Source organism: Lycorma delicatula, chromosome 1, assembly GCF_047948215.1.
Source record: "Lycorma delicatula isolate Av1 chromosome 1, ASM4794821v1, whole genome shotgun sequence".
NCBI classification, from domain to species: domain Eukaryota; kingdom Metazoa; phylum Arthropoda; class Insecta; order Hemiptera; family Fulgoridae; genus Lycorma; species Lycorma delicatula.
Genome location: NC_134455.1, coordinates 106,131,435 through 106,335,988, shown reverse-complemented (window position 1 = coordinate 106,335,988; position 204,554 = coordinate 106,131,435). Strand labels below are relative to the sequence as shown.

At 31.9% G+C, this 204,554-nt stretch overlaps 4 protein-coding genes across 6 annotated transcripts; 2 read left to right on the top strand and 2 right to left on the bottom strand.

The window, feature by feature from the left end:
* Window positions 1-852: 852 nt before the first annotated feature.
* LOC142320798 (NADH dehydrogenase [ubiquinone] 1 alpha subcomplex assembly factor 4) lies at window positions 853-25,280 on the bottom strand. 2 transcript variants are annotated; one of them, XM_075358779.1, is made up of 4 exons: window positions 24,936-25,269; window positions 22,924-23,015; window positions 14,929-15,139; window positions 853-1,179 (listed from the first exon to the last, which is right to left on the bottom strand). In XM_075358779.1, exons 1-4 carry the CDS (start codon window positions 25,078-25,080, stop codon window positions 968-970), a joined length of 660 nt encoding a protein of 219 aa, XP_075214894.1. In that variant the 5' UTR covers window positions 25,081-25,269; the 3' UTR covers window positions 853-967. The 2 variants fall into 2 exon arrangements, with proteins under 2 accessions (XP_075214894.1, XP_075214902.1); XM_075358787.1 differs by lacking the exon at window positions 853-1,179 and adding an exon at window positions 1,889-1,941 and having other exon boundaries at window positions 24,936-25,280.
* Window positions 25,281-25,358: 78 nt separating this feature from the next.
* Window positions 25,359-50,002, top strand: LOC142320815 (protein aveugle-like). Its single transcript, XM_075358793.1, has 3 exons — window positions 25,359-25,540; window positions 40,004-40,117; window positions 49,697-50,002. The coding sequence occupies exons 1-3, from the start codon at window positions 25,502-25,504 to the stop codon at window positions 49,868-49,870; spliced, it is 327 nt and encodes a 108-aa protein (XP_075214908.1). The 5' UTR covers window positions 25,359-25,501; the 3' UTR covers window positions 49,871-50,002.
* A 6,083-nt stretch (window positions 50,003-56,085) lies between these two features.
* On the top strand, window positions 56,086-152,334 carry LOC142320784 (regucalcin-like). Of its 2 annotated transcripts, XM_075358771.1 has the most exons (8): window positions 56,086-56,296; window positions 73,869-73,965; window positions 102,039-102,257; window positions 122,342-122,538; window positions 140,735-140,935; window positions 143,449-143,664; window positions 146,531-146,643; window positions 148,723-152,334. In XM_075358771.1, the coding sequence occupies exons 3-8, from the start codon at window positions 102,196-102,198 to the stop codon at window positions 148,981-148,983; spliced, it is 1,050 nt and encodes a 349-aa protein (XP_075214886.1). In that variant the 5' UTR covers window positions 56,086-56,296; window positions 73,869-73,965; window positions 102,039-102,195; the 3' UTR covers window positions 148,984-152,334. The 2 variants fall into 2 exon arrangements, with proteins under 2 accessions (XP_075214886.1, XP_075214882.1); XM_075358767.1 differs by lacking the exon at window positions 73,869-73,965.
* Window positions 152,335-159,001: 6,667 nt separating this feature from the next.
* pont (RuvB-like helicase pontin) lies at window positions 159,002-204,342 on the bottom strand. Its single transcript, XM_075358763.1, has 8 exons — window positions 204,118-204,342; window positions 197,817-197,945; window positions 195,929-196,103; window positions 184,971-185,173; window positions 183,238-183,406; window positions 174,299-174,497; window positions 169,398-169,592; window positions 159,002-161,046 (listed from the first exon to the last, which is right to left on the bottom strand). The coding sequence occupies exons 1-8, from the start codon at window positions 204,256-204,258 to the stop codon at window positions 160,887-160,889; spliced, it is 1,371 nt and encodes a 456-aa protein (XP_075214878.1). The 5' UTR covers window positions 204,259-204,342; the 3' UTR covers window positions 159,002-160,886.
* Window positions 204,343-204,554: the final 212 nt, after the last annotated feature.

Sequence of the window (204,554 nt, the reverse complement as noted above, 5' to 3'; positions counted from 1 at the left end):
CTATTTTTTGGATAAGGGCCGAAAACTTATCAAAGTAAAGTTTTTTGATATCTGACTGGTGACATCAACATAATATTACATAGGTTGATTAATTCAACCATTGGCCCAGACGGTGGAAAAAATGTGTTTTTGAAGAAAAAAACAAATCAGGCACAGTATCAAATTGGTTTAAAGTGGTCGTTAGTTCTTTAAACATTACCTAAAACTTTAGTCTGAAACAATTTTTGATATGATTCACCTTACGGCACATGATGACCAAAATATTGTTGGAATTGTAAGATCGGGCTTGTTATATGCTAAACATGTGAAACTTTTTTCATATGCAACCGTTGTTTTATTGAGTAAATTTGAAGTATTTCTTACCTTTAAGGTAGAAATCTTTTTTATCCCCTACTTAGCACCAATGAAATCTACCTCTGCCTTCCAGCATGCCAAAAGGGGTTTTTTCATACTTACAATTTTTAAATTTTTGTGTGAAATTTAACTTCATTTCTTTAAAAAATTCTACAGTTTTTTTAATACTGCTCTGTTCTAGTTGTTAGCATGACTTTCTACTTATCAATCAAGGTAAATGTAGGGACCAGTTCCTTTTTTATTCATGGTGTAGTATACCAACCCAATTGGTAGTATACAATTCGTCAAATGACGTTTAAATGCATTTATATTGATAATAAAATATTTACTAATTTCATTACAATACAATATGACTGCTAAAGCATTCAATAAACAGTAAACATTTTGGCACTTTAAATTCATACTGACTTATAGCAGCCGAGTAAGTAATGTGGTATCCACTCAAAACTTGAAGTAAGACTAAACCACTGCATGAGAATTAAAAATAATAAAACATAATTTAGTTTAAACAATGATAAACTTTATCAGAATCAATTTGTAAATTATACTGTAATTTTATAAATATGAAATTAATAGCAAAGATTTATCTACAGGTTGTAATAACTATTCATGCTTAAGTTGGTTTTATTTCTTCAATAGGAGGTGGTGGCAATATGGACTTCTGTTTATTCTTTGTTGATATTAAGCCTAATTTATGTATATTTTGTAAAGCTAGCTGCATCTGAACCTTTTTCGCATACATTTTTGGTTTATCTTTTGACTTTTCTTTCACCTCTTGTGTTGGTAAATGCAATTCAAGTACTCTATACCGATCAACAAGTGTTTCTGTAATAAAAAGGAAAAACCAAATTAAAAACAAAATCTCTTTAGTCTTGTACCATAATTTGACGTATTCAGAATAATGACTACAGATGGCAGCAGTTAAATCTTTGTTACAAAGGCTACTTGGAAAGTAACTTCCGATGTGTTATTAAAAAATGACAAATGGATAAAAAACAACTGATTAGATACATCTCTTATAGCTACATTTCTACATAACTGGCATCCAAATTAGGGTACTAGTCATATCTGTTAAGTTTTTGAATACTCTTGTTATAAAACTCTGCCACCAGTGAATTAAGCCAGGTAAGTAACTTCTTGTCATTTTCAAAAAACTGCGTTGATTTTATGGAAAGAGGCATGACAATTAACTATGAAACTTACTGCGAGACTGAGAAATTGAGAAGGGCCATACAAAACAAATGACGTGGCATGCCAAGTTCAGGCATAATTTTTCTTCGTGACAACACTCGTCTGCAAACTACAGTACACATTCAATGCCAAATTGACAGTTTCAGATTGGAATTGTTTAACAATCTCCCATATAGCTCTGATTTGGCTCCCAGTGATTATCACTTTTTCCAAAAAATGATCGTGAATACTAGAAATGGATAGCAACACAGCATTTTCAAGTGCCAAATTAAGTGCCTTAATTTAGATGACAATTATGTAGAAAAGTAGATGTATAAAAGTGATGTAGTTAAGATGTACTTACCAGATAGCCCTCACATTAAGCAATTAGCAACAAATCAGCTCTGTTTTCTTCCACTGTCAAAATGATCAAATACTAAATATTAGTTACTATATTACTGAGTTTTTTTTACTGTTCACTAAAAAAGATTTTGTGACTTGATTTTTGGTAAAATTGAGAAAATGGAAGTTTGTACAAGCATAAAATTTTAATTTTTAAAAGGAAAAACTGCTACCTAAATAAAAAATAAGATAGACACACGTCTTGCTGAATCTGTCACCAAGAGGTCTTAAATGAGCAACATCATTTAAAACTGTTTACACATGGATTGATGAGTTCAAATAAGCTGTGAAGATGAACACAACTAGTAGACACACAAATGAAGTGATAAACAAAGAAATTAACACAAAAATTGGTAAAATTGTTCTAGCAAACTACAGTTGAGCGAAAGATACACCTTATGAAGATTGTAAGCATCTTAACTGGATTTGCGCACAACTTCCAAAATATAAATGTTGAGTATGAAGAAACTTTGCACGCTACTGTATTTGCTCAATTCTAACAAAAACTTGTTTATATGGATGATTCAACTAAGAGCTTAACAGCAAATGAAGCCAAAAAAATTGTTTGAAAATTCATAACAATTTGTGATGAAACATGGGCTGATCACCCAACACCTTTGTCAAAGAAAGATTCAAAACAATGGACCCCAAGAAGCAAAATATCAGTAAAGAAATCAGTCAGTGGCCATCGTTTTTTTTTTTTTGGGGGGGACACAAATGGCATATTTTTAATCAACTATCTTAAAAAAGAAAAAAATAATCAACTGTAAAATTTAAGACAATTTATTGCAATGGCTGAGCAATGAAATCAAGAACACCAGACCTCAGCAATTCGCCGCCAAGAAAAAGTGCTTTTTCGTCAAGACAAAATTATTGATTTATATTTCAGCAGTTGTAATGGTTAAGTTAAGGTTCAAACTGCTATCACATTTGTCCTACTCAACAGATTTGCTGTATGAGATTCAAAATACTCCAGAAACCTTAAGATAAGACTTTGAGAAAAGAAACTTTCTGGTGACAACAATATGATTTATGATATGAATGGGTATTTTAAAAAGATGGACAAATGATTGCATAAAAATGGCATAGTGGCCTTGAACTCAGTCAAGGTAAAAGAATATTATATTGAAAAATAAATACAATTCAACCGCAACATAAGTTGTCTTTTTCTACTTACTTTATTTATCAAACTACCCTCACAATACAATACAATAAATAAAATAATTTATAAAAAATAAAAATAAGAACTGGCATCAAAAACTAATACAGAATGATTGTTTAGTCCTGTTATCCAATCTTAAATGTAATTTAAGAAGGGTAAATTTAGGTGGAATAAAAAAATGTATTTGTTACTTACAAAAGAGATTTAATAAAAAGTTATTACTTTCAAAATTTTTAAAGAATATGCTCAAAATGCCCACCCCTTGCGGTTATACATGCACAGACTCTTTTCCGCATATTAGCAGAAAACTTTTTCTGCTAAAAGAGTTGCATTGGAAATATTCGTGATTAAGTCTGTAATATTGACTTTAAGTTCATTAATACTGTGAGGATTGTTTTTGAAGGCCTCGGACTTAATATAGCCCCACAAAAAGTAGTCAGGAGATGTGAGGTCTGGGAACCTTGGAGGCCATAAGCCCTTGCTTATTATTCGATCATCAAAGAACTCTTGCAGAAAATCCATGGTTTCTCGAGACGTGTGGCATGTAGCGCGGTCTTGCTGAAACCAGTAATACCGTTCTTGAGGTTCCATGAGGGACACAAATTGGCGCACAATATTCCTGTATACTTCACCATTTACTGTCTGTTCGAAGAATACGGGTCCGACTATACGATGACGAGATATCACACACCACATACCAATTTTTTCAGGATGTATAGATTTGTCTTGTAAAGCGTTAGGATTTTCAACCACCCAAATTCAACAGTTTTGACTGTTCACATAACCATCAAGATGGATCCAAGTTTCATCACTAAAGAACACTGTGTTTAAAAATTAGATTTCGTTATCATTTACGAGAGACCTAAACTAACAGCAATATTGCAATCGCTTGTTTAAATCTGGAGGCTGAAGCTCTTGGACTAATCGTACATGATACAGATACAATTTCAATTTTTTAGCAGCTTTCTGAAGACTTGAATATGACAAACCAACTTGCGTGAAAAGTTTTCGTAAACTTTTCCGTGGAGAATTGAGCAATCTTGTTTTCACATTCTCTAAAACATCATCTGTCAAGCGAGTTGGTTGACCACTATGTTTTCTGTTGCAAACACTACCTGTCTCTCGAAATCGGTTTGCTAGCCTAGAAATTTACATTTTTTCTGGTGGAGGAACACCAACAAATTTAATTTGAAATGATTCTTTTACACTCGCATACGATTTCGTAGCAAAATATTGTTCAAGAATAAAAACTTGTTCTATGGTAAAAGACATACTGTTTGTAACACAACCGGAAATGGCACAAACGTTTACACAGCTCAAGGAGAATCACCTCACACTGCCATATCATATCGGTTGAGTACCGCTACCAACTTCATGTCACAAAACAAAATTTCCCTTTCTTAGAAAAAAATTACCAGACATTAACAATTGGGTAACAGGACTAAAAAATCACCCTGTAGTACTAAAAAGTTACATATAATTTTTGTAGTCTGTAACAGCCACGGATTTGAATACTAGATCGTGGATACCAGTGTTCTTTGGTGGTTGGGTTTCAATTAACCACACATCTCAGGAATGGTTGAACTGAGACTGTACAAGACTACACTTCATTTACACTCATACATATCATCCTCATACGTATTGTCTGAAAAGTAGTTACCCAGAGGCTAAACAGAAAAAAGAAAGAAGTCTGTAACAGCCAACACAAATTAAACAAAAGTTACGTAAAGTTAGTATCTCACTTACTGCTATGGCGGTGGATTACCACATGTAAAATGGGATCTCAAGAGCATATAAAAGAGAGCATTCCACATGTAAAATGGGATCTCAAGAGCATAAGAAAGAGAGCATCTCATGATCATCCCTCATCTTGAATTTGCAAAAAGGCATATGTATTTGGTGATAATGTATGTACCTAAGCATCCATATAAAGTATTCTTATATCCAATTCTTGTATGTCACATTTTATTGTTGTATTATATTTTTGTAGATCTCATTTTATCATAATAAAACTTCTATTACCAATTTTGCATTGTTTGAAATAGGATTTGTATTATATAAATAGGTTCTTTTTTTATTTAACTTTTGCTGACTAGCACAGAATTCAAAAATAGTTATTTGTTGTAAATACTATTACTTTAATTAATAAATAAAAATACAACTATTTGTAACTTTTTAGTATTATTTTTTGAAGTATGTTTTTATTTTTTACAAAGTATTTTATTTCTCAATTTGTAGTGGTATCTAGCAATATATATATTATAACTACAATATATTATATACATATATTATTATTATTACGCTTTTACGGCCAACATGAGACCATTTAAGTCAATTTTAGTTACATCTTTTCTGAGAAAAGCGTGCTATTTTACTCTTCCGAGCTGCCCAGTATTTCTTCATCCGTTCAGATCTTGCTTTCTTTTCTTCATCTGTAAACACCCTCTTCGTTGTATTTTGTCGTTTGTCTGTCTTTTGTTTAAATCTAATGTTTTGTCTTTTAGCTTTGTAATTTTTCCAGTTTTATTCTGTAGGTCAGTCAGGGAAATTCTCAATTCTTTCATATCTTCTCTAATTTCTTTGATCCATCCTACTTCTAGTTTTTGGAACCAGAGCTTTTCAATGATATTTCTTGACAGTCTTGTTTCCGGTGTCCTTATGAGATGACCAAAGAAAGAAATTCTTTTTTTCCGCATAGTATCAGTATGGCTCTATTTCTCAATACAGCACCTCATTTGGCGCAATCCACCATTGGCCTTCTTTTTGGTGTTTTTTTATTGATACACGTTCTGACAATTCTCCTCTCTATTTTCAGAATTTTATCAATTCGGTTTTTCTGAGTGATTTTGAAAAGGGTTTCGCTTCTGTAGGTGACTTCTGGCTGAACTACAGTTTTATAATGTTTAAGTTTTGTTTTAGTTGAAAGGCAGTTTTTGTTATATGTTGACCAATATACATACATATATATATATATATATATATATATATAAAAAATTATATAATTAAAATATGGGTAGGCCTACTAACCACGCTGCTCAAATGAAACAGCAACATTTAAAGGAAAGTTTCCAAGAAAAGAATGATTGTTTAAGCCAAAATGGAAAAAATGCCATGAATATTTCTGCAGAGACATTTTCAACAATGAGAATATCTCACACATGAGAACATACAACAGCCAATTCTTATGGAATGAAAGTGTAGAGTCATGGTCATTGTGTCAGTTTAATACACAAACGTTTGTCTAACGAAACGAAGAGCAATGTTCTCACCACCTTGGCTTGATATATGAGGAAATGAGGAAGAAGAGTTACCAGATGCTGTACTCATAAAATTTTATGATGAGACTATTGGTCTTAGAATGAAAGATGTCTGCGTAGCCATTTTACCAGTTTGTACAACATTCCAAGCGACAAAGGGATACTGAGATATCAAATGCAGAATGCTACTTGTAATATTAAGCTGGGTTGGAACTGTTACAAACTACAGGGTACAACTCTTGACAGGGCAGAAATGGACCTCAGCAAGAAAAAGCTTTCAAAGGAGCAGATTTATGTCGCTCTTAGTTGAATTAAAACTTTAGAGGGCATTGTCTTGTCTAATTTGGATCCAACTAAGTTATTAAATAGACCACATGATGAGAAAGCTCTGACAGAAATGATGAGGTTGCGCCAATCTATCCAATTTATAAGTTTCATTATTGCGAGTAGACATTTGGATAAGGTTTGCAAGTACCAGCTTAAAAAAAGTGCTTATAATGACTACAGAATATTATGTATCACAAAATTATAATATTTAACTCTCGCTTCATACAGGGTGATGTCAGTTGGGAGCATGCTGTACGAGTATTTATTTAATATAGCACAATTAGAACTTTTATTACAAAATTAGAATTTATTATTGCATAACATAAATATTTAAATAATATACATTATATTATAATTTTGCAATTATACACTTTTTCACAATTTTATGTAAATATTAAATGAAGGTTTAATATTTATATGAATTTAGAAAAAAGTAGTCAAGAAAAAAAAGGAATAATTGTTTAAGTAAGAAAAATAGAGAAAGAAGGCTATGAATATTTCCACGGAGATTAAAAACAATGATAATAATATAGACTTATTAATAACCTAATCATAAAAGGAACAGATAGAAACATTGTACTTGTGCAAGTAGTCAGCGGCTAAGGGTGTCAAGCTATTTGGCTTTTTTGGTATTTTTTCCACAGATTTGGTTAAAATTTACGGGACCATTCTGAAAGTATACGCTTTCGATTAGAAAAAAAATGATCAAAATCTGTTTACTAACGTCGGAGGTATTATGTAACATATATTAAAAAAAAAGAATAGTTGAATGACAACCTCCTTTTTTAAAGTCTGTTAATAAATATAACTTACAATAATAAAAATTAATAGAAAACAATAATGATTTGGGACAACAAAAGGGGAAAACTAAAAATTTACTGAAAGTAAATGTATTCGCACACTTCATTAAGTAGTTAAATGTTTAAAGAATTAAAATTCATTAAATATTTAACCAATAACATTTAATTCAAGAAATATTGCAGAATTATACATTCGCCAGTATTATTTGGAAATGAAGAAATTATTAAATTTTTTTCTATGGTGTTTTTATATTCACACGTACTGTTAAATAAATTATAAAGGGTAAAATAATGTATTGATGAAAACTGCAATGGTACTTACTTCCTAAAAATGAAAAAGAAAATCTTCTAAAAAAAATTTCATTCTAAAGGGGTAACGGGGGTCATCAACAAAGTGAATATTAACCCATTTTAAAATGTGAAAAGACAAGACTGTCTTTCCCTGGGTGAAGAGAAGAGGACATCTGCTTGAGGACTGCGTTGGAGTATTGTTTCCTAGGTGGCTGCAGGAGGCATATGAGGAAATTGCTGCGGTGGATATTCCACCTTTTACGCTTGCGGAGTTGCATGGTACTGCAATTAAAATCAGCAAGAAGATAAGCCTGGGCATGGACGGATTACCCAGTGAGGTGGTCGCCCTAGTGATGATTGTGTTGCCCGAGGAAGTACTTGCTGCTTTCAATCAGATATTGTTTGATGGGGCGATCCCACAGAGGTGGAAGGTGGCCCGCTTGGTGCTTCTGAGGAAGGGCGGCAGGCAGGAGGATGATCCTGCAGGGTATAGACCGTTGTGTCTGTTGAGTGGACTGGCCAAGCTTTTTGAGAGAATGCTAACTGTGCGACACAACCAGGAGATTGAGACTGGAGAAGGATTAAACGACTTCCAATTTGGTTTTTGTAAGGGGTGTAACACCACTGATGTCTAGAATAGGGTTATGCATCTGGTAGACGAGGTGGCCAATGGAACCTGGAGGACAAGTGCCATCCTGGCGGTAGTGTTGTTGGAAGTATCCAATGCCTTCAGCTCACTGCCGTTCAGGTGGGTCCTCCAGGAGCTTAGGCGAAGAAGAGTGAGACCATATGTCCTATGGTCAGTGAAGATTTATTTCTCTGGGAGATCTGTGATTGGATGTGTGGAAGGAAGTTCCATTAGAGGTACAGATGGAGGAAGGAGTGCCCCAGGGGTCCGTCATAGATCCAGTGTTGTGGAACGTTGCCTATGACGGGCTTTTGTGGTTGGAGTACCTGGATGTGTGTATGCAACTGGGTTTGTAGATGATCTTTTGCTAGTTGTTTTCTCGCCAACACGGAAGAGGAGGTGATAGCAAGAATGAATTGGGCCGTTGATATGGCAAAGGAGTTGTTGAGGTTGAGGAGCCTCTCCTTTGCTATGGAGAAGACATACATCTTGTTGTCATGGTAGGGAGGAGGAGACTGGATAGAATAAAGCTCACAGTACGAGGCTTTGACATTTCTGTCTGTGCCTAAGGTAAAGTATCTTGGAGTCCAGCTCTATGATAAAAAAATTTTTCACCCTCACGTAGTCGAGGCTGTCAGTAAGGGAAGTAAGATGGTGGCTGCTGTCTCAAGATTGATATGAAGGATTGGAGGACCTAGCTCATCAAAAAGTGTGTTGGCAGCGATGGCTAGGTCCGTTGGCCTTTACGCAGTTCCTGCCTGCAGTAGAGCCTTGGTAACGCAGGTGGTCAGGTCTAAGATTTTGACTTTCCTGCGGCTGCTTGCAATTGGAGTTTCCCAGACATATAGGACGGTCTCGACAGACGTGGTCTTGGTGATTTCGGCTTTACCGCCATTAGATCTAGTTGTGGAGGAAGTTGTGGCAAGATCATTGGGTGTGCCAAAGAGCCAGGCAAAGAGGGAAACAATTGAAAAGTGGCAGGTTAGATGGGACAGGTCAACGAAGGGGAGGTGGACCAAACATCTTATTCTGCAGATTGGGTCATGGCTGTTGAGAAGGTACGGTGAGTTAACATTTGAAATCACCCAAGTGTTATCTGGCCATGGTTCTTTTAATAACTATGTATGGGAAGAGACAAGGCATGAGGTGATCGCCACTATTGGTATTTTGGCACCTGAGAATTTGGTGGAAGCGATGCTTTTCAGGAGGCGAAACTGGGAAATCATTAGCAAGATGCTCATTACCATCATGAGGAAAAAGCTCAGGAAGAGTTGGAAGATGACACCGACGAAGAGGACATTGGGGTGTTAAGAGTAGAGGAAGGGTGGACAGCTCCGTCCATGAGGGGTGGGATGCTGAGGTGCCCCACTCCCAATGATTGGACGAGGACTCCAGGGGAGGAGAGGTTGGGGTAAAAAATATTTAGTAAGGCGTAAGGGTGACAATGCTGGAGATTTGTTTTTAGCTGGGTCCAGCAGAGCTGCCTGGTGAGTTAAAAGCAAAGGCACCCCCTGGGAACGTGAATTGCTTTTTTCAAAGTGAGACTGGTACCAGGGGTAAGGAATAGTCAAAAAAAAGGTCTGTCTTTCCTTACATTTAAATTAAATGTAAGATTATTTCTTAACTTTCTAAAGGTTTCTTTCTTTTCTTTTACAATGATTATAAATGACATGAAAAACATTAAAGTAGCTAAAGTTTAATAAAATACAACACATTTAAAATAATATTTGTTTGCTTACACATTAAAAAAGTAATACACACTTTGACAGAAAAGGTCAAAAAAGGCACTGTAAAGAGCAAAGATTTTGATTTAAAAAACATGCAATGCAAGTACTTTTAACTCAATAGGTAAATGAAAAATTGTTATGCCATACAAACGTTGTAGGGATTAGGTAAATTGGTGTTTATTTAACAAGTTCAACTATACACAAACATTCAGAAACAGTAATGTTTTAAAAACTTTATGAAACTGATAAGAAGTGATTTTTTAAACAAAAAGAATTCTACAACATATGTCCAAAAATGTTTTTTGTTTGATGGTCTTCACTTAAGGTATATGCACAGAGGCATATAACACTTTTAAAAGTGTATAACTTGAGATATAACACTTTTAAAAATGCTCATAGTATTATCTCAAAACCTTCAGTGATGATAATCCTGTGTGTTCGACAATCTACACTAGAATGGAATAAGCTAGGGTCTTATAACATAAACAGACTATGTAGTCTGTTTATGTTTTCAAACAAATAAAAACTTCATGAGTTATGGAGAGGGGATTTTGCTGACAATGAAACTGGCCCTTCTAGACCAATTCATCAATAGTAAACATTATATTTAAGTGTTAATTAGCAGGTGAACTAAAGCCCCATCAAACACAAATAATTCATTTTGCATAAAAATAGATACATCCTTAAAGCATACAATTTTCTCCAAAAAACTAAACATGGCCTACTATTTTTGCCTTAAGAGGAAAAAATATGCAAATGCAATTAAGTTAACAATAGCAGCAGTCCTAGTGAAATGAAATTTATCTGTACAAAGAAATCTTGAAAAAAAAATATCAGGGTTGACACACTTTTGGAAAATCTACTATTGATAAATCTACAAAAGCATTATCAGGCAGTAAGTGAGAATGGACATACTGAACATTATAGCAAGTAACAGCTGATCAAATATTACTGCTTTGCAATTATTAGCACATTACTCTAAACTGTCAAGATTCTTTCATATTGCTGCTGGCTTCAGGATGATATTCAAAAATATTTTTCTGCAATATCAGATTTCAAATTGCAACAGTGATATTATGGCCTTCCTGTGTTGTGTTATTAAGTCACAAGTCTCATTTCTCAAAGACAATGAGGGATTGCAGCAAAATATTTGATATTGAGGCAAATTCAGAAAGGAAAAGCCTCTTAGTAAAAACACCTGACTTCTTGATAATTACAATTTCAATAATTATAGAAATATGGATGCATTTAATAACTGCATGTCATATTTCAGCAATTATGTAACAATCAACTCACACTGTTCAACAAGTACATGATAATGTGTTAATGTTATAGAGACTCAAAAATTAATATTTTTAAAACTGCTGCCACACACTTATAAATTACATGACATAATATAAAATTAATTTTATGTTATAATTATTTAATTGTAATATAAATTGTAACAACTGGAATAGAGCAACAATTTTTTTTTAAATTCCACCAATTTTCCAAAGTAATCTTGTTAATTCAACATTTCCCAGAAATCATCAGCTATCACCTTATTCATATATTTTAGGAAATCTAGAACTGTAAGAAAAGTATGGAATCAAATAGTTCAATAAATATCAAATATAAAAATAAATTATCTAGTATAAATATACTGTTATTTTGTACATAATAAAATGCTTAAGATTTTATCCTATACAACATAATTTGATAAAACTCTGCAGATGTATTAATGATTTAGAAGTTAAAAAAGCTGCAATTTTTGGAAATTTTAAAACATGACTGCACTATATTAATGAATTTATGTGCAATTTTTTTCTAAAAAAAAAAAACAAACACAAACAGATAAAAAAGAAAGTTTTTGACTATATTTTTAGGTTTTTTCATTATATATACATAAACAATCACTTCCCAGACTTTAAATACAAAGCCTTTAAGACATACTGTGTGTATGTAAGCACATGCATGCACACATGCATGTTTGCATTAGGGCTATTCAGAAAGTAACTTACATTTTCCTATGATGTTTATGAGAAAGATGTAATGAGTGAAGGTGCAATAAGCCAGTGGTGTAGCATGTTTAAAAATTGCCACTCAAAAGTTCACAATGAAAAACTGTGTTCAGCCTAGTGTTTTGTCTAATGAACTGGTTGTAAAAGTTGATGAAAAAATTCATACTAATCGTGCTTTACCAATACAGAGCGTTTTCGTTTCAATTTCTGAAAATTTCACATAGTCTTTTGTATGAAGTTGTGACAAAATGTTGGATTATTATAGGTTTTGTGCTCAATGGATTCCAAAATATCTTTCAAAAAAACAAATTATCTCTTTATTGGAACAGAAAAGAGATAATTTTTGTTTGAATTCATGGAGCTTGGTGGTACAATAAATACAGAAGTGTAATTTTGTAGACCCTAAAAAATCTATGGAGAGCAATAAAAAACAAGCGACATGGCATATTGACTTCTGAGATCTTGATCAATAACAATGCATGTTCATAGATCACCAAACTCAAGAACTTTTGGGAAAGTTTGGATGGGAAATTTTTGATCATCCAGCATACAGCCCCAGAGGCTGGCACTGAGCAGTTACTATTTGTTCCCTCATATGAAAAACTGGCTGGCTTTTTTGATGAAGGGATACAAAACTCATCCTTTATATCACAAACATAATAAATGGATCAATTTATTTGATGAATATATATAGAAAAGTAATTTATTATTTTAACCATAGGTTGGTTAAATTTTTCTAACCTTAATGGGTGCTATTCCGGTTCCTGGGAGCTGGAATTCATCTTCCGTCTAGTATGGTGTAGAAATGGTCGAAATATCTCCCAATGCAACGTATATATTTTTATGATATTTTGATTTTTAACATAATTTTATTAAATTATAGCAACCTATAATTTATTTTTCATGTTTATATTTTAATATATACATTCTGGGATTCAGGGTCATGAGCCACACTAATGAATTATTAGTAAAGTGTGGTTCCGTCTGCCCAGGTCTGGATCATTTTATTTGCTTGTTCTTGCTTACTTATTGTTTACTAGTTATAGAGTCATAAACTATAAATTTTCTATGTATATTCCTGGCTGTATTTTTATCTCATGTGATTATGTATGTTTTATTTTTATTACTGGTTATTTGACTGATTAATCGCCCTAATTACCAAATAAAACCCACAAGTATGACATAAAATTGTATAAACTTTGTACAACAAATGGATACACAAAAACAAAATAAAATTAAGGTGATAAAATGGTTATGATGTTAACTACTGTATATTTTCATGACAATTTAATAAAAATAAAAAAGGAAAACCAATGAAAAAAAGTAAAGTTGTGTAACACGTTACTACATTAACGCAAAAAAGAGGTAGATGTTAGTTAGTGACTAGATGTCATCATACCATTCTATTTTGCTTAAGATTGTGAAATAGTAAAAGTACCATCATTCAAATTAGTTTTTGGAGTGGCAGTAATTAATGCATGGGTTATTTATAACATGATTCCAGGTAATAAAAAGATTACTATAATACAGTTCAAGAGAATGTTGGTAAAGAGTTTAGTTCATATGGACAACAACACAGAAGAGAAAGAACCGGGCAAGAGACTTCATCACACATTCATTAAGCAGACGACCTGGGGTGAAAGAAACAAGAAATATGTACAGGTTGCTACCAAAATCTAAAGGAAACAATGGCTAGCAAAGCAGTTAGAAACGTGCGTTAAGTTATTTCTTAATGCAAAGACTGTGATGGAAAACTGGGATATTGTTTGGAGTGTTTTAATTCATGTTATTCAACAATTTAAACAAAAACTCTGAAAAATTCAAATTCTTATTACTCATTGCTTATTGTTTTTATTTTTTGTTTGGTATTATTTTGTTGTGAGTGATATAGTAATTATTTTTCATTAATATTAAAACAATTCATGGATCTTTATCTGATTTCAGGTTATTTTTTAATTTTTTATAAGTTCTATAATTTTTAATGTAAAATCATACTATGAAATCTTGAAGACAATGAGAAAGGCAATTAAAGATCAGCAATCCTCAAAACTCACAAACTCATTTCTGAATGACAATGCAACACCTAGTTCTGCATGTATCATGAAAACCCCCCTGACATAATTTAAGTGAGAGTATGCAAATACCTTACTTACAGTTCTGACCTTTTGCCATGTGATTTCCATATGTTTGGTCCAATGAAAGACATCAAAGATGACAGGGGAATGGTTATCATAGGCGGGAGGAATTTTTCAACAAAGGCATGGAAAAACTTACCATACTATGATAAATATTTAAATAAAATTTGTTATTGTCTAGAAAAATACATCTCCGATTATACTTTCACACAAATAAACAAATTTTCATAAATATTCTCTATGTGGAATTTTTTTATGCTAATGAAACTAACTTTTTGACTGCCCCTCAAAAGATTTTACATTTTTTTTTAATTTTTATGCTTTAAAAAAATTAAAACTAAGAATATTGTAAATGCTGAATAAATAGTAAAAAAGGAGAAAAGCTACATGAACTGGAATAAAGAAATTCTACAAACATTATATCAGAATACAATATAAAAATAAACCATTAAAGCTATAGTATAGTTGTACTTCTACAAATATGTATACTATTTTATTTCATGTTAGATTTTTAATGAACCCTAAGATTTCAAAATGCCTCAGTCTAAAAAAAAAATATCTTATGCATCATATATGTAATAGTTATTTAATAATATTATTTTGTACACCAGTAAAGTGATATTATTTGTCTTTTTTTATATTTATATGAAATATTCTATAAAAATAAAAACTCACCAACAAATTTTACATTAAGGTTATAATGCTTAGCAAGATTGTCATAAGTCCATTTTCCACCACCTTCATGATACTTTGATAATAATTCTAGGGCTCTTTTCAAACTTATTTTTCCGGCTGGGATAACTTCTGGCTCTCTGTAACCATACTGCATATCGGACCAATCGGTAATACGATTTAATGGCAATGCTTTGGTTGATTCTGATGATAGCTGTAAAAAACATCTTTCCATGAATTCAATTTCAAATGAAAAATAATAATAAATACAATAATATAATAATAACAAAGTTTGATAAAAAAAATATGCAGAATTATAGTTTTCCTCAAAAAAATCTTTATTTATTCATCAATATTTATTTGTCATTTTCAAAGTACTTTTTTCAAATATAATACATTTGTGCCAGTGCTTTTTCCAAAATTCAAAGCACCTCTGGAATGCAATTTCCAGTAAGGAGTTTAGCTCCCTCAGTGATTGTCTTTATCTCTTCAATGTTGGCAAAACGTCGTCTTTCATGATTCTTTTCAGCTTGGAGAATAGGAAGACGTCACAGGGGGCCATGTTCAGCAAATAGGGAGGCTGAGACATCATAATAGTGTTGTTGATTTTGGACGAAAATTCACGAACAATCAGTGAAGTGTAGGCAGGTGCATTATTGTGGTGCAATTGTCATGAATTGTGTCGCCACAAATCCAGACTTTTGTTCGGATTGCTTCATGCAAACAGCATAGAACTTCCAGGTAGTAATCCTTATTGACTCTGATAGTGTTTAGGCAATTGTCCATAAATTTTTCTTCACTTTTTCGACATTGTCATTACTGACCTTACCAAAACGCATGCAACCTTTACAACAGCCAACATAAACTAAGCATCCAATATGACTACAAGTGTAAATACATGTGTAAATATACAAGTGTACAAATAAAAAAAAAAAATTTGTGACAATTTGACTTATACAGCTCGAGGAATTTAAAAATTCTGTGTTTATTTTTTATAAAGCCTTGTATTTCAGAAAATGCTTAATAATGTTGTCTTATAAATTATTCAAATTAATGAATTCATCTTAGTAGTAAAATACAAGGAAGATACTTTTACTTCTTCATTTATGTTTTACAATATCAATAATGCAATTTTGTAATCAATGCAATCATCAGTCTTTTTATTAAAACCTTAATTAAAAAAAGTCATGAAATTCATATTTAAAAAAAAGGTTTGTTGTGTTGCTAAATGCTTCCTGAATAATAAAAACTGAATAATATTAACAGTATTTATTATGAACAGTTCAGCCAATTACTCTATTACCCCTTCACTGATAATTTTCAGTTCTCTTAAAAGCTTAAAGGATGTTATTCTTATAAAGAATGGTTGGCTTTTACCATACATACACATTTACTTCGTAATCCTAATCACTATATACCTATATTAGATGTTACCAAAATATTAATATCACAGTAATAATGATACCTGTTAATATAATAGAACATTTTCAAGCAAATATGATAATAAATATTCTGCATTAAAGATAAACAATGATAGCACTGAATATTATGAAAGAAATAAACAAATTGTACTTGTATTAGAAGAAATTACATGTGAAACAATATATATAAAACAGTAATTATTTGTAACAGTATATGTTGTTATAATATAACAATATATTTCTTATGAGAAGATATTGTACTACTAATGTTAATTCATGTAAACAAGTTTAGTTTTTCAGTCAGCAAGTTTTCTATGTAGCTTTGTAATCTAATATATTTTAAGAAAGAGCATTAAAATACATTATATAAACAGGTTCTACATAGTACATTGACCCTTCTTTATTTTTGATTTTCAGGGTGTAGAAATGTCTTCATCAATAGTTCAAATAATCAGTAAAAATAAAATACTGCTGGCATAAAGATAGATGTTAAATTTTACACACAAATACATGAAAAAAATTACAATACATGGTAATGGGTTTCTTCATAAAATTTATAAGGCTAATATTATTAATAAAATTGTTTTACTTTGCGTTAGCAAAGTGAAATGGTGCATACAAGCACCACTGCTACTTAAATTAAAAAAAAAAATCCCTCTACAAATCATGAGACCTTGCTGATGGTGAGGAGAGGCTTGAGTGCACAGCGATACAGAATAGCTGGACTGAAGGTGCAACCATATCAGGGAGGTATCTGTTGAGCCAGACTAAGAAATGATTCCTGAAAGAGGGCAGCAGCTTTTTCAGTAGTTGTTAAGGGCGTAGCTCAGGTGGACTTACATAGCTATATCAACATCACTTAATCTTCCAAGTATACTGGAACTGATGGATGAACATAGAAAATATAAGAATGCTAGTGACGAAGAAAGCAAAAGGAACTATCAACAATTAACAAATACTATAAACAGGAAGTGCAAACTAGCAAAAGAAGAGTGGATTAAAGAAAAGTGTTCAGAAGTGGAAAGAGAAATGATCATTGGTAAAATAGATGGAGAATACAGGAAAGTTAAGGAAAATTTTGTGGTACATATATTAAAATCTAATAATGTGTTAAACAAAGATGGTACACTGATTTATAATACAAAAGGAAAGGTCGATAGCTGGATGGAATATATTGAAGAATAATAATATGAAGAAAATGAATTAGAAAATGGTGTAATACAGAAAGAAGAGGAAGTCGAAGAAGATGAAAGGGGAGAAACAATACCGACTTCTGAATTTAAGAGAGCATTAAAAGATTTTAATGGCAAAAAGGTTCGTGGAATAGATGGAATATCTACAGAATTACTGCTCATTGCAGGTGAGGAAGCAACAGATAGATTATACAAACTAACCCACCGGGTTGATCAAGCGGTGAACGCATCTTCCCAAATCAGCCAATTTCGAAGTCGAGAGTTGCAGTGTTCAAGTCCTAGTAAAGGCAGGATACACAGGTGTTCTTTGGTGGTTGGGTTTCAATTAACCACACATCTCAGAAATGGTTGAGTTGAGACTACAAGATTACACTTCATTTACACTCATATATATCATCCTCGAAGTAGTACCTGCACGGTAAATTCTGGAGGCTAAACAGGAAAAATAGAGAAAGATTATACAAACTGGTGTGTAATATTTATGAAAAAGGGGAAGTTCCGTCAGACTTCAAAAAGAGTGTTATAGTCATGATACCAAAGAAAGCAGGAGCAGATAAATGTGAAGAATACAGAACAATTAGCTTAACTAGTCACGCAGCAAAAATCTTAACTAGAATTCTGTACAGAAAAATTGAGAGGAGAGTAGAAGAAGTATTAGGAGAACACCAATTTGGTTTCAGGAAAAGTATAGGGACATGGAAAGCAATTTTAAGAAGGCTCAGATTAATAGTAGAAGAAAGATTAAAGAAAAACAAACCAACATACTTGGTGGCATTTATAGACCTTGAAAAGGCATTCGATAACGTAGACAAGATTGAATATTCAGAATTTAAAAAAAATTAGGGTTCAAATACTGAGATAGAAGAACGATTACAAACATTTACAGGAATGAAACAGCAACAGTAATAACGGAAGAACATAAGAAAGAAGCCGTAGTAAGAACAGGAGTTAGACAAGGATGTTCCCTATCCCCCATTACTTTTTAATCTTTACATAGAACTAGCAGTTAATGATGTTAAAGAACAATTTACATCTGAAGTAACAGTACAAGACGAAAAGATAAAGACGCTACGATTTGCAGATGATATAGTAATTCTAGTTGAGAGTAAAAAAGATTTGGAAGAAACAATGAACAACATAACTCCTACACAATAACTACCACATGAAAATAACAAGAACAAAATGAAAGTAATGAAATGCAGTAGAAATAATGTTAGATGAACTACTGAATATTAAAATAGGAAGAGAAAACATTACAGAGGTAGAAGAATTTTGTTATTTGGGAAGTAGAATTACTAAAGATGGACGAAGCAGGAGTGATAAAAATGCTGAATAGGACAGGCAAAACGAGCCTTCAGTCAGAAATATAATTTATTAACATCAAAAATTAATTTAAACATCAGGAAAACATTTTTGAAAGTAATGTTTGGAGTGTAGCTTTATATGGAAGTAAAACTTGGACGATTGGAGTACCTGAGAAGAAAAGATTGGAAGCTTTTGAAATGTGGTGCTATAAGAGAATGTTAAAAAACATACAGTGTGGATAAAGTGACAAATGAAGAGGTGTTGCGGTAAATTGATGAAGAAAGAAACATTTTGAAAAATACAGTAAAAGAAGAAACAGAGTTATACGCCATATATTAAAACACCCTGGAATAGTCGCTTTAATATTGGAGGGAGAGGTAGAAGGGAAAGATTAAGAGATAGAAAGGAAAGAAGGGTAGATATTCCAAACATTGCCTACCTGCGGCAGGCAATATGTAAAACAAATTGTTAGGAATATAGGGTATGAAGGGGGTATACCGAAATGAATGACTGGCACTAGAAAGGGAATCTTGGAGAGCTGCATCAAACCAGTCAATTGATTGAAGACAAAATAAAAATGAAAAACTCAATAAAATGATGCTGCTATCCCCATATTGGATGTGTAGTTATATATATAACTGACATGGAATAAAATATGAAGTTAAAAATCTCAAAATGGTACAGAAATGCTTGTGGTATATAAATGTTGATATCTTTGTAGATGTCTCTTTAAAACTCTTGGTGATATATACAAATCTCCTAACTACAACATACGTGAATTTAATAGTAAAATATAAGAAATTTTCAAAAATAACTTTGGGAATATGTTAAAAAAAATACCATACACAAAACGAACAGCTACTGAATCAATTAGTTATACTAATTAGTACCACCTAAATTTATTTGGTTTTTAAAGATATAAAAAATGTTGAATCAAGTAGAAAGAAAAGTTAGTTACCACATGATTGTAAGGAATGAAAATGAATCTACAACAAAATATATGAATAAAAATAACCCCAAGTTATTAAAAATAATGATTTAAAATATATCTTCATTATTATGTAAAGCCAATGATTAAAAGCTTGAGTAACATTTATAATACTAGAAAATGTATGTAAAAAATTCTAAATCAATAGGTGTTCAGTGACCTAGGGAGACAAAAATAATTAATGATGGCAGTGAAAAAACGATTAAATGGTTTAATGAAAGAATGAAAATAGTCATAAAAAATACTGCATACATAGAATTTATTAACTGTGGAAAAGAATCTAATAAAATGTGGAAGACTATAAAAAAAAAATCATTAGCACTAAGAACAAAATAATTTTTAGCAAGTATTATCAAAATTAATGTTGAAGGTGATTCAGAAACTAATGAACTGGCTGTATATTGAATAAATGTTATGAAAAGAGTAATGCAAAGACTGCAAAATATTAAAAATACTCCATATACAATAATACTGTAATCGGTAATGAAATCATACATCAACATTTATGTAATTTTAAGATCTTAAATGAAAGTGAACCAACAATAGGAATCAACAAACTGAAATACTTACCTACCTTTGATACTATTAGTAAAAATTTTGAATCCTATAATAAGTTTTTTAAATAAATATTATAAATCATAGTCTAGTTATTGGTATGTTGATCATGGAGTTAGCTTACTCAAGGCATGTAACTGAAGTAAAACTACTGTAAGCAAACATATAAGTCAACTTAGACCTGTGAACTATAAATACACTTACTTTACAGAAAAACTGTTGGGACTTGTAGTATATTCCCAATTGAGATCTTGTCTTAAAGAATGGTGTTTAAAAGACTATCAGTTAGAAATCAGATTGAATCACAATTTTGAAACAATAATTCAGTATGTGTTGAATAATTAGGGAGCTAGACAAGATTATGATGAAGCCATTGCACCTGTATTTATAGATTTTATGAGAATATCTGATATTGTTAATGGATTATTACTTGATACAAGAGTCATTCAATAAAGATACAAACAGCTGTGGAGGCCAAACAGTTGGTAAGAGGATTATGATACTTTCAGAACAATAAGTTGGTAACCCTACTTCAGCTGTTGAGTAAAATTTCTTTATTTATAACTTCAAAAATTTAATTTTATATGTCGAGTCCCCTAGTTTGAGAACTAGTTGAACAGCAGGTAATTTTCTATATTTTTGCTTTCTGAAGGTGAAAAACCATTTAACATTTACTCTCATATGACCAAGCAATAGGGAGAAAAGTTGTATGAACCGCAGAAATTTTTACTAGGGAGCAAAAGATTTTAAAGATGGTTGAACCTAAAAGGCTGATGTGCACCATCCTGAATATCTAATTGCATTTTCAGTCCAGTTTTTGAAACTAGCATAGACTCTCTCATCCAAGAAAGAAGATTACAATTTTGATTATAGCTGAAAAATTACAAAGAGTTGGAACAGTTTGTAATATTATCACAAAGCTCAAGTACTGTATAACAAGAAGCACAAGATGGGTTCCAAGAGTTGACAGATCACCATATGGAGACAAGACTTTGGATGTCCACAAAGCTGAAACCAAAGTATCAGCAGCAAAGTAATGCTTTTTTGTATAGTATTCTAATCTGTGATGAGACACGGATTAAAAATTATGAACCTCAAAATGATTAAGCATGCAGTTCATCTGCCAAGAAAAAATTCTGAACTCAAACATCAGCAGGAAAACTCATGATAACAACAATCTTTTGTGATGCAAAAGGCCTGCTTTTTGTTGATTTTTTAGAATATCAAAAAACCAGATACAGCACATTTAACCAAGACATGCTTATCAGCAAAGTGAAGTCAGCAGTGTTGAAAAACGTCCTGGTCTCAGTGGAAAGGCATCATTCTTCTTCACGATAATGCCTGCCGTACACAGTTCAGGTAACTTGAGAAACCATTACTAAATTGCATTGGGAAACTACCTAACTCCCCCCCCCCCCACTTAGTCCTGATTTGATCTCATCAGATTTCCATTTGTTTGCTCCACTGAAGAAGGACTACATGTTAAAAAGTTTAATGGCAATGATGAGATTTTGCTAAATTGGCTCCAACATAAAGACAAACAATTTTTTGCAACAGGTATAAATAAGCTGTTTCAGAGTTTGGACAATTGTATTAATGCTGCTGGATATTACGTTGAATATTGACAAAATTAAATAAACCATTTTAGCTCCAGAGCAATTTGTATCTTTAATTATTGAATGACCCTTGTAAATTGTATAAAATTTCTATTAGAGATACTGTACTTAAATTACATTGGTAAACAGTATATCAGAAACACAGAGCAAATTATAATTTTTATCATTCATTTTGGTTTGTAAATTAAATAATCATTAAAAAGGATTCTACTGCACCACATTTTTATGTTGCTATATGATTAATAGATAATATCTACCACAATTTAATATTTTCACTATGATGCAGTTGGCAACTCTGCAGGTCAGTGAATGAGGTACTCGAATGTTGTTCTTGTTTGTATAAACTACCAGTAGAGTGTGACTTTTTTTTAAGTGCAATTTACTTTCAAAATGTCAAGTTTTCACTGCAGATTTTGAAATGTTTGTGGATGTTTTGTATTGAAGTCATATGTTTGAAACAGAATACAAAAAAAAGAAGAAAACTACAAAACCCTACAATAAGAGCTTGTTTAGTCCTACAAAGACTTTGAATTTCAAATATAACTAAATTTTTTTTCTACCTTCGCACAATGATTTCTTTCCAGAAAATTATGCAGTTAGCCATGAACAAAGACAGGGGTTCCACCAGAATATTAGAACCATGGAGACCCAATACAGAGACCACTGGGAGCCAGAAATGATGGGCGACTACTGCTTGTTTATAAAACAGAAGATAACGTAACATATGCTCATAAAAAAATATTCTTATTTAAAACAAGTGATCGGATTTTTCTTGCCATTTTTTATGATGTGAATAATATTGCTCATAACAAAAAAACTTTGCATTCCACTGCAAAACTAATTAGAAATAGGTCTTTGATGTTACACAAAAAAGTTTTTTAGACCAGTTTTATAAATATCCATCATAATAATATACTTACAGCTGGTCCTTCTGAAACTACATAAATGTTTCTCAAATGTTTATTCAACTTTTCATCTTTCTTTGAAACGTCTTCTATAGTTATACCATATTCTGTAACACAAAATGATAACATATTCACAGTAAATGTTTATTAATGTATTAAGTTTTAGTACTTTTAAAGAAACTAACAAACCAAGAATCCATCAAATCCATTTTCATCAATTAAAAATTAAATTACAGGCTATTATGAATCAAACAAAAGTAACCCATTCATTTGTCCACAATGTAAGTGAAATATCATAAACTATCAATATTTGAAGTTGGTTTTCCACTCCACAGTACCACTATGCAGAATGCTAAATGACTATTTACGTTTAAGAATGTTGAAATAAAAAGTTTAATTTCAAATTATCAACAATATAGAGCAAATTAATATACTCTATAAGTTAATAACATGTATGTAATAATCATATATGTAATTAGTATTATTTATATAAAATAATATAAATATGTAAAGTTTTCATTCACATTTCATTAGAATAATATTAAAAAATAATCTATAAAAAAAGTAAATTGGGAAACATTTTTTCATTATACTTTTAACTGAAATATTTGAAAAAAATTCAATCAGATGGAAATTAGTCAATTTTACGATCTAAATACAGAATAAAAATAAACCGTATCATGCAATTAACTTAACATACTTTAGTTTATTAAGAAATAATACTGTTCTGCCTGTTAAATATTAAACAAGCTAGCGACTCAAAATGATGTACACAAGGAAGTTATTACTTATTTAGTATAACCAATATTAACAGACAATACATTGAATGTATCTCCTTTATCTCTACCAAAATAATACAGTTTTTACAAATCGTTAAAAAAATCATATAGACTTTTATTAAATTAAATAAGTTGTTAGAACCAAATAATTTGGCTCAAACACAATCTGAATACACATTAGTATATGAAAGTTAAGGTACACCAGATTAAAAAAAAAAGGTGTTATAGATAACACTGGGAATGAGGCAATAAATACTGTCTAATGTCTGCGGCAGATCAAGCTTCAGCTTTTGCTAAAGAATACCCAAAGAGGACACAGTTTTGGGTAGGTGTAAACTGATCCACATTTTGTTTAGGGTCAGTACCACAATAGTCCAACTTACCTCTGCATCTAAGTATTCTGGGGACTGGAGAGATAAGAACACCACATTTCTATCAGATAAGTGAGATGTCGATCAAGTTGTAAAAAACGGCTGCAACTATCAGTCAGATATGACCAACATCTGGAGTTCCAGCATATCAAAACGGAGTCTTGTGGCGCTCTAAGCATCATTCTGGTTAATTGGGTTGGAAAGAGGCAGAGTTGTGCATCTCCCTTCAGGTGTGCTGCAGGTACGGGCACACTGCATTTTGGGCAATGCAACTACCTTAATGACCAAACTTTTACCCCTTCATCTTCTAGTTTGGAAGAGGAGGGAGATGTACAGGCGGGCAAGGAAGGTATTCAACAAAACTCAGTAAAACTTTAAAAAACAACTACTATCAGTAAAACTTCTTAAAATTTTGTAACAATGGAAATAATGTTTTTTATTAGAAGCAGTATTAGATATAAATTTTACAGCAATCGTTCTTCACAGTAAAAAAAAAACAATTCAGCATATTTATGAAAGTAATCATCATAACCAAAAAGTAATAGAAACGTTACTACTGTTCCCCCAAAATCGCTGCTGAAATGAACAAGTAGCTCATTCATAGCTCACTTTGTGTATGACTCGACCTATATATCTTTATTAATAAGGCAAAAATACATCTTTTTTTTTTTACATTTAGAATTTCACTTTTTGAGTAGATGAGATCAGAAATTTTGCCGCAATTAATTAAGGGTATGAATTCTATTTATTAAGCATATTAATTACTGCAATGTCACATTAATAGTAGAATATAGACAAATGTAATAGAGTGCAATTCGAAATTTTGATACTATAACAGTTATGCAATTTATCTAAATAGAAGAATGATTTCTCTTACCTTCTTTTAATATTTTGGTCTGTTCTACTGTTGAAGGATGTTTTGGTGAGGGTACGGATTTATCCTTCGAGATAAATTTTGAAGCTCTATTTTCTATATTATAGTTCATAACTTCGCGTTTCAACGATGAAAACGGTCGACCCATGATGACCTTCCCTAAAATGTATTAATTTGTAAAATTTACAAATTTATTATCTAAGTTCTTTATTTATATTTTTTATTATATACATGAAAACCCATAATCGATTTCGATACGTTTGGTAGCGAAGAGGAAGTTCATTTCATCACATTTATTTAGAATACACTAAGAAACCACCATAAAGTTAGTTTACATCTGTTATTGAAAAATGACCTACAACATCTGTTCAATACTACCGTTCCTCTTCGTTCCCTAACCGCATTGTATAGTATATTTGTTATTTGTTCAGCTGGTATCAGCTGATGTTTGTTGCTTCTGTGTATTGATATACCGTTTCTCTTGAATTTTTGTTTTCAAGTAGGAATTAGTTATTTTACTACAGCTGATCAGATAACTAGTATGGTCAAATAATTGTAGTATTAAAGACATGGTTGAAGAAACTACTTCTTCCAGTAACAAACCTAAAGTAAGTTAAAAGTAATCTTCATTCAAATTGTCATTCATAACTTCGTGTTTTACTCTATGACAGTAATGCTTAAGAATTGCAAGTAATTTTAAAATTTATTCGGAATACATTTTATATTATATGATGATAATTAATTTCTTTGTATTTTATTTTTCAAAAACTTCAATGCATTTGTTAAACTACTGACAATGCTGGAGCATTGCAAGTTACTCTCTACATATAAGGAGATCTATTTTTTTCATTTCTTAACGATCTTCATGAAGGGGAGAGTAAGGTTATGTTGAATAATACTTTAAACTTAAATTGTAAGAATGCTTATTCAGGAAAGGAATGTTATGCTAATTATTGATTGTAAAATAATTATGTTTCCCAAATAATTGATGGATAATTTCATTACTAGATTATAATGTTTTTATTCACAGTTTTTATGTAAAAAAAATAAAACTAAAAACAGTATTATATTATTAAACAAGATTTAATTTTTTTCACAAACAAGATTTTTTATGAAAACAGATTTGCATGTCAAGATTTGAATCATAAATGAAAATAATGTTAATCATTTCTTTCCTTAATTTGTGTTGCCTAAAAACTATTAAAATTTAAGAGTTTGTAAAGTGTATTTTTGGATTTTATTTTGTATAAAAAAGATACTTATAAGCATCCAAGTTTGTTTGTATTTACTGCGTAATTACCTAGAAATAATTTTTATACTTAAATTTGTTTGCCAGTTTTTATTTTTTGTAATCAAATGTTTATTGTTTAATGAACTAGGTCTAGATTTGATAGCTGAATTTGTTTTTTAGTTGTTATTCTGTGGGATTGAAAATCAGTTATGTTTTATCATTTAAACATTTTTAATTATGGAGAAAACAACTTCTGTAAAATGTATCTATTACAGAGTGCAGATTAAGATAATTTAATCCAGGATTTACTCTGGATACTGGTGTTCTTTGGTGGTTGGGTTTCAATTAACCACACATCTCAGGAATGGTCGAACTGAGACTGTACAAGACTACACTCATACATATCCTCATTCATCCTCTAAATTTCCTCTGATTTCTCCAGAAGCAGATTCAGCATAAAGAAGCTGAATCTGCTTCTGCAAGTACATATGTCTACTTTTTGCTAGCAGAAATTGTTATCCTTTTAAAGCTAACACCTTCTAGTGCGTATTACAAGAGAAATTTGTATATATATAACTTTGGAATACATTCCTTTAACAACTCAACTGGGTTTATGTATATATAGATTGAAACTCTCAGAAGTAGAGGTTCACAAAAACTTGCATCTTGCTTGAGGAAATATGCAAAGACACATAAAAGGATCATTCTCCATTCTGATTCTAGTACAGGGTAGAATAAGAATATCGAAATAGCTTGTATCCTTCTAAAGCTAATGCAAGAAATCAACACAGATATTGAAATAATTGACCATAAATTTATGTTCTGTGGCCTTTCTTTTCTTCCCAATGGTATGAAGCTTGGCGAGTGGTTGGATTGACAAGTGTGAAAGTAATATTTATATACCAGAACATTGGGCAAATATAATCCAAAATTCAAACAAAAAAAAAACAAAATTTCAAGTAATTGTTATATTAATGCTTCTTGCATTCTTTGAATATTTTTTAAAATAATTTTAAACACTATTTCTTTATTAGTTTTTTTTTTTGTGAAAGTTTAAGTCTCATTAATGTTTAAAAGTAAATAATAAGTTAACTTAAGGTTTTTTATTCATTATTGTTATCACAGTATTTCTAAGCTGTCATGATCTTTTCTTTATCATACAATTTTTATAAAAAAAAAAATGATTGTGCATTACTACTAAAGATTATTTAAAAGCATAAATCAGATTAAAAATGTTACAAATAAATGCAAAAAACCAATAAAATATTTTGTGTTATTCAACTTTTTGTTGTTTATATTCATTATAAAATGTAACACTATTTTATTCATTATAAATGATTAGTTTTCTTAAAATTTCCAGAGAAAAAGTGAACAGAGTCCAAGCTGAAATTGGGAAAATTTGCATCAGTCATTTAAAATAGTAAAAATTGAATTAAATCTATGTAAGAATTTAAGTTGAATATTATTTTTATTATTTTACACCATCGATTGAAAATCAAGTGAAAATATATTGGCGTGAATTGATTATACCTCCTGAACTTTAAACTCAATTTTCTCAAAATTGGTTTTTGTTCACTTTTATTCTGAACCCTCCTTTTACAAACAACATATAACAAATTAACGTAGACAATAACAATAAATAGCAACAGTAATAAAACATTTGCACTAGATAAATATTTATTCTGGACTAGTGGTTTGTATAAATAGCAAATTTTTTAATAAATCTGTAGCCACAAGCATCATAATAATAAATTGTAAATGGGATAAACATTAAGAATAAGTTTCATCTTGAATTAATTGGATGTGAAGTATTGAACAAACATAATTATCAGCCAGATAAATGGAGATTAGCCTTGAATGAACATAAGAAAAAAGAACTGAATAAACAAATTGAATTAAAATAAATAGATAGCATAAGTAGCCCTTAAGGTAACTATAACCTTGAAATAGTAATTGAGCGACACTAAAAAGTCTTGTTGGGATGGCTTGAACAGTCTTATGAAATAGTGTATTTTCAATAGGTCTGTTAAGAAGCCATTTAAGATTTATCAAGTAAATTGAAATAATAGGAAAATTGTAAGTAAGTATTAATTTTTTATGATCTGTAACAAACATAGCTTGTGTGTGTACTTGGTCTCCATAATATTCCAAATATCAATACTTAACTAAATTATCTGATCCTGCAAATGTTTTCATTATTAAACCTTGTTTCCACTGTAGAGTGGAAGTATTTTCTTATATTATCAATACTAAGTCTCCCTTGCAGACATTCCCTTTAGTAGTTTGCTATTTGTTATGTTGTTGCTATTGATTAAAGTTATGCTTTGACCACTTATTCCAAGTACATTGCGTGAATTTTTGCAATAATTGTTAATGGCCTAAACAGTTAATAGGAATTTTTGTTAAATCTGGGTCAGGAATTGAAGTAATAGATCCAATGAGAAAATATCCAGGTGTTAATGGTTGTAGATCTTCAGAATCAGAAGAAACAGTACTTAGTGGGTGTGAGTTTAGAATAGCTTTAATTTGTGTGAGTATAGTAGATAGGACTTGGAAATTAATAATAGTTTATCTTATTATATGATGAAGATGATATTGACCCTTGCAAAGTAGTGAAGGTCTGGATGTTGTGTTGGAATTTGTTGGATTTAAATATTGTAAACAATTCATATTATTTACAGTCTTAAAATTTGTTTTGGTATACCTCTGCAGCAAATAAAACTTGTTTAATGAGATGCTACATTAGTGTTTAATGAAATAATGGAAAGACATTCAAATCATTAGACAACTATTTATGAAAACCCATACTGGTTTAATAAATGAGTTATGTCTGTCATTAACTAGAGCATATTTAAATCGTCACATCCTGTAATAAGATCATCAGCATAGAAGTCATTTAATTTGGCTTTAAGGCAAATGAAAATTTATTTTTCTTATCTTTCCCTATTCGAACAAGACACCTGGTAGCTAAGAAAGACGCACCATTTGTACCTAAAGGTACAGTTCTCAAATCAGTGTTTTAATTCTTTGTCAGTAGAATCCCACTATAGGATCCTTTGTCGATCATGTATCATCTGACATAACTAAAATCTATTTGTACATTTTCTTTATGTCATAAAAAACATAGTTATGAAACTAGAATCTAAGTGTTAATCAAAAAGAGATTCTGCTGGACAGTAGGGCCAATGTTTAAGGTATCATTAATAGACACATTGTCTGAAGATTTAGCAGAACCAAAAAAAATAACCTACTTGTTAAGCTTGATTCTTTAAGCACCGGATGAGGTTTATATATTCATGTATGAAGTCAATGTATTTTCTTTTGAGAAACGAGACCTACGATTAAGTTTGCTTTCCAAACTTAAAAATCTTTGCATTGTTTAGCGATTCACCAAACATCATTTCTGTTTTACATGGGATTTTGACTACAAACTTCCATGTTCATTTCTAAAAGTGTTTTTTAAGAAATGTGGTTTTTATTTGAGAGTTTTTTAGTTAAGTTCTTCGATTTCCCAAAATTTTTCAGTAGAGATGCATGATAAGGTCATAATTTTCAGTATGTAATTTAGAGTATAATAGTGAAGTTGGTCCTGTTAACTGATTATGAATGGGCAGGTTTCCTGCAAGACTGTGGCCTGAATGAATGAGCTTTTATTGAATGACTGGAAACTGGGTATTTCAAATGAATTTTCCTGGCTTAATGAGACCAAGCAAAATTGCACTTCAGTATTATGTCAATTTCAGAAGGAATATTGAAATTCAAATCATCTAAAATTAAATTCTTAGTTAGATTAAGGAGAGATACATCAAAGAATTAAGATGTTAGGTTTTCAGTTAGGGTCGGTATTACAGCACAATCTGTATTTTTAAATTGAAATTTTGATAACTAGAGTTTATAATTTAATGTTAAAACAGTAGTATTTTGATTGTCAAAATGAATTGTTGATCTGATATTGGAAGGTTGTTTTTTATGAATTTTTGTCCCAACTTATGCACAAATTCAGATTTACAAAAATTTGCTTGAATACCAGAAACTAAGATTATTCTTCAAGTGATATTACTATATTTATCCATAGTGTTACACAGTAGATAAAATATCATTTCTGTTCGTCTCCAGTTTAAAGGCACAAATCATTTTTAGGATAAAGTGCTTCATGGATTATTTGAATTTAATAATTTTGAACAAAATTTACTGACATATTTATTAGCACAATGTTTAAATTACACGACCAGTATATAGGCAACAAAGATTTTCTATTAGAAATTCCTTTCAATTACTTATATTTAGAAATTTTTTACACTTTTGTAAATACAATGGTTTGAATTCCACATGTAACAAACGAATGGTTTGGAATGGTAACCAGAAGATTTGTTTTTATAAATTTTATTATAGCTACTTTTTTTATGTCTCAATGTATCGTTAGTTCTATTTAATTTGTTAGGTAACTGCTGGGCCGTAGTTTTAGAATTCAAGTTAACAGACATGTTTTCCAGTAACTGTCTAATGCTTTCGACAAATTTGACTAAATTCTGAAAACTGAGAAGTTGTGCGAGAGACTATTTTTCCTTCCACGGTCTCGATGTGATAGGGTGTATTTTGGAAATTAATGTTACTTTAAGTTGGAATGTGTCACTTTGCAAATTCATAGCGATTAGCGAATTTACAGATGAACAAATAATTTTAATAAAATGAGAAATACTAGTTGAGGACTAAACTAAATTGAGTTAAATATTTAACTCAAAAAAAGAGTTAAATTGAGTTAATAATTAGAAAATTTCTACATGATAAAGGCTACAAGTATATTAGTATTGTATTTATTTTTTAATAAACTGGTAGCCACCTAATAGTTTTCATTGGTAATGAGTAAATTTACCATATCAAGTGCAGTGCCCTTTAGGGAAGAAAAAAGGTAATGTAGTTTTTGTATAATAGATAGATCATCGCAACTCCCAATCTCTGTGGGGGAAGACACCTGGCCATAATGGTAGTAAAAAATACCACAAAATAATAAATAAAATATAAAAGTAAAATAATTTCTTTCTAGATGGAAAAATACTTTTAATACAGTAATGATATTTTTATTCAAACTTAGATTCGGTGTAATTTAAAAAAAATAATATGTAGTCTAGCAGATGAAAGCCTACTCCTGAACTTAGACTGCAATAAATCATCTTAAAGGAATATAACATATATATATCTTAATAAAGGTATTTTCTAGCTTATAAAGGAGTTATTCAAAGAAAAGTAAATTCAACGTTTACATCTTTGAACGAAACTCAGGAAACACGCTTTTTGCAGTTTTTTTAAAGTTTAAGTTAATGATATTTAATTTTTTTTTGTTTTTCAATTTAAGGGAAATTAAAATTTGAGTAGTTTGGGCTCCTACAATATACCCCAGACCCAAAAAAAGAAACAATTTTTTTCATTATGATCATAAAAGTTATACTTTAATTTTGGAATATTTTTAAAAAAATGGTATTTTGAAATGTATTATTTTTTGGTTAAGGATCACTTATATATAACATTTTTTTAATGAATTCTTCTATCAGAATAAGGGAGCCCACAAAATCAAATCAATTTTTTTTTTTATTTGAAATTTGGGTACTTAAATCTTATTTTGGTATCATTATAATCAATAGAAAAGTCCCACTGATAAAAGAAAATTAAAAAAAAAATTAATTAATAAAAAAATAAATTAATATAATATTAATTTAATTAATTAATTAAAAATTAAAATTTAAAAAAAAATTAGAAAATTATTTTTGTTAATTGTATTTATACATGAAAATAAAATAAGACTTCTAACGATTGAATTGTAAAGGTTTGGTATTTTATGACTTCATCAGTTATGCAAAAACTTTACCAGAATTTTTATTAAGATACTTCAAAGGAAAAAACAGTACGATTTGATTTTTTAACAAAATAAAACAATTCTGTTTGATCGGTGGTAATTTATCAGCTAACATTATACTCATAATATAAAGTATAATGAATGATATAGTATAATTTCAGTTAAATTCCTAAATAAAAACTAATGTTATAGTAAAAAAAAAAACATTTTAATAATAAACTTAACTAAGCATGGTTAGCAAAATTTAATTCATTAAAAAATAATTAAAGAAATCAGCTTTTAATATTTCTTTTTAGTGAAACATGACATTTAAAAAAAGTTCATCGTATAAAAGAAATAGACAGATCGTAATGCCCTGGGAGAAGAAGGTCTTCCTTCTTTGAAACATACTGCTTGCTATGTTCTGTAGCTAAAGTATCTATAGGTTTTGTTTGGCAATTACAGAAACTGCCTCTCATGAGATAGTTCTGCAGCCCCCAATAACAGCTAGCAAAAAAGATAATGGGCTCGTAAAAAAATGTCCCTATAACTTTCAAATTGCATACAATGAGCCCAGACTGGGGTAGCATACAATATTAGGCCTCACAGACACCTTTATAAAGAATCCGCATGGTATGGAAATTTAACCCCTAATCAAGATGGACGACTCTACAAACACCAAAGAAGGCATCAGTTGTCTTCCTTGCAACAAACTGTAGGTGCTCCTTGAATTGAAGATAACAGATAGATCAGCTATTGTGTGGATTAAGTGATTTAACATAGTGGAATAAAATTCTCATTCTAGTATATTATCATTAAATTCTGGTAACTTAATCAGCGGCAATTAAATCAGGATGCCTAGCACATTAGATGTATTTTGACATGAACTCTGGCTATCAGGATTATAGAAATCGATTGGAGACCTCATCTGCATTCTGTGGTACAAAGTTGTCCTATCCATAGCGATATTAGGTTCACAATCTTAATTCCTCAATTTTAGATTGGATTGTGTCATATTTTTGTGATAGTTCTTGTAAATTTTTCAGTTTAATGGTTAACGAATAACTGTCGTTAATTTGTGGGTCAAAGCTGTCTCCTAATTCAGTAGTCATCTTAATGACAATTGTGAATAATAAATTAATAATTATCTTTAGCGAGGATGCAAATGAATGAATGTAATAAACAATCTATATATATAAAAATGTTAAGTTCGTTTGTGTTCGCTTCAAAAACTCAAAATGTTCTGCACCGATTGAGCTCAAATTTTAGCACGATATATAACCCGCATCAAAGATTGTTTCAGCTATTTTTAATAAATCTATCTATCTATTTTTAATTTGTACATTTTAATTTGGAAATGTAAACAAAGGAAAACTAATCAGATCAATGCAAGATGTCCGCTGTCAAACACAACGACCAAATTTCTTTGATTTATATTTAACAGCTAAAAAATCTGTATTTTATTTTTTTTTTAAAACACGAAAAAAAAATTTTAGCACAATATATAACCCGCATCAAAGATTGTTTTCATCTATTTTTAATAAATCTATCTATATATTTTTAATTTGTACAGTTTTTTAATAAATAAGAGGCTAATAAATCAGATGGAAATGTAAACAAAGGAAAACCAATCAGATCAATGCAAGATGGCCGCTGTCAAACACAACGACCAATCACAAAGAGCCCGTATGGCCGTTGCCAATGTAAACAAAATCACAACTGATTAAGTAAAAAATTTCTTTGAATTATATTTAACAGCTAAAACATCTGTATTTTATTAAAAAAAAAAAAAAAAAAAACACCAAAACAAAAAGAAAAGCCACCAAGAAGTATGACTTACAGTAAATAAATTAAAACACCCAACTTTCTTATAGCCTAGATAGACTTAAGACTATGCAAACAAAAAAAGTAGAAATAACCAAATACACAGAAAATAATATCCCTACATAATGACCATAAAATCCTTTGTTAGGTTAAATATTCACTTTTGTCTGAATTTACAGAAGGCATTTACAACGAAGCATTGATAAATATTGAAGACAAGTGCTTAGCAAATGCAAATAAAGTTCTTAGTCAATTGGGAATGCCAGTACCATCCCGAGCTGCGATTGCTTAATTTGATGTGGATTTACGCCGTGAACAGAGTTACAACATTGGTGATCTTCAGTCATATGTCCAATCAAACATTCCCAAATTAACGCGTGAACAGAAAGGCATTTATGATCGCATAATGCAAATGATAATTGACGGAGTTGGAGGGACCTTCTTGTTGGATGCGCCAGGAGGAACTGGAAAACATTCCTCATTAGATTGATTCTAGAAACGGTTCGATCAAAAAATGACATAGCCTTAGCTCTTGCTTCGTCTGGAATTGCTGTGATATTGTTATCAGGTGGAAGAACTGCGCATTCAGCTCTGAAGTTGCCATTAAACATGCAAATCATCGCGACTCCCACGTGCAATATTTCCAAAGCATTCTGTATGGGAAAAGTATTCAAAAATGTAAACTCATAGTTTGGGATGAATGCACGATGGCACATAAAAAATCGCTTAAAGCTCTTGATCGATCGTTACGAGATTTGCGTGGAAACGTTCAATCATTCGGAAATGCTTTGGTATTGCTCGCAGGAGATTTTAGGCAAACATTGCCTGTAATTTCTCGATCGACACCAGCAGACGAAATAAATGCTTGCCTGAAATATTCAACACTGTGGCGACACGTACGTACATTACAGTTGACTACGAATATGCGTGTCCAGTTGCAGAATGATCCATTAGCTGAGGTATTCTCACGACAGTTACTGGACATTGGAAACGGACAGCTGCCAGTCGATGAGACGTCTAGACGAATATCATTTCCTGATAATTTTTGTAATTTAGTAACATCGAAAGAAGAACTGATCGAAAAAGTATTTCCTGATATTCAAAATAATCATAGAAATCACGATTGGCTCAGTGAACGAGCTATCCTTGCCGCAAAGAATAAAGATGTCTATCAACTTAATAATGTTATTCAATCCAGCATTCAAAGTGAGTAAGTTACATATAAGTCGATAGACACCGTTGTGGAAGCAGATGAAGTAGTTAATTATCCAACGGAATTTTTAAACTCACTTGATCTGCCAGTAATGCCACCACACATATTAAAATTGAAAATAGGTGTGCCAATTATCCTGTTGCGGAATATTAATCAGCCAAATCTCTGCAACGGCACGCGACTTGCAGTTAAGAAATTGATGAAGAACATAGTGGAAGCAACAATTTTAACGGGGCCTTTCAAAGGTGAAGATGTCCTCATTCCTCGAATACCCATGATCCCGACCGATACACCATTTCAATTTAAAAGATTGCAATTCTCATTTCGATTGGCATTTGCAATCACAATCAATAAAGCTCAAGGTCAATCTTTAGAATTGTGTGGTTTAGATTTAGATGCGGATTGCTTCTCACATGGACAACTATATGTGCGTGTTCCCGAGTCGGCAAACCAGATAGCCTTTATATCTACGCAGACAATGGAAAAACAAAAGATATTGTATATCCACAAGTATTGCAAAATTAAACTTCTATGAAACTTATGCTTTGTTTTGTTTCTAATTTCTCATCCATGCAACCACAATATGCCACAGCGAAGCGTGGTGGGTACAGCTAATTAATTTATAGTTACATGCTTTGTTTTGTTTCTAATTTCTCATCCATGCAACCACAATATGCCACAGCGAAGCGTGGTGGGTACAGCTAATTAATTTATAGTTACATAGATATATGATGAACAATTTCATGTTGAATATTTTAGTAGAGATTGATCCGGTCCGGAGGACTAATGTTCATATGCGATTCTTGCATTTGGTAACTTTTGATTGTTAATGCCTCCCGCCATAAAGGTGTTGGAACTATTTAATGCAAAACGTAAATATTTGTGTTGTATTTATTCCCTGAATCATAATACTGAAAAATTCTAAGACGCTATGTTCAACAGAGAAGTAAACGTTACTGGCAGGCACTATCCGGATGTCCCTGGTTTGAATCCTGGTCAGGCATGGCATTTTCACATCCTACAGAACTGCCATTTTTCATCTCATCCTGAAAGTAATACCTAATGGCAGTTCTGAAAGTTAAAAATATATGAATATGTTTATACAAAAAGAATGGACGTGTCATTGCTATGGGTAAAAGAGTAAACAAACAGTTTGAAGTTCTAATACAGTGTTCAAATGTAAACAAACATGAATCTAACTAATGCTTATGTCGCTGATATGCTATATTCTTGGCATCATCAAAACTATACTATTGTAAAGTCAATTCTCAATTGTTTAAATATAAAAACTGCAGATAAAGAAGAAAAGTTTTGTGATGCATGTGCCATTGGAAAGGCTCATTGACTGCCTTTTCCAAAAATTGGATCTACTACCAGTAGAATGGGTAAGATTGTTCATGCTGACCTGTGTGGTCCAATTCAAGAAAAATCCATGGGAGGTGCCACAAATATACTACTACTAAAGTATGATTATTCTGACATTAGTTAAGTGTATTTTCTGTCCAGGAAGTATAAAGGTAGTAGTTGTATAGAAGAATTTGTTAAAATGGCAGAAAAACATGCCCTGGAAGCATAAAGTATTTCAGAACTGAAAACAGCCTCAAATTAGTAAATAATGAAGTTTTAGTGATCTTGAAGAAACTTTGTATTCAACGTCAATGCACAGTGGTTCACTGTCCAACGCAAAACGGATCTGCAGAAAGACAGAGTAGAACCATCATTGAAGCAGCTCATACAATTCTACTTGAAAGGAAATTTAAACTGAGTTTTTGGGCAAAAGCTGTGAACTGTAGTGTATGTATTGAATGCCACAATCTCAAGTTTAGTCAAGGGTTTCATACCTTTTGAAATCTGACATGGATGAAGGGCAGCAATAAAAGATCTACATATTTTTTGTGAAGAAGTTTTTACTCATATTCCAAAAATCTAAAGAAGAAAAATGGATCTGAAATTAGAATATGGGTATTTCTTAAGTTATGATGAAGTCAAAAGGGCTACAGAATTTGGTTTCCAGAATCTGATAAAGTTTTTGTTAGGTGAGACATGATTTTTGCAAAGACAACTGACCAATGAAAAATGACAAAGAAAGCAATAACTATTCAATTTTATATTTACTAGATGAGAATAATGATAATAATCTTAGTAATTATGCTGAATCTGCAGCAGCTAAAAATGGAAATGACTATCTACCTGATGAAGAAGAAAAAAATGATGACAACGAAATAATAGAACAGCAGCAGCATAGACCTGTATCAAAATAATAATGAAACTGTAAATAATCAAGAAATGAATACAAGAAGGTTAAGAGATATCACTCCTCAAGTTACTGAAATGGTTTCAGAATTTCTTCTTCTAGCTGAAGGCTGAGAACCAATGAATTATAACAAAGCCACAAATGATAATAATATATTTGAATGGAGACAAGCCATGCGAGGTGAAATTCATTCAATGTATAAAAACAAAGTTTGGAAACTTGTACAGCCATCCGAGGAAGTTAATATATTAGGCAATTGTTGGGTGTGTGAGATCAAGAAAGATAGAACAATATTTTACAAAGGAAGACTAGCTGCAAAAGGCTGGTATTGATACTCTGAAATCTTTAGTCCTTTTGTAAGGTTTGAGTTAATACATTTTGTACCAAAAATAGCAGCTCAAGAAAATCTCTTGATTAGATAACTTTGTATCAAAACTGTATTTTTGAATGGGAAAATTGAAAAGGAAAAATACATGGCTCAGCCAGAAGGATTCTCAGATAATTCTGGTCGATTTTGCAAGTTATTATGTAATTTATATGGACTCAAACAAGCATCCAGAAGTTGGAATCAAAAATTTGGTTTGAGACTCACAAATTCTGATCCATGTATCTTTACTAACTCACCTAATTAAGATAGAATCATTGTTGCAATACATGTCAATGATGGTCTACTATTGTCTAAAAGCCAAAGGGATGCTGATAGATTTTTACACAGATTACGCCAAGAATTTCAAGTTATTGAAGATCATTCAGGTATGCATCTTGGATTATAAATACAAAAAGAAAAAGTGTTACTATCTCATTCCTTCAAGCAATGTGTGTTAATAAAGTTATAAATAAATTTAATATGCATAATGTCAACTCAGTGCCAATGTACATTTAAATGAAGAAAAAATGGAGAATGTGCCTTATAGGGAAGCAATTGGTTGTTTGCTTTAACTATCAAATGGTACAAGTCCAGACTTTTGCCATCAAAAAAGCAGGTCGTTATATGGAAAACCCCACCAAAATACATCAGAATGCTGTAAAATGAATACTCAAGTATGTTAAAGGTACTGTGACTTACAGTTTAAAATTTAAAAAGGGTAACAATTCAAGCATAAAAGCATTTAGTGATGTTGATTTTGCTGGTGAAGCTGAATCTAGAAAATCAACATCTGGATATTTGTTAAAACTAGGAGGATCAAATGTGTTTACATGGCATTCTCAGCATCAGTCTATAGTTGCCATATCAACATCAGATGCTGAATATATTTCGGCAAGAGAAACTGCTAAAGAAATTGTTTGGATACATCAATTGCTAATAGAACTGCATTTTACATATCTCAATATCACACTTTATACAGATAATATGAGTTCAATTGAAATCATCAAATGCAACAAATATCATAAAGATGCAAAACATATAGAAATTAAGTTTCATTGTATCAGAAAGAAATACATTGAAAAATTATTAAAGTTAGAACATATCAACTCAAAATATCAGCTTGGTGATATACTTACCAAGGCCAGTATTTGAAAAACATTGTCAAATAAGTGAAAAAATAAATGTTTGAAGTGACATTCAAGAGAATAATCTGTTATCTTTATTTATATTATAATGAGAAAGTTTAAAATAATATGTATAAACAGGGGTGGTATTGAATATTAATTATATTATTGTGTTTATTATAATTTATTTCCTTAAAACAAATAATAACATAAATTATGTTTTAGCATAATGTGAATCAGTAGATGTCAGTAGTTATATATAGGTTGCAAGCATCTGTTTAAGCTGTTTTGTTGCTTTGTTTTATGTGGCATTATTATACTTTATTTCTATGGTGTCTCACATGCTATATAAAAAATGATCTGTTTTGAATTAATCAACTCTTTTTAAACAATCTGTGCAATTATTAACATAGTTTTTAATTTGTTTGTGTGAGTTTTGTTACTGTCATCATCCTTTCTTATCGTCATTATTTTTGAAAATTTTGCAGTTTTGTATAAATGTCACATTTATCCCCATATACAAAATACAAAATTCTAAGCACTAGACAATGACTAGACTAAAGAAATAGTCGAGAGTTATAAGGTTCTGATCCTAGTAAAAGCAGTTACTTTTATACGCATTTGAATACTAAATCGTGGATACTGGTTTTCTTTGGTGTTTGGGTTGCAGTTAACCACAAATCTCAAAAATGGTTGATGTGAGACATTACAAGTACATCCTCATTCATCCTGTGAATGAGGATGATGTGTATGTTTACACTCTAGAACCAACCTTATGATGGTTCTGGAGTCTAAACAGGAAAAGAAAGACTAAAGAAACAGGAGACAATGCAAATACATGATCAGAATGTGCAAATTTTACAATTTCTCATCATCCTTGAGTAATATTAGAAAATCATTGAATTTGATCAAAGTGAATCAATTAAAATTGAAATTCAATTTTAAGTGTTCTTTTTTCTTTAGTAAAAAAGGAAATGGAAAAGATTTGAAATCATAATGAATAAAATAACTTTTTTAAGAATAAATTTATCTTATCTTGCTTCCAGGGTTAATATAATTAAGAATCAATGTTTTTTTCTGTACATTTATACCCTTAATAGAATTGACTGTCTATAAAGGACATGTTTATAAAATTTTTAAAAATGATTTTGAAATATAAACTTTGCGTAGCTAAGGAAGTTTGTTTCTTTTTTCTGTTTATTAAAATTTAAATTCACATTGATTCCAGAGCAGGGCTGCTAGACCAAAACCAGTTTATTTGTGGACTGTTCTAGAAGTGCAGAAATGGCTTCGTAGACATTGCAGTGATTATTATCCTCTATATGGAGAAAAGTTTTTACAAGTAAGTTTTAGTTATAAGTTGTCTATGTGTACTTCCTAATAGTAAATATTTAAATATTTCCTTCACATAACTTTTTACTGTAGATTGCTTACTCGAGATGTTCATATAAACGTCAAAAGGAACAAAAAAGAGAACCAAAAGAAAAAAGGCACTTTTTTGGTACGTTTTTTCATGTAAAACCATGTGTCATCACAGTATTTTTCCAATAACATTAGACATTCACAATTTTGTATTAATTCACTGACATCTCCCACCATCTAGGTAGTAATCTAGTAGTTGCAGCCTATCTAGATTTCAAAAAATGCTACTAATATAGTAGATTTTATTATAATTATACCTAAAACCTTAACATTGTAAGCATTATGTTGTGTATGATACGCAATTTTTAATGTGTTAAATAGTTATGGTTTTTCCAAGATTGTAAATTGGGTCCTCTTTGTTCTCTTTTCCTAATCAAATGACTTTCCTTGCTTTAACAATTTTTGGTTTGAATTTTGAGCAGCATTTCTTGTTGGAATATTGTCAAAAAGTCAAGATAAATTTAAAGATTATTTTTGCTAGGCAGCTGCCTTTTGCCATGTGATTATTCAAGGGAAAGGATGTTAGAAATTCTAAGATGTTGGTGATTCGATCAACTCACATTTAACAGTGAATTCAGTTAAGTTTTTTAGGTTCGGTAGATTTTCATTGTTCTCAGATTAGAACTATGAATATGAATAACTAAATATGAATCATAGAGTGAACAAAATCTATATAAAACAGGTTTGAGGTTATGTTATAAAAAAAAAATATTTTGATAATTAAAATTTACTGATTTATTTTGCAGACAAGACTTTATGAACTGCATTTGATTTGAATAAAAGAATAGATGAGATGTGTTGTCAGTTATGTGTCTGATTAAATTATTGAATACTATATAAGATGCTCTACAATTTTTGTGTAGCTCATAATAAACCTCTGCTAATTATTCTTGTCAGAAATAAGATTGTACGGCATGTCCCTAAAATAATCTGATTTTAAAATTTCATAACTATTCAGTTTTAACGTGTTTTTATTGAGCAAAGTACTGTTAGAAAGAGGTATTTTGAGTTTCATATTTCAGCAGGATGGAGCACTATCTCATTTGAGTCTATACGTTTGAGAATTTTTGAATAAGATTCCTCAACGTTTGGCTGTAGGGGATGTAGGATCTGAATGATTCAGCTTTGCATCATAGGCCTGCAAGATTGCCAGACCATGTGTGCAATTTTTACTTGTGGGGTTTTGTAAATGATTCTATGTGCCTCCCTTTCCAGCTGCAGTGGTCAAACTGTGGAATCACATAACAGCAGCTGTGTCAGTAGTGAATAGAGAAATGCTTACTAAGGTGTAGGACAAATTTGACTACCGTATGGATGTAGATTGTGCATCCCAAGGGGAATATATTAAGCACTTAAGACTTGGGTATGTAAAAATACTGTATGAATAACCTTTAATACATAATTATTATTCAATATTTTTCAAAATATAGACAATTCAGACCTGATAACTCTTTTGGGATCTGCCGTATTTTTCATAAAAACTGTTCAAATCTTGACAATTAACCATTTAATCAGTAATGGGAGAGATTACTACAATTATATTATAAATCGGGAAAAAAAAAATTGCATAATTTGTAGTATGAATAACATCTTTTCTCAGAGCTGCAGAACACTTTACACTACACACATACACTACACCAAGAACACTAACTACCCCAAGAACAGACAGACAAATTACAAAATACTATTTTTTCTCACACTTACACTCAGTGGTGTTGCGATAACTTATGAAACACAGTCGTAACCCAAGGTGGAATATTGTGCCGATGGGTGGATGGCGCTCTATGTAGTGAGTCTCAAGTGATGTCCTCTGGGTACCAGGGTGAACTCAATTGTATAAAGCCCTAACTTCCAGTAGGCACGCACTCTGCTGGATTGATCTGTTATATTGCCAATACTCATGAGAAATGTATGCCTTGTTTTCGCATTAAATATTTCTTCTGTGGTTGTTGGTCCACTTGAAAAAACCAAACCCGGGAGCTTAAAACCCAGTTCATTGTAGTGAAGTATAAGGAAGAAGGTAAATTATTATTATTAAGAAAGTTTTCACCTTTTTTAATAATACTTTACCTTTAATTAATTAATTAAGAAAGGTGAAACCTTTCTTAATACACAAGTGAAATCGATTAAACTGGCAACTTGTTGAGGAATGGCACCCTGTTAAGGTGACTGGATGACGAACAGAAGGAAGCTAGCCTGTAGGTTCATAGTGAACAATGAAATGATACTGGAAGCACATACCTTAAATTCCAGCAAGGGGGATGGATGGTTATCTTCTGCTCTGACATGGCTGGTAATGAACCATCAGATATCAGAGAAACTGTCCCTGCAGACAGTCACTTCCGTTCAGAGGATGTACAAACAGGATGTACTTTATTGTTGATGTACAAACATCCTCACTTATTGTAATGTTTTCTACTCAGACTGTCCCTGAACAAATAAAAATAGGTTACCTGTGTCTGTGTGTGACCATATATACTAAAACCCCAGACATTATTTCCAGTGTTACGGTTTTGGGTCACACCAAAATTGGTTGCAGTAAGGAACAAATTTGTGCATGTAGCAGCTGTACAGAACATGATGATATTGCATGTACTGAAGCTGAAAACTCTAAATTGGGAGGGTTCACATTCGACAAACTCTCAAGAATGCCCCGAATCGAAGAACAGGCAATATAAGGATTATTACTGAACAGAAAGTGTAATTTATTGTAGGTCATCGGGTGCTTTAATGGATTGTCGCAAGGCTTTACATAATTTCAATCATAGGGCTATGACAGAACTGCATCTTCCACACCTTCAGCACCTTTCGCAATGCAAGAGCTATATGCCATTGAGTGTTTCATCATATTAACTGGAAATCATGGCAAAATTATGTTGTTACATTACTCAGGCAACTCCATCGGTTATGTGGATCATGATAATCACCACCACTGATTGGACTGGAAAACAACGGCATCCTTGTTACCATGCCAATTGATGTGGCAATTATGTCTGGTTACTCTTTTCAGTCAGTTTCTCATTTAGCATTCTACTGTCCTGAGTCTAATGTTTAAGATTTTGAGGTACTGTCATGATCCAGTTAACAGGTAGAAAGTCCTGTCCTGAGTTGCAGGTAGAAAGTGTGCCTTTTGTTGTGAGATTCAGAAAATAAATTAAAACATTCCTTTATCTTTTGATGAACTACGGTATGCCTTGAATAATTCCGTGACACTTCCCCTGGAAATATCAGATTCAATATGTTTTCTCACCGCCTGGATACTACATGACATCTTTTGTCTATTTAAAGTAAAACATTCTCTGGCCAAGTGTTTCCAGGTTTGTTGTCAGAAGCATTGGTGATTTCTGTGGCGAAATCTGGTAAAGATAAATTGTGCAGTTCAAGTTAATGTCTAGTGTGGTACCCGAAAGAAATGCTCTAATTGCCCAGAACAATGCGGTTTCCACCAAGGTAGATAGTCTGTTGATCATGTAGTTACCCTGAACTCTCCTGCTTCGCTGAGAATCAGAGCTCTTTCTTAGCTCTAGATGTACAGTTACCCTCAGTTCTTATTGTTGCTCCATGTTATTACCCCTTCGTTGGTGCCCAGACATACATGTTTGGCCTTTCCAGCATCATCAGTATTTTCATTGCAAATATAAGGCTTTAAATATAATTAGCCCAATGTTTTGACATGGACTAGTCTTCTCAGATTCCATGAGTGGCTTATATGTGATTAGTGACATGTACTCTAGACCTTCTGTTATATATGAGATCTGAGGTTCTGCGGATCTCCAGCCATATTGGAATTTCAGGCAATGAGTGCACTGATAGTATGGCAAAAGAGGCTTGTTTCCAGCCTACTTTTACGCCTTTTCTCATCAATCCTGTTGTCTCAAACGTACTTATCAGTTTTCTGAAGAAGGTTTATGAGTGCCCGTGAATGGAATACTACTATCAATAATAAACTTCATCTAGTTAAGAATATTTTGTTACAGTGAAGCTCCTCATACAGAAATAACTGTTAAGAGGAGGTTATTTACCATTTGCAAATAGAGCATTCTAGGCTCACTGATGGATATCTGACACAAAACACAGATGCATCCATCTGTGCTCACTGCAGTGGCCAACTAACTGTGCACCCACATCCTTGTGGAGTGTTATCTGTTATGCAGGCAGCATTGTATTGTAAGTTTAAACTACGGGCTGACCTGTGAATTTTACAATTTCTCAGGCTTGCCTGTTTAACCCGCTGGGTTGATCTAGTGCTGAACGCGTCTTCCCAAATCAGCTAGCTGATTTGGAAGTCAAGAGTTCCAGCATTCAAGTCATACTAAAGGCAGTTACTTTTATACGGATTTGAATACTAGTTCATAGATACCGGTGTTCTTTGGTGATCGGGTTCCAATTTACCACCCATCTCAGGAATGGTCGAACTGAGACTATACAAGACTACATTTGGTCAATTTGGTCTCATTGAACGGAGTGTCATTCTGGAGTTCATTCTATTGTCCCTCTCTTGCTGGGTCAAGCCATGCTTCAATCGTTCAACTGCCTACACCAACTGTTCTTCGGTCTTCCTCATTTCTTGACTGGCGGGATATCAAGAGCCATTATCTTTTTTGTAACACTTGAAGGGTGCTGAGAATCAACCTTTTCAAACCAATCGTTTGGCTCTCGAGAGATTTTCTCCGCCGCTGACTATTTTATTTCAAGGGAGCTTCGTATTCGTTCGCTTCTGATGACACATTTTCATCTCTGCGGTCGTGAGATCTCGATCAAACTGCTCGTATCGTGTCTAACACTTTGCTCCATACGTAAGTGGGGGTCTAACCACTAGTATACATTCGGCCCTTAAGTTTTGGAGGCATACGCTTGTCTCAAAGAACAGCCGAAATCTGCTGCCACTTCAACCATGCCTCGGTGATTCGATGATTCACATCTTGCTCACAGCCGCCTCTTTGATTCAATATAGAACCAAGATACTTAAAACTTGTACACTTCGGCATAACTCGACCATTGATCATAATGTCAGGCGATGGTGCTTGTGCGTCGCTGAAAGGTAAAAACATATATTCCGTATTGGATTCACTGATCTTCAAACAGTGGCTTTCAAGTGCACATTTCCAGCGATTGAAAACATCTTGTAGCACCGCGAGACCCACATCGTCAGCAAAAAGTACGCTCAGCAGCAATTCATCCATGATGTGCGATGTCAGATAATGTTAAAAGAATGTTAAAGAACAATGGACTCAGCACGCTGCCTTGGTGTACCCCCATGTTCACATGAAAAATCGTTAATGTTCCTGCCATGCATCTCACCTTTGTGGTCGCATCGTGATACATGTCCACAATGATCAACATATCGTTCTGGAACACCGTGACTTCTCAATGCCGTCCATATCAAATCTCGCGGCACTCGATCGAAAGCTTTCTCAAGGTATATGAATATCACATGCAAATTCCTAGCAGCGTCTCTAAACTTTTCCACCAGTATACGCACAGCTTGAATTGCATCCACTGTTGATCTGCCAGGCACGAAACCACATTGATTAACGTGAATTTTTGACAGTACAATTTTCATCAGGCGGTTGTTAATGACTCTTTCCCAAAGCTTCATAGTGTGCGACAGTAGTTTTATACCTCTGTAATTGCCGCATTTTCTGGAGTCTCCTTTGTTTTTGAAGAACGGCAAGAGGAAGCTCCGACGAAAAGCCGCAGGCATCGAACTTCCGTTTTTAATTTTGTTGAACAAAATACAGAGAAAGAGGATGCCGATCGCTCCAACTGACTTCCACAGCTCTATGGGCACTTCGTCCGGTCCCACTGCTATACCTTTTTTCATTTCTTTCAGTGCAGCTTCGACCTCCAATTCGGTTATGTCTTCCACTTCTTCCCCTAAGACGGGTTCACAGGATGCGTATTCGGTTCGTGGGAACTCCTCGTTTAACAGATTATCAAAGTAGTCTCTCCATTCCTGCGTTATGTCGTGGTCATCAGTAAACAGCCTGCCATTTGCATCCTCAATAAACTTAGGTGAAGTTATTGCTTTTGCATTGTTTCGACGCTGTGCCGCCACTTTAAAGATCATCCCACCGCCGTCCGGAGATTCGAGATCTTCATAAAACTTTTGACTCGCAGCAGCTTTGGCTTTAGCTATTTCTTTTGCCGCGGCTTTCTTCATTTCAACTTTTTGTTGTCGGAGCCGCTCTTTTTCTATTGTTAGTAGTGGATCACATTTCGATCACCTGTTCAGTACCCAGTCTTTGCCATCGAATCTTTTCCACTTTAACCGACCTGTCTTTAGTTCGAGAGGCAGATGGAAGGCGCATTTCAGTTAGTAGCAAACCATGTTGATCCACAACGCCCTCTCCCAAGACGACCTTACAATCCCTCACAGCTTTCTCATGTCGGCAGTGCACAGATGGTAATCGATCTGGGTCGTACGGCCCCCGCTGCTGTAAGTGATCAGGTGACGGGGCTGTTTTCTGAAGAACGTGTTCAGTATCGCTAACTCATGAGCCTTGGCAAGTCGAAGTATCTCATTTTCTCATTTCCCTGCTCATTTCTACAGCCATATCCGTAACCACCATGCCACCTTTTATCGCCTTGATTATGTGTGCCGACATGTCCGTTGAGATCCGCACCCAGAAACACCTTCTCGTTCTTGGGGAGTTTCTTTAGCAAGTTCTCCAGATCAAGCCAAAAAGCCTCTTTCTCTGCTGATGAACATCCTGTTTGAGGTGCATAGGCACTGATGATGTTCCAAATTTCCCTGTCGATCACCAACTTAATGCTCATCAGGTGGTCACTGACTTTTCCAATATCGACGATGTTGTTTTGTAGCTCTTGACAGAGTATGTTGCCAACTCCATTTCGATGATTCTCGAGCCCGTGATAGTGTAGTTTAAATTTCTTTGTGTTAGTATCCAAAAAACGGGTCTTGTTTGCTTGGTTACGCCACTTTGTTTCTTGGACACACAGAACATCCAATCTCCGTCTCTTCATCACATCCTCCAGTTGGTAGCGCTTTCCGTTCATGCTACCCACATTCCATGAGCCAATGCGCAAAATCCTCTGTCCAATTGGATGGTTCATTTTGCTCGCCCCCGAAACATCTCGAGCTCTGATCTGTCCACGAGTGGACGTCCCGGGATCATGAACCCGAAGGCTAGTGCCCGGCGGGGTAGTGTTATTTATTTCAACCATCATTTCCATAAGGCATGAATCCATTCTTTTGAACCTGTCCGGATTTAAAAGGTTTTGTTTGTTTGACGTCTTCATGTTGCCTATAATCAAATTCGACCTTTCTTTTCTTTGCACCGGTGGTCTCCAGTCGTGGTAACCCAAGGCTTCATGACACTGTTGGGATCAGTGCTTAAGGTGTTAATGATGTCACAGTCTCAACTTATGGTGTTCACTTTGTAGCTGCATTTGATTCAAAAAAGGTCATTTGACATGACCCCCATCCTTCTCTGTCTGCCGCGCCACCTGGTAGGTCTTGCGTTGCCCGAGTCACACCACGGGGAGGTAGAGAATCGGGTAGTTGACCGGTCTGGAGCTATGTCGTTTTCCTAATAAACGATGTTGGGTACTTAGCCCTGCGCTCCGTTTCAACCGGCCCATTTCGTGATCCTGTAATTCAATGTGTCTTATTTATACTATGCTAAATTGCACCTGGCAATTTTCTGGTATTATCAGTTTTATAATTGTGTATTCAGAACTGATGCATTTATGCTCTTATGTGAATGTTACTGTTAACCTGTCTTATATTAGGCACAAATAGCTTCTGACTTTGATGTTCCCATCTACTGTAAGTAAATTTTTATGAGCTAAACTAAATTATTTTTATCATCAAATCATATTTTTTGATGAAATTATGATTTGATAATTAAATTATAATTACTACACAGACTTTTTCGTTTGTATAGTTGAAAAAACTGAAGTTTGATGTGCACACATCATGGATTGCACTTAAATTCAGATGGCAAAGTATTTCTGGGTGAAGACTTCCCTAATGAATTCTTCACACAACTTCCATGACAGTATTAAAACTATCTCTAATAAATAACAATATTTCTAATACTTTAGAATTTATTTTAATTTTAAGGAAAGTATTGCATGTTGGTAGTCCTAATTGTAGAATTCTAACATTATTGTAGATATACAATAATGTTGATATGTGGAAGTCAAATAGATCATGAACTTAAAAAATATCCAGCTCTATTTAGTTAAAAAGATGTTTAAAAAAATGATTTAAAATATATAAAATTTTACTGAATTTGCATATTTTTCAGAGCAATAACTGGGGTAATTTCAACCTAGCTCAAGCTTATTCTAACTAAATAATAAGTCTTAGTTTTTGTTAACTCCTTTCTTAATAAAGTTTGAAAGTTACTAAGCAGTACTCATACAAGTTATTAATTTTGAAAGCTGTGCAATTCATTTCCCCAATTTGAAATTGACATTGATTGTATTTACAGATCTTGTTTTTTTTTTAATTTCTGTAAAAATTATGAATTCAGTATCAGTGTGTTTGTAATTTTTTTAATTAACTTTCTAGATAATTCTAGTCCTGTGACAAATATATTGGTCAAATAACACAAGGAAATCATTGTGAGCGACGTAAATATATCTGTCTTTACCTAACTTTCTCATCAATTTTACCTAAAGGTAATTTTTGGTCCTTATTTTGTAGATTACCATTTTTGAGATCTTAATTGTCGAAATTGCAGTAGCATAATTTATTAATGAAAACATTCTATAAAATGAGCTTTTCAGAAGACCTTCTTCCTAGATTGCCCTTTAGTTAAAACAAAAACAGCTTGAACATAAACACTTCGATTACTGAAGGAATTGTAAAATCTATTTATAATAATTTTAGCAAAAATTCACAATTCCATTCTTGTAATGGAGGAATTTATTAAATTCTTTTTCAGTATTTTAAATGTTGTTTCAACTAACCATTATCTTCAATAATTTTGTTGATTAATCAGTATTTTTGATACTGTGGCTGGATTTTAAATATAAAGAGTAAGCAATCATCAAATGTTGATGAAATTCCTGACTCATAGATGCTATGATTTACATAGTTTAGAAAACATAGATGCTGTCCCTGATATTTAATAAATGAATCTTTAAGCAGTGAAATATTTCCCACTTACCTTAAAATTTCTGTAATTCTGCCCCTTAAAAAAGGCTTTGCTCATAATATACTAAATTATTGGCCAAAAATAAATATGAAAGTAAAGAATATTTTCTAAAATATTTGGAAAATTATGAAAAATAGACTTAATTCTTGTTGAAAAGCATAATACTAATGCGTTATGCTTTTTTTCCCTAAAATCTTGTCTAAAATTTATGTTATGTTTGAATAAACTGTTAAGTTCATACATTTTTGTAGCTTGATTTTTATCTAAAATTGTTTATTCAGTAAACTGAATAGTTATTAACTGGTTTTAGACCTCCACTTTCCCTTAACATCATTTATTACAGGAAATGTATTTGTTTATTGTTGCAGCATGAAATTACAGGTCGTGTACTTGTAAGAATAAATGAAAATTCTCTTCTGCGACTGGGTATAGACAATTCAGCTCACAGGCAGGAGCTGTGGCGAGAAATAATGAAACTTAGGCTAAAAACAGATATCCTTGAGATTCGGGATTTGGAAAGGAAGGACTCGCCAATTGTATAACTAATTTCAGGGATTTTTAAGGTGCTTATTTCAAAGCAGTTTACATAGTTTTAAATAAAAGGATTGTAGCTTAGTATGTAAAATAAATGTATATTTAACTTTTTTTTTACTGAATAAAAGATTTGTTTGTAATATTTTCTTCAATCTTTCCTACACTCATTAAAAAATTTTCAGAGGCCTAATGTAGCAGTACAAAATCTATTAAATGATGAGCAACTATAATATCAAACAAGAAGCAATAGTTATTGCTAAAGAAATTGGTCAGTAAATGACAATTGCCATAGTCTTACATCTACCCATATCACATCAATATAAATGATATGTTAAATTTAGCATTCAACTAACTTCCACCATTAAAAATTCTGTTGTTAAAATGTTGGGTAGATTGGTGTAAATGCACATCGTATACTTTATGGGTTGTTTTGAAAGTAGGAGAATTAACATTTTTCAGTCAAATGGTTTATATTTTTATCCTTAAATGGAATTTCAGTTTCCTTGGTTTACTTTATTAAAAATTCTGTAATGGATGATTGAACAAATGGTTTGAAACTTAAGATTGTTAGGTTTAATATTTATCAGATCACTGCACACCTTTTTAACACATTTTTAATATTTTCATTTTAGAAAAGTGTTTTGAAATTACATTTTACTGACATTAAGGCCTTGTAAATAGCAATTGTTTCCGCAGCCGCAGCTGTTAATTAGTGTAATTATGTAACAAAATTTAATATTCTAAATTAACAATTTTTAAAAATTATTTCTCAAACTTTGTTATTGACCTTCATCTGGTATAAATTTACTGTTGGTTGATTATTTTAAAAACATGTGATTCATCTCAGATGTAGGTGGATTATATAATGAAATTAAATTAGTTTATTAAAAAAAACATACAAATTATGTTAGAAGGAAAACTATGTGTTCTTAATGCAGTTCTTAATTCTTAATTCATTAAGCTTATCGCATATGAATATATATGTTAATTAGAATGTTTAGTGAATAAGAGTAAAGTTCTTATATCAATTCTGAATTTATTTCTTTTGTTCTTTTTACTTGTACAAAATAAAGGAAGTATTGTGACCGCAAAAATCTCGGTTTTTAGATTTCAACAGAAATATTCATTTTGACTAGTTTCAGTATGACATCTGAATATATTTATGTGCGTATTTATCTCGCATAACAAAAACGATTAGCCATAGGATGTTGAAATTTTAGATTTAGGACTGTTGTAACATCTAGTTGTGCACCTCTTTTGATTGCAATGAACTGGACAAAAAGTTCAAAAAAAGCCCAAAATCAAAAAAAAATTGGATTTTGGACTTTTTGTTAACTGCAGTAATAAGTCCTCAATGAGAGCTTTTCAACAACATATAATAGGTAGTACTTTTTAGCCAAATAAAATTTTAATTAATGAAATATTTTGATCTTACAAGAGGAAGACACATTGGTTCAAATCTGACTTCATCTCCTTTTATTTTTTTTAACTTTTTTTTTTTAATATAAATATATTGATTTATTAATAATTATTAACCTCTGATAATATAATAGACAGCAGTTATTTAATAATACTAGTATATAAGATGTCATATTATGACGGAGTAATTTATTGATAATTTTTTCCTTTGATCTATGGAAAAAAAATTATTCCTAAAAGTAGAAAATAATCTTCAAAAAACAGTTTTTGTGATAGCCACAATATTGAGGTTCCACAAATCTGCTAATATTCTTGGATAAAGTGTTTGAAGCCAAATCCATGATATTGCCATACATGGTAATCAGCTGTACCAAATTTTGCTATTATCAGACAATTACATTTTTTATAAAATTTGTCATTGTAGATCAACTTACTGTGTTAATCAACCACAGTAATGCTTTCTAATGACTTGACTTTTGATCACATTAAAAAATTTAAAAAATTGAAAAATCTTGTGTTTTTGTCAAGCAATAAACTGACAAAAACTCCTTCCGAATGACCCTTGAATTTGTTAATTCACAAATATTTACAAATAAGATTATTCATTTTGATTTTAATGCATATTTCTTTCATTTGCAGAGCAACTTTTGGTTAAACTATTAAATTATCTAAAATATTTCTGTTAGACAGAAAATGACGAAGTTTACAATGTTCACTAGTTACCTCATTATCTTTCATTATTGTACCTTTTTTAAATTGTGAAATTGTTGAATGCAGAATTTTTTTTGTAACTTAAGTATAAGTATTTGTGGAATAATTTCTGATAATAAAGTCTACCCAAATTATATTTAAAAATGAATATAAATTAAATCATTGTATCTAGTTAGTTGTTGTTTCTTATATTATAAGATAATCAGGTAGTTTGATTTTAAAAAAGGCTTGACTTAAAAAAACAACATTTGGACATTTTCAGTTATGTAACTTTTTTAGTTTGGTTCCAAGTTGGTTTTCTAAACTAAAAAAAAGGATTTTTAATAATAAAATTTAAAAAAATTAAAGTTTTGTTTTTTTAGTATTTTTTAAATAAGCAATTAAAAAGATTATTTAATTGAACATTGCTCTTTATATATATATATATATATATATATATATATAAAACGGCCTTAATAATAAAAATTTAATGTTTGAGAAAAAAAATCATATATAGGTTAAACTTAACAAAAAGTTTAAACTTTATTGCTTAAATAAAGTTTTCTTTAAATCTAACACCTCCTTCAGTGAAGGCTAAAACAATAATAAATTTTCAAAATTACTTTTCTTTATTTTAGCTCTGGGTTCTATAATTTAAAAAAAAATTGTAGGTAATAATAGCTCTACATATGAAGCTCTTAAATAGCTCTATATATGAAGTGTAAACTTTTAAAAAATTGTTGAAAAATATTTAAACCGAAGGAAGATAGAGCAAATGAACAACAAATTTTCAATTTTAGTAGGAGAGGGATAGATTTTTTGGATATTTTATAGATGTTCTGTAGGTAAGAAATTTTCTTTAATAATTTTTTTCTTTAACTTCTGAAGAAAATCAAAATGGTTTATTTCCCGTTATCTCCAAACTCATAACAAATTTTGACAAAAAAAATAATATGATCAGTGCCCCATACATAGAAATATTTGAGCAAAGTTTAAAGAAAATCGGTTTTGTTAATTATGAGATATAATGGCAAGAGTATTGGTTTGCTTGACATTTCTCCCGTCACCACCCCATTCGGTCGCCCTAAAGCATAAAACCGAATGTCTGTGCAACTGAGCCTCGAACAGTTTAGCGACCAGTATCCTAACATAGCTCCTAGAGCTTACCTAACAGCGTGAGCGGACTAAGCATGGTGCCGTACACCATCGGCTTACGTGTTCCAACCGCTAACTTGTCATATATTTGCTAAAGTGGGTAGACGCACCCCATCAACTACTAAAAATATATGACATGAATAATAAAATTTATTTCGTCTGCCATGCCTAGGTCTTCCGCTGGTGGGGGGCTGCCGGGGTATGGTATTCCGTGCGATCGAGGGAGTGGCTTTATTCCGCCGATGGCGATCCTGGTTGTGACTTGGAAATGCCGCGCAAGACTCCATGATGTGACCGGGTGGGGCGGGATTTGTCCCCGGCTCCTGCGCGGACCGGAATGAGGTTACGTTCCCTTTGTTAGGTGATCTAAATTGGTCGACTTATTTGGGTGCAGGTCTGAATTTCTATGTTGCGTAAAATATAATTTTGAGTGGTGTGAGTGTAGCACTGATTTAACTTTAAACTTATTCATTTTCTGAGGCATTCACAGTCACGAACGGTGTTGTCAAATCTGAAATAGGCGGGGGGTTCGGGCTTCCGCGTTTTCGGTCAGGTAGTTTGAGGGAATCATGTTAGGTTGGACGATAAGATGTCTGTTTGAAGTTTACGTGAAGGTGAAATTTGATTTGTATTTTACTGATGCAAATATCTGCCGAGGCATATTTACATCGGTGACATCCCGACCGAGGCCTGGTTGATGACTGTGAGATGTAATCAGTTAGAGGGTCTAAATACGATCTCCGGTAAAGCCTCTCAGGGCTCGGAACGGAGGGGGTGGTGTGGCAACCGGTAATATCACAAGGTGGGTGTTTTCCCCCCTACGGGATTGGGATGCTACGTCTAGTTCGCTGAATGTCAGCAATTACCTGTCCACCATTTTACAGTGCTTGGAGCCATAATAATTGGCTGGTGGTCAGCCATACTCAGGGTTAGCTTCCTATGGGAATGCGGTAAGAGTCTTTCCCTTAAGCAAACAACGGATGCCAGTTGAACAAAGCAATCGTATCTAGGAACTCTCATACGGTCCGATAACGCGATTCTCGCCAATTGTGAACGAAATTGGGGATCAATTTTCCCCTTGACCTCTAAGTTCCAGGGTGGCCCGGTCTCTGCCCTCCCCCCAAGAGCAGGGCAGTCACACATCAGGTGTTCATTTGATTGGACCTCCCCGCAAACGCACAGCATCAGCTGTCAGGCGGAACTGAAACAGATATTGGTTCAAATTAGCGTGGTTGTGAGCACCCGGGCACCCGTTGCCCTTAAAAATGTGCTCGAGGCATACCATCCCCCCCAGTTCCGGTATACATTTATACAAGGATCTTCCCTTAGCCGTGGTGTCCCATTCCAGCTGCCATGCTTCCATCACGAGGCTCTGCAGTTTCTTCCGCAGGCGGGAGATGAGCAACTGAACGAAATTTATATTCGGTGCATTGTGATCGCCGTTCTGCTTCGGTACTGGCCCGGCTCGAAACCGCATCCCAAATACCTCGGTCTCCCGGCCTCTTCGCAATCTCCACATGACTGCCCGAACTTTCACCATTAAATCGATTGAGAGTGCCTTTCCCAATACAGTGGTAGCCTCGTAGGAGGTTGTTTTAAAAACAACAGTGCATACACTTAAGACTGTGTTGGGCACTCCTTAAATTTTGAAGAAGTGCTCTATTCATATCCAACCTATACCCTCAAACGGGCGCCGCGTAATAGGTCATGCTTTCGAAGACACCTCGGTACAGTATGTACATTTGAAGGCCCGACAACCCGTAGTCTTTCCAAGCAATCCTCCTAAGTTTGTGCATCACTGAGACGGCGTCCGCCGCTACTTGCCTAATGTGGTTGCTAAACAGCAACTTTTCATCAAACAAAATACCTAGGTACTTATGAACGCCAACTAGGCTGATTACACAGCCTTTATATTTGATATGGGGATTACGACTGTACGATAATTTGTCTGCGCCCTTGAGAAGCATAAACTTCGTCTTGGGCACAGATATCTTTACATTTTGAACGTCCATCCAGCCCTCTGCGGTTGACAAGGCCGCCTGCGCCAAGTCTTCTAGCTGTTGTCGTGAATTACCACGAACTAGAAGGAGACAGTCATCGGCGAAAGCCTGGGACGTGACCCCTTCTAGAAATGTCAATCCCAAAAATCCGTCGAACCAGGATCCACAGCAGGGGACCGTAAACGGAACCCTGCGGGCACCCCTGGTAACGGATAACCAGGTGCGCATTCTTAAACAGAGCCGTACGGTTAGACAAATAATCACGTACCAACACCGGGAACATTCCGGCGATCCAATTCGTAGAGGATAGAACTCCAACACAAGGAAGGAAATGCTATCTCTATGTCTATATGGCAAGAGTAGTTTGATGTACATACATACATGTTTTTTGGTCTAGATGAAGAAGTTGGACCGTAAAAACTAAAATATATATATATATATAAGAAAGGCATTTGCAAGAATTGTAAAGGCGAGGTATACAGAATACCTCGGTATTTTCTACGATTATTATTCTTGTTAGTTTTCATCCAAAACTACTTCGAGTTTTAAAATGGCAATGAGATTGTGTACCATTACGCTACAACATTGTAATATTTTCTTAAAATCTGGCACCGTTGGTATTATACAATTTGTATAAAAATAGAGTATCCACTTATCAACAATTGTGATTATTGACTACCCAAGCGCTTTCGGATTATTCCTCCATCATCAGGGATTACTGATTAATTATGAATTTTATGGTTATTCATATACATTTTTATAAATGAGAATTAAAATGAAAATAAAATTTAAAATTATTCTGTTTATAACAGTTGATTTTCAATAATTAAGATAAGTCAACGTTAAAAAAAAGTCTTCTCAGTAAGATGTTTACAACTGTTATGACACCTGTTACAACTATATGTTAGTTGTTGTTACAACTTTATGACGGTTGTTACAACTGTTAACAGTTGTATACAACCTACTGACAAGACGTTTTTTAATTTAACGTTGACTTATTTTAACTATTGACAATCAATTGTTATGAATATAATTTTAAATTTATTTTCATTTTAATTCCCATTTATAAAAAATTACTTGCCAAACTATAAAATTCATTATTAATCAGTAATCCCTGATGATGGAGGAATAATCCGAAAACGTTTGGATAGTCAATACTCAGAATTATTGGTAAGTGGATACTCTATTTTTATATAAAACATTATAATACTAAAATAAATTAAATCTTATTTGGTTTTAGGAAAATGTTCACTTGAAAATAATACGGAAAAACTTTTAACAAGCGGAGTTTCCCAATATGAAATAAAAAAAAAAAAAAATAATGAATGAAATCTGTCCATATAGTAAAGTTAATTAAAAAAAAGTTGAAATCTATCATAAAAGTTAAGTGCTGATATATATCTCGTACTTAGAATTTTAATATCAAATAAGGTTTGTTTATTAAAATTAAAACGTTTGCTACAACAGTCAAAGTTTTGTTATTTATTAGAAGAGAAAAAAATATAATAAATGGAAAAAAAAACAGGAATGAGGAAATTTATGCAAGTTCCATTATATTTTATGATTGTTTAATCGTTCTACCAGTATTGCTTTTTAAATATCTTAGAATTATGTAACGCAAAAATATGAAAAAAATACATTTGAAATAGAATTATTCAGTTGTAATTAAATATGGTATTGCCTTCTATAGTGTTATGTAATAATTTTCTTATATACATAAATAAATATATGTACATAACATTTGTAATGTGTTGAATATGATATTTTATACATATGAGATATGAAGTAAAGGTTAATTGTTATAGCTGGTTATTTTTTAGTGTTTCTTTTATCTTTCCTCTGTCTACTACAATCATTGTCATGTCGATTGAAAAATGTTATTGTAATAGATTGTTAGACACATTACATTTGCCCCCTCCCCGAAAGATTGTGTTATAATAAAAATTATTTTCAAAATTTTCCATAAAAGGAGACTTTTAAAAATAATTTTAAGTTCATTAAAAAGTCTATTTCGCTTATAAAAGGAACAAATAAGTTTAGCTGTAAAAAAAAAAAAAAAATAAACAAAAAAGGATAATGCAAATAAGAATTGGGAAAGTGGTATTTAAAAATAAAATATGACATTTCTGTTAAATAATAGTTGAATGCGTTTTAAAATAATTTAATGGATTTGTAGGAATTATTTATTTATTTTTTTTTTTAATGTGTCTCAATTTCATTTACGAGCATTATTAAGAAATCTTCGAGAAACGTTTAAATCGCAATTCAATAAATGAAAGATTATAATGATAAAAACAATCTTTGTTTTCTTTACATGTGATACGTGAAACCAATGTTTTTAAGGCTGAATAATGTTTAAATTTTGAAAATTGTTGATATTATGTTTGTATGATTGAGATTATACATGTACGTTATTTGTTCTGTGTGATTATAATGCGTACGATGAAAATAAAAACCTCTTACGACGATAACATAAAAATCTATTATATATTTGATTATTATGTGCTACGTATGAATTTTTAATTCTATCAATTAGTTGTTAACCATGAAGCAATAACTTAAGTCATGATACTAACATTACATATCAGGACATCATACCTCTATATTGAAGAGCACATGAATAAGTTTCAACGTGTCTGTAGAATTCAAAACAACAAAAAGTTCGCTTTGATATACTTGATTCACGTTAAGAGATATCCTGTTGAGAACAAATCGCGTGCTGTGATATTAAACTGTCTGGAAAGTAACTTGTGGAAAGTAACTTGTATATTAAAGGAAATGATATGTTTTGATATATTATGTTTGATATACGAGGTTTGTAAATAAAATAATGAGACTACTTTTTTGGCACCCAAAGTGGCAATATTGTAAAGTTACTAGTAAACATATGGTTATATAAACAGCTGATTTATATTAGGTATTAGTATTTTTAGTCTGTAGTTGACACGTGAGACGTACAGACTTTTCGTGAAACGAATTTTTGTTGTGCGTTACCAAAAAGAGTGATACTAATTATGAACACCATTGTGCAATCAAGTTCTGTGTAAACTCCGTGAGAATGCTACTGAAACATTTTCAAAATTCAAAAGGGCGTAAGGAGATGACGCTCTTTCGCGACTCCAAGTTTTTTGGTGGTTTGAAGCATTTTCAGATGGCCGGGAATCAGTTGTAGACGATCCACGTACGACCGGCGATTAACTGTATACTACATAACTGGATACTACATTCCATCAAATTTTAACCAACGAATTGGACATGAAAAAAGTTCGTGCAAAATTGGTCCCAAAAAACCTCACTATTGAATAGAAAAACAACAGGGTGGAAGTGTGCCTCGATCTTCTTGGGCGAATTGAAACTGATCCTGATTTTCTAAAAAAATGTTATTACTGGTGATGAATGTTGGATATTTGAGTACGACCCAGAAACAAAACCCCAGAGTAAGGAGTGGCACACTTCAAACTCACCACGTCTTAAAAAAACAAAAATGAGAAAATCAAAACCATGCTAATTTGTTTCTTCGATAGTAATAGCATTTTCCGTAAGGAGATTTTGCCTACAGGGCAGACTAAATCAATATGTTTACCGAGAAATTTTTGAAAGATTGCGGAAAAGAGTTGCCCGCGTGAGACCAGTCATCAAAGACAACATAATGCTGCGACATGACAATGCACCTTGTGACACTGCATTTTCAATTAATGAGTTTTTGGCAAAGTTAAACATTCCTGTAGATCCTCAACCACCTTATTCACCTGACTTGAGTCGCTACGATGTTTTCTTTTCCCACTTTAAAAAGACACCTCAAAGGACACCATTTTGGAACAGTAGAAAACATAAAAAAGAATGTAACCGACCATCTGAAGGATATTCCGGTTTCTGAGTTTCAATACTGCTGTGAAGGGTGGAAAAACCGTTTGAAATGTTGCGTGGCCTCCCCGGGGAACTATTTCGAAGGTGATAAAGTCCGTGAATATATGGATTGTAATTAAAAAGTTTTTCTGAACCAGTCTCATTACTTTATTTACAGACCTCGTATGATATGATTTATGTTTGTTTTCATTTGGTGCAGACTGAATCGAGTAATTAATTACAAAGCAGCTATATTAAAAGTTATTTTAATGTTGACAAAAACACGATAGACGATAAAATATAAATTACGAGTACTAGTGACAACTACTAACAAATTAGCACCCGGTAAATTACTGCACTGACAATCGCACACGCTGCGGTGAAATCTTACTGCTATAAACAACAGCTAGGATACGCTGAATACAGTATAGCGGATTGCTTTTAATAGAACGAGTATAATCTTGTCAGCCATAACTGTATTAAGTGACTAAACAGTGAACTCTTATAATGCCAAACAAATACTGTTTTTTATTTGGGAATGAGACAACCGGGCTAGGGATCAACATATGTATTAAAACATAGTGATTTTCGTTGGCCAAAAAATTAGGGAATCGGTCAGAGATGAAAGTTTAACTCTGTATTAACCGATATAGAACTCGCTGCTTGAACAGCATTTAAAAACACTCAGGAAAATTTTCTAGGTATTTATAAATCACAAAACTATCAGGATATTGTAGATAAAGTGATAAATTCATACAGAACTATGTGATGTAATGTCATAAAAGTCTATTTCCTGCATTCCCTTCAAACAATTATTTTCTTATTATTAATTCCTTCAAACTATTTCAAGCATTTCCTTTGCGGTTTCCTGCAAACCTTAGGGCAGTAAGTGACGTACATGGTCAACGTTTCTACCAGTATATTCCAGTGTTGGTAAACCGTTACAAAGGCAAATGGAGTGTTAATATGTTAGCTGATTACTGATAGAACTTTAATTTGAGATGTACCTGAGGCAACCTACAATAGTAGAGCATCTGCTAAGAAGTTGTAGTGTAATTATATCACATCCCATGATATTAAGCTAAGGATGATGCCTAACCCACCGGCTTGATCTTGTGGTGAACGCGTCTTCCCAAATCAGCTGATTAAGAAGTCGAGAATTCCAGCGTTGAAGTCCTGGTAAAGTCAGTTATTTTTACACGAATTTGAATACAAGATACCGGTGTTCTTCGGTGGTTGGGTTTCAATTAACCATACATCTCAGGAATTGTCGAACTGAAACTGTACAAGACTGCACTTCATTTAAACTTATATATATCATCCTCACTCATCCTCTGAAGTATTATCTGAAAGGTAATTACCGGAGGCTAAACAGGAAAAAGAAAGGAAAAAGGGTGATGCCAGCCTCCGTGGCGCGAGTGGTAGCATCTCAGTCTTTCAACCAGGGTTCCGGGTTCGAATCCCGGTCAGTCATGGCATTTTCATACGCTACAAAAATTGTCATTCATCTTCGTCTCATCCTCTGAAGCAGTACCCAACGGTGGTCCCGGAGGTAAAAAACAAAAAACTGAGGATGATAGAAAATTTATATTTACAGATCTGTAATCTACGCAAAAAATAATGCAGAGAAAGGTAATATTTAGAAAAACATAAAAAAAAATTTATTTTATCATTGTTATTAAGCGATTCCGTAAATTAAAAGTTCGTGCCGACAGAACGCGCTGCATACAATTGTTACAGCCGGGTAAAAAAACGAAAGAAATAATCACTTTCAACTCAAACTACCCGTAAAATGCCTTTAGATAAAAATCGTGTTATTTATAACTGAAAAATATTCTGCGATTAAAAAATAGATAACATCTAGGGCGTTCAGACCCAATTAAAAAATAAATGTATTTAACTTCTATTTTTTTTTTCATGAAAATTTACATAAATAGTTATATAAAATGATATTTGTTGTATAGAAAACACTGATATTATGATAATGGGAAAACAGAAAGGTTTAGTATACAATTCTATTTGGTTTTCTTCCTCAACGAACTCGTTTCTTTCTTCCAAAAATCAAGAACCGATCGATCTTTTAAGATTCCTCGGATATCCTTAGTGCAAACAAATTTATTATTCATTTAATAGATTATTAAATAATATGAAATACTGAGGTGATCAAATCGCAATAGCAACATGGCTGTTTCAAAGGTCTCTATGAATTAAGATTGAGTATAATAATAAAAAAGTTGACAACAAAGTTGTATTACTTTCCTGGCTTTGGTTATTTATTCTTATACTGTGAAAAAATAATGACACATGAAAAAAATTACCTAAGATTTCTTTTTTAATTTTTTAAAATTTATTTTCTTTGAATTAAAAAAAAAACATGTTAAGGTAACCACGTAAGCGTCATCATCATATGGTGTTCTACCTGTTGGCAAGTCCCTGGCACTACAGCTGTCTCCATATTTTTCTGTTCCATGCTTTTCTTTTCTTCTCATGATAACCTTCGCAACCCTTTGTCATTTATTAACTTCAGCCTTTTCCTTCTTCTTCTTTTTTCACCTTCAAGAACTGTATTTATTATTCCTTTTCCCTTTTCCTTTTCTCCTTCTGATAGTCGCCAATATTGTTCTATCTTCATTTAATTCTTCATAATACTTCTACTTTACTTACTCTGTCCACCCATTTTATCTTCTCCAACCCCTCTAGACACAAATTTCAAAAACCTCGATCTTGTATTTTTCCTTTTTCTCAGGTGTCCCTGTTTCACTGCCGTACAACAGTGTACTCTGACATAGCATTTTACCAATATCTGTCTCAGGTTCAGATCCATGTGCTACAGAGTAGGTTTACTTTCTAAAAAAATCCCTTTCGGGACGCCGGAAGGCGGAGGGAGATTTCACCGGTGCTAAGTAGGGGATAAAAAAGATTTCCACCTTAAAGTTAAGAAAAATTCAATTTTACTCAATACGAGAATGGTTGCATGTGAAAAAAGTTTCACATGTTTAGCTTACGACAAACCCCATCTTATAATTCCAGTATCATTTCGGTCATCCCTTGGCGTAAGGGTTAGTCATATCAAAAATTTGTTTCAGATAAACGTTTTAGATAATTTTTAGAGGACTAAGGACCACTTTAAACCGATTCGATGCTGTGCATATTAAGGGAGGCATGATTTTTGTTTGTTTTCGAAACCCCATTTTTTCCACCTGCTGGGCCTTGGTGATACTTAGTGAAACTTACTTGGTGAAACTTATCTAAGTTTTAGGCCCTTATTCAAAGAATAGTAGGAACTTTAAACAAATTCGAAATTTTACTTAATAAGAAAGTTACAGTGATATTTTGTTTTTTTCGAAAAAGCCCCGCCCATTTCTACCCTCATGGTCCGATTTTGCTCATTAACGAATTCGAACGAGATTTTGGGTCGTTATATATATCAGTTTGAAAGTATTGGCAAAATTACGCCAGTTATCGTGTCCACAAGAAAGTGATATATATATATATATATATATATATATATAAATGTATACATAAACGTTTGAACTGACGGTGGTTTTAGGGTCTGGGGGATGTGAAACGCGAAAATATGTCGAAATTTTCCGGAAGTCGAATCATGGTACCCATTACAATAGATAGGTTTCTTATGAAATCTATCTAAAAGGGGCTCCCTTTGCCATTGCAATTCTCGTCTTAATCTCTTCTTTACTCCTCCCGTCTTAAGTTAATACTGTCCCGAGATATCTGCGTCTTTTATTTGTTCAATTTTTCCTTCTGCTGTTTCATCTTCCCTCTCATTCACCTTCATAACTCTTTTCCTCACACTTATTTTCATCCCATATTCCTTCATCTCTACTTCCAATACTTTTATCATTCCTTTTAATGTTTCAATTTCTTTAGCTACAATCAGTAAAACTGACATTCTCCTTTTTGGCCATAGAAGCATGTACTGAGCATAATATAAAATGGGGTTACGTCGCAACATATTGAGAAAATTGACCTCAAAGAACTATATCTTTTCCACCCCTTGGAGATATTGACCTCAAACTTTGACTAACAAACTTTCCCATACACACGAGTCTCTGTGTCAAATTTCATTAAGATCGGTTTATCCAGTCAAAAGTTATTAAGCTTCAAACAAGCCAACATACTTAACATTCATTCGTACATTCATTTTAACCCCCCACTTTTTTTTTGTTTTTGGGGTCAGTGGGTCATCAAACGTCGAGAAATTAACTCATATCCTATTTTTTGACTGATTACCATAATTTGCTTCTTGCAGCTTAGCTCTAGAGCTATAATGTCAGTAAAGTAAAAGTGAGAATAAGTTATTATAAGTTAAATAAGTGAATTAAGGAGGTCAAAGAAGCAAAGTATTTAGGGGTTCTTTTGGATAAAAGCCTAAGATTTAGCAAACACGTAAAGATGATTTGTAAGAAGGTTACTTCTTTGATTAAGGCATTGAGGACTCTTTTCCAGAACCATGGTACACCAAAAATGGTAATAAGGAGACTGATAACTGCGGCTACCACGTCAGCAATTTTATATGCGGCCCCGATATGGGGAGATACAATGAATATTCAGAGAAACAAAACAAAATTAAAAAGAGTACACAGGCTTGCTTTACTGCTTGTAGCCGCGGGATACAGAACAGTGTCATACGACGCGTTGTGTATATTAACGAAGGTTATACCCATTGATTTACAAATTAAAGGAAGAACACTTAGATATAGGGGTATGCCCAAAGATGAGGTTGAAAGGCTAATTGATCAAGAGTGGCAGGATACATGGACACACTCTAGAGTTGGGGATTGGACCAGGCGACTAATCCCCAACATAAATACGTGGACTAGTAATAGACTAGGTAATTTAGATTTTTATACGACACAACTGTTGACGGGGCATGGCTCGTTCGGCCATTATCTGTTTAGAATTGGAAAAAGACCTACCCCACAATGTGTGTACTGCCCAGAGACTGATGATGCGGAACACACTGTTTGTATGCCCAAGATGGGCTCCAAATAGAAGAGAAATTTCGGACAACGGACTTACACCTGAAAACCTCTTAAATTGGTTGGTCTATAGTGACGATAACTGGGATTGGTTCCGTAGGTTTGCCGGGGAAATCTTACGCACCAAGGAAGAAGAGGACAGAAGAAGGGGTTTGTGAAATTAGGGTAGGGAGGATAGTCCCTCCGTGGAGGGCCCGTACGCCGTGGTGTGAGGGTTCCTGAGAAGGGGGGAACTCCTGGGGAGTGTGGGACAAATAAAAGACCGAGTCCCGGTTGGCGGTGCCGCTCCTGCTGGTGCCTCGGCGCTTAGTGGGGTCGGTGCCGCTGATTAGAGGCAAAGGCATAATGACCGAGACCCGCTTCCCTGCTGGGGGGATGGGAGGTGGCGTAGCCATACCCCGTCTCCGGGGCAGGGGATTAGAGGCAGGCGAATAAAATAAAATTAAAGATCCGAGACCGGGGGAGCTAACCTGCCGTGCCGGGTGTACAACCGGTGGGCGGGGGACGCTCCCTTAGAGTAAAAGGACACTCTCCCCGACTGAGTATACTTAAATGGATATCCGGTCGGGGAGAGAAGGGGGAAAAAAAAGTTTAATAAGTGAGCATCAGTAAATAAGTTATAGTTAAGAAGAGAAAAGGAAGATTCCCCAAAAAAAAAGAAACAATTTTATACAAATAAGAATGTAATTTCCTAGTGTATAATTTCTTTACAACAGTCAACTTCCATGCTAATTAGTAGTAGTAGTAGTAGTAATAAAAAAAATTAATTTTTATCAAAAACCAGAAGTGGAACAAACAACTCGAATAAAAATTAATGTTTTTACGTTTATTTACATTATTTCGTATTCTAAACTAAAGAATATTATAATGTGTTACGTATTATAAGTGATTACGTAGTAACTAAAAATCTAGCCTAAAATTGTTTATTTATTCTACCTTCATTCTGGCAAAAAAAATATTTCGAAGTGGTTTTGTCAGCAAATTAGTGAAAATTTTATATTTAAATTAATATTGTTTAACCTAATTTACCGATAATAATATCTATTTAGTTAAAAGAAAAAAGTGATTTGCATAACAGTCATTGTAATTTTAGGTAAAATATCTTTCACGAAGTATTACTCGTTTACGAATTCGCGAAATTTTTTTCTTGACATTCTACTACAAATTGTTTTTTTATCTAATGAAAGGTATATTAAATATTAAATCAAAATATAATTTAACAAAATTGTAATAAATTTAAATAAAAGTTTCGGACTAATTTTTCTTACGACCGAATTATCTAAGTTGTCTAATAATACAAGTCGTTTTTTACAATTAATTAGTTTTCTGGGAATGTAAAATTATAAAACTTTAATTCCGGGAATCTACTCCTTAAATTTTCTTTTTAAATATGTTGTTACATCGACTGAAATTACCGCAATATTACTGAATAGCAGCTGAACTCGTAATGGAATCGTCAGATTTGCATTTCCTTTTGTGATTCGTTTTACTTAGTCTTGCTTCTTCTTTTATAAAATGTAAACCATTAAAAATAATTTATAATCGCTGATTATTCAGTTTTTTATTTGATTGAGAATTAATTTAGTATAACATTAACGGATATAATTAATAGGTTTGACATGTTTTTATCGAATTGTAAATACGACTAGTCATAAATCTTTGTTGTGAAAAGAAACTTAATTTTTTTATAATTAATGTAACGTCACCTACATTACACCTGACTGAATAAAATAGCTCTATCTATGGAAATACGCGTAGTTAATTGTGTTCACAAAAAATTTATTATAACCTTGTAAAAGTAATAAGTTGTAGATACTGAGTTAATTTAAAATATGATTAAACGTATAATAATTATTAAAAATCTAAAACAGCTTGATAATATAGTTCAGTAATTATTAATTGTCTTCATTATACTATTCACGATGTGTATATGTCAATGAGTTTTAAGGTTAAAATTCGCTTCATGATAGTGAAACGAACGTTGACCACATTTCTTTTCTTAATTTTAAACTAATTCCATTTCTTTATGAAGATTTATATTTAAAAAAAAGAAATTGAAGAAAAGTAATCTTTTTGATAAGGCTGCTTTTAATCTAACGCGATTTTACATGTTAAAAATAGTTCTAAAACTGTTACTAAATCAGTTTCCTAATAACTATTTCTCATTCTCCTCGTCCATTTTAGGCTTTTTATAATCAATGTTTTTCTATTATCTGCCATTTTCTACGGTTTTTCCTATACTAAAATTTTTAAAATTTACTGTAAATTTTAAATTTGATAGAGGACATATTCCTACTTTTAATCCGAATAAAAAAAAAGTAGTGGGTGTTCCAAAAATTACTAGGGTATTTCAAAAGCCATTACGTTTTTAAGAATATTAATTTTCAAAACTGTTTGTTCAAAGAGTTTTTCAGATTGTTTTTCAAATTAATTCCGAAAGACAAAATTCCTGCCATTTTCAGCCTCGCAGATTCATGCTTTTTCTAAGGGTTTTTATGTTACAGATATTAAAATATTTCCATTTAAAAGCCTGATTTCGCTCAGATGTTTCTTTTAGCTGTAAACGGTTTCGGGTTTATTGATGTAAACCCTCTCCTTGAAATAAACCCGCAGGAAAAAATCGGAGCTGTCATATAAAGTGATCGTGGGGATATGGAATTTCCGATCCTCTCAAAATGATTCGTTCACCAAATATCTCCATTAAGAGTTCCATTGTTGGCTTGGCCGTGTCAGATATAGCATCATACCCCTGGAACTACATTTCTGGCATATTTTGTAATCCAGGGCGTTGAAATATTTTAGAGCATAGCTCTACCAATAACAGTTACAGGATTTCCATCTTCTTAAAAAAACTTAGGTCCGATGATACCTTGATCAGTGCTTCTACATCAAACTGTTCCTTTTGTGGGAAGAAGTCTTTCTTGAACCACTCTGTTTACAGTTCTTTTACGAATCCATTCAGATGGAATGAGCCTCATCACTCGTGATTAATAGGATGAGAAAATTGTTTTCTTCGTTATTACGTTGTTGAAAACTAACAGAATATTGAAGTGGTTGTTGGTAATTTACAGGTTGCACGTGATGGAGAAGTTGAAGTTTACAGACAAATACATATCCTCAGAATACGATGAAGACTTAAGCGGGACAATCTCGCTGTCTGATTGATGTTCCTGTATTTTTTCCACGTTGGCCTGTACTCGTCAAATATTCCGTTATTAATGTCAGAATATGGTTTACCTTTTCAAGGCAATTCTATTACAGACCACTGAAATTGCCAACGTGTAATCAGATTGCGTATAATAATCTCCGAGGGCGCGTTTCTTACATTGAAACTTCTACGACAGGCTCTTCGAATAGTAGTAACTGATCGTTGGTTTGAAAATAAAGTTCCATAATAGTAACTCTGTTCAACGCTGAATCTTTCCACATCAAAACGTCCAAGTCTCTAGTTTTTAACTCTGAAAAAAAAGGAAACAACTTATGTTGAAAGTTTTTAATTTTTTAAATTACCTAGGAACTTTCTGGGTACTATGTACAAGTCCCATGAAAATTTAAGGTATTGCAAATCCCTTTTTATAAGTTTTAAAATAACGATTCCTGACAAAATTAGCTAATAGTAGATAATATAATATTATCGCAAATAATAGATCACCGTACGGCAAAAATCACCAAAATTTAATACGAACGGTGATAAAATGTTAGTTATTACTCACTTGATAGGTTTTTTTTTATAATTACAATATTCTATTTACTACACATTTAATATCTTATAATTAGTCACGCGTTATGTACGAACGTAAATTCATGATAGGTTAAAAAGAAGCTAAAAATGGATACTTTTTTCAGTTTTTTGAAGAAAAGACTATAATAAAATAAAATTGCATGTTTAATTGAAAAATAAAACGTCTTTTTTTCTTTTTACTACCTATTATTATTAAGTCATTAAGTTTTACAGTCATCGGCAAAGAAATAATACGCCAAATATAATCATCAGTGTCGTATTTAAAACTTAATTAATGACTAGCCGTTTATGTTTACAATTAATAACGTTTAGGTGGTTACGTAAAAAAGACCAGTTTAACAATAAATATCATTGAGTTTGTATCGTATTACAAAAATCTGGTGGCAACAACACATGACTTCTTGGTACGCCTATTAAATTACATTACACATTTTATTTAAATGAAAAGTACATAAAATTTTATTTCATCAAAAACTTATGATATTTTGTAATTTTTTTTTTGTTGTTACTATTGAGTTATTATTTATGGTAAATTTTTTTACGAGAGGTTAATAATTATTAATAAATCAATATATTTAAATAAAAAAAACGTTACAAAAAAGATGAAGTCTGATTCCAACCGATGTGCCTTCCCAAATATCTCATTAATTAAAATTTTATTTGGTTATAACTCTGGAACCAATGAATATAAGTACCACTTATTTATCGTTGAAAAGCTCTCCATGAGAACTTATTACTGCAGTTAAGAAAAATTCCAAAATCCAGATGCTTTTGAATTTTGGGCTTTTTTGGACACTTTTGATTCAGTCGATTGCAATAAAAAGGGGAGGTGCTCAACTAGGTGTTACAAAAGTCCTAAATCCAAAATTTCAACATCCTACGACTAATCATTTTTGAGTTATGCGAGATACATACGTACATACATACATACGTACGTTCTGGTCACGACGAAACTACTGAAAATGGATGTTTCTGTTGAAATCTGGAAACCGAAATTTTTCGCGATCACAGTACTCCCTTACAAGGAAGTAAAAATCTAAGCGCAATGATAACAGTGTGTATTACTTTTGTGTTATATCGATTTCAATTTTAGAGGAAAACGCTCTGTTGATTGTAGTGAAGATCTGTCGAAAAATCCTACCTCTGAAGAATATAGTGAAAGACGTTGTAATAATAGAGCCCCGCAATATACTAAATTTCAGCAATCTTGTGCTGTGACTTGGCCGGTATTAAAACATCCCAACCACCCGTAAGGGAAGACACCCACCTGCCTAGTGACGATTTTGGTCGCCACACCACCCCTCCGATCATAGCCCTGGTGGACTTTAACGGAGGTCGTCTCTTGGCACTCTAACTGATTACATCTCACAGTCATCAGCCAGGCCTCGGTCGGAATGCCACCGATGTAAATACATCGGAAGACATTTGCATCAGTAAAATACAAATCAATTTTGTTTTCACATAGGCCTCAAACGGACATCTTCACATCCAACCTAGCATAATCCTCTCAAACTAACCGAGACCGCGGAAGCGCGGGTCCCGCGCCTAGTTCAAATTTGACAACACCGTTCGTGACTGTAAATGCCTCAGAAACGAGGCATTTACAGTCTAACGAGTTGTAAGTTAAATCAGTGCTACGCTCATACAAATCAAAATGATGATTTACGCAACATAGAAATTCAGACTCACACCCAAATAAGTCGACCAAATTAGATCACCTAACAAGGGGAACGTAACCTCATTCCAGTCCGCGCAGGAGCCGGGGGCAAAACCTACATTTCTACCCGGTCCCAACATGGAGTTTCGCGCGGCATTACCAAGTCACAATCAGGGACCGCCACCGGCTGAACGAAGCCACGCCCCCGGTTGCATGGGCTATCATACCCCGGCAGCACGACCAGCCCCGCCAGCGGGAGCCCAAAATCGAATCACAAACAATACCAATATAATCATGGCACGATGCCAATGCGCCTACCTCCAACCAATCCATGCCTAGGCCGGAACCCTATCCACCCGGGATCCTACCACGAACAAATACCTCGATTAAACTCCCTCTGCAGACCTACACACTGCAAGGACGCGAAAAAAACCAGCCACCATAGACCACTCCTTGCGGATGCACTCCTTGCATCCAGTTAATACGGAGATCTAGAAAGGAATGTATTCTCTCACGTTCCCTAACTGCTCGTGAACGTTCGACCTCATATTGGGGACAGACATATTAGACGTCGTCCACTGTATCATCAGTCCCACAATCCGGGCATTGACTCGAATCCACCAAACGAAACCTAGCCACACTCGCCCGAAAGGCACCATGCCCGGAGAGAAACTGTGTTATACACCGATTGAATCCGATTGAATCGATTGAATTGTGCGATTAGAAATCCATCTAATCGCACTTAAATCAAACACTATAGGAAATATACCATGCGTGTAGCGACCTGTGGAGAATTCGTTCTACCTGACCTGCCATGATGCAAGGTCCCGGTCTTCAATTTCCTGCTTTCGTCTGACATCAATAGGTTATTTATTTTGGAAATGTAACTTTCCTAATCCTCATTAGCCAAGATATTTATTGGTTTGACTCCGGCTGTAACACAGACTGCCTCCTGCAAAACTGTTCTATAACCGCCTATAACAGCCAGCAAGAGGAGTCACTGGGCCCGTAGCAAAATGTCCGAGTGACACCTAAAAGCCAAGCGGTGAGCCCAGATGCAGCATATAGCATAATAGCCTCACTGACACCTTTGTAAAGGAAACACATGGTTCGGTAATTCAACCCCCTATCGGGATGAATGACTACCGATTCCATTAAAAGCATCAGTGGCCTTTTTTACTACATACTTTAGATGTTCGATGAACCGAAAATTCTCATCAAGGATAACACCCAGGTACTTTTGAGACGTAACGTACCGAATGAGGGGGGGGAGACCAACTATCCCAACCCGCCGGCCTCCGTGGCGTGAGTGGTAGCGTCTCGGCCTTTCATCCGGGGGTCCCGGGTTTGAATCCCGGTCAGGCATGGCATTTTTACATACGCTAAAAATCATTCATCTCATCCTCTGAAGAATGCCTAACGGTGGATCCGGAGGTTAAAAAAAAAAACCATCCGAACCCGGATTCGTTGGGAAGCAGCCAATCCGCCCTTAAACAACATCATTGTGGTTTTCTCTAGGCTGAAAATCATCTTATGTTGGAGACTCCACAATCAAAATGTCTCACAAGCATTAGCAGCTCGGAACTCTACTTCGTTACGCGAATCCCTTTCAATCAGCAGCAGTGCGTCGTCAGCATAAGCAATGACACGCGACAATCACATGGCAATCTCAAACGCAATATGGAATCGCATTCTATAATCCAAAGAAGGGGACTCAGAACACTGTCCTGAGAGCATCCTTAATCCTACCCTGAGGGTATTAAATCAGCGGAAATATTAGAAGAGCTATCACAACTGTCAGTTACTTCTGTGCAGATGATTATAAGGAAGGAGAATGGTTTTGATGTGCCAGCATCCTCATTCATTCTAACCTTTTTTGCTCTAACGATTCCTGAACGGATAAGAATTGGCTTCCTTTCTGTCCGTGTGCGACCATATATACCAAACTCTAGACGCTGCTTTCAGTGTCAGGATTTTGGTCATAGCAAAAATGGTTGCGCGAAGGAACAAGTTTGGGCGCGTAACGATTATACCGGGGACACGATGACATCACATGCGCTGAGATAATGTATAAATTGTAAAGGTCCACATTCGGCAAGTTCTCGAAAATGTCCCATTTACAAAGAAAAAAAAGCCATTTTGAAAATCTGTACTGACCAGAAAGTGTCCTTTCCGGTTGCACGTCGGGAATACAGAAAATCCTTCAGCATAAGGAATCAGGTACAACTGGTATTAGTTTTGTACAGATTCTCTCAAACAACATAGAAAAAGAGAAGGAATGAGAATCGTGTAAAGAACTGTCCAAATTGGTAGAAGCTTTATCAGAAAGTTCAGTAAAGTTCCTTACATCTGCTACTGCAGCATTGAATACTGGCAAGAAGGTAACTTCTGCTAGAAAGACCGATGATGGTTTATCTACAATCAGTTCATTCGTTAACCCATCACATAAAAAGTTCCTTCTGCACTAATTACACAGCAAACAAACAAGATCCATAAAAACATCATCGTCTGGCACATCATATCCGTTTTCCCAGGCTTCCAAATCCCTTCTACCATCTCGAGGTCTCTACAAGGATATGACTGATGAAGTGGCCGAAGAAGCAAAGCACTTCCTAAAGGTTATAATATCCAAAAAGAAAAACCGGATTGTTTTTATTAATAACCTGCACGAAGATTTTACATATAACGTAAAAAAATTATTTTTATGATATTATTTAGTGGATTATTTGCGGTCTCCGGTCTCGCCATGAGGATATTAAATCCTATTACAGGAAAAAATCCATTAGTACTGTGTCTGCAGGAGACTCACTCCATCCCCAGGGTGAATCCCAATTCATAGTTCGTGAGGCCAATAAACTTTCTGGATCCTCTGGCAGGTTCGGGAAGCGATTTCGCTCCGACGTCGCCGGTGGACTGACTTACGAGCTTTTAGTTTTTGATATTTACGTGAGAACAGGTAAAAACTGCCTTTACTAGGATTTAACTTTGGAACTCTCGACTTCGAAATCAGCTGATTTGCGAAAACGCGTTCACCACTAGACCAACCCGGTGGGTCAGTTAAGTTAGTCTGGATCAAGATTACCTTACCTAAATAGCATTCATTACCTTCACTATTATGAAACTGCGATAAGCCATTAAGCAGATTCAGATGCAGAATATTTTAAATATTGGAATTCATATATTTTTTAATTTATTCAGTAATATCGTCAGCTAAATGTGACCAGTTCATCCCCGTAAAGATCCCCTATATTATTTATTCAATCATCGACCTTACGAAACCAGAAGACAGCATACATGATTTTAATCAGTATTGTTGAAGTAAATATAGTATTAATTGGAATATTTAAAAATAACTGCTTTTGTAATATTATAAATTAAATGTGTCGTTATTAATTATTTACTACAAATTATTTCCAAAAAAAATGTAGCGCAAGAGTACAATGAACTCAACTCAATTACATAAATACAATATGCAATTAAATATTAAGTAAAATAATATTATAACATTAAATAATTAATAACATCTTGAGCGTTATAAATTCATATAAACTTTTAACTTTACATGGTAAAAATATCATCCAAAAAATTATTTGTTTTCATCATAAACATTTTTATTTATGAAATTTATCACATGAAAGTGCTTGACAAACATGAGTTTTACATTGACTTGATGAGAGGATTGAAATCTTATTTTACTTATTTTTTAATCGAATGCCTAGTGGCTTTTGTGCTTTAATCCTTGATAGATTACTTTAATTTATTTCTAATTGTTACGTTTCTTGTTTAATGTTTAGTATAATTTTTGTTTTGTTTAATATTGTTTTAACAGTTATTTCATTTAATTTGTTAACTGTATTAAATAATTAAGAGAGCAGTTTGGTAATTTTCTCTTTTGTGAATTAAATAAACAGATTTTTTTTAAAGGAATCTTTCAGTTTCTGAAATTATAAAAGTGTACTGTTAACAGAGTCAGGAAGTTATTTTTACAAATTACCAATTCAAATCACTAATCAAATAATAACAAAATAATGTTTTCTTTTGAGTTCATTCAAATCCATATTCTATAATAAAATGATTAATAGATTATTTATTAAAGTTGGCATTCTGTCAATCTATGAATTATTTTTTTTAAATTTATTATTACTTAAAACGTAAATAGTGGGCGTGCCAGGGAATTCGATTCAAATTCAGTTACATTCTCTAATATACAACTGTTACTTATATCAAGGTTATATATTCCACTCTTTTCAAGAGGTCACAATATTATTATTACTTTCACTGTTTAGAATCTAAATATCGCATAAAATAAAGTATTACATTAACATCTGATGTAATTCTGAGTGTACCTAACAACTTCGGTTTAAAGCATATTTATTGTATACACTGTTATTAACTACACGAATCAGAACATCAAACATCATACAGTACAGAAAAATTCTACTTTTTCAAGTTTTAATATCATTTTTATTATCGTATTTTTTGTTCTTTTTTCTATAGACCAAAAGAAGGGGACTACAAATAAATAAAGTAAATCCCGGGTCTGAATACAGAAATTGCAATGTATCGAAGATGCAATAATTCGGATGGCTATATGGTAAAATAATTTTTGTAATATTGATTTGGATTTGAGAATACGTATTATGAAAGAAGGGAGGAAAATGATAAAAAAATAACTTACCTAAAAATAAACTTTTATAAGCTTTTATTTAACTTGCTTTAGTTATAATCAAATCTTGCAACTGCTATATCTTTTGATTCTATCGTATGAAAATCAATTAAATTTGGTACACGTATGTAACTTCGATGACAATACAGCACTACGGTGTCGGAATTTGATATGAACCATCCCCACGCGCTACCCGTACGCTAAATTCATGCATTTAGTTGAACTAAACTTCATTCATTTTCATTTCTCATGAACTATCGTATGAAAATCATTGAAACTTGGTACACGTATGTAACTTCGATGTGTAAAAATAAATATTTTTACTTTCTAGTCTTAATAAACAAACTTGAACAAACAATAATATTCAGATATAAATGTTATTAAGAATATTTTTTTTGGATGTAAAAAGTTTATTGTTCATTAAGACTAAAAAGTAAAAAATTAAAAAAAAAAACAAAAAAATAAAAAATTATATAAATATATTTGATTGCATATAAAAAACTATTTTTTAAAAAAGCTTTTATTTAACTAATATTAATAAAAAAAGGAAACAAATTAGAAAACCCTCTAAAACGTAAAAAATAAGAATTAAATCAAATTGAGAATTTTAAACAAAAAAACATAATATATTAACAAATATAAAAGGTACTGAAAGGCAAAAAATAAATCATATAAATATCTAATAAATAACCAATAAATAAAAAATAAATAATTATTAAATTTTAAAATTAAAAGTAATAAAAATATTTAGTTAAATAAAAGCGTGGCGCAGTTTTTATAATAATCTTTTCGAATAAGTATTTATACACATTTGCTGTATTTCAAAACATATTTTTTGTTTAATGAGGTTGTTTAGTATATGTATATACTTTATTTATCTGTAATAAAATAACTCAAGTTTTAATTCTTTAATGGTTCAAATTTGCACCGAGATGACCTTTAAGGGTTAATAAAATTAAAAATAAAAATTAAATTTAGAAATCTTGCACATAGTTATTACATTTTGACGGTAATCTGACAAATTATTAATTATTATCATTATTATAATTGCAATCGTAATTAGGAATTCGTTAAATAAAAATTCATAATTAATTAAAATGAAATTTTTAGCGGAAAGAGTGCGTTCAATTTGGCTTAGATTACAAGCGAATTTGAAGATGAACTTTAACTATGTGAGAACACGTACAAAAAAAGCGAGTGGGTGCATTTTCCCAGATTGTTTCTAGTGTAGCTAGTCAATCTCAACTGGAGAGGTTCCAGCAGACCTTTCCGCCTTCCAGCAGACCTTTCCGCCTCCTCGTATCGTTATTGAAAATGAAAATGAAGATTACTTGTTGTAAAAATAAATGTTGTGTTGTTTCAAATAAATTATAAAAACTGCGTCACGCTTTTATTTAACTAAATATTTTCATTACTTTTAATTGTAAAATTTAATAATTATTACATTTATTTATTTTTTATTTATTGGTTATTTATTAGATATTTATATAATTTATTTTTCAGTGCATTTTTATATTTGTTAATATATTTTTTTTTTTTTGTTTAAAATTCTCAATTTGATTTAATTATTTTTTTTACTTTTTAGAGGGGTTTTCTAACTTGTTTCCTTTTTTTATTAATGTTAATATTAATATTAGTTAAATAAAAGCTTTTTAAAAAATAATTTTTTATATGTAATCAAATATATTTTTTAATTTTTTTTTTGTATTTTTTTTTAATCTGTCACTGAAGCTGAAAATTGATAACTAACCTTCTACGTCATTTAAGAAATGTTGGATTCAAGATTTCTGGATTTTTTTTTGGAGAGAGTGGACCGATCCACGCCTTTCCGAGAAAAAAAAAACGGTGAGGTATAAAGCATAAATAAATAACCTGTATAAGGAATTTTCATTCTAATGTTTTCGAACATCATAAATTTGTAAGGAAACTGCAATAGAGATATCACGTTCAGTTTGCTTTAATTAAAATATTTACTCGATCAAAAAAAAAAATTGGATTAAAATTAATGAACTTAATACTCTTTGGATGTAGGATTTTCAAATCGTTATTTGTTTTGACATAAAAAAAATAGTGATGATAAAGTTAGGCTTAAATAGTTTTTGAAACTGCAGAGGTATTTTCAAGAATAATCAGCAGTTCACAAGTGAAAATTAGAAACGATTTCTACTTTCCTTCTTTATTTAGGCGAATATACCGGGTAATATTAGGTATAGAAACAGATTTATACTTCATATATAAAAGGTATTTTGAGGCAGAAAGAAAAAGTTTTCTATGTAGAAAAGAAATCTTCATTATGGTGGGTTTTAAATTTTTATCCACTATCTTGGGACGTCATATTGAATCAAGCTTAACTTTTTTAAACAGAAAGGCAGACATATGACACATGATTGACATTTAAAATTTTACAAGTAAAACAATGGTTAAACTCGTTTTTTTCTGTTAATGCCTTCGTTATTGCGTTATAAGCATTCAAATTTGCATTGGCGGAAAAGTCGTGTTAACAATAAAACGAGGTAAAATGAGGCTGCGTGAACAATTTTATTGCACTTTACGTTCATAATGCATACAATAACGAATTTTAAATATTGTTATAATATTGATAATAATAAATAATAACTAATAATTAACAATACAACAACAGATTAAACGGTTATATCAATTGATATTATTTACTTTAAATATTACAATATTTATTGGTCACAATAAATGTCTTCGATCATAAATTACTAATGAAATAAATTTTGAAACCATACCATTCTAAAATAAATGTTCAAAATGCTTCCCCTCTACAGCTTGGCAGTGTGTTAACCTCAAGTAATATCCGTTTATAACTTTATTGTATCATGTCTGGTGGTACACGAGAAGAATCGTAAATGTCAGCGGATTTTGTTTTGTAAACATTATGTTTCAGGTATCCCCCAAAAAAGTAATCCAGAGATTTGGGGACCTGGCAGGCCATTCTACGGCTCCTCTATTACCTATCCAGCGATTTGGAAATTGTTCATTTAAAATTTGCCTTGCCCTTAGATAATAATGAGGTGGTGCCCCATCTTGCTGAAACCATGCGTTATTATTTAAATATTTTCCCAGATATTATTCTTGTCCAAATTTTATTATTATTATATACATACTAGCGGACCCGACAGACGTTGTCCTGACGCGGCATTATTCTGTAATAAATGCACACACATAAATATAAGTAACTTAAGTTAAAATTAGCAGGAATGTGTTCTAAATTTTTTTTAAAATGACTATTAGTATGATATTATCAGTTTGTGGTTGTTGTATTATTGTAATGGGTTTATTGATTAATTATGTGTAGTATGGTTAATATTTATTTTCACTAAATATTGAGATGTCCGATGAAAATTGAATTAAAAAATTGAAACGTCGTAAAATTAATAATCAGTGTAATTAATAAATTTCATCCTGATTACTACAAATTTTCATTTAACATCATTCTAAAAAAGTACCTCCTACATATTTTTTTAAAATTTAATAATTTTTATGTTTCATAACCAAGCTTAATTAATCAATTAATAAAAAAATTAAAGCACTAAAAAAGCAACGTAGTTAAAATTTTAGTAGAAATGTTTCTCATTATTTTAACATCTATTTTACCAAATTTTAGATAAATGTAAATTAAAAATAATTTTAGAAAACTTTTTATAAAATTACTAAAACATTATAAATTTTTTAAATATACTTTAAACTATATTATAAGTAACTTATATTTTAATTTTATAAATGTTATAATTTATTTTACAAACTTAATTTTTTATTTTCAAAGAGCCGTTCAATACTTCATAAATTGCATAGAATCAAATGAGAACTGACAATTTAAATTTGTAGGTTAAGTTGATTGTTATTGAATGCACGTATATACATCATTAAAATTCATGAAAAATCATGTAAAATACTCACTTCAATACTGCACCATACAAATTTGCACAATGAACATTTTTTAATTAAACTTTAAAACGTTATTTCAATAAATAATAATATAATATAATATTCTCAATAAGCGCGCAATTCTAGCAGACTCGGCAATGCTTCGCTATTGCTAGATCTGATTGTACATACGGATTAAATGACAACAAAACTGAACATTAGCAATTTAACCTTTCACTTTATAAAAGTCAGAATGTAAATAAATCCAAAAGGCAAAACAACAGCACTACCTATCGGATTTAATTCACACCACTCTCTAATCACAGTATTCGGTGGAAAATAATTTTTTAACGAAAAGTGTTGTGGCTGAAAAATCATTACAATTAATACTGAACATTAAGAAACTTACAAAACATTACGGAACCTTATAAGATTTCACCTTTAACTTTATAAAATTCTGAATGTAAATAAATCCAATTGTCAGAACAGCACTAACTATCGGATTTAATTCAAACTATTCTCTAAATACGAATTTTAATGTAAGAACAACACTAAGCTACGACGCAAGTAACTGATATGCGAAAAAGCAACAAAATAAAAAAAAAATCCTAGAATCCGATCGCAGCACCAACTACCGGGTTTGACTGATAAACCAAAAATTAAAAAAAAACTTCTAAAACGCGATCGCAGCTCTGCCTACCGGACCCAATTGTGAACCTTAACCATCGCAAGATCAACAACACACAAATAAATTTAAAAAAATTTTCACTACAATACTGTACCTTACAAATTTGCACAATGTATATTTTTAATTACACTTTAAAACGTTATTTCAATAAATAATAATATAATATTTCTCAATACGCGCACAATTCTAAGCGCGATCGCAGTGCTGCCTACTTCTTACTTAATCAGTTGTGATTTTGTTTACATTGTCAACGGCCATACGGACTCTTTGTGATTGGTCGTTGTGTTTGACAGCGGCCATCTTGCATTGCTCTGATTGGTTTTCCTTTGTTTACATTTCCATCTGATTTATAGCCCCTTATTTATTAAAAAACTGTTTTCTCGCGATTTTTGTAACACAATAATAACACAAAATTACGAAATATTTTTCTCAAGTTGATCGCAGCACCAACTGTCGGGACAAACTAAAATTAAAATAGAATATTATTGAATATTCGATACTGCGATGGTAGTGCAGTCTGCCGGATCCAATGTAAAACATTCCAAGATCAACAACTACTTATAAAAAAAAAAAAAAAATAATAATAATGTAAAAAACTTTTACTAAAAAACAGATTTGAACCGTTAGGCCTACAACTTCATTTTTACTAACACTATCAAATTTTACCATTACAAGCATGTTGAAGTAAAAATATGAATTGAGAAGTTAATAAGTTGCATTGTTTCAATGCAATACAAACTGCATTGTTGTAAATTAACAGTTGATTTACTCAACTAAATTTGTAATACATTTTTTAAGTAAGTATTTTCAGCTGATTTGTTTCATTTATGATATGTATTAAATATCAGCTAATATTAACACTGGAAGTTAATTTTTATTTAGAAAATAATATCGGTTGATATAGCCGTCTAATTTGTTGTTGTGTTGTTAATTATTATTTATTGTTTATTATTATCATCAATAGTACAGCACTATCTTATGGTCATTGTTGTATGCATTATGAATGTAAAATCCAATAAAATTGTTCACGCAACACGTTTTACCTCGTTTTATTGCTAAACACGATTTTTTCGTCATTGCAAATTTGAATGCTTATAACTCAGCAAAGCAATGCGATAACAAAGGCATTAACAGAAAAACGAGATTCACCATTGTTTTACTTGTAACATTTTAAATGAAAATCATTTGCCATATGACCAACTTCCTATTTAAAAAAAAAAATTAAGCTTAATTCAATATGGTGGATCCAAGATGGCGGACAAAGATTAAATATCCACCATATTGCAGATTTTTTCTTTAACTATGTGGAACCCCATTTCTTTCTGCCTCCAAAATCTCTCAGATATGCAGTATATAGGTGTTTCCATACTTAAATATTACTCTGTATATTATTTTATCGGCGACTATAGCTAGAGATAGCCATATCTCCATATTAAAGCCATAGCCCCATATTAAAAGGGGAAAATATGGTGATCGTGTAAAAATTGGGGTATCGGTTTTCTTTGCAAATTTTACGTTTTAGGGTTCGACTAGTCCATCTAGAACAGTAAAAAAACATTTGTATATAGATCTATGTATGTGCGTACGTATGTCGAACTCCTTTTGGCGTTATATCTCGGAATTGACTGAACCGATTTTTTTTAAATTTGGCTCAAATATTTCTATATATGAGGCATGGATCATAATTTTTCAAAATTAAAATTTCAAAATTAAGGGAGTAGAGGTATATCACGAAAAACCAATTTCGATTTTCTTCAGAGGTATTTTAAAGAAGACATTAATAAAGCAAATTTGTTCCCTCAATGTTATATTCTCGACTGTGGATCAACCTCATATAAACAGTTATCAAAACTGCACAGATTCAATAGGGTGTAATTTCGATCAGCTTTCATTTCTGCCTGTTGTATACTCGAATACTGTTGTTTACTGTAAAACAATCTGCGTACATTGTTTAATTATAACCAATTATTGTAAACTCTCCAGATTGATTAGTCCACGACCACCTTTATATCTTGACAAAAAATTCTTTCTACGGATGCCTTAGGGTGATGTAACGGGGATGTCGAGCAGCAAAACGCACACCATATATCAGCTTCTCTATTTCTGATTTTCATTATATTACAATTTCTAAAAAAATTAGTGAGGGAATTTGTGGCTTACTGTTACAAGCTAGCTATGTATAAATGTTTCGACGACCGGAAAGATTTCAAAACTAAACTAATGCGAAGTGAGGACTTGCGTTTTAGTTCGTATTTTATTTTGGTGCGCTCAGTCCGTTTGGCTTGGAACATTCCAAGATACGTATGTGTATATATTTCATCATCTTCTAAGAATTGTACACTGCACTTTGCTACTGCAACAGCAGAATTGTCAGATATTATTTTTCCCCTTTTTATTCTAAATTTCTGGCACTTGCCCAACCAGAAAATGATGCAGATATCTTCAACTATATTAAAAATCTGTTCTCTTTGATTTCCTATAGATCAATAAAGTTTCAAGTCATCCATACAGAGCAGGTGCGAGACCGTAAACCCTACAACTTCAATGAAAAACCACTTTCAGAAAGACAAAATGAATTTTTTTTCGTTCCAGGTTATGCTTAATCTAAAAGCCACATTTAGATCAGTTGAATTACCAGAAAGTGGGTTAAGTGAAAGAAAAAACCATAATGAGCTTAATGTACCTCACTAAAATATTCCTCACTTCACATTTATAATGCAGAAAGTAACAACAATATATTTGCTCATATATAATTGCAAAATAGTCTTCATTTTCCCATGGCATTCCAAAAAAAAAGACATTTTAATGGGATTTATTTTCTATATTTTCAGCAGTTGGTTCAACTAAGAATGAGGTACAGTGTCGAATGTTTTTTTATAGTCAACATATCCTATGTGAAGATTCCTGTCTTCTTTATGGGACTGTCCAAGTAAAATTGAATCCAATATGAGTTGTTCTGTGCAATCCATGTTCAACCTTCAACAACCCTTCTGCTGTTTCATCAATATAACATGAAGCTCTTCTTGATTTTATATTTTATTGACTACTCAGGCAATTATTAATTAATAGTTGGTAAACCGATATCTTATAGGTCAATACTGTGAGAAGTCAAGCGTGAATCACTCTTAGGCAACACATATATCATTCCCTTTCTGAAGAAATCAGGCATATTCTGTGGGTTTCTAGTTGTTCTGATATTCATCGGGCTAATTGTTGATTAATCCTCTTTTAATCCACAGTTTTTTGAATGCCATCAACACCAGGCTCTTGCAGTTTTGGGCTTTTCATAATTTTTATTGCAGTTCATTAAGGGATATTTCATCGTACTGCATTTTATCAATGTTATAGAATCATTTCTCTTCCAGTCCAGAAGATTTGACCTCTGTGCTTTACTTCTACAGACCAAATGGAAGACCAGCACTTTATGAGATTCCAGTGAGTTGGTGGATCCTACATTCTAGATTCAGTTAGTGCACCATAATAAACCAAAGAGTGGAAATGAGTTTCGTTGTGGTAGTGTTTATCTATTTAGAATGTACATAATGGTTCATAGAATTTAAGTGTTTTTGCAAGTATAGCCGATGTATTTATTTTAGGCAGCCGCATAGATCTTTTTGTGGGATATATTCCATCATCAGTCTGTATAATAAAACTTCATTTTGCTTTTGAAGTCAGTACTCTCCTCCTCCCCTTCATTAGGGCTAGTATTATTTACAGGGTTAAACTTTTTTCTAAGTTAGACACCATAAAATCATCACTCCTTGTGGCAAGCCTTGATGTTGGCCAGCTCTTTCTCTTCTTGAGATGTTTCTACTTCAACATTTCAAATCACCTCAGCTTGCAAATCCATTGTTGCCTCCTATCTAATCCTGTTCAAAACATCTGGTGGAAATATTATTATTATTATTATCTCTAATAGTAACTCAGTGTTAATCCGATAAGTATGTACGAGATTAGAACAGAATGAAATTGTTAATCAAATTCATGATAAAAAATTCTTTGTATCCTGTTAAAATGGTTTCGAGCTTGGTGATGCGGTAGTATGTACACATGACAGATTAATTAACATCTGGTGTTCATCGTATTTGTAGCCTTCGTCGGCACACTTGAGTGGTCTCTGGCAAGAGTGGATTGATTATTCCCCTGAGAAGCATCTTAACAGGTAAATCGGTTCCAGTTGTCGTGATTCCAACCCTTCAGCAGAATCAGCTCTCCTTTAATATGAAGATGGTGCTTTCTAATAGTTCCAAAAGCTACAGCGCTAGAAGCTACCTGGTCCAAGGCTTCTCTATTCGTAATGCAGATAATATTCACTGTCAAAGGGGATGAAAATCCTTCAAGACGGATTGTTGCAGCTATTACTATTAATTATTATTGCTCTTATTGTTATTATTGGCGACTGTGTGTATGAAAACTGACCTTGATTAATAGTTATTTCACTTTTTTTTGATGAGTGTTTATAAACTATAGTTTACTTGTGGATGATTATGTTTGGTTTGGAATAGTATTATATTATTAATATTAATTTTGATTAACTATTAGGTTTTAGTTTTTACTTAGCTATTATGTTACACCTATAACCTATCAAAATGTAAACATGGATCAACTGTCACCTGATCAATTTGACTCCAATGAGATTACGACTGGTGGAACTAACTTTTTTTCAAGTGGAAATGGCTCTTTAACAACTTCAGATAGAGAACCAGCTTAAACTCATTCGAGATATTATTGTAAGCAATCTGAATTCGAACGGCAAAGATACCACTGATGACTTAGATTCCCAATCAGGATTCCCATCACGGCAAACGATTCCGGTGTTGTGTTGGCCGAGAACGACGCCAATACAACACCAGATATGTCGAACAGATATCAGTACTTGCCGATGAAAGAAACTAATGCTGAAACATACCGTAAAGAAGCAGTCAACCCATCTCTGATTTTCCTCTGGATTCATGGGTGTGTTGCATCTCTACCAACTGATAGTCAGTCGTGTCAAAAAACGACTACTATATAAAGATTCAGTACTAAACAGTTACGTGTGATGTCGAAAAACGTAGACATCTAAAAACACATAATAGAGTTAGTTGTTAAGTAAAAGATAATCAGATACACTTTTACGCATGCCTTTCGATTAGTGTAGATAAACCTCTATTATTCATCTCGATTGACGTTATTAAGAATGAAATTGAATAACGAGGTCGTAGGGTACAAGGTATAATAAACGCCCGTCATCGTGTCATAAAAGAACCGTTGTCTACATTCTTTGTGAACCTTGAGAACAAAAAGGAGAAATTCAATGTATGAGACACGTTGAATTGTAGCGTCACATTCGAGACACCCAGTAGAGCTCCAGGTCTAGTCCAATGCATGAGATGTCAACAATACAGATATAAGAAGAATAATTGTACGCGACCATTCCGATGTGTAAGTGTACACATCGGACCCACATGTGAGGGTCACTGGACTACTGACTGTCCTAGAAAAGACCGAACGAAATACACCTGCTCTTTGCGTGCTTTGTCATTCACATCATCCGGCAAATTATAGAGGTTGTAGGGTCTATAAGGAGATTGTGGAAAGAAAACAAAGACAGAAAGTTCTACGTTCCAAGGGAAATGTTGGCCTAGAGCCTAGGGAGAAATAGTCGCCTTTATTTAATCTGAGAAATGCCAATTTTCCTTCTTCTAGGGACTCTAACGATTCTGTGAAGATAAACGAGTAGATATTGTCGTACTATGTGAAACTCACTTCAGCGATCGAAACTATCTTCGTCTTAGGGGTTATTCTAGTATGCCGGGTGGTCCATTTAAATTGAGACACATGCTCGTATATTTCAAAAACTATACATTTTAGGCAAAAATGTTTCCCATTAAAGTTTTTCAATTTCAAGGGGGAAATACGTACACAGTCTACGTTGTCCTTGATAGGGTCAAATAAAGGTCATTTCAAGGTCAACTTAATTTTTTAAATAGGAAGCTATTAAATAAATATTTTTTATTGTAGAATCGAATTTTTTGCAAAAACATAAATAATATGTCATTTCAGATTTTTTCTAAAATTTATAGTTTTTTAGTTATTCATTTTCAAAAATGCTCTAGGTCTATAAATTGGTGTTTTTAGTTTCATTAAGTCTGGCCCAGCTGACGAGTTCTATCCAGCTGATGTTAAATTTTAAATTAAAAAAAATAAAAACAATTAATGCTAACAATAATGAAGAAAAAGAAAAAGAAGTTAAGCATGTAAACACCAGCGAACTTTTTAAAATAGCCTAAAAGTGAAGTTCAAGTTACAAATGGACATTTGTCTAAGTGAACGTATTATCAGTGTCTTCAATTAATTTTTTTATTACCTTGTTAATCGCCAACTATTAATAAATATATATTATTTATTAATAACTAAATAAATTATTTAGTTTTTATTTATTCGAGATTATGGAAGGATTTACAATTAGAGAAAAAACTTAGGAAATTTTGCTTTACGGGGAATGTCACCAAAATATTGATCAGACAGTAGCTTTGTATGATTTATGATTCCCCAGTAGAAATACTCCAAGTCGTTCTTCTGTGCACAGAATTGTAAAACAGTTTAGTGATGCTGGAAGTGCGGGGGCCAAAAATAGGAACCGTCAAAATACTGTGACACCAGAAAACAGTGAAATAGCGGTGGCTGCGGCGGTCATTGTAGATCCTCATGTTAGATCAAGAAAAATTTCGTGTGTCTCCGGGATATCAAAAATCAGTGTTCTAAGAATATTAAAACGTCTGAAATTCGATCCGTAGCATATTTCACTTAATTAAGAGTAGTATTTTGTCGTAGGCGCTGGAAAAAGTACAGGTAGATCAAAATTTTTTTCTTAATGTTCTATTTTCCGACGAATCAGGATTTACAGAACCATGGAGCCGTAAACAGACAATATAGATTATTGGACTGTGAAATCCCACGGTGGCTAAGAGAAGTAGAACATCAACGTCCATGGACGTTGTTTGGTGCAGAATCATAGGCTGTACATTAATCAGACCGAATTTTTAACTAAAAAAAATATCAATTTTAAAAAACGTCTGAAATAAAATTTTTATTATTTTTCAAAGAATTCAATCTGCAATAAAAAATATAGGTTTCTATTTTTTTTTTAAATAAGTTGACTTTGAAATGACCTTTATTTGACCCTATCAAAGACATTTTAGGTTGTGTACGTATTTCCCCCTTGAAATGGAAAAACTTTAATGGGAAACATTTTTTTCTTAAAATGTGTAGTTTTTGAGATATACGAGTAGATGCGTCTCAATTTAAATGGACCACCCGGTACATACAAGTAACCATCGGGATGGTAGGGCGCATGGAAGCTTTGCACTGCTTATAAGGAATACCGTAAGACATCATCAGTTATAAAATTTCAGCAGTAATCATATCAAAGAGATCTCAATTGAAATTTTAGACTCTCAAATTATCGGAGGTCTACTGTCCTCCTCAATACATGATTTCGAGTGAATTATTATCTGAGTTTTTTTGTAATAGTGGGCCCGCTTTTCATTGCGGGTGGGAACTGGAATGGTAAACATGTACATTGGGTCACGACTTACAACAACCCGAGGTAGAGCTTTTAGGGGGTTTACAACTCGATGTGATCTCCGGATTATAACCGACATAGCCATATGATCTGAATAAGGTATCGGACCTATTTCTCTTATATGACTTCCGTTGTATCGTCTGCATACAGTTCTGTGGGGATTTGTTACGATTCAAGTTTTCTCCGGTCCTACTCACTATAAGCACGGTGTTATTTAGTAAGAAGAAACCCTCGATTCTAAACAATAACAGGATAGATTGGGAGTCTTACAGGAGCTGGATGGAGGATGAATTGTTCATACCCATTGAGTTGAAATGGTCGTTGATAAAGTCTATGCGACCGAACACCTGACCTCTGTATTGCAGGAGGCAGCCTAGCGCTCAACCCCCGAAGAAAAGCATGAGAGGTGAAGGTGACGCGGACTATCCACGCAAGGTAATGGACTTTATTTCAACGAAGAAGGGTCTCAGGGGGAAATGGCAGAGTTAGAGGAGACCAGAGGATAGGACGTCTTTAAGCAGGATTTCTCGGGGGTTAAAACGGGTGCTAAAGTCTTTCAAGGAGAACGCATCTAAAAATTATGTCAGCAATCTTTCACCTTCAAAAAAATACGACTACTCTTCGTGGATGGCCATGAGGAAATTTTAACGATAGCTTCCTCAATTCCCTCCACTTACGAAATCAAAAAAAAAAAAAATGGTCACGGGCTAGAAGGGGCAGTGAAAAGGTTAATCTATTTGCTAGGCACATGCGGTCAGTCTTTCAACCACTTGAATGGCAATATAGAGACTATTCAACGCTTCCAGAATAAATTTGCGAGATGAATAACGCAGGCGCCATGGTTCACTCGGAACGCCGAAATCCATGAATACTTAGGATTACCGTATGTTTGGCAAGAAGTCAATCGATTGGCAACCAAGAAAAAGACAAAGTTTAATGATAACCATCTAACTGTTAACCTCTTGGGCAATGGCAAAGATTTCAGATGCTTAGAGTGGCTACATATATTAGGCCTAGGAACCTAATAGTAACAATGAGGAAGAGGCTTTTATTTTCGAGTTGTGCATCATCTATGTATTTATGTTAATATTTATGATTGTTTGTGTTTCTGTTGTCATTTGTTAATTTTTCTTTTCCCTTGTGGTTTTATTCGTATTTCTGGATTTTTTTTATGAAGTTATTTTGACTTGTATGCTATCTTTCATCTATTATTAATGTTTTTGGAATGTATTTAATTAAGGTGATTCAAGGAAACTTCTTTAAACTTTCTTATTGTGATGACATTTACTCATGTCTTCTACCTACGAAATTGTTGTTAATGTGATTTGAAATAAAAAAAAAAATAAATAAATAAATTACGTGTTTAAAAGTTAGTTAACATTTAACTAAATTTTAAAATTAAATAGTGTAATAATTAAAATAAATATCAGTTGATCAAGCCATTTAATTTGTAATAGTATTGAAAATGATTAATTATTTAGTATTATTAGAGTTATTTATAATTATAAAGGCTGTTATTATTTATGTTCGGGCATTAATTCCTACAATTACTGTTTACAGCTTGTTATTAGATGTAATTCTGAAGGTAACAGGAAATAAAAGTTACTTGTTGGCGTTTTACCTCGTTTTATTACTACCGTGAGTTTTCCATTTTTTGCAAATAAAATTACTACAAAGGCATTTATCGAGAAACGCTTTTCACCATCATTTTATTTTTCTCGTAAAATTCTAGATTAAAATTACGTATCACATATCTACCTTTTTATATAAAAAAAGAAGTTTGATCGAATATGGCGGATCCAAGATTTATTAAGTATCCAAGTAATTTATATAAGATATATAAGTAATTTTGTTGCTGTGTAGATCCGTACTTGTTTCTACCTCCTAGAATCCCTCCGTTTGAAATATGAAGCAGTTTCCATACTTTAGTATCACACAAACACACACACTCACTCTCTCTCCGTGATATATATTATATATATATATATATCACGAAGTTCTCCCGGGATTTTCATAACCTGTTCCACTCGTGAAAATAATTAAACAGGTTTATATAAATGTATGTACTAAAATGCTTCGTTTGCGAGTTATGGCTAGTGAAAAATTTCGCTTCGATTTCAGCTCCCCCGGTAAAATGAGGTCGTAAAAAAATTTTTAAGACGTTAATAAAGAGACAAAATTTGTGATTTCTTATGGTTTTTAACCTGAAAAACTGAATAAAATAGATCTCAGACCCTTGTCTTCAACAGTTTTTGAGAAATTTGGGATGAAATCAATAACGGGGTAAAAACCCCGTTTTTTATGTTTGACGTACAATAACAGTGGGAATGTTTAAACAAAACTTGTAGAGAATTTAATTTTAAATTCGAATTTAAGTTAGAGAATTTAAGTTAGAAAAATTCGAATTTTACTTAGAAACAGTACACTAGACCGAAGTGCATACGTACTAATTTATAATAAATTTTCAAAAATAAGCCCGCCATTTTCAACAAATACCTTCACACGCTTCTATACTGTTTTTTCTTGCTCTATTTAGTTCTTCAGGGCTGTCTTTAAGTTGCTCAGCGGACAATTAATTCCTCACGAGAATGTATTTTTGTTTTGTATAAAATATTTTTCATCCATCCCCAGACGCAAAAATTTAAAGGTGTTAGTCAGACGATCTTGGTGGCCAGGAATGTGGACCTCCATGACCGATTTATTTCTCAAATGATGCCTTGAGTGAGTGGAAAAAGCACAAGAGAAGTGGAGAGACGCGCCATCGCGCTGGAAGTACACTTTGCTTCTTTAGAGAAACATTTTCAAGCAGCTGCGACAATTCTTCTTGAAGAAAGTACATGTAGACCTCAGCATTTTAAGAAGCCAGGTATTATGAACGGTCCAAACAGTTGATTGTGAAGAAAGCCTTACCATATGTTGACGCTAAATCGGTGTTGAAAATTGCTTTCCAACGTTTCATGAGGATTTACTTCTGCCCGTGTATGCTCATTGCGTAAATTGTTGACACCATTTTGAGTGAAATTTACCTCGTCGGTAAACAAAACATAGTTGTAGAGTAGTCGATTTGTATCCACCAGTTGCAGGACTCCAAGTAAGGAGAACCGTCTCCTGGGTGTAGATGTTGAACTGGTTGTTTATGATAAAGATAAAACTTGTTTCAACTGTTCTGTAAACCATCGAATGAGAAACTCCTATCGTCTTAGAAAGACGCCTGTGTAGTGACGCCTGGACTGCGCTGTACTGGATTGTTAACAATTTTATCAATAACAGCGAAACATCAAAATTGATGTAATTAGAAAATAGAGGAGGAGTAGGGGAGAAAAGTGAGAAGAGAAAGAAGATAAAAGAGAGTTAAAGAGAATAAAACCCTGAATACTGGTGAAGAAGTGACCGGAGAGCTAAGGGGCGATAGACAGCCCTCTACGAAGCCATCGTTCGTCTGCGATTGCGTGGATGGGCAATGGTGATGAGGCACGGGGACTCTTGACCCCGAGCTCAAAGGCACCCCCGGAGGGGGGTCGCGTATTGCTTAACTGCGGATCCGACCTCGGGTGGGGATGAACGCTGAAATAGGAGTTTTAGTTGGTAGAGTGCGGGCACACATAGGCTCCTAATATTAACATTTAGCCGAACCCGTGGGAGTCCGAACCTTCCTCACTTGTGGGGGGTACGTAAATGGTATTTCTCCACAACACCGCTAACAAATGGAAAAAAAAAGATAGTGAACCTGTTTCCCAAATATTGCGAAAAGTCACACCAATTTTTTGGGGACCTGGAATCCTGCGATTCGGTAAACCCTACTTTATATTCTACTGCAGCATCTGTAATATTATCGCACATCTAAAATGCCATATCAGCGTATTTCTCTGTTGTAAATAAGCACGGCATTACTTCAATGGCAAACCGATCACGTTCAAATTAAAATTTACGGAAAACCTTCGCTAATGACAGCACAGGTCTCAGCACCTGATTGTACTTAATGTACGTTACAGAATGACTTAATCACTATTACGGTTCTTCGCGCTGTTGATCAACTGTCATTTTATTGCCAACTTTGGAGTAATAATTTTTCAGATAATTTATTGTATTTCTGTCATTAATGAAAGAATTATTATCTAAATAATTCTTATTTATTTATTTCTATTTTAAAAATTGTATAATTTCCAGTTTTTAAAAGATTTTTAACAGTAATTTTTATTTTTACAAATTTTTTACATCATTAAAAAAAATTTGGTTTTAGTTTACTTAAATTTACTTTAGTGACAAATGTAGTGATGTACTATTTCTAAATAAAATTCGAATTTTTCTAAATTTTTTTGTCTCATTCAACTTATCTTTCTTTTTTTCTGTTTAGCCTCCTGAACCACCGTAAGATATTACTCCAGAGTATAAATGAGGATGATATGTATGAATGTAAATCACAGGAGAAGTTTAGTCTTGTACAGTCTCAGTTCGACCGTTCCTGAGATGTATGGATAATCGAAACCCAACCACCAAAGAACACCGGTATCCACGATCTAGTATTCAAATCCGTATAAAAGTAACTGCCTTCACTAGGATTTGAACGTTAGAACTCTCGACTTCGAAATTAGCTGATTTGCGATGCCAAGTTAACCACTAGACCAGCCTGGTGGGCTGGGATTGGAATATTAATATTCAACTTATCTTACACCATTTTGTTCAGAATTAAATTCTCTACAAGTGTTGTTTAAAATTATATGTGTTTATTCACGTTTAACAATGTTATTGTATATCAAACATACAAATCTAGATTTTTTACCCCAATTTATTGGTTTTCACCCCAAAGCTCTCAAAAACTATGGTAGATACGGTTCTGGAATCTATTTTATTTTATTTTTCTGATTAAAACCCATAAGAAATCACAAATTTTGTTTGTTTATTAACGTACTAAAATTTTCAGTATGACTTTGTTTCTCCTGAATAGCTGAAATCCGAGCAAAATCTTTCACTAGCCGTATCTCGCAAATGAAGCATTTTAGGACAAATGTTTAAACAAACTTTTTCCACTATCTTCACGAATAGAATAAGGATGAAATTCCCGGGAGAACTTCGTGATACATTCTCTATTTCTTGATCTTGATAAAAAGCAAAATACATGTGATCATCCCACGAACATTTATCATTCGACAAGACGTTTAGACGTTTTTACACAATCAATGCAATTATTTTCATTAACAGGATTATTTTCCGTAATATTATATACTGTGTTCTACTTACTACGTGAGAACACAATGCAATCATATATCTAATTACCATCAATCACTGAATGATTTTTGTGATTTGCTAACGCCGAATTTTCTAATTCTACTTAAATAATTATGATGTGATTTTTCTAATTTTATTTTTTCAGGGGATGGTGGGGGGGATCCTCGAATGTAATTAAAAAATTGCCAAGTTTGAACTGGTACTCAAACACAGTACCTTTTTATTATAGCCTTTCCCTAAAATAATGTAAGTGCCTTAACTTCGATAAAGTTACGGATGTTGGTGTGTATTTCTATATAATCATTATAAAAAAATATTTCTGCAGAATTGTTTACTATTTTTAAGTTAAAAAGACAAAATTAATTTGTGCGAGTACAAATCACAACTTGTAATATGTTTTTAATAAAACATGTTAATTAGTTTGGCGAACGTAGCCTTTTGTAACGTAGCTACGTGCACACTGACATTTCATTAAAAATTATCTACAGCATTACATCTAAATGCATCAGATAACCCGAAGACTTCCTGATTATTAGCATACGATTCACTTATTCAGTCAATGGCTTAGATACCAGTAAATATTAAACGATTATCCTACTTCATCAACCCACTTAAAAAATCCTTGCAAATTGAGATACACCATAATTATAGTCGATTGTTAACTCGTTTTTATACGCAAGGTTCTCCTAGTTCATGTTTGGCAGACGAGTTCCGCTAACGGCATATCAGTCTCTTTGTTAACATTCTGTGATTGTTATAAAAACATCGTTCATATGTACTAGTATTTCAATTTAAACAATATGTAACCTAAATTTTTATTACGGTTAATAATTTTTTTTCTGATTTAATGCACGAAAATTTTCATTAAATTTTTGTACTGAATTCAGGGTAATATAGTAACTTTGTAAAAAAAGGACTAATATGTAAGAGATAGACCCGGAAATTAAATATTTTTAATTACAAATTATTTTTATAAAAGTTATTATTAGATACCTAGAGAAGTTACATTAGATTAAATATATAATATAACTTAATAAATAAATTAATTTCTTTTAATAAAAATAAATTTAATACGACTTAATTTTCTTTTTAAGTTTTTGTTCAAATAATTTATGAGATTAAAATAAATTGAGTTAAAAAAAATAATTTTTAAAAAATTTAAATAATTTTAAAATTATTTTGTAAAAACTAAATGTATTGAGAGCGTAAACTTCTTCATGAATAATATAAATAGATTTCACATAAAATAATGCTTGTAATTGTGTAATTAAGTATTACACAATTAATTATATAAGCACTAATAAAATGTAATTATTATATTTTCCTTGCATATGTCTTTTAGTGAGGTTTTAGCAAAATAACTAATTACGTAATACAAAATTTTATTTTTAATTATTTTTGGTCGTAAACAAAGAAAACAAATTTATTATTCTTTGAGGAACATTCTTTGATAACATTATTTGACAAATTTCAGTAATCTAATTAACTTAAAATGAATGTTGAGAAAGGTTCATCTACCAAAAATTCAACAGAAACAGAAACAATAATAAACAGACACAGAATTAATAAAATTAATTTTTTTAACTCAATTTATTTTAATCTCATAAATTATTTGAACATAAAATTTAAAAAAAAATGAAGTCGTAATAAATTTATTTAAGTTATATTATGTATTTTATCTAATGTAACTTCTCTAGGTGTTTAATAATAACAAAAACAGTAATAATAATAACAGAAACAGAACAGAACTTTAATTATTTTCAACGTGCGAAATTAAAGAAAAAAATAATAATTTTATATATACTTCATAGGTGAAGTACTACATGAATTATAGTATAATTGATAAAACACTCCGTTGCTTTTGTAATTATATATATTTGCAGGCCAAGTTAACTTGGCTCCTATGTTTGGAAATCCTGCATTAAATAGATTTACGGAAAATGGATTATAAAATGGAAATGACAATTTATTCTGCGTAAAATATTTTAAGGTCATTAGCGACTTAGTGTAATGTAGCCCTACGAACTGGTCAAGTGGTTAACTCGTCGCAAATTAGTTGTTGAACACCTAATTTTCGAAGTTGAAGGTTCCGAGGTTTAAGTAGTAAAAGTTAGATACTTTTATTCGGATTTGAATACTAGACGGTCGATACCGGTGTAATTTGGTGTTTGGGGTCTAATTAATCAGACGTCTCAGGAATGGTCGGTCTGAGTGTGTACAAGATTACACCTCATCACAAGATTACGTATCACCCTCATCTCATTGTCCGTGGAGGGGGAGTTGCTTATTGTTCGTTAGTTGAACAGGTTGCGACGTACACATTAAAATAAATGATAAATTTTTAAAACATTTTTGTACTTTCTCCATTTAAGTTTATTTAACGCAGAAAGAGAAAAAAATACGGTCTTTAGAGCAGTATATATGTTAATATAAGAAAAAAAATATTGTTTTCTTTGATAAAAAAAAAGTAGAAATTTAATAAAAAAAATTATACTACGTGTTTAGGTTTAAAATATTCACGATCCAACTAGGGTTTACAAAATCAACGCCCACTGAATATTCATTTACTAGTAAACGAAAGTTATTTATTTAGCAGAAGAAAGTTTATTAAGACCAGTGGTAACTCCTTAACAGATTTGCAACTACGAGATCCGATTCTAAGTCTTCAGTTATATATAGAGTTGAGCTATAAGACCCGTTTTGTAACTCAGTATAATAGTGATTTCCAATTGCAAAGGGGTCTTTACCACGTCTCATTTTTCAGGACAAAATAGTCGTACTATTTTGTATAGTAATAGAGAAAATTACGATTCCAACGGTTGTTAGCTTCTTTGTGCATTACTTCATTAAAAAATTACTATACTATTTTCCCAAAATTATAAATTTTACATTATTTTTATTATAAAATAACAGTTGAATTTTACACGACTACCTAAAAGGAATGTAATTTTTATAGAATGTATGTACTCGTATGTATGTATGTATGTATTAATGTTTGTTCCACCGTAGCAGCTCAATGGCCGAACCGATTTAGATATATGACCCCGCGTTGGAATTGTTACTTTATGCAGAGTGTCATAGAATATATAAATAAGTATATGTGTATGTTTAATGGTAACTACAAGGCCAAACAAAAAAATCATATATACGATTCTAAATGGGTAATCGATAGTATTTTCAGTATTGATTTATTTGTATCGAAAATAGTTTGTTTTAAGATCTGCCACGATATTGAATGAATGAATTACGGAAGTAAAATTTATTAATTTATTTTATAATTATTACTGTTGTTATTTATTGTTTATAAACATTTAAGAAAAAATCTTGTGATATTTTGACGGACAGTATTCGATCATGTAAGCATGTTCTTTATTGCTAAATATTAACTAACTAATAATCCCTTTCTTTTATTGAATAACTTGCATCTCACGTATGAGATATAAAGTTTCCGAATAGTTTAGAATGAAGCGTTGAGAAGCGAGTTATTCAATACCGACTCATTCATCTGATAGATTTTTTCAATCTATCATTTGATAAGATCAAATGAACAATTTTATTCACGTAACCAGTGTTTTTATACGACTGCCCAAAAATGAGTGTAATTGTTGTTGTTTATATATGCATGTATGTAAGTTTGTTTCACTGTAGAAGCTCAACGGCTGAACCGATTTAGATGTATGACCACACATTGGAATCCTTACGTTACCAGAAGTGTCATAAGCTACACACACCCACTTACACATATATACATATGTTTAAATAGATTTAAAAAATTTGAACCCGACGCTCTTCAATTATCTTATACTAAAGAGCAATATTTGTCAGCAATGTTTTTTTTTCGGCAGTCGTGTTTTTTAATATTTATCTCTTCTTATAAAATAAATTTAATTTGTAGGTTAATTTTGTTATTTAGATCAGCAAAACAAGTAAATATCCAGGGTCGGAGATGTGGTGTCCATATCTGCCTCTACTGTTTTTACACGATTGCCCAAAAAGGAGTGTAATCTATTTAGAGTGTATGTATGTTTCTCCGTAGCAGCTCAACAGCTGAACCAATTTGGATGTATGAACCAGAGTTGGAATCCTTACGTTACCGGGAGTGTCGCAGGATATATACATATATGTATGCAGTAGTGGATATTTGCCGGTTGAAGCACAAAGTTTAATGAATTGAATTAATAAACTGTGAACTGTAAGCCTCTATTATGTGTAAGCTAGGTTTGAACTAAATGATTCGAATCAATCGAATGAATAATATTACAAAAATAATAGAATTACATTTACGTTAAATAAAATAAAATATTAAATAAATTTGAAAAAAAAATGTTTAATACTAATGGGCTTCCTGTGGGAACTGCGTGGCAGACTAGATCAATCATCACCATCAACTGATAGTAAACGGGGTGCCCCTGGGGCGCTGGGAGGTGCAATGGGGTGCTTTTATAATATCTCTGTAAACAACTGTTCGATTTTCAAAATTTAAACGGGGTTTTGTTAGTAGGTTGAAGGCTAACTTTTGTATGCAAAAGTACACTCTCAATTTAACAGATCACAGTTAATCGGAAATGTTGTTATACCTTCTCAACTAATCTTCCTATTTTCAAAATTCAAACGGGTTGTTTGCTAGTGCAAAACAAAATCATTAGAAGACCGCCTGAAAAGTATTACATACTGGTATAAAAACTTTTATCGCAAGCAAATAACTTAGAAATTACGAAAGACCTTCAACATCATTAGAACAAGAGAAAACAAAATAAGATATCATAATTAGTAGGAAAAGACGATGTAGTAATATAAAGAAAAAGAAAATTACATATAATAAAATTAAAATAAAAAGTCAAACAGATAATACACAATACTCACAGCCGAAGTTACTATAGACACATTAAGACACTATAGGGTCATTTAGGTCTAGAATGTACATTCGGTTCAACCTTCTAACGTCATCCCCATTGTCTAGTAGGTTCACTGCCAAGTGATTTGTGTGGTAGTTACGCCAAAGTTCGTTCTTTGAAATGAAACGTTGTAGCGCCTCCAGACAGACCGTAATCATAAATAATTCTGTATCTCATTGTTTCTTCCAAACTAAGGTGTAAAATAAAAAGCTAGTGAAATGCAAAATTGGATAAAAAGTTTTTTAGATGAGCGTTGTGTACACAAAACCTACATTCTTGAATTTCCTTATTTCAAAAAATTGAAATAGCTTTTTCCTTATTTCATCCTGGTAAACAAAACTCTTATTGTAATTTTATGATCCCTTCACATTTATGTTTCATTTATCAATTTTTGAGGCTCCAACTTGTGTCTAATTATTTTATTGTAGTTGTAAATATAATGTATATGTACATAAATGTATATGTAAATATAATGTATATGTATAACATTAATAACTTGTAAATTATTGTGTAGGTTTATTGTATTAATAAATATAATGAGTGAAATAAGACTTTTTGAGTCCTTTGAGACTTGTAGTAGTCTCATCGAAGACTGAAATAGGACTGACTGAATGAAGTGAGGAGCTTGTTTATGTACAGTGTACGGAGCCGCTGAATCGTCAGGAGTCGAGTGCGTCTATAAGGAGCTGCGTGAACTGTACGGAGCCGCTGAATCGTCATGAGCCGAGTGTGAATCCGACCGAAGCCGAAGATGTTTAAATTTTTAAAGTCCTAATTTAAATGGAAATTAATGTTTCTCATTAATAGTGAATTTTAAATAACATGAATGAAACCTGAATCTATATAACTTAAAACAGGAAAAAAGTTATCAGCTTACATTATGGTGTGCAAGCATACTGCCGGGTTAATTGTTTGCAATAACTCGATTGTTTGCCAAGGGATTTTTACAAATGAGGTGTTATTTTGTTCAAAATAAAATGCTGCTATTTTGTATTTTTGAAGGTGACGTTTTCAATTTTTTTTTATTTTGTAGAATAAGACACTGCTCTTAGATTTGCCAAATTTAATTAAAATAGGTTTATCCTCACCTGAAAATAGTTTTTTTTGTTGAAAATCACAAAATGGCGTCCATAATGAAAACAATGAAAAATAGGACTTATGTCGATATTAACGTTTTTGCTCATATTAGTGTTCTGAATCAGTGCCTGATGTTCGGGGAATACGTCCTGGAACACTCGGTAAATAAATTTATTTATTCATAGGCCTATGTATGTAATTTTTTGACTCAAAATATTCAAAACTACTACATCAATTTCACTGAAATTTAGACATGCTGTAGTAGTGAATCTGAAGTTGTGCGTGTGAAAATTTGATGAAGATTGATTGAATCGTTTTTAAGTTACGCTTAATTTAATATATAAAATATTTGAGGTTATGTTGACTATGTAATTGTGTATTTTTCATACCCACTTATGCAGTATGTGTGTTACAGTGGTGATTGAGTTCGAACTTTTTGCTTGTGTTTAGAGTCCACTAATTAATCGAAAATATGTAGTGATGTATTTTGAAAATCAATGTGTTTCTGATTTCGAAATAGTGAGGGCGTCGGTAACGAAAAGTTGGACTTCATGCGCAGAACTGCGCAAGAATTTTCATTTTTTAACGAATTAATTTGTTTTCTATTAGTTAAAAATATCGTACAATAATTTTATAATTACTTAAAAAAATAAAATAAACATCTAGATTAATTAGGTGGTTTTAATTTAAAATTTTCTAAGATGGTTGTTTGCATTGATTTTGCAGACATATTAAAATCTAAGTACAAAAACAACAATTTTTCATTATAATAAATAACAATTCTAACAGTAAATTAATTAATAACACTGACGAGAGTTTCATTTACTGAGAAGTAAATGCTAAATAAAACCGGAACCAGGGTTATAGTTGAGTTTTAATAAATTCCAGTTTTACCCAACCGTTGTAACACTGACACAGAGCTTGGTACCTTTTTCGCGAATCTTGTTACAGAGTTTTAACATAATACGTGACATGTAGATGCAATAATAATTTTATGTGATATATTAATTGCAATTCGACTTCAGATAAAATTAAATGTAAATTAATATTGAGATAGATAAAATGAAGTTATTATTGATGTTTTTTGTTAATGATTGTTATCGTTACTAATGAAATTTATATGAAGTATAATAGATCTGCAATTTATGGTAGAGAATTACATCGATCTATCTCAATATTGTTTATAAATTACTGGCAATATAATTTTAAAAAGCTGACAACAAAGTTGTTACACTTTCCTGGCCCTGGTTATTTGTGTTCTAATATTGTAGAAAAATGATAGATGAAAAACTTTTTAAAATTAAAAAAAATCATGTTTTATACTTTTCTGCTCCTCAACCCCAAAATGGCCTCCAAATACAGTTTTTTTCTTTTTTTCTTTTACTATGTTAAATGGAGAAACTAAAAAAAATCCCAATGAAAAATGTATAACCAATAAAAAGTTACATAAGATTTATTTTTTGGGGTGGGGATGAATTATGATGAAATTTTATTGTAGTATTATTATTAAAAGTTTAAATTAACTAAAAACATTTTTAAAAATTCCGAAAATCGTTATTTTTATACGTTGTGCGGCTTCCCTATCCCCAATATTGCCCCCAAAGAATTCTTTTCTGGTTCGTTTTCACTACTACTATGCCTAGGAACACATAAAAAAAATCCGGTTTAAAAATGCAATAAATAAAAATATAGTATTTTTTTTTTAGATGTTGGGGAAAAGAGGAGAATTTGAGGGCAAAACTTTTTTAAAATGTACATGTACGCATGTATTGAGCTTAGTATAAAATGGGGTTATGTTTACAAAATTCTGAGAAAAATTACCCTCAAAAAAGCTATCTAACCCACCCCCTGGAGATATTGACCCTAAATTTTTTACCAACAGATTGATCCATACACATAAGTCTCTGTGCCAAATTTCATCAAAATCAGTAAATCCAGTCAAAAGTTATCCAGCTTCAAACATGCCAACACAAGTACATAAGTACGTAAGAAAATCCCCCCACGTTTTTATTTTTGGGATCCCTGGGTCATGAAACTTCAAGAAATTCAATCAACACACCACACCCTATCTTTTTAATGGTTATCATACTTTCCTTGTTGCAGCTTAGATCTACAGCTATGATGCCAGGAAACTAAAAATAATAAATTAAAAGTACAATTTGTAGCCGTCACAATAATAAATTGAAAGAAATTTATGTGGAAATACAAAAGACTGGTCAATCAAAGTGAAGCTACTAAGATAGCTGATAGAATAAATTTATAAAACGTTAGATATTTCATTTCAGTTATCTTTCTTGTTAAAATAATAGTAATAATGTATTTAACCAATATCATTAAATTTCAAGAAAAATGCAAATTTTAATACATAAAAATAATAGTTTTATTAAAATAAAATATAACCCCTTATTTATTTGCTACCCAACATGTGGTATGGTCTAGAAAACGTCTGCCAAGTTAACACACGTTAGAAGGTCTAGGATCTATTGTGATTCTAGACTTCAAACGGCATGTTTATTCTTATGTGATTAATCCAACTCCTTATCCAATTCCTCGGATAAGTGTCTTGAACCCTCAGCGTGCTAGGTTGACCCTCAAGCGGCTATAGAGGTAGACGTCACGGCGGGTTTCTTCTGGCTACAAGACTATTTACTTTTTGGCGGCATTCGTTATTGCCGGTACGCCGCTGGACATGTTGTGAAATTCAGGAAGAAATGCTACCGCGGGAAGGACAGGGCATTGTCTTACACTGTTCTGGGCAGTTTTAGTAATTTCAATATTAATTTCTCCGATAAGGAAAGATGGACGTACAAATTGATAAATTGTATTGCGCCGTGGGTTGGCAGGGGATTCAGGGAGATCGAATATTGGTGATCCAATATTCCTGTTAGGTCATGCCTGAATGCAGAGGTTGCAGTGAAGGTGACCTGTGTCCGTATTGTGGTAGTTTTGACAATGTCGAGCACGTCATTTTTTGGTGCAGCGGATGGACAGAGCCAAGGATGCCACTGATGTGCGTCGGTAACAGGTTGGTTGACGCGGAAAGTGTTGCTAGAGTTATGCTTTCAGCGGTCGAAAAGTAGCATGCGGTCTCCGAGAAGGTAAGGAGCATTAACGGGGGAAAGAAGGCGGTAGTGTAGGCTAGATGTACAGAATGCGGGAGAGTAGGAGGCGTCCGTCTGCGTTGGGTCGTAGATGAAGGTCATCCTTTCATTCCCGTGGGACTCTGCTGAGTTCCTTATGTCCCTTTATGCAAGGACGATTCTGTTATTCCCACCGTAAACTATCATGCTTATGGCGGGTCCAGTCTTCCATTTCTAGTAGAGTAGGAAGAGTTTAAGTCGATAAAAGCCCGGCACTACTGCCGGTGCAGATGGGTGGTGTTTGATAGATTTCTCCTCCAGCGAAAACAAAAATTAACACTCGTTAACAAAATGCAGTTAAAAATCTGATGTGAACTCCAGATGACTTCCTTGTGCGCCTATTAAATTACATTCACCTTTTTTTTTTAAATGAAAAGTACATAAAATTTTATTTCAATAATAACTTCTGATATTTTTTCATATTTTTATTTATTTTTTATTGTTATTATTGAATTATTATCTAATTATTTTTTTTTTTAAATCAGAGGTTAATAATTAATAAATAAATCAATACATTTAAATTAAAAAAGAGAAAGTTAAAATAAAAAAATTGAGATGAAATCTGATTCGAACCGATTTGTCTTCTCCTTCTAAGATACAAATATTTCATTAATAAAATTTCATTTGGTTATAGCTCTGGAATCAATGAAAATAAGTACCTATTATGATTTATTCTAGAAAAGCTTTCAATGAGGACTTATTACTGCAGTTAAAAAAAGTCTAAAATCCAAATCGTTTGGATTTTGACTTTTTTGGACACTTTTGGTTCAGTCGATTGCAGTCAAAAAGGAAGGTGCACAACTAGATGGTTCAACAGTCCTAAATCCAAAATTTCAAAATTCTACGGCTAATCTTTTTTCAGTTATGCGAGATACATACGTACGTACAGAGGTCACGCCGAAAATAGTCAAAATGGATTCACGGATGGTGAAAATGGATATTTCCGTTGAAATCTGAAAACCGAAATTTTTCGCGATCACAATACTTCCTTTATTTGGTACTAGGAAGTAAAAATTAGCCCATTAAAACCCTGCATATTTTAACTTTAGTCAAACGCATTTTTCATATCAGTCTGCAGCACCTTAGTTCATCTACTGCAGAAAAGGAAATTTTTCTATCGATTTATATGTTAAAAACATTTTATAACGTAAAATTTCTTGTAGAAAAACGTTACCTTGTTTTGAATGGATTTGTGATGAACGAGACGAATGTTTTCTTTTTTATAATCAAGAGAGAAATTACTCATTTCTAATCAAAATCATTGTTTTCATGAATTTTGTAAAGCGTACATTCATTCATAAACAATCTTGGTTGCGTGAATATGAACTAAAAATTAATAAATACACTATGTTTTAATTAAAATGATTGAAGCGTTTATTTAAATTTAAAATTTACCAATTATTAAAAACTGAAATCTTTGTGAATTTTATTAATTAAAAAAAGTAAGATAATTTTTTTTTATAAGAACCAGAGAATTTAAAAGGTAATAATAATTGTAATTACTGAATAATTAACAGAATCAGTGAGTGTTATGTAAAAGAAGAGGCGGTGAAGGGAACATGCCGCAACAAACGTATTACACATACAGGTTACTACTCTATCCATTACGTCACGTAAATACCACCAGACCTGGTAATATTGTAGTGGTTCCGGCTAACACAATCACTATCAGTCATGCAGCGCCGATTCAAGTTCCAGTTACCATTTATCTTTGCCCTTCTGTCGGTGTTCATCGGGTATGTAATTGTATTTTAATAGATGGATTTATTTATTATTTTATTTATAATTATTTTATTTTTTTTGAGTAATGAAAATTTTTATTTTTTAAAAAATAAGAATTTTTTTTACGTTTGGAATAATTTATATACCGTAAGTTATATGATAATTTTTATTGTTTTCAAACACTTTTATAAGAAAATAATAAGTTTTAACGTAATTTTTCCTTTAAAAGATAGCAAATAAATTTTGTATAATTATTACATTTTTTAAAGATATATCTAATTTAACTCACTTTATATATATTTTAAACGAAGAAATTTATAAAAAAGATTTTACAACATAAAATTTAAAAGGTTCTTTAAAATGTAAAAGTTCTTGCATAGGAATATTTAGTGAAACGATATACAAGAAAATGTGTAGTATGAAACGATATTTCTTTTATAATTAAGATAATTAATTTTGCTGCTTTAAAATTTTTTAAATACAAAATAATGTTAAGAGATTACAATTAAAATTAAAAATATCTGATGTGAACCACGTGACTTCCTTATACGCCCATTAAATTACATATACACATTTTTAAAATGAAAAGTACATAGAATTTTTATTTCTTTAATACCTACTGATATTTCTTTTTTTTATTGTTATTATTGAGTTATCATTTACTGTAAAAAGGTTTTTACAATCAGAGATTAATATTTATTATTAATAAATCAATATATTTAAATTGAAAAAAAAGGAGATGAAGTCGGATTGAACCGATGTGCCTTCTCCTTGTGAGATCCAAATATTTCATTAATTAAAAGTTTATTTGGGTATAACTTTGGAACCGGTGAAAATTAGTACCACTTTTGATATATCGTTGACAAGCTCTCAATGTCGACTTATTACTGCGATTAAGAAAAAATAAAAAATCCAAATATTTTTGGATTTTGGGCTTTTCGAAATTGGGCACTTTTAGTCCATTTGATTGCAATCAAAATGAAAGGTGCACAACTAGGTGTTATAACAGTCCTAAATCCAAAATGTCAACATCCTACGGTTAATTGTTTTTTAGTTATGCGAGATACATACGTACGTACGTACAGACGTCACGCTGAAACTAGTCAAAATGTATATTTCCATTGAAATCTGAAAACCGAAATTTTTCGCTATCACAATACTTCCTTTACTTCGTACAAGGAAGGAAGTAAAAAGTAAAACGTTTTAAACATTATTAATTAATTTTGATGTACCATTGCAGATTTTTCTAAGAAAAAAATTATTCTGATACTCAATATTACATGCATGCAATAAAACATTCTTCTATAACTTAAAAACTAAATCATCTTAAAACGTGAAATATTAATTTAAAAAAAAAGATACTGTATATATTTATTTCCGAAAACAAATATATGTTTTTTACTTCCTTGTACGAAGTAAAGGAAGTATTGTGATCGCCTAAAATTTCGGTTTTCAGATTTCAACGGAAATATCCATTTTGACCATTCCTGAATCCATTTTGACTAGTTTCGTCGTGACGTCTGTATCTCACATCACTCCAAAACGATTAGCTGTAGGATGTTGAAATCTTGGATTTAGAACTGCTGTAACATAGTTGTGCACCTCCTCTTTTGATTGGAATCGACTGAACCAAAAGTATCCAAAACAGCCCAAAATTGAAAAAAATTGGTTTTTGGATTTTCTTTTAACTGCAGTAATAAGTCCTCATTGAGAGCTTTTCAACGATATATCATAAGTGGTACTTATTTTCATTAGTTCCAGAGTTTTAACCAAATAAAGTTTTAATTAATGAAATATTTGGATCTTATATATGATATATATATCTTATATATAATAATGGAAGGGGAAGGAATATCGGTTCGAATATTACTTCATTTCCTTTTTTTTTATGTAAGTACACATTGATTTATTAATAATTACTATCTTGTGATTGTAAAAAATGTTTTATAATAAATAATAATTCAATAATAACAATTAACATTTTTTTAAATTTGAAAAAATATCAGAAGTCAATAATGAAATAAAATTTTAAGTACTTTACGTTTTAAAAAAAAAATGTATATATGTAATTTAATAGGCGCACAAGGAAGTCATGCGGTGTCCACATAAGATTTTTTTATCTTGTTTGAACATTAGAAGGCCGTGGTTATAAAATCTACTTAATAATTAAGGTCGGAAAGTACGCGGAAAAATTCATAAATAAAATATAAAAATAATTTATGCAATATTAAAACGGAATAAAAAAATTGCACCAGAATTCATAGCATATATGCATGCGCCAATTCAAATTGTGTGTATATATAAATATATATTATGTATACATGCACACCAGTCTTTTTAATAGAAAATATCCCAAAAAACAAGTTTTTAGCTCTAAAAATGCGTCTTTAGCTCTGTTAATTTAAACTTTTGTGCTTAATTTTATTTAAACCTATTCATTTTTATCTAGAAAAGAATGTTCCCAAAATTTTCCTGCACTTATCACTTAATACTGTATTATGTATTTTTTTTTTATAATCAATCTATATTTAAATAAAATATAACATTTTAATGAAGAGTGTTGAAACTAGTTTTTTATAAACAATTTTTTGATAAAAATTTTATTGTAATTCTAGACGAAATTTTAGATTAGGAAAATGAACAAATTAACAATATTGAGGTGAACTGCATGCATAATTATGTACACGAAATTTCAAGGAAGGTTTTTAAATTTATTTATCTGGTGAACTAACTCAACATTTTTACTTTCCCGCATATAGAAATATATGTTAATAGCAACTGTACCTAAAACGGGAAATTGTATGCTGTAGATAGGTCAAGAAAATCCAAAAATTGGTATTATTTAAGTTCTGTGCCTTAAGGAGGGATTTAAAAAAAATTTTCTAAATAGATTGTAAAATAATCTACAAAAAAGTGTTTTTTTCCAATGCTCTCAAGTCCAAAAAAAATCCATTTTTGTCATACGGATGTTTTTGTGTATGGCCTGTTTTTGGGTTTATTTTCTTCAAACGATTTTTTCCGATTTTCTTCAAACACGGTAGACTGGTACTACCTTTGGGAGGAAAGAATGTATTAAATCTTTGCAAAAAATAAAAAAAAAAGGGATGGGGTTGTTTTGGCCAAAATAAAATTTCAAATGTTTACTGAGTAACGTTAAAAAAAACTTTCTTACAAACTTGAATTTTTTTATCAGATCATAAGTAAAAAAAAAAAAAATTAATATTCACCCCTCTCGCCAAAAAATTACTTTTTATAATTTTCCTTTTTTAGTTTATCTTGCTTCAGAAAAGTAGTTAATGTAAAAGGTTTTTCATTATATTTTCTACATCAATAGGCTTTCAAACCGCTACAAAGATTTTTTACCCGACCAAGTCCAGTAGTCTATGGTAATAAAAAATATTTTTTTTAATTTTTAAAAAATTATTTTAAAATTTAAACTCATTTTGCAAGTTACCAATTTAAAAATCTTAAATTTTTGATAGCCTTTACGCTTTAGTATTTCTTGAAAAAATATTAGTCAAAAATTTTCATCTCTTTCCTAGAAAATTACAAATTTGTTAAGAATTATTTTTTTTAGATCTACATCACCATTTAAGGATTATTTTCTTAAAAATTAACTTTACCCGAATGCTTCCCCTTTAGTATGGGTGTCCCATAAATGAAATGTATTTAATTGTGCATCATAAAATTAGAAATAAATATATTTACATAAAAATATGGAAAAAGCAATTCATCATTTCGGATATCGTTTTTCAATCAAAAAAGGATTAATTATTTTATCATGAACATACAAATAGAGCTTAAAAAGGTTGAATTGAAAAAACTTCCTGGCTCTGCCAGAAAATTAAAAAATGAACTGGATAACTTGATCGGCGTTGCCGCGAAAGTTATATATTTATTGTCGGCCTTTTTAAAAAAAGACAAAATTATTATTTTCTTTTACGACCGCATAGAATCACTGTAGTCAATTCATTATCCAAGTCTCTTCGATGAGACTGTTTGAGTCTTGCGGTCTTCCAGTAGTTTTCATATTTTCCGATCTTTGTGTCCTTTCTAATGTTGAAAATTTTCGTCTGAGGTTTTTGATGTGAATGTGAAGCAAGTGTTTTAGTTCTTGATTTTCTTGTTTAATTTTATCTTATCTGTAGTGTTTTCCGGTGTAAGACCAATTTGTTTCAGATGCTCCTTTAGTTTTCTGATTGAAGTTGTAATTATTTTTGTTTCATGTTATTTTTTCGTTTTGTACATCGTAGCAAAAGAAGAAAATTTTGCTTTAATTTATTTATTTCAATTATCTCATGCTATTTTTGCCCATTATCTCAATTTGCGTGTCTTTTTCTGTTTTTATTTTCGGGACTACGAAACTTATAGAAACAGCTATTCATAAATAGTTAGATATAGCAATTCGATTGAAATTTTAGCAATACCTGCTATTTATAATTTGAAATATTTACCAGAGGCCCGTCTCACTTTGATCAGATTAGATTACATTAAAAAAATAATTAAACTTATTCAATCTTTATTAAATATTTTTTACAAGGATGCATTTAAGAAACAACTTTCAACGGATAAATATAAAACTTTAAACAACTTTCAAAGCAAGCATTCTTCTTGTTTGTTGTGGGAAACGGGGATTCCACATATTGGCGTAATTCTAGTAAGAAAAACACTTTACAGATAAGTTTCAGTCTATGAGAATTAAAACAAATATAATATTGAAGCATTTTAAACTAACTTGTCCCCTCCCTTGAGAGGACATTCACGTGATTATTCGCCATGGATTGGTTTTAGTAAAATGTTTCAGTGAAAAACAATAAATCAAATTTAATACAATTTTCACAGAAAATATTATTTGGAATTTTTTTAATTCTGATTTTGTTCCCTTTGGGTAATAATAGCGTTAAGCTTATATACATATACTTCTATATTTATACACACACATTATATACCTTTTTATGCGTTTTAATAATGTTTGTGAGTTATTCTCTAATACTCTGCAGATAAACTATGAAACAACAGCAAAAATATGAAAGAAGTAAATATTCTTATTCTTGTGTTTTATTTTCGTATAATTTATGTTACACAATGATGTACGTTTAATTATTTCGTGAGTGCAATCCACTTTCATTGTTTTCATTTTCGTAATTTCACAGTTTCTCATCTTCTAATATTAAATTATACCTTTAAGAATCTGATTTCACTACATATTTCATAAGTAACGAAAAATAAAAATATTTACAAGACCATAATAATTACATACGAATGGATAACGATCTTTGAAAATCCTGTGATGTTATTAATCAGTATAATTTATACATATATATATATATATATATATATATTTATACATATATATATATATATATATATATATATATATATATATATATATATATATATATACATATATACATATTACACAAAATAATAAGTCGTGAGTCATTCATAATCAACGCCTAGCAAAACCTACAGTAGGAAAATTGATGAAAATTTGTGTACACATTCTGCATCGGTATAAGTGCACATTAAGAAACGATTTTTTGAAATTCCGAGTTTAAAGGATTAAAATGGAGAAACAATGAAATTTATTGTTTTTTATTTCCTTGTACGAAGTAGACAGTATTGTGATCGTTAAAAATTTCGGTTTTCAGATTTCAACGGAAATATCCATTTTGACCATCCCTGAATCCATTTTGACTAGTTTCAGCGTGACGTCTGTACGTACATAACTACGTATGTGCGTATGTATCTCGCATAACTAAAAAAAGATTCGCCATAGGAAATTTTGGATTTAGAATTGTTGTAACATCTAGATGTACCTCTCCTTTTGATTGCAATCGACTGGACCAAAAGTGTCCAAAAAAGCCCAAAACCTAAAACATTTTGATTTTAGCCTCCATTGAGAGCTTTTCAACGATATATCATGAGTAGCAGTTATTTTCTTTGATTCCATATTTGTAGCCAAACGAAATTTTAATTAATGAAATATTTAAATCTTACAAGAGGAAGGCACATCGGTCCAAATTCAACTTCATCTCCTTTTTTAACTTTTTTTTTTTAAATTTAAATATATCGATCTATTAATAAATAATTATTAACCTCTGATTGTAAAACATTTTACAGTAAATAATAATTCAATAATAAAAATGAAAAATCTGATGATGACACCACATCCTTGTACTCCCATTAGATTACATATAATTTTTTTATATTTTATATTTTTTATTAAATTTTATCATTTTTTTTTTGTTATTGAATTATTTACTATAAACGTTTTTTTTTTCAATTAGAGGTTAATAATTATTACTAAATCAATATATTTAAATTAAAAAAAAGTTAAGCAAAAGGAAATGAAGTCGGATTCCTACCGATGTGCCTTCCCCTTATAAATCCAATCCAAATATTTCATTAATTAATTTTTATTGGAATACAACTTTGGAACCAATGAAAATAAGTATTATGATATATCGCTGAAAAGCTGTCAATGAGGGCTTATAACTGCAGTTAAGAAAAAGTCCAAAATCCAATTTTTTTTCGATTACGTACAGACATCACGCCGAAACTAGTCAAAATGAATTCAGGTATGGTCAAAATGGATATTTCCGTTGAAATATGAAAACCGAAATTTTTCGCATACAAGAAGTAAAAAAAAAAAAAAAAAATCTGATACTGACACTACATAACTTCCTTGTACGCTTATTAAATTACATATACACATTTTTTTAAAATTAAAAGTACATAAAATTTTATTTCATTAATAACTTCTGATATTTTTTCATATTTTCTGTTAACATCAAATATTTATACAATTATTAATTCAACAATCTTTCCTGAAATATTAGGAAAGAGTAAAATTCCCTTTATTACTCTTTAAATAAATTTAAGTCATATCTATCTAATACCTTTTTAAATTATTATGATGTAACCATCAACAGAATGAAAATAAAAACGAATAATAATCAGATGTTTCACCAAATCTGATGGGGACACCACATGACTTACGTGTACGCCTTTTCTTTATTTTTTATTTTTTTTTTGTTTTACGTCGGAGGAGGGAAAATCTGCAACAAGACGCCCAGCAGCCCGTACTACTGGGTGTGTGGAGTTTCCTGTTGAAGCAGGGACCCACTAAAAACCGTCCCCCTTACACAGCATGAGGATGGGATCGGCTAAGCAAGCACACATCATCCCCATGAGTTTCTCGGATTCTACCTGTGTCGTCCTCAAGCAGCGGCTTCAAGCGTCTCCCGAGGGCACCCAGCAACGATGATCCTGTAGGATCCCCGCTACCCACCCATAAAGCTGGCCCTCCACCATCACTCTCGGACTAAACACCACCCTACCTTGATTCCTCTTCTGCCATTTTTTTGTACAGTACTTCCTGGAACCAGCGAGAACAACGACTCCAACCGACATTAAAGTTAAGCATAATGCTCGTAATTTCCTCCGGGGAGATCTCTCCCTCAAACGGTCTATCCGGAGCCCATCTTGGGTACCGTAGGACGGTATGCTCTGCATCGTCTTCAAGATCGCAATACAGGCGCCCCGGCGATGCCCGTCTCCCTCTTGTATATAAGTATGCGTTGAACGATCCGTGGCCAGACAACTACTAGATCGTCCAAAAATCTACCTCGCCATACTTCCTGGAGATCCATTTCTCAATACAGGGTATCAGCCTGAAAGTCCATCCGTCCGTTAGGGCTCTACACCATCTCTCCTGCCAACGGCCCATTAGGGAGACCCTAGTCACAGACCTGTCCGTGCCTTGGTACCTTTCAAATCTCTCGTTTGCCAGGAGATTCACCGTTGGAATCCCAGCAATAACCAGCACTGCTTCTAGCGAGACAGTGTGGTATGCCTGAGGCACCCTCAGTGCCAATCTCCGGTATACCCTAATGTCCCTCATCTTATTTCTTTTAAGGTGCCTAGAGACCGACCCCATACCGGTGCCGCATAGAAAATAATGGAGGTCACTGTCGAAGCTATTACTCTCCTTTTTGAAGCTCTAGGTCCAATGGCATTAACCATCAGTCTAGTGACCTCCGATGCTACCCTTCCTGCCTTCTTGAGTGTTTCTTCAATGTGAGCCGTGAATCCTCTCGATCTGTCCAACCACATCCAGGTATTTGGCTCTCCACGAGGGGTTCAAGTCGGGGCCATCCATTCTTATGGATAACCTAGGAATTCATCGCCTTCCAGTCATTAAAATCATGTTAGTCTTTTGAACAGAAACCGAAAGTCCTCTGTCTGCCAGCCACCTCACAATATGCTTTAATGTACTGTTAGCCAGTAGCGTCACCTCTTGAAGACTCCTCGCCGTCACTTCATCGGGGAGCTCATCCGTTTAGACTACCATATCCACACCGGATGGCAAATTTATTCTCAATAGGCCGTCGTAAGCCACGTTCCAAAGTAAGGGGCCCAATATTGACCCCTGTGCCACCCCTCTTTCCATGGGCAAGACGATGTATCTCGCATAACTCAAAAACGATCAGCCGTAGGATGTTGAAATTTTGGAATTAGGTCTATTGTAACATCTAGTTTTGCACCTTCCTTTTTGATTGCAATCGAATGAATCAAAAGTGTCCAAAAATCCAAAAACATTTGGATTTTGGACTCTTTTTTAACTGCATTAATAAGCTCTCATTGAGAGATTTTCAACTATATATCATAAGTGGTACTTATTTTCATTGGTTCCAGAGTTATAGCCAAGTAAAACTTTAATTAATGAAATATTTGGATCTTACTAGGGGAAGGCACGTCGGTTCGAATCAGACTTCATCTCCTTTTTTTAATCTTTTTTTTTAATTTAAATATATTGATTTATTAATAATTATTAACCTCTGTTTGTAAAAAAAAATTACAATAAATAATAGTCCAATAATAATAAAAAAGTGTGTGTGTAGTTATGTACGCACGTAAGAAGTTATACTTCTTTGGCGTGAATAAAAAAATATTTTTTTTACGCATTCAAACAAATTTGAACTGAGTCAAACAATCGATAGACGATATTAAATACCACGAATAAAACTTTGAATAAGTAACACTTAAATTAAATAATATTTATTTTATACAGTTTAAAAAGTATTCTTTCTTTTTTCTTTCTTTCTTTTTTTCCTGTTTAGCCTCCGGTAACTACCGTTTAGATAATTCTTCAGAGGATGAATGAGGATGGTATGTATGAGTGTAAATGAAGTGTAGTCTTGTACATTCTCAGTTCGACCATTCCTGAGATGTGTGGTTAATTGAAACCCAACCACCAAAGAACACCGGTATCCACGATCTAGTATTCAAAAGTTTAAAAAGTATTGAAGTATTCGTTGTCATTTAAAACAAAGTTCATCGAATATATTTCGATTAGTTTAGTTTTATGAATTCTTCTTATGACGATTGAATTGGCACCAGGGTTACCAGCGGCTTATGATATGAAAAATATGATACAAATAGTTTTTTGAAACGTTTTCTAAATATCGCGTAAATACGGCATCGATGTTAGAGCTGCTGTGTCGTGTTGTAGAAACTGTAGGGTTATTACTCATAGTTAAATGTAGATTCTCGTATAAAAAGGTCATTAGTGGACTAGAACTTTCGAGGCTGAAGTTAATATTAATATAACCTCAAATCTTGATACACAATTTTCACAAAAAAAATTTAAATATACGCTGCAATATAAATAAAGTTTTATGAATATGAACAACAATATTCTCAGTTTAAAATATCCGTCTTCAAAAATCTATGTGTATAAATATATATTTATTACGACTCAATACAAACTCTCACTAAAAAATAACTTCATGGTGTGTTACATCGGCGCGCGCACCTTCCGTAACTAGTTGAAAATATACTCTGATTAGTTTCTCCGAACATGCCAAAAGAAGTATAACTCCAAAAATTATTTTAATTCAAAACTTTTTACAGCGGTTAACAATTATTAATAAATCAATATTTTAAATTTAAAAAAAAATCCGACTTCGTATATGAAGTCGGATTCAAGCCGATGTGTGCTTGGTTACGGATCCGACACGTTCTCACTTACACCATATAATTACTTGAGCGTCGTGAAATAAAACTTATTTATAAACTAATATAAAATGCTGATAGACACCACAAAAAAATATGATGTAATGTGGTGTCTACCACAATGCAATTGTGTAACTGTCTAATTTATTAAAGAATTACAGGATCGTATCTCACTTTTAAATGAAGTACAGCAAAAAATGTGTATATGTAATTTAATTGGCGTACAAGGAAGTCATGTGGTGTCCCCAACAGATTTTTGAATTCGGCCTTGAAAGGAGTAAAGAAAAGTTAAAAAAAAAATTGAAATATGATTCTAAATTTTCCCCATTTCCGACTATAATAAACGAGATATTTAGTAGATTTGGGCTTGCAAATACTATTTAGATAATACCTAAAAAAGCTGTTTTTTGGGTGTCAGTTTTCTCAAAGTTTTGAAGAAAAACCCTCTGTATTAAGCTGAATATACGCTTGCATGCTTATCTTACCATTTTTTTTAAATTGTCCCAAAATTCCCCCTTCTTTAAAGTTTGGAGTTTTATTTATTACATATTTTTTACTTGAATTTTTTTAATGTCTTCTTAGGCACAGTAGTAATGTAAGCGACCCAAAAGGAATATTTTGGGAGCTATATTGTAAGGGGGAAGCCGATCAAAGTTTAAAAATATAATTTTTTTGAATTTTTCGAAATTTCCTTGGGTTTATTTATACTTTTAATAGTATTACATTTTAAATAATAAACTTCTATTAATGTTACAATAAAATTTCATCATATTCATCCCCACCCCTAAAAGATAACTCTTAGGTAACGTTTTATTGGTTGTACATTTTTTAGTGGAATGTTTTTTAGTTTCTTCCATTTAACACAGTTAACGTAAAAAAGTAAAAAAAAATTTCTTGGTGATTTTGGAGTGGGAGAGCAGAAAAAATTGAAGAGTACCGATTTTTTGAATTTTATTTCGTTTTTTGGTTTATTTAAATGTGTAGCCTAATGATAATTTTACAATAAAACATAATAAATTACCTTCACCCAAAAAAATTCTTTTCCATGTATAATTATTTTTCCACTATAAATAGCTAATAAGGAAGGTTGTAAATAACCAATGCCAGGAAAGTATAACACTTTTTTCAGATTTTTTTTTGTGTTTTTTAACCAACACTTGATATTAGAAGGTCGAGTGTAATTTTACCAATTTCGTTTACCATTTTCATATAAAGTATGAAAATAATATTCAAAAAATAAAAATCGTGAATTAGGATGTATTAATAAATATTTTATTTTTATTTTATTTTTAAGAAAGATGTAAGCTCTTTATTTTTGATGGGATTATAACTTCAACAGTAAGATAACATAATCGAAAACTTTATTCCGTGTTGTAAAAGTACCAACGTACTTTTTCAACACGGGTAATAATCGGTTACTTTATTTAAGAATACTGTGACCTAAATGTATAATTTAAATTTTTGGTTGTATTATATAATCAATATAAGTATTAATGACTAGAAAAATAAATATATAACATGCTTTAGTAGTTTTTCAAGAAAACCCCTGAAAAAGTACAACCAACAGTGTAGCTGGTTGGAAAGTATTGCAGGTTGCAGCACAACCTTTTCATAGGTATTCATACCTTTTACTTTTTCCTGTTTAGCCACGGCAATTACCCCTTCAGAGGATGAATGAGGATAATATGTATGAGTGTAAATGAAGTGCAATCTTGTACAGTCTCAGTTCGACCATTCCTGAGATGTGTGGTTAATTGAAACCCAACCATCAAAAAACTTCGGTATCCACGATCTAGTACAAAGGTAATTGCCTTTACTATAAGTATTCGTACCTAAGAAGATATGTCTCTTATCAGTAATAATCTGCAATCACGAGAGAATTTTCATATCAGAAATCTGGAAAGCGTATTCTACAAACGACGTGTCTTATATTTTCTCTTGAAATCATTAGAAATCAAGATTTAATTCACAGAAAGCCCGATTTAATTTTTATTCTTTAATACATTTTAATTAAATTTGAATACTAGTACTTTTCATCATATGAAATCAGAACTCCGGTGAATATTTTAAAAAGTAAATTTCGTTAAATATTAAAATAATCTTATACGGTAAGGGGATTTTATTAAAATCGGTACAGCAGTTTTTGCAGGGTTAGTAAACAAACAAAAGTTTCTGTCTTTATATCAGCGAAGCGTGGCTCTACCCGCCACGCTTCGCTGTGGCACATTGTAGTTGCATGGATGAGAAATGAGAAACAAAACAAAGCATACGTTTCATAGAAGTTTAATTTTGCAATACTTGTGGATATACAATATTTTTTTGTTTTTCCACTGTCTGCGTAGTTATAAAGGCTATCTGGTTTGCCGACTCGGGAACACGCAACATACAGTTGCCCATGTGAGAAGCAATCCGCATCTAAATCTAAACCACACAATTCTAAAGATTGACCTTGAGCTTTATTGATTGTGATTGCAAATGCCAATCGAATTGGGAATTGCAATCTTTTAAATTAAAATGGTGTATCGGTCGGGATCATGGGTATTCGAGGAATGAGGACATCTTCACCTTTGAAAGGCCCCGTTAAAATCGTTGCTTCCACTACGTTATTCAACAATTTCTTAACTACAAGTCGCGTGCCGTTGCAGAGTTTTGGCTGATTAATATTCTGCAACAGGGTAATTGTCATTTTTTGATCGAACCGTTGCTAGAATCAATCTAATGAGGAATGTTTTCCCAGTTCCTCCTGGCGCATCCAAGAAGAAGGTCCCCCCAACTCCGTCATTTATCATTTGCATTATGCGATCATAAATGCCTTTCTGTTCACGCGTTAATTTGGGAATGCTTGATTGGACATATGACTGAAGATCACCAATGTTATAACTCTGTTCACGGCGTAAATCCACATCAAATGAAGCAATCGCAGCTCGGTTGGGTGCTGGCATTCCCAGTTGACTAAGAACTTTATTTGCAATAGCTAAGCACTTGTCTTCAATATTTATCAATGCTTCGTTGTAAATGCCTTCTGTAAATTCCATGGTCATATTGGTATTTTCTAGGCGTACTCTATGCAAAATATCCTCAGTCATATGCGATCGATATCTTTCCCATAATTCTGTGGGAGATGAAGGGAAGCAAGCGGTCAATATAATTGCGAATAATGCGCGAATTTGATTTGGATGTGCAGCGTTGCACGCGTCATTAATACATATATTCCACTGTTGGTCGTTTTCTAATAAATTCAGAGCTTGGTGAAAGGCGCAGCTCAATCACGACACGATCACATAAAAGTACCTCGATTAAAGTGAATATTTAATTCAGATTGTATAGTAATCTGAATCAGATGCAAGTGGATACGTTTTTTTTTTTTTTTTGTTAATAAACAATGTAATTGGGAACAGGTATTGTTTCACATGTGACTGCGGTTGTCGTTAGCTAATATGGCGAGTGTTCCCCTCGCTTCCGGCAGATGGTGCGGTCACTGGTACACAGCTGACTGTTAAAAAAACTGTTTTCTCGCAGTCGCGGGTATGTGACTGATGCGAAAAATAGATAAAAACAATCTTTGATGCGGGTTATATATCGTGCTAAAATTTGAGGTCAATCGGTGCAGAACATTTTGAGTTTTTGAAGCGTACACAAACGAACTTAACATTTTTATATATAAAGATTTGTAGGCTGCGAAAAAAAGCCCTTAAGTCGTGCGAAAAAACACATCATTTTAAATGCTTATAAAAGCAGAGTAATGCTTACAAATTACAGAATAATCAAACGGCGTTGATTTCAGATGTTAATAAACTGCTAACGAAAGTAGAAGTTTTGCTGCTTCAGTGTACAACGTGATTCTTGAGTATGAATCTACTAATGAATTACGGTCCCCAAAGAAGACAAAACCCCGCAGGTCAATTTAGAAAAAGGTGAGATTTTGATAAAAACGCGATTAGTAAAAAAATTACACAAATTTGAATTATTTAGAAATAGTTTAGCGGTGTATTATGTCCTTTGGAAGAGAATTCGGTTATTGTCTTCAACAACGCTTCTTATCATTAAACGAAAAGAATTCCAGCCGTGTTATAGAGAAACAATGATATCAAAATGTGGCTTAGTTCAAAAGGAATAATTTTTGAAGAGGTTTAAGTTAATGTTCGATCATTGCAAAGGGTTTTGCGTATTAAAAGTAATTATAGTCCGTATAAAATTGGTTTGACACACCACGCCATATTGGTAAGTCGTGTTTTTATTCGGCTCCTAACGAATATGTTTGCCGTCCTCCGTGGCGCGAGTGGTAACGTCTCGGACTTTAATCCGGTGGTTCCGAGTTGGAATCCCGGCCAGGCATGGCATTTTCATACGCTATAAATCATTCATATCATCATCTGAAGCAATGCATAACGGTGGTTTCGGAGGTTAGAAAAAACAAAAAAAAAACGAATACTTAGTTGTGTGGTTTCAGTGTTACTATTTGTGAATTTTGTTCTTTGATTTTACATAGCAAAGAACGCTAAATGACCAAAAAACGATTGTTTGGTCATATATATATATATAAAAAAATAACCTACAAAGGATTTTTTGGTCATTATGTAGGGATATTATTTTCTGTGTATTTGGTTATTTCGACCTTTTTTTGCATAGTCTTAAGTCTCTCTGGGCTATAAGAAAATTGGGTGTTTTAATTTATTTACTGTAAGTCATCCTTCTTGGTGCCTTTTCTTTTTGTTTTAGTGTTTTTTTTTTTTTATTAATAAAAAACAGATGTTTTAGCTGTTAAATATAATTCAAAGAAATTTGTTACTTAATCAGTTGTAATTTTGTTTACATTGGCAACGGCCATACGGGCTCTTTGTGATTGGTCGTTGTGTTTGACAGCGGCCATCTTGCATTGATCTGATTGGTTTTCCTTTGTTTACATCTCCAAATTAAAAATAGATAGATAGATTTATTAAAATTGATGAAAACAATCTTTGTTGGGGGTTATATATCGTACTAAAATTTGAGCTCAATCGGTGCAGAACATTTTGAGTTTTTGAAGCCGTACACAAACGAACTTAACATTTATATATATATATATATATATATATATATATATTCAAGGCCTGTTAGACTACTAAAATGAAATTAAAAAAGAAAAAATATATGATTGTATCGTGTTATTTTTACCACATGTAATTTCTCATTCCACTCATCACTTTTATCATTTATTTGTATCACCTTCCATGATACTCCTCATAATTGTACGGTACATCTATCGGTAATTATGTTTTGAAAGAATTGCTATATTCCAAGATAATTTTTTTATTATCTTTGTTAAATCAGTGAATAACTAACTCTACTCCTCTTGTTTTTCAATTTTATAATCACTTTTAAATTTAAAAAAGTCTTGCGCAGTTCTGCGCAAGAAGACCACTTTTACTTGGTGACTAAGGTGATGATCATCGGTACCAAGGAAGGTGGAATCCTGGGTTGTTGGACGTCTATTGTTAGTTTGTTTTAGAGAAACTGATTAAACATTCTACAAGCGAAAATGTTTGTCAACGTATTTTAAAAATTAAATTTAAGATATTTCCAGTGATTTAAACTTTTAGAAAATGCAATTTTAAAATTGTATTAATGTATTTCAATTTATCTATCTTTGAATAAATAAAAATTTAGTTGAATTCAAAAAATCTTGAAAGAATAAGCATAAATAATGTTTTTAAATATTGATTTAACAGTGAAAAATGCATTTATTGGTAAATAAATCGAATGTATCTAAAAAGTGTGGCTTATTACACAAATTATAATGTTTTGAATTCAACACCCCAAAATTAATTAAAATCACCGTGTACGATTCTAGATACACGAATTTATTTTTTGACACTGGAATTTTTTAAACAATGAAAAAATGATCTTTTATTTATAATTTTTACAAAATTTTATTCGTTGAATGTTTTAATTTTTCCTGTTTCCTGGAGAAATAATAAATAAAAACTAAAATTTGTTAAACGTGTTACACAGACATTCCACCCAGTTATTAAAAAAATCATAGTAATGAAACCTCGTTTGAAAATAAATTTTTAAACAGTTTTAAAAGAAATTTAAATTTTATTTCATGGGTTCATAATTTTCAGGGAATAATAAAATAAAATTACAAATTTAATTAGCAAAAAAATTTTACATACGTTTCGTATTTGCGTGCTAATAAGTCTAGTTAAAAAAGTTACATAAAATTAGGAATTTTTTTAAGTACATTGTTTTCAATATTTTCATTCATAAGTTTGTGTTAAATTAAAAAGTAAAATAAATGATTTTATTACACCCACTTTTTCTATTTGTGTAAAAAGGACGATGGAACTAATTTTTAGGGTAAATTTAAGGAAAAATCGCAAATGAAATTAGGACTATCTTTACAAAACTTACGAGGTCGTATGAGAAAAGTAATGAGACTAACTTTTTACTTACCAAATTTTTTTGTTTTTTTCAAACAACAACATTATCTCCTTCAAAGTAGTTCTCTTGGACAGATATACACCGGCGGAATCGTTTTTCCCACTCCTGATAGCAGCGCTGGAAGGCTTCAACTGGTAGGGCTTTTAACTGGTCGGTCACTGTCTTTTGAATGTTCTCCTAAGTTCCAGAATGACGTCCTTTTAAGACATGTTTCAATTTCGGGAAAAGGAAAATGTCACAAGGACTCAAATCAGGTGAATAGGGGAGTTGAGGAACCGTAGAAATGGGTTTTGAGGTCAAAAATTCCCTGATGGAAATTGCCGTCTGACACGGGGCATTGTCATGAAGCATCCACTTGTCTGCAATGTCTGGTCTCACGCGAATCACTCTTTTCCTGAGCCTTTCAAGGACACCTTTGTAAAACACTTGGTTGGGAGTTTGTCCTGGAGGAACAAATTCTTTATGCACAATGTCAAAAAAGGAAATCAGCATGGTTTTGATCTTTGATATTTGCTCATTCGACATTTTTTCGGTTGAGGAAATGACGGAGCGTGCCACTCTTTGCTTTGCCACTGTTTCAGTATCGTACTCAAATATCCAGGTTTCATCACCTGTGATCACACGAGTGAAGAATTCTTGGTCATTGTCAATCCTCTCAAGAAGATCAACGCACACGTTTCTTCGATTGTCCTTCTGTTCCGTTGTGAGGTTTTTCGGCACCAATTTCGCGCAAACCTTTCGCATGTCCAAATCGTCTGTCAAAATTTGATGTACGGTGATAGTATTTAAATCTAACTGTTCGCTCATCATCCTTATTATTAATAACGGTCTGACCTCACAAGAATTCTCACACGCTCAACGTTTTCGTCAGATTTTGAAGTTGAAGGTCTCTATGAGCGACGTTGATCTTCAACGTGTTCTCGGCCTTCCAAAAATGATTTGTGCCAGCGGAAAACTTGTGGTCTTGATAAGCAATGTTCCCCATAGGCCTGTTTCAACTTTTCAAAGGTCACACTCGCGGATTCCCCAAGTTTAACACAAAACTTGATTTCACAATGTCGCTCTAAATTCCGATGCTCCATTTTCATAACACACAACAAAAACACATCTTTACTGTTGGCGCTGTCAAAAATAATGTGTTGGCTGAACGGAGTTGAAACTCGTACTGAGCATGTGGAAGGGATGAACAAACCGGTCTAGCGCAGACCGGTAGACACAGCGTTGCCAGATCGCTCGCAGTGTTACCAATCTCATTACTTTTCTCACACACCTCGTATAGCTCTCTATTGGCAAAGTCCCTAGATATGATTTGGAATAATATATATCAAAATTATTTTTCGAATTTACTTGGTTCAGGGTACATTTTAGCAATAAATTTTACAAAAAAAGATGAGTAGATATAATTTTAAAGGGATTATTTTTTACTATTGAATTGCAAATGAAGTTTATCAATCTATTTTTTGTGATTATCTCGAATAGATTGTGTTTTAACTAAAACCTTTCAGGGGAAAGGTTTTAATATAACCTTTTAATATAACTATTAAAAGTTTCAGCAACTTCCATATTTTCTTTATTATTCTAAAAAAAATAAATATTAAATGATAATAAATATTAATATTAAATGTTTTAGCAAGAATTATAAACATCTTTTTGAATTTATTAATTATGAGTTTGTTAAGTGATCTTTTTAACCACAGGGATTGATATACGTCATGAAATTGTTAAAAACGTAATCCAGATTCCATTTGATCCAAAAATCAAAGTTGATACTAAAATTTAACGCAAAATATTTTATGATCGCGTCTGGAAAGTCAACATAATTATAAAAGACTTTACCGCTTATCTTATCACCAAAAAGCTGGTAAAGTATTAAACGACTTTCCCAGCTACTAATAATAGAAATTAACAGGGTTAGAGCAGAAACAAAAAACAGAATATATATTTTTTAAAGGTGGGGAATAAATTTTAAGAAGATTTTTTTACAAAAATATTCACGTGTAAAGGATAAGCTTAATAAATTTGCTTGAGTAAAGTTTTCTCTAAATCTAATAAAGGCTCTTAAATAAAGGTCCTCTTCAATAAAGACTAAAATAAAGAAAATAAATTTTCAAAAAAGCTTTTGCTGCAGTTTAGATCCGGGGTCTGTATTTTTTTTTTAAATTGTAAAAATTTCTTATAGCTCTATGTATGAAGTACAAACTTTCAAAAATGTTTGATAAATATTTTAACTGAAAAGTGATCGAAAAAAAACATATTTTTCAATTTGAAGAGGTGGAGATAGATTTTTGAAAAACATGTTTTTGCATTATTTTGATTCGTTGTAGGTAACAAATTCGCTTACATAAAGTTTTCTCTTAAATGGCTCTGAAAAAAATGGAAAAGGAATTAATATGATCAATGCCCCATATATTGGATTATTTGAAACAAATTGGAAAAAATCGTAAAATATTATCTGAACAGTATCAGAGATCTTTTCTTTGAAACTGTGTTAAGATTTCCAATATTTTTGGTGAAATAACCAAAAACCGACCTAAATTGTTTTCTCCTTTTTTTTGGAAAATCGAATGAAAACTCAGAACATAAGTTTTACTCGACCATAAAAAAATAACTTAGTTCTTTACTTTAAATCAAAGTAACAAACTCCTTAGCAAACATCATATTTAATATGATGTTTGCATCATAACGCAATATAATCAGCATATATTAATCTATTTAAATATAACTTTCACATCAAATTTCGAACATAAAGATCAGCAATATAGAGTGCGGAAACAGAAAGATTCTCGTTCAGAAATTTATAAGTTAAGTTATTTTTTCGATAGTTTTCAGTAAAACTATTGAGAGAATGTCAAATATTTTTAACAGCATATAAGGCACAAAATTAAGCCGTCCCTCATAGGAATCGGCATCCCATAGACGGTGTTGACAGAATTAGTAGAAAGACGACATATGTAAAACAAAAAAATGTAATTGTAAAATGTATCTTATCTCTGTTAATATATAGCCGATTTTAATTATATGTTTATTTTCAAATTACTTGTATGACATTATTACAGCCACAGTGTATGAAAAAAAACAGAAATTTTTCGCTTGTCATGTTATGAAGCTCCGTTACAAACACTGTAAATTTGTGTCTTATCAAGAAAGAGAGGTTACATTACCTCTGTGTATGAGAACCTGACGACGAATCGGAACGCTACCGTATTCCTATTTATTAAACACTGTAAGAAATGTATTGAAAATGGTACTTTAGCTCTAAATACCATTATAAAATCAGGGATATTAAATTATCATTGGCCTTGAATATCTAATTTTTTTTAGACGTAAAACAAAAAGCACTTCACTTAAATAAATACTTTATACTAAAGGGCATTTAGTATTTAAGCCAACCAAATATTCTTGAATCCCAAAAAATGAGATAATACGAATCAAAACAGAACAGAACGCATATGAATCAATCACATTCATATGAATACGAATGTGACTTGTTTCAATAATTAATAATAAATTGTGGGAATCAAATTTTCCCTCCCAAAAAAAATTATATTACATCATTTATTGTTAAAACTCTCAAAACGTATTGCAAATACGAAATGTATTAATGAACTAGATGTGAAAAATAACTTAATAACTAAATTATTTTGATTGAATATAGGTTAAATGATGGCCACGTAACTAGGCAGAGTTCCACCAAAAAACAACCTGCTCTTTATACTGTTACATCACCAGTAAACCATGGTGAAGGACCGCATTGGGATATTGAAAACCAAGCCCTTTACTTTGTAGATATATCTGGTTTCACAGTACATTGTGTTTATATTGTAAATAAGACCCATACATCTTTGACTTTAAGTAAGTAGTAAAGACATTATTATTTTTATTATTATTATTATTAAAGTAATTTTGTTTTTATATGTTCGTTATTAGAGCATTAGGTTACTTATTTTACAAATAAATGTTCTTATTTCTTCTGCATACTTTTCAGATATTAAAGTACAATATATATTTTTTTTTAATTTGAATATGTATAGTATGTCTTTAAGTATTCAGCTAATATTACCACACAGACAACAATGAAGAATGAATTATAATTATATACATAAGTAGACAGTACTGTACTGCACAAGCATTTTAGCTTTGTAAAATAATATTGCATTAAAAATGAGAAACGAAAACAATATTCAGTACATACTGAGCCGTTGATGCGTACGGAAGTGGTGCGGGCAAGCTCCTGGTTAATAGTAGTCATAGAGTGTATGGTATAAGTTAAATTAGGAATAATTATACTAAGTTTTTAAAGTCGGTTAATCATAATTCAAAGGATAAAGTTCAGTGTGAAATTTTTAAACATTATTTTCATTCAAAATGTGTTTTGCTTACTGATAAGGCCGCTAAAACTTTTAGGCTGGTGGTTGGGCTTGGTTTTGTCATGAGTGCAAATGTGATCGTAAGGTCAATTATAGCCCCAATGACTCCAAATTTGTATTGGAATCAGAAATGGTAGTTAGTGAGGGTGTAGAGTCAAAAATGATAGACTATGAAACAATTAATCAACTCCTTGATAAACTTGAAGGAAGTCTGATTAGGTCTCAAAGAAGAATGAAACAAGATTTGGGTGCTTCTCTTGAGTTGTGTCACAATAAGATGGATGACAATAATAAAGTTTTGAACAAACAGCAAATAATAATTGAGCAGCAAAATGCAATTACTGAAAGTCTGCGTGTTGAAAATTTAATCTAGAAGAGAAAAGTCACAGATCTGTAAGTGAAACTTGAAATCTGTGAACAGTATTCCAGGGTAAACACAATTTAGATATTTGGTGTTCCTGATAAACTGGTTGACAACATCTTACACAGTAATCAAGGGGGGAAAGGCTCTCGATATGAACATCAAGGAAGATATGCATGATGTATGCCACTGCCTCAATAAACAAAATAATTGACCTTTATCTGGTATTATCACTCAATTCGTTAACAGGTTCAACAAGAAGCTTGACGTGTTACAAAGAAGTTTGAAGAGAAATTTATCTTCTAGACATATTGAACTGGAGATGGGTAATCCAATATCTATTAATCAATCATTATCCTATGCTTGTAAAATTTTATTCAATAACTGCAGGATGGTTAAACAAGAAAAAAGTTAAAGATTTATTGGTGGATGGATGAGGAAACATTAAATTTATAAAAGATGAAAATGAGGGTTGTGGTAATATCTAGTGAAAGTGATTTGAGAAAAATGTACTGTTAATTTTTATTTTATTATGTGTATCAATAACATGTCAAGAAGTCACAAGCAAATTTGTTAAATTAGAGTTATGCACTAATAGTATAGTAGATGTCATAGTCGTTATCAATAATTTTAATCTTTCAATTTATTATCAGAACGTTCATGACTGTGAACTAAATTAAACTTATTTATTGCATCACTTTTTTCTATGAGTTATGATATAATCATTTTGACTGAGACCTGATTGAGTTGTAATTTTAATTATAGCAACTATTTGACTAAAGATATTGTGTACATCATTGTGATGAAAACCAAATGGTTATGGGTATGTCACCTGGGGTTGTGATTGCTTATCTTTCAAAATTCAAGGACTCATTAATTCTTTTACTGTTAACAATAAAGTTTAACATGTTACAAGTACGTTTGGAAATGAAAAAAAAAAAAACAATATTAACCTTACAGCTGTTTATTTTAATTCACCTGTTTTACTAAGTCATTATGATGAATTTATGTCTCCATTTAAATAAACACAATATTTTCAAATTATAGAACAATATTTATTAACTAAAACATAGTAAACAATTATACAAAAGTGAACACTGTAAAAATCTCTCGCCTTAATAACTCCAAACCTCGATCGCAGACTATATCCATCGATATATCAAACATTGGGATACAACAATCTCCCATGCTTATTGAAAAATATTGAAATTAAACACTGAATTATAATAGTATTGAATCATCATGGTTACACAATCGTGGAACTTAAGTAGGTATGGAAGTATAATTTTGATATTTTAGTTGAATGGATACTTTTGAACTAATTTGAATTTTTATACAAATTAATTGATTTAAATTGTTAATTGTTAGTACAAAAGTTATGAATAAAAAAACCAGTCAAGTTTAAAAACGATACGACATAGTCTTGCAGTCGTGTTGGTCATCTACATTCCCTTTCTGATAATCTCAAAATAGATTGTTGCTGCACTCCGGGTAGTTCTTGAGATTCTCAATGGCCTTAGGAGGCTCCGAGTGCAGCTCCTCTGGGACAACTCTTCTTGGGTTGACAAATGTGCTTAGTGACATAGCATATGTCACTGTTTTCTTTGATTTTGAATCGATAGAGATGAATAATAATTGATCAATGTGTCTCTTCAAGGAATATCTGTTGCCATCGAGCTTAACAATATAGTGAAGTTTTCCAAGCTTCTGGACTACAGTTCTAAGTTGCCACATTGGTTTGCCAGTGAAAGGGGCCTTGCTTGTATTCAATCTCCCACACTTAGTTGATGTGCTCTTAGAGTGATGTTGTAAGGCAATGGTGGTTTGAGAAGGTCTAATTTAATTTGTAACCTTCGTTTTAGGTATAATTCTGATGGAGGTTTACCAAGTGAGAGAAGTGTAGATCTATATAGCACCAAGATTTCTTGAATTTTTCTTTGAACTGGTAGTTTACCAATTCAAAAATTAAAGTCATTGCCTTTAATTTTTGCTTGAAAGTTTGTACATTGCGTTCAGCGAGCCCGTTGAAAGTGGGATGATTCGGTGCTATAAACATTTGATGTATGCCGTGATTGGAACTGAATTTTGTAAAGGTTTCATGTTTTAAGATTGTTGCATTGTCAAGCCATGAATTGAGAATATATCTTGAAGGTATTGAATGGTTGAATCTGTTGTTGCATTCTTGGAGCAACAGACTTCCAACCATCGGGACTTTGTATCAACAAAGAAAAAGAAGTGATGATCTTGAAACTGTCCAGCATAATCCATGTGAACCCTTTCAAAATTTTCTGAGGGTTCATCTCAATGATGGATAGGTGCTTTTGAAAGGTTATTCTTTATTTCTGCATAGTCTTGGCAAGTTCTGACAAGAATTTCTATGTCTTTATCTAGATCTTGCCAGTAAACATATTGTTTGGCCAATTGTTTCATCTTTACAATTCCCACATGAATGTGATGGAGTTCTGTGAGAACTATCTGATGTATTGAAGTTGGTACAACTAATTGTTGCTCTTTACAGATTATGCCATTTTGAAGGTAATCCTCAGAATGATAATTTTCACCATTCAAAAGGTTTGGTTTCAGTTTTGATAAGTGTTCATCACATGAAGTTTCTTCAGTGAGAGTTTTGTAATTTAATGTTTCATTGGAAATGTTATAGATTACTTTATTAGGAATTAGAGATACTTCTTCCAGATATTGTTCAGTTTGAGAAATATTTCTTGAATAGGAAATCGGTACAGAAAATCAGCATGGACATTTTCTTCTCCCCATTTATGTCGGATTTGATAGTCAAGCCAAGTTGCATAGTGTACAAGTCTTGCGGATGTCATAGCTGGGAATTTTGAATTTTCATCTAGAATGTGAGTCAGTAGATGGTTATCGGTATACAGTATAAACTTTTTGCCATATTTATAATAATACAATTTTTTTAGGGCAAACACGATTGCTAGTGCCTCCCTGTCCAGCTGGCTATAATTTAACTTGGTTTTGGTAGGTGAAAGCAATAGGCCTTTCTACTCTGTTTATTGTATGTGAAAATATTCCCGATATCCCTATCAGAGAAGCGTCGCAGTTCACAGTTAGTGGAAGGTCTGGATTGAATGTGGTTAGTACATGATCGCTTGCTATTTTGTTCAGTTGTATAAATGCCACTTCACATTTTGAGGAACAGTGGAATTTGTGATTTATCTGAAGAAGTAATCTCAATTGATAACTAAGTGCCGAGGTATTTGGTATAAACTTAGTTTAATAGGTAACAATTCCTAAGAATCCCTTGACATCCTCTTGACAGAAAATGTCAAGAGGTGCATTTATAATGGCTGTGACCTTACTCGGGTCTTTGGACATTTTTCCTTGATCAATTACATAGCCTTTATTCTCGTGTTTTTGTATGAACTATTATATTGTCAAAGTACGTTGTAACCCCTCTCTCCAAGACTTTATCCATGATGAGATGAAAGTCAAAGTCATTTGGTGCAATTTTGATTCCAAATGAGAGGAGATTGAAGGTGTAACTTCATTCATGAGTAATAATCATTTGAATTTTAACACTCTCCTCATTGACTGGTACGTGAAGATACACTTTAATTAGATCTAGAGAGCAGTAATAAGAAATCTTTGAGTGTTGTAAGAAGGTTGTTGATTCTTGGTATAAGGTAGTGTGCATCTTGTAGTTGGGGGTTCACCCGTACTTTGTAATCAGCACACAGATGTATGGTATCATCGTGCTTGGGGATCTTGATTAGTGGAGATGCCCATGCACTTTCTTGGGCTTTTGAGATAATTCTTTGGTTTTTGAATTCTTGTTCTACCTTTATTTTGAGAGCATGATGAACTTCCCTAGCTTTAAAAGCTATGAGTTACGCGTTTTTTTTAGTTTGAGAGAAATTGTAATGTTTTTTCATGTGCCAACTCGTTTTTCGAGCAGATCAGCGTATTTATTACAGATTTCATGTTCTATATTGGTTGGCAATACTGAATATATTGAATTAGAATTAAACTTTTTGGTGTCTATATCTTGTAGATGAATGTCCAGGAACCTTACCTTATCCAGGTAAGAACCATACCTTATCTAAGAACCATATTTTATGCAGGAATGGCCCAAGAGTGGAGAAAAATTGTCTGGAACTATGTAAAGTCTTTCAGTTGATTTTCTATCCTTATATTGAACTTCTACCTCAGCTACTCCTAGAGGTGTAAATATGCCAGTGGCGTATGAGCGAAAATCGTATGTTGGTATTCTGAAGTTCAGTATTCAGGTTTAGTTTGTCAAAATTTTATTTGTTTAACAATGTTTGTCCAGATCTAGCATCCACTTAAAACTGCTGGATTTTGTTGTTTATTTTTACTTGAATGAACTATTTTTCTGTATCCTGATCTAGACTGTTAATTTCATATACTGCGAATTGATCTTGGAGGATGGAATCTTTTTCTGTACCTACAACTTTCTTTTCGGACATGTCTTTTTAGGCACACTTTTTCAATATGACTCCTTACATTTTACAGTACTCATATTTTAATCTCGATGGGTCAACCCTACATTGGGGCAAAATATGATTATTCCTGGCACATTTTAAGTCGAGTCCTTCGATTCCTAAATATTTTAAATTAAGTCAAGGTCTTGGTGGAGGATTTTGGAGTTACTGATAATAATATTTTGAATTTGTTGTGCCTATAGGTTTTGAGGTAAAATTGCTTGTACTTCTACTACATGGTCTAGAAACTCTGTGTATATCGGTTGAGGAATTTTCTACTGGGATATCGAATTGTTGATTAGTCAAAAATGATGCTTCTAAGGTTTGAGCTTTTGAAACTGCTCTTGAAAAGTTTTTGAGTTATCCACAAAACAATTGATGATGTATGTCTTGGTTGGAAAGTTCTCTGATAAATTGTAAATGCAGAAAAAGATCTGCTACAGACTTCTTACATTCGCATTGGAATTCACGTATTGAAATAAATTTATGTAATTGGGTAATTCTGAGCAATTATTCCCATATTGCAGTATGTTATGTTAGAGATCAATATGAAGGAAAAACAACAACAAAAATTTGCCGGAACGTTAGTAGATAACGTGAATTAGCAGTTGAAGATAACAAAAAGGTCAATGTCCATGTTCGGGGAACGAGGTAACGAGAGACGCTGTAATCAGTCTGTGTAGTGATGGAGTCATGTTCTGATGTGAATCCTTTTCTAAGTGCTGGTTGTGAGTACGGTATAACTAGTTTCATTACTTTATCTGAAGACGAAGAGAAATTGGAAAAGTTTTTGGTCGAACACAATGTGTAGCCGCGTTCTAAAACTTATCCAGATTGTGGGCACTCTATGAGTTTGGACAAAAATAACGGTGGCTTTCGATGTTACAATCGGGTACGAAAAACCGACAGAAACAGAAAGAAGATGAAACTTACATGTGATAAATTTGTATTGCAAAATAAATTCACTTTTTTTCAAATCACAATCTAACTAAAGAAACTATTTCGCGCTTTGTGGATTATTGGTCTTAATTTTTACCTCCTAGACATAATCTTCTGCTAAATGAGTTAGACTTGTCCCACCACGCTTATTGGCTGGAGTTTAGTTTCCGTTCCAATTTGAGGCCACGAGAAAAATTTGCGTAGAATAAAGAAATACATTTTGTCAGATACAACAGTGATAAGTGACTACTGGCGGCCGTACAACTGTCTTCAGTTTGAAGGTTTTAATCATTTGACTGTTAATTACAATTTCGTTGACCCGGTTACAGGCGTGCACATGCAACACATTGAACGATTTCCCCTATCTATAAGTTAGGGGGAAAATACCTAAATCTGGAAATACGAAACACTACCTGACTGGATGTTTGGTGGAATTTATGTTTAAGTGGCAGTATTCGGATTACAAGGAACGCATACATTTTATGTTTCGCGCAACAGGTTATGTTTACCACGGCGAAATTCCATATGTTCCGCATAACACATCATCAGAAACAGTTCTGTTACCGATCTTGACGACTTTTAACGTAAGTAACCTATAGTTTTAATCTGTTGTATTGGGGTAATAATTGCTCATAATTACCACACTTGCAAAAACTGAGTAAATTGTTCGGCGTTCGTTTTGAGGATATGAAGTTTTGTTGATATTAATAAAATTATCTTTCGAAATATTTACACACTAAAAAAAAACTTAAAGAACATCACTACAACTATGAATTAAACAGTTTGAATATAAATGGGTTTTAAAAAAAATATAAGTAAATTTGTTGAGAATTTTAACACGTAAACAAACCAGCGGAACGCCAATACTTTTACTAACTTTTTTTTACACAAAAGTTTTTCATTTTCCCTCGTCGCCACTTGTTATGTCTCTATTTAAATAAACACATGCGTTTCAAATTGTAGAATAATATTTATTAATTAGAACATAATAAACAATTACAAAAGTGAACATTGAAATAGTCATCTTTTTCCTGTTTAGCCTCCGGTAACTACCATTCAGATAATACTTCAGAGGATGAATGAGAATGATATTTATGAGTGTAAATGAAAAGTAGTCTTGTACATGCTCAGTTCGACCATTTCTGAGATGTGTGGTTAATTGAAACCCAACCACCAAAGAACACCGATATCCACGATCTAGTATTCAAGTCCGCGTAAAAATAACTGGCTTTACTAGGACTTGAACGCTGGAACTCTCGACTTCCAAATCAGCTGATTTGGGAAGACGCGTTCACCACTAGACCAACCCTGTGGGTTTGAAATAGTCATCTTAGTAATTCCAATCCTCGATCGATAGACTACATCCATCGATATATCGAACGTTGAATACAACAGATATATTAGAAAATGATTTTGATTACCGAATGAACTTATATTGCGTTCAGAGATTTTAAACTGAATGAAGTACTAGTTCGTAACTATCGTGGATAACGGTGTTCTTTGGTGGTTGGGTAATAAATATCATACTTATATTATACTCATAAATATCATCCTTATTCATCCTCTGAAGAATTATCTAAACGGTAGTTACCGGAGGCTAAACAGGAAAAAAAGAAAGAAGTAGTTCGTAACTAAAGTTTTTGTACAGGTTCTAATAAAAGTAAACGATTCTGTAAACTTCTGTCATTTTTATATGAAAAATTATAATTCGATTAAGAATGTTTGTGAAAATACTTTAAATCTGATTCTTAGTGTCTATTTGAATATTAATCTTGAATTTGCCACATTGGTAATGGACGATATTTTTCATCCAGCTATCACTTCCCATGTGAAGTGTCCTTTACCTATAGGCATAAACCAATTATTCTTGAGTATTTTAATTTCAAGAAAAGTAATTTTTATGAGCTTTATTAGGTATTATTAGTATCAGATTGGCAATATTTATACAATTGCGGATGAGGCAGTTGATCCTTCCTATGATCTGATTTATTGAATGTTTGCTTTGATTATACTCACTGTAAAAAAAGTGACTAAGTTTTAATATCCCTGCTGGTTTAGTAGAAATATTATTCAAAAAATAAAATTAAAGAATAGATTAGGATGTAAGAAGAGAATATCAGTATATTATTTAAATATGTTTAATTAAGGAAGTAAGAGCTTGCGTTAACTATGAAATAAAGATAGCATACCAATCATTCAGAGGGAAATAGTAATCAGTGTTAAGCTATTTTGGAATTAGGTGAATAGTAAAAGAATGAAACTATGTCAATAAATAAACTATGTGCGTGATGATATTAAAATCTCTGACAATGATATGTATCAAGCATTCATTAATTTTTTCTTCAGCTTATCATTGTGACAACTCTGAGAAAGATGAAGTTGATGATGTCGATTCTTTGGATGGATGTTGTGATGTTGATGCTCTTGAGGTGAAGTATATTGTCTTGAGGTAGAAGTAAATATGGCTATCAAGCATCTTAACAAAAAGATTTTGTAAATCTGATAATATTCTATTTTATTTAATTAAAGGATGTTTAAGTATTCTTCATCATCCTTTACACTATATGTTTAATTTTTCATAGAAGCAAAGTAAATTTCTGACTGTTATATGTGGCAGAATTATTCCCATTTATAAATCAGGTGATGTTAATGATATCTTGAATTACAAACAATTATCTGTAACCAATTGTTCAGTAAAGATATTTGAATCTAACATTTATAGAAAAGTATTTGACCACATAAATTATTGTATTTCAGATTCTCAACATGCTTCCATCTTAACTACTCTACAATAACTAACCTTGTGACATTTATATCTGATATATTTTATCATTTTGATTGTGGATCTCATGTGGATGCAATTTACCTGGATTATAAAAAGGCATTTGACACTGTTGACCGCTCAATATTAAAAAAAGTGTATTATTTTGGGTTTTGCATTAATTTTATAAAACTTTGCAGTATTTACTTAAGATGTTGCAGTAATTTTGTATTATTGGGATGCTGTAAGTCAAATACGTTTTGTAATACTTAGGAAGTTCTCCAAAGAACCCTAGGCCCTCTTTTATTTTTATTATTAATCAATGACTTCGCTAGCTGCCTCAGATATTCAAGATGCTTTTGGATGATCTTAAGATTTATCACTTGATCCTTTCTAGTGATGATGGCATTTTGCTGCAGCAGGATCTTGATATGATTTTAGGTTGGAAACTTAAAAATGGCCTTATAATAAGTATCAAGAAATGATCTTCACCAAGAAATTAAATTATCAGATCTATGAGTACAAAGTTACTCTATAAATGATATAAATTTAGTAAGAGTATTTGTGATGAAAGACCTTGGAATATTACTGGACTCTACATTGATTTATTTACAACAGATTGACTCCATAATCAATAGTGCCAATAAATTATTCAGTTTTGTAATTAGGAGTATAAAACAATTTATGGAATTATCCGAATAATAAAATTATTATTTTATGCTTTTGTATGGAGCAGACTGGAATATACATTTATCTGGAATCCATTCCCACAGATGTAAGTGGATTCAATTGAGATTGTGCGGAATAAATTTCTAAGATTCTTATATTACAAGGAATTCAAAAACTTTTTTCTTTGGGATATCACACTCAGAAACAGAAAAATATTTAACATCGAATCCTTAAAAGTAAGGCAGGAAATTGCCTCACTAGTACTTTTCTATAAATTTATGGATCGTTTGGTAGAGCTTCCAAATTTATAAACAGAAAGGGAGAAAAAACCTTCATAAGATTTTGATTGTTTTGTGTTTATGATTGAAAAAATAATATTACAAACATTTTTCAAAATGTTTAAAAACTTACTTTATGCATTTTAATCATACTTTAATCAAATTATTATCATACATTACATGAGTTTAATTAGGTTAATTTATATTTGAAAAGATAACATCATATATTGAAATTTCTAATATACTTGTTTATAAACTATCAAACAAATTTTAATCAAACATTTACTATACAAAGTAACAAAATAGTGAAGTTTTCATTTCATTTATCACAATTTTTGACACGCGTTTTTATGAGTTTTTATAAAGATTTCTCATTCTATCCATCTCTGATAATTTGCTCCCATATGGGAGGATGTTTGCAAATGTAATGGTGGAATATTGTATTGTCACCTGACCTTAGTAACTGTGCAAAATCTCATCAATCGGCAATGTCAGGAAGTATGTTAAGTTAAGGATACAAGATTTGATGACAAACATGGAAAAAAAAAACATTGTGAGTTAAAGAAAAGCAAGTAAAAATAAGAAATAGGTTTTAATTAAACAGCTATGAATTCAGTAAGCAGATTAAATATTTAAAATACATGTTGAAATATTAGAGTGGAGGAAGGAAACAAAGGAATGGATGCTGTAAAATGAAGCTCACCAATATTAGGCATAATTTACAAAATTAAAAAATTAATTATATGATACACAAAAGTTGAGATGGAATTTACTTCTGGGGGGGGGGGGGATTAATCATCAGTCATTTGGGTGAGAATTATCACAACATGATGAACACAGTGAGAAGTTATTATCAAATCTTCCTTCTCAAAATTGTTTTGGTTATAGATTATAGACAATAAGGAACTCATATAATAAAGAAACCCCTTTCATAAAAAGGAACATCTACTGAAAAATTTGAAACTCCTAATTTCAACCATTCAAAGAAAGAAATGAAGTCAGAAAGAAAAGAATTTCTTTCCAAGAAATAAGTTAAAAATCTAATGTTAATAAAATGTTTTTAAAAAAAATTAATTATTCCATTTACATTAAAAACAACAGAAACAGTGAGCTGTGTTATTTGTAATATCCACTAGTGAATAGTGGATATTTGTGCAATATCACTGTCACCACAAGACAATAGTACTAGCACTGTCACGTTTGTAAGTCAGAACTTTTATTAAGTTGCAAGATCTGTACATATTTATTTTTTCATGTTTGCATACAACCATCACAGACATTTAAAACCATATATTTAAATACATATCATAAAAACATAAAAATGTGTATGTAAACCATAAATAAAGCAAAAGTAATACATTGTATATGTTTATATACAAATTTCAATTTTCTTCTTCAAATTCTTGAACAGAGCAACAACGGTAAGTTATTATCCATTCTTTGAATTTATCTTTCCCTATCTAGTGCTATTCGTTTCGTTTAAGTATACCCTCTACATCCTACATCCCCAACAATTTGTTTTACATACTCCAAACGTGGCCTGCCTACACAATTTTTCCCTTCTACCTGTCCTTCCAATATTAAAGCGACTATTCCAGGATGCCTTAGTATGTGGTCTATAAGTCTGTCTCTTCTTTTAACTATATTTTTCCAAATGCTTCTTTCTTCATCTATTTGCCGCAATACCTCTTCATTTGTCACTTTATCCACCCATCTGATTTTTAACATTCTCCTATAGCACCACATTTCAAAGGCTTCTAATCTTTTCTTCTCAGGTACTCCGATCGTCCAAGTTTCACTTCCATATAAAGCGACATTCCAAACATATACTTTCAAAAATCTTTTCCTGACATCTAAATTAATTTTTGATGTAAACAAATTATATTTCTGACTGAAGGCTCGTTTCACCTGTACTATTCAGCATTTTATATCGCTCCTGCTTCGTCCATCTTTAGTAATTCTACTTCCCAAATAACAAAATTCTTCTTCCTCCATAATCTTTTCTCCTCCTATTTTCACATTCAGTGGTCAATCTTTGTTATTTCTACTACATTTCATTACTTTTGTTTTGTTTTTGTTTATTTTCATGCGGTAGTTCTTGCGTAGGACTTCATCCATGCTATTCATTGTTTCTTCTAAATCCTTTTTACTCTCGGCTAGAATTACTATATCATCAGCAAATTGTATCATCTTTATCTTTTCACCTTGTACTGTTACCCCAAATCTAAATTGTTCTTTAACATCATTAACTGCTAGTTCCATGTAAAGATTAAAAAGTAACGGGGATAGGGAACATCCTTGTCAGATTCCCTTTCTTACTATGGCTTCTTTTACTTCTGTTCTTCAATTATTACTGTTATTATCTTTGATACTTTATCTGTTTTGCAAAAACAGATAAAGTATCAATATCAAATACTTAATAATCTGTTGTATGATTCTCTTATAAGGAGACATTTAAAATAAATTTCACGTTTTAATACAAAATTTATTTTATAATATTAGAAGAAAAGTAATAAAATGTAAAATCAGTACTGCCTTATGTGCTTGTCAGTAGGGATACAAATTGACAATTTTGTGTCTGTTTTTAGGCATAGAAATCATTTCAGTTTGTATTTTTTGAAATGAGACCAGATTTTAATTATTTCTCTACTACTATAGATTGTCTCTTGATGCATGGCAGTATTCAAATTCTATACATCCTACTCCCCTTGTAGATATGAACCTCATGTGAACTACATGAAATATTATAAACGATACTTGTTCTCCAACAGCCACAATTAAATTTATTACTCTTTGATGACTACTGCCAATGAATGATCTGTGGTCGCAACACCTTTTACATAAACTATGAAAAAGATTGATGAAATGTGCCTTATTTCAGCCGTTTGTCTAGCAATTTGAACAAATGAGACATAATTTTTTTCACATAAAAAAGATGCTTAATTTTTTTCTTATAAAACATACTTTGATGAAACTAATATTTGTGAAACTACTAATGATAAAAAATATTAAGGCCACAATTTTTTAACTTCCAAAGGTAAAATTTTCAAACTTATTTATTTTGTAGATGTTTTTTTGATATATAAAAACATATGTACAGCAAATTTCATTAAAATATATCAATCTGTTCTTAATTTATATTTTTATAAAAAATGGCAGATAGACAGAAAAAGAAGAAAGATTTGAACTTTTTTTATTTATTTTGATGTCCTGAATCAGTTCCTTAAGTTTGACCAACACCTTCTTGATACTGTATAGCTATTGCTGGGTGGGAAAAAATAAGGGGACCGCCAGTCCAATGGGATAGAAGGCTTGTACAATGGCCAAATCTGGAATACACATAGCCAAATTCAACTTTCTTTGTCAATGAGTTTTCGAGATGTGGGGCAAAAACTGTTCAGAAAAATGTTAAATATCCCATCATATCCTTAAATCTGATTGAATTATTTAAAAAAAAAATTTTATCTTTTTGAATTTTAAATACCGTATTTATTCGATTACCCCCCGGACTTTTTTTCTTGTAATTGGAGAGAAATAATAAGGGTGCGGGGCTTACTTGAAACATAGCCTTTAGCCAGGATAATTTATGTAAAGTAAACGTTTTCTTAGAAGTATCTAAATTCAATCACATAAATATAGTTACATTAGGCTTTCGTTTATCAATACCGGATGCCGCTTATACAGAATACATCCTTAATTATTAACATCCTGTTCATATTATCGGTAGGAACGAAGTTACGGTATTTTTATAAAACTGATTGATTCTGTATAGGCTGCAATCCGGTTCTAATGACACTACAGTTACAGTATCAGTCCATCGTCGACTTGTCTATTCACCATAGTCGTTGTACTGTTTGTATGTGGACAGTTATGTGTATTTTATCTGTTTAGTTTATCTTGTAAAGTTTAATACGGTGATTTATTTTAATTACGGCATTAAAATAAGTACAAAAGGACAGCGTCTACGATCTTTTACAGTAAATGAAAAACTGCGCGTTATAGAGAAGAGGCTGAAAAAATTAGAAAGCAAGCCGGGGATGGTTAACACGATTTTTTGCACGAAATGATTTGTCAATAAGACGAAAGACGACTATTTTTCACGACTTCCAGACGCTTATGAACAAAAAATATTACATTTTCACAAATACATAATAAATCTTAGAAAAGATAAAGGCTATTTGCCTTCTCAAATAGAAAACGTTGATCAAACCCCCGTATATTTTGAAATGCCATTTGACAAAACCGTAAACAAAAAAGGTGAAAAAAGTGTTACGATTCGCACTGGTGGTAATGAAAAACAAAGGTATATTATTATACTTTGCATTACTTCTGATGGATCAAAATTACCTCCGTACATTGTTTAAAAGAAAAACTCTTCCTACCGTACAGGTAAATGGAGTTATTATCCGTAGGAATCAGGTTGGATGGACGAAACCTTAATTTTAGATTGGGTCAGGTGTGTATGGCAAAAGCGATCAGGAGATTTACTTAATAAAAAAAATACCGGTATGCTAGTAATGGATAGTTATCGGGGGGCATACGACTGAAAAAGTGAAAGACTTTTTAAAAAACGGTATGACAGACCAAGTAATAATTCCAGGCGGATTGACATCTCTATTATAACCACTAGATGTCTGCATTAATAAACCGTTCAAATCTGCATTAAAACAACTGTACAGTAAATGGATGGCTGATAAAAATTTCTTTCTCACGCCTACAGGAAGAATCAAACGCCCAGATTTGTATTTGGATAAAAGACGCTTGTGAAGGTATTTCCACGGAATTAGTAAGGAAACGTTTTAAGAAATGCGGAATATATGATGAATTTGATGGTAGTGAAGCGATCACCTTTGGCAGAGCGACGTGGAGACTACCGGTAACTCTTCTACAGACATTGACAGTAATTAATTAAAAATAAAATCCCATATTAAAAGGTGTATTGAAATGATCCTTTTCAACATGATACTTTCTATTCGTTTTACTGGCCTACTGATTCTGAACTAAACTGGTACTTAACGGTAATTAATTATTAATGTAATATTAATATTGTAATTTAAATGAACGAATTAAATGCTTTACTTTCTGAATGTTTTCGTATTATTTTATCATATCTGTTGCACTTTAAAATACCGGTATATACTCGATTTTTTTTTTAGATTTTTGGTCCGGAAAATCGAGGTGCGGGGCTTATTCGAATAAATACGGTAACTTAAAACATACTATCATTATATTAAATCTCAATTTTCTACAACAGCACAAAAAATAAAAAAATTGAAAACTCTCTCCCTTACCTTTTTTAATTTAACCCAAAATTTAACGCCATCAACGCCCCTTTTATAGTAAAGTTTTAAGCCTTTTTCAAAGAATTTATGTTGAGCCAGTCTGGAGTTATTAATCAAAATATGGATCAACACACATGTGTAAGTGGATACAGCTTCCAGAAATTTCTGTGCTTTTGTAAAAGTTTTTGGACTCAGATATTTGTGAAAAGTTAAGTCATAAAAACCTAGACATTAAAATTTTGATCTGATCACTACATTTTTCTTTTATACTTTAACAAAAAATAGAAATATTTTATATAGTTATATTAAAAATAAGTTATTAATTTGATTATAAAAATTTTCCTGCACTCTAGTTTTTATCAAAAAATAGAAAGGCAATTTATTAGGAGTACATATGTCTACAGCGGTGATAAGGTAATTAACCAATGCTTGGATTAGAACTTTTATGAAAAGGCTCTTGTAGAAAACAAATAGACATATTTATATACTGTACATTTCAATTACAGATTTCTTAAGTTTAATATGAGTTTAAATTTTCATGTCAAGATACATAAAAACAATTTAGATTTGATGAAAATTAACTTATATATATATATATATATATATATATATATATATATATATATATATATAGAGAGAGAGAGAGAGAATCAAAAGTATGGAAACCCCTCAACAACTTTAAAACTGTTTCAGATAGAATACTGTAACTTTCAGGATAAGGTATTGGTTAACTACTTTACCTTTTGATGAGAAAAAGAATTTCAATCCTTTCTTGGGAGGTGGCCCAGGGGTTATAACTCAAATATTTTAAATCATTACATCCTTTGTGTGATACTTCATTTTAAAGCTCTTTTTAAGACAACGAAAATGGTATAAGTAAAAAGTTGGTACGACGTCTCTAACAAAATGGCGGCAGGATAAAATTGATTATTGTTTTTTGTTGTCCACCGACAATACCTGCTCATACATTACTTTGACTGAATACTATGTATGTGCCTCAAGATACCAGTTAAAATCAATCCAGTAATGATATATCCCCCCTACATCCTACATCCCTAACAATTTGTTTTACATATTCAAAAATTGCCTGCCTGCACAATTTTTCCATCTGTCTGTCCCTCCAATATCAAAGTGATTATTCCAGGATGCCTTAATATGTGTTTGTCTTGTAAGTCTGTCTCTTCCTTTAATTATACTTTTTCCAAATGCTTCTTTCTTCATCAATCTGCCACAACACCTCTTCATTTATCACTTTATCCACCCATATGATTTTTAATATTCTCCTATAGCACTACATTTCAAAAGCTTCTAATCTTTTCTTCTCAGATAGTCCAATTGTAAATCTGATGTAGGTAACACAATAAATGTATAAAACCACAATTAAGAAATAGCAAGATATGTAACTAGCAATAGTACATTTTTTGTTGTATTCCAAAAAGTATTGAATTATTAAAAGAGTGAAAATCAATAAAAACAGATTCAATGAACTCTTCTATTCTCTTACACCATCATTTCGAACAATACGTTACAATGGGATGAAATGCGATGTTTGCAGCTTAAGACTTTGAAACAAATGTTGACCTGTAACTTGTCGCTAGTTAAAACAGCCCAATAATAGAGTAAGTATAACTCGTGGATGTGACACATTCCATCCTTATTGATAACATTTTGATGCAATGTTTGTTTATTAAACAGAACTAAGAATAATAAAACTATTCTACTGAAAAATTCACTTAATAAATTCTTGAACATTATGTTAAACAACAGACTAAAACAATCTTATTACTTTTTAATATTAATAAATTCGTACCAATTGATTAAGAGTGTTAAAGAATAAGTTATTAAAGGAAGTCAACAATAATGGTATGTCAACCATTTAGCATAGAAAAAGTGTATGAATTAGATTAGTAGTGGCTAGAAGGAAATGATACACTGAATGATGATAAAATTATGAATAATCCATATGTAAGATTACGAGAAAAAAACCAAAACAACAAACTATGAGTAATAATTGATAGCTCTAAAAGTAGATAAACTAGAAAAGAAGTTTTGATAAGATCAGCTGAAATAAAATAGGTATGATTTTTCTAAAATTTACCAATAAACAAAGCTGAATAATACGTGTAAATCAAGTTGTGAACTGCCTACATTTTAAATTGGTACAATAGACAAAAAGTAAAGTGAGATAAGTTCACAGGAGCATTTTATAATTACATTGCTATAAGTAATCTAAAATTAATTATTTCAGAGCTCCACTTCTACTTTCATAACAAACTACCTTTAAAAATTTGTTTTATTTTAACAATTCAAATAAATTAAATCTACAATAAAATTTCACAATTACTTTCTATTAGTATTTCACATTATAAAATAATTTCACTTTGTGTTACCAATTATAAATAACTACCCTTCCATGTAATAAATTAATGAAAATATATTCTTTTAAAATGTTGTAAATTGGTTTATTATTTTTAAATTAAATTACACATATATTAACATTTCTAAAATAATTAAAGAGATGCCCTTGCTCAGTAAAGAGGTCAACATGAAACTATATTACAAAGTAGCAAGAGATGCTTGTTATTTTTTGAGAATGGCTATCATTTTTTTTAAGTGACAGGTCTTTCATGTCCTACTGCCTACAATCACTTGGTTATAGCATATTCATTTCCTATTTGTTTTGTTTGAAACTGATATAGTAAACTAGTTTAAAGGAAAAATAGACAAAACTAATCAATTTTATTAACATTAGATTTTATAATTTTATGATGCAGGTGATGATGCATCAACTGCATCAGTTAAAAATTACAGTTTAAAGTGTTTACCATTTTTATTTAGTGCTATAATTAGATATTACTCATACAATAATTATAGACACACATTTTTTAAAAAATATTATTTTTTTTTGTATTCCAGATGATACAGTGTCATTTATAATTCCAATAAAAAAGGAAAAAAATAAATTTGTGATAGGATTAGGGTTGAATGTTGAAATTTTAACATGGGATGGTGTGAGTGACAACTATGAATTACATTCTATCAGTTCAATTGACAAAAGCAAGCCAGGAAACAGACTTAATGATGCAAAAGCTGATCCTTCTGGCCTTTTATGGGCAGGTAAGAAGTAAACTCATATGCAAGTCTAGTACATAAGTGTTTAAATTAACTAATGAACACAGAAACTATTCAGTGTTATTTCGCAATTAAAGGGATTAAGGGGCATAATCAACTGAGAATTGCTACAATATTTGATGTCATATTTTGTTTATATATATAAAATACATATATTTAATACTATATGAAATATAAATCACCAAAACACAATAGTTAGATAAGTTAAACATTATTATTATTTTAAAATATAAAAACATAATTTCAAATAAAATGATAGAAAAAAAATTAAAAAATGTAATAGATGTAGAATTTAAATATAGACTGAAGATGTGGGATAGTGTGAAAATTAGTTATTGGAAATTAATACTGCAAATTTAACTTGCCTAATTACTGGTTTTTGGTGGTCTATATTTCATGTAATAATACATTATTTTAACACAGTGGTCAATATGTTGATGAATTGTATATACACACACATACATATATATATATATAAAACAATAATCTATATATTCAATAATTATATATATATAACAATAATCCAGGTATGACTGATATGTAATTCACTGAGCTGTAATTAAGTTAGCTGTAAGAGTATAAAAGAAATTAATGAAATATAATTAAAATCAATGAAATAAAATTTTCATAAGGATTTTATTCATTAAGACTAATTTTATATAATTTTTCTTTTCTAAGATACGTTTTTAATAAAAATAAATAACTAAAAGGTTATTGAAAATTCATTCTGTTGATTCCACATGACTGTCCCAATATTACATTGTACTCCTGACCAGAATACTGTGTAATTTTATTATTATACCATTATAGAAGAAATGTTTTGTATTTTTCATTACATAACCAAGATTTCTATTGGCATTAGGTAATGCTTGATCCGCCTGTTATTTGTACATAAGACAGGGATCAAGCAGTACTTTATGATCTTACTTCAAGTTTGTTATTTTGTACCTGTAATTAGTATACTGTGTTACGGTTTATGAGTGAAAACTAATAATTTTCATTTATACTTAATTTTAACTTATTAAATTCCATGCAGCTTCATTATCAATATCAATTTTAAACAACCTAAAATCCTCATATCAATGACTAGCCTATAAATGTTCATGTATCAGCAAACATTTAGATTTATTAATACTTTGGGATAAATCAACAATAAATATCGGATAAAGAAGGTCCAGGTTACTTCCCTGAGCTGCTAATGAATGAATACTTCATTTTCTAAGAAGGCACACCCTTCAAATAATTTTCAAAGGTTATTAGGTCATCTGAGAACCCAATTTTTTGTAATATTTTTACAGAATATTATGATCTACCCTGTTAAATGTCTTCTAAAATACAATAAAAATAGCATCTGTACATGAATTACTGTCCAGTTCATATGACACATCCTAGATTAAAAGAGAAAATCATCACAATGGAATGACCAGGCATAAATCAACACTGGAAATGAGTAACAAGGTACTCAATTCTGTTAAAAATCTTTCTATAGATTACATGTTTACTTTTATGAAGCATTTAAAGTAGAAATGGGCCAGAAATTACAAATCTTTCTTCAATTTCCCTGACTTAGGTATTGAATTACTCTAAAAGTTTTCCATTTTGAAGTAAATATTTTTACTTTCAGTGATATATAAATAAAAATAGAAGTGGATCCAACAAGAATTCTATGCATTCTTTAGTAACATACGAATGGTACTATCAGATCCAAATAATATCTTAATATCATGTTATGATAATTGAATTTGCTTAAACCCTTCTTTTACCAATGATTATTTCCTAATTCAAGATTCTTATACAAAAATAGATAAATGAATGTAATCTATTACAATGTACTACACTTTAGAAATATGGGTATAAACTACATTTTAAAAGTGTACATTCTTGGTCATTCTGGCTTTCACTATCTAATTTCAAAGCTAAGCATCATTACCTATTACAAAAATAGTTCATATACTTCAAATATAACATAAGTCTCTTTCTATAGCAGCAAGACTTTTTTCTGCATGAAATTTTTTATTTACATAAATCTGCTTTTGATATCTATCCCTGAGAATGAATTTAGCCATCTTTGTAATTTTACTGTAATAATTGAATGAGAGGTTAGTGTAAACAGCAATCAACTGTTGCAGTAGCTTTTTTTTTTTTGAAGCTGTTAAACCTTGATTCAAGTTGGCCTGGCCTTGAAGGGACTGATGGACTGTACATGGACTTACAGTCCACTATAGTTACAGAAGGACTTAGTCTTACTATAGTTATAAAAGTACCTGTACAGAGCTGAGATAATTCTTTAAGAATTTAGTTGTTTTTCATTAGCTAGTAAAGTTAAATTAGCATGTTAACAACTCAAATAACCAATTTTTAATGCTAGAAGAATGTATTGTAATCATTGGAGAATAAAAGTATTAATAATGTATAGTGTTTCATCAGGGTTACACAGTTACGGAAAACCAAAATAAATCAACAATCTGTAAATTAATTTCAAATTTTCCTATTTGCAGGTACAATGGGAAGTGAAATTCCACCAGGAAGTGGCCAAGTAAGACCTAACCAATCAGCACTTTACAGTTGGTCTACTGAAGGCTGTGAAATGCAGCAGAGGTTAGATTTCGTGACTATCTCTAATGGAATGGCTTGGTCTCGTAATGGTAGTCTTCTGTTTTATATAGATTCAACCACTCGACGCATAGATACCTTTGACTACAATGGGACAATTAGTATGACAAGTTTTATGACTAAAAGTTTTTTTTGTGAATAAGTTAGCTTATATTAGTATTAAGTCTTCTATGGATTTAAAATCATTCTTAATTAGGTAGTTTATAAATTATCATTGAACTCAGTACAACAATCTGTTAGAAAATGGTATATGTATGTCAAATATGTCAGGAAATTACTTTGTGGTTCACTGTTCTTTGTTAAAAACAAAGACTTTAAAAGTATTTAAACATTACTTTATTTTTTAAATAAATATTGGTTGGGTTAAGTGATTAATATTCTATAGACCAGTTGTGTTATGATGCTGTGAACTTCAGTTCACATTCAAGCTGAAATATGTAGGTTAATTGGTCCAGAAATTCCATTAATTTTTAGTTTCCCATCTAACACTACAGCAGAGCAATAGCTCTAGAAGGAAAAGTATTGTAATCGGTCCAATTTGGGCATATGCGGTTTTCACCGGATCTTGATGTTTTGACACCTAAGGAACACAAAAACCAGATGGAAATTTTCCAGATGTTCGTATGTACGTTCGATGTTGCCCTCTGCATCACCTTCATCTACAGAACTACTGGACTGATTTTGACCGAACTTGGTCAGATTACTTCTTTATATGGAGGCATTGATGCCATTAAAATTACAACTTAAAAGGTCAAGGAAGTGAAACTGTAGAGCAAGGTCACCCTCAGTATCTCAAAACTTTTCCTAATTAAGGTCTTATTTTTTTTTAGACACATTTGTTAACAATTAAAAAATAATATTTTCAAAATCGCATCCCATCCCAAACAATGCTCTTAATAAACTAGTGGCTAAGTGGGAATACTGTGTCAATAGTATCCCCCTCTTACCACAAGGAGTACCAATGTAGCACTGACATATAGCTGCTGTAGTCATCTGCTATGTTGTAACATCACAGGTGAGCTGTAGAATTAAATAAATGAATAATATTTAAAGTAAAAAAAGGTATTTAAAGTGGTTGCTAGTACCACACCCATACAAATGAAACACGATATGTGTGCAAACTGTAGTTAGAATCATTGAATTAAATAAACAAAAAATATTATACTTAAATAAAATGATAAATATTTTTAATTAAATTGTCCATGTAAGCTGTGCATGAGAAAAAAGTTGCATGACGGGAAAGACCCTACAACTGTGTTGCCAGCTTTTTTTTTAGATATTTATTTAGGCACTGTAATTAAAAAAATACAAGGATAGTGTTAATTTTAAAAATATATTAAAATATCTGTACACAAGCCTGAATTTAAATATACAAAAATTTAGTGTTAACAGATCCAAAAATAAAATTAAAAAGTTAAAAACAACATGCAGGTTTTTACAAATCAATTTACAAAGTTAAAATAAACATCACAGTATACTTACAAATATTCATAGTCTGCCTGTAATGCATAATCTTTAACTATTTGTTTCAGCACAATGAGCCACCTCAAGGCTAGATTAGCATGCGTATGGTTATTGTTTAAATTGTAAACAACTGTAAATTAATACTGTTTTCCAAGTTTATAATTTTTATGCAATGAATTAATTTCTTCTTTTTTATCTGAACAAGAATTAGATTCTTGCAGCCAACAATCGCACATATTTCTTGTATTTTGCCACCCTTGCATGCGTTTTCTTAACTACATTTTTTTTATAATTGTTCAAAATACTACGCTAAAACTATCAATCTTTCTGGTGATATCATACTATAAATAATATGATAATTCATAAAGATAGTTAAATTAATTAACCTGCTCTAAAAATTTTATCACCACTTTTTAAACATACAGGTCATTTGCTACAAAATTCCATAATCTTAGTTTGAGATGAGACATCAAATTTTGTGCTTGTTTTTTTTTAATTTATGTCTTACTATAGTTATATTTTCTTTTTAAATAAATAAATTTCTAATTACTCAAAAAAGTGAAGTAGTCAAATTATATTCAAAGTAAAAATATATAACAAAAATGCAAAATTATAAAATTTTACTTCTTGATTAAAACAAATGATTTAGTATGATTTTATGAAATCATACTAAATATATTTCTTAAATGTAGTGTGTTATCTATTACTATTCTTTATTAGTGTATCAGATGAGGTCAGTGCTAAGAATTTTTGCAGACAGATTTTAGAAATTTACTTAATATAACTAAACAGTTATTGTACAAATAAATATTACTACCACAGGCCTACTATAATTGAAAGAAAATGTCTGAATTAGGAAAAAGTAAATTATTGAGTGGGTAGTCTAGATAAATAATAAAATCTTGATTGATTTTATGAGGAAACTAGAAGCAGAACATTTCTGATTGATCCCAAAAAGATCTTATAAATAGTTTCAAAAGCTACAAGTGTCTATTAGGATAATAAAATGGATTAAAGATGCTGAAGAATAGAATTTATTTTTTTAGTTCACAATGGTGAATGAGTAAATGACAAGATTGTTGGAAGTCTGTAAAATAACCAGAGCTGCTTAATTTAGTCAGGAGCAGTAAGTGTCTGTATCCTTTGCTGTGAGAAGAGTTCAACATGTATCAATGTTAATTTTAAATTCACTAGTTAAAATTTTTATAATTAGAATTCTAACAACAAAAAAGAATGGCCAAAGGCAAAGCCATCATAACCACTCTTTAATAAAATAATAACTCATATAGCTTGTTCTATAGACATATGAAGAAATACAAGTATAAAACTTCTTTGTCATCATAAATAACAATCAAGATGACCCCATACTTTGGATTGAAATAAATGTTAACAAATATCACAATAAATCTTGCACATACTTTTCTTTAATTTTGTTAAATTTATACATATTAATATAAGTGTTATTTTGTAAATAATAAAAATTATTTTATCTGTTAATTTCAGGTAACAGGCGTGTCATATTTGATATGGAAGAACAAAAAGTGCCTGGATTTCCAGATGGCATGACAATAGATGAAAATGATCATCTGTGGATTGCTTGCTGGGGTGCTTCTAGGGTAAGATAACATAATTCATTAACATGAAAATGTTATCAATCACTTTTGAATCATTCAAAGATCAACTTCATAAATACCAGAAAACTTTTGTATAATGAGATATTTGACACATTATACCTTACTTTATATATCTATAAATTGTCATAATAATTTCCATAAGAAAGAAAATTGTTGTACACAATCGCTTACAATATGTTTATGTATGTATGCATTTTATGTACCTTACCAGAAGAGAGTAAAAATTCATCAATTTATTAAGGCATGAAATATAACTTCAAAAATACCTGTTAAAAATAATACAATGATTTGAAGAAGTAACATTGGTAGTAATTAATAGAATTGTACTTAAATAATGTAGGATGTTATTAAAGAAAAACCAAAAGACCTAGTATTATACTACTACAAAAAAGGAAGAGATTCTCATTATCCTGCATAAATTCTTTGTCTGCACAAATTTTATTTATTATTTTTTTTATAAAATGGACTGATTTTATTGATTCTTGTCTTTGTAGAAAAAATTTATCTTGTGGTCTGCTGTAAGTTTTTCCAGATAACCTAAGTTGACGGTTTTTTAAATGAAAAATTACATTATTTGAAAATAATTTTTATTTTCATCATTGCTGAGTATCAAATTGTTATGGAATAACGATGTACTTTATATCAATCTGGTGTTCAAAGTAATTTCATGCAACAGTTCAAGAAAATTAGTTGGAAACTTAGGGTAAAAAATTAATTTTCCACCACTCTAGAGAGTGGTGGTACTCACACCTCAAAATAGTCTACATCAATTCTCTACAATCGTTTTCTTATTTTTATCAAGATTTAGGTATTGTTTATAAGACTATCCACTTAACATAAAAATAAAACTATCCAGCTTCAGAACTAACCAACTTCATGAAATACCCTAAAAATAAAACTCTCAATTCATTTATAAATTTTAAATCACCAAGCTGGTCTAATGATAACTCATTGTTGTAAAATCACTTGTTTAACAGCTCATTTTCAAAGTCGAAAGTTCTGGGGTTCAAATCCTACTAAGGGTTAGTTACTTTTATATGGTTTTGAATACTAAACTGTGAGTACCGGTGTACTTTGGAGGTTGGGGTTCAATTAACAGGATGTCTCAGGAATGGTTGGCCTGAGTCCATTCAAGACTACATCTCATTTACACATCATCTTCAATCAATGGACTGTGGGAGTTGCTTTCTGTCAGGGCCGGCCCTAGGCGACTGCCTACAGTGGCAAAACCGCCTAAACTAGAGCACAAAAAAAAATAAACACAACCCACAAAAATATATTTTGATTATTTGAAACAAGAGGATATTATTTACTATTTATTAGTACAATAATATTATGATTGTACTAGTTTTGTTTATAGTTTTAAAAGTATATTTAAATTTCTCTGAAAATAGTAGGTACTAGTTTTAGTTTGTAAGTTTGTTATTGTTAGCCCATTAAAACAAAATATAAATTTTGTTTTTCACTTAAACAATTTTCCATACAGCTGTATTAGTATTATTGTCTTCAAATATTTGTCATTTTTCTGGTTAACATGGTTCTTTTATAATTCTGTTTTTTTTTTTAATTTTAAAGTTTTTTTGAAACTTGGGAACAGTATTTTTTGGGTTTGTGTACAGCAGCAAAGACACTAGGGCTGGCCCGGTTACTGTTCACTAGTTGATTAGATTGCAACATAACACAGGAATAAAAAAAAAAAAACTTATACATTTTTAAGTTGGCATAAGTTTAAGGGGTAGTACATTGTTAATTTGATTCAAAAACATGAGTTCTGAAAACGGAAAAATCATATTTTTTTAGTTTATTAAGGTGGTTTCATTTTTTTTATATTACATTTTTTATTTTAATATTTAAAATCACTTTATGAAGTTATTTACATTACTATTAGTATTTTTTTAATTTGTTGTTCTTATGAAATATAATTTTTACCAGTAGTGTAGCCTTCCCACATATTTTTATAACAGTGGAGTTAAAACTTTGTGAAATTAAAAATTCTCAAACAAGTTTCATCAACTTATATCAAACATGAATTAAAATAAATCATTACTGTTGCTGTGACAGGTTATACATGTTGATCCAAACAAAAAGAAATTGTTGAAGACGCTGAAGCTGCCAGTTGAGAAAATAACATCAGTAACATTTGGAGGAAAATTTATGGATATTCTTTTTATAACAAGTATGAAGGATGGCCTAAATTCCAGTCAACTACAAAAACAACCATTAGCTGGAACAACTTTTGCAGTCACAAATTTAGGTGTTAAAGGACAAATAAATAATCATGCAACATTTAAGTGCAATGAGAATATACTAACTAATCTTTAAGATGAATAAATAACTTTATTTAGTATAAATTAGTTTTTGTAAAGTTAATTAGCCTTGTCTCAAAAAATAAAATTCTCTGAGCTCATCGCAACTCTGGTACTAAATGCATAAGTAAAATATTTGCAGTCGCATAAAAATTTATCCGAATGCAAATATTATTTTAAAAATTAACTTTATTTAGGAAAAAATCATACCTGTACAATTTATGTATTTTTAGTAATTAGTATGCCCTCCTTTATTGTTAATCACTTCATGTACATAATTTGGCATGGATTCAACAAGCGTACTACACATGTTTTTTTGATTTCTTCATCAAGAAACCATATCGCTATATTGTTTTAATGAAATAAATTCATTTCATTTCATATGGAACAATTCATTTTTTGATAATTTCCCAAAGATTTTCAATTGGGTTTAAGTCTGAGGATTTTCAAACATATGGAGAACCCTTTGTCCCTGAACATAAAGTGATTATTTGGGAAAAAATATGACTCTTTCCAGTCTTCTTTGGTTCACAAGAGCTTTTTTTTGCACACTCCTGGTAATAAAAACTGTTTTTTCAGTTGGTCAATGAGCATTTCGTCCAGCTGCAAGATGTCAATGTCCAACAGTTACCATGTGTAAATCTGTTTCACTGGCTGCTATTTCTTGATTTAAGTCAATAGAAAATAATTTTGGATCAAGTTTACTTTTTCTCACTAATAACCGATACTGTGTTGGAATAACTTTTTTTTTTAATACTTCGTTTGCCTTCCCTTTGATGTGAAAAGGAACGTTTCTTTAAATTGTTTTAAAATAGCATTCACTGAACCTACAGCACCACACTCAGAAGCAATTTATTGTTGTATCCTATTGGTATGTTCAGAAAGAGAAACAATTTTTGAATGCTTTCTTGAACTTATGGCCATTATTATATAAATTCAAGAAACACAGAACAAAAAATATGAAAATTTGATTTTGTAATAAAAAAAAATGTAACAAACTTTCACAAAACACTATTTATATCATAAGAATTGCTAAATGACTAAAGAACAATAACCTCATAATTCACAGACAACTTAAAGAATGGGTGTGTTCAAGCAGTGTAGCCATAACATTGAAATAAACAAAAACTTCACTCACTGTATTCGGATTAATTAGCATGTTACTGTATTTTAAGGTTAATTAAAGAAAAGCAAAAATACTTATTACTAATTTGTAAAAAAAAAATTCTGTTCTAAATCCAACATATGCAGTTATTTTTAATTAATACACTAATCAGTAATTTTAGATTTATAAAACAAATGTAACAAAAAACAAAGTAAACCTTTTAACTAAAATAACACGAGGGCAAGAATTCATGGTAACTTAAAAATACCTTTTCTCAATCAAGTAGTAAAATAATAACTATGAGATATTTGAAACCAGATGAACTATATTCCAAGTTCTTCGAATATGTTTTAAAAACATGCTATGATTAATAACCTACAGTAAAGCAATGATCATATGAAACAGTCAGACAAATAGAGGGTCATAATAAAAGAATGATGAAGTTTAAAGAATCAACTAAACAAAAATATTTAGTTATATTGTTTTATTTTTCAAATTCTCCATCTCAAGTAGCTTTGTTAAATAATAAACTTCATTTTGTATACACTTTGTTGCTCTGAAAATGTCTGATTAATATTCCGTTTCGGCCCATACATGATATAACTTATGTTATGATTGTAATTGATTCCTTAATTCATTCTTAAAGTGATTCAGATCAAGTAATTTTTATGAGTAAACTATATTTTTAAGGTATCACCAAAAAAATAAAATCACAAGGAGTTAGGTCCAAACTTCTTGGAAGTCAGATGCAAGGCCTTCTCAGCACGTCTGAAAACCTTTTGTTGAAAGCCTGGCAATGAAAGCATTTAACCATGGTTGTGCATGACTGTTGGAAATAACTACGTATATTTTTGGGTCATCCAGTGGAAGAAATTCACAGTTATTTAACATATCAACATAAATATTTCCATAAATAGTCTTTTAAGCAAGGAAAAAAGGCTGAATTACATGATTTTTTATTAAACCACACCAAACATTAACTTTATGTATGTCAAATGCTTTTTAAAAAATTATAAGTATGTTTTCAGAACTCCATATTCATGAACTGTGTTTAGTAATATTCTTAATACAGATTTCAGTTAGATTAATGTGAAAAATTAGTTATCCAAAAAAAATCACATCATTTAAAAATGATATTCATTTTCACTAATTTCATCTATAATTTTCAAAGTGAACTGGAAATGATTTTTTTCTTTGTATCAGATGACTTCATTTCTTGCAGTGACTAAATTCTGTATGTATACAAGTGTATGTATTCAATATTTTGCATAGAACTTTATGAATGGTTGTTTTCTTTTTGAATTTGTAACTTAAGGCTTCAATGAACAATAGATTTATTATGACTTTTGATTGTGGATTGTCTAATTTCTTCAACACTTTCTTCTTATACTTGTGGTGTTCTAAGAAATTTTTATTTGAGAACAGACCCTGTTTCTTTGAATTGATTGAACCAACACTGTTTTCATGTGATGCCTGCATTTCATAAATACACTAAACTAAAATTATAGACTTCAGTTTGGCAAAACACTCTGTGCTTTTTCTAGAACAGAGAACATAGTAAAAAAAGGAAACACATGTAAGGAACAATACACAGACTGATGCAGTGATTAAAATGGCTGTTATGCAAACTTTTTGGGTAGAGTTTTTCACCCAAAATAATTTATCGAAATGTCTCAAATGCTTTGATCTGAGCTACAGAAATCACACCATCCTTTATGATAATACAGTATTACAGAGAGACATGAAATGTTTTGCATCAATATTTCGTATTGAAAAGAGTTCACAGAGAATAACAAACAGTTAAACTGTAACCACGTAATACACTAATTGTTCTTAGAATAAGAATTGTTTTAATTTTAAACATAATTTGATTTGTATAAACAATTGATGACTGAATACCACACTCTATTATGATAATTTTTTATATTTTTTTGCTAAAAATAAATTTTTCCATTCATTTTGTTGATTCTGTCTTCCAGTTGCATTTTTGATTTATAATAAAATAAAAGGTAAAATTTAATTTGCTACTTGATTTTATACTGCAACTCCATACAATTATTAAAAAACAGAAAATCAAAATAAATTTAAAAAAATAATTAAATTGGTATTATAAATGTGTGTTCCTCAACCATGGCTGTGCTTTCACAGAGTAGGTGAAAAAGAATTATTGTTAACTGCTTTTGCAGCAATTTGCATAACAAATTAAGGCAAAAGTTAATTTTTGTTTTTTTTTTTCTTTTTTAGTAAAGTTTCATTATTAATGTTGTGTTATTTTTTTTTTTTATTCTCATTTATTAAACTTTACCTATAATTCCCTTATTCCACAGTGAGTAGAATGTAGAGCACTATTATAAAATAAGTAGTAATAATAACTTTATCAGTTCCTATGCACTTATCTTAGTCATGCACTCAAATGGTACTAACATGGGATAAAATGATCTTTTAAACAATTTTAAGGACAGAACTCAGGGATTGTAAAACTGTTACTTTTTTTTTAATAAAAGAAAACTGTTAAAGATAATTAAAAATAATTTTTGGTTACTTGATTTGATAACTCAGGTAAATAAATCTTATGTCTTCTTGACTTCCAAATACAGAGTATAAAATTGATACAATCCAAGATACTTTGTTGAAAGTGAACATGATTTACAGAAATTTTCTACTGTAAATAATATTAATATTAAAAGCGGGATATATCAATATTAAAAGTGGTTTAATATGATTTCTGGGGAGACCAAAAGTTTGTGTAGTCTTAATATACATCATGATCTCAGTGTTTTACTTCTGCAAGTTCCATAATTTGTACTTATTTTGTAAACGTACAGTTATGGGCAACTTTGGATTTATTAACTTTATCTTTTTGAAGAATCAAAATTAATGTTATTTTCTATTACATTAAATTTATTTTTTATACTATAACAAATTTCAACTAAAAATAAACAATGATATATTTATAATAATCAGTTAGGTATTCAAATGCTTGTGAAACATATTTAAGAAAGGTTTTTATTATTTCATCTTTTCAGATTCATATTTGTTGTATAAATATAATTTTGCAAAATTTTGGTGATACTATTATGTATATTGGATTCAGATTCAGTGGCCATTTAATATCAAATCCAGCAATAAAAAAAAAAAAGTATGGTTGCTTTTGAGTAGTATGTATAGTTCCCAATATATATATATATATATATATATATATATATATATATATATATATATATATATATATATATATACACAGTGATCTGGTTAAAACCGGTTTGCAGGCTACTCTACTTGTTATTAAAGAATTGCAAAATATTATAATGAAACACCACCGACTGACAGAAGTTAGTAATAGCATTGGGATTAGTGATGATTCAGTGAATATACAATTTTAATGGGGGTCATTCTGTGTTAAATCAAGAAGGCTCACAAACTCACCAACTGGGATTTTCATGAAATCTCGTATGAATTAACTGTTGATAGAGTTATGAGAATACTGAATTCAGATCTCTATCATAAATTGTTTCATTTTACGAAACAATTTGTTGTTACATTTTCATTTAGGGCCCTTCAAATTTGCTGGAAAATGGCAAATTTTGACTTGCGGCAGCAGTGTTAAATCAAGTTAACTTTGTTATTTATTAAGATAGAATAATAAACTTCGTCTCATTTTAAAGCTTATTTGATGCTTTTTCATATGATATATATATCAAGCCTATGATTACATAAATTTTGATTTAAATTTCAAGGCCATCACCTTTGACCTTGAATTTAAAAAAAAACAGATCTTCAATCTTTTAATAAAAAATATATGTTATTCGTCATTACAAAATGAAGCAGTTCAGAATATTTGAAACTGGGACTACTTTGGGATCAGGAGATAAAAAATAAAATATGTGTCAATGTTATAGCAAAATTTACTTTTAAAAGTGAAATAAGTTAATAATTTTAAGTAAAACAATACATCTCAAATACTTTTAAATGGTCTAAAAATCTCAAGTGCAAAACATAATTGTATGTAAAATATAATTATCAAGACTCACTTCTCCTAATACAAGAAGCTACAATAATATAAATATAATTGTAAGACAAATAATTAAAATATAATAACGCATGTCTAAATAATTACAGTTATGGCGTTTATTATTTGGACATTTTGACCGTCATAAAATCTTACACAATAAACAAAAAATAAGGCAAATCAATAAAAATTAGTTTTATACATTCTTAAATTAACCATTTCATCCCAGTAACTGTTATTTTAACAAATATTTTAATTTGTATTAATTTTAGCAATAGTCTGATAAAATACATCTACAGCACTTGTGTTCATTAATGCTAATGTACTGATAATTAATTTTTCAAAATAATGTTTCTTAATAAAAATAATTTTTTATAATAATGATGTAATAAATATTATCTGATATTTTCATCGGCTTTCAATTATTGCTACTTAAAAATTATACCAATAACATTCATTGGTATTAATTTAAATTTTAAAAGAGTGTTTATGTGCTTATTTGAAATACCTGATTATTTCACTATCAGATTTCATTTGTCTGAGTAGTTTCCTTTTCAGATAATTCATATGAATGTCTCGAGGCAGTTTTTGGATTAACTTTTGCTAGTACTTCCTGTTGAGGTAATATTAAAATACCAGTGTGTGCTGGAAAAACATAAGGAGATGAACCTTGAGGGTGAGGAAAACTTACTTCCACTTCTTCTGTCAATTCATTTGTAGATAATACACTAACCAACCACAAGCACCATTATAAATGCACGTGACAAAATATTTTATATCAGAAATATTAGAAAAATTAACTTCTGTTTCATGCAAAACTTTATGTTTTTCATATTCTTCATTTTCAGAATTAATCTTTGTTTTAAGATATCCTTTCCTGACTGGTAAAAGAGCATGCAACTTTTGAGTACATGGGATCACCATTGCTTTTGCTAAACAAGGTGCTAAATACATTTCTTCTTTCTAATATTAGAAAGAAATATGAAATTCATATTTTTTATATTTGATCAAGTCCAATCATAAAGTTGAGCGACTGCTGTTATTTGATCTTGGTATGGGTGTTGTAAACTTGCTTTTGATGGTAATCTTTTAAGAGTATTACCAAGACCATAACGTGAACTCTTGCCATGTGAAGTGGCAAAGAGGTGCCATTTCACCTTGGCACCAAAGTCATCCTTATGATACGTTAAATTTACACATTTTTTTACGATTATTATATTGTGTTGCCGAGCCATTTTTCTTTTAAAATTTGAATTTGTTTTTTCTGAAAAAGGTGAACTGATATTGTGTTATGCTTAAGGCAGTCAGACATAACTAAATTATCATCTAAAGTGTCTGCAAATTCTTAGCTTTAAAAGTATCACACACACACACCCAATGAATTCCACTGCCACCTGCTAAAATACAATTTTAAGATATAGAGCATCAAAAGTGGAAAATCCAGTTTTAGTACTTGTATGAGTTTCTTTAAACTGCTGATGTATCTCTTTCAGATTAAACAGTACTAGTCTTTTTTGAACTTGAATGTTTCCACAAGGTGATTTGATTACGACATATATTTTTTTTCCAGGCATCATGATGTATATCATCTGATTTAAAAAATGCTTGAATACATCCAACTATGTTTTGATCCAGAAACTTTCCAGGTTTAGGGTTCGGTAATGACAGAATCCCTTGTTCTTTAACTAGTTGTTTTGCCTGTCATATCATGTAACTGGTAGTTCCTGGGAATTCATCTAGCACTTTTCTGTGGTTCAACTTCATGGAAGAAGAGTAAGAATTGTTATTTTAAGACTTGTATCTGTTGTAAAATTAAATTTTTGTTTCAATGTACCATGATTTCACTATCAAGTTCAACTTGAGATGAAGTCTCACAAGTTTTTATTAGCTACATTGAATATTTTTTGCCTTATTGAATTTTTGCAATCTTTTGGCAGGATAAGTTTTTCCGGCAATCTTTTAAATTTTAGAGGTTATTACCCAATACTCACTAGACTCTCATTGGGCTTGTCTAATACATAATTTGTTTCATCATAAAGGGCTCCTTCACCATCATCTGCTTCTTCTTCTGAAGCTTTGTTACTAATTGAGGCAATTTTTTTTCGACACTTATCACAAATCTTCCAATCACTTTCTAAACTTGGATTTTTTCTGTCATCCATCGTAACACTTTCTTAAATTCTTAGTAACATTATCATGATATGGATTATAACATTTATTATTGTAAAGTTGCCATACTTCAAAAGATACCTAACTTTAAAAAAAACTGTAACTCCACCAACACTTAGCAATCAATAAATGAACACTGAATATTTTGAATACAGAGCAGGCAAATTTATACAGTGCTCATGCTTTCTTACATCACGTTATTACAAAAATAAATTATTTAAATAAATCAAATATCTATGTCATAATTAATATTGTTTACACTAAAAAAATCATCACAGACTATGACTAAACTGATAATATAGTAGTAAGCTTCAATACATTTTGTCTTTCAATTTGTATTATTTACACTGAGTCATCACATTACATCATCGTTGGTCATTTGATTAAGTTGAGATATACTATTTCTTATTACTAGACAAAAGAAATGAGCAACACATTACCTTATTACTTTTTAGTATCTTTTTGCAAGACATTTTGTTTGATTTTGTAAGCTCAGCCAACAAAAATTTAAGTATTTACTACCTCAAAACCTCAAAAAAAAATATTTTTTTGTTAAAACATTGATACACATTTTATTTTTTTTCTCTTGATCTCAATGCAGTCTGAGTTTCAAACTTGCACAGCTATTTTATAATATAATGATGAATAAAATATATTTCTTGAAAAGAAATTGAAGCCTGTTTTTTCTGAAATTCAAGGTCAAGTCAAAGGTAGGTGATGACCTTGACATAAAGATTTATGTAAACATAGGCTTGTTGTATATCATATCAAAGAGTATCAAATAAGTTTTAAAATAAGTCCAATTTTATCATTCTACCTTAATAAATAACTAAGTTATGTTGGCCTAACACTATTGCCACAAGTCAAAATTAGCCATTTTCCAGTAAATTTGAAGGGCTCTAAAAACAAAACGACTTTTTCTGTTAAGGAGATGCCTTTCATAATCTTATTATCAATTATTCAACTTAAGTGAAACATTTTCACCACGAAAAATTGCATAGTCTCCACAGATAATCAGAACATTTTTTTAAAAATAAAAATTTGCATAAGCTATTTGGATACATTATTCATAAAGATATTTAATTTTTGTGTATAATTTAATAAGTAGCTTTAGCATTGTAATTTTAACCAACGACATTCTGATATTTCAAGAATTTTACATGAAATATAAAAGAAAATTTAGAAGGAAAACTTTAAATTAAAAAAAAAAAAAACAAAAAAAAATCAGTTCACAGACAATTAATTCCGCTTAGGCATTCATACATGACATCAGTTTTAAGCACACGTTTTCTTATGTCTATGCAACATTCGAACTTTTTGCTTACATCTTTTTTTCATGTGGGTGGTTTTTTTTAAAAAAAGGAATATAAAGTGAATAACTATTTATTCACTTCATTTAATTCAATTTATATAAAGAATTCCATTCTTTTAATTTTGACTGTCTGAAACTAGCACACAACTAAAAAAAAAGAAGCAATTTATTAACCCTTATTTTAGCACCAACTTCAAAAAATTCAACACTGAGAGACCATTTTACTTATACTTTTTAGTGCTTTATTTCCCAGCTTAATTTTATTGTTATCAAGTTATAGAAGAACCATGCATAACGATATTTCTTTCCTGTTTATCTATAACAAAGATGATACAAAAAGTTTAGGTCAGAATCTCACATAATATATGAGGTATGTTTTTTTAAGTAAAAAGAACATAAAGCAAAAATAAAAGGAGCAGTGCAGCTGTTAATGTTTTGCACGTGTGCGCTGAGTAACAACATCTATTGGCTTGATGCAGATACCATTACATGATTGTTAGTCTTTGTTTATAGTTTCCTGTGCGTGTTTAAAATGTCTATGACTAAAGAAAGTGCTGCCGATTGTGAAATATGTGCTGTAATTTGTTTCTTAAATGCAAAAGGTGAAAAAGCAGCCAAAATTAATCAACAAAATTGTGAAGTGTATAGGGATAACACTGTCAAGTGGAATGGTGATAAAATGGGTTAGAACATTTAAAGGGTGTACAGATGTGGTGGCACAGAGTAGGTGACCACTTGTCATTACTGATGACCAGGTGCAGAGAGTTAATTGAAAAGTCCATGAGTAAAGACTGTTACGATTTCATCACTATGTAATGAATTACCTTTAAGTTCATGAGGTGTTCTCTATGAATTGTCTTTACACTTAAATTATTGGAAATTGTGCTCAAGCTGGGTACCAAAAATGCTGACTGAATTATGCAAAAACAAAGATTTAGTTAGTGCTTTGGATTTTTTCACCAGATAAGCAATGAAGAAGATCTGCTTTTAAGTCGAATTGTTATGGGTGATGAGACATGGGTGCCTCACATTACACCAGAATCCAAACAACGGTCCAAGGGATGGAGACACTCAACAACTCCCATAAAAATGAAGTTCAAGCATACAATATCAGTACAGAAAATCATATGCATTATGTATTGGGGTAGGCAGGGGCTACCCCAATAGCTTGTTAATTTTTCTGCTTGGAGTACACAATACATGCAAAGACATATTTGAGACCTTGAGCAGTACCTTGATGATCAATGCCATGATGATATCAAAACAGCCATTCAGGAATGGTTATCTTCTCTTTCAGTACAAACAGGTTTTTCTTAATTTCAATCTCTAATCCACAACTAGTCAGGTTAGAATCATTTATTTTCAATTTGAGCAAAATCTGTTCATTAGTTTTCTTAAATTGTAGTACAATATTATTAGGTAGAATAAACACATTCACATGATTAGTAAACTTTTCTTTCACATATTCATTAACATAATTTTTAATTACAATATTTCTTAATAACTACAATATATCTTAATAATATAGATTTTCCCTAAAAACTTATACTGAAAAATCCATACGTAACATAATATTCATCTGCATTAAGAAAAAATTCCTAAAATTTGTTTTAAACTAAATTAATGAAATTTTACTACGTTTCATAAAAATCTGATGAATAGTTTTTAAGGAAAAAAAATATTTTGCAGATGAATACAATTTTTTTAAGAGAATGCAGCAGGTGCTGTTGAAGTAATTTATCAACTCCAAAAATAGGAACTTTTTGAAATTATTAAACAGTAATCTGAATAAACTGAAATTATGAATATCATATTGTGGTTTATAATAAATAATAAACTGTATTTAATACAATCTATGGTATGTACGTTTGATAACAATATTTAACACTACATTTATAATTTAATACTTATGGTTTCAAGAGCAATTTTAATATTCATATGAATTATTTACTCCCACATAAGAAGGTTGAGAATTCATCTTGGACCTGCAGGAACTTTAGAAATTTTAGTTAAAACGTCATTCAAAACCCATTAAAATTTTAATAAACTGAAATTATGTATCTAACCGCGAGAACTTGGTAAAAGACAGAGTTCTACTTAAACTCAATGACCAAAGTTTTAATCCAGTTAAAAGTAACACTATGCGAGAGGGTATCTAGTCAGAATTGCCACTAGAATTTATAATCATAAAAATTAGGGAATAGACTGTTTTCTCATTTTATTTCTATTTTATTAACTTCTTACCACTCTTTGATGGAATATTCCGATTCTGTAAATACTGCAAATGTATATGCGCGCGCGCGCAAGCTCGTATTTGTGCATGTAATAAAATACAATCTGCATGCAAACGAATTGTTTTTAAATTACATATTGGATCATTATGAATATCATATTATGGTTTATAATATACAATAACTGTATTTAATACAATTTTTTTACAATGTCAAAATATATTCATTAAACAAAAAAGAACAAGACGATATACATTTCTGTAAAAAAAGAAACCAGTAAAAGGTTAAGTATCCACTTTAAAGCATAATTGAGGTAGTTCAATAAGCTAAATAAGTAAAAGAATATTCCATTAGGGGTTTATTTCAAATTTTTATATAAAAAAAAAATCAATGATCAATAATAAAGAAATAAGAATAGAAACATATAATATTATATTCATTACAATTATTATTGCAATTTTTCTAACAAAGCTGATAATGTAACCGGGAAATAAGCACTTTTAATAAGAGTTATATTGTTATAACTCTCTCAAGGTGTTTAATTTATATTTGCGTACTGATCTTAATTATTATTAAATTTATAGTTAAAACAAACATTAATTTTTGTTAATCATAATTCAGCAGTGTCCCATAGTTGACAGTAATAATATTTAAGATAAGTATTAATATATATGTACATGTTATTAATGGAAATACAATTCAATACAATAACTAAAATTCATTAATAAAAACATAAATTTTGTAACTAAACTACTTTTATCTCTGATTATATCAATAGGTAGATATGAATTCATATTACCTAGCTGAGTAATATGAATGTAAATTAAAAATTATATAATTAAATGATACAACTTACAAAAAAAAGATACATAGAAAAAATATTTTATTACAACTCTCATGTTCTATATTTCTGTAATAGCACTTGAAAATGTAACATTCTGTTTGTGTAACGCCATCTTAATAAACACTTCTCATATACTACAAAATTTACAACTGCATATATCAACTGAAATATATGAAAGTGTTTAGGACACTTTTCAGGAAATGAAAATTATGATAATTTTTGTACAGAAAATATAAGAGCGACAAGAAATTATAACATATATTTATCTTTATGCTGGCTCAGAATTCTAGCTGATGACTTAGCATCAAGGAAAAGTTCTCCAACTTCCTGGACATCTTCTTTTGTTATAATGTTCCTTCCATTTACTCTAGCAGTCAATGAAGCTGGAGTTAATAACTGGACAGCATATCTGCAGAAAATACAAGGAATTATATTTGAAATTGTTTTATTCATTTCAAGTACCTTTTAGTTTTCACAATTTTTAATATTTATTTGGAAAAGGTAATTAATATATAGCAAATACCTTCATATGATGTTACCCCATCCCTAACTCAACTGAAATTAATTAGCTTTTTTCTACATAACTAATCAGTTTCTTAGATAAATTTATACATTAGTTTAAAAGCATTATTCAATCAGAAGAAATATTCAATTTCTAAGCAATCAGAGAGTTATGATTCTCAGGACGATTTAAAATGCAACAACTATTAACAATTTATGGCTAACACTAGAATTATCATAAAAAAACAACAAATACAGTATGCGTTTCTGATAATTAATTTTTATTTTCAAGGATTATAAATTTCAAAAATTATTGGTCAGTATAAGTGACATGATTTATAGGACATATTTTTGACAAAAAACAAAAATGAATACTAAATTAAAATAAAATCAGAAATTTCATTCTGAAGCCGTAAGGTCAATATACAGGGAATCCCACATCTTTTGCATACAGATATAGGTAATGTCCCATCCTACACAATATAGGTAATGGATAGGATATAAAACATACATGTAAATTTTATCTGAGGTAATCTCATGAACTGCTATGAATCAATTCAAAATGACTGTTGCATCACTACCCAAATAGAACAAAACAATGAATAGGATACAAACTGCACAACTGAGCTACAGTAAAATTTGTTCACAGTGGGTGCTAAACAAATTCACAGAAAAAAACAATAATGAAATGAATGCAGTGACAAAGAAATTGACTTCCTTTTCAATACTATGATGGGAGATGAAAGTTTTAAAGTAAACCTAGAAGGAAAATGGCAAACAAGGATTTGCAAAAAAAATTCTCTTGAATCTTAAAAGTATTATGGGATTCCAAACACGTATTTGTGATAGACTACCTGGAAGATGGGTTGACTATAAATTCTGTGTAGTTCATAGAGATGTTAAAACACCTTAGGAAATGTGGATGTATGTTGTATTCAACAATCCATAGAGGCAATAATTCTGCAACATGATAATGTTTGAGCATACACAGTGTGGCTCTTGTGAAGTGAAATTTTAACCTTTCCACACCTTCCATATTGACCAGATTTGTGCCTTGTAATTTTCTCTTCTTTCCCAAGTAACACTGGAGTAGTGGCGCCAAGTCTCACAGACCCGATGCCACTGTTTTTGTTGTCTCTAGAGGGTGGGTGAGTAGTAGAGTTCTGTTTTTCTGTGTAGCTGTTCCTTTTGCCTTTCAGTCAACATCTGTTCTTTGTTGTGGGTACATCTTGTTTGTTTCTCGAAATAATAGTTATTCGGATCTACTAAACTAGGCGCCACCACTCCTGTGAGTTAAATAAAAACTGTTTATTTATTATTATTTTTCTATTGCTTGAGTTATTATTGTGTTGTTGGTGTGTTTTTATTTACGATTATGTTTGGTGTGTAATTGACTATTTACGATTAAAATTAAATGAAAATGGGGAGTGAGGCAGACCGAGAACAATTTAGATTGCTCTTAGAGGAAGAGTTAAGTGACGAAGATTTACAGTTTTGAATCAGATAGTGATGAAGATTTTATGGAAGAGTTCAGTGAAGGTACAGCCACTGAACAAGAAGGAGAAGGAAATGAAGAAGAAGAAGACCTTGCTCACATAAATATAAGAGTTCCTTCCTATGTTGGGAAAGATAAGTAGATTTAGAAAATCCACTGTCCTACAAAAAGAATGGTAAGAACTTGACAATCAAATATAGTCAGTCATTCACTTACCAGGAGTAAAGGCCTATGGAAAAAATACTCAAACCTCCTTTGATTTTTGGAGCCTTTTTTTACAAATTTAACTGAAATTAAGGCTATTATTGGTTTGATTTATTTAGCAGGATGTCTAAAAAATAACAGACTCAACTCAAAAGAACTATGGAATAAAAATGGCACTGGTGTAGAAAGGTTTTGGCTTACAATGTCAGAAATCCACTTTCTATTCTTCAGCATATGCGTTTCAACAACTTTGCCAGCAGACAAGAAAGGAGAGGGGGTTTAACAAATTCGCTCCATTTGAGAAATGTTTGAAAAATTTACTGAAAACTGTAAAGAAGTTACATGACAAGTGAATACTCTAGATGAAATACTTCTGGTTTTTTCAAGGCTGTTGCCCCTTCAGACAATACATGCCTAAAAACCTAGTAAGTATGTGGTTAAGATCCTATGTTTCCTACACTCTAGCTCCTTGACCTGTTAATCTTTGAAAATTAAATATGGTATATTTAAATTGTTCTTTTGTAAATACATTTTGTGTTAAAGGAAAAGTAAAATTACTATAGTATTTATTAATTTTTAAGACTCCTTGTGCTTCCATAGACAATCCTTCTAGCCCTCAATTAATAAAAACAGAAACAATACATACACTACTTGGATAATTATTTTTTTAATACCTTGTATGTTACAGGAGTAATTAAAACCTAGTGGTATCAATAAAGTTCAGGTCTCCTTATCTCCTAAGCACTCTAGCCTCCAAACCTCCTCTCAATTAATACATTTTTTATACTGTGAAGCACCTGGAGTAATCATGGCAACGTAGAGACCAAAACCTCTTTGTCTTCCCAGGAGATTTATCCTCCTCAATTAATGAAAATTGAAATGCAGTCAGTCATATTCTAACAGTTCTTTAAAAAAAAATCTGATGTGAACACCACATAACTTTCTTGTACGCCTATTAAATTACATATACACATTTTTTTTTTTTAAATGGTAAGTACAGATAATTTTATTTCATTAATAACTTCTGATATTTTTTCATATTCTTTTTTTTTAATGTTATTACTGAATTATAATTTATTGTAATTTTTTTTAAATCAGTGGTTAATAACCTAGGACAAGTTCATAAACCTGAGGGCTGGCACCTTTCCATAGATTCATCCAAATATAACTTAAAAATGGTTCTACAACACAACGGTAACAAAAATCCTTTGACACCAATCACTAATGGTATTAATTTGAAAGAGACATAAGATTTAATGAAAGATGTTCTTGAAAAAAATAAATTATAAAAAACATAGCTGGAACATATGTGGTGATTTGAAAGTTATAGCTATTTTGGTAGGCATGTAGTTATGCTTACTGAGTACATGTGTTTTCTTTGCAAATGGGACAGCCGAGCTAGGGATAAACATTATGTTAATAAAGAGTGGAAGAAACAAGACAACTTAAGTCTAAATGGGAAAAATATTATTCATGAGCCCTTAGCTGAACCCAAAAAAATATTTTTACCCCCTCTACATATCAAGCTAGACCTAATGAAAAATTTTGTAAAAGCAATGAAGAAGGATAGTTCTGGAATTTTATACAACAGGCAGAAATTTCTGAATGTAAGTGAAGGAAAAATTAAAGAAGGAATATTTGTTGGTTTTCAAATAAGAAAGTTGGTCAAAGATGATGTATTTAACTCAATGTTAAATAATGTAGAAGTGGAACTTGGGCTTCATTTAAAGACGTATGCAAAAATTTTCTCGGCAAACAATAATCTGACAATTACCACAATATTGTTAATCAACTTCTTACTTCTTACAGAGCTGTGGGAAGTAATATGTCTTTGAAAATACATTTCTTCCACTCACATCTAGATTTTTTCTGGACAACCTCACAAATGTAAGTGACGGACATGGCGAATGTTTCCACCAAGACATTTCGGTGATGGAAAGCCGCTATAAAGGGAAATGGAATACTAACATGCTAGCCTATTACTGTTGGATACAAATTTGGAATGTGCCTGAGACTGTTTATAAAAGAAAAGCATCATTCTAACACAGGTATGGTCATGCAAAATTATAAATTTTACAGATTTAACTTTACAGATTTTTACAAATTAAATTTTTTTTTTTGAAATGTAATTTATTTAAAACTAAGGGTGATAGAAAAATTGTATTTACAGATCTGTAATGTACGCAAAAAAAAATTCAAGAAATGGTATCACAGTTAGAGAAGAAACATTAATTTTTTTTTTGTCTATCAGGGTTATTAACCCTCCATCGGTCGCTAAGCGGAGGTTTCATCCAGATAAAATTGGTTTTGTTTGGGTAAATGGTTGTTTGGGGTTGGCAGCACTGTCCATTAGTAACATTGTCAACTCTCTTTCCAGGAACAGCTGACAGGCCCCTCCACTCCCAATCCTCGTTCAAGGTCAGTGTCACAAGTGAAGTAGTAGAAGGCTGGATGAAACCTCCGCAAGCGTCTGCTTGTGTTTTGGAAACGTGGATGAAACTTCCGCAAGCATCTATTTGTGTTTTGCAAACTTGGATGAAACCTCGGTGTGCAAGAGTTTTTTTTTAGGTCACTTATATTTTCAAGTTATGTAGTGAATTTTTGTTAGTTTTTGTTTTTGAAAATGGAAAAAGAGGAAGAAAGACTCGCCAGACTGTTAGCTAGCGTAGAAAGAGAGGAACATTTTGCAATTGTATCTAGGCCCACTGGGAGTTTTACTCGTGAATTATTTCCTGAAGAACATGTAGAAGATACGGCTTTGGACTCCGGTGATGAAAACAAAGAGGTAAATGAAGGAGTACATGAATTACCAGGTGAGCAAGAAGACTTTGTCAATATCAATAACGGTATTACATATGAAGATGATTTTGATGACATAGAATGTATTCCATTAAAAGAACAGCAATCTGCAATTATTGTAACTAGGCAAAACGGTAAAGCAGCTTACATGAGCAGAAGTAGGAAAATGCTCTGGGACTTGCACCCAAATCAAAGTGTGCAGGCTCAAACGCCCAATAGAAATATTTTGCAGATGAGGATGGGATGTGTTGCCCAAAGTGCAAAAGAAGCCAAGTCTCCTGTTGAGGCATGGAACCTTTTTTCCCCTGATGAAACAATCAAAGACATAACGGGCTACACAAATATTTATATAAACGCAAACAAACAAAAGTTTACTAGAAAACGAGACTGCAAAACAACTAATGCAATTGAGATAAGAGCTGTTATTGGTATCCTGTATATAGCAGGGGCAATGCGTAGCAGGAATCTAATTCTAGAAGACCTATGGGCCACTGATGGGACTGGTGTAGAATTTTTCAGATAAGTCATGTTACTAAGCCTATTCAAATTTTTATTGAGATGTATCAGGTTTGACGACATTACGATGCGAGAAGATAGAAAGTCAATCGATAAATTGGCTCCTATTAGAGATTTGATTGATGACTTTGTCGAGTTATGTAAGAAACATTTCATTGTAAGTGAATTTGTAACTGTCTATGAAATGCTGGAATCGTTCCGCAGTCGATGCTCTTTCAGGCAGTATATGAGAAACAAGCCCGCCAAGTACGGCATCAAAGTTTATGCAATGGCTTGTGCAAAAACATTTTATACCGCCAATTTAGAGGTATATGTAGGCAAACAACCTGAAGGACCTTTTGTTGTAGATAACTTAGGCAAAGAAGTTGTTCAGAGAATGACTGAACCGGTTTCTGGTTCAGGTAGAAATGTGGCTGTTGACAACTTTTTCACATCCATACCTCTTTGTGAAGAACTTTTGAAAGATCATCGCTTGACACTCGTTGGAACAGTAAGGAAAAACAAACGTGAAATACCAATTATTTTCATCGATACCAAACAATGTCCTGTAGGAAGTTCATGTTTTACTTTTAAGAAAGACTACACAATGGTTTCATTTAAAGCAAAGAACAAAGATGTAATCCTGCTGTTATCAATGCATAACACCGATACTGTAGACACAACTGAGAACTTATGGAAATACTCGCTCTTATGGAAAGCCAGAAATTAATTTGTTCTACAATTCAAGCAAAGGAGAAGTGGACACAGTCGACAAATATAAGGAAAGCTATTTAACTGCCAGAGTCTGTAATCGATGGTCGATGAGGCTGTTTTACATCCTTCTCGGTGTTGGATGTTTGAACTGTTACATCAATCTGAAAAAGAATGTAAACCAGACTATCTTTAGAAGAAAGTTTATTCAAGGGCTAGCTTTCGCCTTGTGCAAAGATTACGGTGAACAGAGAATTTCTTACAGAAATATACTTAAGGATGTGTGAGATTCTGGGTATCAGCAAACAAGTAGATCAACAACGTGAACCACCACCAGATGTAGTCACTTCGGGGCGATGCTTCCTTTGCAGCTATAAGAAAAATCAGCTGTCAAAGACAAGGTGTGTTCAGTGTAAAGTTTTCATATGCCGAGAGCATTCTGCAGTACAGTGTACCAAGTGTGCTAATTCCAGTGATGAAGATGAAGAAATACCAGTAGATAGTGATTCATCTGTCTAAGCCTTTGTAAGGCTTTGCTTTTGGCCAACCTAGCCATGAATGACAATCAAAACAATTAATTGATGGCTGGCTTTATACATGTCTTTAATTATTTTCCTTTTACAATATATTTTATCTGTAGTTTTTCCACAATGATATTTCCATGTGTAAGCAATGTTCTTGAATGTACGCCTTTATGTTTTTTTCATATCAAGCATATTTCAACTTTTAGCAACATTTACAATTACAAATTTTGTATTTCCTGATAATTATTATTTTTGAATAAATGTTTTAAAACATATTTTACACTTGTATTTGTAATAAATAAGATTTCTTATACTATTTTCATACATAGGTTTTACATATTTTTGTATAAAATATGTTTATTTTGTATAATAATTCTAAACATAATTTTTCACAATAACTAAATAATATATACATTTTATAATATAAAAAACCTTTTTTTATATTATACTATTTGTGTTAAACATATATCTGGATTTTTATAAAAGTTTGATTATAAAAATAAACATTTTCTTTACATTTTATACATTATTGCGTAACCCGGATGAAACCTCCGCTGAGCGAGTCGGCGGTTCAAATTTTAAGCGACCGATGGAGGGTTAATAAATCAATTACATTTAAAAAAAAAAGGGTGATGAAGTCGGATTCAAACTGATGTGCCTTACCCTTCTTAGATCCAAATATTTCGTTAAGTAAAATTTCATTTGGCTTTAACTCTGGAACCAATGAAAATAAGTACCACTTATGATATATCATTGAAAAGCTCTCAATGAGGGCTATTACTGCAGTTATGAAAATATTAAAAATCTAATTTTTTGGGGATTTTGATGTTTTTTAGGCACTTTTGGTTCAGTTAATTACAATCAAAAGAGGAGGTGCACAACTAGATGTTATAACAGTCCTAAATCCAAAATTTTAACATCCTACGGCTAATTGTTTTTGAGTTATGCAAGATACATATGTACATACACACATATGTACGTACAGACGTGCCTAAACTAGTCAAGATGGATTCAGAGATGGTCAAAATGGATATTTCTGTTGAAATCACAATACTTCCTTTACTTCATACAAGGAAGTAAAAATGAGTCTTTATGATCTGATAAACACTCAAAAAGTGTCATAAAGTTTGTGTTCCCTTTCCCTTAGCACTGTAACTGATTACCTTCTTAAATTTACTAAAAATGAAGATTTTTTCATTAAAACAGTTTTTTGTTTTCAAACTAATTTTACTTTAAAGAACAAATTGGAGACAAAACAATGTCATGTATATTGAGACCCGTTTGTTCAGTTTCATGTTCTCCTTATAACAAAAAACAAACTATGTAACTCTTTTCTTCTTACTTATGTTAGGCATATTAAATATGTTAATCTAGCTGAGTTCAACAGCCATTTTGTAATATATATTTTGACTTTATTGTTAATTAATTCAATTCAGTTAAGATGTATTTGAAGTTAATGAAGTTCTGTTAAAGATGTAACTTAAATGTGAATCTAAATAAAATACTTAATATAATATTTCTTAAAATATAAATAATGTATTATATCATAATTCATCTCAACAAAGTGAAATAAGTTAGTTACTAATAATACAATATTAAAATAAACAAAATGTATCTAAATCTATTATAAATTACATATAATAAAAATATAACTGATCGTAATAACAAGGCATTTATTGAAAGACAATAATGATCCAGCGGCATAATACTGGAAGGTGCATTTAGGTACAGTTATTTGAACACCCTTATCCTTCTACACTCTAGCTTTATAGCACCCTCAAATAACTAACTATATATATATATATATATATATATTTAAATACACACAATATTTCTGCACTCTATTTCTTACAGAAAAGTAACTGGTCCCAGTCATTTTGTGTTAATGGGTTTTCCACTTTTTCTATAATACTAAGTAAACAATAAATTATTTATTTTTCTAAAGTATAAATGTTAATTTTTTATTAAAGTATAAATCTCATTCTATCATGCATATTAATTAATTAAAAATGCAATAAAGATTATTTTTACCTCAAAGTTGTTTTACTGCCTACTTCTCCCAGTGCAGTTAGTGCATCAAAATCTATACTCAAACCTTCTGTCTGAGCTCTCAGTTTAAGGATCTGCTCCATTTCTGCTCGAGAATACTGAAGTGTTCTTATTATAAGCAACCTATCCAAGAGATCAAGTGGGACACCATGTGGTGACAATATATCTTCTGTTCCTCTATTGAAAAAAATGACCAATTACTTTTAATGGTAATACTTACAGGCCAAGGGAAATTTCAAGTCATTTAATATCATCAGACATAGAACACCATAATGATAAATGCAATATTCTAAATTCTTAAGAAAATCGAAATACTCCTTAACCGCCATCATCTAATATATTATAGAATTTTTTTGAGATCAGTTATTAAAAAAAGACAATAAAAATGAACAGCATAATGACAATACTATCAAATCCTAAGAATTATTTATAAACCTAATATGGATATACCCAACAATATTTAAGATTTTACAAAATAGCGAGTTCAGCAACTAAATCTGATCTTCAGGTTATGTAAAAAACAAGAGATCATGATGCCAAGCATTTGAGTAACTTTTACGTAGATTTTATAAGAAAGCTACCTATTGTAATGGATACCATGATTCAACTTCCAGAAAATTTTGACATGTCTTTGCGTTTCACATCCCGCAGACCCCAAAACCACCGTCACTTCAAAAGTTTATATATACATTTATATATTTTTCTAAAATCAATCCTTCCAGAAATATATTTCACTTTCTTGTAGACATGACAACTGCTGTAATTTTCTGCCAATCACTTTCAAATTTATATAAAATATAATGACTCAAAATCTTGGTCGAGTTCGTTAATGGGCAAAATTGGACTATGGGGGTGGTAATGGGTAGGGCTTTTTCGAAAAAACAAAATACTGCTATAACTTTCCTATTAAGTAATATATTGAATTTTTTTAAAGTTCCTACTATTTTTTCGATAAGGGACTACAACTTATCTAAGTAAAGTTTTTTGATATCACCAACCATTGGCCCAGGGGTGGAAAAAATGAGGTTTCAAAGACAAAAAAAATCATACCTTCCTTAATAGGCACAGTATCGAATCGGTTTAAAGTTGTTGTTAGTCCTCTAAACATTACCTAAAGCAATCTTTTCTACGACCAACCCTTACAACAAGGGATGACCAAAATGTTGCTGGAATTGTAAGACAGGGCTTGTTATATGTTAAACATGTGAAATATTTTCACATGTAACCATTGTTGCAATAAGTAAATTTGAAGTTTTTCATAACTTTTAAGGTGAAAATCTTTTTTATTCCCTATTTAGCACCGGTAAAATCTACCTCCGCCTTCCGGCATGCCGAAAGGGATTTTTTTTTATCTTGTGCACATGCACTTAATATACCAGGTTCTATATAAATTAAAATAAATATCTATCTATTCTTAATATTTATTATTATTAAGAATGGGTGCAGAAAAAAACCCTAAGGCACTTTGGGCACAAAGTTATAATGCGTGCACTCCAAAATCTGGTTCAGCCTACCCAATACTGAGTCTATGTTGAATGCCTAAATCTTCCCAATAAGAGAATTTCACCATCAAAAAATGTAGGTTCCACAGATGTTTAGTATGATGTGTTTTGCTGACAAGTTTGATGTGATTAGTTTCTAGTTGCTGACAACAAACCAATTGAGTGCATCACTGTGATACAGATGCTTCAAGTTCATGTTTAATGATAAAAACTAAGAACTTCCTTGAGCATCTTCCAGTCAGTGGATCAGAGAGTCAAAAAGAACCTACTAAATTTCCACCTTCCCTAGATCTTGTCCAGGATTTTAACAACCAATCTAATCTGTTTATTGCTGGTCCTCTTTATGGTTATAGCTAAAGGTGAGTTTATACATAAACAGGTTTCGACCTTAATAATGTATAGATTAATTTATATTATGCTACGACTACAATAATTTCAATCATCTCATACTGTTATCCATTCAATGTCATATTTATTTAGTAACCATGTCAAGTTAGTTATTATTTATTTTAGTTTGTATAAATGTGTACTGTCAATTTTTTTCATGTCCTTATTGTAGATAAATTGTGTTCAGTAACTTGTAATAAATATGAAGTATTGTGATTCTAATAAATAAAAAGTTGGAAATGTTAAAAAGACAAAGAAAAAGCCATATGGGGTCAGATCTTGTGAGTAGAGTGATTGTTCCAACACATTTGACAGCTACATTGTTGTGACTCTTGATTTACACTAACAAATCTTCTTTTTAGATATGGAAAATTAGCAGTTTTTTTATTGTACCCTTTGTTACTTCATTTCTTGTCTTCTTGGCACTATAATATCTTTATACATATTATTACAGTTGAAATAGATCTGTTTGAACCATTCAACTGCATGTTCATGTTACAACAGGATAAGTCATTTCCACTAGTCAGGAAAATTCATGTTGCAACATGTTCATTTATGCTAGTTGCATTATTTGGCTTTGTAGTTACAGACAGGTCAGTCTGACATTAGACAGTAACCTGTTCACATCTTTCTAGACTTTTTTCAAATTTCATCTTGTGTTTGGAAGTATTTATTAAATAAATAAGTTTTACTAAGTAATATTATATTTGCAAATTTTAAAATCGGTTAAAATTTTTATATTATTTTCAAGTAATTTCACATAAAACAATGGAAGAACAATGTTCTATAGGAATTTATGTGAATGAAGTGTCAAAAAACAGTGTATAGTACAGTGCCAAAAGAACTCATTAAAATTTGTGAATTAATGATGAAAACCAACAACTTATTGTTTTACGTTTAATTCAGATGGCACTAGTGTTTGTAAATATCATGAAGAAAGGTTTTTGTCAAAATTCAGTCACCTGTATGGGCAGTTCTGTTGTGACCTTTGAGAACTCATAAAAAAAACAGTTAGGAAAAACTTAAGACAAATAACATTAGAGCAAGCTCTTATAAAACACATTTTTCCAAATTTAAATTTAATTCCTGGAAAGTCTCTTTGTGTTAACTGTTTCAAAAGTATTTTTTCTCAGTAGAACAAAGAACTATATGAATGCAAAGACCAAGAGCAATACATTGCCCCACATTACAATATTGAATAACTGGATGCTGCTTGTAGCATCTTAGGTGTATAACCTACCTCAAAATTAAAAAAAATTAAGCATGGTTTAAAGGCCATCAGAATTAAAATTTAAAATAAATAAGGTATCAGAAAAATTAAAAAAAGAATCTTGAATTGTGTTTTAACTCAAAAGTTTCTGAAGATGAAAATCCAGCTCAATCTTCTTCACACTAATATGAAGTGTTTACAAAAATATACTAATATAAAAATAAATTCTTGAAAAAAGAAGTAGGCTACTCATTGAAATCTTAGTTTGGGTAAATTTTACAAACATTTTTGAATCAAAATTGTATTATGTTACTGGTATTGGTTAAGTTATTATTAAATTACGAAACTATTTTAAAAATATTGAAAACGTCAACTTCAAAACAGAAGGGCTAAATATAAAAAATGTAAAGTGAAAAGAAGATAAGAAAAAGCCCCTTGGAGCAATTATTTAGTGAGTCAAAATGATATCGCTTTTAACAGGTTTTTCATGACTTTTGAGAGGTTATAACTGTTTTATTAATACAATACACAAGAAATTTTTTATTTGCCATAAACATCTACAATAGTAATAGGCGCTGTAAGTTGTGAAAATTTGAGATTTTTATCATCAAACCCATCAGAGTTATTTGAAGCCAAAATTGGAATTAAAAAAAAAAATAATTTTTAAAAATTCATAAAAATTTAGGGGTAAGTTTATCACCATTAATATTATTTATGGTAAAACTACTAACATATAACTAGATATAAAAAAAAATAATTCATACTGTGTATGCCATCCCTACTTCTTGAAAAAAATGATCAAAGTGAAATTTCACAGTTTTTCATGTTCAACTTTATTGGTAATTTTCTCATAGACAGAAAAGAGAGGTAAAAAAATCACTGGACCAGTCTTTTATCTAGAGAAAATATGAATATAAATTGATTTTTATTTCATCCTTCCAGGACCAATAGTGTTTTAGTTATGACTTTTTCCGTAAACCCTAACAATCACAAAAATAGGCGTGTGCACCATAACAAAAATGGCCGCCACAGGTAAACTGCTTAAATTAAAAATTAAAAAAAGAAGTAGTTTTAAGGTCCTGAAACATGTGGGAAACAAGTGGGTAAATTTATTTTTTTTTGAATTTGTCAAGCAGCCAACTTTTTTTTTGGGATGCTTGAAATGGATTGACCCCAAAGTTAATTTATGGAAACCTAAGAGTGTTTCTTTTTCTTTTTACTGGTTTTGAAACAATTTCCTCTGAAACTACTACATAATTCATGGAATTGCTTACTAAATTTTTTGGATAAAAACTTATAAAGCCACCAAATTTGTTCCTTAATCTGAGTATCAAGAATTTCAGTACAGCTTGATTTTTAGCTTCTTAGCAGAAATCAGGGCAAAATGTTTCAATATCCACAACCTATATTAATATCCTAAACCAATTTGTAAAATAATGCTGTGTAATTTTAAATCTATCTCTACTTTATTATGTGCCAAAGCTCTCTACAACAGACTTGTATAGTGGTAAGTTCAGTCACCAAAATTCAACTGATTAAATAAATATTCTGTAGTACACTATTTTTAACCTGCTCTAGTTGTATATAATGCATACTGCAATATTTTATGAGTTCTCTAGGAAAAAATACAAAGCTAATGGTAACATGAAATTAAAAACTGAACCTGGATTGGTTCCAGTATTTTTTCTTAAGTGTTTAAATCTTTCATGAGAACATGATATTTTCCTATCACTATTAACACTGACTTCTAAATAAATAACTAGTTAAAAATAAAAGATTCATACCTCACCAGACAATGTCCTCTATTTGTAGCAAAGATAACAATTGGTGCAATAGCACTTTCAAGTGCTCTGTGAAGATAAGTAAAAGTTTCTATATCTAACATGTGTACCTCATCTATAAATAGCACACCTGGTACCAATTCAGCTATACCTTCATCAATGTACTTATTTACAACTTTATTAATTTCTTTACGCAATTTATCTAGAGAGAAAAGACAAATAAACATCTAAACACAAGTTTTTTGTGTAGCAAACAATGCATAATATTGCTTAATGAACCTACCCACATCAATTAATAACAAAAAATAACTAAATTATTTTTAACTAAATTAGAAACAGAGAAAAATGGTAAGGTAAATCTTCAAGGTTTACCTAAACATGAAGGTACATAAAAAACTATCTTGTTTTACAACATAACACACTACAAAAAAAATTATATATTTTTATATATATATATATATATATATATATATATATATATATATATATATACTTTTTATAAACATGTGTGTATAAAAACAGTTTCAAAAATTTTCAGGAGATGGTCCCTACATTGAAATAAAGAAAAAAACTTTATATCAACATATGCATGTGTATGTTTATATGAAAACGCTTAGTTTACCGGCTTTCTGTCATTTTGTAATTTTAGCAAAAAAATGTATTTCTCAGAAATAGTTAATCTTATCAAGCTGAAATTTCATATTCCACTATAGTACATACAGGTTTACTTATATAAAAATAATGAATCTTATCGTTTAATTCATTTAAAAGTGGCGGCCAAGTAAACTTTTCAGTTGTTAATATCTTTGCAACTGCTGGTTTATTTAAATATTATGTTATTACAAAAAATTAAGTGTTTTATGACAAAAAAAAAGAGAGCTTATTTATTCAAACTGTTCATAAATAACAAAGTTATGGCAAAAATTCTTGAATTGAGTCACTCCAGATTAAAAAAACCAGCTTTCTTCTCATCTCGAATAAAATTAAATAACTCGGCACAATCTCAACTGGATAACTTTATTAGTATTTTCTTGTAAAAAAATTATAATAATTTAATAACACTGAAAATATTACAATAAAATATCATTGAAATCATTAAAATATTATAATAATATTGTAATTAATATATTACTAACAGACCCGGAAATGCTTCGCTACTGCTACATTTGAGTATGTGTATAGATTAAATGAACAAAATTGAAAGTTTGATAAAACAAAAAACTGAACATTACAACACTTCACAAAAATTAATCTTTCACATTATAAAACTCAGAATGTAAATAAATCCAACTGACAAAACAACAGCACTACCTATTGGATTTAATTCAAACTACTCACTAAACAAAGTAGTCTGTTTAAAATACCCCAACTTTCTGTCTACTTGTCAGATCGAGAATTTCAATAGCTTTCAGCCTTATCCGGACAACACAGACCATTTTGCAAAAACCTGCACACAAATCAGTCCAGTAGCTCTTTAGTCTACAGCAGACACAGATATGAACATTGCCATATACATAAATATAGAAGAAGAAAATCCCTATTTGCATATTTGCTTATTTGTTTTGTAAATATGTCAACACCAGTGCCACTTAGCAGGTATAGTTTTTGCAAAAACTTTTTTTTATGTATCTAAAATATAATCTGAATATGAGCCACATCTGTCCATAAATACAATTTTTCAAAATATCTCGACCCAGCAGCTTTGGTCCAAATTAATTCAGAAAACTTCGCGAGCATGCGCACAACTCACCAAAGTTTCACTGCAATCAGATGAATGGTATGGGAACACATATAGGACAAACATACATTAATTTTTATGTATATAGATAATAGTATTATAATAATAAATAATATTAATATTAAAAAATAATTTGCATTACACATTTTTTGTTTAATGAGCAGACATTGGTTGTTAAACAACACAATTTTTTCAATTAAATTTTTTTTTTTCAATTTTATTTAACAATAAATTATTATATCAAACAATAAAACACTAATAGAAGAAACTACAGTAGTTGTTTAAAATGGCAGCTCTCATTCAAAATCCAAGCAGTTTTTCATTGACTACCAGACCCTTCCAAAGATGCTAGGGACCTGGCATCCTCTCGCTGGACTGACCAATCCTCTCAATCCCATTTAGAATTCTTGTGTGCAGTACTATTATGACATCTGCAGGAGTATTGTATACAAGTGTATTTAAATAGCCCTTTAAGAAAAAGTCAAGAGGATTGAGATCAGGAGATCTTGCATGCCATGCTACTGGGCCTCTTCAACCAATCCATCTGTCTGTTTGGATATGATTCATTTAGGTGATCTCACCTAAAAAAAAATGAATCCATCCATCCAGCATGAACCACATTTTGTCATTTCATTTTGTGTTTAGTGGTAAATCTCTGAGTAAATGTGGAAGATCAGCCATCAAGAGATGTAAATATTTTTCCCCATTGAGCATTTCAGGTAAAAAACAGACAATAAATGGTCACCCACTTATTGCCAGCCCATGTAGTCCATGTGTTTACAGAAAATTGACATTGATGGCAATTCTCTGAAATGATGAAGGTTTTCAATTGGCCACATGTGCATGCTGTGGGTGTTAAAAATGGCCGATCTTGAAAATTTTGCTTCATTGGTAAAAATATTCAAAAAATTTGGATTAGTACATTTTAAGATAAACCAGAATACAGTGTGTGTAATTGTGAGGTAAAATAGGTTATACTTGCTGATAGTGATAGGTGTAGAGTTTCTACTCATACCATACCTTCCAAACTGCTGTATTACTAACACTGAACTCCAAGGCCAGCTCTCTAGTATTTTTTTTGGGATGGTAAGATATTTCATTGAACATACCCTCCTTGAATACAGGTGATCCTGATTTACCGTTTTTCATTAAGCTTCCTGTGTCACTGGTGGGGTGAAAATATTCTGTGAGAAGGTAAGAACATTCAGCTGGGAAAATATTCCTGATACAACCGACTTGCCTCAAGAGTGTAGCAATGTGTGAGGCTGTACGTTAAATGAATATCAGCCATTTTTAAGAGAGTATAAATATGATTCACATTACCTGCCATGGTGAATAAGATGATCGTAAAATAAATAATTAATTTAATCGTATAGCACAGATCAACATATTCATTTGGTCAACAGCAAAAGACCAATTGGGTATTAGTTTTTATTTATATTTATAACAATGACTTATTAATTACAATATGCATTTTAATGCAACTTATTTTTCAGTATTAATATATTTTTTACTATTAAAATATTTTCACAATTTCATTCTAGTTGGGAGAAAATGAAAATTGGTTTTCTTATCAAGAGTGAATCACTTCAAAAATTTTTGCTATAACTTTGTTATTTACAAGGGTGAATCAAATTTAAAATGGTAATTTTGCTATTCTATGCAGCAAGCAGTTCTGAGCTGGTTGGCAGAGTGGATTAACTCACCAGGTTGGCCTAGTGGTGAACGCGTCTTCCCAAATCAGCTGATTTTGAAGTTGAGAGTTTCAGCGTTCAAGTCCTAGTAAAGACAGTTATTTTATACGGATTTGAGTACTAGATCGTAGATACCGGTGTTCTTTGGTAGTTGGGTTTCAATTAACCACACATCTCAGGAATGGTAGAACTGAGAAATTCGATTGTACAAGACTATACTTCATTTACACTCATACATATCCTCATTCATCCTCTGAAGTAATACCTGGTAATTCCCAGAGGCTAAACAGAAAAAGAAAGGATGGCAGAGTGGGGGATTAATGTTCAGTGTGCTAGAGGGGGAAGCAGCTTGATTAGTACCCCGCTCTGTTGTCGTCAGTACAGCCATGAGTGAGCACGAGGTTCTGTTGTCTGTTACACAACATATAGTCACAAAATTTTTTACTAATGAAGATGTTAAACCTGCAGAAATTTTAACTTGTTTACAGTGTAGTTTGGGTCCCCAAACAACAACCAAGTGCATAAATAGGCCAGACAATTTAAGAGTGGGTGAGAAATGGCCAAGGTCAAGTCTCATAGCTGACAACATCCGTGCCGTTTGGGAGCTTATCAAAGGTGATCGCCAATTCATTGTTGAAGAAATCATGTCAGAGTGGGTATTAGCTGTAGGAGTGCTCAATCCATTATAACTGATCATCTTGGCTTTAGAAAAATTAGTGCTCGATGGGTTCTGAGGTTGTTGGCCAAAAATCAAAAATGGATCAGGTTAGAGATCTGTGAGACTTCTGAATTGATTTTGGCAAAGGAACAACTTTTTGAGGCGCAATGTCACATATGATGGGACATGGGTCCATCATTACATTCTGGAGTCAAAAATGGCGAGGAGTGGCGAAGGAAAAATGAGAGCTGCTCAGTAAAGGCCAAAATCAGTCTATCAGCTGGAAAATTTCTTACAATTTTTTTGACTCAAGGAAAGTTGTACTCTTTGATTTTCTCCACAATCAACAAACTGTGAATGTGGCTTACAAAAAAAAAATGTGTAGCAAAAAAAAAGAAGCCACCTATCGAAACAAAAGATGCAGGCTATGCCAATCAGAGATGTCATCCTTCTCAAATTCAACACCAAGCCACACACTGCAATTTTGACAAGGGATAAATTGGAAAAAAGCAGTGAGAAATGACCTCACTCCCTATAGTTCAGATTTGTCCCCCTGTGACTATTTTTTGTTTGCTCTCTTGAAAGAATCGCTTGAAGGGGAAATCAATAAATTAAAAAAAAAAAAAAAAATCACAGTTTATATTTGATTCACCCTCATAAGATTGAATAAATAAAGCAACATTTTCTTTTTCATAACCCATTTAATATTTTTTATAATAACATTCAAGTAAACCAGTAATAGCAAATCAAAGGGTAGTAGCAAATCAAATAGGTTTAATTAACAATTAAAAAGTTTACATGGACAAGATTTTGAAATGGACTGAGAGATCGGTTATTTAAGTAAGTACTAGGTACTCTAGCAGAGCTAAAATTTTGTGTTCGACACAATGAACTATTTCTGAGAAATAAACTTTTTAAGTTAATAATGACAAAATGGCAGGTAGCCGGTAATAAACTAAGCATTTCCATAAAACCATATATGTTGATGTAAAGTTTTTTCTTTATTTTGATGAGGGGGATCATCCCCTGAATTCTTGAAATACTTCTTATAAGAACACACACACACACACACACACACACACGATCTGATTAAAAAATACAGGAACTTTTTAAATTTTCCATACTGTACAAGTCCAATTGCAACAATTTTTTTTTTCTGTTGGTACAATTGTCCCTATGTATATTTACACTGGTAGCCATATTGAATATTAATTTATTGTTGGCTTTCGGAAAAGCTATGTGTTTTCATATGGTCTGTGCTAAAATGGACAAAGAATTTACATTAAATTTTTATTAAAGAATGAAATGAAGTGCAGCACTGCATTGGAATTGTTGAATGTTGCATTTAGTGATTCTTCTATGAACAAAACAAGTGTTAACAATTGGAACAAATATTTCCAAGAGGGCTGTAAAGACATTAAAGATGATACGCGTCCGGACTTCCCAGCATATCAAACACCAATGACAACATCGAAAAAGTGAAGAAAATGATTATGGACAATCGTTAAATCATTATCAGAGAGGTTGCTAATATGTTGGCATATCATTTGGCTTATGCTGAGCAATTTTTTTGGATGTTTTGGACCTGAAATTTGAGGCAACAAAGTGTTGAATTTTGAAAAATTCAATGTCAAATGAACATTGCTCAAGAGTTGCTGAATGAAGTGAACGATGATCCAGAACTGCTCAAACAAGTCATAACTGGTGATGAAACATGGATGTATGGGTATAATATCAAAAGTAAGACCCACCCAATTGCTCCTATGGAAGCTTCCTGAAGAGCCAAGACAAAAAAAAAGCTCGTCAAGTTTGATCGAATGTGAAGAATCTGATCTGTGTGGTGTTCTTCAATTTCAACAGCTTAGTGTACCATGAGTTCTTGTTACCAGATCATACGGTCAATAAGGAGTACTACCTGTAAGTTCTATGCTGTTTGTGTGAAGCAATCTGAAGAAAATTCCTAGATTTGTGGTGAAACAATTCATGGCAATTATACCACGACAATGCACGTGCTCACCGTTCACTGCTTGTTCATCAATTTTTGGCCAAAACAAATACCATTATGATGCCTCAACCTCCATATTCGCCAGCCACATCCACCTCTGACTTCTTCCTTATCCTCAAGCTGAAAAGAACCATGAAAGGATGACTTTTGCCATCACTGAAGAAATAAAAACAGAATCGCTGAAGAAGCTAAATACCACACTGAAAAATGCATTCCAAAATAGGATGATAATTGTTCAGACCACATTTAAAAAAAAAAAAATAATTGAATGATGATTCTTATTTGTAAATGTTAGAAAGATGGTTAATACCTCAACTACAAAAGAAAGGTTGATGGAAAATGTCTGGATACAGCAAGACGTCATCCCAATTTATTTTGCTCTTCAAGTGCATAACTTTGTAAATGAATAATTTTCAGGTCACTGAATTAATCATGGTTCACAAGCATCACCAATTAAGTTGCAATAAGACCATGTCAACATCCCAACTTTACCACATTTAACATTTAGGTCTTCATTTGAGAAATGAAGACCAATGTAACATTAATTATACTACAAATGAAGAATTGTGTAACACTGGAAGAAACCTTTCAAACCATAAGTCTGGAAATGTCTGGCAATATATCAACAATAGCATAGTGCATTCAGTCCAACGGTGCACACAGAGGAATCACTAGATATATAATTTGTAAGTACAAATGTAAATAAGAAATATTCAAAATACATACAAAATCCACAGTGTACTCTTGTATAGGGTTATAGGGACTTCTTGGAGATACTGTATAAACAAGATATATCCAGAAAGTAAGTTCTGTTAAATATTGCTGCTACAGTGCTATGACTGTGATTTTACACATATAAATTGAGTTGCCTGTAATGTTATGAAGGGAGTATTGCTATTCTTACTCAGTTGTCTAGTCTGTTCACTTCTCAATGTGTGTATATAATGTTTAAAAAAATCTAAACATCCTCCGGGGTGAAATTTGGTGTGATAAGTTTCTTTAACGCAAGGAATATTAAACAGACTGTCAAGATGTGCAAATATGCAATCTTTATAGAGAAAATTCAATGGGTAATTGTGCTGATTTATGACTGCTCACCATATGCTGTTGCCGTAATGCCATGTTTTTCTACAATCTTTTGATGGGGTAACAGTTTGATCATTCCGATACAGCTCAGACCTTCCTGCACACAGCTCTATTCCTGTGTCTTAATAACTTTCTTGCTGGCTGACAGCTCTAAGATGATGACAAAGTCAAACACGTTGTTAATATCTGGCTTACGTCACAGACAGCATCATTCTGTCACAGGCAGCATCATTCTTTGATGAAGGGATACATCATCTGGTGCCCCATTATAAGTGCCTCAACAATAGAAGGAAAAATACACCAAGGTTTGAACTTCAAAGAGTAATAAAAAATTTTATGCGAGTGTGTTCTTAATCTTTTTTAATAGTCCTTTGGAACTTACTTTCTGGATAACCCTCTCATGAATATGAATTTGAAGTATATTAAAAAGTAATTTTTTGTAATTTTATTAGTTTATGTAGAGAATAATATATTAAAATAACATGATAAGTAAAATTATATAAAATGAGGAAGAAAGAGATACAATCAGATAAATAAAATATACTAAATTAACAGCTGGTAGAAGGAATTAAATCTCTATTGCAAAGACAAGTATAAAACATCTTAATAAACTATTATTAAAATAATAAAACACTGTTTTTGGTGAAACTATTTCCATATTTGCAGACCTGTATCTATAAACATTTTCAAGGCAAGAAACCTAGCACATTTGCTAGGACTACATAAAGAAACTGTGATAAGCTAATATAAAAAGGTAACCAAATAAATGGTACATTACCTCAAAGAAAAAATACATCTAATATTTTAAGAAAATCTCCAATGATTTGTTCTTCAAACTAAGTTCTAGCAGTTCAAATTTCACAAAAATGAAAAATTCAAGTAAAACATTTTCAAGATTTATTTTTTTATCATAAATATGTTTCACTAATAACTACTAAATATTACACAAAATTTAAACATTATAATGCCAATAAACTTAAAATATCTATATTTTTTGTTAGTTTTTTAAATGGCAAAAATAAATTCAAACACTGTAGAACTGGTTCAACAAAATCTTCATTATTTCTAAAAATATTAATATATTAGATAGTACCAAATAGTAGTAATAGTATTAGATAGTATTGAATTTTTCAAAATGGATCAATTAACCAGTCTAAGCAGCCAAGTATTGCATATATGCCCAGGGTATTTCATACAGATTTCCAACTCTATGAACAAAGTTACTAGTTATGTATTTTATATATATATATATATATATATATATATATATATATAAAGTGAAAAAGTGCACTTATTCCAAAACTTTACAAAAAACGTAATCAGTACAATTATTTGAAACATTAACTACACAAGTTGGATATTAAACAACAGTGTACAATTTTTATAAGATTAGTAATATCTTATTTTTAATTTAAATTATTAGCATTATAAAGTAATATAATAAAAACCAAATTTTTTAAGAAATTCTGGAAAAATGTATTTTACATTTTATTAATGAAGAGTATTCTCAATGTTCCCAACAACTCAAGAAAGAATTTAAATATAATGTAATGAAAACGTGCAAGATGATTGAAGTAAAACTTAGGATCAGCTGTATAATAACAGTGGTTTTACATCAGCTTTTTAATCTATCTTGGAGGAACTCTGAGTACAAATCAACTTACTGCAGTAAGCTTCTTTTTTATAATTATGAAGTTAATTTACAATAAGCTACAGTTTATTGATAAGTTTGCTACCAAAAATACAAAACTAATAATTTACCAGTAATTTCTGTTTTCTTGGATTTCATAAGCTGACCCATCATAGAAAGAATATCCTGACCACCCTGTGGTCTTGCATTAGCAACATCAAGGTCATGCAGAGTTACATCCTGAATTACCTCCTTTTTCTTATGAACATCTCCTTTTGGAAGAGGAACATACTCTTCGGCCTAAAAACAGAATCATATTACAAATTAAATACAACTTAGCATAAACAATAACTATGAATACAAATTTTTACTGCACCTGAATGCTTACTTTAAACATGCTTGCGCTGCTGAAATAAGGCATGAGAATTCACATCATAAAAAAAGAAAACTTATTGGACTAATGAAAACAGCCTTGAAAGCAGTGTAACAGTAATTTCAGCTAAAAAGAAAACCATACAAAGAAACAGTTATACAGTTTAAAAAACTGTATAACTTATTACAGAAAAATTCCAATTTAATAGCAATATTAAGTTTTAAAAGAGATATTATCAATATTAATATCAAGCTAAAATTAGTAAATTCAGAAACAAAGAATCAATTCTTCAAAAAGTTTCAAAAAGTCATTAATTCTGATGCAAGAGAGTTTTGAATGTTGTTAAACATTACTTTATGCAGAAAAAATTGCCTCAGGACACCAAAGTAAAACTATAAATTTATGGTAAATCTACACGTTTGATTAGAACAGTTCATAAGCAGTTTTCAATTTTCAAAGATGTCAACCTTCTAGATGCCTTATTGAGGTCACTACTCCAGATGTGATTGGTAAAATTCACGATATGATGTTGGATGATAAAAGATTGAAGGTGCATGAAATTTCTAGTGTTGTGGATGGTTGACTGAAAGGGTGCATAACATTCTGTGTCAATGCTGGATATAAAAAAGTTATCCATAAGATGGGTGCCACAATTACTCACAGCTGACCAAAAATGAAATCATGTGAGATATTCCATGAGCAGTTTGCAGCTTTTCAGTGATTCCCACAGAATTTTAAGCTCATTTTATCAATGTAGACAAAACATGGATACACCACTAAACGTCTGAAACCAAGGAACAATCCAAACAATGGACTGCCAGCAGGGACCACCAAAGGAGATGAAGGCCATTAAGTACTTTTTATTTTTGAGCAGACTTTTAAAACCACCCTTGTATAAGAAAGACATGGTTATACGATGGGTGCCAGACTTTTGTAATTAAATGCAACACACACACACACATTACTCTAACAATTTAGATTGTCTTTAAGATATATTTAAGTAGCATAATAATAATAATAATAATTATTAATAACATGTACATGTTTATCTCTTTTTTTTTATATATTTTATTATATTAATTCTATAAATTAAAGCATTATTTTACTTCTGTTAAATGATATGTACAAAATCCTGCAAACTAGCAAGTCTTCAGATTTTTGGTTTACAGGGCAATATAAATTCTTTCTATTCGTCAGTTACAAGATTATCCTCATTAAATTGAAACATTATTCAATAATGTTATAATTACAATGTAATAAAGCAAATAAGAGCTTGTGAATTTATTTATTTTCCAGCTTTTCATGGGCCCGATAAAAAATGTAGCAGTCATGCTATTTAACATAAAGGGCTCTGAAGAAATTAATGCTATTTATTTTTTAAAGTAAATCACATAATAGACTTAAACATGTTTTAGTACAAAATATTTTTTTATCTAATAAACAAAATTTATTTTATTAAGATTTATTATACAACATAAGAAAATAACTTACCTCAAGATCAAACTCTGTAGCAAAAGTATCACTACGTCCTTGTCGTTTTACTGCTCCACTATTAGCTTCAATGTAGATAACATCCCCCGGTTCAACTTTTTCTTTGGATAATGATTCATATATACTTGGATCTAATTTTAACTGTTTTGTACCTTTGGCAGTCTTCAGACCAATTATTACATGTGATACTGTTTTTCCATATCCTAAAAAATAAAAGCTCTTTGTTGGTATACTTAATAATAATAAAACTAATCAATTCTATAATTTAGTTAGCATTGTTTTTTTTTTTTTTTTTTTTTTTTAACTAAGCCTAAGTACTTTTCAGTCAGCAACAAATGAAAATTATGGTAACAAAATCATTACGAACTGTTCTGTACAATAATAAAAATTTTGAAACTACTTTGTTATATAAACTTTTCCTTGTTTTGAGTTAGCATCTTTATCTTTTCTTCTTAGATTGTAATTCTGGTCCAGTGTTTTTGTTTTCAACCTTCTATTGTCTCTTCTTAGTAAAGGGTGTTTCAAAAAGGAACGCAACCCTATGATTAAGAAGGTAGAATTCACACATAGGTAAATATGATCTCTCTACATGTCAGTTGGCAACACTGTACTCAAGGTTAGCAGTTTGTAACAGTTGAAATGTCCTTTTTATGCACTAGTATTATACCAGTATAAATTCGTCTTTATTATATTAACCATGTCGTTTTCAAAGGATAAATATGTGCTTATTACTGAAACTTATTGGGCATATAAATCTTACAAATTAGTGAAAGACGAGTTTCAGATAAAATTTGCCAATTGTTTGGTTCCTAATAAGTCAACAATATCGCGTTTGATTAATAAATTTTGTTGAGACTGGGATTATACATGATCTGAAAAGTACAGGTCGACCATCACTGTTAACAGTAGAAGTTCTGGAGGATGTGAAAGAACGTTTGATTCACTCACTCAGAAAATCGCTCAGTTATTTCCACAGGCTGGGCTTTCACTATCTGCAGCTTTCAGGACTACTAAAAAATTAAAACTGCATGCTTATCACATTGGTATTCAAGAATTGAAAGAAATAGATCACGGAAAACATTTACAGTATTGTAATTGGTTTCATTCTCTTGATGACAACGGTACTGAAATTTTGGATCATGTTTATTTCATCAACAAGGCGTGGTTTCACTTGTATGGCTACATTAACAGCCAAAAATGGAGCACTGAAAGTCCTCATGTGTATCATGAACAACCATTATAAGCACATAAAACTGGTGTTTAGTATGCAACCACCCAGCGTTGTGTAACAGGACCTTTATTTTTTTTAAATCTGTAGATGGTATGGTTTATCACAACTTCATTGAACAGTATATTGCTATGTTAGATTTACATGAACAAGAATGTTGGTTTCAGCAGGATAACACGTCTTACTGCTAATGCAATACTGGATATGTTGCGTGAATATTTTGGCCGTTTGATATCAAAAGGATTGGCCCTTCCAAAATCTTACACCTGTAGATTTTTTCCTTTGGGAGTATTAAAAGTGTAGTTTTTAAAAACAATCCTCATACACTTAATGAATTGAAGGCTAAGTGAAATTTCAAACATTACTGAGCAAACATTATGAAAAGTGGTTGCAAATGTTACGAAATGTGTATTAACCCGCATTTAGATCACAGGAAATCATTCTGAACATCTATTGTAAAGTTATTAAAGATAATTTGAATATTGTTGTATAAGTATTTTATTAACATTAATATTTTTGTAATAAATTCATGTCATCAAAAAAAGGGGTTGTGTCCTTTTTGAAACACCCATTACAAGTTTAAGAAAAATGGAGATAAAGTAAATTTTTTTGCACTGAAATTTACCTTTATTGGTATTCTACTCTGATCACACAGCTACCTACTTTTTTTTTATTACTCTCCCTTCTCTATATAAAAAAAATAATTTCTAAAAAAAATTAATCATTTTATTTCACTCCAAATAAAAAAAACCTAGATTTCTCATGATGTATAATGGGTTTGTTTTTCTTCAGTACATTTTCAAAGATTAATCCTACAGTTAAAATCACCTCACATGCACCAATGTTCTTTCTGAACCCAAATTAATGGTCTCTCTCTGACTTACATTTTCCACTTATCACATTCTATTCCAATATCTCAGCAGGGGAATGGTGTTTGCATTAAAAAAAATGCTACTGAAAATAATCTTAGTAATTTAGACTCATATGAAGCTCCACGTTTCTTTTACAAGTATTAATCATCTACCTGAATTGCTTTATTGTTCCTACAATTATTCATTCATAACTAGAAGAGAATTTCCTTTTAATTTTAAATTTCTTCCTATTCCTCCAATACATAATAACCTAGTTTCCTTGCCATTTATGAGAACATTTTTTTGTTTTATAATGCCTGTTTATTGTAAATAATCTTCCATCACCATTTGTAATACTATTACTTTACGGTATAATTTTTCTGAAATTTATATATTTCTGAAGTTCATATATATGTTAATTTGTTTTAAATTAAAATAATTCAATAACATAGATGTATAATATGTACAGAATTTAATACAAACTGAAGATGCGGAATAACGTGAAAACTAGTTATTCCGCAAATAATTATTTGTTAAAATAAAAATAAAATAGTTATTCCGGAAGGTAATATTGTAAGTTTAACTTATCTAATTACTGTGTTTTGGTGGATTATATTTCATACAACATGAAATATACATTTATATATTGTTAACACATGCTATGCTTATATCAATGAGGGAAATGCTAGCCAGTAGATGTTGTGGGAGTCAACCTACATGCCTACAAACATGCTCTTACCCACCAAGCCAGCAGCAACACCATTCTCGGGCAAATAAAAAGAATGGTATGGCAAAGCAAGAAGGACTCAAGAAGAAGAAAAAGAAAAAGAAGTTCCTTGGCTGGCTCGACATGGGATCTTGCGACTGATACCAGCATCCCTGCTAGACTAACAAGCCTGGCCGACCCGCCATGAAGCCTGCTAGCACCAGTAGGCCTAGCAATTTTAGTCCACAGACGCCATATACACACGCGGGTCAACCTCCACACTAACGTAATGGAGCAGAATTGTGTACATGTGGAGCATCTATGCACGGTGTCTTGGCTGATTTCGGCTTATAATAAACCAAACCCAGCAGTACCCGGCGCAGATCTAGATGCCGTGCTAGAAAATTGGGATGGGCCCATGATACTCATGGGCGACCTCAACGCTAAGCACGAGTCTTGGAATAGCAATCTGACAAGTGCAAATGGCAGACTGCTATACGAAAGGGCAAGAGCACGCCGGTTAGTCGTCATAGGCTCCGAGGTGTCCACCTTCGTTCATCGAACGGGCAGTACTCGACATCACAATCATGAAGCCGGTAACAACTCCGGTCATGATTGAAACGATAGAAGACCTCAGCTCGGACCACTCCTGTATTATTGAAGTTGGGCCAAGTAGGGGGCGACCGAGACCCCCCGACTATACCCCGAAGGTCAGTGAATTGGAAAAGGTTCTATGAAACTCTCCAACGGGATTACAGACCAGCGCATCCTGAACTCCTGACCACACTGAAGGAAATCGACAACACGGTCGAACGCGTTACATCGTCAATGACCGAGGCTCTGTAAACCAGCTCTACGGAAAAGTCCACGAGGCCTATCCGTAATAATCTCCCACCTCACGTCTCTGATACTATAGCAGAAAAGCGCCGACTGAGGAGGAGATACCGAATCACCTTGTTTCCCGATGATAAAAGGGCTTTTTATATTCAAACGGACAGAGTGAAACAGCTGCTGGCACAACATCGAGAGGATTCGTGAAACGAATACCTAGCCTCGGTCTCAGACGATCACTCCTCGGTGTTCAGGCTAAACAAAAAACTACGAAAAGGAAAGAAGCCCTGCCACCCGGTTATGGGGCAACGAGGCCTTTTGGCATATTCGGAGGCGGACAGGGCGGAGGTTTTCGCCGACACACTGGAACTGATTTACTCCAAACCCTCCTCCCGCCCCGAACGACGACCACACAGCCGAGGTGGATTCCTTCCTCGTAGATTATTTAGCACAGGTGGAGGATGCCCCACTAGCAATAGGCAAAGTCGCTGAGGCGGAGGTTTCCGCTGCAATCAAAGCCACACGCCCCGACAATGCTCCGGGTGTTGAGGGGATCGGTGCCCGCGCATTCCGGAATGTTCCACCCGCTCTTATAGCGACCATAACCACAATATTCACGTCAATTTTGTACGTTGGATATTTTCCGAATTGCTGGAAAACTGCAAAGGTGGTACGCCTACCCAAACCTGGGAAAAGTCTGTTCTTTCCCCAGAATTACAGGCCAATTTACTTATTACCAGTGTTTGTCAAAACTATTCGAAAGGATTTCCCTGGAGAGACTTAGGCGACATTTGGGAAAAGGAGTACGGCCTGAGCAATTTGGGTTCAGGGCCCTCCCTGAACTCGACGGCCCTCCAACTGGTTAAAATAATCGACAGTCTTGTCGGAGGCCTATATAGAAAAGCGGTAACTGCAACCGTTTTTCTAGCTGTGGGCTTTGACAGAGCCTTTGACAAAGTTTGGCATAGAGGCTTGCTGTATAAACTCGACAATATGACGATTCCCTGTCGCTATGTCAGATTGAGACGATCTTATTTACTATACCAACAATTTGTTGTACGCGTAGGGGGAACAATCTCCTCCACCAGAGACGTAGCCGCTGGAGTACCCAAAGGAGCAGTGCTTTCGCCGTTCTTGTACACGGCCTACGTCAACGATATGCCGCTGTCGGAAGGAGTCAAAACAGCTCTATACGCAGACGACACGGCATATTATTATGAATCCGGAAGTGTATATTACGCGATCGAGAGACTCCAACGGCAACTGGATATGTTAAGAGCCGTGGCTCGATATGTGGAGAATCAAGGTCAACGGTGAAAAATCGGTGGCAGTGATGTTCACATACAAGACACGTGCTCCAGCCAGGCAGCTGGAAATCTCTGGAGAGAAAATTCCCTTTGGGAAAACAATCAAGTACCTGGGAGTAGTCCTGGACAAACGACTTACCTTAGGAGAACATGTTAAATATGTTACCCAAAGGGCAAAGGCGGTCAGGGCATCAGTATACCCAGTACTGAACAGTGCCAGCCCATATCCACTGGCGACCAAATTGCTCATTTTTCGGCTATACGTCCTGCCAATTCTACATATGCTTACCCGGCATGGGAAGCTTTGTTGAACTCCATGCTTCAAAATAAATTAGAAGCCGTCCAAAACATAGCGTTGCGGACGATATTTAGAGCACCGTGGTTCGTCAGAAACGTCACTCTTCGCTAAGATGCGGGAGTACACACCGTATCCGAGGTGGGAGTGGCGCAGGCACGCAGACTGTTCGGGAGAGCGGCCGTGTCCGAACACGGCCATCTCCGGGACATCTGCCGAGAGGACCGTACTCCACAGGATATAAGAAAACGGCCTCATGCCATATTAAACGAACCACCGTGAAGAGGCGGTATGAGTCAAAAAATGACAAAAAGGCTTAGGAGCCTCTATATTGCGTAACCTATAAATGGAAACCGCACAAAAATTCCGGCCGCGAAAGTGACCGTTTTCGCAATTAAATTTTGTTAAAACTATAAAACGCTAGACATCACCCCACACCGTCCCACGAAGAGACCACAATTTCATTTAGTCAGCATATGCGACTCCTCTGGAGAACGGGGCGCATTTCTCCCTCCAAATAACTAGAGCTCCGGTAGGCGCACTCCTGCTAGCCCATAGGTGCTGGTAACGAGGGTACTTCAGCGGATGGACTGAAGGGGAATCACACCGTGATTACTAGGCTTAAAAGCTTAGTCTATCACGGTCAGAACCAGTAAATAAATTTCATACTGGTCCATACGGATAGGAACGCAAATTACCAAATCCGTCCATAAATAAAACTTAAAATTTATAACCGCCACTAAATAACCAATGAAATTCGCCCGATAATACAAAGATACAGCAGCAAGGGACATTGTCCAGACTCTGCGATCTGTAGGGAGAAATATTGAAACTCACGCCATTCTTGCGTTCCGTTCCGCTCCAGGGTCACAGCTTTCTTTTTCCTGTTTAGCCTCTGGTAACTACCGTTTAGATAATTCTTAAGAGAATGAATGAGGATGATATGTATGAGTGTAAATGAAGTGTAGTCTTGTACATTCTCAGTTCGACCATTCCTGAGATGTGTGGTTAATTGAAACCCAACCACCAAAGAACACAAGTATCCATGATCTAGTATTCAAATCCGTGTAAAAATAACTGGCTTTACTAGGACTTGAACGCTGGAACTCTCGACTTCCAAATCAGCTGATTTGGGAAGATGCGTTCACCACTAGACCTACCCGGTGGTGTTCCAGGGTCACAGCTACGTAATTTCAAACAGCCCTTCTCAGGGTTTACCAAAATGTCCTAAGGCCTGCCATGTGAAGGGGAAGATCCTGCTACTCGGTCACCATGCGACGGTAGCCCTTATGTACTTTATTGGAAATCATCTTTTAGACCTACAGATCGATTGATGTTTCTTAGCCATCATCTTCGTTTCTGTCAAAATGCCATCGATGGAAATGCCATGAATGACATTTTCATTGGTGTAAACCCTATACACTAACATAACAAAAAACAAATGACCAAAACTACTCATATGAAATAGGTGAGCTACAAAAAATTATAAATTTTGGGCTAAATCCCCTACAACAAAAGAAAATTATATGAAAAACACTGCAAAATAACAAAACAAAAACAATTAACACCAAACAAACAAAACGCCTATCATGGCAACTAAAATGTCCAAGCGACCCTAGCCGCCTGTGTTACACACACATCCATTCCTATACACCATCCGCAACTTGCTGAATACACAAATATTTAATGAAATTCTCTACTATAAACCTTTCGGCCTGGTTTTTCCAATTTACAGTCGAATCCAAGTAAGATCCAATATTGCTGAGCTGCCTCACAACCTCTAATTGTCTGTCCTCATAACAAAGACAAACATACAAAACATGAAAAGCTCATCCATTATAACACAACTTAGATACAGGCCCAAATCAGCAAGACCAAAACAAGTCAATTTATCCCTAAAAGCATCATGGCCTGAAAGAAACTGTTTGGCATATTTATTAGGAGATACCCAAGAGATGCCTTGTAAACTCCTAACATCAGAGAAGAGACCACACTAATAACATCCAATAGTTGTCTCATCCCATCTTTTCTGCCACAATTAAAATCCACTATTCTCAAGCTCTGCAATTTTTACAGAAATCAATTCACCCGACCATTTTTTGCAAAATAATGTTGTTGACACTCAATAACCTCACGAGAGATAGTGTGATAACCCCTTATTACTATTAAAATCAAGAGGTGCTGGACCCTCAGTAAAATATCCCTATAAGTTTTATATTTTAGCCTATCTGCTCACACAGAAGCAGTATACAACATAATTTCCTCATACACACCTTTATAAAGGATACACATGGTCTTAAAAATTTAGACCTCCAATCTGGATTCATCACACGTAGAATACCAAAGAACGCATTATTGGCCTTCTTTGTGATGTATTGTAAACACTCCTTGAATCAAAACTTTTCATCAAGGAATTCGCTGAGGTATTTCTGAATCTGAACATAATGGATTTGGTGTCCTGATAGATAAACACACTTGTCACATCACTGCCAAATGGCCTTTCAGGAACATTATTGTGGTTTTATTTAGGCTGAATGCCATCTTATGCTGATCACCCCACAGCTCTAGTATCCTACAGACCTGAGAAGCCCAACGTTCAATCTCGCTCCATGTGGATCCTTCAACCAGCAGCAGCCTGCCATTGGCAAAAGTGATAACACGACAACCACTGGGCAAACTCACCCACAACAACGTTTGGTGGTTGGTAGCTCACCAGAAGTATTAAATCCCTCTAAATCATACTGGGCAAGAAACACTTCGACCACCTCACCACTCCCATCAGTATGAACACTACACCACATCAAAAATTCAGCATTTAACATCAGCACCAATAACAACTGAACCATGCTCAGAAGACCAAATAATTTTTTCCTAAGCCTTAAGATAATGTTCAACAGGATCCCAATATTGAAAATAAGAACTTACAATATACAGATGTAAGTTCTGAACAACAACATGATGGTTATCAGAGAGCTGTTGCAAGAACTTGTTTCTTTTTTGCAGAAAACAGCGGACATGCTGCCAGATCCACAGTAAAACCGCTTCCATCTTGCAAAACCCAGCAAGTCACCAGATACAATATAAGGATGTTGCAACAAGACAACATCCAACTTATGATGCAAAGCCATTTCATTTCACTCAGCTCAATGTGAACTAAATAGCATCCTGTACTGTAATTAACTGACCAAAGATAACCAATGAAGGAATTAAAATACAGCTTAACAGCTCTCAAATAAGTTCCATACTCTTTACTGTCAACAGTGCTTATGTTCTTTCCTAAAGCGTTTGCAGAACACATGATGGAGGATCAGATATTTTGAGACAATCCTCACACTTATGCCCCTCCTCACAACAGTGAGCACAAAGGGAAGGCTGATCATATAACTTAGCCCTGTGACCAAACATACAACACTTAAAACACCATTGGAAATCCATTGGCACTCCTTGACACAACATGAAACAAACTCAATGAACAGCCTACCCTCAGTAATAAAAGTTTTCATCAAAGAATGGGCCACCTCAAACACTCCAAGGTAGTGCTCTGCATCACGCCTACTCATTTTAAACAAAAATCAACATTCTGCCTTCAAAAAATCAAAAGCAGCCTTATCCAACTTGGTATTTTGGTCTCTAATAAGAGACAATAGCTCCTCCTCAACCAGATGATGATCGATATTGTAGACTATTATCTTTGGGCACCTCTTCCTTTTAGGATTGGCTATAATCAGATTTATCAACCTTTAGAGTCTGGAAATATTTTAACTGTCTCTTATCATCAGTTATTACAACAAGCCCCTTCTTAGTCTCCTTAATATTCCAAATTCTCAGGTTCAACTTCTTAGAATGCAGGACAACTTGAATGTCATCCCTCATCTCAAAACTGGATTTGGTAACACCCTCCCTCATACTGACAAACAAGATGATTGCTTTTAAGACAAACTAACATCCCTTTTGTCCTTTACAACATCCACATAACACCTCTGCTAGGCCTTATGTTGGGCTGACCAGAGAACTTCTTTCTTCTTCCATCATCTTCTTCTCCAGGTGGTGGTTGGCAAAAAATTGAAAATTCATTCTGCCATTCGCTCTTTTATAAGTGCCTGCAAGTGGTGGGGCCACAGCGCCACTGTGATGGGAGAGCTGCATGATAAGGCGAATAGGTATTTTGTCCTCCTACTGACATATGAACGACTACCACCGCATTTGCCAACATGAAGCTTGGCATGTACGAGGGTCATTCAATAATTAAACAGACGAACATTTTCAGTGAAATGCTCTATGCACGCAATTGAAACTTTTGTAAATGTTAGGTGGCAACCTTGCCAAGAATATTAGTCATCTGTTCGATTAATATTTACGTAATTAAAATCTTGGTTATGAAGGTGTGTCTACTCAAACAAATATATTTTGAAGAACAGCGTTCTGTAAACCAATTTTTACTTTCAGAAAGTGTACAACTGTCAGAAATATTCTCTCAGCTCAACAAACAATATGGCAGTAGTTGCATGAACTGTGTCAGTTTTTACGCATGGGTGGAAAAGTTTAATAGTGGGGCAAAAGCGTGATTGATCGAGTACTGCTCTGGCCGTCCGGTAACAGTGTCAACCTCAGCATCAGATTCTCATAACGATTCACTTTTCTAAGAAGACCAAAAATTTACAATTGAAAAAACTGCTGAAAAATGTCGAGTAAGTGTTGACACAACTCATTAAATCATTCAAAACAAACTGAACTGCCATAACACTTGTGCAAGGCGGGTTCCCAGAGAGCTTACCATTCATCTCAAAGCCAAGAGATTTTGCATTTGCACTGAACTCAAAAATCATTTCAATAACAAAAGTGACGCATTTTTGGACAGGATTTTAACCTGTGATGAAACTTGAGTACATCATTTTGAGCCGGAGTCCAAACCTCAAAGCATGCAGTGGAAACACCTTGAATCACCTGTCTATAAGAAATTCAATATGCAACCATCACAATATGGTAATGTCATGTTAACCATCTTTTGGAGTGCCCATAGTCCGATTTTGTGTTTATTTGGAGAAGCAATGCACTATCAACAGCTTGTACTACTCAGCCATGATTGGGAACGAAGTCAACCCTGTGTTGAAGAGGAAATGTCTGGGATGGCAGAGGAAAGGCGTGCTTCTTTTTCAAGACAACGCTCGACCTTGTAAAGCACAAGTGACACTGAAAAACTAATAGCAAAGTGGATTAGGAGCTCCTACCTAATCCTCCTTACAGCCCTGACCTTGCCCCATCAGATTTTTATCTGTTTGGTTCGATGAAAGAAGCTTTGCATGGCATAAAGTTCACAAACAATGAAGAGGTAAAGAAAAATGTACAAAAATGGCTTCGAGATCAAGGTACAGAATTCTTCACCAAAGGATAAGAAGACTTGTAAACAGATGGGACAAGTGCAGAGAAGTTGGTGGGGATTACATCGAAAAGTAAGCAAAAAAAATTGTATTTATTTAATAAACCATTTTTGCTGTTCAGCTATTTGTCTGTTTAATTATTGAACAACCCTCGTATGTATCAGCAAAACAAAATAGTTCATGTAACACAAATTTTAACTAAATTACAACATATTAATTTTTAATAAACAAACATATGTAATAATTTTTAATAAAAATGAACAAGTGTTAGAAATCTCAGGAAACACATGTTTACAATATGAATAAGACAAACACATACTTAAAATTACTTTATCCACTTAAGTAAATAAATAAAACTTTACCTCCCATTGGATTTTCTGTTTCAACTGGTGTTAATTCTGTCACTTCTCCTTCATACACTTCCTTAGTTTCCTTAATACGAAGACCAATTGCACGCCTAAAATTTTCCATCAATACTTCAGTTTTTTTAATTTCTGAACTAAACACTTCTGAACCAACCATGGGACAGAATGGTACCTAAAATGAGTTAAAAAACTGTGTAACATTTAATGTAAATAAACAAAAGTCAATGATTAATACACATAGGTAAACAGAGTAAATATCAGCAGGTGGGCAGATCAAGCGACATGATGCTACTTTTTGGGGTTGTTAACAGTATGCTATCTTCAAAGGAATTGTATACTCTCAGAGAGAATAGGTATATGAGACTTGAGAGAATAGGCTGAAGTCTATGATCGCTTATGTCACAGATGCCCAAATAGTTTCCAGTAGTTCTGGGTAGTTTAATATAGTCACCAAGCCAAGATCCACATGTACTGCAAACAGTGTTACTTGAATAGAGGTATGCTGTTGTTTTCATACAGCTGATCTGCTACATTGTTCAGGCAAAGGGTCTGGAGTATGAGAAATGCTGTGTAGTTCTTTGGCACTTTGGTTTCTCCTTCAAATCCTTGATTCCATTACAGCATATGTGTGACAAGGCAGTCACATGAATTTCAAGTAGTTTAATAAAATTACCAAACTTTCCATATAGAAGTCAAATCAACCATATTAGGGTAGGTTACAGGGTAAATTCATCAGGTTCCTTCGTATCTGTGCAAGATGGTACAATTGTACCTAACAAGATGCAGGCTGGTGTGCCAATGCAAGATGAACAAGTTGAGAGAAGCTTACATACACGAATGCCACAAGAGTCTGTCCTTGAACCGATCCTTTGGAATTTGGTGTACAATGAAGTTTTTTGAGTTACCCTTTTGCCGGATGTTATGTTGGTAGGCTATGCTGATGATATCACTTTTGTGGTGGAGGCGGTCACTAGACAGGAAGCCACCGACTAGATACGAAACTCCTACCAAGTGATTAAAAATTGGATGGCTGGGGCTGGGCTTACGCTGGCCCCAGAGGAGACAGAGGTGGTGGCGATATCGTTTGTGAAAAAGGAACCAGTGTTGAAGTTCACGCTGAAAACAAAAGGATCATCTCAAAACTGGCGATAAAATACCTTGGTCTTTGGGTAGATGCAAGGTTGACATTTGGAGCCCTGGCCATAAAGGCTGTGAGTAAGGCATAGAGGACTATGAGACTGATACCTGGTCTCCTTCCTAATTGCAGAGGTTGCTGGCCAGGGTGGCATACTCTACGATGCTACATAGGGCAGAGATACGGGTCAGTGTGATTAGACATGCCAAATACTTAGGCAGATGAACAGAAGCTGTTTAAGGATTATATCCACATATCGCACAGTCTCCAAGGAAGCGGCCAGAGCCCAGGTGGGGCATTAGCCTATAGATTTGATAATCATGCAAAAGAAAAGACTACGAGAACCTTTGCTCCTGTGGATAAAAGGCAATTAACAGCTGATATCATAGAGGAGTTGATGGAAATCTTTCAAAAGCATTGAGACAGAGGAACAAAGGGATGATGGACATACCACTTAATCAGAGACATTAGGAGCTGGTGTAGGAAAACCCATGGCTTGTTGGGATACAGTTTAATGCAGTTGTCTTAATATGTTGTACATTTATAACAAACATATTAAGATCTTTTATTTATCAACAAACTCAATATTAATAAGAAAAGATTCTTAAATAGAACATAAACCAGAATAGAATATAAACTATTAGTACAATTTTAAAAAAAAGAAAAAGTCTAAACGGGTAAATTTTGATGCAATAAATAACGTTAACAAAAACATTTGTTTGATGGAAAAAAAGTACATGTATAATTTACCTTGCTTCCAAGTTCATGAGCAATTGCCAAGGCAATAGCAGTTTTACCAGTGCCAGGTGGTCCAGCCATTAGAATTGCCCTGCCAGCCATTTTCTTTGATTTAATCATATCGACAACAATACCAGCTGCCTAAAACAAATACATGTCTGTTAATATATACATTATAAAGCAGCTGAAAAAATAATGCTCATGCCAATTAATATAATACAAATTTATTTTGTAACTGTGAGGAAATTAAGAATTAAAAAAATTACCAGTACTTGCAAGAAATCAAACTTTGATCAGTTTAATGAGGTGCCCCAGTTCAATTACACATACATATTTAGTTAATTTTTCAATATTTTACTGTATCATTTCACAACATGTTTAGTTTTTAACTAAAACATTAATAGCGATTTCAAATATTTAATATATAATTTAAATAAATAATTTAAATCCAGAAAGTAAAGCACATTTTTATAAATAAAAATGAAAATCAATTCAACAATTTTTATTTTATAAAAAATATGAATAAAACAATACTTCTAATACAATTTTTTTTCTAAATAGATTAAATTAATTGTTTTAATTTTATTTTAAAAATTAAATTCAATTATTGTTGATTTACATATAATATAAATCATATAAACTTCAATCAAGGTAATCCAATAATTTTTGTTGATCATTTTCAAGTAAAACTAGAGCCAGTTTAGCAGCACACCAATTTATTGGTTATGGCAAAGTATTTAGTTAGAATGTTTCAATTAATATTACTTAAATTGTTATATTATTTGCCTACACAGGACTTTCCAGAAATATTGTTTCTAGTGTAAATAAGATGTTACACATAGCTTCATAATATCAATTTATCTTCTGAAGGGTCTTTTAATATGTAAACAAGCAGACATATCAACTGGAAAATCAACTGAAAAACACAAGCAGTGCACTCTAACTTTGCAAATGAAGAAATTGATGAGGATTTACACATTAGTACAGAATCCTGAGGCAAAAATGAAACAATAAACTTACATTAGGGATGTTAACTAAGAATCTTTTAATATTACTGATGATCCACTGCATATTTCTGAAGATGCTAATATGAAAATTTAAAAGAAACAACAAAATGACAGATACATTCACTATAGATGTAGTTCTGATCTTTATTGATTTACCTTTTTAATTAATTGCACTCTAAAAATATTGTGACTATCCCAATTACATTTACTTATATTAACACATAAATGTTTACACATTTTATGGGTAAAGTACAAAAGATTTTTTGTTTGTGTGGTTTTTGAACAATTATCACAGTTGGTATTGAATGTGATTACACTAGTTCAATTACACATACATATTTAGTTAATTTTTCAATATTTTACTGTACTTTCATTTCACAACAGGCTTTTTAACTAAAAGAATAATAGCGATTTCAAATATTTAATGTACAATTTAAATAAATAATTTAAATCCAGAAAGTAAAGAACATTTTTATAAATAAAAATAAAAATAAGAATCAATTCAACGATTTTTATTTTATAAAAAATATGAATAAAAAGTTTTTTATATTATATACAATTTATACATCTATGTATGTAGTCATCACATAAACTCAAACATTTGTCAAACCGTGGTGCCATTTTTTATATAATTTCATTGTACACTTCTGCTGCCAAGTTCTTCAACCATTCATTAACAATTTCTGTTAAATCACTATCATCTTGTAAGTGCCTGCCTCCAAGAGCACTTTCAAATTGGCAAATAAATTACAGTCACTCAGCTCCAAGTCTGGACTATATGGTGGATGTTCAAAAAAATCCCGGTAAAACGAATTGCTGCAGCTGAGTGTGGGCGAGCATTAACATGGGCAAAAGCTCATGAAATTTCAGGAAAGAGATTCTGTAAACCATCTAACATGAAATATCTATCCACCTGCATTTTGTCATAAAATTTTTTCTTCAAATATTCAGCGATGATGGATGGTCGACCAGAACATCCATCACTGTGCACATTTGTTCATCCCACATTAAAGTAATGTACTCCTTACTTCAATCACCAGACTATTACCATAAATTTCCTTTATTTGTCTGAAAATTTCAATGCGAGTCTAAATGATTTTGCATTCAAAAAACCAATCACCTTCACATGTGTTGAGACACAGCTCCTGACATGGCTCCACACAATTCACTTGGCTCCATATGATACACGCAGTTCCTGACGGTTCACTTGGCGCCATTTATACTATATAAGCCGGCTCTGCATTAGAATCAGGCAGTCTCTGTCCATCATTTGAAGACTCATATTGTGTTTGTTACAATTCATTATTAATGTAAATTACAATAAATATAATTTATATTGAAACTGTCGGCTGCACTTGACTTCTGACGATTCAGCGGCTCTGTTCGAATGCACTCAACTCCTGTTGGCTGCACTTGGCTCTTGATGATTCAGCAGCTCCGTACAGTTCACACAGCTCTTTTCAGATGCACTCAGCTCCATAACAGTTCACAAGTTCCTGACAGATTCATGGCTCTGTTCTACTATATAAGTAGGTCATGCTTTGTCATCAGACCAGTCTTCGATCAGTTTCTAAGGAATCACTGCACTAATTACATGATGTTACATACAGACTTATAAGTTTAATAATGTTACATATATTAATTGCAAATAAAATGAATTTACATATATGTAAAACAACATTTTGAAAGCATGTAAAATAAATTCAAACATTCATACATCATAGTTTAGCTCACACTGAGGTTAGGGTGAAGGGAATTTAATGACATGGCTTTAATACCGGGACTGGAGATATGTGCCAAAGTCAAACATTCTGTATTCTCGACAACCTCATATAAAAAGTAGATTAAATTTGCTTCACTTTAAACATTTTCAGAAATATTTGTTCAAAGTAAATTTTTCTTCCACTTTTTTATATGATGTTGAAAACTGAAATACTGGAAATATTTCCAAGAAGTTGCAAACAAAGAAGATAACAATAGAAATAAATTGGCCATATTTACAAAATAGTGTGCAATGTTCTATCAAATTAAAACAGTTATAGATTGTAACATTGAAAAGGTAACAATATTAATTACATAAACATTGTATATTTAAAAGATCTAAGCTGCAAAACACTAGTTAATTTGTTTGATTTAAAGATAATTACATATAATTTTTAATTATAAATAAAATACAAATATTAAAAAACATAAACATCAAGACACAAACTACATAATTATTAGTACTACTGAATTAATAAAAAATAAATGAAATTATTAAATAATTTAATTATGTTTAAAAAAATTAATATGTATAATAGACAATACATATTTAACAATGTTCAGTTAAAAAATAATAATTAATTGAATGAAAAATAAAAGAAATCATCAGTAGAAATAAAAACTAACCTGCATCTAAATATAGTTGCTTAAATCGTGAAACCCCTACTCTACATAGTAAATACTATAATCATAACAGTAATATGTTTACAGGCCAACAGAAAGCCTAAAATAAAACATCTTTTAAATACAGGCCTGGTTGACTTGGAAAAATTTTGTGACAATTTATTTTATTTTCAGAACATCATCGCTTCTGATTTTTCATTTGCCAGGGAAGACAGTGATTCATTGTACAACGAAAATCTTTGCTTTGATAGTCCATATTCTTGGCAGCACAATACATCGATGATCTTCAAAGAATTGATTGGTCAACAGTATCAGCGGTATAGAAAAAAGGATTTTGCAACATTAATTAAATTGTGTGGGCACTAAGTTTATTTTACCACTTGACAATAAAAAGGGAAGTTAGAAACAACAAAGATATCTTCCATATCATGGCTGCACTTTACAACTGCCTCTGGAGTTGTGATTTGCAGAACTACATTCATAATTCAACAGGTCATTCACCAATCATTCATTCACCATGATAATACTTTTGGGAAAATTTGAATTCAAATACCCATAAACCACTGTTCAAAAACCAATTTTCACTTCCTAATGTGTTACTATTAATGGTCAGCCTTTTCCAGCCAGAGTTTACACCCCAGTTGACAAACCTTTTTAGCACATAAAAAATAGTACATTAACCTGGGACATTAACATTAATGTAGGACATTAACTTACATTAATGTCCAACATTAATCCAAATTTTATCTAGATAATAAACTCTTACACTTTTCAAAAAAATCACTTAATTTCTCTAAACTTTCTAAGCCATAAAATATTATTTTCACGTTCAATCAATAATAATATTATCACTCAATGTTAAAACGAGGTTGGCACAAAAACACAGGGTAAATTACAATTAATGAGAATAACACTAAATAAAACTGTTATAAAAACCTGTATTATACTGTATGGAGTAACACAATAATCTAGACTGACATACTTTCTTTCACTTAACTGAATAATAATGGAGTGAAGCATTACAAATAATGCTAATATTATTAAACATCAATAATAAAGACTAAACAAAATTTTTAATTGCTTATCATCGATATGTCATAGCTCCCCAGACGTAATAACTTATAGTACATTATTATAAGCATAAAACAATAACTGTACTTGCACATGAGAGTGACAGAGTGACTAAACCTATACTACTGAGGTATTATTCATACATGCTGAATTCATATTTGTATTTGCTGCATGATTTCATGATTAAAGGGATTGCAATATTTTCAGATTTACATGTGTAGACTTTAAGTAAAAGAAGATATGCAATTGATAAATTACAAGCAACACACATATCAGACCATTCTTATCATGTTTGTTTTTGTTGTGTTATTCAAAGCCATATCCCTTGAACTAAAATCAAATTTTCAAGGAGAATAAGAGATATTAATGTGTTACCCACAAAAAAATTTCTAATGGTAGAAACCAATCCCTAATAATTGATATGATATGTTTACAATTTGATTAGGGGATGGATCATTCCTCAGTTGTCCATTTTAGACCAAAAATAAATTTCAAAACCAACATAATAAAATACAGTAAATTAATAAATGTTACATTACTTACAAGAAAATAGTTAAAAGACACATAAATACAACACAAATAACTTTAATTTCATCCACATTTACACGAAACAATTATCATAATGTCTACAGATTATAGACATGTGCCTCATTTTTATAAGATAATTTCCAAAATAACTAGTAGAAGAATGGGATAAAAAAAATTGTGAATTACTCCAAATGAACTAAAGAAACAACAATGAGCATATGCCACTAACATTTATAATGTAATTAAACAAAACGACCCATGGTATATACAAGCATCAGTTTTTGATATAATCACATTCATAATCCACCATAACCACTTGGGATTAGTCTTTAAAGTGTTAAATATTAAAAAGTAAATAATGTACTGAAAATTTTAAAAACTTCATAATAAATTCTATAATTAATAAGTTTTATCATATTAAGTAAGTTCATAATTTATTATCAAGATAGCCAGGTTTTTGCTGGAATGAGCAAAGAATGTGAGGTCAATGCAACATTGTATTCTATACAGATTGTGTTTGCACATGCATCCATCACACACAAACATACATATATATATACTTGGTAAATACAGCATTACTTGTCATTATATTATCAAACAAGTTATATCATTGACTGAAACAATATCACCAATTATTCGTTTTCAATTTTCTTTCATTAATCGATAAGTATGGTTAGAAAAATTAACCATACTTAACATATCGATGATAAGCAATTAAAAATTTTGTTTAGTCTTTGTTATTGATGTTTAAAAGTAATGGAAGTTTTAATTTTTTTAAATTATAAATTTAAAAATCTTACAAGAATGTGGAATTTTTTTTCTTAATTAAACATGCTTTTTTACTATTTTAACAATAGTGAAAAACTTTTAAAAAGCTAAGTTAGTCCTAATGCTGAAAAGAATACGTAACTACTTGCTGGACAATATATTACGAACAACATTAGAAAAAGAGGTTAAGTCTTTTTTTAGCTTAGTGCAAAGTTTAAATGAAAAATTTAAAACAAGGAATTTAATGTTACTTTATAAATTAATAAGATATTAGCATATATTGCGTACTTATATATTTTTCAGATTATTTATAAAAACAAAATTTACATTATAAATAGTTGTACCACATCCTACATTTAATATCAACTTTATCTTGTCCACATGTCACATAATCCTACAGAAATGTAACGGCAATCTAAATAAATACTTAATCATTACAGTTTACTTAGCAAAACGACCCCCAAATATATGGTTTAAATCTAAATACGGTATGTGTGATAATATGATTAAATGCTGTTTGTAATTAAAAATAAACAACGCCGGTTAACGCTCACCTCTCTAGCATTTTCCTGGCCGACCAAACCACTAGCCATTTGTATTGCAATACCACTATCATCTAATCCTAAACCTTTTATGTGGCTGTGCGTAGATATTCTTTGAGTTTTAACAGTACTCTTCACTTCTTCAATCTTCATTTTTTACAACTAATCTTACACAACACGACGCGGTAACAAAACCTAACCTATCAATCGCACTGCGTAAGTAACCATGACGACTATTAGCCAACCTAATGGTACCTAAAGCGCCAACACAATATTCAGTTTTTATATGGTTAAAACAAAATTTTTATATGGTTAAAAAATTGCTGCTAAGTTATAAGAAAATTTACTTTTTTGGAATATTACATTTCAAGTTAATTCTTCACAAACAAGTAGTATGAAAAATTAGCAGATAACAAAATTTTAATATGTAAAGTAATGTGAAATATATA

What these genes read in the sequence shown, in the direction of transcription:
- LOC142320798 (XM_075358779.1), bottom strand. Translation starts at nt 25,080, where the DNA reads ATGGGTCGACCGTTTTCATCGTTGAAACGCGAAGTTATGAACTATAAT. An exon ending in GACCAAAATATTAAAAGAAG is followed by an intron (nt 23,016 to 24,935) that starts GTAAGAGAAATC and finishes TTTGTGTTACAG; the next exon opens with AATATGGTATAACTATAGAA. An exon ending in TAGTTTCAGAAGGACCAGCT is followed by an intron (nt 15,140 to 22,923) that starts GTAAGTATATTA and finishes TGTTTTTTACAG; the next exon opens with CTATCATCAGAATCAACCAA.
- LOC142320815 (XM_075358793.1), top strand. Translation starts at nt 25,502, where the DNA reads ATGGTTGAAGAAACTACTTCTTCCAGTAACAAACCTAAA. An exon ending in CTTCCAGTAACAAACCTAAA is followed by an intron (nt 25,541 to 40,003) that starts GTAAGTTAAAAG and finishes CATTGATTCCAG; the next exon opens with AGCAGGGCTGCTAGACCAAA. An exon ending in ATGGAGAAAAGTTTTTACAA is followed by an intron (nt 40,118 to 49,696) that starts GTAAGTTTTAGT and finishes TTATTGTTGCAG; the next exon opens with CATGAAATTACAGGTCGTGT.
- LOC142320784 (XM_075358767.1), top strand. Translation starts at nt 102,196, where the DNA reads ATGCAGCGCCGATTCAAGTTCCAGTTACCATTTATCTTTGCCCTTCTG. An exon ending in CTTCTGTCGGTGTTCATCGG is followed by an intron (nt 102,258 to 122,341) that starts GTATGTAATTGT and finishes GATTGAATATAG; the next exon opens with GTTAAATGATGGCCACGTAA. An exon ending in TGACTACAATGGGACAATTA is followed by an intron (nt 143,665 to 146,530) that starts GTATGACAAGTT and finishes TGTTAATTTCAG; the next exon opens with GTAACAGGCGTGTCATATTT.
- pont (XM_075358763.1), bottom strand. Translation starts at nt 204,258, where the DNA reads ATGAAGATTGAAGAAGTGAAGAGTACTGTTAAAACTCAAAGAATATCT. An exon ending in CAAGAAAACAGAAATTACTG is followed by an intron (nt 174,498 to 183,237) that starts GTAAATTATTAG and finishes TTTTCTCTCTAG; the next exon opens with ATAAATTGCGTAAAGAAATT. An exon ending in GGCAGTAAAACAACTTTGAG is followed by an intron (nt 161,047 to 169,397) that starts GTAAAAATAATC and finishes TATTTTCTGCAG; the next exon opens with ATATGCTGTCCAGTTATTAA.